At 42.1% G+C, this 250,699-nt stretch overlaps 5 protein-coding genes across 5 annotated transcripts; 3 read left to right on the forward strand and 2 right to left on the reverse strand.

Annotated features, from left to right (window-relative positions):
• Positions 1 to 3,950: 3,950 nt before the first annotated feature.
• Positions 3,951 to 10,195, forward strand: TMEM252 (transmembrane protein 252). The gene is made up of 2 exons (XM_041743580.1): positions 3,951 to 4,294; positions 7,690 to 10,195. Exons 1-2 carry the CDS (start codon positions 3,957 to 3,959, stop codon positions 7,925 to 7,927), a joined length of 576 nt encoding a protein of 191 aa, XP_041599514.1. The 5' UTR covers positions 3,951 to 3,956; the 3' UTR covers positions 7,928 to 10,195.
• A 3,326-nt stretch (positions 10,196 to 13,521) lies between these two features.
• On the reverse strand, positions 13,522 to 204,335 carry PGM5 (phosphoglucomutase 5). The gene is made up of 11 exons (XM_041743579.1): positions 203,949 to 204,335; positions 185,389 to 185,551; positions 179,210 to 179,356; positions 176,156 to 176,281; positions 171,087 to 171,277; positions 170,094 to 170,248; positions 89,435 to 89,550; positions 68,296 to 68,431; positions 64,556 to 64,739; positions 50,374 to 50,508; positions 13,522 to 15,040 (listed from the first exon to the last, which is right to left on the reverse strand). Exons 1-11 carry the CDS (start codon positions 204,207 to 204,209, stop codon positions 14,951 to 14,953), a joined length of 1,704 nt encoding a protein of 567 aa, XP_041599513.1. The 5' UTR covers positions 204,210 to 204,335; the 3' UTR covers positions 13,522 to 14,950.
• Positions 204,336 to 205,973: 1,638 nt separating this feature from the next.
• On the forward strand, positions 205,974 to 206,372 carry LOC121485312 (60S ribosomal protein L31-like). The gene has a single exon (XM_041745499.1). The coding sequence runs from the start codon at positions 205,995 to 205,997 to the stop codon at positions 206,370 to 206,372; it is 378 nt and encodes a 125-aa protein (XP_041601433.1). The 5' UTR covers positions 205,974 to 205,994.
• A 34,157-nt stretch (positions 206,373 to 240,529) lies between these two features.
• LOC121478403 (vegetative cell wall protein gp1-like) lies at positions 240,530 to 242,069 on the forward strand. Its single transcript, XM_041733465.1, has 3 exons — positions 240,530 to 240,555; positions 240,648 to 241,175; positions 241,631 to 242,069. Exons 1-3 carry the CDS (start codon positions 240,530 to 240,532, stop codon positions 242,067 to 242,069), a joined length of 993 nt encoding a protein of 330 aa, XP_041589399.1.
• Positions 242,070 to 245,406: 3,337 nt separating this feature from the next.
• LOC121478406 (forkhead box protein D4-like 1) lies at positions 245,407 to 246,492 on the reverse strand. Its single transcript, XM_041733479.1, has 2 exons — positions 245,670 to 246,492; positions 245,407 to 245,582 (listed from the first exon to the last, which is right to left on the reverse strand). The coding sequence occupies exons 1-2, from the start codon at positions 246,490 to 246,492 to the stop codon at positions 245,407 to 245,409; spliced, it is 999 nt and encodes a 332-aa protein (XP_041589413.1).
• Positions 246,493 to 250,699: the final 4,207 nt, after the last annotated feature.

The following is a 250,699-nucleotide window of genomic DNA, read 5'->3' on the forward strand; positions in this document are numbered from 1 at the left end:
TCTGTCCATACTCCTCCAGGACATTCTCTTTCCCATCAGTCCCAAGATGTCTGTATGAACTTAGGTGACTCAGAAATCCCTCTCGCAGTTACTCCACCTTTAAATGAAGTCAATATAATTGGCCCCCTCATTCTCACACTCAGTGCTGGAGTGGCAAGGTGGACAGGAATAGGAACATTGGCCTGGGGGTCAAGGCAAATCTAGAAGGCAGGGCAGAGCTTAAGGAAGCCCAGCCAAAGGCTCAAAGCTCACCTGAAACTAACTCTTTAAGGTGAGGTTTTGGTGTGGGACTGGCTTTTTATTGGATTCTTTTCATTTTTCCCCAACCCTGAGGAGTTGGCCTGCTTTTCTCTTCTGTTGTTACAACTGCCCTCTGCTTGGGGTTCTGTTCCTTCCAGACTGATGAAGTCCAGGGTACTTTCTCTCCATGTTTGTTCTATGTCACTATCACCATTTTTGAGGCATCAAAGGGGAATAATGTTCAGGGAGGCATAATGCATGTGCTTCAGGACTGAAGCAGAGTCACAGTAAAACATACGTAATTATTTAGTAATTAAAATATTTCATAATAATAAACACAAACAGGCAAAAAATAACTTCGACATTAATTTTTCATTAGGATGTCTCAACCATCATGAAGAAGACATGTGATTCCAAGCAATATTTCATATTTCCATACTGATTCTTTTCCTTTCTCATCCACTTTCTTCATAAACTACAGATCCTCCTGTATTTTCTCCCCAATGCCACACCCCACCCCATATAAACATCTCCACTGTTCTGAGCCCAGGATCTTGCTCTTTATTTTATATAAAGTACTGAAATCCTTCTATCTTCCTGTTATCTCCTGGATCTTGCTCTTTCCTACCCAATGTCTCACCAAAACAAACAAAAACCCACCGCCAATAACAAATACACTGCTCTGAAACAACAGGGGACACCATAAAAGGTACTGGAGGGGGAGAACCTACCTAAAAAACTGTATGGCACTAGTTACCCTTCACTGGAATCGGAGGAGGGAAAGAACAGGGATACTTACTTCCTCAAACACTTGTGTGATCACAGGAAGTAGACCTGACGTGGCATAATGCCCAGTCTAGTTCATCTTTCAGTTTTGGTTTAAAACAAAGAAGCCCAACCCTATGGGTGGGCAGTCCTCCTCAAGAGTGCTAACTTCCTTACTCTACTATGTAGGGGTCGCTCTGGGCCTCCACCACTTACCTGCTCTTGGGACTCAACTCCCAAGAGTTTCCGACCTTTCAGTTGGAAATGCTGGTCTTTCTCAGCTCTTTGGAACTACAGCATTAATGACAATAACAATAATGGTGGGTATGACTATAGCTAACCTTCATAGGGCGAGTTCTATGGGCTAGATACTAGGCAAACACCTAATCTTGATTGTCCCCTTTGGGTTCCAAGTCCCAAGGAGCTGTTTTAGTTATCTCTCACTACCTAAAAATTGCCACAAAACATAGCAACTTAGAACAACACACACCCGCCGTCTCAAAGTTTTTGTGGGGCAGGAATCTGGGTATGATATAGCTAGGTCCTTGACTTTGAGGTCTCTCAAGCAAGGTGTTGCTTAGGGTATAGTCATCTCAAGGCTCAACTGAGCGAGCATTTGATTTCAGGTTCCCATGATCATTGGCAGGATGTAGTTTCTCACTGGCTGATGGACTAAGGCCCTCAGTTCTTCACGGACTGTTGGGCACAAGCCACACTCAGTTCCTTGTCATATGGGCCTCTCCAAAGTGGCAGCTTCCTTCTTCAAAGGGTATAAGCCATCAATAGAAAGGACAATAGAAAGAGTGCTAGCAAGACAAAGTTACAATCTTTTGCAACCTAATCACAGAAGTGACATCCCACAATATTCTATTGGTTCGAATCAAGTCACTGTGTCCAGCCTACACTATGTCCAGCTCACATTCTGGGGGATACAGATACCAGAAGGCAAAAATCATCAGGGGCATCTTAGAAATCTGAAAACCTTACGACCAGTTGGAAAAGAAGGGAGAAAAGGTTGTTTTCAGATTGTAGGGATAATATCAAGAGGAGAAGATGAAAGTAGATCAGAGAAGTATTGAAGCTAATAAAGGTAGAGGTTAGGAGGTGAAATAGGGAAGTACCTTATATTATTTTTGATCCAGTGTCTTTGTCTCACTCCGACCCCATAACATGAGTTGGTTGGGATAAGGCTAAAGGGTGTACATAGCACCACTGGGGCACTACACAAAGAATTCCTTTTCCCATCGGGAAAGTAAATGAAATAAAAGTAATGGAGTAGTGGGGTGGAGGAGTGGCAAGGGACTGAAGATAATCTCTCTGCACAAAAGTGACCCAGAATCCCTGTGGGCAGGAGAATTTTGGCAGGGACATGCCCAAAGATCACATTAAAAAGGAAGGAATCAGGGCATGAATCAGATCTAGAATAGGGTGTCTATAACCAAAGACAGTCAAGATGGAGGAAACAAATTCCAGACAGGAAACAGAAGGCTGGTTCTGTAAAGATTTTTTGAGGCAATGCTACAGGGAAGCAGATGGTGCAGGGGAGAGGACAGGGAACATTTTTTTTAGCAGCATCTACCAAAACAAATTTTACTTCATATGTGTTTTATGAGGGGAAAAAGACTGTAGGACTTTTCAGAGTTTTTAATATACTAGTGTGCCTTGTGAAACTCTAAGCTGTGTGTATTAGGGAGGGTGGGGATTGAAGAGGCAGCACTTTGCACATGTGTTTATTTTGCTTGGAGGTGGAAACATGCTACACATTTTAGGGAACGCTCTTTTATTAAATACCTGTGGCTTTTCTTGAGAGTAGGAAAGGTAAGCCAAGAATGCTTGCCAGCAGTTGAGTAACAAGCAAAAATTTTTATCAAACACCTATGTGTTAGCCAGAAATGACCCCAGGACCCCAACATTTGGGCCCAACAATGGGAAAGATATAAAACCAGTATCAGGGACACCTGGGTGGCTCAGTGGTTGAGCGTCTGCCTTTGGCTCAGGGTGTGATCCCGGGGTCCTGGGATGGAGGCCCACATTGGGCTCCCCACAGCCTGCTTCTCCCTCTGCCTGTGTCTCTGCCTCTCTCTGTGTCTCTCATGAATACATAAATAAAATCTTAAAAAAAAAAAAAGGATAGAGAAGTCATCAGATCATCACCTCTTCTTTTTTAAAGAAGATTTTTACCTATTTATTTGAGGTAGAGAGAGCATAGGCTGGAAGGAGGGGAAGGGAGAGAAACAGACTCCCCGGTGAGCAGGGAGCCCAATGTGGGACTCATTCCCAGCATCCCGAGATCATGACCTGAGCCGAAGGCAGATGCGTAACTGACTGAGGCATCCAGGTACCCCCAGATCATCGCCTTTTACAACCATCCCCAGAAACTTTCCCCCCAAATTCCCAAAGTGCTATTACAACCCTTCTCTCCAGAATTCTCTTTCCTTCTCCTGTGGATGCTCATTTTCTTAACAGAGAAGGGAGTTCACACCATGGGCATTTCTCTTGGGATTTTTCCAGTAGCATAGGGTAAAGGCCATAAAAGAAGTTTCATTGAGAAAGGAAAGATGAACTTAAGAGTTTAAAAATGTCTTCTTAGTACAGAGAAAGAAGAAATCAAGCAAGGATCCCCTGCCAAAGCACAAAGAAGATAGTTCATCAAAAAACAAACGTTAATTTCTCTAGCATTAGCAGGAAATTACCCACCATGGGGATTAATCATAAGATGAGAGACTTCCCCTCAAATACCTGAGATTGGCTAAGGGTCCTACCCAGCTCAGAAGAGCAAGCCAGCAATGAGAAGCCACTCCTCCCTGCCTTACACAATGCTGTTTTTAGGTTAATCCTCCAAGGATATTACGGTAACTTTCAGTGGTTAATGAATAGCTTCTAAGTGCCTGCTTCACTTAATTGTCCAAAGGCCAGTTGGTCCCAGAGCATATAAAGCTCCAAGCTGGCTAATGAGAGCATTGTCTCTGAGCAAGGAAGCAGGGGAGTGGAAGCGTTCCAAAGGAGCTGGGATGCAAAACAGAATGGGTCTAGTTTTCTGTGCCTTTGCCCTCTTGATGGGCTTCCTGATGATCTGCCTGGGGGCCTTCTTCATTTCCTCAGGATCAATATTCAACTGTCGAGGGAAACTGATCCTGGCCTATATGCTTCTGCCACTGGGGTTTGTGATCCTCCTGAGTGGAATTTTCTGGAGCACCTACCGCCAGGCAAGTAAAAGCAAAGGAGTGTTCACCCATGTGCTCAGAAGACATCTTTCTCATGGGGCACTGCCACTGGCCACTGTCGACAGGTATGTGCTGAGAGGCCAGAGGATGGAGGAGGGTTGCAATGGGACTGAATTCTGGAAAAGCAGAATGAACCTAACCCCATTGTGGAGCAAGATGTGGAGCAATATGTGGAGCACGTCCTGCAGGGGGCTGTAGGTCTAGAACTGAAGCTTTCCTGTCGGGAAATTACTCTGGAGTTAGTCCTTAGGAAGAATGGTGCTGGGGAAAACCATGAACTGAGAGGGGATTTCTACCTGAAAAACAACATCTCCCTCCACTGAAAACCTACCTAAGCCAATAGAAGAGGCCCAACTCAGGTTCTCTTGTTGTATGGTGGAAGCTGTCTTTAGAAGCAGGTGGTGGCGAGTTATTCCCCATAACCTGGCTACCAGGTTATATGGAAAGCAAGTTCCAGACCAGGTTCTGGCCCACAACAAATGAACAAGCAGGTATTGCATTAGTCCTGCAATCTCTCCATGAACTCAGTGAGGTCCCAGCTTACCACCTTTCTAGGTGTTCTCATCACACCTTGCCTGAGAGATTTATTTAACGCAAGACAAGTCATATTCCAGAGGTAATTCAGTTAACCTGACCACCTCATACCCATTATGATGGCTCTTACTTAAAAACAACAACAACAAAAAAAAACAACCCCACAGAAACAGCAAGTGTTAGCAAGAATACACAAAATCCAAAACCTTGTGCGCTGCTGGTGAGAATGGAAAATAGTGCAATCATTTTATGGAAAATGGTATGGAGGTTAAATATAGAATTGCCATTTGATCCAGCAATTCTACTCCTGGGTAAGTGGACAAAAGAATTAAAAGTAGGAACTTATACAGATCTTTGTACACCAGTGTTCATAGCAGTATTCTTCATGATAGCCAAAAGGTGTAAACAACCCATGGGTCGTCCAGTGGATGAATGGATAAACAAAGTGTGGTCTACCCATATGATGAAATATTATTTGGCCATGAGAAGGAAGGGCATTCTGACACATGCTACAGCATGGGTGACCCCTGAAAACATTATACTGAGCAAAAGAAGCCAGACACAAAAAGACAAATACTGCATGATTCCACTTATATGAGATAGCTAGAGTAGTGAAATTCAGAGCCAGAAAGCAAACCAGTTATTGGGGGCAGTGGGGAGGAGAGAATGGGAACTTAGTGTTTACTGAGTAGAGAGTTTCAATTTGGGGTAGTGGAAAAGTTTTGGAGAGGGAGAATGGTGAAGGTTGCTTATCAGTGTGGATGTACTGAATGCTACTGATCTGTACCTTTAAAATGGCTACAGCAGGGATCCCTGGGTGGCGCAGCAGTTTGGCGCCTGCCTTTGGCCCAGGGCGCGATCCTGGAGACCCGGGATCGAATCCCACTTCGGGCTCCCGGTGCATGGAGCCTGCTTCTCCCTCTGCCTATGTCTCTGCCTATCTCTCTCTCTCTCTCTGTGTGACTATCATAAATAAATAAAAAATTAAAAAAAAAATAAAATGGCTACAGCAGTAAACCTAATGTCACATATATTTCATTACAATAAATCAAAATTCAGTTCACCTTATGGTCAGTATCAGACAACTTAAACCCTCCTAATTCTTGGCTGACCCAAGACCATTTAGGGATAAAACTTCAGGCATCATCTTCCAGGTACAGGCTGCAGGACTCCTAAATTCTTTTGCCCTCTTCATCTAAAATATCTTAGCTACTCCATGTATCTTGAATGTAAATAATTTTACCCATGACAGTTGATTTTTGACATTATTATGCTCATTAATAAGATACTAATTACAATAACTAAACCCCATTTCCAATACTTACTATACTAACTAGCAAGATCTTTGGGTTTGATAAAAGATTAAGATGACTAAGGTGATTATGGATGATGCTTCTTGAGTGATTTTTTTTTCTTAAATGTTAGATGATTGCCTTTAGAATGTGAATCCCTGCTAAGAGTAGCTGATTGCCTCCTATAGGAGGAAGTTATTAAATTTACTAACACATGCATAGCCTCACACTGTGCTGAATTATTTCAAAGGGATCTGTGATATGGACATCTTCCTGCTGCATCTAGTAGATGCCTGGCCTACACAGAATGACCAGGAAGTCAGTTAGGGAAGAGTTGCATTTCTCAGAAGCATTTGCATTCAAGATGGGAACCCACATTGAGGTATCAGAGCCAGTGAGTCTGCAATGGTGGAACTCGGGCACTGAGAATATGAACTGGCATGTGCCAATGGGACTGGGAGAGCTGGATGGGATTTAGGGGCAGGTGGCAGTCACCCTGGAGCCTCTCAAGTCGCTCCAGGGAACAGCTCACCTTTCTGTCTTTAATGTCTTTATATGTGTGTCCCATGACACTGCCTTAGCTATTTTGAGGGAAGGCTGAGATTTATGCCGTACAGTAGACCGTTCCTTCAGCTATCTGGCTTTGCGCCTGGTAATATTTGGAATGGAGCTGTGGCTACAAGTGGCAGGCTCTGTTCTGTTGTGGTTACACACCACAAACACTCCCTGCGGGCACTAAGGAATTCGCTCTATAAATACACAACTCCATCAAGCTCACCCTCTTTCTTCCTCATCTCACACCACCCCTGTCCCATTCATGATGGAGAGGCCAGAAGGATTTAGCAATTAGCAACATGGGGCAAGATGACCAGTGAATACATCACCTTTGGCGTGAATGGCTCCTTTCGTCATTGGCCTATTGGCCTGCAAAGAGCTGCAAGTGAAATCTATGTGAAGTTGTTGGTAGAAATGGTTTGAGAAATGAGTATGTTTTTTTGGAAACCAGTTGCTGAGACTTGAAAGAGTGAGAAGAAAGAGAGAAGCAGCTGATACATTTGAGGAGACAGCCCAGAGCTAGATTTTTGAGTAAATGTTTTATCGGTGTAGCTGACGCACAACATACATTAGGCTCAGGTGTATACAGTGATTTTGACAAGCTTATACATTGGTTTTCATTCATTATTTTATTGGCTAGGAGGATATGAGACAGCACAACTGAGTCGAAAATGAGGTGCGTGTGAATGGGGTCACGGATGCAAATGGACTAACTGGGTGGAAGGAGGTTGCACAGCCTAGGCGCCCCCTGTGTCTCTCTCCCTGATAACGATCTCAGGCTGAAAGTCCCTGGTTCCCATGAGGGAGAGAGAGGCAAGAGCTTGGAATAACCCACTGGGAAAAATAGGACGAGAGAGGCACATATCCAATGGCTGATAAGGAAGGTTTTGCTGGAAGAGCAGCACATTTAAAAAAAAAAAAAAAACTGGTGATGCCAGGGAAGAAGTACATCTGTTTCAAAATCAATGTTTCTTAACAGTTTCACTTCACACAATGTGATTTGAGAGAGGCAGGCATATGCCTCTTTGGCATTAACCACTTAAATAACACATGTATGTTTGTGGCATTTTGATCTCCAGGCCAGATTTCTACCCTCCTGCATATGAAGAGAGTCTTGATGCTGAGAAACAACCCTGTCCTACAGAGGGAGAAGTCTCAGATATTCCTCCACCACTGTACACAGAGCTGGGCCTGGAATTTGAGGATGCAGCTGATGCCCACCCAGAGGCTCCCCCTTCCTACGAGGAGTCTGTAGCAGGTGGGGTGCCGGCAGCCACACCATTACAGGATGCTGAGAGGCAAAGCCGAGGATGCTGAAGCAGGGGACACTTCCTTGCGCTCGTGATGCACCCTCATGGGTTAGGCTTGATAATAATAAATGCAGGCACCAGACTATGGGAGGGAAAGTGTCTTCCATGACCCCCAGGAGCACTTGCCGAGGAGATGCTGTGGATGTCATGCAGTTCCACAGATGTGCTAGGCCCATGGGGACCCCAGAAGGAGCCGGCAGCAGCCAACAACATTTCAACGGATTTGCGCTAATCCCAGCCCAGGTGGGCTTCGGGGACCAATTTTGTAGCTCTGCTCCAAGAGGCCTTTGACTCTCAACCCCCTCCCATCACCTCAGCCCCCAGTGGGGAGGAAGAGGTGCTGCTCTTGGGGCAGCCAGCCATGTGCCTTCAGGTACCACATCACCCAACAATCACAAATGGAGAGTGTGCTGGAAACGAAGGATCAGTGTGGTTTAATTTGCAGCTTTTGTTGGCTGGTTTCATAGTTCTCTCCATATTTACCAGAGTGACACTGTAGTTCACGTTGTGGGAGATGTGCTCTTGGAAGCCGTGAATATTACTTGTATTACTTTTTAAGTTATGTGTATTTTATTTTTATGTGGAAAACAACTGTAATATTTCCTTTCAAAATGGCTCGAACACAAAGTTTTCAATGAATATCTTAAAAACGGGATGGTTTTACAAGCAGAGATGATGAGATTTCTTAGAGACTCAAGTTGAACAGATAGAATACTTAAAAATTCATAAAAACACAGAATTTAGGGAGGGAAACTATACTAGCCATAGGTGGCATTAATATAGATTTTGACATAAATCTTGAAAGACATTAAAATATATATGAAATGTATATTTCAACAAATCCCCCACTGCAGATCTTTAGAAAGGAGACTGTATTGTAGTACTTTGATCCTTAACAGAAAATTCTTTGTGTCTCAAGATTCAGACCCACACATTTGTAGACTTGGGACATTTATCTTAAGACCCACTGGCTCCTCTTCAGCTTTGTTGTACTTTATTACATGTTTTAACACGAGAGGACATGTCAGGTGGAAAGGTGGTGGGAAGAGATGCATTAGAGCTTGGACAAAAATCTTCATCTCTCTGAGCCTCAGTTTCTTCCTCAATCAAGTGAGGAATTTGTGCTGGGATTATTATTTAATAGCTATGGAATGTCTCTTATATGATGGGCTCTGTGCCATGAACCTTTTATGCTTTTTATTTAGCCCTCATCATACCCTTCAGAAATAAGTGCAATGGTTATTCCCCTTTTACAGACGTATAAACTGAGACTTTGAGGTGTTAAGAAGAAACTTTGCCCATAGCATACGGTTGTTGCCAGTAGGGTGAAGCAGCGTCCACAGAAGGGCATGAGAGGATGTATTTACTTCAAACATTTGTGCTAGATTAACCCTGTCTTCCCTCCCTTCTCCCACGGAGCTGTTTAGTCTTCTCTCCAGCTTCAGAAAGTGGACCCTAACAGGAAGAGGAGCCCCAGCACTGTGCAATACCTTACAGCCCTTGGGGAAGCCAGAGATCTTCCTTTAGGATTCTCTTTTTATTTTTTCTTAATATAAACAAGGTTTTAAACTTTTTCATTAAGGTATAGTTGACATAGAATAGGGTTCTCTTTTAAAATGTAAATACTCCCTCCATGTTTTCTGCCTAGGAGCTTGGCCCTCACCTCTCTGTGGTTTCATTCTCTCTGATCATTCTAAGATGAAAGGAAGCTCCTATTGGTAACAGGCAGCCCTCAGGGAAGGGGCAGAGGGAGGTTTGGACAGTGATGGCAAGGATGAAGAGCTTTCAGGGAGGAAGAAGGTTGTCGAGATGGAATGAGACCTCCATGGCCTCCTCTTCCCATTTTTGCTGAGCACACAGATTACTCATATCCTGGCAAATACACAGGAAGCCACACAAAAGGAAGTCCTGGTCCCTTTATATGAAACATACATTTGGGCACCCATGATTTGAATCCTTGACATCAAAGGTATAATTGGATATGAAGGTCACTCATGGTTGTCCAATGGGAAGGTGATCATTTATTAGCAGTGCAATGTATTATTTCTCTCTTGAACTCTCTTTCCAGCCCTCTACTAAGACTGTTATCCTGAGATCTCTGGGGTCTCAGCACATCCACGGGCCAGAACAAATTCTGTCATTGGGCTTTCATCCAGAGTTTGCATTTGTAATAGGTGGTTTTTCCAACTTCTGGTAGTCATATAAGACATGTTAATTTTGGTTTACATACGAAAATTGTTTTGATCTTTTTACTGCAATAAATTTTGTACATAAACTTTCTTCTCTTTCATCTCTGTTTTGTATCAGAAAAAAAATCAATAGGGGAACATAAGTCAAGGTTTGATTCTCCATGTGGAACTAACACAGCATCCAGATGAGTTAATCTTTTTGAAAACCCAAACATTACTGAGCATCAACTATTGATTCAGAAGATAAGCCAGGTGCTTTTTGAAAAGAAGTACTGCTCCCAGACAGCTATTGCTTTTTAAAAAAAACAGATGTACCCTGAAGCAAGCATCAAGGACGGGAGTGTCAACTCCAAACAAATTCTACTTTTGAGAGGCCTAGCAATTAAAACCCACTGGGCAAGTCAGAACAAAAGCATTCTGCTGTGCTTAATTCATTGTCCAGCCCTAGGGGACTTACTCAAGGAGGTAGACCTTGTATCCCATCTTCCTCCTTAAATTTATGGTAAAATTAGGGGTGAGGGACAGAGAACCATGATTCCCTGAATGGCAAGGAGAACACAAAAATTACAAGTGAGTGGAGAAGAGGCAAACATTCACTACAGTCCTTGCTCATTCCCTTTTCTGAAATGGGATTGGTAGGCTCACCTGTCAATGATGAAGGGAAATTCTCAGAGATGACGGCACTCCAGGATTTTAATCTTATAAGGTCTCTCTGACAGGCAGCTTTAAGTACTCCTTCCAACCCCCAGAAGGTGAGCAGGACAAGGTTAGTTATAGAATACATAATGCTGCATCCTTTGCATATCCAAGATGTAGCATGTGTATTTTTTACCTCTCTGCTCTGAAACTCACAAGTACTTTTTCTGGCAACTCTACCCATCCCTCAAGATCCTATTTAAACACACAGTCTTTGATGAGGAATCTCCCCAGCTCACCTATATTGCAGGTCACGTACTAGGTGCTAAAAGACATGAAAAAATGATAAAGACTTGAGTTTATAATGCATATCTTCACCAGGTTCTATAATTTTCCATGACAGGTCAGACTGATTCACATACCAAATGGGCTGTCAACTGCATGAGCCATTTCCACCGATAAGGACTCCAGCTGGTTGGAGTGGAACAGGCATCTGCTAAGCTCTGCTGCCTCTGATAATCTCTTGCTGTTTGTAACCGTTGAAAGGCCAAACACTGATTTACTGGCAGTTACATCATTTCAAAAGGTACACGATTTCTCAGGCCCTTCTGCACTCAAGAAAGGACATTCCTCAAGGCAGGTGTCTGGGATGTCAGTGTGCACATGTTTCAAGAGTACCCAGTGCGTGATCAAGCAATAAAATGGAGTCACCTGTTATGTCACTATCAGTTCCCGTAGGTGCTTTACAAATTCCCTCACACCTGCCATGGCCAGTGGATACTACTGCCGAAGTAAATCCCATGCCTTATAATGACCCACAGCTGACCAATCAGAAGTCACCACACCACTATCCCTATCATTGACTGTATGATCTGCAGAGAACACAGGCTCAGCACAGCCAACTGTCAGCCCAATGTGCCGCCGTGGGGCTGGTCATCAATCTGAGGCTTCCTGTGTGGAAAGCCTTCGGGTCATGTCCAAGCCCTTCAGTCTGAGATGCCACACAAAAACTATTTGTTCTGTAAATACTGCGGATATAGGCTGTACCTTGGATCAGTAAGACCTGATAAATGATCTCATTTTAATAATGGCTGCCTGCCATTTTCAAGTCAGTTAATAAACCTAAGAATCATGAATGAGCAAAACAATTTTTCATTCTAAGGGACTGGCTACACCTGGTAGGATATTTAGAATCTGTGGTCCCCTCCCTTAAATGCCTCTCTGGCATGTATACACACATATTTCTGAACACCCCTTGGGTGGGTAGAGGTGCTGCGCTGGTTAGAACCACTGGCCTATACATACTGTTGCTTGTCACCATCCTGGGGGCACATGGTATAGTGAATGAACCCTTCAATATTAGTCGATCACAAAAGTGGCTCTGACAATTGCCACATTCCATCCACGGTCTCCTCTATGATTGTCTCCTGTGGTCCCCACAAAATTCTCAGATCGTTCCAGTCATTTACTCTTAAGAAACTCTGGTGGCTGGAGCTTCATCTTTAAGACATAAAGACCATTACGTGCAGAAGAGTGACTTCCTGTCTTTCAACTCTCTTGAGAAGGCCAGAGGACATGCATGTATAGCTCAGCAAGAGAAGCTTGGATTTTACGTAAAGCAGAAATAATACCTTGGCAATGTGCATTTGAGCAGGTTCCAGAGAGAAAGGCTGGATTCTAGAGCCACAACAGGACCTTCCCCTTGGCAACCTCGCTGAGGAAAAGCTCTGTAAAAATAGGTGGCCGTGCAGCTGCTTCTTTCCATAGCTGGACCCAAACATGTGCTCTGCTTGATATTTATAACACTGGCTCCTCCAACCTCTCATCCATGCCACCCTCTCACTAGACCCAATGCAAGCCTCCTCTCCAGCCATCCTACCTCTCAATTCCTAGTCTTTGGTCTGGCTACATTGACCCCTGGTAAAATAATGTAAATGATTACAAGTCCCAGGAAATTCCACTTGTTGGGAAACCCATCAAGTGCCTAGTGTCCTGCCATCTCAGAGTCAATACCTCTGTGTGTTCCCATAACATGTTGTTCATGCCTCTACGGTAACATTCATGTCCTCCTGCTTCTTTGAGTATGTTATAGCCTCCTGTTCCCAAATTAAAAACTCCTAGGAGCAGGAATAGTGTTTTATACATCTCCTCGCTACACCAAAAACAGGACTCTGCATAGAGTAGTTGTTAAATCAGTGTTTGTTAAATGCATGCATGCATGCATGCATGAATGAATGAAGGTATACTCAGGCTGCTGGATGCACTTGCTGGTAATAAAAACAGAGTTTTTAAATGAGGATTACCTTATATTTGACCTTTGAAGTTAGAGGTGATTAAAAGTTCAGCAATTTAAGAAAAAAATACATATTTTCTGACTGAGAGCTAAGCCTGATAATGCATCCGGCTGTGTGGACCCACACAGAACCGAGTAGTGAAGGGATGGCTGTCACAGACCACCACTTAAAGCTGTTGAGAACCAAAGCTTTAAGGAAAATTACATTCGTTGCTGATAAATTCCACTTTAGAATCTCTGCTCCAAGCCACCCTCTATGATTAGGAAACAAAGATACTTACGATCAAAGACCAGCTGCCAATTTAGTTTCTGCTGACTCCCAAAGGCAGTTGTGAGTAATCTGCCTTTTCTGGTTCCATTTATATAATAAATTCCCAGGTCCTAACAACGAAAGCCAGCCCTTGCAAGTGTTCTGAAAGACAGACTTATCAAAATGTGACCACTAATGGCAAAACAATCAAACAAAAATCCACAGTCCATGCGTAGGGTTGAAATCAGGAATTTCTTTTTTATTGGCTACTACATATCCTAGTAAGTTTCTGACAGAAGCAGAGATAGAGAGTGGACACAGATTCCTTCCTGGGAACGTCTCCCTGCTTGCGCTCATCCTGACTACAGCAATACCACCTTGCTTCACAAAGAGCACCACGTCATCTGTGCTAACAACAGGGTAAGTGAGAGTGTTGTTCCCAAGGAAGCAAAACATACACAAACAGGTCCCACACCGAGTGTCCCGGCTGAGTGCAGATAAAGGCTGCTAGAGCTGCAGTATCCTTCTCCTGGGCAAAGAAAGCCAGTTGTGACCTTCTAGTTTCTCACAGGGGTCCCACCCTCCCTTCCCTCTTATCAAGCCCTTAACTACCACCAATAAGGTCTTCTTCCAACAAGTACTCTATTTTTCCAGCATTTCATCATCTCCTTCTACAGCCACTGCTATTAAGATCCTGAACTGTGTCCAAATGATTACTTTAAACTTGGCCCTTACTGGGAGATAAGAGAGTGGAGAGAAAGTCAGAGAGACAGCAGATATGGTGGTATTTTGTCTTCGAGGGAGGAATTAATATAAACCCCTGTATCACCCTCCATGATGTCGTCAAGGGAGGGCTGCTGAAATGGGAGGCATTCATCTGCTGAGTCCTGCCAAGAAACTGCTTCCCACCTGTGCCCTGAATGGCTGAATCTGAAGGAATGCAGCCAGCTTAAGAGCTAAAATAATATTTACAAAATAAGAGAGGAAAACACCCTTTGATATGTTTCATTGAAAGTGTGCCATGGTGATCTGCAGAATGCTTCCAAAGATGTGAGGGAAGGTGGCACGGGGACTCCCAAGAGGTCAGAAGGTGGGGGAGTGGGCCCTCCGGTGGCTAGCAGCCATGAGGTGCGCCCTTAGGAGTTGCACAGCCTTCCCCCCTGGGACACCTGACCCAGGATGAAAAGCTAGGTCCTCCACCACGCCGAGGAGGACAGTCTTCCTTGGTCTGCCCAGCAGCACTCGTGGCTTGGGGTAAGCTTAATTCCGGTGCTGCGCTCTGTGCATGAGTTCAGAACCTTTCTCACCTAATGCCAGCGATGTGCAGACGCCGTGATGGACATGTTCCCGGCCTACTTACTCTTTCTCAAAAGGTGAGGTTCCTTTGTGTGATAGAATATAGATACCAAATGATAGTGCAGCTTTAACAGGCAATTGAACACCCTGTTGCATTTGGAGGAATTGACCCAAACCTAAGAAAACAGATTTTTTTGTTCTCTTCCCTCCCCCCACCCACCACCAGCAAATTATCGTGTGTGTGTGTGTGTGTGTGTGTGTGTGTTTCAAAGTCATAAAAGGCACAAAAAGGTAGCAAGAAGGCATGGGTGAAGTGTCTCCCGCCAAGCGCTCTCTTTTGGCCCTGGTGACTGATCTTTCCTCCATTCAAGTGATGACGGTGGGGCCCCTCCGGCCAGTTCTCTCATGAATCTGGGATATTTTCAGCGCGATGGCAATAAGAGGACTCAGCACAGCCTGGAAAAGGAAGGGAAAAGTCTGTGAACAACTCACATCAGTCACAGGAGGGCCACTGGGATTGGTTTCTGTTGCAGGCATCTGGATTCAACTCCAATTTGCAGCTGAAAGGCAGAGTTACTGCTGGTGGGACACCTGTTCCCTAGACCCTGGTTCCTCATCCATAAAAGGAGAGAGAAATGGGTAGGGTGGGGTGGGGGGTGGTTAGGGGAGGAGATGGTCTCCGGAGGTTGTCCAGCTCCCCCAAAACACTGATCTCAGATAGGAATCTAGCAGCCCGGCTGCCAGAGCATCGGGGCATTTCATGAACAGAGCTTTATGAACTAAGGAAGTCCAGAGAACCCCACAGGCTTCCTCTGCTACTCTACCCCCACAGCATGTACACCCCACCCACACATGTATGTGCACAAGAACTTAAGGAAACACACTCATTCTCCAGCCTAGGACCAGAGGCCTGCAGAACTTACTATCTTGACTTTCAGAGAAAACAGACCAACCCATTGGCTAATGCTCAGAAATATCTACTCATTTCTTCCCATCAAATAACATGGTGACTCATGAGACACATTAGTGTCCTCCAGAAGGAGGGCAGTTTAGAGGCCTAAGGAGTAGATTCTCAAAAAGGCAAAGGACATGGAAAGAATAATTTCTTGCCCTCCAGTTGCTTCTCATTTCATGAGAGTAAATCATTGTTTTCCAAAGTGTGGAACACATACACATATAAATTAATGATACAGGAGATTATTTTAGATGGTTCATGGACCTGGCATTACCTACAAAAGAATGAGAAAGTCACCCCATTTTCCATTCTTCTTCCACCCTCCTAATTTCATCAAGGAGAAACTCTGTTGGTGGCCAATCTTTAACACATGAACCAACACAGAGCATGCCACAGGCAAGCATCACCTAGCTAGAAGGTAATATCATTGTATATCTTATTGAATTCATTTTTGTCGTGAGCTTTTATTTATCAAGGGATATCAGGGTTTTTTTTTTCATGTACGTGCACACTTTCTATAATAAATAAATAGATTTAAGTGAAAACAATGGAAGTCCATTTAAAGACAAGGATACTGATGGAAGAGAAGTTTGGGAAATATAGCATAAGGGAAGAAACAAAGATATCATGTTGAGGAAAAGAAAGCCTGTTATTTTTGGAAGGGAGGGCAGGAGTGGAGTGTAGATACACGGCAGTCCTGAGTAATAATAAGTGAGCAAGCCTTGTTTGGAGAGATAGAAACGCCAGTGCAAAGTGTACGGATTTAACTCATTAGGCAAGGAGAGATGCTGGGGTTTTCAGAGTTAAAAGGTGACACTGTGAGACTTGTGCTTTGGATAGATTGTTCTAGAGGCAAGCCCAGTAGTTTCACACATTAATGGCTAAATGTATGAAATCATCTTACTCTATGAAGATGACTAGATGGAGGAACTTGAATATAATCTTGGAAGCTAGAAGGGAGATAAGAATCTTGAGCCATTTCATTACAAGTGCACAAGCAAACTGTATTTCCCTCTGGTTCTGCATCCATGAACAGTATATACAGAAACAGAAAGTTTTATTTTCTTTTAATAACCCTCCTGATGCCCAGAAAAATTTCCTATACACATTTTGCAAGGCCATATTCCATGTGATGCCTACATAGGGGCATCTGGATTCTTTAGGAGCCAAGCACCCATTGGGTGTGGAAATCAGATTATTGGCTTTCGTTCCCCATCCTCTCTTCTCTTCACCGCCCCTGCCCCAGCTTTTGGGGGAGCTATATAACTCTTCATTAACATCTATAAAAGAGGTTAAATGAGGATGGAGAATGAGAATGAAGTTAAAAACCAATCACTTTAACTGAAGTTCTGGAGGGCAAATAAAAAGATGAACTTTATCCCATCTATTTAAGAAAATGCAATGAAATTGAATTTGAAACTTCAAGAACTGAAAATTAAGACACAATTTGTTTCACATCATTGTGTGTTTCAAGATCAAAGACTTTAAGTGGCGGTATCCATTGGCAAGAGGGTAAGGAAGCACAGTTTTATTTTTTTATTTTTTTTATTTAAAAAAATTTTTTTTAAATTTTTATTTATTTATGATAGTCAAAGAGAGAGAGAGAGAGAGAGAGAGAGAGAGAGAGAGAGAGGCAGAGACACAGGCAGAGGGAGAAGCAGGCTCCATGCACCGGGAGCCCGATGTGGGATTTGATCCCGGGTCTCCAGGATCGCGCCCTGGGCCAAAGGCAGGCGCCAAACCACTGCGCCACCCAGGGATCCCAGCACAGTTTTATTTTTTTAAAAGATTTTATTTATTTATTTATGAGAGAGAGAGAGAGAGAGAGAGAGAGAGAGGCAGAGACACAGGCAGAGGGAGAAGCAGGCTCCATGCCAGGAGCTTAATGCGGGACTGGATCCCAGGACTTCAGAATCATGCCCTGGGCCAAAGGTAGGTGCTAAACCGCTGAGCCACCCAGGGATCCCCCTGGAAGCAGCATTTATTTATTTATTTATTTATTTATTTATTTATTTATGTATGTATGTATGTATGTATGTATGTATTTATTTATTTATTTATTTTTATTTATTTATTTTTTGGAAGCACAGTTTTAAACAATGTTGTAAACCCTGCAGAAGTTCTCTTAAAGGATTTCCACTGAACTTGGTAGATAAACCTCTGCTTTTCATTTCTTCTGTAAAACATCCTGATTGATGTCCACAGCACAGGAGCTGTCTGTGAACCAGTACATCACTTTCTAATACACTCACCTACTTTTGCCTCCAGCAGTTATGTGATTTCCAGGAGTCAGTTAAGTTTGTGCCTAAATGTTAACACCTGTTACACTAGTTATTCAGAATATGTAATTAAATGATACGTAAACCAATGAGATGTGAGTATACATAGGAAGAGTTCTTTCTATGGAAATTAAGTCGAATGTTCTGAAAATAATCTAGATAATGGCAATTAGCTAATCCTGGGAAATTAATGTGAGTGAGATACAGTGAAATATTGAGGAGGAATAAAAAAAATGTCTAGAAAATTCTTTCTTCAGATGACTTCCCAAATGTCTTTAAATTCCCACTCACTATAAAGACATTAAAGGTGAACATGACTGATGAAATATGAGTAGGAATCTATTCAAGAAAGACAATCACAGTACCAAATAGTGTGCTCATATTCAAAAAAGGTCTTGGGTCAATATTAAAAGACTGACAAATAAATATACATTTATATATGTTTTGTGCTGAAAATACAATGGTCAAAATAGGCACTTAGTTACCTCTTTTAACTCTTTCTGGATTCATGAATCAAGCACTTGTCCCTTGCCCTGATTATGTCAGAGAAAAAGGTTTGGGTGGGACTTACATCCATATGAGAAAGACTGAACATGGAACTTCTACTCTGAGCACAGAGCTCCAGGCCAACACAGCACAGAAGCTGTGGTGCCATCTGCCCTCCAGGGACCATGAGGGATTGAGAAGAAGGACATCATTGATGATCACCATGGAATGAACACTAGTGAGGTCTTTTCACCATTATCCAGCAACCCAGAAAGTCTTCAGATATTTGTTTGATCCTAAGGAGTTCTGGGACAGGTCCCTAAAAATGCCCAAGATTAAAATTTTCATCAGCCTTGTGGAATGGAAACTTCGAGTTAGAATTAAGTTAAGGATCATTAATCAATGTCTTTTTTTTTCTTGCCTGAGTATATAAAGTAAATACTAGAATATTTGCAAATGTATATAAACGCTAGAATAAGTGGTCATGCCACCAAGGGCAGGAATTTTGTTTAATTCAGGCCTTAGAAAGGTGCCTGCTACTTAGGAGGTATTCAATGGATATTGGTTGAATAAATGAATGCTATTTCAGCTTGGTAAAAAGAAGCTGAGGAGGCAGACAGAGACTTCTGTGACCAAGCATGCAGGGTGTGCTGGGCAAGTGGAAGGGTCACTGGATTTTTGCTGTCCTGTTTTTCTTTATAAATCACAGCTTTGGGGGCACCTGGGTGGTTCAGTGGTTGAGTGTCTGCCTTTGGCTCAGGTCATGATCCCAGGGTCCTGGGACTGAGTCCCACATTGGGCTCCCAACAGGGAGCCTGCTTCTCCCTCTGCCTATGTCTCTACCTCTCTCTCTGTGTGTCTCTCATGAATAAATAAATAAAATCTTAAAAAAAGAAATCATAGCTTTGAGTACACGTGAATCCCAGATGCTCCTTTCCTATCATTCACTATGCACCATGGAAAAAAGTGAGAGGAGATTAATTTCCCTGAAACAACTGGAAAGGCCCTCAGAATCCGGAGTGAGATGAGGAGCTAAAAATTAGAAACCCGTGGAGGTGAGCTTTCTGAGGTGGAACCGGAAGCACAGAGCTTGAGAAGCAGAGAGGAGCATGGGATGATCTAGTTTTGAGTTCTTCTTGTCACAGATGAGGAAACCGAAGCACCGAGAGTCATGATGAGCCCAGGACCACACGTATGCTTGGCAGCTGCGCTAAGAACACACTATCACCTCCTCTACTGCTCTTTCCATCCCACAATCCTGAACTCGAGGAATGCCAGGACAAACAGAGTGGATAAAAGGAGCCAAGGAGGAGAAATGACAGAACAGTGGGATTGTCACCGGGGGCACCAGGCAGGTCCCACCTCAGACAAGGGGTCAGACAGGACTGATTGGTCTGTACTGATCAAAAACAGAAGGACGGGAGGAAGGAGTGCATTCCTGGTTATGTGAATGTATTAGAAGTCCCAAGATGACTCTTCACGAATTAGGAGAATACACTAATAGAGACTTTAATCAATTAGGAATATAGCATCTTTTTTTCTAGGAAGTACTTGACCTAGTTTTTCTACACTCAAGAGTAGGAAACAGTGAGCACCCCTCTTGGGGAAAACTGAGTTGGCAACGTATCCATCTGGCACTGTGCCTCTGATGTCCTTCCTCTGTCTTGGAGAGTCGGGTGGATATTTGTTTTCATTTCAACTTAACAAGCCTAGCAGTCTGAATGAAGAGTGAATTGGAGCCTGCCTCTGTTTAAAATTTGGATACTTTGTTTATCATAGCTTTTAATTGTATGGATTTTGATTTTGATTTTATTATTTTTTTTAAAGATTCTATTCATGAGAGAGAGAGAGAGAGAGAGAGAGAGAGGGAGGCAGAGACACAGGCAGAGGGAGAAGCAGGCTCCATGCAGGGAGCCTGATGTGGGACTCGATCCCGGGACTCCAGGATCACGCCCTGGGCCGAAGGCGACACTAAACCGCTGCGCCACCCAGGCATCCCTGGATTTTGATTTTTTTAATGGCAATATTTGTTTTGATTGCTGAGGTTTTTTTTTGGTGCCTCATTAAATTTTGTACCTAGCTGACCTCACCCTAAGCCCTGTCCTGTATTAGGTTTTAACCTGTTCCTGCTCCCTGGAAGGACAGAAAGAGTTCTTCCTTTCACTTTTCCTCCCATCTCCTCATACTTTATGTTGCTGTGGTGGTGGTTTTGATGCATGTGCATGTAAATTAGGGCCATAAAAACAAACTCCTAACCAACTGAACTTCTTCCCCTAATGGGCAATAGACAAGAGAGGTGTAAATGATCTGAATGTCACAAGACTCAAAGTCAATAGTTAACTGATTTTTCTTTTTTTTTGAGAAAAACAAAACCCTAACTGGAAACACAAAACATAATCACTTATTAAGCCAGATTTGTCAGAATTCGTGGAGGGAGCCCAGGGCTGGGCTGGTCTTGAGGAAGGATGACCATTCGGACAATCAAGGAAGTAAGGGTGTGGGGAGGCGGGCATGGGGATAACAGCACTTATCCCAGTTCCTTGTTTGGGGCAGGTAATACAAGCCAAGAGAATGCAGATCATTCACCAATGGAAGACATGAATCTCCTAGTATCAATAAAATAGGAATTTATAACAAATGCCACTTTCTTTAGACTCTTAGGGGCAGCTGGCATCAACACCCTCACAGAATGGGCTGACCTCCTCTAATGATTTCACTCCAACATTTGGTTTTAGTCCCTGTGCTATTTGCTTAGTTTAAGGCAATGGTTCTTGAACTTGAGTGTGCATCAGAATCACTTGGAGGGTCTGTGAAAACCCAGACTGCTGGTCCCCTCCTCAAGTTCCTGATCCAAGAGGTCTGAGGTCGGGGCCCCAAAATGTGCATTTCTAACAAGTTGCAGGTGATGCTGTGTTGGGGGTATTGGGAACACACTTCGCAAACCCTGCTCTAAGGTGTGCTGATTCTTGTACCTGTCAAGCCCTTTGCTCCAGCTCAAGGCTTGGCTTTCTTGCTTGCATCACACACCCCCTTGCCCCTGCTGACTGGACCAGAAGTGGGTTCCTGACCTTCAGGCAGCCATCAAAGTCTGGCCAGCAACCTGCCAGACAGCCTGGGACAAAACCTGAACCAGCTGATCAGATTCTTTCCCTCAGGGATTAAACTGATAGGTAATGAAAGAACGAGCCAGTTAGCAGTGGGAAATTAACCACAAGGTTATAATTAATTAACCATGAGGGTATAAGGGGCCATGGTAATCCAGGGGTTGTAAAAAAGATCACAAAAAGTTACAAGAAACTATGAAAAATAAAAAATAAAGAGACCAGAGGGAAATAATAAAGAGTTGGTAGAGAGAAAAGAATGATGTGAATCCCAATAATCTCTCAAGTAACTATTCACTTACTCCTGCCAGGGGGCCTGACTCTATAACTCTATAACTCTGCTCAAGGTCTGGTCTCTAGGACCTGGCCCTAAGATAGGACCCTCCCTTGGATTTCTTGAGCTAACCCCAGTCTCTTTGTGCTCTAAAATAAATCAAAATTTTAAAACAAATCAACACAAAATTACGTTAATCCAATAAACTTCCCCCAAATGATGTTTTTCTTGGACCATTTTGAGGGACTATGGCTCAGCTTTTACCATCAGTGAGAAAAAGCTTCTTTCCTTATGAAACAAAACTTCTTGTGAACTAAAATTAATTTCCTCACCAACTCAGCTCACAGCTGCACCAGCACATCCCACTAATCTCTCCAATGGCTGGGCCAGAAGTGCTCTTTGGTGAGTCTTTCTGTCTCTCCCCCACATTCAAGCAGTGGCCAAACCCATCGGTCATATTTCCACAGTGGCTCCCCATCCATTCACTGCTCCTCTTCTCGTTGCTCCCTCCTTAACACAGTCACCTGCCATCTCTGACTAGCAGGAGACTCCTACCTGTTCCCAGTCTCACCACACTAAGCTTTTCAGACCAGACTCATTCATCTGGTGCCCTGATGTAAAAGTCTCAGAATTGGGATGCCTGGGTGGCTTGGTGGTTGAGTGTCTGCCTTTGGCTCAGCACATAATCCTGGGGTCCCGATATTGAGTCCCACATCAGGCTCCCTGCATGGAGCCTGCTTCTCCCTCTGCCTGTGTCTCTGCCTCTCTCTGTGTGTCTCTCATGAATAAATAAAATCTTAAAAAAAAAAGTCTCAGAAGATCCCTCCAAGGCTATTCTCAGGCCCTCTTGGCATGGCTGTCAGACTCTTGATGGCTGGGTCTCACTCTCTGTGGTGGGCAAAATAACAGCCCCCCAAGATGTCAGGCCTTAGTTCCTGGAGTCTATAAATGTGACCTTTGAGGGAAAAGAAAAGGTTCTTCGCAGATGTGATTAAGTTAAAGATTTTTTTTTTTTAATTTATGATAGTCAGAGAGAGAGAGAGAGAGGCAGAGACATAGGCAGAGGGAGAAGCAGGCTCCATGAACCGGGAGCCCGACGTGGGATTCGATCCCGGGTCTCCAGGATCGCGCCCTGGGCCAAAGGCAGGCACCAAACCGCTGCGCCACCCAGGGATCCCCAAGTTAAAGATCTTGAGATGAGATTTTCCTGGATTCTCCAGCTGGACCCTAAGTGCAATCACAGCTGTCCTCTTAAGAGAGTGCAAAATCACATACCCACACACAGAGGATCAGAGAGAAGAGGAGCCAGAGGTGGGAGTAATGCAACCACAAACCAGACAGTGTCAGCAGCTGCCAGAAGATGGAAGAGGCAAGAAGGTGTTCTCTCCTAGGGCCTTCAGAGGGAGTGTGGCTTGCCAGCACCGGGATTTCAGAACGCTAGCCCCCCAAACCAAGAGAGAGCCATTGCTACTATTGGAAGCCACCTGGTCTGTGGGACTGTTAGAGAAGCCACAGGAAATGATGACGCCCTTCCCTCCCTCCTGAATCTGCTCTCTGCTCCTGTCTCACACTGTTGCTGCACCCCTGAAACTGCGACCCCTTGGCCTGAGGCAGCCCACCTACCTCTCTTCTCCACTTGCACATGTGTTGTTCTATCAGTTTAGAACCATGTTGCAATCTCACCCATCTCTCGAGGCTTCCTTCCTGAGATCTTCTGACCATCTCACCTGCCCAGGTAGGCTCTTTCCAGTCTCCAGACACTCACTTGCTTCTTTGATGATTCCTTTTATCTTGATTTATAGGAATTTGTAGAGTTGTGTTTTCCCCTCTCTCTTCCTCTCCACACTTCCACTAAACTCTAAGCTACAAGAAGGCAAAGCTTTTCTTACATATGTCTGTTTCCTCCACAATATGTATTTTGCTCATAAGAGTTGCTGAAGAGGGATCCCTGGGTGGCGCAGCGGTTTGGCGCCTGCCTTTGGCCCAGGGCGCGATCCTGGAGACCAGGGATCGAATCCCACGTCGGGCTCCCGGTGCATGGAGCCTGCTTCTCCCTCTGCCTGTGTCTCTGCCTCTCTCTCTCTCTCTCTGTGTGTGTGACTATCATAAATAAATAAAAAATTTAAAAAAAAAAGAAATAAAAAAAAAAGAGTTGCTGAAGAAAATAGCGGGTTTGGGAAATTAGATAGTCAGGTGAGTTGTCCAGTGTTTAATGCAGTGAGTGATTACTGAGAAACCACCTCATGCTTTGTATCCCCTTCATTAGGAAGATTCACCAGGAAGAAATGAGACTGTCCATCTATCCCCCCACCTGCCTCCTCCTCAACCCAAAGATGAGCCCAGGCTTCATGTTTCTTAGGCTGGGAACCTATTTGGGAAGGGTTACTAGGTTCTTGGGGGATTCTAATTAGCACTAAGTACTAATGTAGAGCAAGGGCTGGGGTGAAGGCATCATCATCCAGAGTTGAAAGGAAAGGAAAGCTGTCCAATCCAGGGAACGGCCTCTGTATTCTGAAAATGGTGGGAACCTAAGTCTTGGATGCGGCAATGCTGAGGAGGGAGGGAGGCCTGTGGGCAGTGGCAAGGACCATCAAGGAAAAGAACCTGTGGCCCTGACCAGAGCAGTGCCCCATATAGATGGCAGGGACAACACATAGACGTGTTGCACAGAGCAGCAGAGGTATGGCCAACCACACAAATCTGCATTCCCCCCAGGATAGCATGCACCTCTCCATGCCTCTGTCCCTCCTGTGTGGTCTTTGATGCTCAAGAAAGGGTAGGGAGCTCCAAATAGGCACTATGGAGCTTTCTGCCAACTCAGGCTGAGATGACCAACTTAAAGATAGCCTGATCCATGCAATACAGAAATGCAACATTTCTTATGCATCCCAGGAGTTATAGAGCAACCCATACCTGTCAGGATTATAAACTCGGAGTCATCCTCTGACTTTGTTTCCAATATGTCTGGGCATTGGAGACAGTATCTGATTACAGTGTCCTTCAAATCCTGAACATGCACACAACGAACAGAGAGAGTCAAGTCAAGGATCAGGACCTGTCTCCCTCAAGCCCACTTTATAAGGGCTCCTGCCCAAAGCAGTAAGGGGAGTGGAAACCCATCCTAAGCTCATCTCAGAAGATGGCAAGGGGTGGCATCTTCCTAGAATAAGGGGTGCCTGGTCTTCCCACAAAGATGCTGTCCACCAGCTTCATCATCCTGCCCATTCCCCGGACACTTTTTCCAGTTCTCACAAGGGTGCCCTATAGACTAGATGCCACCCAGGTTACCATAAACCAGATTTTAGGTAAGAAGGATGACTGACTATTTTAAACGCATTTGGGAAGCATCTAGAATAGGAATTATTACTGAAAACAAAGTCAAATACTTTTTTGCTAATAAAAATTAAGTGAAAATGCTAAACGCTGCAGGATTCTGCTCTTTATTATAATCCATACAACCACAGCCTTGACTTTTAAGTCCCTTTTCATGTGACACATATACCTGTCTTGACCTACAATATAACTAAAATTAGACAAAATGGAGACTATGAAAAATGACCACATAAATCTGAATTTTGAGCCTGCACTGAGGGAGCCATCCATCTTGTCACTATCAGAAGCCCGGCCTCCAGAAAAGCTCTCTTCTGAGGGGTGGAGAGCCATCCCAAGATATAAGCTGATGAAACGCTTCCAAAGAAGTTCAATCAAAACAAAAACTACACCCAAAAACTTTGGGATGTCAGTGACAAGCCTATTAAAAACCACACTGACCAGACAGGCCAGGCCCAGTTCTCCACCACCCTCCCCACTCCTGCCATTGACCAGGGACTTTAGGAGGTGAAAGGCAGCCCCTAGATTGCAAATGCAAGATAGAACAGAAGTGTCATGAAGCCAATTTTCCTATTTGTTCAAATGTGAGCTCCTTTTGGGTCCACACTCAAAAATATCCTGGAGAGATGGGGAAGGGGACAGAGCAACTCCACTGGCCAGCACCTGCGGGCACCACTGATGGGCACTGGGCAGAGTCCCAGTGCCCTGTCATTGTCCTGTGGTGCAAACACAGACCAACCTGCAAGATGCGACAGCTTACTTTCATAGAACTGCCCCCTGGTCACTCTTTCCCTCCTCCTCTTCCCTCTCCTGTCCCTTTCTGGCCTTCCTTTTGTTGACAAAAACATTGTAACAGGATGGGCAATGACTAGCTGGTTCAGATCACCATAATTTCCGCTCACCCTCCTCAAATGTCCCTACTGTGTCTTCCACATTTCTCTTCATGGGTAGATTCACAGCAAACTTCAGAGGTTTCCTTGATGTGGAACACATCTGCCAATTCAGAGGGAAAGTATGGTCACCCACCCCGCTACCACCACTCACAGAATTGTTAGCAGAAATACAACTGCACAATTGAAAGCAGAGGCTACAAAAAAGGACCACTGTCCAGGTGGTGTAGCTCAAAGGACTCTCCTTGAAAACATTGACCTCCTCTCTTTTTCCCTCTGTTCCAACCACTTCTAAAAGCCATGGTCTAGGGAATCAGTTACTTTTTAAAAACATGTTTCCTAGAGTTGGAAAAATAATGATATGCAGCTTGGCTTTCTGCATGTGGATCCCAGGAAACCTTGCTTCTTAGAAACAGGTTAAAGGGATCCCTGGGTGGCGCAGCGGTTTGGCGCCTGCCTTTGGCCTGGGGCGCGATCCTGGAGACCCGGGATCGAGTCCCACGTCGGGCTCCCGGTGCATGGAGCCTGCTTCTCCCTCTGCCTGTGTCTCTGCCTCTCTCTCTCTCTCTCTCTCACTGTGTGCCTATCATAAATAAATAAAAAAAATAAATTATTAAAAAAAAAAAAAAGAAACAGGTTAAAAACTTCAAAAGAACAATAGCCAAAACTGTGGAAGGAGCCTCGGTGTCCATCGAAAGATGAATGGATAAAGGAGATGTGGTTTATGTATACAATGGAATATTACTCAGCAATTAGAAATGACAAATACCCACCATTTGCTTTGACGAGGATGGAACTGGAGGGTATTATGCTGAGTGAAGTAAGTCAATCGGAGAAGGACAAACATTATATGGTCTCATTCATTTGGGGAATATAAATAATAGTGAAAGGGAATAGAAGGGAAGGGAGAAGAAATGTGTGGGAAATATCAGAAAGGGAGACAGAACATAAAGACTCCTAACTCTGGGAAACGAACTAGGGGTGGTGGAAGGGGAGGAGGGCGGGGGGTGGGGGTGAATGGGTGACGGGCACTGAGGGGGGCACTTGACGGGATGAGCACTGGGTGTTATTCTGTATGTTGGCAAATTGAACACCAATAAAAAATAAATTTATTATTAAAAAAATAATAAGATTTGAAAAAAAAAAAGCTCCAAAAGAAATTTCCGAAAGAGTGGTCAGAAGATTGCTACCCTAAGGTTGAGGGAAGAATCAGAAGGATGTGACTGCAAGCTCCTGTCATGGTGATGCCATTTCGGTGAATCTGGGGGAGCAGTCAGGGAGGGGATAGTCCTGACAAGCTCCCAGAGTGATTCTGATGCAGTTCAGGTCTGAGAATCACACTTGCAAAGTACCATGCTACTTATTCTAGAAGCAGTGGTTCTAGAAGAGTAGTTACAAGCTTGGACTCTGAAGCTAAACTGCCAGGCCCTGTCCCTTGTGAGTTGTGTGAGCTTGGGTAAGCCACCTACCCTCCATGAGCCTTAATGCTCCCTACACAAAACAGGGGGACCTGACCTCATAGAACCCCTGCGAGGATGAAATGAGCTAACGAACAGGAAACATTCACAACATGCATGGCACACAGTGGGGGTGGGGGTGTGCAAGCACAGCTGTTATCCTACAAACCAGGAACTTAATGGAATTAACACTGAAGCACCTTCAATGCCTCTCACAAGGCTATATTGGGGTATGCAAAGTGGAGATCCACGGCTACCCAATCTACTCTGTCATAGCCTATTTTTGCTGGCACAGAATTTATTTATGTATTTTAAGGATTTTATGTATTTATTCATGAGAGACACAGAGAGAGAGAGGCCAGACACAGGTAGAGGGAGAAGCAGGCTCCATGCAGGGAGCCCGACATGGGACTTGATCCCGTGTCTCTAGGATCACACCCCGGGCTGAAGGTGGAGCTAAACCACTGAGCCACTGGGGTCAGCAGTGGCACAGAATTTATATATATATATATATATATATATATATATATAGATAGATAGATAGATAGATAGATAGATAGGATAGATAATTTTATTAAAAAATATGAATTGAATGCCTTTAGATGGCACGTCAGTTCTAATCAACAACTTCTGTTTTTGTTTTTATTTTTTAAGATTTTATTTATTTGAGAGAGAGACAGAGACAGAGAAAGCACAAGCAGGGGGAGGGACAGAGGGAGATAGAGAAGGAGACTTCCTGCTGAGCAGGGAGTCTGATGTGGGGTTCAATCCCAGGACCCTGAGATCATGACCTGAACTGAAGGCAGACACTTTGAGCTATCCAGGTACCCCAACTTCCCTCTGTTTTATGACTGGCTGTCCATTCACCTTGGTGAATGATTTGCCTGTCATTTGAATTTCTGACTCTAGGGTTCTTCTTTGCCATGGGGTGCATGCTCTGCAGTCATCTATGTTTTGTCACAGGAAGCTGGCTGCTATAAGTGATGTGGTGGGTGGTTGGTAGGTGTGTAGGTGTGAGGGGGAGGCACACCCACAAGGCTGCTTCTGAGCCTGGCTTTTGTTCCGGAGTGTGTCTTTACATGGAGAAGAGACCTATGGGTGTATTACCTATGGGTGCAAAAAAAATTACTTTTTCTGCAGAAAGCTTCCAACTGTGCTTCAAGGTACACTCCACCCAGATCTTACACCCTCTCCACCCTGCGTTTTATGGCTATACAACCTAGGGCCCAATATGGAACCTCTACCAGGACTATGAGAGTCTCCCTGAAAACCAGTGATTCCTAGGGAAAGGCAGTCATGGGTTTTTCCTCAAGGTGCACTTTAGGATCATAAAACCCCAGCCAGCTGGGAACCCCCCCTGGCCTCCCCACATCTCTTCAAATGTGTGGTGTTTGGTGGACTTTCAAATTTGGTTTATATAATAGAATCTGAACACATTCACCTACTGGTTCATATTCATCCAAACTAGCTCACATTTATATGCTTCAAAAAGCTTAGTTAACAAATATTTGGTTTCAAAGTCTTCACAGGTCTAGGCTCAGAAAAATTATTCAAAATAACAAATGTAAGTTCTCTTTCTTTCATGGCATTAATCAGACTTTGGTAGCCATTAATGGCACAAACTAGTTCCTAGCATTCTTCTCCTCCCTGACCAGAAGGCTGAGCTTCCAGGTCCTTCTATGGCCAGGTGGGGCCTTTTGACAATTTCCAGCTATTGGGTTAAAAGTAGAGAAGATGTGGTCACTTTCAGCCAAAGCTCTTCTGATTGGAGTAACCAGCAATGTTCCAGATGCCTGGACACTAGAGGACAAGCAACATGGAGGAGAGCATCCAACCAAGGTGTGGCGCATATATAATGTGAATAAGAAATGAACCTTAGGGTTTTAAGACACTGAGATTTTCAAGTTACTGGTTATCATGACATTATCTAGCCCATTCTGACTGATAAAAACACTAGTCACTAATACAAAGTGGGGAACACATTTCAAAAACAATTTCCAAATCAGAAGGTAGGAAGAAAAATAATATGCCTTGGAAACTCTATGCTGCTGAACCATCTTTAGCTTTTAGGTGTGAGGCCATCTTCATTATATCTGATATTCTGAAGCCAATTAGGATAAGAATGAGGTAGTGGTTTTAAACTATGACTGCAAATCCTTTGAAATTCTCTCCATTAATAGGTGGCAGGGTGGGGGGCAGGGGGCCTAGTCCCTCTTCCCTTGAAACTTTGGCAGCCTTGTTCAGCCAATAGAGTTTGCAGAAGGGCTAGTATGTGACTTCTGTGTGTGGGTCACAGAAGGCCCTGCAGCTTTCCCGTACTGCCAGGAGTAACCCTATGTACAAGAAGTCTGACTCTTGTGGCCAAAAGGTGAAGAAGCCTCTAAAAGATTCCAGATCCCAGATATCTGTGTCCCTCTCAATCCTTCTAACCTTCCCACGGAAGACCCCAGACATCACGGAGCAGGGGTAAGCATTCCACTGCCATGTCCAAATTCCTGACCTATAGGGACTGTGAATGGGCTGAAATCAGTGTTGTAGGGTGCTGCTAAGTTTGGAGGTCACTTGTTAAGCAATAATAGGTGACCAGAGCAAAAAGGGAACAGCCTAAACAGTGCTTCAGGCTGATTCGTTGCTTGACTATTCATTAAGTGGGGAAAGAAGCTCAGGTGTAAGTGAAAGGAGGCCCCACACAGCATGCGGGTTGGATGCATGAATATCAGGCTTGGGTTTAGTCCATCTCTGGCACTTACTAGACAAGGTTCTTTGTCTCTCTGTGCCTCCTTTTGGACATTGAGATGCTAATACCAATTCCTGATCCACAGGGTTGTTGTAAGTAACCATGGAAGAGGATACCACATGGCCCTCGGCAGCATCCTCAGCCCTGCCTTCACAGCTCTGTGAAGGGTGAGCCGTGAGACCTCGCCTGCAAAGTACGCAGCTTGTACATGGGAACATCAAATCCATGCCTGCTCTTGCTTCAGCAGTCTTGGAAGCCAGAAAATCTTATGTTTCCCGGCTGGGTTTAGGTCACAGGCAATAGAATTGGCTGGAGAGCCAGATGGAGAATTGAGTCAGTGGCTTTGCCTAAATCTTGGGAAGAGGATATGTCTCCTTTTGCCTGCATCTATATACAGTTTGTGTCTTGGGTTCTAAAGTTTTTATTCTTCTTCAGCAGTTTTTTTTTTTTTTTTGTAAGTAGGCTTCATGCCCAGCCTGGAGCCCCACACGGGGCTGAGGACCCTGAGATCATGACCTGAACTGAGATCAAGAGTTGGACATTTAGCCAACTGAGCCACCAAGGCACCCCTAAGAGATTTTTCATAGCTGGCACTGAGTACCCACTACGTGCCAACCACGACTCCAATTCAAGTTTTGAGTTAATTTTCTTTAAAGTCTATGAGGTAGGTGGTATGATCCCCATTTTACAGATGAGGAAACAGAGGCTCAGAGGCATTACATAACGTGCTCGAAGTCACAGAGCAGACAAGGGGCAGAGCTGAGATCTGAACCAAGTCAGTGCCTTGATTTTAACTGCATAGGTGTGCTGTATCTCACTACCCTAGACTGAGCTTCTCATTTTCAAAACAATTTGTCTTTATGCCTTTAAAGTTTTCTCTGTTACAGGTACACTATCTGAAAACTGCCTTTCTAAATCTTTTTTTTTAAGATTTTATTTATTTATTCATGAGAGACATACACAGAGAGAGGCAGAGACACAGGCAGAGGGAGAAGCAGGCTCCATGCAGGGAGCCTGATGAAGGATTCGATCCTGATCCCGACCTAAGCCAAAGGCAGACGCTCAACCACTGAGCCACCTTGGTGTCCCTGGAAACGGCCTTTTTAAAGAACAATGAAATATAACAGTCACAGGGAAGCACACACACAAATTATATGTAAAGCTAATGCTTGTATTTCTGGTGCCACAGCCTCTCTGAGCTCTAAGTGAATTCATCAAATTCACCATGCTTAGCGCACCTCCAAGATTTTTCTTTAGTTAAAGGACTCTCTCTGGATTCCTCTCTGCAAAATTTTTATCATGAATAGATGATTTAAAAGTGCATACTACAAATGCCTTCTGCTATTTTAATTTTTTCCTGCTTTCTCATTTTAATTGCCCTTGTGATAGCACTCTGTATTATTTCATTCCTTGGCATATAGCTAATTTTTAGATGTGTCCTGTGGCATGCATAAAATGTATGTGGTGATGCTGTTTGGTGTAGTATCTACATATGCCCATTAAGTCAAGTATGTAAACTATGCTGTCCAAATATTCTATAGTTTTACCAATTTTTTTAACCTGCTTGTTCAGTAATGGCTAAGAGGAGTGTTAAAAATATTCCAGAGTGATTGTAGATTTCTCTATTTCTTCTTATGGTTTTGTTAATTTTTTGCTTTGGATTTTAATATTGTAAGGTCTAACTGGGAGAATTAAATCTGGGTCATTATAACGAGTCCTTCTTTATCTTTATTTATTTATTTTTTTACGTTCTTTATCTTTAGCAATACTTTTGACCTTTATCGGGAACAAACAAAGCTAAGTTCTTGGTTATCATGCGTATATGCCTTATATTAAAGCACGGGGACAGGACCCATGGGCAGAAAGAGCTGCCCATTTGTATGTATCTTTTAACATATTTTTGAACTTTCAAATTTTCTATTTTTTTAAGATGCATCTCTTATAATGAGCTTTTAGTTGTCTTTTTAAAAAATCCACACCCCATTTTTTTCCCTTGGGCATTTATTTCCTCTACATTTAAAGAAATAATTAATATAAAATCGTTTAAATCTACCATCTTACATGCCTTTTGGGCCACCTGGTTTTCTTTCTTCTCTTGGACTGATTTTATTTTTTTATTTTTTATTTTTTTTGTGATTTCCTCTCTTAGGTTGGAAGTTAAGCCCTTCTCTTTTTATATTTTATGTGATGGTTACCTAGAAATTGCAGGATGAATCCTTGACTTATCAAAGTCTAATGATCATCTGTGCCTTCATTTCCTCCCAGATAAGCAAATCCTCAACCAGGATTACTTCCATGATGCTTATAGCTATTCTGGTTCTATATTTTACTTCTCTATAATAGAACATGATAAATATTTTCAGCACAAAAAAAAATATTTTCAGCACCAGAAGGCATTATTATTAATGTTTTCTACAGCCAATGTTTATACAAATCAACCCATCTATACAAATCAATTTAATCTTTTAAGATTGAATATTTGGACAACCCTATATGAACCCTTCTTTTGTATAAACCCTGTTTATACAATCAGCCTCTCTTTGCTTTTCACTCTTCCAACTGAAGGGTGTCCTTGAGAACTTGCTTTTGTGTGGGTCCGCTGGCAGTCCATTTTCTCAATTTTTGTTTGTCTAAGTGTCTTTATTTTGCTCTCATGTTAGAAAGACCATTTCTAATTGTCAGCTCTTTCTATCTTCTGATTTTCAGTGTTTGCTGTTGAAAAATTAGTTGTCATACAACTGTGTCTTTGATTTTTCTACAGTTTTAGTCTGATATGTCTAGATGTGAATTGACATCTATTCATCCAGCTTGGGCTTCTAGAACCAGTGGGTTGATTTCTTTAACTGGTTCTGGAAATCTTTAGCCATGATCTTTTCCAGTTTTACCAACATCCCAGTCTCTCCTCTCCTTTTGAGATTCCTTACCACATCCTTCAGGTGGCTTACCCTCTCTTCTGAATTTTCTATTGATTCTAGCACACATCACTTTGTCTCTTCAAGTGCCTAGTTGTCTGGCCATTTTGTTCAAAAAATTACTTCTAGAAATAACGTGAGACTTAGAATAGCTTCCTTCATCTTCTGAGGGAGGTAGTAGTTCAGAGTTGTGGATTTATAACCCTCTGGACTGTGGTCTGTACACTACATACAGTTTTGGAATGATTCCTTTTGAGTTTGCAATGTAAAACAGGGCTTGGTGTGCCGGGATCTCTGCCGTTGGTGAGTTTTTAACATTAACCATTTTTCCTTTAGTCACATGAATCTGCCACACGGGTGTGCCTCTTAGCTGGTTAAGTCCTTTGTGCAGAAGAGGCAGGTGGCAATATACCAGGTTTTCCACCTGAACCTGAGGCCTGTCACCCACACCTTATCTAATTTGCCAAAAGCAGCTGTTCTTAGCACTTCTCCTAGATAGACAAATACCTTAGCATAGAAAGTGCTCTGGCTCATTTCCCAGAGCTCCAACCTCTTCTCTATTCGTCTTACTAATTTATTAGGTCATTGGTCACTGATGCTTTTCACAAAAATGCTTTTATCTATTTCTTTCAGCATCTTTTTTTTCCACCCCAGAGGGAGGGTAAGATTGAATCACCTAGGTCACAAGTACTAGGAGCCCTTCACACAGGATTTTTTGTTTTGTAATCATTTTCCTGCCAGTACTTAAAAGTCAAATTTCATCTGAAAACCCAGACTTCTAAAAATCCAGAAAATCTGGCCACCCCAGACTTATATATTAATAAAGCAATACCCAGAGAGAGCAGAGCATCATCAAAGTTCCTACTGTGCTCTGAGGTCTTAAACTAGCCCTAAACTAAGATTTGCTGCCTATTCTGTTAGCATCTGAATTTGCTACCCCTGAACAAGCAATAATGGAGCATAAGCAGTGAAACTATTTTGATATTCATGAGTATACATTTTACCCAGATAGTTACATATCCAGGAATCTAGAAAATTCTAATTTAAATTTTCTCTTTTTCTGAAATAGAGATTCTCATGGTGAGGAGCTTGAAGATGGTGAGGGAAGGCTGGCAGATGTGCATGAGAAGCCCAGGAAACTTATGGGGAGTGAAGGGGCTGAGGTCCCCTCACCACCACTCCTCCCTACTCCCTGAGACTAGGTTATTCAAATTCTCAGCATGGACTGTACTGATCAGGGCTAAGATGAAGGAACTGTCTATAATCCAGGAACTGTCTCCTCTCAAGCCAGTCCTCACAGGCTACCCCAGGGCCTGGCAAAGCAGCCGTGTGAAGGAAGCTACAGAGCAGAGCCGCTGAGACGCCAGGCCCATTTGGGCAGGGAGAACTCCCAGATGAGGGAGCCTGGAGAGGATGAGTTCTTGTCCTCTCCCTGCTGGGGAGCCGCCAAGGCCTAGGAAGCTAGATGGTGGAGCCCAGCGCCACCACAACTTCCAGGCCCACCCATGCCCATGGTGAGGCCCACCCTGAGGTGATGATACTGCTTCTCCTGGGAAAAGTGAAAGTCTCTCTGCACTTTCCATAGCTGCCACTGCACACTCCACTGGATGAAACTGGTTCCAGGTATTCCTTAGCTTCTAGAAGGTAAGTCTTCTAAGAAGAGGACTAATCCCCTGGAAAGGATTTGAGGACATTATACGGGATAGGAAGTTGGAAAGAGAGACCAGACTTCCCACTACTCTGGAGCTGTGAGACTCAAGGATTGCATTTGAGAACTCTCAGAGGACACGCTGCGCCGGGGGGTGGGGTGGGGTGGACAGGGACATTGAGGGTATGCCAGACCAAGGATGGGTGCCCTGGTTACTCTATTTTTTATAGATGGGTGTGCATCCCCAAAGTTTTGGACAGCACATAGTATAGCACCCCAGTGTCCCTCGGGGGACAGAGTCTAGGTTCCAATACCAGCCATACTCCTTAGAAATAGTAGGTTATTCAAATTCTCGGGGCTAAAGTCTTCTCATTTGTAAGACATGGATGAATGAGTACCCATCACATTGGATTATGGTGAGAATAAGACATCAGATACACCAAACACATACCTTTCTACCTTTCTACCTAACCTTTGTATGTGATACACGGGATACATATAATGAGTGCTATTATTATTATTATTATTATTATTTCTGAAGCAGGAAACCTGGCTTGTTAGAACAAGGTGGAAGTGAGTGAGTGGACCAGCATCTAGCCCCAACAGGTTGACCTTTGGTAGGAAGACAATCATCTCTCTGACTTCTGCTTCCTTGCCCATAAAATGAAATTCATATTATCTTTCCTGATGGAAGATCAGATTAAAAACAAAGGATTAAGAATATCAGAAGTGTCCTCAGCTCTTTGAAAGAAAGGCACCCAAAGTCACTCCAGTCAGAAGTAATATTTCTCTGCCTTAGGGAGCAAGCCTAGCCCCAGGAAAGCTTGCCTTGCCTGTGTTTGTGTCCTCCGTGGCCCCATCTATGCAGCCAGGGGGAAGGCAATCAGCCTGCAGTTGGACAAGATGATGCTGAAAGCAGAAGGAACAGATGTCACTGTGCTTGGAACACATTCCTCAAGGGTGTATTGGTTTCCAAAGCAGCTAGTTTGCAAGGACTGCCACACTGAGCGTGAACAGCAGAAGTAAAGTGGAAAGAAAATTTCTATGAGGCTGCCTGAGTCATATAGTAGAGGCAGTATAGAAGAAAAACCAATAGCAGGCACTAAAAAAATAGGAATGACCCTCTAGAGACACCTGGGTGGCTCAGTGGGTTAAGCGTCTGTCTTTAGCTCAGGTCATGATCACAAGGTCCTGGTATCGAGCCCCACATCGGGCTCCCTGCTCAGCAGGGAACCTACTTCTCTCTCTGCCCCTCCCCCTGTTCATGCTCTCTCTCTTGCTCTCAAATAACTAAATAAAATCATTAAAAAAAAAAAACGACCCACTAACTTAAGATTCTTCTTCCTGTTATAAAGACTTCTCAGTGGAATTTATGGACAGCTAATATACATTTTATGAGCTCAGTGACTGAACATTTCTTCTACTTTTGACAAAAGAACATGTTCTTTTGGACTTTGCCTGCAAGACATAGCTGCCATATAACCCTCAAGTATTTTAAGTACATTATTGACCTTTACCTAGTAATTGAAATGGTGCTAGACTGTCTACCCACACTTTTAGCAAGTCTCCCTATCTTGGTAAAATCAAATTAGAACTTTCTTTAGTTCAGCCCTGGGTTATTTTGAATCGTTCAGTTCCACTGGTATAACTGTGTGAAGAAAACATAGTCTAACACTGTGGAGTTGATACTGAGGCAGTGTTTCTATGGAGATGCAAAGCGAAACTGATTTTCTTAGTTCTCTTTTTTGTTAATTATCTGAGGAGTAGAAACAGGTCTTCAAAGGTCTTGGGATATTTATCTGAGTTCTATTCTGTAGTTTTTGTAACTTTCTAGAAGGAGGAGAGAAAAGCGGAGGTGAGTCACCCTGCTTCCTAGTAGTTCGGCATGAGGGATCTTTCTGCTCTAGCAGAGGTGGAAATAAGCATCATGAAGGTCTTCCTAGCAGGACTTCTAAAACTTGACCGTGCACACGGATTACCTGGGAAGCTTGTTAAAATGCAGAACCAGATTCAGCAGGTGTGGTGGAGGGTAGTGGGTGGGCAGTGAGTCTGCATTTTAAGAAGCAAGCAGATGATACTGATGCGGCTGGTCCTTTGGGTAGCAAGAGTTTGAAATGCTGATAGAAACAGTCTACATTATAGCTGCTTTTAAGCTTTTTATCAAATCTTGTCCATTAAAAGGATGATGACTGCAAATTCTGAGCAATATCGGAATGAAACATACCATGTGACTGTAAGTCGAAATTGGGGGTTTGGATTCACCAATATCAAAATGCCCACATGGCTACACATAGTATAAAATATACAGTTGGAAAATCGTAGTAAATCATCCAAGCATCTTAAGTTTTGTTGAACACCCATACCTGCCATCCTAAATGTAATTTCTAGAGATGTAACTAACAGCAAACAAAGAATAAAAAGTAACAATAGACTGGTTGCTTCCTATGGGATGTGGGACTTCTTTGGAGAGTGGATTGGAGGATCACTGATAAAGCACCTCAAGTGCAAGAGCACCTCTGACCAACTCCTGGAAGCCTGTTCAGCCCCAGGATACAAAGTCCAAGCTCTCCTGGCTTTGTGCACCTGTGGAAATGCTTCTCGTATGTTTCAGCTATTCACCAGGGCTCTCTCTTGTGCTTTTCTTTTTTATCCCATTTCTCCACAAGTTCTTCCTTTATATTTTTCCTTTTTCTTCCAAAATATAATGCTGCTCACCTGAAAATCATTTGTAAGCAACTGCTTTTAATAGGAAAAAGAAACTTCCTTCAAAAAATCAAAATTCTAAAAAAAAGGAATTTAATTTCATGAACACAAACACGTTCTAAGTAAGACATTTTCCTCTCATGTTTCACTGCAACCAAAAGCCAGGGAGTTCAATCTCAGGACGTCAAATTGGGGGATTTCCAGAGATACTTGATACTTTTTCTGAAAACTTGAAAATTCATCTCCACATATAAGCAAACACACACAGGAATATAAATGTAACTTTACCTTTTACAACATGTATTGTTTAGCCAAACTCATTTAGATGTATGCTTCACTGAATGTAATCAGAAATCATGCGTAATGTTTTAAAACCTCTAAGGCAAGGGTCAGCAAACTATCGTCCTTGTCTGGCCCATGACCTGTTTTTTTCAGCCTGTGAACATGAATGGTTTTCGTGTTTTTAAACAGTTGGAAAATATCAGAATATTTTGTGACATGTGAAAGTTACATGAAATTCAAATTTCATTTATAAATAAATTTACTAAATGATTTATACATTGTCTAGGATGCTTTTGTGCTACAAAGGCAGTTGAGAAGTTGCAACACTGACTAATATAATATGACTAATGTTATGAGTTTAATTGTGACCCCCTCTCAAAATTCATATGTTGGAGTCCTGAATCCCCCAGTCCCTCAGTAAGTGATCTTCTTTGGAGATAGGGTCTTTACAAAGGCAATTAGGTTAAAATAAGGTCATCGGTGTGCACCCTAATCCAATATGACTGGTGTCCTTCTAAGAAGGAATAGTTCGGACACAGACATGTATGGAGGGAAGATGATGTGAAGAGATAGAGTAGATGGCCATCCACAAACCAAGAAGCAAAGTCACAGATCTTTCTCTCTCAGCTCGCAGAAAGAATCAACTCTGCTCACACCTTGTTCTTGGACTTCTAGCCTCCAGAACTGGAAGAGAGTCACTTTCTATTGATTAAGCCACCCAGTCTTTGATACTTTGTAATGTCAGCCCTAGCAAACACATAAAACCGGCAAAACTTAAAAGTACTTACTACCTAGCCTCTGATAGAAAAAAGCTTGTTAACACCTCTTCCATAGGACTAATGTTTCTCATTTAATACTTTGAAGCCAATAAGCACCTCATAACCAGCAACAGAGATTCCAGAATCTTCTCTCCAATAAGCCTACACTTTGTCTCACACTTGCTCTTGTCTTTAAATCATTTCTCTCTGGAAAATGAGCTGGGAACAGCCAGCCAGTTGTATACCATCTTGGATAAAATAGGATTAATAAATAACTCCAACTCAGTATCTTGTTTCAAACCAGGAGGACAGCAAATTTTTTCCATGAGCCCCATCAGGGTAGGGATTCTAAAGAATGGGAGGAGTAAGAGGAGGGAATAGAAAGACAGGTAGAGAATCTCAACTTCATTTTTTAACCTTTCTAGAAAGTATGGCATATCTAAAATACCACGTCACAAGGGCCTGGGAATCCTCTTATAAGACCAAGTCTTTAGAAGCTGACATTTCTCTTAAGACATCATCTCCCAGCAATACAGGTGGCCTTCAGAGAATTTAATGGGAAAAGATAGGACAAGACAGGTTAATGCCATTATAAAACAAGTTACTAATTAGTCTGAGACTTTTTGATCCTCAGGTGATTAGAAAATTGGTCTACACTGCTAGTAATAAAAATAATGACAAGAACAATGGTATTAATAACTAACATTGAGCACTTTGTGCCAGGCGTTGTCCAAAACACTTTGTATGAATGATCTCATTTAATCATCACGATTCTATGAAATAAAAAGTATTTTGATCTCCATATAATTGGAGAGTAACTGAAACTTACAGAAGTTAAGTTGCCCAAGATCACAGAATACCTAGGGCCCAAGACCAAGGATGTATGATACCAAAGCCTAACCTTTGAACAATTGGACATTGTGCCAAAATCTTGGAGCAATTTTATCCACCTGAGAAAGTGACTACAGTTTTCTTTTTTCCTCTCCATATTATGCACGTCTTTTATTGTGATGCTTTGACATCTTAGGGCCTTGCTGATACTGCAAGGAACTGCCCTGTCCAGAGTTAGCTAATTGCTAAAGATAGCAAATAAGTACCCTAGGAACATGCCTTTCATGTGCAGACCAACCAATCCAAAGTCCAATCTCCAACCATCTCCCCATGGGGCCCTCACATTCTAGGCCACTCTCCACCATCCCTAATCACTCATGGGCCAGGTATCAGATAACCAGGGACAGCTTCTCTGCCCCAGAGCCTGCCGAAATTATTCAAACTAATTAATCCTAAACCTACTTACACTGTCTCATGTGTTCCTCTCTATATAAACTACAATAAAATCTCTTGCCCACATTTCCCCCCACTCTTCCGGCCTCAAAACTAATCACAGTGTTTCCCATGTGGCCCTGCATAGAGTGGCATGCCTCTCCTCTTGGGAACAGTGACTAACAAGCTATCCTTTCAAGCCCAATCGTCTCCTGTTCTGTTGGCCTCACCATACCTGAATAATAACAAAACCTACGTATTAAAATACTCCCATGGCCTCATTACGTCCCATACCGCTATGATTAAGTCTAGAAACACAGGCCCCAACCAACAAATATCTCACATGATGATTTCTTTCTTTTTTCATTTTAAGATTTTATTTAATTGAGACAGAGAGAAAGAGAGACAAAACAGGAGAAGAGAGAACACAGAGGGAGAGGCAAACTCCCTGCTGAGCTGGGAGTCAGACATGTGGCTCAATCCCAGGACCCTGGGATCATGACCTGAGCCAAAGGCAGACAGACACCTAATAAACTTAGCCACCCAGGTGCCCCTCAATATGATGATTTATATGAACCAAATGTCTGGAAATAAAACCCAAGGCAAAAACAAACAAACAAAAACCCATAAGGCAATTTCATAAAACCTTTCACTATTTTTTCTCCTGCCTAAGATCTAAGCATTCTGTACTGAAATGCTGCCCTTCTGGAGGTTGCCATACCTCCTAGCTTTCCTGGAAGGCAAAAAACAAAGGAAGGGGGAACTCCCTCACCTGCATCTGAAACAGGGTTTCTCTTCCTGGGATCAGGAAGTCAAACTTAGGGACACCTGGGTGGCTCAGCAGTCCAGTGTCTGTCTTTAGCTCAGGGCATGGTCTAAGAGTCCTGGGATCGAGTCCCACATGGGACTCCCCTTGAGGAGCCTGCTTCTCCCTCTGCCTGTGTCTCTGCCTCTCTCTCCATGTCTCTCAAGAATAAATAAAATCTTTTTTTTAAAAAAAGGGATGTCAAAATTATCCAAGAACAGACAGGAAAGCTAAAACAGCCACATTCCTTCCCTCAACCACCCAGATCGTATGTCCCCCAGGAAAAATGCATGAACCATGGTGGCCAGCCTAGGCAGTGTCTCCTCCTAATGCTGCTTGAGTGCATGGTCTAGTCTAGAGCCTTCTCCTGAAGGTCACAGCCAGTCTCCATCTTCACCATCAGTATTCATTTACCAAGATACACTCTTATTTATGAGCAAAGGAAATGATTTACTCTCCACCAGAGAAGGGCACTGCTTCAAAGGAAGCCTGAATCACCGCCAGCTGATGAGCTTTGAGGAGCTTTCTGCTGAAGGGCATGGAAATGTGGTTGGGCTGTGTTTCTGGGGTGGAACAAAGAGGATGCTGGGAAAGCCAGACTGTGCTTGCCACAGTTGTCAAACCCATTCATCTGGTGAGAGGAGTTATGGCCAGTGACCCTCTGTACTTGTGTGACCAAGGCAAATTCATTCATGCTCCCTTTTCAGGCTGAGTAAACAAGATCCAGCAAGACTCTGTGATTTGTGGACATAAACAGTGCCAGGTTAACCAGTAGCTGGTTAGGCATGTGCTTTGGGCACAGCAAAGCAGAGACACCAAAATAAACAGCATCATAAGGAAAAAACCAATAATTATGTTGGATTTCTTTACCTTTATTAACAAAGTTAATTTTGTTTTTTGGGGGGACACCTGGGTGGCTCAGTCGGTTGAGCTGTCTGCCTTCAGCTGGGGTCATGATCCCTGGTCCTGGGATTGAGTCCCATGGGGCTCCCTGCTCAGTGGGGAGCCTGCTTCTCTGTCTCCCTCTGTTGTTCCCCAGCTTGTGTTCTCTGTGTGTGTTGTGTGTGTGAAATAAATAAATAAAATCTTTTTTAAGTTTTTGTTTATATTTTAAATTATGTATAGGGAAGTAGGGAGGGGAAATATACATTTTTTCAGAGTTTGGGGTCTCTAAACCTTAATTTAAAATTCACTCAAAGCCAGGATCAAGGCACAACTTTTAGTTCTTCTGCTTCTTAGGGCCACCAGGTTCTTGGGATAAATTGGTAATGTCAGATAGCCTTAAAATATTTGGAGTAAGGGTCTCTTTTGTGCTTACTGCCAAAAAGAGGGATTTGAGCTAAACTCTATGGGTTCAACATGAGTGGTTTATAGCAGCAGTCAGATCTCATCAGGCACACACTTTCCCACAAATGCTAGAATACCCACTCAGGACCGTGAAGGGAGTTCTGATCCCAGCAGAGGCAGGGAAAGGTCCATTGTCATCAAAACCCTAATCATCCCTGTACCGTGACAGACTCTAGCCCCTGCAAAACACCTGCCAAACTTCCAGTCCAAGGGAGTTTTTTCACACACCAACAGATGATCATCCCCAGTTCTCAGTTCCAAGGAAAACAATCCATAATAATAGACTGTGAGTCCAGATTGCAATAGCTAAGGGAGAAAAAGAAGAACTGTTCTGCTCACCCTTTTTAGGAGGCTAGTCACCTAGGTGAGCAGAAATAAAGAAAATCCCTACATCTTTGCTTCTTTCTCAAGTTTCATCCCGCTCCAAGTGACACTAATTTGTGAACACACAGCTGTACTAAATTCCTTTCTACGCCACTAGAGGGAAATCTAACCCACCTGACCAGACCTGTTTTTTTTTTTTTTAATAATAGCACAGAGCCCAATTTTAAGGTTCTAGAAAATGTTGAGACATTACCTTGTTCCATTCTTTCCATGCCTGCCTATATTTAAAAATTATTTGAATCTATGTGATCATAGAGACTTGTAGAAAAGCACAGACCAGCCATCTTAACTGGGCAGGCGCCCTCACAGTTGAGAAATTGTCCTAACAGTCAATCTGAATCCCTTCCAGTTCAGCTTGAGTTTATTTCATCAAATTACATATTCATTAGTTATGGAGAACAGCTGGTCATCTTTCTCAGCATCATATTATTCTTTAAATTCCTCAAGACCTCCAGGTCATGCCTCTCTTACAAGCAAAATGAGCCAGCTCTTTAACTTGGCCAGAGAGTGTACATCCCAACCTTTTAACCACGTGTTTCTTTTCTAAATTCTCTCTACATCACTCCACCCTCCACCATGTTTTAAAATTACAGCAAATACAGACTAAACTCTGAGGCGAAAAAAAATGAACTATTTCCTCATCTTTTTCTTTGTGTATGGCTATTAATAAAATCTCTGTGCAGATTTTCTTTTTAAATAACAGCATAATGTTTTATATATATATTTAGTATGAATCCAAAATCATGTGTGTGTATATATATGTATATACATATGTGTGTATATATGTATAGACATTTACAAACATAGACACATGTACATATGTAAGTATATACATATATACATTTTCATCTGGTCATGAAAATTGAATACCTGAGTATCCAGTTATGTGTCATTTTTGAATTCCATTATTTCTAGCTCTTCTCCATTACATATATGATTTCAATTTCTAATTTTATTCTCCTAGTTCTTAACTACTAACTTTAGAACCCCTGTTGAGTATAAATCCTAATAAGTATGTATTTAGAACATTGTTTTTAAAATAACTTTTAAAACCCATTCACTGTTAAGGGAGAGAGAAATAGTTATTTTCAAAGCACTCACATGTATCTACATCCTTAAGTGTGCTCTAAAAAAACCTATATATTTTTGGTCTTTCTGTCTGGTTCCAGGCACAGAGCTCCCCAAATCCTTTGAACTTCCTAAGTGATAGGAGTGGATTCATTCATCATAAGTCCCTTTCAACCACACCTGATTTTATGCTGATGAGGTGACTCTTGTGAACCTCTAGTGGCTTCAAAATGAGGGCTGTAGTCTGAGGAACCAATCAGGGGATTGGAGGGCTGGAAATCCCCACTTCCCAGGAAGGGAGAAGGTCTGGAGGTTGGGTTCAATCACCAATGCCCAGTGATTGAATCAATCATAGCTATGCACTGAAACCTCAAAAGAAAACTCCTAAATGGGGTTCAGAGAGCTTCTGAGTTGGTGAAGACTTTAACATGCTGGAAGGGTGGCTGGCATGCCAGGAGAAGCCATGGGAGCCCTGAGCTCTCTTCCCTCTATACTTTGTGCTATGAATCTCTTCCATTTGGCCATTCTTGAATAGTATCTTTTATAATAAACCACCAATAATAAGGAAAGTACTTTCCTGGGTTCTTTAAGTCTTTCCAGCTAATTACCAAACCTGAGGAGGAGATCATGGGAACCCCTAAATTTGTATTCTAATGGGTGGAAATGTGGGGAGCCTGGGCGCTCCATCTTCCACTGGTATCTTAGGTGGGAGTAGTCTTGTGGGACTGATCCCTTCATCTGTGGGGACTGTGCTAACTCCAGGTAGTTAGTGTCAGAACCGAATTTAACTTTGTTATCCAGTGGTATATAGAATGAAGGAGTTGTTTGGTGTGAGAAAATATAAATCTCAATAAGTAAACACTGAACTAAGGCTCCAGGTACAGCCTTGGGTTCAAGCACAGATAAGAGGAAATCCTCTCTCCTTGGACCTCAAGGATTAGCAGGTTTTATTAAGACCTAATTTGACTCTCCAATCTAGAAATTACCTGCTCTCTGAGTATTAATGGCTCCCCAAATCAGTTTACTCACCTGCCAAAGCAGGATGATAAACCTACTGGGTGGGGGGTGGTATTAGAATGATAAGCACAATAATGATGCATCAAAAAGAATCTAGAATGGTGCCTGGCACAGAACCTTACAAATGACAACTGATTTTATTCAAACTCTCAAGCATAGGAGAAAACCCAATAGTAACCGAGGTTCATACTGAGTACAGAATATTTCAGTCTCCCATGTGATATAATCAGTCTGAGATATTCCAAAGTAATTAACACTGAATATTTTACTCATTTGGCAAAATTATATTGGGCATTTACCATCTGCCAGGTAGTACTGTATGTACTAGGGATACAGTGAAAAATACTAAGAAAGTCCTAGCCTCCTGGTGTTTACATTCTACTGGGAGAGACACAATAAAACAAGTAAATATATGTGTGAGGCAGGGCTAAGCACTATGGGGAAAGTAAACCTGGGTGAGAAAGATAAGTGCTACTTGAGAGTCAGGGTTATTTTATGCAGGGTGAACAGGGGAGTCCTCATTGAGAAGTGGGAGGGCAAGCCATGCAGATATTGCAGGGAAAGGCATTCCCGGCAGGGGAAATAGACATTGTAAGTGTCCTGAGGCAGAGTGTTCTTGGCACATGCACAGAACAATGGTTGAAGCACAGAAATACGACAAGAGGTAGGAGATGTGGTCAGCGAGAGAAGGGGACCATTTCCAGTTGGGGGCCTGATACCACGGTAAGAGTTCTGGCTCTTCTCTGAGTGAGATGGGGAGCCACTAAAGGATTTTAGCAGAGCAATGAAGGGAATCTATCTTTTTTTAAAAAAAGGATCATTCTGGTTGCTGTGCTAAGACTAGGGTATGGGCAGGGAGTGGGCAAGGGTGGAAGGAGAGAAACCAGGTAGGACACCAAGGCAATAATCTGGAGGCCAGAACACTAGCTTGGCCCTGGATAAAAACAGTAGGGGTGGCAAGGTGGGGCCAGGCTCTGGTCGTGCTTTGAAGGTCATGTTGGTAGGGTTTGCAGTTGGGGGTGGGATGTGAGATAAGGAAAAAAAAAAGAATAATGATGATTCTTAGGTTTTCAGCCACTTACTGAGTTGAAGATGCTGAAAGAGGCAGGGGGTCTTCTGGAGGGAGTAGGAACAGGGGGAGGCTGACAGGAGATCACTTTTACACAAGTCAAGTTGGGTGAGCTACCAGAGAGAGATCCAGAGGATAGAGGCCCATGTACGCAAGGGCTCTAAATACACGTGTTGCTTTTACAATTTTAGATTAATTCAATGACGTGTCATTAGGGGTTAGCAATTCATCTAACTCTTTGCTATTCCAAGTATGGCTCCAAGGAGTCTATTAGAAATGCAGACTCCTCTGGCCTTCCCCAGTCAGAATCTGCATTTTTTAGCAAGATCCCCAGGCAAAGTAAATAAACACTAAAGTTTATGAGCACTCACCTAATTAGAATCATCTGGGAAGCTGTTCAAAAATGCAGTCCCTACCCCAAAATAATCAAGGTAGACTCTGGGAGTGAGGCCCAAGCCCAGATATCTTTACCAAAGCCCCCAAGTGGTCCTGGTATGTAGCCTGGGTTAGAACCACAGATCCAACTCTTCATTCCTGGCATTCCCTCTGTACTACTAGACTTATACTACTAGTGCTCTCAGAAGCCCATCTCTAAAGAAATGGGAAGATCTAGCATAGCATGAAGGTATGTAAGTAGAATAACCCAATGTTCTGGTTTACTGGGGACAGTCTCAACATAATTATTATTGGTGCACCCCTTTCACTCTCAGATGTATCCTGGTTTAGATGATAAATTATGTTCTCCCAGCGTAACACAAAATGGCTCTGTACTTAACATTTCTGGATTATAAAGTCATAATAAGAACAAGTAGAGCAAGATGGCCACCAGCCCTTGGTTGGATAGATGAATTCCATATATGATTCTTGGTGCTGAGATATTGGTCCTTAAAGTATTCTATATACAGCTTATCAGAAATACATAAATTCCCTCAACTGTAAGGAGGGTTGGGGAAAACTGGTCTCCTTCCAAAGCTTGGGGTGAGATAGGGTGTGGCTTTATTCTGCAATTAAAGTACCAAAGCCAATTGTTGATTAGCCATGAGCTGATTATCAGGCTGTGATTATCCAGCCCTTAACAAAACTTCTCCTTCCTTTTCCTTTTGGATCTTTTATTGTTCATTAGCTACTCCACCCTCAGGTTCAAAAGGAAAAGGAGACAAGGTAAATAAAAAGTTAATTGAGCAGTCCTGCTAATAAGCTTGGTGGGAAAGAAAGTTGAAAACAAATAGACTATTTCTGGTCACCGGTGAACTTAAATCCTTTGGCTCATCCCTTTTTCCAAATTATTACCAGCTGGTTTGAGGGCTGTTGAAGGAAGGCCTACTGATTGCCAGTAAAATTAAAGTAATCTTGTATTTTCAAAACTATGTGATCCTCCTGAAACAGGCCTTGAAGGCTTTCCTTCCTGATTAACCAAGGACCAGAGCAAGGGCAAGGCAAGTACCTTCTCCCCTGTCTAGGGCCCCCATCTTCCTCCCCTCACCACCCAGTCCTAGGTCTAGATGGATAGGATTCTTAAAAAACATTTTTGATGTAATTAAGAAATTATTTTACATCATTTAAAACAAATAGCATAGTAAATATTGTAAAAATGGACTCAAATAAACAAATCCACAGGCAGGATCAGGGATTTTTATGGATATGGATTATACTACAGGTTTTCCTAGGTACATCCCTAGGATGGTTACAAATGCTTTTACAAAGCTACCACAGTATTAATGCTTAAAATATGTTCACATGTCTTTAAAATGTCTGGACAAGGGATGCCTGGGTAGCTCAGCGGTTGAGCAACTGCCTTTGGCTCAGGTTGTGATCCCAAGTCTGGGGATCAAGTCCCACATTGGGCTTCCTGCATGGAGCCTGCTTCTCCCTCTGCCTACGTCTCTGCCTCTCTCTCCCTGTGTATCTCATGAATAAATAAATAAAATATTTTTAAAATGTCAGGACAAAAGTGTCCATCAATTGATGAATGGATAAAGAAGACGTGGTGTATATATAGACACACCGAACACTACTCAGCCATCAAAAATAATGAAATCTTGCCATTTGCAATGACTGGATGGAGCTAGTGAGTATCATGCTAAGTGAAATAAGTCAGTCAGGGAAAGACAATTACCATATGATTTAAGAAAGAAAGAATATGAAGAATTTAAGAAATAAATATGAAGAATTTAAGAAATAAAGCAGCAAAGAAGAAATAAAGCAGCAAAGGGATAAAAGAAAGAGAGAGAGAGAGGCGAACCAAGAAACAGGCTCTTAACTATAAATAACAAATTGATGATCACCAGAAGAGAGGGAGGAGTGGGGGATGGGGGAATAGGTGATGGGGATTAAGGGGAGCACTTGGATGAACCCCAGGTGATGTATGGATTTGTTGAATCACACTATATTGCTTAATCACTATATATTTGTTGAATCACTAATATAACACTCCATGTTAACTAACTAGAACTTAAATAAAAACTTTTAAAAAGATATATAGACAAGGAACTACCCATCCAAAGTAAAATAGCCAGATGCTGAGAAGCCAGTTGAAGAGAACTCTCTACTCCTCTTGCTATTAACCAGAATGCAGTGGGTCTCAAGCTAAGGCAAGTAAAACATTAATACCTGTTGAATTGGATAGATTTATCAATGTAATCTCTAGACATTCGAGAAGTACTTGACTGCGTGTCTGAGTGTGTGGGGTCGAGGGAGATGGGTATTTGTTCTGCTTCTGGGTTGCAAATCGGAACAAGCTAGAATGGAGGAAGAGGTCTCTGCAGCTGAGGAAGCAACATAGCTGGTCTTTTGCCATCAGGCCCCAGATTATTAATACCCTGAGGAGCAAGCATGCCTTATCTTTGATCTCTGTTAACAGTTGGCCAAAGGCTTTTTCTTCCAGAGCTTTTCAAAGGCAGAAGCTGGGGTCCTGGGAAGCAAGGTATTAAGGAGGCCTCAACAGTCAAACTTAAGTTCCTAGGGATGATTCAGCAGTATTGAGACAGGTGAGCCTGCTGAGCATCTTCTTCTTCTTCCTTAGGGGTATAGATGTCTTTTAAAACCTCATTCTAAATGATACCTCGACTTAAATGTATTATGCAATAGGCTGTCAGTTGGTGAGTCAATGATACAAGCTATTTCAATGAAGAGTTCTATTTTAATGTAACATTATGAGCTGGATCATGAGCTAAATATGGCAAGGCCCACCCAGCCAGGTTTGGAAAGACCCTCGCTCATGATTAAAAAGGGAGGGCCAATTACTGATCAAAAGAACAAGATCAATGAAAGGATTCCCCAACCATTCAAAATGGCAAATTCTTTAAGCCAACAGGATGGAAAATACCCAGTATGGGCCGCTGAAACAAGCATTACTTATGTTTTCTTCACCCACAGATTGAAGTATATACTTAACACACAATCCTCTAGCAGGAGGCCTGTGGAGGTTTTCAGCTTCAAAGGAAGCTTTGGGGGAAAAAAAGTGGCACCACTGGCTTTTGTGGAACATAGATCGTTTTCATACGTGTCTAAAGGCCTGGACATCATATGCCTGCAGTCAGTGTGGAAGGTAAATAAAAATAAGCAAATAATCATAACCACTTACCCTGTGCAAATAGGGAAAAGAATGTTGAGAAAAAATAGCCTCAAGTCAGAGTGAGTCAGAGTTGGTGAGGCCAGGAATATCATTCCTCTCCCTGTATGTAGCTCTGGACTTTTAGGCTCTTGCTTCAATCTGGTTTCCCAACATGAGAAGTAGAAGGGTTTTATATGGAAAGAGAGGGTAAGCCTCCAATTCTTACATGATTTGGTACTATCTTGGGTGAAATGTACTCACTGACAAATTATGTTGGCAGAGCATGGCCCGTCCTTGCATGGAAAGCCTGTGATTCTGATGGGGAAGGGCTGAGGACTTTATACTAGCCTCATGCTCTGCTGCTTCATGCTCTTGGTGACCCTGACAATAGCTCTCAGCCTCCCAGGCCTCTCCTTCTGCATCTGAGATGATGTGACTTCAAATGGATCTTCTGGTTACAGCATCAGCTGTAAGGATCAATGGCACCCTATCTGTCAAGTTCTTTGCGATGCTCCCAGGAAACATACCATTTTAAGAAAAACACACTAAACCACTGACAAAGAAAGAAAACACTTACTTATATCATTCTAGGGCACAAGGATGGCAGATTATTATTGGAACTCTAAAATGAGCAGCAGCGAGTTTTTCTTTGCTTCTCTACTTCTCCACAAAAGAAGCATTGCATATAGAACTACTGGTTTCACCTCAAGAAATCCTCATCAAGGACTGTGCTTCAAACCCCAGGGTGAAGTAGAGACCAGGGGGCCAGGGTCAGCCAGCAGTGTAGCTTGGTGAGTCCTTTCTGCTATTAATTAACGTTGCCTGCAGCTTTAATGAATGTGAGAGTGGGGATGCTTACGGTTGAGCTATTTATAATTTTTTTCTGAGTTCTTAATTAGCTCTATTGTTGACAACATAAGGGGTTTTGCCAAACACAAGGCAGCCCGGCCTTGGCTGGTCTACCTCAGCCTCCCTTAAATTTAAATACAGACCAGCCGTCGCCCCTCAAGAGAAACTGGGCTCTGCAGAGATCTCAGACAGGAGGCCCATCCACATTCACACCTCAAGGTCATGATCCAACTCAGAGTCTGCCAAACACCTGGAGATTCATTATCTACAAGCGCAGAGTCAAGGCTCTGAGGAATTGGACCAGCTTGGCTCTCACCAGAAATTTCTTTATCTGTACAAGGTGCTTTTTCTTGATGTCACCCCGATTAACAAACTGCAAAACCATCAAGAAGGGAAAGTCATTTGGGAAACACTGGTCTACACTCATCATAGAATCCAGAGCCGAACTTTTCTGTTCCAACCACTGTAATGAATGAATGAATACAATCTGCCTGGAGTTACGGCAAGCTTGTCCTTCAGCTGGATCTATCAGTACAGAACTTACTTTCCAGAACTTAACTACAAGCTCACAAGAGCTCTCTAAATTTTCCAGAAGTGATGGGACACACAGGGTTGAAGATACCTGGGGCTCCTGGTCATGACCGCTGGGGTCCCTCTCATAGCTCTCCGCGTACAGTCTGATGGTGGCCCGCATGCCGCTGGAGGAGCTGAGCCGGAAGATGAGCCGTGAAGCATCCGAGAAAATGATCCTCAGGCCCTGGAACACCCAGAATGGATCATGAGCCAATGAACACATAGGGAGTCACAATGAATACCTACTTGTGGTTAATGCTGGGGGAGACCTAGGGGCCAAACTATGAGCAGGTGCTCAAGTTTCTTTGGTCTGGAGATGTGGGAGCCAGAAAGAGGTGGAGGGACAAGGAGGAGATGATATTTAATAAATGTCCCTTAGAAGCCTACTGGATGCAATGGGAGTAGGCAATTTCTCTATTACAGTAAAGCAAATTGCCTGTGATAAGCTTACCCCCATGTGACTTTAGGCTTAGCGAAGTTAAGTTCATCTGTTCTGATTCACCTGACGCCCACATTCAACTGAAGCCTACAATGAAAGGCTCAGGTCTGGAGCCTCAGCTGGGTTCTGAGGTTCCTGGGTACAACCTCATCCCCTTGGCTCTGTCCTTCCTTCTTGCTCTACGACCTGGCCACCAGGGTGGCATGGGGGCAGAGCTGTAGCAGCATTAATTTGCTTTTGGCTCACAGTATCTCCATTCTCTACGGATCTGTTTTCATCAGTGGTGGGGATATTTGAAAAATAAAACGACCATAAGATCATATTGTAACATTTGTTGAAGGAAATGTGTTTTCTTAAGTCAACTGATAAAGCCCTTGTTATAAATAAGCATACTGGCAGGGGCCAGAGGAAAGAAGAGGAGGAAACAAAATAATTAAGCCTGGTCACTTATTTCTGAAAAAGGAGAAGTCTCGGGCAGCTCTGACATCAGACATTTTCCCTAAGAAATTTGCCCTTGAAACTTGTCTGGCCTTAAATCTTGGTTGTTAAGAATAAGCCATGATTAAAAATATACCTGCCATATAAATCTGACTGCCAGTCCCTTACCCTATCCCCATATCTGCTGGGGTGGGGTGGGGGCCACTGTGATTCTATCTGAATGGTTTTCTGCTTTTTACATCTTGTAGACATATTTTGTTCCAATCCCAAAACAATAGCCTTAAGTCTCTTTTGGAGTGATTCAATGTCTGCCACGATTTGTGTAACAAAAAAAGGAGCCAGCTCCCTTCCTGGCAGCTCCTCTCTCTAGGATACTAGCTTTGCAAACAGGATGATACTGACCAGGATTTATTCACTGGGCAAACATTTTAGAGCAGCCCCTGGGGATTGGGTCCTGGGTTAAGCCCTGGGGATAGGAAGATAAAGACACAGTCCTTGCTCTCCGTAAGCCTGGACTAGTCATTGCAACATATTACAAGCAGCAACCATTTTCCTAACCACTTCCTGCTGCTGGAGGAGTGAACAGTTAGGACATTCCAAATGGAGTAAATGCCCCAATTCCCTACTACTCAGGAAGGGTTCTAGACCAAATTATGTTCAGACTACGAGGTCCCAAAGGTTCCACAACTATACCCACAGTCATGTTTTTACAAACTATTTCGAAGCTGTGTGTTCTTAATAAGCTTGCACTCACCTTGTCACCATATATGGGACACATGAGTAGGTAATTGGTCGCTCAGGACTATGGTTTATGCATAAGTTGGTTAAAGCAATATTGAAGGCTAAAGTCCTGAGCCACCTGGTCTTGTAGATTCCAAACCACTTGAGGCCCCCTTTTTCTGATGACCTCTCAAACTCAACCCTTTCCTGTAGCTCCTATGACACCATTAATGTAATTAACCAAGAATTAATTAATAATCCCAGATTTGTATACACCCAGTGGGAGGTATTCCAGAATTCAGGCCATAACAAACTGTCAACATGTATTATTAGGGACGCCTGGGTAGCTCAGTCATTAAAGGGTCTGCCTTTGGCTCAGGTCATGATCCCAGGGTCCTGGGATTGAGCCCCACATTGGGCTCCCTGTTCTACTTTTCCCTCTGCTTGTGCTCTCCCTCTGGCGTGCACTCTCTCTCTCAAATAAATAAACAGTATGTATTATCAGCTCACAACTAAGCAAAATTTTTTATACAGCAAAATCATGTTATTTTTTTTCCTTGTGGGTCACCATATCTTTGGCTGTACTTCTAGAAGACTAGTTGGAATCTACATGTAGTAGCCTGGGACAGATTTTGCACTTGAACAGCCGATAAAGGCACACACGAGGTGCTGCTGATAATTCCGTCTCTCCCCTTCTTAAGAAACCACCCACAAGATCTTACCAGAGAAATCCTGTTGCTTTGTGAGACCTCCACGTGAGAACCACCCCATGTCTCCTCCACATGAGAGGACAAAAGTTCTAGACTCAGTTCTGTGCTGCAGAACTGTGCCCCAGATCCATGCCTGTTGAGTGCCACTCTGATGTATGAAGTTGTATTGGATTGCTTTGGCATCTGCATGTTCCTTCAATGAATTTAATGAACTTCAATGAACTACAATTAATGTGTACCCTGAAAGTGAGCCATATTCTTGCCAGCGTGCATAATCACCTATTTTCAATTAAATTATGAGGCCAGAGTCACCACTGGCCAAGACCTGCCAAGTTTCTCAATATTCTGTGATTCCAACAAAAGCATCCCAAGAATCCATTTTGCTTTTTTTTAGTTTTCAGGTTAAACCAGGGGTTGGCAATATAGTTTATCAGCCAAATTTGACCTGCCACCTATTTTTATAAATCAGGTGTTACCAGAACCCAGCCATCCCTGTTCACTTATGTTTTCTCCAGGTCTGCTTTTGTGTTATAACTGAAGAGCTAGGGATCCCTGGGTGGCACAGCAGTTTGGTGCCTGCCTTTGGCCCAGGGCGCGATCCTGGAGACCCTGGATTGAATCCCACATCGGGCTTCCGGTGCATGGAGCCTGCTTCTCCCTCTGCCTATGTCTCTGCCTCTCTCTCTCTCTCTCTCTCTCTCTCTCTCTCTCTCTGTGACTATCATAAGTAAATAAAAAAATTTAAAAAAAAATTAAAAAAAATAATAACTGAAGAGCTGAATCATTAGGACAAAGACAGTCTGGCTCATAGGGGCTAAAATATTTACTATTTATTATCTTTTATGGGAAATGTTAGCTAACCCCTGTAATAAACCATTACATTATCCACAACACAAAATACTTACCCTTCAACTCTACCCCAGAAAAATGTTTTATCTATGTGACTTACCAAAATCCCAATTAGAGAAAAATAATGAAGAGTATCCAATCCATGCACTTCTCTGGGTATTTTAGCCATAGATTCATCTGGACCTATATGTGACCTGATTCAACTTACTTCTGACCAACCACTCATGACTAAAAATAGATTTATCAAATTGCATTTTCATTTCACATCCTCCCTTTCCTGGTAGGGCCTACAAGGTACTGCCTTATAAAACCTGTTTTTGCAGTCACTGTAGGAATATTATTGGAGATTGTATAAAATTCCACATGAGACATTTCCTTAAGAGCCAAGTGTTAGGAAAGCCTTTCCTTCCCTGAGGAGCTGGCATTTTTTGTCTTTCTGACAATAATAATTAACCATAGTTCCCTTTCCAATATGGCTGCCAGAACACTTAATGCCAAATTTGAGGTTCAGCCCAAGCGGATCCTTATGATTTGCATAACTATGAATTTTTCTTCTGTTCTTGACTCTCTACTCTTATTTATATTTTCTCTAGTCTTGATTTCTGTTTCTTATTTACATCCTAACAACTTCATTATGTGTGTTTTTGCTGCCACAAATCCTCCTCAAGAAACAAGGCCCAGTTAAAAATGAATAAAATAAGTTCCCATCTCAGCCTTAACCCTAAAGTGTTGGAATTGCTGAAATATGTCTTTGGGTCCTTCATTAGCTGATAAGCTCTGGTAGGGCAAAGCCTTCTGTTCCTTGTTCACCATTTATCCCCACAGCCCAGGAAAATGCCTGGCACACAATAGGCCCCCTGCAAACACTTGAGTGAATGTCACTGTGTGTTTACAACTGGAGTGAGCATCACTGGAATGAATGCCTCCTTCCACATTTAAGGAGGGCCCACAGGCCAAATGAAAACATACTTATGTTCTCTGTCCGTGAACTGGGGTAAACATATTACCCTGAAGTGTAGTCATGAATGATGCTGTATCTACTCATCCTTCATTTTTAAGGCAAGGGTTAGTTTTGGCTAAAAACAATGGAGTTTAACCTTTGTAGGTTCCTGTCCCCACTTGTGTGATGTTAGACAAATCATAAGCCCATTAGTTGCAAAAGGTGCAATGCACTGGAATCAGCTGGGGTTTTTAAAAAATATTGCTATCTGACTCTTAACCCCAACACTATAATTTAATTTGAATAGGTTATGACTTGGGCACTGGGATCGTAGAAGCTCTCCAGGTGATTCTACTGTGTAGCCATATGTGGACACCCTAGTAGTAGCCACTTTTGTCTGGGTCATCTGCCTCATGTATCAAGTGACTGACTACAGTACATGTCAGTCTTAAGGAAGATCCCTTTGAGATTTAAGGTTTCACCCATATACTTCCATTGGACTGGAACCTCAGGAGAGCCATAACACAGTGAGGGGTTGCCAATAAAACATCTTGCTGCTGTGTCCTGATAGCCTCCTCCTACCACCTTGCCAATAGCAGAACTATTACAAGAATCTCCTCTTGAACCATCTGACACTAAGAACCTTTAGCACAGTCTCCTAGGGAATTCCTAAAGCAACTGTAAAGGAATCCATGGCACCTCTGTAGTCACTGCAGCAACAGTGGCCTGAATGTCCAGGATGACACAACAGCCACATACCCAAAGAAGGGCTTCGAAGAGATGCCCTCTTCTGTGCTAAGATAATGTTAATCACAGAGCAGGGTATCAAAGGGGCACTTTCAGTTCCAGCCTAGCATTTTCTTCCCATTAGGTGCCTGTTGTTGTATGCCTCAAAGATAAGAGCTCGGTTTTGCTCACCCTAGCCTTGTCCCAGGGCTGTTAAAAGGCCACATTTTTTTGCAGGTATCTCCACCCCAAAATCCACCAATGTGCTTCCATTTATCACTAGATCTTTTCTTTTTATCCCCACATTTGCCCCTCTTTGCTTTGGACATGATAAAAGGATAACAACTGGAGAACCCCGGGCTGGCGTTCTGGTTCAACTAATCAGGAGGGGTCTTGAGCAAGTCACTTTGAGCGCTATAAGTCTTAGTTTCCTAAAAAGGGATGAAAAACAATGCAGCCTGGCTTACTGGGTTGTTGTGAGCATCAGATCAGAGAATATATGTGAAAAGTGCTTTGAAAATCATAAATCAGGGCAGCCCCCGTGGCGCAGCGGTTTAGCACCACCTGCAGCCCAGGGCGTGATCCTGGAGACCCTGGATTGAGTCCCACATCAGGCTCTCTGTATGATGCCTGCTTCTCCCTCTGCCTGTGTCTCTGCCTCTCTCTCTCTCTGTCTCTATGAATAAATAAATAAAATCTTTTAAAAAAAAAGAAAATCATAAATCAGTCTATAAATACTATTCGTATGTTAAGCTTTTAATGAAAATGGTACTATGCTCTAAGGCATCCAGCTTTCCAGATTTTTCAGAAGACTGCCAAAGAAAGCCTAAATGGTGATGGTTTATGGCATATTTATTTTTAAATTAGGCGGAATTAAGATTAACTTTATTTTAAGGACTATGCTACGCTCTCTGAAATCACTACTAAACTCACAGATCTGTTACCATTTATCTTCTCCACAACTCCCACTGAACTGGCTTCTTTGACCATGAAATGTCCCTTCTAATTTGGTCTATTTAGACCATTAGGTCCTGAATGAAGGACCTCAGAGTCATCCTGGCCACTTTCTCCCTTTGCTGGAAAGAAAGGGAAGAGTTAAAAACCACTTAAGGTAACAGCTGGTCACAAGAGGAGCCAGAACTTTAGGTCTTCTGACCCCAGGTTTATAATTTTAGGTTCAACCATATGAGACTGCTGATTGTCACACATTGCTTCTCATGAACTCTTTAAAGAATATCTCATATGTCTTGTATGGTCCCCCAAATGGGTACAGGGCCTTTTGTACAGCAGGTATTTGATAAATGTTGGATAAATACATGTTGGGTTATTTTTTTAAGCCCTTGTGTAAATCGATGCAGGGAAATCTGCAAGTTGCTAAATACACACAGAGCTGCCAGATGTTCATTTGGAGACTATAGGACATGTTGCAGCCAGGCGGGGAAGGAGGAACTGTACATTACCAACAGTTATTTGGCAGCACCCAATCCAGTCAAATAAGAATTTAGGATGAATTCCAGGGGGAAAACGGCATGTGGCCCCAAAATCTAGTACAATGTCACATATACAGTCAGTTGGCCACACCAGGTATGTGAACCTAGAGACAAGATAAGCAAGGAAGAGAGAGACTCGAAGCCTAACTCACAACTTATCTCCCATAGGAGATCCCAATGATTTATGGAAAGCTTCAAGGTGAAAATACTGCTATGTAACATCTGAACCATATTTTGTGGAAGAAAGCATGCAGCTTATAAAGCAGAGGATTTGGATTGGACAGATATCTCTCTCCATAAAAAAAAATTTAACTAGAATTACCCATTTTTCTTTGTTTAAGTCATAGAGTTAGCTGCAAGCATGAGTTCAAAAGAGGTTGAGCAGGGCAGCAGCTAACTAGTCCATACTGTGCCCTTACAGAGATTACGAGCAGGAAGACAAATTAGAGAAAAGTATCTTTTCTCTTGGCTAACCTGGACTTGAGTTTCTCCTCCCCCATTAGGCCGGGTGCCTTTGTGCAGTGCACTGACTGCACAGCCATGACTGCCGTACTTTGGGGAGCAAATTATCGTCTAGTCTTTTTCACAACCAACCCAGCTCGCTTGGAGACCAATAATTGCAAATAATTATTTGGGGGGAATCAAGATCCAATGGCTTCCTAAGTGCTCTTTTAAAAACACATATCCAGCAAAAGCCACATTAGGTGATGAGAGCGCTGCTTAGAGAGTGAAGGCTTAAAAATTATCCGGATTCCAACTATCAAATTTGGAACAATGGAACTAGGTCACACATGTTCCATTTTTCCTCATCTTTGGCCAAAATGGCTGTTGATCCCCATTCACTCAACACCAGCCCCAGTTCTGGGATATTTTGGAATCAGACACATTTTACCCAGACAACAGGGGTGGCTTCCTCCCTCAGTTCCTGTGATAGTCCACAGTTTTTTCCTTTAATATTTATTTTTCCTGGTGACGGTCACCCTCCTGACTACACACAGACATTAGTAGTTCAGTAGGAAGTAACTGTGATGTCATTCATTCCAGAATGCTTAGATTCTTATCACACATCTTAGCAGGATTCAACTACCAGCATTTTAGAAAATAGTCCCAAAGCCTTCATATGATGCCTCCAGAAACAAGGGCTAAGGATACTTCTATCTGTTGACCAGGAGTTAGTAGCACTGCAGTATATATTAAAGCATTAATTTCAAGATTGCCAATTTACTTGCTTCATTATTTCTGAATACTGAAATTAAAAAGGTCAGACACCTTCCTATAAAAACAACAACTCCAAAAGCCAATTGACTTTGCAATCAGTCTTCAAAGTGTGCTTTTTCTCTGAACTAATTTCAAATGGTTCTTTTTTCCAGGTTGAGGACAACATCAAAATGTTTCCACACAGCCTGCATAACTTGAAGAGGTATTAAAATAAGCTCAGAGTTAGCCTGACATAATCAAATTGGATTTGGTTTTCCACATCAGCTAACTGGTATGCTTTTATTTACATCAGGTTTTTTAATATCAGCTGAACTGTTACTGGCAAATGACTTCAGCACTGGTGGAATTTCATGATTTTTGATCTTGTTAAATAGAAATACAGGCATGGTACCAATCATGAGGAGAGACTCAGTTCCTTAAATTTTGCTCCTGGTGTCAAGATTTCATTCATTTGAGAAATATAAAAAATAGTGAAAGGGAATAAAGGGGAAAGGAGAAAAAATGAGTGGGAAATATCAGAAAGGGAGACAGAACGTGAGAGACTCCTAACTCTGGGAAACGAACAAGTGGTGGTAGAAAGGGAGGTGGGTGGGGCGTGGGGGTGACTGGGCGATGGGCACTGAGGGGGGCACTTGGTGGGATGAGCACTGGGTGTTATTCTATATGTTGGCAAATTGAACACCAATAAAAAATAAATTAAAAAAAAAAGATTTCTCTCTTCAAAGCTAATTTCAAAATACAAGTCATGGTTCTGGATCGATGCCCATCCTAGTGGCAATACGCCATCACTTGATGCTGGTACCGTCTGTCATATCATCCTTCTTTCACACCACCAGGATTGGAGTATTCCTTCTATCAGAGCTGGAAGAGTCTCATAATCAAGGTGTACTGACTCCAGGAGACTTGGGCTACAAGGAGATGGGGACCATAATGCTAAGGGGTAATCTGGTGCTGATGATGTTCCTTGGGATGCTAATGGTTAAGGAAGAGACAGAGCACCTAGCACCATGGAAAATCTTCATGTTTGTACAAGGAACTCATCCTTGAGAAAGAGTAGTCCACCAAGTGAAGCCTTAAGGAACTGCCTACCTTTCCCTCATCTTTCCCATATCTTTCCCATATCCTTGCAAGGCATAAAGTGAGAACATCTTAAATCAGCAACTGGATCAAACTGCTTCCTACTCTCAGAGGAGCTACTGGCTTATTTTTCCCACTCATATTTGAAGAAGCCATCATCATTCATTCATGTGACTAGATTTTTACCTGAAAATAACAGTGACATACCCTCATGGGACAAGGATGAGAGGATGAACTGCAATTGTTGAACTGTGCCTCACTAAATTGGTATTTCTAAATCAGAGTTTCTCTTAGGTCCTGTTTAATAGAAGACACACATCAACTTTACTCTTTGTACCTGACACCACAAAAGTATCAGCCACTTGGAGGCAGCCACAGTAAATTCCATGAGACCTGGACAGGCATGGGAAGGCCAGTGAGGTCCTTGGGAATTCACGTCAGGGACTGAATACTTCAGGGTCCTTAAATGACCTCCACAGGGTCTCACAAGCTGGACTGACTTTGCTGAACACTTCCACAGCCGTGAAGGGGATGGGGGTGGGGTTTATCACCAGAATAGGATTTTAATTTCATTTTGGATGGAGGAGCATTTCTTCTTTATCTCTAGAGATATATGTGCAACTGCTTTTTTTTTTCCAGTCTGTTTCCTGACTCTGACCCCAAATCAAGGACAAAAAAGGAGATGGAGTTGCCTTAAAAAACCTTTTCCTTTCTGAAGCAAAGTGGGATGGAAGAGATGGGGGAGGAGGAGACTTAGGGAAGGAAGAGAAATGTGACTTTGAATCAACTCAGGAACTGAAGAGGCCTTCCTGTGTCTCCACATGACACCCTGCAAAGTTGTATGCCATTCAGCATTGTGTTCCTTGCTTTTCTCATCATATAGAGTTCGTTAAATGTCAAAATCCTTCTTTCCAAAAGATGCTCTTTTAACATAACTTCTTTTAGCTAACCATCTATTAGTGGTTATTACATGTCAGGATTTTATGTGTATCATTGAATTCTCCCAATAGCTGTATGAAGTTGCCACAATGATTACTCCTATTTTCACAGATAAGGAAAGCCACAGGGAAGTTGAGTAACTTCCTAAGATCACCCATCAATGAGAGAGTAATGCTGATTCAAACCCAAGACTTTCTGGTCTAAGCCTGTACACTTGAACACCACTCACACCATTTCCTCCAACTGATATGCAGTCAGGTTGAGGATTCTGGTAAGGGAGAAACAACCGATATTTCTTGAATATCAGATGGATACCAGCCACCGTGCCTGGCACTTTATAGGACTTTCTCCTCAAACCTCTGTAACCCTACATGATGATTATTACCAACATGCCACCTGCCTGACCCAACAAGTTGAGAAAAGAGGAGTTAAGTAATATGCCCAAAGTCACAAATCTAGGCAGTGACAAAGCCAGCTTTCAAATCTATGTCTGCTTAACTCCAACATAACACAACACTCAAGAGGCCTTAGCAATCTGCTTCCCACAGCAAACAGAGACGTTGCCTTGTTATGTTTCCTTTGGGTTTTGCTAGGCAAGGCATACTTTGTCCTTACAGATCAAAGCTCTTCCATCTTAATTTTAAAATGACACATAATTTAGTAGATTATTTTTAAATTACAGTGTTCTCTAACCAAAAAGACAGATAATAACAAAGGTTGGCAAAAGTGTGCAGAAATTGGAACCCTCCTACATTGCCGGTGGGAATGCAAAACAGTGCAATTGTTTTTGAAGACCATGTGGCCATTTCTTTAAAGATTAAACCTAGAGTTACCATTTGACCTAGCAACCCCACGCCTAGCTACACACCCAAGATAAATGGAAATCTGTGTCTGTAAAAAAACTTTATGTGAATATGCACAGCAGCGCTGTTCATAATAATCAAAGACTGGAAACAGTATGGGGCTCCTGGATGGCTCAGTTGGTTAATTGGCCAACTCTTGATTTCTGCTCAGGTCATGATCTCAAGGTCCTGGGATGGAGCCCTGCATCAGGCTCCCTGCTCAGTGGAGAGTCTACTTTAGGATTCTCTCTCTCCCTTTCCCTCTGCCCTTCCCCCTACTCATGCACACTCTCTTTCTCTAAAGATATATATATATATATATATATATATATATATATATATTTTTTTTTTTTTTTTAAGTAGAAACAGCTCAAATGTCCACCAACTGAAGAATGGATAAACAAAATGTGGTCTAGCCACTGATGGGATATTATTCATCAGTAAGAAAGAAAGAAATATCGTATGTGGTATCACATGGATGAACCCTAAAGACACTCTGCTTAGTGAAAGAAGCCAGTAACAAAAGACAACACAGTGTATGGTTCCATTTATGTGAAATACCCAGAATAGGCAAATCCAGAGAAACAAAAAGTAGGTCAGGGATTGCTGGGAAATGGAGATTATAGCTAACAAGTACAAGTTGCTTTTGGGGGTGACAAAAATGTTTTGCAATTGATTGTGGTAATGATGGCACAACTTTATAAATATACTATGAACCATTGAATTGTACACTTGACATGGTGAATTATATGGTGTGTGAATGATATCTTGGTAAAGCTGTTATATATTTATATTTGAAAACTGTTCCAGGGCACCTGGGTGGCTCAATCAGTTAAGTATCCAACTCTTAATTTCAGCTCAGGTTGTGATCTCAGGGTCATGAGATCGAGCCCCATGTCGGGCCCATGCTGGGCATGGAGACTGCTTAAGATTCTCTCCCTCAGCCCCTAACCCCCCTTCTCCCTCTCAAAAAGCAAAAAAACAAACAAAACTCCATGACAAAAACCAATTACACATTTGGCATGCTCTTCAGAAATATCTGTTGAGGGACACCTGGGTGGCTCAGTGGTTGAGCTTCTGCCTTTGGCTCAGGTTGTGATCCCGGGATCCTGGGATTGAGTACTGCATCAGGCTCCTCACAGGGAGCCCACTTCTTCTTCTGCCTATGTCTCTGCCTCTCTCTATGTCTTTCATGAATAAATAAATAAAAATCTTTAAAAAAGAAATATCTATTGAATGAAGTGCCAAAGTGCTTTATGGCTATTTAAAAATAATACATGTTCATTTAAATTCAAATATATCTTTCAGGAGTAGATGGTGCTTACTTTGCAACAGTATCACATGAAATGTGCCCAGACTCAACCATCCCTGGAACAGAATGCTGATGACTACTGACTTCACAGGAGTGCTGAGATGTGGGCCTCGGTGGTGGAAGTTTACCAGCAGCCCCACTATGCAGGAACTCCCTACTCTGCACTGACAGGGCCAATGGTGGTACAAAAACCATCCATGACTCGTTGACAATGTGGATCCCACTGAATGTCAACTGTCTCCCCAAACCCTCAGTGAGCCAAACTGAGTGTATGGAAAAGTTCTGGGGTGACTCAGGACCACCAGCTAATAAACTGTCACTTGGGTCCTGGAATCTGGGAAGATGAATGACAACCTTCCTTTCTTTCTAGAGAAGCTCCCCAGAACAGCTTCTGGCAGCATTTACTATTTATGGCCACATTGGAGCTAATATGAAAGAATATGGAAAGAAAAAAATAATAATAAGTTCCAGAGTAAAAATGGAAACCAATATTCAGGGTTGCAGGGGAGTGGACATGGAATAAATAGATGTCTGAACTTGAGATCTAGCTGAGGAATTAGCCTGATGTGAACTGTTAAAAGAGCCAAGAAAAAGGGATACAAATGGTGAATGCTTTGGGGAAGAAACAAGGTGAGGTATCAGTGGATTTAACACAAAACAAATTAGCTCAACAGACAAGCTTCTTTTGAGCAAATAAAGTCCAGAACCTAGCATCGACTAGATAATCTTTTCAGGGAATGGTTTTCAAGCCTTCCCCACCAGGGAACAAAAACCTCCCAAGAATAATTTAGAAAGCACATATTTTATGAGCCTTGGATTTGCAAAATGTTTGTTCTGCGGTTCCTTTGCAAAATGGAAGTAGGAATATGGGACACAATTGGAAAAGATTCATCTAAGGCCCTGAGGCTCTAAGATGCCATGTGCTGAGCTCCCGACTTCATATCTCCAGAGATTCACTAGTGTAATTTTGGAAAGGATTCAATCTCATCTACAAAAAAAAAAAAAAAAAAAATCCTCATGTGAAACAAAACACAACTACCAAAAACGTAGTGTATACTCTGTGTGTAAAGGATAGCTGGGCTTTTGTGTCTTTTATTTCATTGCCTTTCTAAAACAGTTCTGTGAAAAAAATAAAAAATAAAAATAAATAAAACAGTTCTGTGAGATTTTTACAAACAAGGAAGAAATCAAGCAACTTTCCTGAAGTCATATAACTGGCAAGTGGGACAGGGAGAGGATTTGATTCTGGGTCTTCAAAAATTTTTTTAACTTTGAAAAAAATTATTTGAGAGAGAGAAAGCATGAGCAGGGGGAGGGGGAGAGGCAGAGGCAGAGGGAGAAGCAGACTCTCTGCTGAGCAGGGAGCCCAATATGGGCCTCGATCCCAGGACCCCAAGATCATGACCTGAGCCGAAGGCAGACCCTTCACTGACTGAGCTACCCAGACACCCTTGCATCTTTAAATTTCTTAACCACTCTTATCTCCAGTACCCCACATCTTCCCAAAGTAAAACAGTAATCAATTTGTCCAGCCATAGAAGGCCTTCTAGAATGAAAGAGTAATGACATTTTGACAGAGATTCCAGATCACCATGAAACTCAACAGACGAGGAGAGTACTAAGAAAATAATAGGGCTTCAGGCTTTGGAACATCTGCAAGTCAGGGACCCTAGAATAAGGACAGTGTGTGAAATATTAGTCAAAATAAAAATATCAGTAACTTCCACTATATCTAGTCTACCAAACCCTATAGCTTATGATTTATTTTGTTGTCTGTTCTTGGTGAAGAATGTGTATGAAGATAATAATTTGGTTATTTTAGAATGGAACTTTTCTTAATATTACTCAGTGTCTTATTTGAACTATAAATGTTGAATTGTGCTCCTAGAGTGGTCAATTTTTGCCATAGTCAATAAATATACAAAATCAAAAAGATAAATGAATGTAATAGGTTCCAACCTCTCTTGCACAATTCACAAAGATGAGACTGTGATAGAAGTTGTTAAATTTGTCACTTACCTTTTGTAATAATTCTCAACCATAAATCTTCCTTTTGGGTTTTGTGGAACAAATTTTCTGTTTTTTCCCCCATAACCCATCTGGTTAAGCTCCTATCATTCTCAATGACATAAGATAAGGAAAGGTGAAACATGCCTGCACCTGAGGGGGTTGCCAAGGAAAAGGGATATTTTGCCCTTGGAACCTTTTCTGAATCTGTAATGACCACCATGCAGAGGGCCTGCAGGTTGCAAACATTTCAGAAGGAAATACTGGTTTATATGTAGTATTGGCCTGTCAGTTACAAGTATAAAGAATGCTGGACAGACAGTCAGGGCCCTGTGTTCAAATGCATCCTCTACCATTAGTTAACTAGGTAGGCAACCTTCACCAAGGGCTTTCTTCTCTCCTGGCTGCAGGGCTCTCATCTGTATGATGAAGCCCTCAGAGTAGATCATCCCTAAAGACCTCTCCAACTGCTGGATACTTCAGCCCCTGGCTTTGCCTGTTCTGGTGATTTCCTAGCCAAGTACCTGTTTCTTGGTCACTGTGCCATCCACAGGGTCCACATACTCAAAGCAGTCTGTCTTTGCCACACTGTAGACATGGTTTCCCACGGCGAACTGCTGGCCGATGAAGGACTTGTCTGTAACCAGGGCCTCCAGGTCCCTCATGATGTAATATGTTGTCTTGGGCTCTAGTCCTTCGTAGTCAAACCTGGGGAGGGAAGGCAGGACACAGGGTGAAGACAAACCTAATCAGAGAGCCAGTAACTGGGTGGCCCCCTCAAGATCATCGAATCATCAGTTTGGTTTTCATGGAAGAACTGCACAGAAAAGCACTGGTCCCTACTCTCTCCTACCTGGCCCATATAAGCCAGGTCCTGCACAGGAGCCAGAGAGAACTTGTAAAAATCATATCAAATCATATACTTTCTTTTAAATCCCTCCCCAAGGGCCCATCACATTGAGAACAAGACTCTAGACCCAGGCCATAAGGCACCATGGGATCCGGCCCCACCCACCCCCTCAACTTTGTCCCACTCTCACCCTTATTCTCTATGCTCCAGCCACATGGGCCTCCTGTCCAGTCCTCAAAGACATTTTGCCCTGTCCTGCCTTTGAGACTTTGCCATTGCTGTCTCTACCCTCAACATGGGATACTCTTCCCTCTGACTATTTAAATACCTGGCACAGTCTCTTCCATCACCTTTCAAACTTAGTGTCACCTCCAGAAAGAGCTCTTCTCTGACCATCCATTCAAGATACTTCCCTCTGTCTGCCCCTCTCTCACACCACTCTTAATATTTTGTTTGTGTATTTGTTTACTTATTTCTTATCTGCCTTTGTCCACAAGAACCATGAGCTCCAGGAGGGCAGAGACCTTATCTGTTTTGTTCTCTGCTGCTTCTAGTAAGTGATTTCTAAGCAGAGGGATGAAAGATGGGAGGAAGGAAGGAGAGAGAGGAATCAAGGGAGGTGAAGAGAGAAGGAGGAAGGGAACTCAATGTATCATAAATCTCTCTTGGAAACTTGGAAGAAATACCACAATTGTTCCATTTTAAAAAGGTCCTTCCAGCCAAAATCATCAAATGTAACAATGGGGCTGGGAGGTGATTAGAAAAAAAAGACTAAAAATAACACCTATCTCATTTGTTGTTGTAGGGTTAAAATACCATAATGCATATCAAGTAGTCAGTCCAGTTCCAGACACCATTGCTTAAACCTATTAATTGATTTTATTCTTAGTCACAACCACAAAGAAATTGTAGAGTATTTCCCAATGTCAGAGAGTCTTGACCAAGACCTAATAGCACACTTGGGCAGGGTGGGGTGCTCCTCGAGAAGGAAGTCCTCAAGGGGTATCTGTGCCCAAATGGCTACAGTGGGATCTCACACAGGGCTCCATGTAACCCAAGGACAGGATGTGAGTTCCCAGAAAACTGGAAGAAGGAAGACTTGCATCATTGTTACTACTTTCTCTTCACCCAAGATCTCTTAAGACTTTTAGTAAACATCAGGGTGTTAGCCAAAATGGGAAACATGGAATGATGCCATTTCTAGCAGTGGGTCCCCTGTCTCTGTATCTCTGTATCTTTAAACCTCTCCCTCCTATCCAGATGTGCCCTTTTCAGCCTCAGGAACAAAATAACCAAGAATTCTCTCAGAACATTCTCCGCAGTGGATGTGTTCTGAGCCTAAATTCTCTTTAACACTAGTCTTTTGGGGGAAGATAAAGACCCAACCAAGCCAAGAGGGGCAGGAGGCTAGGATAAGAGGATTTATTAGGATACAGAGAGGCCCTGAAAGAGAATCAGAAGTTGAGGAAATCCACTAACATGACAGATCACATTTGGTCTCTGGCTGATGGTCATCAGACCAGCCTGCCCAAATGCTCATCTTCATATACAAGCAGACTTGGGCATTTCTACCCCTTTCCTACCACGAACCATATCCCCTGACCCACCACCACAATACACTTTCAAGAAATCTTTCAATGGAGAGTTCCTTCTGGGGTCCACTCATACAAGGAAAATCATCTGGGTTCCCAGCTATGACTTTAGGCTCAGAAATAGTTAAACTAAAACTGTTTTATTATCTCTTCCTCCCCACCCCCCAAAAAACTGGATAGGAGGCATTTTATTTCACAAGGATCTCTCCACTTGTATCTGCTGGAGACTGAAAAAAGTATTTACCTTTCATTCTACCTATTGCCTCCTCCCTTTTTATCTCTGTGATCTTTTTGGACAGAAATCTGAAACATTAGTCAATGTTCTACAAGAATTTAAATCTCCATTGCATTATATTCTCTAATATGGTATTTGTTATGAACAAAGTAATTATCATGTAAGCTCTTGGCCACAAAAAAATGAACTATATTATAAATACACTTATCATAACACCATGTCTTCAAAACACTGGCAGAAAGCTAGATATTCATTGCACACATTATGAGGAACACATCCCTAACTCAAAGTGATCTCACTAAGCCAGAGATTGGCAATCATAACATATTTTATCAGGTTGGACTTTTTTGGAACTGCTTTGTGCAATAGAAAGGTTTGTTGTGCCAATTAGTTCCCTGGTATGCCAAAAAGGCCCACAAGAATCAGGATTTTTTTGGCACTTGTTAGAAATACTAGTACGTAAAACAAATTCCCACCTGCCTTGAGAGTATTTTATGATACAAGGAATAAGTTGAGGTGGTTTTCAGGCTATTACAACCTTTGTCTTCTTGACAAATGAGGAACAAAGAACATGATGGCACTGTCAGCATTTCCTAAAGTACTGCAAACTGTTTTGAGCCCTATCACAGGCTTTCTTATTCTCTGATATTTATCTAAGTAAATGAGTTTTTTAAAGAGAAGAAACAATCACCTTATAAGGGAAGTCTAAAAGATTCTTTCTGTGTCTTAAGCTCTTGAAATATAACCAAACATCCAAAGTAGTTAGCTGTTCATAAACAAAAGGAGGCACAATTTCTGTTTTCAATATGTAGAGAGACTCTGAGAATACTCAAGAATTCCTTTGTCCCATAGCTATTTTCTCTACAGTTGACATCCTTTCCTACTATTGCTTCCCTCACAATTGTGGCTTGGTACTAGGAACACAAACCTAGCATATCTAGGTATATGTTTCTAGCAGGCAACCATGCCCCCCTCCCTTACTTCAAAAACAGGAAAGTGATATAGACCCCCAATGTTGAGCTCTTAGCCAATAAGCTTTTCCCTTCCTCCCTCCCAGGATAACAATTTCTTATTCTAGTCTCCTTTCACAGGGACAAATCTTTAGCAAAATCTGGGGCTCCTGAACCATGTGGCTCCTTCAGAGGGCACCTTAGACATTGCTGGGCCATTAGTGGGAAAGTAAGACAGAGGTAAGGAGAGGATGACAAAAGCAGACCGACCTGTCACAGCTTTGTCTCTGCCTCCCTTCCTTGATAATTATGGGTGCAGAACTAATAAGCAAAGCCTCTGGTTGGACTATACAACTCTCAGGGGCACCAAAGGGCTTTTAAGGTTCTTCAGTTCAGATTCCCTCTTGGAATGGCTGCCCACCTTACAGTCACTGATGAAAATATTACAGAGGAATGTCACTAGGGGAGGGGAAATTGATGCCTTCTGGTTTGGACGTCCTTCACAGGACCCCCAACCACATCTCAGGGGCTCCAGCCTCTCTGTTCCTCAGGTCGTTCTGAATGATGCCTCCTTCTGAAGGTTCTAGTCTGCCAGTTTTCTCTAAGAGCAGTTCCCCAGGGTCCTCACCCTTCTCACCTGCAATAATAGTGGCGGCCAAATTTGGCCCAGTGATCTCGGACGATTTCCTCCACACTCTGCTTCCGGGCAGCCAGAATGGAAAGCCAGACCAAGACAGCCCAGAGGCCATCTTTTTCCCGAAGGTGATCAGAGCCTAAGAAAGAAAAAAAGTATTCTTGTATTCTTCTGAGGATCTGTTTTCTGGGTGAAAAGTAAAAGCTAAATGAACTATGAAGACCAGTTAGCAATTGAATGTTGAAATGGTTGGATATATTTATCCGTTGTGATAAATATATGTCCCATAATATGCTTGCATTTCTAAAAATTTCCAACTAAAATTCAAATTACATAAAATTACATCAAAAAATAAAATCCTGGAGGTTGTTGAAAGTATCAAAGAGCCAAGCTGACATCACATTTGCCCAGTGGTATCATTCATTCAGTCAGTATTTGGGGATCCTTAAAATATTCCAAGTGTTGGTCTAGGTGCTAGGAATACAGCAGTGAACAAGATAGCTCTTTATTTGTAAAGCTTGAATGCAAGTAGGTAGGGATAGGCAACAGAAAAGTACACAAGAGGAAAAGATGCATTAAATAATAACAAAGGCTGTGAAAAAAATAATAAACTAGGTGATAGTGTCACAGCATATGACAGCAGCAAAAACTATTACCTAGAGTAGTGTAGTTTATCTACAGCAGGGCTGGTGGTGGCTTTCCCAAAAGACATGTTCACCCACAACCTGTGAATGTGACCTTTTTTGGAGAAACAGTCTTGTAGATATAATTAAGGATCTTGAGATGAGATCATCCTGGATTATCAAGGTGGACCTTAAATCCAATGACAAGTGTTCCCCAAAGGATAAGAGAAGACACAGAGAAGAGAAATACAAAGGATTGGCTTATGTAAAGACAGAGATGAAGATTGGAATTATGCTGCCACTAGCCAGGGAACGTATGCAGCCACCAGAAGTTGAAAGAGGCAAGTAGGTCTTCTCCCCTAGAGTTTTTAGAGGAAGAATGACCACACCAACACCTTAATTTTGGATTTCTAGCCTCTAAAACTATGGGAGAATAAATTTCTGTTGTTTTAAGCCACCCAGTTTATGGTAATTTGCTATGGTAGCCTTAGGAAATGAATACAGGTAGTCGTGGTCAGCTCCACTGTGATGATGCCACTGAGCTGACAAGTGAGAGTCAGCCATGCTGAGGTGTGGGGACAAAGTATTCCAAGCCAAGGAACAGCAACTGCAAAGTCCCTAATGCAGGTAAAATTGGGAAACTTAATCCTACAGCTACTCTATAGAAAGAGAGGCAGTTCATATTGTGACATTCAAATGAATGATGAGTGCCAGCTGGACAGGTAGGCTTCTGTGCAAAAAGAACCAGAAGAAAGTATGAGAGGCCCACTTAAGCACCTGTCTGTTGGCCAACTCTAAGCTCTCTTAGAAGTGAAGGAGGCCCTGAATACAAGGCACTTGCAGCAGTGTGGGGAATATGGTGCAATGGGAAAGCATGGGAAGGCTTTGGAATGAGGGTTTGAAACCAAGCTCTGCTACTTCCCACCTGTGTGAGAAGTTGTTGCAAAGTTATTGACCTTTCTGAGCCTCGACTTCTCATCTGTAAAATGAGGATATGATCAACAATCTTGTGGAGTTGTCCTACCAATTTAACCCATTTCAGAGGGCAGGCTCGTGAGTCAGTTTGCTTATGTTCAAGTTCTAGCTCAACTACTTCCCTTTGTGTGACTTTTGCCATTCTCATCAGCAACACAGAGACGATGATGGCTCCTACCCCACAGAGTTACTGTCTGGATGAAGAGATAAAACATGATTATGTATTTAGAACACTGACTGGGTTGTCACAAGTGGTGGTTGTTGCTGTTAATCTTATCTTTGGTAATTCGCACAATAGGCCAACATGGTGCTGATTCCTTAATGCACACTGTAAAGCAGATTATTCTCGGTTATTCATATAATTTTATCCTGTGACACTAGCAATAACCATTAACATGAGAAAGGGGACTGGGACCAGGGGTGGACCATCTCTTCTTGCAATAGAGCAATGAGAATGGACAAGAGCACTCTTCAGCTTCAGGGCTATGAAACACATATAGAAAATCAAAACGGGAGATGTGATGTCGCAAAGCTGTTTAAACCTTGGAAATGGGATGAAATAATACATTCGTTAAGTTAAACATTTTTGACAACCACTCAGTGAAGCTATGAACCACTTACTCCTCTTGTAACATTGACAGTATTAAATGTTAAATGCTTTTCCTTGAAAACGAAAACACATACAACCTTGACAGGGCAGTGAAGATATTTAAAAGGAAAAATGATCAGTTTTTGGTTCTTCCTATATGCTGATCAGTGATCTGCTGATGACACTTTTAGATGTCTGGTTGCAGCTGCCTCTAGGTTGAGAGGACCCTAGGCATTAATCATCACACCATGGGGTGACTCTCATCTTATCCAGCGAACTTTTCACACTGCTACAAAAATGGAAGAAGTTTGGAAGATGCTAGGTTGGCTCCATGGCTAAGTGCCAAAAAAACAAGTCTAGGAAACCCTGCCCAGTGGGATAATTTCAAAACCTTTTGTCCTTTTATAGCTAAAAAATCACTTTTATTTATTGGCTAGAGAAAAATACTCTTTTGTTTCAAAACATGGGCTTCACATACCTTGCATTTCCAGCTGGATTACATTACCTGGAGATAGAACCATTAGGTGCTATTAACTCTGTGAGATAAGATGTCATAATTCAGTGGTAGAAGAGACATAAAGTTCTTTTAGCAGGATTTTAAAAAATCTCAACCATTTGTAGCCAACTTCATAGTAGATTTGTGAGTTCGCTTGGATATACTTGCCTACAAGTTAAACATTTGCCAAAATTCATAAGGACCAATGGTCTAATAAAATGAATTGTGAAAAAGAAAAAGAAAAAAAATAAAATGGATTGTGCTCTTCACAGCTCTTGGAGGTAGGGATAGAGACACTGAGGATATAGCATTTAGATACATTTCCATCAGATGCTCATAGTATGTTGTAGAGAGAGTTTGGAGGATACAACCTTCCTTTCAATAATTCTTTAAAGCAAATGAACTATAATGCTATATCAGTGACAGGTAAATTAAATAAGAAATGCAGAAAACACAAAGGTATCAAATGAATAAACCTCACCATAAACAGAGTAAAAACAGAGGGGAGAGATGTTTACATTATATATTACAGGCTAATATATTTCATATTTACAAATATTTTATGAGCCAAGAAAGAAAAGAAAAAGAGACACCCCCATAGAAAATCGCAGAAGGGCACAAATGGATAATTTTCAAGAGAATAATATTAATATTTAAAAACATGAACAAATCTTCAGTCTCACTGTGGTCAAAATTCATAAAATGGGGTAATATTTGGAGACTGCCAAATTAGCAAAGATCAGTTAGGAGAAGGGGAATACCTAGTACCAGTAAAGTATTAGTATAATTGTGTAGAATTTGATAACATAATTTGGCAGTAATAATCAATAGTATTTAAAATGCCACTCAGCTTTGGACCGAGCTCTTCTATTTTTTTAACCTTTTAGCCATAAAGACTGAAGTAGCTAAGGGAAGAGAGGAAAATTGGAAAAATAAAGGCTCATCGTTAAACATCAGGATAATTGTGGAAAATCCATCCAAAATCTTGTTTAGATGCTCATCCAATTTTCACAAATGGAATAAATCAGTTTTCCAAGGAGGAATTTTCAGTATGTTTTTGTAGCAAAATATATGTAGGTATGTCTATCTGTATGTGCACAGGTAAAGAAGAGGAGGACCACCTACCCACTACCAATAGTTATCTCTGAAATGATAGAATCACAGGAGTTTTCTTCTTCTTCTGATCTATTTCCAGAAGACACATGTATTTTTTCATTATAAGACAAAAAGTTGGAGATCCTTGGGTGGCTCAGCGGTTTAGTACCTGCCTTCAGCCCAGAGCATGATCCTGGAGACCTGGGATCGAGTCCTGTGTCGGGCTCCCTGCATGGAGCCTGCTTCTCCCTCTGCCTGTGTCTCTGCCTCTCTCTCTCTCTCTCTCTCTCTCTCTCCTTCTCTCTCTCTCTCTGTCTCTCATAAATAAATAAATAAAATCTTTTAAAAAAGACAAAAAGTTTTCAGTGGTGGGTAGAAGTTCCCATTTGAGGCCATTCAATTCCATTTATCAAAGAGCTAGTTGGGATATTAAAGGGATCGCTACCACTTATGAACAGGTGATGAACTTTGAACTATCAATCATCCCATTTCTTCCACTGAGTAATAGCTTTTTAGAGCATAGAGACTGAATATGACCCCCGTCCTTGTGGGTCTCACAGGACTTGCGATTAGGATTCAGGGATGTCCTGTAAGGTTTTAGTAACTAACAAAAGGTGAGAAAAGGAAGAAGATGTGCAGCTGAACTGTCAACTTTGGCCTTGGGGGAAGCTTATTTTGTAGCCTACCTTTAGCTTCACAGCAAAATGGAATGAAAAGTATGGGGAGTCCCTGATACTCCATGTCGTCACACAAATACAACTTCCCCCACCATCAACATTCCCCACTGGAGTGGGACATTTGTTATAACTGCTGAACCTACACTGACGCATGATTAATTCCTGAAGTCCATAGTTTATGCTAGGGTTCGCTCTTGGTGTACATGCAATGATTTTGACAAACATGACAAACTACTCTACTTTTTGCCATCTTCATAGTTATGCCTTTTCCAGATTATTATATAGTTGGACTCACACAGTATGGAGCCTTTGCTGTCTGGCATCTTTCACTTAGTAATACGCATTCGAGTTTCTTCCATGAATTTTCATGGCTTGATAGCTTATTTATTTTTAGCACTGAGTAATACCAGTACAATTTTTGAAGCTTGTTCCTCTGGAAACCTGGCCACCTTGTTGAGGACCTTGCCAGGAGCTTTTAGCCATATTCCCAAAGCCCAGAAGTACCACTCTCCTTGCCTTCCTCCATCCAGGCCAGCCCAGCCCAAAGATCGGAGAATCTGCCATCCCCACCCAGATACTAGAAAGAGGGCACTCAGGTCTATTTTTTTCTCATCAGAAATATCCCTATCCTCTCCTCCACTCCACTCAAATTCAACTTTGAATTTTCTCATTTTAAAACCATACTACTACTTTCAGCTAGGCAGACACCAGTAAGACTAGTGGCCTCATGAAAGATAAGGAGGAAATAAAGAGCATACTCAGTCTTAAAGGGATTGTCTTTCAATGGAAATCCCAGCATAGGCAAATCAACTCAATAAAACATCACACAAGTTCCTAACAGATTAAGTCATCTCAGCTGAGACTCAGATCAGGAAAGTCCGAACTTGTCAATTAGGAAAATAGATATCACTTGCAATTTGCTGCAGGCCCCAAGCTAAAACGGCTGTTATGATTCTTAATCCAGGCTGCAAATTAGAATCACCTAACGAACTTAAAAAAAAAAAAAAAACCAAGTACCAATGCACAGGCGTCGTTCCTGACCACTAAAATGAGAATTTTTGGCAATGGGACCCAGGCATCAGTATTTTCTTAAAGTTCCTCAAGTGATTCTCATGGGTGGCTGGGATTGAGAGCCACTATTTTAGGAGAAGAATAGTCAAAATAGGACCATGTTAGGGGCAGATTGCTTAGGGGTAGTGGATTAGGCCTCTTCCTCTATTTGTTCAAATTTGGTCCTAAATGAAAGTGACCACTGGTCTGTAGTTTGGCGGGTACCACAAGCCTTGCTCGGGTGGGTGGCTCTTGCTGAAGCATGTCAGGGATTTTCGTTTCTCCCTGCCCTTTTTGTCTGGAAAACATGTGAGGGTTTTACCAATTTTGGGGTAACCAACTCGTCCCAGTTTGCCCAAGATCTTCTATAGCAGTAAATGTCCCACTCCCCAGAAAACCTCTCAGTCCCAGGCACGCCAGGATGGGTGGTCATCTCCTAAGAAGGGCCACTCACTTAAATAGGTCCCTGATGGTTTTTAGGATTTGTGCAGGTTCAGTACATGTGGTAGCACACACCATTCCCGGAATCATAAATGACAGGAGGTATATGCCCTTGTTCTTGAAGGAGGATTACGAAGCACGATAAATTCCAAAATGGAATAGCAGCAAGGCACCAGACACTAGCTAAGTATCTCACACATCTATCATCCAATTTTCGCAACTGCATAGCTCCTTTTTTACAAATAAGAGACGGTAGTTAGACCATTTGTATGAGGTCACACAGCAACTAGTGGCCAACCCTGTGCAGTTTGACTCTGACACTGATGGACTTCGCTACAATCAGCAAGCCCAGGTACGATGGTGGTTCTCAGGGCTGCAGTACGCCAGAGAAAACACCCCATGTGGCCAAACTCAGGCAACCATCCTGAGGATGTGGGTCATGAATGTGCACTTCCTCCTTCTCATACAGTCAGGAAAAGTTGCCAATTTCCCTTTGCTTCTTTTCTCAGATCAATTCATCCTTCCTATTTACAAACAAAGTTTCCACTAGTTTGCCATGAAATTCTTCCCATCCTCTTTTCAGCCACTCAAGACAAGGATTTGTCTTTTTTTTTTTTTAAATAGTGGAGTTATAAGGGAAAATTGGGAGACACTGACTAAAGGTGAATCTGAGATTTGAAAATATGCTGTTGAATTGTGATGGATTGATTTTGGGGCTTTGCTTTTTTTCTTTTTTTTCTTTTCTTTTTTTTTTTTGATAGTCACAGAGAGAGAGAGAGAGAGGCAGAGACATAGGCAGAGGGAGAAGCAGGCTCCATGCACCGGGAGCCTGATGTGGGATTCGATCCCGGGTCTCCAGGATCGCGCCCTGGGCCAAAGGCAAGCGCCAAACCACTGCACCACCCAGGGATCCCCTTTGCTTTTTTTCATGTCTCAAATCGCTTACTTTCAGTTTTTTAAATCTTGCCCAAAAGCAAGTCTCATGGAAAAAAATCACTTTCCAATGCTTAAAAAATAAATGCTTTTAAAAAACAAATGCTCTAAAATTTTCACCAGGTGGAGAACAAAATAATTCTGTATATAAGCAGGCCAGGATATGTATATCCTGTAACAGGCCAGCTGTCTGCTCAAAAATATAGGATGGCAGTAACTGACCAGTATAGCTCATCTTGTGCTGTGGCCAACATAGATCCCAATGACTAATACTATGTGGCAATAAATTGGATGATGATGATGATGGTGGTGGTGGTGGTGATAACAACAATGACAGTCTTTAACACAAATATACTGCAGGGCATTTGACTAATACCCTAACCATGGCAATACTCAATAAGCTCCATGAGGGAAAAGTGTCTGAAATTATTCATCATTCTCTCCTTGCCCTGGCTCATAGAAGGCATCCGATAAATATCCGCTGAATGAACAAATCAATGACTGAGTGAAACTCTAGTATGTAGCTTGATCTAATTCATCAGATTCACTTCTCACTAAAAGTAGCTAGCTAACTAGAAGCAACCTGGAAGGTTATATTGGGAAAAAAAAGTGACAGATCATCCGACTGAACACTCATGTTATAAATGAGGAAACTGAGGCCCAGAAAAGTTAAGCAATCTAAGGTGGCTCAACCACATATAGAGGGGGTCAAGGTTGGAGCTAGTTTTGTCAAGTCCTAGGGTTGTGCTGTTCACATGACACCATTCTCCCAAGTTCCTCGGTATTCATCCCATTCCCATCTAAAAGAATAACCTCAGGGGAGTAAATGATCCCTCTGCCTGTCTTCAAACAGGGGTACCAGGGTCTGTGGAACCAGTGAGATTGGGCTTGAATCCTGAGTTTGTTACCTTGACCATTGGCTTGATCTTCTTCCCTAAGCCTCAGTAAGCTTTTCTGGAAAATGAAAGACCATTATGGTCCTTACTTCACTGTTGAGAAGTCTCCATGGAATAATATATAGGAGGCCCTAAGCACAGTATCTATCACTTAGGAGGTGCTCAATAAATCATACATACCAAATATCAGCAATATTTCATTAACATGTGCCCCCAGGGCAATCAAGCCATTCATCCGGACAAGGTGAAAATGTAAACAATATGGTGGCCAGCCAGCTGACACAACTCCCTCACATGAGCACACCAGCACTGGAAGGTAAGGGACAATGGGACCTCCTAACTCATACATCCCACCTGTTTTTTTGTCACGGGCGCTGATGAAAACAACATGACTCCCTGAGAACTGCTCCTTGACAGGTCATAAGTTGAACCAGAAATCTCTCCAGTGGATTTAAGGTTGGCACCACATGGCTGAGGACCTGTCACTCCAGAGTCATTACACTTTGTTTCCGTGGGGTTACCTAGTAACTAGGAGATAGCAGTTGGGGAAGCCTCCAAACACAAGTCTAAGAATTGCATCTTACATGCCAATGGATGGGCCCCCTTGTAAGAAGTCCTTTGTAGACCTTGTGGACAAAGAAACTTGGAGTCTGTCTGTGATCCTTCATCTGTGGCTAAGTACCAGGATTTCCTAGGATTCTTGGTCTCAAAGTGCCCTCGTTTAAGCATGGACACAGCCTCCGAGGCCCACTCTGCACACTCAGGTATCACACGCACCCTCTCTCACCACTTTTCAACAGCTTGGAGGATGAATTGAAGGGCCAGTGCAACTAAAACTGAGGAGGCCCCAAGAAAAGGATTTTATGTGCTGGAGACATTCTTCCCACTCCAGGTGGAGCTCTGTTTTTCCAGCACAGGGGTAAGATAGTTTGTGGAGAGCCCAGAAGGGAGTCTCAGTTTTCAGACTTTATGAGGAGGCTCTTGGGGATGCCAATCATGGCACCTCTGCACTCTGGCCTAGCCTAGATTGAATTGCACATGTGCACATAGCCTGTCTCAACTAGCTGGGCAGAGAAACTGCTCTCCCAGCACTGATAATGCTGTCACCACAGCCTTCTCACATCACATCTGCTACCCAGACAAATTTACACAAATTGGCCATGAATAGGAGAAAGAAATGTGATAGAACCTCAATAATCTGCAATTCACGTGTCCATAGGCCTCTTTCTCTGCCCTAGAGAACAGTCAAATGTAGAGTTAGTGATCATCTAGATAGGGAATTGGCTAAAGTTTTCCTTTATTTCATCTTTTTAAAAATATACAATATTTAGTGAAATCATTATATAAAAAAGGGACAGTTAAATCTATTCAATATTTGTTCAACAGCAGTCCTGTGAACCCAGTCTTGAGTTAGGAGGTACGTAGGTCACGTGTAAAATATAAACAAAGGAAAAAGCATGGTTGTGAAAAATGTTATAAATTATATAACTAGTAGGGGAAATAAAATGTCCTTTCATAAAGCAACTGGAGAATAAGTCAATAATATAAAACATAAGACTATACAGCAGAGAATGCCTATGTTGAAGGCTGTACGAATTCAGTACACACAAAAGATCCCTAAAGCTAGAACCTGGCCCACTATTGAACATGTGGCTCTTTACAGGTAATTGTCAGAAACCACACACACAGGAAATGAACAGGTAAATAAAACAAATTACAAATCCTTAACAGTACTTCAAATTTAAAATCTCATTAACACAGACTTTGGGAAGGAATCTTCCTAGAAGCACTTTGTTAGCTATTTTTAAAAGATTTTATCTATTTATTCATGAGAGATACACAGAGAGAGAGAGGCAGAGACATAGGCAGAGGGAGAAGCAGGCCTCCTGTGGGGTGCCTGATGCGGGACTGGATCCCAGGACCCCAGGATTGTGACCTGAGCCAAAGTCAGATGCTCAACCACTGAGCCACCCAGGCGCCCCAACTTTGTTAGCTATTAATTTGAGCTAATAACTGCATGATGACTGAAAATATTAAAACTTTAGTTTAAATTTTATGTAACTCTGATTTTACTATAATTCATAACATCCCTCCTCACTCCCTTCCAATTGGTCTATATTTGTGTGGGTGGGTTTGTCTTTATAAATCCTCCCAAATCCTGGGATAGAAATGTCCAGATCTCCATAAATATATCGACTCAAAAATGCCAAAAATATAACTACTGATAATGCAAAAATAGCAAAATGGAAATTCTTTGTTTCTTCCTTATTACTTTTCTTCTATCCATCCACTTTCCATCCATCTTTCCAGCCTTCCTTCATTTCCTCTTCTACCTTAACTTACCCCCATTCTATCATCCCTCCCTCTATCCTTCCATCTATCCAGCAAATAGTTACTCAAGACCTGCCATATATCAAATAAATAGAGCTGAACAAAATAGTCATGGCCCTTGTCCTCAGGGCATTGATGATTTCTGCACAGCAAGCAGAAGGATCTAACCAATCTCAAAAATTTGAAATTTCTTGTGACATGGAATGCATGCATACACTTGGTCTCTCCCTTTTGTACTAGAGACTGGGCAGATGTAAAAATAGCCAGCTTCAAGAGTACCAGGCTGTGCTCCAAAATCGACAGTGGAAAAAGTTGGTGTGACAATGATGGACAAGTCATGTTGGTGCCAGGAGACCTGGATTCAATTCCAAATCTTCAGAGAGAGATGGACATATACAGAAGGTTTAGCAATGCCCTGACACATACTAAGTGCTCATTCAAAGAGATTATTATTGTGAAAAACTCAGCAGAGAGTACTTTCTTGTCATGTTGCTTGATTTTATTCAACACATTTGTATGGCTATTAACATGAGCTTTTTAAGAATACGTGATAAAAGTAATAGTAATACTCAAGGTGCTGGTTAAGCTTAGAGTTCATCCAGGCTTTCACAAACCCACCAATTCTTCAGTGTTGCCTGTAAAGGAAGACTCTTTGGGCTGTGACAATTCATACAGTCCCAAAATGGTATGACTTAGAAAACTGATGTCAATGATGGAAACCAGAAGAGCGTCATCCACCAATGTCAAACTGCCTCCCCCCACCCCAAAAAAAGGAACTTCAACATTTTTGGTTTATAGATCTAAGGTTTAGCTGTTTCATATATCCTCTTTTGTGTATGGGAACAAGTCCAGATCCCTTCAAATTTGGAACCTTAGAAAAGTAGCCAGAATGCCATTTAGATGACCAGTTTTCTTCTTTTTAGATCTGAGAATTTATAAAACCTTCTTTCTCTCTGTAAGGTAGTTTTCCAAGGCTCTTCCCAGGAAGTAGGTGAATACCTGGTCCTAGCACAAAAGATGATCTGGCTTCTTAAGTGATTTTGGTTCTTTGACAGAACCATAAATACAGGTTTCCTATTGTTCAGGACCTGAACCTTTCCTAGGAGAGAAGTCTGAACTCTGATCCTATAATTGGCTTATTACCTTGGAAAGTTCTAGGAGCTCAAGAAGCTGGCAAGGGAAACTTCCACTCAGGATATATCTTGCCTGTCTTGGAAAAAAAGCTTGACATTTTTAAGCCCGAGTCAGATCCATATTTTCAAGCTTTCTTGGCACTCAACAATGCATTCCTAGTTGGTACACAGCTTCATGCCCCAGGGACGCGGGAAAAGGCCTCCACTCAAGAAAGCTTGGGTACATTTTAGGAGCACTTCCCCAGTTTCAGATCTAAAACCTTTCCATCTGTCCTTTCCACTTTCTCTTCCCTTAGTGAGCTCACCTGCCAATGAAAATCATATTTCAAGGTAGATAGGGAGCTCCTATAATCAGCTGACTTTTACAGATTAGAACTGGGGGTCACAGAGGTCATGAGGCTTGACCTTGAAGCTGGCAGTTAAGAATTTTGAACGTACTCATCAGCCTCATGTTTCTGGGCCTCTGGACTTCCCATACCATATGCCATGGCACCTCAAGGATACTCTCTTTACCACTTTCTTTTTTTTTTTTATTTCTTAAAGATTTTATCTATTTATTCATGAGAGACACACAGAGAGAGGCAGAGACACAGGCAGATGGAGAAGAAGGCTCCCTGCAGGGAGCCCAATGTGGGACTTGATCCCAGGACCCCAGGATCACACCCTGAGCCAAAGGCAGACACTCAACCACTGAGCCACCCAGGTGCCCCTCTCTACCACTCTCAATGAAAAAAAAAAAAAAACACAAAAACCTGGTTTTCACCAGAGCAATATTTCCTACTTCTGAATGCACATCAAAATCATACAGGGGGACCCTGGGTAGCACAGTTGGTTGAGTGTCTGAATCTTGGTTTTGGCTTGGGTTGTGATCTGAGTCATGAGATCAAGCCCTGCATGGGGCTCCAAGCTCAGTGAGGAGTCTGCTAAAATTTCTCTCTCCCTCTCCCTCTGTCCCTTTTTGTGCTTGCTCACACTTTCTCTCTCAAATAAATAAATAAATAAATAAATAAATAAATCTTTTTTTAAAAAAAATCACACAATACTTATATAAAATGCAGATTTTTCAGGCTGGGCCCTTCCAGAGATTCCAAGTAAGGATAGGATAGAAAACATGTATATTTTTAGCAAGTTTCCCAGGCAATTCTGACACACCAGCTCAGCGCTACTCAGGAACTGGCACTAAAGCCCAGAATAAGAGCAGAATGAAGCTATTTTTCTCCTTGCAAGACTCAGTGGTCCAGCTTTGCTTGCCTTCTAATAGTCCTTTACTATTGAGTGTCTGAAAGATGGAGTTAATCACTTCTTTCATCGGAAAAGACTGATGATCAGCACACAGTGTAAGGCAGGAGACCAGTCTTTAAGTTCAATGGTAAGGTAATTCAAGTGGGGACCTTTGCTAAGCCCTGAGGCCCTGCGTGAGTCACTCAACTACTTCTTGGGCTCAGGAGCTTCATCTGTCAAATCAGGCTAATAAAGCAAATGTTACCTGAACCTGAAGAACAGTGAAAGACATTACCTGGTACTCCTTTAAAGGAAAATGATAAACAAGTAAAAATGGTGAGACTTTTAAAATTCCCTCCTAGGCCAACCTACAAGTTGCCATTAGCATCACTGTCTGAGAGCAAAGTTTGCTGAAAGGTATCTGCAAGCAGATCTCCCTCCAATGCAGACCATGGTCCCCTAGGTCCCCGTGAATCATGTACCCATGTCAAAGCTAGACAGGTGAAGGGCTTCACAAACTGTCCCCTGCTCACTTATATCTCTGGCACTTCTTCTTGATAATCCCTCCTCTAACCTACCCTATATGTTAGTAAACTTTGGCCCATGGACCAAATTTGGACTTAGGTTTATTTTTGTAAATAAATTTTTATTGAGGGTCTCCTGGGTGGCTCCGTGGTTAAGCATCTGCCTTTGGCTCAGATCATAATCCCAGGGTTCTGGGACTGAGTACCGCATCAGGCTCCCAGATGGGAGCCTGCTCCTCCCTATGCCCATGTCTCTGCCTCTCTCTGTGTGTCTCTCTCATATATCAATCAATCAATCAATCAATATTTTTAAAAATAAAAATAAATTTTTATTCAAACACTGCCATTCTCATTCAGACATATTATCTATGGCTGCATTTGTGCTACAATGGCAGAGCTGAGTCTGAAAGAGACAGTACGTATTCTCTTGGTCTGCAAAACCCAAAGTATTTATTATCCAACCCTTTACAGAAAAAGTTTGCTCACCTCTGTCTGCTTTTTCAGACATTTTTGGCCATCACCCACAATAAACACACTTGACAATGAGACCTAGTACACACATAGATACTTGTGTGTGCATTTATATATACATATTTCTCAGAATAACATTACCTTTACTAAACACAATACATTCTAAGAGGTTTCTGGTCTAATCAATTTGTTTTTCAAAAGTTGCTCATGACATTTAATTAATCTCATGACCCCAGAGGAGTCTTGATTTAGAAAATACTGCTTTAGACAAACTGAACAACTGGCTACTTGCAACACATGTCCCCTGCTCTCCAACCTCTATTTCTTTCTTGGCATTGTTCCCTCCATCTGGCATGGTCCAGTCCTTTCATCTCTAAGTATACAAATCCTTCCCATTCTCTAAGAACCAGCCCACTTTCCATCCCTTTCCTGAAATCTGCTTTGAACCGCCAGTCCCAAAGCATTTTTCTCATCTCTCACAGCATTTTTTCTATTCCTCTACTATAGAAACTTAAGGTTTCTGTGTCATAAAACAGTCATCTATGCATCTTTCTAATGATGTATCCAAAGATCTTGAGTTCCTTAAGAGTACATCATAGCATTTTGTATTCTAAGTATCATGCAGTATAATATCCTGTACTCTGTAAATACTGAATAAGTGTTTATTAAATTGAAGTAAGCAAATATTTGTTACTAATGGTATAATATGGTTTATGCATGTAATATTTTATCCTGCAATGTTAAAGCCTATAAATATATGATATATTGTAATGCTCAATAAATGCTTCTAAAGACAAAGAGAGAGGGAGGGATAACCTGAGCTTACCACTTTCCATTCCACTGCTAGATCTGTGTTATTTTAATAACCAGAAGAAGAATTAGTATAAATAAATATAATCCATGATTTTTTGAGTCACAGTCACTGGTTTAGACATGTAGAATACCAAAAAGGCAGGAGCCTGTTGTATGTGTTAGGGCCTCAACAGGAAGAAGGTATCACACTGGACTGACTCTGGACTAACCTTAGCACAACTACCAGCCATACATTCTGAATCTAAACAGTAGCACTTGAGAGAGCTTGATATGGTCACTCCTTTCCCAAGGAAACAAAAATACACAACACCTACCCACTAGAGTGGGTAAGGAAGAAAATTCTCCAGAACAAAATTTCTTTAGGAATCCTGAAATATCTCAAAATGCTATCTTATAACCAGTTAAAGTGGTTTTACTATATTCTGTTTAAGCATAGCCAAACAGGACTTATTTTCAGGAATTCAAGGATGGTTTGATATCAGCAAATCAATCATATTTCATTACATTCATAATAAAAGAGAAAGAAAGACTACCATATCACTAGATTCTGAAAGGACACCTGAAAAATCCAGCAACTGTTTCTAACAAGGTTCCGAGTAAAATGAAAATAGGAAAAAAATACATAGACCTGATAAAGATTTCACCAACATTAAAAAGCAATCACCAGGGCACCTGGTTAGCTCAGTCGGTTGAGTGTCTGACTCTTTCTCAATTTCTCTCAAGTCATGATCGCAGTGTCATGAGATCAAGCCCAGGATAGGGCTCCTCATTCAGCATGGAATCTGCTTGAGATTCCCTCTCCTTTTACCCCTCTCCCTCCCAAATGAATAAAATATTTTTAAAATTTTTTGAAAATCAATCACCAAAACAGACAGTAAAATATTAAGTCCATTTCCATTAAAATCATGAATTATCACAATTAGTGTTATACCTAATGCAATAAGAATATGAAATAAAGGGTGTAAATATTAGAAAAGGAAACATAAAAAATCTTTTAGTCACAAATTATATGACCATTTACCTTTTAAAAATCACAAGAGATTATAATTTTTAGAAAAGAAAATGCTGTAATTAATACTAGAATGTGCTAAGGTGGTTGCAAAGAAGAGAAAAGGCATATTAATCAATAGCTTCTCCTTATGTAAGCACCAAAGATTTTAGAAAGAAAAATGGGAATATCAACATTAAAATCAAAGCTTTATAGGACATATGACACAATTTCCTTAGTTAATAAATTAGACAAAGAACATGTGAAAGGGAGATTTGCAGGTAAAAAGATACTTAGGAGACATCAACCAGTTATAGAGTAAAATCTTTTGGATCCCAAATGGAGAAAAACTATCAAGGAAGGAGTGAGAATAGGAGAAATTATTTAAAAATTACTCTTGGAATTCTACTTCTGCATTTCTCTTTGGGGTATGGAAATCTATAAGAGAATACCATTCCTTTCCCAGTAATAAGCAAAGGCCAGGAAACTTACAAAATCATAGCTTTTCTTGAACTCATTAGAAATATGAAGTCATAAGGCAATAAAGTAAGTATATTCCAAAAAGTGACAGGCCCCTTCAAGGAGAAACAGGACACAAAACCATCTCCCCTTCGGTAGATCAGAGAAAAAGAGGATGCTTCCATACAAGTAAAAAATAAGTTGCTTAAAAGTTTCAAAAATTGTTAAAGGCCAAGTATAGATTATCATATTAGTCTAAAATTGCTTGGAGTCCTGAATATAAGGAACACATTTCAAGTTATTTCCCACAAACCTTCACTGGGTGCTTATAGAAAAGATTGGAAACAGAGAAGGAGACTTTCTGGTGCTGGCATGCAGGCAATGATCAGTTGCTGAAAGACAAGCATGAAGCCCTTCCAGCTCCCCAAATCCTTCTTTGATAGAAAACAAAAGGCTTAAAGTTTTGGATGTATGACTTGCAAACTTTCTCATCCTAAGAGTCCATGCAAAAATCCATTGCTAATGAAATAGGGATTGAAGTAAAAACCCTCTGCCCTTGGAAATAGCATAGGTAGCAAACACCAATACTAAGCAGATGTCTGCTGCCACTGGAGAAGGGTCAAGCACCTGACCATTGAGGTCTATCTTGTATCACAGACATGCAGTAACTTTGAAAGCTGCAGATGAAATAGACACACTGAAAAATCTCTTCTAGCACCCTTTGCTTTTGGCACACAGTAAAAATATACCACTTCTGGAAGAATTTGAACCCTATGCAACACTAAAAATTATAATAAAAACAATAAAATCCAAGCCCGGTTCAACCCCTGACTACATTAATTTAACCTTGCACAGTAGTGGCCTGATAAAAGAGGTGTGCCCATTTCTGTGTATAAATACTGCTTACCCGAGTCTCTACTATTCTTATATACATACTGTTCAGCATTCAATGAAAAATCGTGAGATGCATAAAAAGCAAGAAAGAGTAAGCCACTGCTTTATCAAGAAATAAAACAATCAAGAGAACCAGAATCAGAGATAAACCAGATTTTAGAAATAACAGGGAGGGAGTTTGGAATAACTATGTTTGAATGTTAAAATGATCCAATGGAAAAGATAAGCAACATATATAAACATATGGAGAGTTCTTTCACCGAGATAAAAACTATAGGAAGAGTTAAAGAGAAATGCTAGACATAAAAAAGAATATCAGAGATGAAGAATTCCTTCATTAGGCTCACCAGAAGATTGAACACAGCTAAGGAAAGAATGATTTAAAGACAATGACAATAGACACTATCTAAACTGAAACACAAAAGAAAAAGGAAAACCAAACAAACAGAACGTGTAAAGAGCTCTGAGACAGCATATGGTCACAAATCAACTAACGTGTATAATCAAAACCCCAGAAGAAGAGAGAGACAATGGGGAAGGAGAAATATTTAAAAAGGCAATGGTTGAGAATTTTCTAAAATTAATGAAAGACAATAAGCAATATATCCAAGAATCCCTAAAACCCCAAGCAAGGTTAAAAAAAAAAAACTAGATATATTATCATTAAACTGTTGAAAACAAAACATAAAAAGAAAATATTGAAGGCAGCCGGAGGTAGAGGTTGGGAAGAGTTTAAACATAGAGGAACAAGGACATGAACTGAAGCATCCTTCTTGGAAAATATGCAAGCCAGAAGACAATGAAATAACATCTTTAAAATACTGAAAAAAGAATAATTCTTAATATGTTAGGTGTGACAATGGTAATGTGGTATTATATATTTTTTTCTCAATAGCTCTTAATGATTCACACTAGGGCTTGTTTCACACACTAGGGAGGGACACTCACCTTGCAGATGAAGGTAAAGATAAAGTAAGACTGATCATGAGTTGATGAAGATTGAAACTAGGTGATAGGCCCATGGAAATTCAATATGATATAGTCTCTACTATCATAACATTTTTTTAAGGGGCACCTGTGTGGTTCAGTGGTTGAGCGTCTGTCTTCAACTCAGGGCATTATCCTGGGGTCCTGGGATCGAGTCCTGCATTGGGCTCCCTGCACAGAGCCTTCTTCTCCCTCTGCCTATGCCTCTGCCTCTCTCGTTGTATCTCTCATAAATAAATAAATAAAATTTTAGAAGAAAAAAATTTTTAATTGCCATAATAGATAATTTTGTAAAGAAATGGAAACTTTAAAATATTTTTTATTTGAGTACAGTTGACACACAATGTTACATTAGTTGCAGGTATACAACATAGTGATTCAACTTCTCTATACATAATGTAATGCTCACCACAAGTGTAGCTACTATCTGTCACCATATAACACTAGCAATACCATTGACTATATTCCCTGTGCTGTGCCTTTCATTCCCATGACTTATTCATTCCATAACTAGAAACCTGGATCTCCTACTCCTCTTCACTTATTTTGCCTATCTCTCCCCCCACCCCCATTGGCAACCGTCAGTTTTTTTCTTTGTATTTAAGAGCCGATTTTTGTTTGTCTCTTTTTTCTTTGTTCATTTTTTTGTTGTTGTTCCTTAAATTCCACATATGAGTGAAATCATACATTACTTGTTCTTCTCTACTGATCTATTTGACTTAGTGCTCTACCCTCTGGGTCCATCCATATTGCTGCAAATGGCGAGATCTCATTCTTATTGTGGCTGAGTAATATTCCACTGTGTATATATACCACATTTTCTTCTTTTTAATTTAAAAAAATTTTTTTATTGGAGTTCAATTTGCCAACATATAGGATAGCACCCAGTGCTCATCCCGCCAAGTGCTCCCCTCAGTGCCCATCACCCAGTCACCCCCACCCCCCACCCACCTCCCTTTCCACTACCCCTTCTTTGTTTCCCAGAGTTAGGTGTCTCTCGTGTTTTGTCACCCTCACTGACATTTTCACGCATTTTCTCTCATTTCCCCTTTATTCCCTTTCACTAATTCTTATATTCCCCAAATGAATGAGATCATATAATGTTTGTCCTTCTCCGATTGACTTATTTCACTCAGCATAATACCCTCCAGTTCCATCCACGTCGAAGCAAATGGTGGGTATTTGTCGTTTCTAATGGCTGAGTAATATTCCATTGTATACATAGACCACATCTTCTTTATCCATTCATCTTTCGATGGACACCGAGGCTCCTTCCACAGTTTGGCTATTGTGGACATTGCTGCTAGAAACATCGGGGTGCAGGTGTCCCAGTGTTTCACTGCATCTGTATCTTTGGGGTAAATCCCCAGCAGTACAATTGCTGGGTCATAGGGAAGTTCTATTTTTAACTCTTTGAGGAACCTCCACACCATTTTCCAGAGTGGCTGCACCAGTTCACATCCCACCAACAGTGAAAGAGGGTTCCCCTTTCTCCACACCCTCCACACCTTTATTGAAGAGACTGTCCTTTGTCCAGTGGATAGTCTTTCCTGCTTTGTCGAATATTAGTTGACCATAAAGTTGAGGGTCCACTTCTGGATTCTCTATTCTGTTCCATTGATCTATGTGTCTGTTTTTGTGCCAGTACCACACTGTCTTGATGGCCACAACTTTGTAGTACAACCTGAAATCTGGCATTGTGATGTCCCTGGCTCTGGTTTTCTTTTTTAATATTCCCTTGGCTATTCAGGGTCTTTTCTGATTCCACACAAATCTTAAGATGATTTGTTCCAACTCTCTGAAGAAAATCCATGGTATTTTGATAGGGATTGCATTAAATGTGTAAATTTCCCTGGGTAGCATTGACATTTTCACAATATTAATTCTTACAGTCCATAAGCATGGAGTATTTTTCCATCTCTTTGTGTCTTCCTCTATTTCTTTCAGAAGTGTTCTGTAGTTTTTAGAGTATAGGTCCTTTACCCCTTTGGTTAGGTTTATTCCTAGGTATCTTATGCTTTTGGGTGTAATTGTAAATGGGATTGACTCCTTAATTTCTCTTTCTTCAGTCTCATTGTTAGTGTATAGAAATGCCACTGATTTCTGGGCATTGATTTTGTATCCTGCCACACTGCCGAATTGTTGTGTGAGTTCTAGCAATCTTGGGGTGGAGTCTTTTGGGTTTTCTATGTACAGTATCATGTCATCTGGGAAGAGGGAGAGTTTGACTTCTTCTTCGCCAGTTTGAATGCCTTTTATTTCTTTTTGCTGCCTGATTGCTAAGGCTAGGACTCTAAGGACCTCTAGTACTATGTTGAATAGCAGTGTATACCATATTTTCTTTATCCATTCATCTATGGGTAGATGTTTGGGTGATTTTGCTTTTTGTCTATTCATTTGTTTTTTAGATTCTACATATGAATGAAATCATATTTATTTATGTTTCTCAGTCTGACATTTCACTTGGCATAATGCTCTTTAATTCTGTCCATGTTGTTTCACATAGAATAATTTCATCCTTTTTATGGCTGTGTAATATTCCAACACACACACACACACACACACACACACACACACACCTGACATCTTCCTTATCCATTCATCTGTCAATGGTCACTTAGTTGCTTCCATATCTTAGCTATTGTAAATAATGCTGCAATGAACATAGAGGTGCATATATCTTTTCAAATTAGCATTTTCATCTTCTTTGGGTAAATACCCACCATGGACAAAAAAAACACTTCAAATGGATTAAAGAACTGAAACCATAAAAATGCGACATTGGCTACAGCAACATTTTTCTAGATATGTCTCCTAATGCAAGGGAAACAAACACAAAAATAAGCTATTGAGGCTACAGAAAAATAAAAAGTGTTTGCACAGGAAAGGAAACCATGAACAAAATGAAAAAGGCAACCTACTGAATGGGAGAAGATATTTGCAATAATATGTCTAATAAGGGGTTAATATCCAAAATATATAAAGAACTTACGCAACTCAACACCAAAAAACCCCCAAACAATCTGATTTTAAAATGGGCAGAGGACCTAAATAGACATTTTCCAAAGAAGTACAGATGGCCAACAGACACATGAAAGAATACTCAACATCACCAATCATCAGGGAAATGCAAATCAAAACCACAATGAGATACCACCTCACACCAGTCAGAATGACTAAAATCAACAACATTCAAAAAAACAGGTGTTGGTGAAGATGTGGAGAAAGGGGAACCCTTGTGCAATGTTGGTGGAAATGTAAACTGGTAGAGTCATTGTGGAAAATAGTGTAGAGGTTCAACAAAAAATTCAAAATAGAATTACCATATTATCCAAAACTGGAGTTTTTTTTAAAAAAAAGAAAAAAATGGACATAAGAGATGAATGTATGATAGCACATATCCCACCAGGTTTCTCTGATTTTTTCTCTAATTATCTCTTCCTGTAGCCTTTGATTCACAGTGGGGTCATAGGCCTCCAAACTGGGGTCACTCAGTGCTGCAGCCACAGCCACCCTCTCCAGTGACATCACCCCAGCAAAACCTACCAGTGCCAAAACTCTCTTCTCCACACAGAGAGCATCGTCCCGAGTCCATCAGATTTGAGAAAAATCTCCATCCTGCTGGGGTCTCATATACAGGGACCTTCATTGATTTGGCCACTCTGAAAAATTAAATTCAAAGCAACAGTCAACTCATGTATCTCTTTTCCTTTCTTTTATCAGCACAGAAGGAAATCTTTAGAACTTAATAACTCCATAACTAGATTTCAGAACATTCTGGACAGTGTTGACATTTTTCAGGATGTTAAGCCATAGGCAGAAAATGGTATATAGTCTATTCCAGTGGTTCTTAGTTTTGCTCTTCCCATAATATAGAAAATATTAAGTTAATGTATAGGATATTCTCAGATATCTGTTTCCTTTCTATTAATGTTCCTTTATCTTCAGGGTAAGATCCTACTTTGGGATCTCAGAATCTTTTTTTAAAAGATTTTATTTATTTATTCATGAGAGACACACAGAGAGAGAGAGAGAGAGAGAGAAAGAGAGAGAAAGAGAGAGAGAGGCAGAGACACAGGCAGAGGGAGAAGCAGGCCCCATGCAGGGAGCCTGATGCAGGACTTGATCCCGGGACTCCAGGATCACTCCCTGGGGCGAGGGCAGGTGCTAAACCACTGAGACACCCAGAGATCCCCTCTCAGAATCTAAATTAAGAGGGAGTTTGGGTACAAACACTTTGGAATATTGTTTGACAATATCTATTAAAGATGAATATGCACATATCTCATGAATCAGCAATTCACCTCCTAGAAATTACTATTAACATGTAGTAGACACTGTGGTGTACATCTCTGCTTCACTGTCCACACACACACACACACACACACACACACACACAGTAGGACTTTTAGGATTGGAATACTCATTCTACCAGTTCCTAGAAATGTTGATGGCTAACAGTTCACAGATGTGGCCTGCACTCTCTGCCAAAGAGAGATGTCACACTCAAAATCATGCTTTCTTTCCTGGGTCAATCCACATCCAATGACTGGTAAATGAAGGATGTATAAAGGTCTAGCTTCCTTGCCCCTATTTGGCACAACTCTGTGGGACCATTTCAGCTCTAGAGCTCCCTACAGGTTGGCTGAGTCCTTTGCTGTGACTATACTGCAGTTCAATTTCTCTCTCTGTGTCCAATTCCTCCTTTGCTTCCATACAGGTGCTGATCTTGAGGACAACTTTGGCCTTGATGGCAAGGAAGGAACAAATTTCTTGCAAACAAAATCTCTCTGGGGGCTGATACCTGGGAACCCAGTGTGTGACATTACTCAAAAGAGAATGTACACAAGATTTTACAAAAATGATCATAGCATCACAATTCATAAGAACTGAACAAACCAAACATCCACTGAGTAGATAGGACAGATGATTTGTGATATACAATGCACTCTCATAAATTTCATTGAACAAACTATTGCTACATGCAACAACTTGGATGAATCTCACAAACATTATAGCAAGTAAAAGAAAGTGGGAACAAGAAAATATACACTGTAGGGGCACCTGGATGGTTCAGCTGGTTAAACATCTGCCTTTGGCTCAGGTCATGATCCCAGAGTCCTGGGACAGAGCCCCACATCGGGCTCCCTGCTCAGTGGGGAGTCTGCTTCTCCCTCTCCATCTGCCTCTTCCCCACTCATGCTTTCTCTTTCTCTCTCTCTGTCTCTCTCAAATAAATAAATAAAATCTTAAAGAAAATAAATACTGCATTGTGCCACTGAGATAAACTTCAGGAACAGCTAAAACTAATCAGTGCTGTCTCCTTTCAGGCTCAGAGGATCAGAGAGGTCAAGTGTTCTGTTTACGGTTTCACAGAGGTAAGAGGCAAAGCTAGAATTTGGATACAAATCTGCTTAATTGCTGCTCATGTTCCACTCCACTATACCATGTTGTCTCCCCAAACGTTGTAAGAGGTATGTAGATCTCAGGGAGTATGTTGGGGAACAATCTAGTATTGTACCATTGACCTAAAGAGCTTCTTCTTCTCTACATGCAAGCAGCCAAAACGCAAAACACCAAATGCCTGCCACCAGCAAAATTTAGTTTTTCCAAGGCTGTAAGTGCAGATGATGGCCAGGGAGAGGAACCAATGAGGGTATCTTGGTGAAGAAGAGGAAAAAAGGTATACAGAGGACAAAGGACACAATGAAATAATGATTTCTTTAGGTTTGCTTTGTGGCCAGCTAGAGAAAAAAAAAATACCAAGAAACTCTTGCCACAGGAAAGTGAACACCTTCCTTTCCATAATATCCAAATATAGCCAATGTGTTCAGGACTTTGAAAAATTATATACTAAATCTCTTTCAAGTTTGATTTGAAAAGAAGCACTTTTTAGATATTCGGATATTATATCAAAGGCTTTGTTGTTGTTGTTGTTTAATGGTCTAAGAAATATATGCAATCATACTTATATCCTGGTAGGAACAATGAAAGAAATCCTTCCCAAATTTTAGATCAAAGGTACATTTTCATAGCCATCAATTTCATAGTCAGAAGCTGAGGGAAAGAGGATTAATTCACAGAGAAACTTCCAGAGTCAGCAGATAGTGAAGCCTAGGTCAAAACTAATTTAGCAAATATGAATGCATATTATTAGAATGTGCAACATGGAGCAGATGTAAGGGTAAGAAAAAGGGTAGAGAGTATGGGGACACATATTTTCTGGCTAAAACATTCTTGTAGGTTCAAAGCCAAGTTGGCAGATCTGAAGGGAGGGGAAAGGATTTCCCTTGCTCCCACCCTTCTCCATTAATCACTGTCAGGAGGTCACTGGGCTGAGGGTTGAGGCTGGATTTTAAAGGACCGGATACTTCTATAACTATAAGCCACAGTTGCAGCTATGCAAGCTAAGAAAACAATGTGGGTAATTAAGTTCCGGGATCCTGAGCACGAGTCCATTGTGCCCTAGAGTCAGAAAGGAATTCCCCTCCCTCCTCCCTCTACTGAACTTGGGATCCATCCCAAACACAGCACTCAGCAGATACCATGCTTTAGACTGGTTTTTGGCAGGAGATCCCCTGGAGAGTTTCTGAAAGCTTAAAATGAAGCTGCTCATGCTGAGGGTCTTCACCTCTCTTAACCACTGCCACCATATGCTGGAGACAAATAAGAACTCACTTTCTAGGGAAGACTAGAGTATAAAGAAAAAGAAAGAAAACAAGTCTCAACAACCATTTTCCAGCAAGTGGGGGGTTGAGATCTGGAGTTAAAAAAAAAAAAAAAAGAACAGGGATGCCTGGATAGTAACCTCATTAAGTCTCCAAATTTTGGTTTCAGCTTAGGTGTCAGGGTCTGCATACAGCATGGAGTCTGCTTAAGACTCTCCCTTGGCCCCTCTCCTTATGTGCACATGCACATGCACACTCTCTCACACACATAAACAAATCTTTAAAAAAGAAACAAAAAAAACCCCATGGTGGATGTAAGCTTCTCAGTTTGATTTTTAAAACCTCTAAAAATGTGCTTCAGGTTGGAAACAGCCTCAACCTATCTTTCCAACAATTTCTCTCATGAAAGTCACTATAGTTCCTAATAACTGGACCATTTCTTATTTTCCAAATTTGCTCTTTCATTTTTGCTGTTGTTGACTGCTCCTGAGTCCTTCTTCATGCTTTTCATTTTACCTGGATTAATCCTTTCCAATCTCTGTCAAAATACTTCATGTTGTTTCAAGACCTTTCTTTCTTTCTTTCTTTCTTTCTTTCTTTCTTTCTTTCTTTCCCTCTTTCTTTCTTTCTTTCTTTCTTTCTTTCTTTCTTTCTTTCTCTTTCTCTCTCTCTCTCTCTTTCTTTCTTTCTTTCTCTTAGATTTTATTTATTTATTTGAGAGAGAGAGAGACTGTGTGTGTGTGTGTGTGTGTGTGGGTATGAGAGAGAGAGAGAGAAAGAGCGCACAAGCACGGGGAGGGGCAGAGGAAGAGGGAGAAGCAGGCTCCCTGGGGAGCATGGAGCCTGACATGGGGCTCAATCCCAGGACCCTGGGATCATGACCTGAGCCAAAGACAGATGCTTAACCGACTGAGCCACCCAGGAGCCCTGTTTAGACCTATATCTCAAATGCCCTGCCACCATGAAGCCTGTGGCAAAGGCTTGCTAGGTGACCAACAAATCCATCTCTTCTCCTGGACACATGGTGGACTACACTTCCCACCCTCCCTCCCAGTCAGCTATGGCCACATGGTGGAGTTCCAGCCAGTGGAACTTGAGTGGAAATGACATATACCCTTTTTAGATCTGGCTAGGAAAACTTCCCATCCCCCATGTTCTTTCTTCTTCTGCCAGCTTCAAGTGGACAAGCCCAGCAAACCTGGAAGCTATACGCTGAAGACAGCAGACTCACAATGTGGAAGAATCTAGGTCTCTAAATTGCCAGTTGGAGCAGAATCAACCATCAATCAGGAACACCTATTTTTAACTTTTGATGACTGAGAATATTGTATTGTAGTAGCAGCTCTATTTTCTTAATCAATATGACCCTTCCTCATTATTACAATCAAACCAAAGTAACCCTTCCTGCTATTATGTTTCCTTTCACTTAGCATAGGTCTTTATGTTCATGTTGTCATTGATGTTGTCACATCCTTAACACTTTTCTTCTACACACAGATGCACACTACCATCACTACCAATGTATTAGACGTTCTTTGATGCAGAAATTAAATCTTATATACTTTTATAGCTCTTCAGTGTTTAAAATAATATAACAGCTTATCAGATCTGCCCTTAATAAATTCTGTATGATTTAGGTTAACTAATACCTATTATTTAATGGCTGTTATTGGATAGCAGGGAGTAAAGTATCTCTATTTTATGGTCTTTTTATCTTGTAGTTTCCTAAAAATAAAAATATAAGAAATGTCATTTCTGCATGTTTTATTTATTTTAAGAGATTATTTATTTATTTATTTATTTATTTATTTATTTATTTATTTATTTATTTATTTCAGAGAGAGAGAGTGTGAGAAGGGGAAGGGGCAGAGAGAGAGGGAGAGAGAATTCCAAGCAGACTCTGTGCTGAGTGCAGAGCCCCACGTGAGGCTCAATCTCATAACCCTGAGATCATGACCTAAACCAAAATCAAGAGTCAGAGGCTCACCAACTGAGCCACTCTAGGTGCCCCACTGCATGTTTTATTTAAATTAATCATTTTAAAAAAGAGAATTTCACAAGATATTAATTAGTAGGGTTATCAAGATGAGACAAAGGCATTTCTTAGAAATAAAGATCTCATATAATTAAGGCAATGACTGACTGAAAACCAGGATCAGGAGAATATCTTTTTCTATTTCATCTGGTCATCACCCTACCCACATATGATCAAACAAGATAACAGATACAAAAGCATCCTAACAGGGCCCTACAAGCTCACCAAATTAAGTGGTGCTGACATATCCATCTTTGTGTCTCCAGCACAGTGCATGGCCAGAGTAGTTATTCAAATATCTATTAACTCAATTATACAGTATTACATCATTATGTGTGATATACTCTACTGGAATATGAATGATTAATGACTCCCTTTTAGCACGTGAGAGAACAGCCAAATAAACAATGATTGATTATATCAAGCATATGAAGCATATTCAGCTGCTCTTAGAATTCTACTTCAAGAAAGCTACAGTAGACTTAAAGAGAACAAGATCCAGATTCCTCTTCCTTCGATTTCCCTTCAAATGTTCACTTTCTTGAGAGCCTAGTAGGGCTCATGATCCTATTTTCTACACTCTGAATTCTCAGCTCCCTTTTTAAAAGCCCCCAACAGCATGGAGTAGAAGATATTTGCCTTCCATATATCCAACAAAAGGCTTATATGCAATTTACATTTTATTTTATTTTATTATTTTTATTTTTTAAAGATTTTATTTATTTATTCACAAGAGACACAGAAAGAGGCAGAGACATAGACAGAGGGAAGAGAAGCAGGCTTCATGCAGGGAGCCCGATGTGGGACTTGATCCCTTGACTCCAGGATCAGGCCCTGAGCCAAAGGCAGATGTTCAGTCACTCTGCCACCTAGGCGTCCCTGCAGTTTACATTTTAAAACTCTAAACCACAATGAGATACCACCTCACACCAGTGAGAATGGGGAAAATTAACAAGGCAGGAAACCACAATTGTTGGAGAGGATGTGGAGAAAGGGGAACCCTCTTACACTGTTGGTGGGAATGTGAACTGGTGCAGCCACTCTGGAAAACTGTGTGGAGGTTCCTCAAAGAGTTAAAAATAGATCTGCCCTACGACCCAGCAATTGCACTTCTGGGGATTTACCCCAAAGATACAGATGCAATGAAACGCCGGGACACCTGCACCCCGATGTTTCTAGCAGCAATGTCCACAATAGCCACACTGTGGAAGGAGCCTCGGTGTCCATCGAAAGATGAATGGATAAAGAAGATGTGGTCTATGTATACAATGGAATATTACTCAGCCATTAGAAACGACAAATACCCACCATTTGCTTCGACGTGGATGGAACTGGAGGGTATTATGCTGAGTGAAATAAGTCAATCGGAGAAGGACAAACATTATATGGTCTCATTCATTTAGGGAATATAAAAATTAGTGAAAGGGAATAAAGGGGAGAGGAGAAAAAAATAAGTGGGAAATATCAGAAGGGGAGACAGAACATGAAAGACTCCTAACTCTGGGAAACGAACTAGGGGTGGTGGAAGGGGAGGTGGGCGGAGGGTGGGGGTGACTGGGTGATGGGCACTGAGGTGGGCACTTGATGGGATGAGCACTGGGTGTTATTCTACATGTTGACAAATTGAACACCAATAAAAAATAAATTTATTTAAAAAAAAACTCTTATACATCAGTTATTAATAGCACAGCACTCCTTTATCAATGCTTGTATTTGACCCAATAGAAATTACTTTTGTGTTAATGGTAAAACATAAATAAATGGATAAATTTAGTTTCCGGAATGCCTGGGTGGCTCAGCAGTTGAGCATCATTGCCTGTCAATGGATAAATGGATAAAGAAGATGCAGTATATATGAATATGTATATATACAATGAATATTATTCGGCCATAAATAAAAGGAAATCCTGCCATTTGTGACAATATACATGAACCTAGAGGGCTCTTTTTAAAAGTCTTGAGCAAAAATTTTGAACAAGCACTTTATAAAAAAGGATATCCAACTGACCAATTAGCATATGAAAGGATGTTCAGGATCAGTAGAGATGTTTAACTGCAAATTAAAACCACAATGAGATAATACTACACACCCATAAGATTAGCTGAAAAGAGTGGTATTGCCAAGTGCTGGTGAAGATAGGGAATTCATGTATTGCTAAAGGAATGCAAATCAGTACTGACAATGGTATATTTATGTGACATATTTCCACAAAACAGAAGCATAGAAAAGAGAAAATGAACAAACTACCGCTACACAGAAAAATATGAATGCATCACATAAATATAACATTGAGTTTAAAAAGTCTGCATAGATGAATATATACTGTATGATTCAATTTTACATGTAGTTCAAAATAGACACAACTAACCATTGACATTGGTCTAGGCAATTATTTTTTTAATATAACACTAAAAGTACAGGCAACAAAACCCAAAATAAACAAGTGGGACTACATAAACCAAAGAGTTACTCCACAGCAAAGGAAACTACCAACAAAATGAAAAGACAACCTCAGAACAGGAGAAAATATTCACACACCCTATATCCAATGAAGGGTTAATATTCAAAATACATAAGGAACTCTTACAACTCAACAACCAGAAAACAAACAATCCAGTAAAAAAAAAAAAATATGTGAAGGATCTAGACATTTTTCTGAAGAACACATACAAATAGCCAACAGATATACTGAAAGATACTCAATATTACTAATTATCTGGGAAATGCGAATGAAAACCACTATGAGATATCACCTCACATCTGTTAGAATGGCTATTATTAAAAAGACAATAGATAAGAGCTGGCAAGGAGGTAGAGAGAAGGGAATCCTTGTGCACTGTTGATGGGAATGTATTTTGGTACAACCCCCATGGAAAATAGTATGAAAGTTCCTCAAAAAATTAAAAAATAGTTAACTACCATATGATCTATCAATCTGACTTCTGGGTATATACCCAAAGGCAATGAAAATAGGATCTCAAAAAGATATCTGCACGTCCATGTTCATTACACGATTGTTTACAACAGTCAAAATATGGAAACAACCTACATGCCTGTCAATGGATAAATGGATAAAGAAGATGCAGTATATATGAATATGTATATATACAATGAATATTATTCGGCCATAAATAAAAGGAAATCCTGCCATTTGTGACAATATACATGAACCTAGAGGGCATTCTGCTAAGTGAAATAAGCCAGGCAGAAAACAAAAACTCCCTTATACATGGAGTCTAAAAAAAAAAAAAGGCAGACTGATAGAGAATAGATTAGTGGTTGCCAGGGCCTAGGGGATGGGGATAATGGGAAGACATTGGCCAAAGGGCACAAATTTTCAGTCAAGATGAGTAAGTTCTGAGGATCTAAGGTACAGCACGGTGATTATAGTTAGGAATACATATGGTATACTGTAAATCTGCGGACAGCATTCTCATAAAAAAAAAAAGCAATTATATGCTGTGGTGAATGAGTTAATTAACTATGGTAATGTTTATGATCATCATTGGTGACAGAAGTCAGGATAGCAGTTGTCTCTGGGGAGGGAGGGAGGGAGGGAGGGAGGGAGGAAGTAGTAATTGACACAGAAAACAGGCTTCAGGAGGGCTGCTAAGCTACTTGATCTAGATATGAGTTACGTGGGAATGTTCCCTTTGTGAAAAGTCCTTGGGTGACTTAAAAGCTGTCCTTTTCTTTATATACATTTATACTTCAACAAACATTTATTTAAAAGAAAAAGCCCACTGTAGTAGTTATGACTAAATACATGTTTGAGTCAGCCATGTTTACACAATCCCAAGAAATAAACTACTGAAGATGGAGTTTAATAGCATTCTGGATACCTTGGGTAACGTCTAGCAGACATTTAACAAAACTGCCCTAGAATTAGCCCTTTAGTATTTTCACATCGATGAGTTCACTCCCAGATCCCTTCTTTGATGTCTGGCACTGCTGGCTGGAGCTGCTCTGAGGTAAAAAGCTTATGTGAGTTTGCATTTTAAAAGCATTTCTATTTCATGATTGGACAAACAATCTAATCATGAAATGGGCAAAAGACATGAAGAGAAATCTCACAGAGGAAGACATGGACATGGCCAACATGCACATGAGAAAATGCTCTGCATCACTTGCCATCAGGGAAATACACATCAAAACCACAATGAGATCCCACCTCACACCAGTGAGAATGGGGAGAAATTAACAAGGCAGGAAACAACAAATGTTGGAGAGGATGTGGAGAAAGGGGAACCCTCTTGCACTGTTGGTGGGAATGTGAACTGGTGCAGCCACTCTGGAAAACGGTGTGGAGGTTCCTCAAAGAGTTAAAAATAGACCTGCCCTACGACCCAGCAATTGCACTTCTGGGGATTTACCCCAAAGATACAGATGCAGTGAAACGCCGGGACACCTGCACCCCGATGTTTCTAGCAGCAATGTCCACAATAGCCACACTGTGGAAGGAGCCTCGGTGTCCATCGAAAGATGAATGGATAAAGAAGATGTGGCCTATGTATACAATGGAATATTACTCAGCCATTAGAAACGACAAATACCCACCATTTGCTTCGACGTGGATGGAACTGGAGGGTATTATGCTGAGTGAAATAAGTCAATCGGAGAAGGACAAACATTATATGGTCTCATTCATTTAGGGAATATAAAAATTAGTGAAAGGGAATAAAGGGGAGAGGAGAAAAAAATGAGTGGGAAATATCAGAAAGGGAGACAGATGAACATGAGAGACTCCTAAAATGAGAGACTCCTAACTCTGGGAAACGAACAAGAGGTGGTGGAAAGGGAGGTGGGCGGGGGGTGGGGGTGACTGGGTGATGGGCACTGAGGGGGGCACTTGATGGGATGAGCAATGGGTGTTATGCTATATATTGGCAAATTGAACTCCAATTAAAAAAATATGTTTAAAAAAAGGCATTTCTAAGGCAGTCTACTCAACTCACAAATACGAATTAGTCAGAATTCAGCTAGGCCTGGTTTTCTAATAACCATCTTAAAGTCTACACTTTTTTTGTTGTCTGTTTAGTATATCTTGATTGTTCTTAAGCTACTATGCCAAGCCCTAGGGACAGAGTGATAAGTCAAACACACGCGGCCCCTGCCTTATGTGGCTTATGGTCAAAGACTAACCAATGCATATAAAGTTGTTATTGGAATGTTCTATGAAGGAAAGGCTCTCACCAGGTGAAGTGGAAGGAGAACTTTCCATAGTTAGGAATTCCTAAGACGTGACATTTGACCTGAGATCTAGAGAATGAGGACTAGCAGTCTAGGTGTCTTAGATGGGAATTCCTTAGAGGCAGGCTCTGAGACACAGATTCCTCTACTAGAGATTTAACAAGGAGAGATGGGTAAGGGCTAGGAGGGTAGCATGGAGAAGGGGAGGAAGCCAAGCCATGGTGTGATCTCAGGCTCCACTGTGCAGACAGTAGTTGCAGCCAGACCCTTCCCCGGGACTTTGGATTATAATCCTTGCCTCAGAGTTGTCCTGATCTATGACAAGTTTGCTGGTCTTTCAAATTCTCACTTAGAGCTATTGGTTAAAAGCCCCTGTGGGAGAAGAGCTGAAACTCATGGGCATTAAAGTCTACTCTTAAACTCATCTTTTGGATGGAGCAATTCACACTTTCAGGTAAAATAAATATTAAATGGGAGGCTTTCATAGTAAGAGGACCATAAAAGGGTTTCCGACTATATATAAACTTGAGCAAAATGCTGCTTGTCCCTGAGCCCTGCAATTTCTCGCCTGGTCTAAACCCCAAAACTCACTTATTAAATAACACCTTTCTTGCTTATCCTGTGAGGGAGGTTGTAAAGATCAAATAAGATGGTCAATAATGAAAAGAAAGGGCTCTAACAACCAAAAGATGCCCTACAGAGCTACCACATGATCGCTGTTCTTCATATGGGATCTTTCATTTAATTCAAAGGGAAATGGACGTTTCATTTAAAGAATATTTATAGGGGAAAAAACCCAAAAGATATCTACATGTCTCATGCTCCCTTTAAACTTCTAGATTTTGGCCAACTATAAAACAAACAAAGGCGGAACCCAAACCCAAGGGCCTTTGCTGCTTTATCTAGAAGCTTCTGCACTTTGATTTTAGGTTAAATGTTACAGCGGAAGAATAGACTCTTAATTAGATTTTAAATTTTGTTAAGAAACATAAGGCAGGCATATTTCTGAGGATCTTGACATCGTTTAAAAGAAAAAATTTTGGCTTTGAGAAATTGACCAAAGATCCAAGAGAAAAATATGTAAAACTGAAACAATCACAGGTTCACTCTCCTAAGCTAGGAAATTATCTGGAACCCTATGTCTGGGAATTAACAAGTGTCTGTTTACAATCTTGATGCTTGAGCACTTTGATGTAAACTGCTTCTGGTTCTAATTATTTTCAAAGAAGAAAAATTGTTGAAAGGCGAGGGCTGGTGAATTTTAAGCCCCAAGAGTTCCAGCTAAGCTGAGGGATAAAGAGACAATTGTCAGCAGTCCTTCAGATTCCCATGAGATTGTTCCCCGAACACCAAAAAGTGAATTATCTCGTCTTTTTGTTTTGCTTTGAATTTTTGGTTATGTAGACACCTTCCTGAAGCTTTTTAAAATGTCTATATAATACACTTGGAAGATTTAGAATCAATCCACTCACTCCTATAGATAAACAGTAATAAGAAATGATGTGACAGCTCAAACGCAGGAGATAACATATCTCAGTAAACAAAACTTGTTCTCTTTCTCAAAGCCTTTTCTTTCTTTTCTCTTCTGGATTCAACTAGTATCTTTTCCTGGAGGATATTATACAAATCTTATTGATCCTATGTCATAAAACAGAAGAGAAGAGATATCTGGATTTTGGACATTAAATAAATACACAGTGACTGTAAATGGATAGTCATTCCAAAGGGAGACCAAAGCCTAGAGTAAACTAGTATTTGTACAATGCTGCATCACCATTCTGTGGATAATGCCATGAGCACAGGTAAACACTGAAATAGGAAGGCATTATCAGTTTTCTCAAAGCAAACAAGCTGTTCCTTGCTCTGGTATTTCATGCTGGATTCACTTTCAGCAATGCCACTGGGACCTCAGTGCTTGTCCCCAGTGTCCTATGAGCCTATTTTGACCCTAAGATGGCTAATTTAAACCTTTTCAATCTAACTTTGACAGAAGAGTTTTGGCAATCTATCCCCATAGGTAATATCCCCATTCTTCATAAGAATGAGCAGAATATTCCATGTGTTGGGGCTAAATACAAGGAAAAGATTAATAAACTTAATTGCATTAAAATCCATAAAAATTTCTCTTAGTCAAGGACACCAAAAAAAGGAAGCAAGCCTTAGACTGAGATAAGATATTCGCAATACATAACACTGAAAGATCAGTAGCCAACCGAAATAAAGAAGCCGTGTAAACCAATATGAAAAACTCAACTGACCTAAGCCATTCACAGAAAAGGAAGATTAATTGGCCAATATGAAAATATACAGTAGGGACGCCTGGGTGGCTCCACGGTTGAGCATCTGCCTTTGGCTTAGGGTGTGATCCCGGGGTCCTAAGATCGAGTCTCGCATCAGGTTCCCTGCAGGGGATCCTGCTTCTCCCTCTGCCTATGTCTCTGCCTCTCTCTTTCTGTGTTTCTAATGAGTGAATAAATAAAACCTTTTAAAAGAAAGAAAATATACAGCAGGGAAATGAAAATTTTAAAACAGCCAGACATAAAGTCATGCTCATTGTGTAAAAAAAGAAAAAGATCTTATAATACCAAGTGTTGGTGGGAATGTTACAGGAAAATGGAAACTCAAACATTGATGGCAGAATTATAAATTAGTACACTCACTTTATAGGGGAATTGAGATATCCTAGTGGGAGTTAATCATACTCCAAACCCAGCAAGCCCATCTCTTGGTATCTATTTTAGAGAAATAGTTGTGGTTGTGGTATAAGTACGCACAAGGAGACATGGTTCAAGGATGTCTATCACAGCACTGTTGGTGAGAGAGAAAAAGAGCAAAACCGGAAGCTACTCAGTGGTCCATCAGTAGGGGACTTGACAAGCTGTGGCTTGTTTATACAGCAGCAAATAAACAGCTGTGATTCAAGGGTCCCAATGCATAGGTTGCAAAAACATCACAAAGTAGGAATTAAATGTGTATTTCTGCCTTGCAATATTATCTTGGATCCCTAGTATTCCAATTACTATTTCTCCCTCACTAGTTCTAATTGAAAACCAAATGGGATAGCATTCCTACTTCTAATAATAGGTTTCAGATATTTGTAACCCTGAAGAATGAATGGAACTGAATTACTAAATGAAGAGCCCCTATATCATCAGGTTCAGAGAATCATCCAGAACCTGCCAATGCTACCAGAGCACAGCATAACTAGGAAGATCTTCCTTGTCCCATAACTATGCCTCTGAAGGCAGAGAGCAAGTCCACATACACCAGCAGCAGCCTGCCATAATTAGTTGGATTGCACATTTCCCAAGATTCTTATTCAGAGCTTTCCACTTGCGTGGATAGAACACAGAACCAAGCCAACTTCCTTTCTCACTCCTTTTTTTTCTTCCTTTTTAATTAAGAGATGGGGCTTATATTCTGTGTAGTATAAGCATTTCCGCCTCCCTTTTCCCTTGCTAAACCCATCCATCAACATCACAGAGAAGATTCCACTGGTTCTGCATGTGTTTCTTAATAGAGATTGCCATTTTCAGCTCCCTGTAGGGACTTAGTTCTTGGTTCTTTGACAGAAGGAAGACAAAGAACCTTCTGGACCACAGCACTCAAAATTCCAAGAGGCAATGCCTGCTCTGAAACACAAAGACCTTTAGATTTGGTGGGTTTCCCTTTAGGAATGTGAGCTGCAGCTGCCCATGCTGGTTTTAGAATATAATAGACCACACAAGACATTCCTCTGGTGTGTTAGCCCATGGGGAACTCTGACCTGTGGATAATGGATGACCCAGGTTGAAGTTTCCTGGGAAGCCAGAACAAGTCATGGGACAGCCCTCTCTAAATGGGCTCTGAGAAAATAAGCACTCATCAAAGGACACATAGGCAGCCACCCACCTAACGAGTACCCCGTATTGGAGACTATGCTTATCCTTCCAGCATTTCCACCCTTTCCTCAGGACTGAGTTTAATTTTGCCAATAAGTATAAGGCAAGTCCATGCCATGTTCATTCTGCTCTAACACTAATTTGTCCTTAAAAATGTTTTTGGCTTAATGAGAAATGGTCATGAGGAAAGAAATGACTGAAAAAGTTCCTTTTGTGGGAAATAAGTTTCATGGCATGGGGTAAAACTGAGTAGACATGAAAGGTAGGCAAACACGTGCTGCCTATGTGATCAAGTCCAAACACTTTCCCAGGGATGAGAGGTGGGCTCTGAGTTGTGACTGCCTGGATCCCCACCCAGCTCCATCCTTATTGGCCCTGTGACCATGGCCAACTTACCATAATTCCACAAGCCCAGCTCTTTCACCTGTGAAATGGAGTAACAGTGAAACTCCTTACTTAGAGAGGCCTGAATGGGGTGATGTTTGGGAAGCCCCACACATCCAAAGGAGTGCATGGACATCAGCAACAGCTTCTAGCCTTATAAGCTCTACAGCTGCTGCTTCTCCCTCCCCCCTCATCCTCCTGCCATACCAAACTAGTATTCTGCTAGTGCCTCCCAAAAATACCTTGCAGCTTTGGATCCTTGCATACATCTCTCACTTGGGTGCAGATACTCTTTGTATCAGTCAGAGTCCCAACAGGAACAGATGACCCACTCACATGGCATACAGGAATTATTTACACAGGTGTGGGAAGTGGAGAGGGGGAACATAATGAACAGTACAGCACCCCCAGGGCAAGTAACACAGCATTGCCCCACCCTCAGATCCATTCCTGGAATCCAGACCCAGAGACAGAGCTGGGTGGACAGAACTGCTTGACAGGAGGCATGACCTTCAGAAGGGGCACATTGCCAGCACACAGACTCCTTGTGCACTCTCTTACTCTCTCTCTCTCTCTCTCTCTCTCTCTGTCAAATAAATAATAAATTTTTAAGAAGGTTCGGGATAAGATTAAGTCATAGTGGATGAATTTCCAAAGGGAATTGCATATGGAGGGTTAGCTGAAAGACTGATTATCTTACTTCTAATCAAGTGTCTGTTAGTTTAGCAAGTCCAAAGCTCTAAGTGTACTGTGAACAGGTAGGAGATTATAGTAAAAGTGGCCAGTCTTTCCTTTTGTGGGATTTCTCAGAACTAAAGGCTTATTTGACTGTGACACTTCAAAGAGGGAGTAGGATACACATTTCTCATGTTTACAAGGAGCACCTCATGGGGCTGATGTCTCATTTAGCATCTGTTGGAAAACACTAGTTGAGATGAACCAAGAAATATATTCCTTACTTGACGGTCACAGGGCTGTCCTTCAAAAGCATATACTCCCACTGAACACTTTTGAAGAGCAAAGGAGAAGGAACATGTCAAATGGCCTTGAGTCATATCAAGGATCCGCAGCAAGATGCCTTTCCCAAAGAGGCCTGAGAGATGAGAAGTTGGAGAGGCATCTATGGAAGCAGAGACACTGGTTCTCTAGCTCTTGGATTACAAAAAGCTTGGAGCTGGGCAGAGAGAGGTAGCCCAGGGGCATGGCTAGTGCGTGTGGTTGACAGCAGGGATCATGGGGATCTCAGGGAGTCCTGGGCTCATCCCCTGAGCAGTCAGTCCCAGGGAGCCAGTGGGGGAAGAGGAAGGAGGAAGGAAAAGCAGCTGTTAGCATTCAGGGTGTCCCATGCAGTGCCGGCTGCAGCTGAGATGAACTCTCCCCTCAGAGAGTTGTCTCTAGGGGGCAGAGACCAAAATAGGTTGGCGAGAACACACAGTTCCTGAAATTAATTGGAAAAGCAGAGACTACCCCAGGGAAACAAGGAGGCCACTCAACTTGTCCCGAAGGGGGGCCTTGTCCCCGCCCCTTCTCTGAGTTCAAGTCACGGGCATATTTACTGTTTATGTGTGTGGATCCATTCTGTATGAAGGCCCCTGCTGGGCCTACCTGGGGGCTTCAAAACTTCATCACAGAGGAAGGGCAGGGTCAAGAGAAGACAGGATGGCTTCTGGGCACTGAAACCACTGCAGGGGCAAAATCTTGTGTGAGAGGAACAGTTCTCTTCGGGTCAAGATCCCACAACCTACGGCAAAGGGATGACAAAGATGAATGGAGCAGTAGGAGCACCACTCTCTGTGTCAGCCCAGAGCCATAGCCCAAGAAGTGCCCTTGTGCCCCCTTTAAAATCCAATCATTTCCAGCTGTCAAAAGTGTTGTAGTACACTGCTTTTCTTAGAAAAGAGCACTTTAATGCCATCTGCTGAAACACTGTCATAACATATATTCAAAAGGAGGTATCCTCAATACGAACACTGCTGCCTCGGACTGTGGAGTCCTTACACAGTGCACATCTTGTGCAACTGTATGCAGCAGCTGTCCATCAACCTCACCTGAATTTAGGCACAGTAGAAGCAACTGTTATTAAGTCCCTTAAACCACGTTCCTGGTGTAGCAGGAGGGCGAGGAGTACATCATACCCTCCTCAATGGTCATATGACTGGGAGTAGACCTAAAAGCCTTTCACAGTCTTGGCAAAGTTGAAGACACAGCTTTGAATGGCACATTTTATTTGTCTCCAACCATATGGCCTGCCCAATAGCATTTGATGTGAGGAACTCTGGGAATGTATATGTGTGTATGAGGCCTCACTCCATATAATACCAAACATATTAACATACACCCACATCTCATATAAAAATCTGCTTTTTGCTCCAAAAGAATCTTGAAAGGATTTTTCTAATTCTGTTTTTGAAATGATGAGGCAACAAGTCACTCATTTAATTAGCTATTGACAATCCTTTCTCATTGATCATGCACATTCAGGAATCCTTTCAAAAGGAAAAGATACACTCTACAAGTGATTCTTCAAGCATTAGGATGATTTCTTGGATACTGAGTCTGATGACAAAGTGACAATATGTCGCATTTTCTACATGTTACACTAGGCAGTTAATCATGTTGATGCAGCAGTTTTCTTGATTTTGGAGCTAATAATTGCTTTCAGGTCTGTAACTTTAGGCTCACAAAGGCTGAAAGCCTGAGGCCTGGGACTGAGAATGCTGAAGAGGGATGACATGACCCTGGGGTACATGGGCATGTGTGTGTATGTGAGCATGTATAGGTTGCCATGTGTGTGTATGTAGGTGTGTGTAGGCATGTATACGGTGTGTATGTGTGCAAGTGTGTATGAGTGTGTGTATGCATACATGTGCGTATGTGTGTATGCATGTGTGTGTGTGTGTATGTGTGTGTGTTAGGAGTAAGGGATCTGGAAAACTGTGTGGAGGTTCCTTAAAGAGTTAAAAATAGATCTGCCCTATGACCCAGCAATTGCACTGCTGGGGATTTACCCCAAAGATACAGATGCAGTGAAACGCTGGGACACCTGCACCCTGATGTTTATAGCAGCAATGTCCACAATAGCCAAACTGTGGAAGGAGCCTCAGTGTCCACCGAAAGATGAATGGATAAAGAAGTTGTGGTCTATGTATACAATCGAATATTACTCAGCCATTAGAAACGACAAATACTCACAATTTGCTTCGACGTGGATGGAAATAGAGGGTATTATGCTGAGTAAAATAAGTCAATCGGACTTATTACAATTATATGGTCTCATTCATTTGGGGAATATAAAAATTAGTGAAAGGGAATAAAGGGGAAAGGAGAAAAAAATGAGTGGGAAATATCAGAGAGGGAGACAGAACATGAGAGACTCCGAACTCTGGGAAATGAACTAGGGGTGGTGGAAGGGGAGGTGGGCGGGGGGTTGGGTGACTGGGTGATGGGCACTGAGGGGGGCACTTGATGAGATGAGCACTGGGTGTTATTCTATATGTTGGCAAATTGAACACCAATAAAAAATAAATGTATAAAAGAAAGAATAAAAAAATAGGAGTAAGGGAGGGCACTGTATCTCATCAGAACCATAGGTAGTTTCCTGTATAATAAGGTTTCAAGAACAATCCTTCAATCTTGTCTTCCACTCAACCCCTACAACAGTCTGTAACCCCAAGGATCCCAGCCAGTTGCCTCCTAATTGTCCTTCAAGTCTCAGCTCCTGGGAAACACCTGCATGGCCCCTGGAGGAGGAAAGTCCCCTCCTGAGGCTCCTTAAGGGCAGCATGAGCACCCACCATGGAAGTCCTCTTGTGCTCTCCCATCCTGCCAGGTAACCCCTCCCTCACAGCTCTCTCCACAAAGTGGTCTGTGTCTGTCTCCTCCATGGACAAGGGCTGTGTCCTTCTCTGAATTTCGACTCCTAGCATAGGACCACATATGATTATCAGAAACTCAGGGGAACCTGGGTGGCTCAGTGGTTGAGTGTCTGCCTTTGCCTCAGGTCGTGATCCTGGGGTCCTGGGATGGAGTTCCACATCAGACTCCCCACAGGAAACCTGCTTCTCCCTCTGCCTATGACTCTGCCTCTCTCTCTGTGTGTCTCTCATGAATAAATAAATAAAATCTTTTTTTTAAAAAAGGAAACTCCAAAGTGGGGAGATTCTAATATGCAGACCCCCACCTGCTTTGAGAATCCCTGCAGGTAGCAGCAGATGTTCCTCATGGAGAGGGCTATGCCTATGAACAGGAAAACAGTTTGAGAACCCATGACCTTACCAAGACAAAGAGAGAAGTTCCAACCGACACAGGTGTCTTAATGAAATCACTGTGAGGCTCCTAGGTGCCAGGTGGAAACCGTGAGTGAGACCAGGGCTCTACCTGAAGGTGTGGGGACCTGGAGGAAGATCACATACAAACTTCCCTAAGGGTCTCCCCCAAGTCTTCTTGGCCTAGATGATTCAGCAGCATGGCTGCTGCTGGACCTGCCAGAACAGAAGGACAGGACTCATTCTGACCTGTCGTGCAGGACTTTTGTCTTGTTCACTGGGGAATAAAGCTCAAGAGGGTGGAATTCAAAGAAGGGAGTGAGTGTAGGATAAGAAGTCACCAGAGGAGACAACCTCTGTACCTATAGGGAGAAGCCCCTTCACCCTTCGAAGCCTTTCCTTTTCCCTCTTCCCCAGCTCAGCTGTCCCTCTCCCTTTGGATTTTAACCCAGAATTGACAACAATGCTCTCTTTCTGCTCCCCCTTTCTGGTACTATAGCTCTAGGAGGGGATATTCACTCTCAAGGAAGGGAGAAGAGAAGGAACATGACTCAGGTTTGGTGAGCATCTACCTGGTGCCAGGCACGGGCTGGGTGCGTTCCCACATTGATGCATGCATGGACACGTCCCGGCCAGGCCCCCAGGTCAGCTTTACTATAATCCTCCTGGGGCTCTATTCCTGTTGCCCAGCCCAGGGAAGTACCCCTGCCCAGAGGCCCCATGACAGGGAAGGATCTGAAGGCTAGATGGGGGTGTCCTCCAGGGAAACTGAGCCATACCAGACCTGAGAGAGCACGAGGGCTGCTATGTCACTCATGGATGGCACTGAGCAGCCTTAGAACCACAGGTCATGTCCATGGACTCTCTACAGGTTTGCAATGAACCCTTTGTTTGCCTTTGCTCTAACGTGATTCATTTCCACCCCTGGCAACCAAAATGCCTGGTTTTACTTTATTTTGTTAATATTTAATTTATTTGAGAGAGAGAGCGCACAAGTACGCAGAATGGCAGACAGAGGGAGAGGGAGAAGCAGACTCCCCACTGAGCAGGGAGCCTGACATGGGACTCGATCCCAGGATCCTGAGATCATGACCTGAGCCGAAGGCAGACGCTGAACCAACTGAGTCACCCAAAATGCCTGGTTTTAAACAGCCATTATCACCAGACTACAGACTACAAAACTGAGGTACCAATAGATTAAGCAGTTCATCCAAAATGCCGTAAACTGATAAGTGGCCAGGCAGGGATTCAGGCCCCGACTTGCCTGATTCCAGAACCCATTCTCTATACAATGAATTGTGCCAAGACATTCTTCGGGGCCTTCTGGATGTGTTTTGCCTATTGAAGAAAATCTGTTCATAAAGCCTACTGGATTCAGAGCAGCAGGAATCATTGAAATACTTGCTGCAAAGAGCAAAAGTATAGTGCTCTTCTGAGGGTAACAGTAATGATCGCAACAGCTAACATTTAGTAAGTGTTTACTATGTGCCAAGTACTGTGCTAAACACTTTAAGGTGGATTTGATCCCACTGATGTTGCCTGTTTTTGGATTAAGACATTGGGGCTCTGAGAGGCTATGTCACTTGTCCAAGATCTCAAAGCTAGGAAGAGAAAGCCCTGTGGTTCCAAGCCAGCTCTCTCCAGACTCGAGACCTCCCACAGTACCAAGCCAAATGCTACAGCCAGACAAGACTCATCTGAAAACTTCAGGAGGCCATGGTCACCTCGCTGCAGCCATCATAAGTATTTATAACCAGGAGGGGGGCTAGGCAGGTGAACGCCAAGGTGCTTTAGTGGTGAAGTTCTCATTATAAGTCTGCAGGCCAAGCTGTGAGATGGGCTTTTAGGTGCTTTAGTGGTGAAGTTCTCATTATAAGTCTGCAGGCCAAGCTGTGAGATGGGCTTTTAGGGAAAACAAAGATGCCAACAGCTCTAGGCAGCAAGCGTGGTCGTCTGAGGCTTCCTCCCTCAAGCTCAGTGCCAGCAACCCCCTGTGATTTATGCTTCCCAGTGACACGCAGCTTGCAGGCACCGAGTCTGCAGTAGCAGAGAAAATGGATGGGCTGCCTGGGGATGTTTTCACTGCACGCACCATGTTCCCTTAAAAGGCCTGGAGTGTATATACAGTTCTGATATGCAGGCAAAACCACATAACGGCGGGGCCTCTCTTCCCCTTATATGGTCAAGTATTACAATGGCACCCTCCCTGCTAATTTATGAAGCACAAGAGTGGAGGAATGTCGATCAGGAGATGTGGGGATGTTTCAGCAGGGAGTAAAATCTAAAGCTCATCTCACTGGCAAAAGACTTACAAGAGCAAGTGGAATAGAATGCATACTTGCTGAGGGTTTTTTGTTTTTTGTTTTTTAACTCTGAAGAATAAACATTTTTGTTCCTCTCTCAAATATCAACACGTTTTGAAGCCAAGAGTATGCAGATCCCTACCGCCCCCCCTCCAAGTATTGGAGAAAGAGAAAAAGAAAGCAAGAATAAAAACATGTAGAATTTATCCTTCATACATTTGCCCTCTCTCCTGGCCTAGGCTTTTTTTCCCCAGTACACACACACACACACACACACACACATACACACATACTGCATATACACAACCAGTTGAGCATCTGAGAAGAAAGGACAATTTCGTTTGAAATATAATGTAGAAATAGGACAGAGGACCAGTCAGCTATGATGAGTTCCTATCTCCTATCTATAAAAGGCCTTAGCCATGTTGTTAGAAGCCACAGATCAAGTTTTCCCATCAGGCCTCTGTCCTGAGCCTGGAACCAGCAAGGACAAGAGTGTATCAGATTAGATTGTACAGGAAAATGCTTTGTACGTTATAAATCATATGTTTACAGTTAAACACTATGGTAATGTCCTCTTAGACTGGTTGTTTTTAAGTTACTTTTTTTTTATTTATTTATTACACAGGTAGGTTTCTTGGATATATCCAAGTATAAGTTATATCACTACTTAAACTATGTTCACCCTTGCTATAATTCACTTCATCGGGTCAGGACTGTGAATTTATCCAAAGTGCATGCTGGTCCAAATGACCGAATTCCTCTATCCAGCCTCAGAATGCCAAGGAATGCTTGAGTGGCCACTATGGTTTTTATTTTTTTTTTATTTTTTAAAGATTTATTTATTTATGATAGATAGAGAGAGAGAGAGAGAGAGAGAGAAGCAGAGACACAGGCAGAGGGAGAAGCAGGCTCCATGCACCAGGAGTCCGACGTGGGATTCGATCCCGGGTCTCCAGGATCGTGCCCTGGGCCAAAGGCAGGCGCCAAACCGCTGCACCACCCAGGGATCCCTTCCACTATGGTTTTTAATGGCACATTATACAAGCTAGTAGAGAAAGATTCAGGCTCATCATGCAAGCACGTAGACCTTCACGATTTACAAAATGCACACGTGCATGGAGATCCCTGAGTGAAACCAAATACTTTAAAAAAGCAGTAAGATGAATCAGGAAGGGAAACCATAGGAGACTCTTAACTCCAGAAAACACTGAGGGTTGCTAGAGGGGCCAGGGGTGGGGAAATGGGGTAACTGAGTGATGGGCATTAAGGAGGGACATGATGTGCTGAGCACTGGGTGTTGTATGCAACTGATGAATCACTGAACTCTACTTCTGAAACTAATAATACACTGTATGTTAATAAATTGAATTTAAATTAAAAAAGAAAAACACTTGGAGATCCCAGACAGAAAGTGCAGTACAAATAACACTCCAGAAAACAGTGGACCACACTTCCTTCAACGTAACTCCCCAGATGAGATGTATTTAATGTGAAAGTGTAGCCCAGAGGTTCAACTTCTTGAAACCAGAAATTTAGAAACCACACCCTACTGATACCAAGTATGTGTACTCAACTGAAAAGGTTCTATTTAAGATCCTCATGTAGCTCACATAATAAAGGAAAGCTGTCAAGGTACACATGGCAGTCTCTCTACCCCACAGCTTTGTCACATGGCCACATTTGAGGCAGAAAGAGTAAACAGAGATGAGGAGAAAATGCAAGAGTCCTGGGGTGTTGTTGTGTCTTAATACATGGGCAAACAAGCACCTGGCTACCATAGCGTCCAGTGTCTCCCTAGCATCTCCACATTGCCTACGGGGCTGAAGGGGGAGCTTTTAGAAGCATGCGGATTACCCAACTTTACACATTTCTAAGTACCTGCGGCTTCCACTGAAGAAGTTCCCTGCAGCAGAATTACCTGGCCATTTTGTTTGAAATGCAGATTCTTGGGCTCCCTTTAGCCTAACTAAATCCAAATCTGGGGATGATGCCATGGAATCTGCATTTTAACAAGGACCTCTCCACCCACCCAACCCCCATAAGATTCCTATGCACATTTGAGAACCACTGCTGTAAACACTCAAAAAAAAAAAAAAATCCTGATGTCCTGAACACTACCTTATACCCAAGTAGAAAATATAATCCCAAAGTATACTTCTCCTAACGTTTGTAGCAAAAGGGGATCTTAGGCAACAGTTAGTACAACTTCATTCTTTAAAAAAAGCAAGCAGAGCTCCTGGAAGAGTAACTGACTTGCCCTGGGGTCTCAATACCAGCTGATGGCAGGGCCCTCGGGGACCTCCTGTCCAGGCTCTGACGTCACACCCAACATCTTTCTCCACCTCTCCCTGCATCACACCCATACCCACCCACACATTCTCCAGGGGTGATCTGGAAACTGCTGTTTCTACCCGTCCAATATCCAGCCTCTTTTCAAGGAAACAGAACTTTGCTTTTGCAGAACCGCCCCCTTCTCCACTGCATGGTCACTCAAGGCGATCGATCCCCACTTCCCTGGCCAAAGAGCAAGCACGTGACTGAACAAAGAATGAGCACAGGCTGAATCTTACTAATGTGAAAATGGGGACAATGGATTGAGTTTCTTCCTTAATCCAGAGAGAAATTCTCTGAAAGAGATTGCCCATACATAATTCCCACCACCCAGGTTCCTATTATTTTTAAGACTAGTTCTTCCTTGGATTCTGATAATTACCCCTTATCCTTCCAGGGCATTCTTTTTCAGTAACCTAAAATTGGTTTTTTTACTTATATGCCAAGAACCCTTCTTGACCTCTGCTTCCTTAACCCCAAACCTTGCATGTGTAAGCATTTGATTCAATTTGATAGAAAGGGAAGCTGGGGTTAAGTATCTCCTTTTCAGGAGCAGAGAATTTGTTTGACTTTGCAGTTGGATGCGTGGGGGTACGTTTCCAAAAACCCAGTCTCCATCAATACCCACCACTCTACTCGTTCCAAAAAGCCAAGTATTTTGCTTTTGATCCCCAAACACCTCATCCCCAAACTAAAAGGCTTAAGATACTATCTATGCAGCTGAAAACAGAAATAGTCATGAACCCACGACAGCAAAGTAATCCAAACGACGCTTCTAAGTAGTGCACGCAATCTCAAGATCCAGTGCCAAGAAGTTATTGGGCTCACCCCCTCTGCACAAGTAGACAGATTCGCCTTCTTGTCAGTCTGGGTTTTATCTTTAATGTCCTCTCCCCTAGGCAGCACTGTGGTCCCTGACATGCAGTACATCTGTGTGCAATTTCCACATAATAGAAGCAAGGCTCAGTTATTTTAAAGCCATAAGTGCCATTAAGAGGTCTTTCTGCCAAAACACATATGGCTCTTTTGTTACAAAGCTATACAAATATTTGTGTTTTCTGTTTGACTTGGCAGCCATGCAACATTTAAGACCCTTTACTTCTCTTGCTTTGAAACCATTGCCTATCTCCTGCTGCAAGTTATTTACTCCTTATTGTGATTCTTCAAAATAAGTTCTTTTTGGAGGGGTGTTCCAGAACTCTGTTCCTTAAGAGGCCTACCATTGGGTAGTTGCTGCAGAGACGTGATATGCAGCCCAGACAGCACCTTAATGGTAAGGGTGAAATTTTAAAATGTGTTTTAATGTTTTAAAAACCTACAGTAAAATGGGACTTTTTTGGTGTGTTCTGTTCTATGAATTTTAATTTATGTATAAATTCATGTAAACTAGCTTCACAATCAGGAGACAAACATTTCCATCACTCTCAAGAAACTCATACAGACACACTTAATACACGGGCAAATCAGCCCCTGGCCACCAAGGCATCCACATAGTCCCTCAATCCCAGCCCTGAGTAGCCACTGCTCTGGATTCATCTCTAGACTTTTGTCTTTTTGAGTACCGTATAAATGGAGTCACACAGTTATATGACATTTTGAGGCAGGCACCTTTCACTCAGAATAATCCCTTGAGATTCATGCAAGTTGTATATAGCAGGGGTTCCATTTTATTGTCAAGTAGTATTTCATTGTAGAGGTATATCACACTTTGTTTATCCATTCACCTGTTGAAGGACTTTTGGGTGTTTCCTGTTTGGTCAGTATTATGAATAGAGCTGCTATAAATATCTGTGTCCAGGTTTTTGTGTGAACCTAAGGTTTCATTCTCTAGGGTAAATACATAGCAGGGGATTATAGAATCATATGATAATAATCTCTTTAGTAAGCAACTTACAAACTTTTCCAGAGTGGCAGTACGTCCCATTTTGCATTCTCACCAGCAGTATATGAGATGCTGCTCCAAATGATGTACATCTTCATCAGCACTTGGTATTTGCAGTATGTTTTATTTTAGCCATTCATTCAAATTATTATGTAGTCATAGCTCATTCTGGTTTCAGTTGGCAGCTCCGAAAAGCTAATGATGTTGAATATCATTTCATGTCCTTATCTGACATCCATATATCCTCTTTGGATCCAATTTTTAATTGTATTCACAGTTCCGACTCTTCTAATACATTGAAAATATTATTGTTTCTCCTAGGAGTTACTCAGCACTTTGGTCAAAAATCAACTGGTCATACTTATTCAGTTCTATTTCTGGACTCTCTATTCTGTTTCATTCATCTATATGTCTATCCCTTTGCCAATGCCTACTGCTTTCTGCTAATCAAAAAATGTGACTCCTCCAGCTTTATCTTCTTCTTCAAAATTGTTTTACTTGCTCTAGTTCCTTTGCCTTTCCATATAAATTCTAGAGTTCATCTGTCTACATCTACCAAAATCTTATGGGAATGTTTATTGGAATTGCATTACATCTGTGGATCAACCATAATCAGAAGATGACACTTTTGCTACATTGAGTCTTCCAAACCATGGACATGGTATATCCCTTCATTTTGGTGTTTTGTTTTGTTTTGTTTTAACAATGTTTAGTAGTTTTCAGAATATAGATCCTATGTTTAGTTAGGTTTATAGCCAAGCTTTTCACTTTCTTTGAGCAATTGTAAATAGTATTGCTTTTTCTCATTTCAGTTCTCATTTCAACTAAATATTGATGGCATATAGAAATACAATTGGTGGGGTGCCTAGGTAGCTCAGTTAGTTATATGTCTGCCTTCAGCTCAGGACATGATCTGAGTCCTGGGATCGAGCCCTGCATAAGGCTCCCTGCTTAGCGGGGTGTCATCTTCACTCCTCAACCCCTATCCCCATTTGTGTTCTCTCTCTCAAATAACAAAAAAATCCTTATCCTTAAAAAAATAAAAAAAGAAGTATAATTGGCTTTTGAGTGTTCACTTTGTATCTTCTGATTTTCCTTTACTAGTTTTAGGACTTTTGGGGGGATTCCTCAGGATTTTCTATGTAGACAATCATACCAACTGTGAATAAAAATTGCCTTATTTCTTCCTTTCCACTCTGTATATGCCTTTTAACTCCTTTTCATGTCTTGTCATATTGGCTGTTACTTCCAGTATAATGTTAGATAGTAGTGATGAGAGTGGACAACCTTCTTTTGTTCCTGATCATAAGGGGGAAGCATTGAGTGTTTCACCATGGAAAATAATTTTAGCTGTATGGTTTTTTTTGTAAATGCCCTTTAGTAGATTGAAGAACTAGTTTAAATAGATGTTGACTTCTGTCAAATGATTTTGTCTCAATTCATATATGAGTGTGTGGTTTTTCTTCTTTAAATTGCTAAGATAGTGGATTGCCTTGGTTGATTTGTGAATATTAAACCAGTCTCATATTCTTAGGATAAACCCCAGATTTTTTATTTTATATATTGCTGGATTTGTTAATATTTTGTTAAGGATTTTGTAAATGTTTGTAAAGGATATTGATCTATATATTTCTCTTCTTATACCATATTTGTCTGCTTTTAGTGCCAGAATAATGCTGGCTTCATGAAAGAAGTTTGGAGTATTTCACCCTTTTCTGTTTTCTGGAAGAGACTGTGTAGAATTTATTTTAATATTTGGAAAATTCACCAGTGTATCTATCTGCACTTACAAGTTTATTTTGGGGGAGGTTTTAAATTATAGATTCAATTTCTTTAGTGGCCATAAAAATGTCCAAATTATCTACTTCATTTTGGATATTGACAATGTGTATTTTTTGAGGAATCGGTCATTTCATCTAAGTTGTTGAGTTTATTTACGAAGAGTAATTTGTAGCACTTCCTTATCATCCTTTAATGTCTAAAATCTCTGTAGTGATTTTTCTTCCTGATACTCATAATTTGTATATTCTCTTTTTCTCTTTGTCAATCTTGCTGTATTATCAATTTTATTCATCTTTTCATATAACTAACTTTGGGGTTATTTAATTTTTCTTATTGTTTTACTGTTTTCAATATCATTGATTTCTGCTGTGATCTTTTTTCCCCTTACCTTTGTATTTATTTTGCTGTCTTTTTTCTAGTGGAAAAATGTGGAAGTATATATTACCGATTTAAAAATTGTCTTCTTGAAATGGGTAGGAAATATCAGAAAGGGAGACAGAACATGAAGACTCCTAACTCTGGGAAACAAACTAGGGGTGGTGGAAGGGGAGGAGGGCGGGGGGTGGGGGTGAATGGGTGACGGGCACTGAGGGGGCACTTGACGGGATGAGCACTGCGTGTTATTCTGTATGTTGGCAAATTGAACACCAATAAAAAATAAATTTATTATTAAAAAATAATAATAAAAAATAAATAAATGCAAATAAAATAAAATAAAATAAAAATTTTCTTCTTTTTCAATGTAAACATTTGTTGCTATAATTCCCCCCCAGTACTGCTATATCTGCATCCCACAAATTTTTATGAGTTGTATTTTCACTCTCATGTAGTCCAAAATATTTTCTAATTTTCCTTGAAAGTTTCTTTTTGACTCACAGATTGCTGAGAAGCATGTTGTTTAATTTCCACATGTTTAGAGATTTTTATTTTTCTCATCAATATTTAGTCTAATTCCTTTACAGAATGGGAACATATTTTGCATGACTTCAGTTCTTTTACATTTTGTTATTTTTGTTTGTTTTAATGACCAACTCGGGATATGATTTACCTTGGTAAATGTTCCATGCACTTGAAAAGAATACATATTCTGCTGATGATTAGAGTGTTCTATAAATGTCGATTAGATCCAGTTGATAGATAATGCTGTTCAGTATTTCCATACCCTTGCTGATTTTCTATCTAACATATCTCTTTGTCTGTTTTATAAGTTTCTGAGAGATCACTAATGTCTCCAACTATAATTCTAGATTCTCTATTTCTCCCTCCTGTTCTATCCATTGTTGCTTCATGTACTTTGAAGTTCTGTTATTAGGAGCATATACATTTAGGAATGTTGTATCTTCTTAGTAAATTAACCCAATATAATTTTGGTTTTCAAAGACTTTACAGTAGAGTTCTCAAAGTCTATATATACAATTTAGGGTCAGATCCATGCATGCTCAGCTAAGGAATGAGCCCAGTAGTTCATAAATAACTTTCATAATTTCCCCTGATTCCACCCTCTCTTTTGATACTTTCCAGCTTCCCTGGGGTTCTTTTTGGTTCTCTGACATGAAAGTTGGGGCTTTTTTTGCTCTATTCTGTCATACACTTCCCATACCTGCCCCTTTCTGTGAGGATGGAGAGTCAAATAGTGGGAAGACAGGGGAGGGTGGGGGGAAGCAATGATGTTTTTCCCGACTGTCTCAGAGCCACTTCAAGTTTGGGGTTCCTGCCAGCCATCTTACCCCAACTTACCCCAGGACTGCTTGAGATCTATGGCACAACAGATGGAAAAAATAAAGGGGAAAAAATGGGAAATTTCCTGACATATTCTCTCTAGGAACTACAGAACTTCTCCTGGAGTTCTATCCATGCTGGTGTTGACTTTTAGGTTTCAGATCACACTGAGGTCAAGCTGGAAGATGGCAGACACACATATAAGGTGAACTCACCACTAGTTTGATGGTACTTTAAGTCCTGGTCTTCTTCCCCTATCTGCTACTATTTGTTCTTCAAAATCCCAAAATCCTCAAACAGTTACTCCATGTGTCCTAGCCAGATTTTATAGCTGCATTCAGCAGAAAGCAGAGGGGATGAGGTGGGCTTATTCCATCTTACTCAAAACCAAGGGGAACCAACAGGGTTGTTTTTTTAAACATTCAGATTCCCTGGCTCCACACCAGACCTACTGGATCTACCCCCAGTTGGGGAGCTGGGAAGTAGGAGACAAAATGTAGATTTGGGGGAAGCACCCCAGGAGATATTAGATGCACATCTGCAGTTGGAGAAATTTCTCAGAATAAAATCAAGCAGCTGAAGATTACCCGCAGCTGCTCAGATTCTATCCTAGATCACTCTGATAATGGCCAACACTGAAAAACTCTGGGTTCTTATAAATCAAAACCACAATGAGATAACACCTCATCCCAGTGAGAATGGTGAAAATTAACAAGACAGGAAACAACAAATGTTGCAGAGGATGTGGAGAAAGAGGAGCCCTCTTGCACTGTTGGTGGGAATGCAAACTGGTGCAGCCACTCTGGAAAACTGTGTGGAGGTTCCTCAGGAAGTTAAAAATAGACCTACTCTACATCCCAGCAATTGCACTACTGGGTATTTTACCCCAAAGATACTGATGTAGTGAAACACCACGATACCTGCACCCCAATGTTCGTAGCAGCAATGTCCACAATAGCTAAACTGTGAAAGGAGCCACGATGTCCTTTGATAGATTAATGGATAAGGAAGATGGGGTATGTAGATACTATGGAATATTATTCGACCATCACAAGAGATGAATACCCACCATTTGCTTCAACGTGGATAGAACTGGAGGGTATTATGCTGAGTGAAATAAGTCAATCGAAGGACAATCATCATATAGTTTCACTCATACATGGAATATAAGAAATAGTGAAAGGGGTTATAAGGGAAAGGAGGGGAATTGACTAGGAAATATTAGAAAGGAAGACAAACCATGAGAGACTCTTAACTCTGGGAAACAAACTGAGGGTTGATGAAGGGGAGGGAGGGGATGAGCAACTGGGAGTGTTACACTATATGATGGCAAATTGAATTTAAATTTTAAAAATGTAAAAAAGAAAAAAAAGAAGTCTGGGTTCTTAATCAGAGATTACAAACTCAAATGCCTCCACTGGCCACATATGTAATGTATATGTTAAGCATCAGTTGGACCTATGACACCAGGGAATGATGGGGACAGTTGTGAGCTAGAGAGTCTATGTTTGTTGGAGGCAGCCTCCACTATGCTCCAAACAACTATTCCTGTAGGAGAATACAAGCCCAGTAGCACCAGATGGCAATTTTTCAATAAAACATTAACAATATCTTTTTTAATATTAAGTCTCTAAATTTCTAAATGTCAGAAAAATAATTCAAAAATAAAACTGCAGGGCACCATTTTGCTATTTTTGGTCTGGAGAAAAACTGGTAGCCCTTCTATAATTTGGTTGTGCACATATAGTATACACATTCATGTGTAGAAAAACCTCTTCTTTCAACAAGAACCAGAGTAAATGAAACAAGAGAAGGAAATTAGTAAAAGAGAGATAAATCTCAAAATTTATGATTAATTTCTGTTGCCAAGAATTTTTAACTTGCAAGTTACTGAAGAGTATGTGACATGTCTCATTTGATTTTAATTTCAAAGTGATCTGACCTCATGGGGATAATGAAGTGAAATGAATGCTGTAAACATTTCATATACAAACCAGTTCTTAATTATTATCAATAATAGGAAATCAGAAGTTAGATATGCATATATACAACACCATATTTTAATTTTAGTGAAGAAATTCATTAATACAGATGGAATATCATTTAATTTACACTTAGTTAGTTCCAAAGTAGTTCACTTAACTGGTGAGAGCGTATTGCTGTCAAAGTTAAACACCTGAATGTGTCTGAAAATATATCATGTATGCCACAGAGTTAAAAAGTTTGGGCCTTTGAGTCATATAAACACAGACTTGAATTCCAGCCCCTTAAGTAACTAGAATATGACCTTAAGCCTTGGTTTCTTCACAGTTAATAATGTAAGTATTTAACTTAGCTTTTCCAGTTGCAAGGCACAAAGTCTTGACTCAAGTTATCTCAAATAATAAGGTAGGATTTTGCAGGATGAAGTAGCTTGTAAGAATACACTTGAGAATGAGAACACAGAAATTTCAACCATGAGGCCAAGGCCTAACAGAAATCTAGGGAAATACTGACCACCCAGACTTCAGGAACTTGTGTTGTTCAGAATCCAAGGAGGGTATACGGCTAGTCATGACTCGTCACCACCCTAACCCAGCCTCTCCTCACTGACTTCCTCATCTTCTATTCTATATGCATATTTAAACCTTACCTTTGTAGGTTCTGTTTTCTCATTATTCTGGCTTACTTGCAACTTCCACTCACTCATGACCATCATTACTCCACTAGATTCCTTCTACCTCAGAACCTACAAACTGCTCCTGCTCAAGGAAGATTCTTATCTGGTTCTCACATATTGAAATGACGAAACTCAAGATCATTAAAAAAAAATCTGATAGTGTTGGTAATTCCCTGCTTGCGAAGAGCTTTTTGCTCTATTTCAAAGGATAATGACTAGTCTGTGAATAGGCCACATTGAACTTGTTGTCCATCCTTTAGCTAATCTATTAGGCCTCAAGTTCATTTATAAAAATCAAATTACTACCACTCTTTGGCACATAAGTAGTAATAACTAATTTGTGATGCGTATTCACCCTGATTAGGATGCGATATCACAGAGGGATCAAAATCTAACACCAGGTTTTGTACCTTGGCTAATAGCACAAATTATTTATAAAATATTTTGTATAGTTGACCTAAAAGTAATCTACCAATGCATATTCTAAACCATTCCTGTATTGGTTTGAATAGATTTCAGATTTGCACTTTGATATCTACTGTACTGAATCAGGATTGTTTTCTTAAGAGACTCTTAAGAGCTGGTAAATACTATATTTTACAGAGAATGGTTCCAGACATCTACAGACCTGTTCAGCTACGCAAGTAAATAGTAAAATCCCTATTGCTCTATGTTTCTCCTTTTGGCTCTGAGCCTTCAGTAAGCAGAGGTTGAAAGAAACCAAAACAAGTTCTTTCCCAATCTCTTCATTTTATTTATGTATTTGATTTTCCCAAGGTTTAGTAAGGAAAACGTAGACTTTAAATAAAAGAGCACTATCACATGAATGCTATATCTTACTTGGAACCCGATTAAACCAAATCTGTTAATTGGCCAACAGGTCAAATGTATCCTATCAAATACTGGGGAATTTTTAAGGGCACACGTAAACATGCAGCCATCAAATTGATGTGAACTGGACACATAAACAAAATCTGGTCAAATTGAAGTTTGTTCAGTAGTGTCTTTCAGCTTTCAAAAAATCCTACAAGAAAATTTTATAGGGGGTGTCTAGGTGGCCCCATTGGTTAAGTGGCTACCTTTGGCTCAGGTCATGATCTTGGGGTCTTGAGATTGAGCCCCATCTCTGGCTCTCTGCTCCATGGGGAGTCTGCTTCTGCCTCCCTCTCTGTCTCCCCCCACCCCTCCCCCTGCTCAAATGTGCATGTGCTCTCTCCCTCTCTCTCAAATAAATAAATACAATCGTTAAAAAAAGGAAAAAAAAGAAAAGAAATTACAGCTTAAATGTCTCAAAAGAATCTTCCATGGGTCAATGGATTCATCCATTAATCAAAATCAGGACAACTTAAATTAGTTTGTTGCTAGTAATCTTTTGAAGAGCAGATTTTTATATTGGTTTGGAACAGCCCTAAATCTCTGAAACTGGGCAACATCAATTTGTCAATGTAAGATTCATGGTCCATTGGAACTCAGAAATCATCATCTGTTCCACTTTCCTCACTTCACAGGGTATTCACTGCACCATTATTTGTAAAATGAAAAGTTGGAAGTAACCTACATATCCAACAATAGGGGAATTATTGAGTACAAGATTCTACAATCATGCAATGAAATAAACAGTTGTTAAAAGGAATTCAGTATACTTAAATATTCTGACATGGATATTCACGACAACTATAAAATGAAAGCAAAGAAATTTTCAAGTCTAAGAGTGGGTATGATCTCATTTTTTGTTTGTTTAAAACACAAATTAAACCTCTGTGTATGTAATGTTTGAAAGGCCACAGACCACTCTTAATAGTGCTTATATAGAGAGAAAGGGATTTTTAAAAACAAAAGCATCACAACAAAAAGACTCCCTCAAGGATAATAAAATAACCCATGCAGTATGCCAATAACCTGAGGCACAATGCATGCAAGAAAGGTTCTTGGGCTGCAAACAGCTCATACATGAGCAATGGGAGTTCCCAGGGGTGCACTAGATGGGGAGGCTCTGGCGTTCTGTGGACCTCCAGCAGCCACCACCACCCCTCTACTCTTTGATGTGGAAAATGATTTTCTCTCCATCTTCCATAAAGTGCTGTTCAAACCCAATTTTCATTCTCCCTAGCACTTCCTTTCCAACCAGCTGCCTCTTTTAGCTATTCCTAGAGGGAAATTCTGGAAAATCACAGCACATCCTGGAAAATCCACTCTCCTCATGAAGTAGAATAGACTCAGACTCTTCATTGTGCATTTTGTCCCTATATCTGTTATAATTGTAGAAGAATATTCTAAGTGTATTATCTGAGGTTTCTCCAAGCTCACATTCCAATGCCATGGGCTTGAGAACTATGGACAGGTTGCCTCCTTTGAAAAGCTTACACTAAGTTAAATAAAGCAAAAAAGAACTTTAACAACTGCATTAAACTGTTATGTTCTTTTTAAAAATGCTTTTGAGATACATACAAAATTTATTATTATTTGAGTATTTTTAGTCTCACTTGAACACTTGAGGTCTCTGCTCCCCAATAAAAATAATATTGGCCCTGCCTTCTTGGTGTCTCCTCTTTGCCCCCCCTCCAAGGGATCTTTTTTCTCTTGCCAAATTAATTGCTGGGTTCCTATGATGCAGAATCAAGACTAGAAGGGCTGAACACAACAGGTGAAAAAGGAATGGAGAACAGTGGGAAGTAGTGGAAGAGAGAAAGTGGAGAAAAAAAGCTCCAGGTGGGCCGCAGCAATAAGGAAGTAGTAGGGCAATAAGAATCTTATGCAAGATGGCTACGATCTGTTTACTGATCCCTTTTAATGTGTTCTGAGAACTGCAAGCAAAATTTAGAACCCCCACTTTTCATTTGCTTTTTGTTATTTCTTTGAATGTCACACTGCCCTAACACTTGGTCATATAAGGACAAAATTTATTCAGGCTCGAATACATTCTAGGAGAATAGGCAGGTATGATACTCATAAAACTGTCTTTAAAAGAGCCAAGGTAAGGATCAGTATGAAAACAGCACATTTGAACACAACTGTAGACCAAATGGACCTCACAGATATATATATAGAACATCTGATCTAACAGCAGTAGAATACATAGTCTTTTAAAGCACACACAGAAGACTTTCTAGGACAGATCGTGTTAGGCCACAAAATAAGTCACAATAAATTTAAGAAGATAGAAATCATATCAAGTATATTTTCCACAGTCACATGGAATTATAATGAATAAAATAAGAAAAGCTGGAAAATCCATAAATACAAGGAAATTAAACAACATACTGTTGAACAACCACTAGATCAAAGAATAAATCAAAAGAAAATTTAAAAATGTCTTGAGACAAACAAAAATAGAAACAACACATAACAAAATTTATGGGAAGCAAAAAGAGCATTTCTAAGAGGTAAGTTTATAGTTATAAATGTACACAACTAAGGAAGAAGAAAGCTCTCAAATAAAAAACTTAACATTATGCCTCAAGTAACTAGAAAAAGAAGAGCAAATGAAGCCCAAAGTTAGCAGAAGGAAGGAAATAATAAAAATTAAAGCAGAAATACCTGAAATAGAGAATAGGAAAACAATGGAGAAGATGAACAAAACTAAGAGGTGCTTCTTTGAAAAGATAAACAAAATTGACAAACCTTTAGCTAGACTCACTAAGAAAACAAGAAAGAGGACTCAAAGTCCGAAATGAAAGAAGCGTGGGAAATTGAGTGGGAAATATCAGAGAGGGTGAAAGAACACGAGAGACTCCTAACTCTGGGAAATGAACAAGGGGTAGTGGAAAGGGAGGTAGGTGGGGGGACTCGGTAACTGGGTGACGGGCACTGAGGGGGGCGCTTGATGGGATGAGCACTGGGTGTTATACTATATGTTGGCATATCAAACTCCAATAAAAAATTTTTTTAATACCAAAAAAATGAAATGAAAAGAGAGACATAACACCTGATACCATAGAAATACAAAGGATCCTAAGAGACTACTGTGAATAATTTTTTTTAAGATTTTGTTTATTCATTAGAGGCACACACACAGAGAGAGGCAGAGACACAGGCAGAGACACAGGCAGAGAGAGAAGCAGGCCCCATGCAGGGAGCCTGATGTGGGACTCTATCCTGGGTCTCCAGGGTCAGGCCCTGGGCAGAAGGCAGGTGTTTAACCGCTGAGCCACTCAGGCTGCTCTACTGTGAATAATTTTATGCCAGCAAATTGGACCACTTAGAAGAAACTCCTAGAAACATACAACCTACTGAGACTGATCCATGAAGTCATAAAAAAAATGTGAACAGACCAACAAGTAAGGAGATTGACTCAGTAATCAAAAGCCTTCCAACAAAGAAAGCCTAGGATCAGATGATTTCACTGGTGAATTCCATCAAACATTTAAAGAAGAATTAATACTAATCCTTCTTAAAGTCTTCCAAAAAACTAAAGAAATGGGAATACTTCCAAATTCATTTTATGACGCAAGCAGTGCCCTGATGCCAAAGATGGGTAAGGACACTACGAGAAATAAAACCTCAGGCCAATAGCCCCAATTAAAACAGATATAAAAATCTTCAACAAAATGTTAGCAACCCAAAATCAACAGCACACTGAAAGGATCTACACCTTGATCAACTGGGATTCATACCCGGGATGCAAATGCAAATCAATCAATAGGATACATCACAATTAAATAATGAAAGATAAAAAATAATGTGAACATCTCAATAGATACAGAAAAAGCATTTGGCAAAATTCAACATCCTTTCATGATAAAAAACTATTAACAAGTTGAGCATAGAAATATAGTTCAACATAATACAACATAATACAAATAAAAAAGGAAGAAATAACATTGTCTCTACAAATAACATGATCTTATATATCTAGGAAACTCTGAAGAGTCAAAAAACTATTAATCAAAAAAACTACTAGAACTAATCAATGAGTTCCATAAAACTGCAAGATACAAGATTAACATGCAAAACTCAGTTGTGTTTCTACATATTAACAACAAATTATCTGAAAAATAAAGAGAACAATTTTGTTTATAATAGCATCAAAAGGAATAAAATTCTTAGAAACAAAATTTTAACCCGGCAAGTAAAAACTATAAACGAGTACACTGAAAACTATTAAACAATGATGAAAAAATTGAAGAAGATACAAACAGAAAGATATTCCATGATCATAGATCTGGAGAATTAATATTGTTAAAATATCCATACAACCCAAAGCCATCTGTCGACTCAGTGAAATCCCTGTCAAAATTCCAATAGAATTTTTCAAAGGAATAGAAAAAACAATCATAAAATTCTTTAAAAAAAAAACAACAACAACAAAAAAACAAGGGATCCCTGGGTGGCGCAGCGGTTTGGCGCCTGCCTTTGGCCCAGGGCGCGATCCTGGAGACCCGGGATCGAATCCCACGTCGGGCTCCCGGTGCATGGAGCCTGCTTCTCCCTCTGCCTGTGTCTCTGCCTCTCTCTCTATCTCTCTGGGACTATCATAAATAAATAAAAATTAAAAAAAAACAAAAACAAAAACACAAAATACCCTGAGGAGCCAAATAATCTTGAGGGGGGAAAAAATCCACAAAGATGGATAAAGCACACTTCTTGATTTCAAACTATATTACAAAGCTATAGTAATCAAAACAGTATGGTCCTGGCATAAAAACAGACACATTAGATCAAAGGAACAGAAGCAAGAGCCTAGAAGCCCAGAAATAAACCCATGCATATATGGCCAACTAATATTGGACAAGAGAGCCAAAAATACTCAATGTGAGAAAGACAATCCCTTCAATAAAAGTACTGGAAAAATTAGAAATTTACATGCAAAAGAATGAAACTGGACACCTATTGTAAAACACTCACAAAAATACACTTGAAATAGAAGACATGAAACCAAAAGGGAGACAGAACATGGAAGACTCCTAACTCTGGGAATGAACTAGGGGTGGTGGAAGGGGAGGAGGGCGGAGGGTGGGGGTGACTGGGTGGCGGGCACTGAGGTGGGCACTTGACGGGATGAGCACTGGGTGTTATTCTGTATGTTGGCAAATTGAACACCAATAAAAAATAAATTTATTTAAAAAAAAGAATAAAAAAGAAGACATGAAACCATAAAATTCCTAGAATAAAACACAAGGAAAATGTTCCTTTACATTGGTCTTGGCAATGATTTTTTTTTTTAACTATGACACCAAGAGCATAAACAACACAAGCAAAAATAAACAAATGAGAATACAGCAAATTAAACCATTTCTGCACAGCAAAAAACAAACAAAAAACCCATGAACAAACTGGAAAGGGAACCTATGGAATAAAAGAAAATGCTTGCAAACTATGTATCTGATACTGTGTTAATATACAAAATATGTAAGGCTCTCATAAACTTTGATAGCAAGAGAGCAAATAGCCCCATTAAAAACTGGGTAGAGGTGCTAAATAGACATTTTTCCCAAGAAGATATACAAAAGCCAACAGGTACATGAAAAGTTGCTTGACAGATACCACTAATCATCAAGAAAATGCAAATCAAAACTACAGTGAGATATTATCTCATACTTGGTAGAACTGCTGATATCAAAAAGACCAGAGATAACAGTGCTGGGAAGAATGTGGAGAAAAGGGAACCCCTGTACTCTAATGGTGGGAAGGTTAACTGGTATGTCTACTATGGAAAACAATGGAGTTTCCTCAAAAAAATAAAAATAGAAATACCATCTGATCTAGCAATTCCACTTCTGGGTATTAATTGGAAGGAAATGGAATCACTATCTTGAAGAGATATCTGCACTCCTATGTTCATGGCAGCACAATTTACGGTAGCCAACACATGGGAACAATCTAAGGGTCTAATGACAGATACATGGATCGAGAAAATACACACACATGCAATGGAATATTACTCAATCATAAAAAAGTAGGAAACCCTGCCAGTTGCAGTAAGATGTATAAAACTTGAGGATGTTATGCTGAGTGAAGTAAGTCAGAGAAAGATAAATATTGTATGATCTGACTTATACATGGAATCTAAAAAAACTGATCTCATAGAAACAGAGATAGATTGGTAATTGCCAGGGGTGGGAGGGGTGAGGAGGTGGGATGGGTGAAGGTGGTCAAAGGGTACAAACATTCCAGTTATAAGATGCATAAGATCTGAGGATATAATGTACAGCATGGTGACAATGGTTACCAATACTATGTTGTATATTTGAAAGTTGCTAAGTGAACAGATCTTAAAAGTTCTCACCACACACACAAAAAGTGGAAAGTATGTGAGGTCATAGATGTGTTAACTTTATTGTGGTCATCATTTCTCTATATATATGGATATCAAATCATCACACTGTATACCTTAAGCTTACACAATATTACATGTCAATTATATCCCTATAAAACTGGAGGAAAAAAAAGAGCCACTGTATAAAATTTATTGCAAAAAAACAATATAATGAGCAGGTTTAAATTTTTGATGCATACATGCAAATTAAATTTTTGATGCATACATGAAATTAAACTCTAATTTCAATTAGCAATAATCATGCCTCAAATAAACCTCACTGGGGCAGCCCAGGTGGCTCAGCGGTTTAGCGCTGCCTTCAGCCCAGGGCCTAATCCTGGAGACCCGGGATCAAGTCCCACATCAGGCTTCCTGCATGGAGCCTGCTTCTCCCTCTGCCTGTGTCTCTGTCTCTCTTTCTCTCTCTGTGTCTCTCATGAATAAATAAATAAAAATATTCTTTAAAAAATAAAAATAAACCTCATTGGTTATGATGCTACCTCTGTGCCAAGCTGAATACTCTTAAGTTCAAAAGACAAATTCAAAGAAAAAATTAAGTGAGAAAGTAATCTTCTGATTAGAAATTGCCTAAAAGTTTTCAAACTTTCTGGCAGTCTTTGCTTCTGATCATAAAGAAGAACCCAAGGACATAAACTTCTAGGTATGGAAAAGGAAATCTCAGATTTAAAAGATTTTTCTTTTATAAAAAGAAAATTGGGGCACCAAACTGGGTGGCTCAGTTGGTTAAGCATCTGACTCTTGATTTTGGCTCAGGTCATGATCTCAGGATAATGAGATGGAACCATATCAGGCTCTGCGCTGGGCATGAAGCCTGTTTAAGATTCTCTCTCTCTCCCTCTCCCTCTGCTTCTCCTCCCTTTCTCTCTCTTTCTCTCTCCCTCTCTCCCTAATTAAAAAAAAAGAGAGAGAGAGATAATAACAGAAGTTTTTCAGTTGGGTTTTGTCTTTCAAGTAAAGCCCAAAGGTATTAGGAGAATAAAACCAACAATAACCAACCCAGATACTGTTCATCCTCCCAGCAACACAAATACTGAGTGGCAGTCTAGATCACTGGCATTCTTTGTGTGACAGGATTATGAGGTTCACGTCCATACTGGGCTCTTATCCATAGGATGAGTGGAAAATAGGATAAAAGGAAACTGTCTTAAATTGCAACAACACAGATTATCTGTAAGAAAGATTTTAAGCAGGGACAGCTATTAAACTCTGGGAGAAAAAAAATAAAAAAATAAACTCTGGGAGAGAGGCCTGAAAAAAACTGTGGCCTGTTCTTCTCCAGATGTAGGGACAACCAGAATGAGTGCTCTTTAATATAAGACAGTGTAACTCATAGGAACCAATGAAAATTATAGGTGGAGGCCATTTTTCACCACACTGTATATTATTCATTCCAAGATACACTTGTTTCTTTAAACTTTTAAAAATACTATCAAAAACCATTGTCAGGCACTGAGTTTTGTCTTTCGTGGGATATAAGAGCAACAGATACTTCTTCAAGAGAGAATATTAACTGGAAGTTTGGATCAACTCCCTGAAATAAGGATTTTATGTGTGTTTTTTATGAATTTTGTGTTTGCTTTAGAACCTGAATTGATATTTTGGTTGGTTGATTGGTTATTTGATTGGTTGGCTGTTTTTGACATGCGATTTTATTTACTGCTCTAGAAATGAAAACAAAACTTCACACAGTGGGCATGCATTTAGCTTAATTAGAGCTCGGTCTCCTATCAGAGGCAGAGAATTAATATTTTCTTGAGATCCTTAAGGTAATAATGGTAAATAATGCACATTAGAAGCTTGCTATGTGCAAGGAACTGTTCAAAAAGCTTTAGAGTATTAACTTCACAAAAGACTTATAACAAGGCTGGTATAATCCTTATAATAGTACAATTACTGGAGCAGACACTGAAATATTGCATCCATATGCCCTTGGATCACTGGAAGAACTGAAACCAAGACAATTTTCATCCTCATTTTACATATGAGGAAAGCAAAAGACAGGTTAGATTTGCCCAAGATCACCCAACCAGTATTTAACAGAGTTGGCATTTGAACCCAGCCCTGTACCATGGACGCCACCTTCCCAGTAATGCACAATGATTTTATGGGGAGCACTCCCCAAAACACGAAGACTCATAGAAATTCCATAAGTTTCAATGGATGCATGTGCATATGAGATTGTAGAAGGTGAAAAGATAGAGATAGCAACTTCCAGAGGAAACTGGGTCTCTTGCAGTTGATTTGAATGAACATAAGAGCCAACATTTAAACATGAGAAACATGGAGCAGAGTTTCCTCTCTCAGGCGCTCTTAGAAATCCTGATTCTGTGCAGAATCACAAACTCCAGATATATATTTCCATACTCCTGACAGGTTATTAGCTTGCAGCTGAAACAGAAGACATGATCTTGGCTCGGGGGAAATGGGAATTAGCGTGCCTGTCTAAAAGCCAGTCAACAGAGGCAAAGTAAAAATTACACCCAGGCACTTTTTAAATAGGAGCTGAAATGGAAAAATTTGAAAGAATTTGGTCTTCAATATAAATTTGGGATAATGAAACCAGCTATGGGTGGCCAAAAATAAATCAAACACTTACCAAAACTCTAACTATATGTGTGCATGTGGAATTATGACCAATAACCCATGCAACACAACTGTGCTAGATCCATCTCCTGGTTGACATTTAAAACTTGTGGATCATTGACACTGTGTCTGAAATAGAAAAATTCCTTAGTCCCCGAGATGATTCACTGGTCAAGTGGCCGTGGTGGGCAGATAATATTTTTATGTTCAAATAAGAACAATTAGGGCAGCCCGGGTGGCTCAGCGGCTTAGCACCACCTTCAGCCCGGAGTGGGGGTGGGGGTTGTGATCCTGGAGACCTGGGATCGAGTCCCACATCGGGCTCCCTGCATGGAGCCTGCTTCTCCCTCTGCCTGTGTCTGTACCTCTCTCTGTGTCTCTCATGAATACATAAATAAAATCTTAAAAAAAATAAGAACAATTAATAAATGCTAACAAATTGAGTTTCATCTCTTGGTAGGTTCAAGTGCATTTATTTTTACTAAACTATGCAGATAGGTTCAAGTCCATTTATTTTTACTGCAATGCACACCAAAAAGTGTGTAGATTTTTAGCCAAATGTGGGGAACTCTTTAACAAACCTCTGTAAAAGGAAAGCCACAGCGTTCTAACTCATAGAGCAAACGCCAAGTCATTGCTCAATAGCGCAATGGCCAATATAAAACAATCTGGGATCAGAAAAACTTGTCAGGGTTCTCTGAGAGTTTCTACAGAAAACAACGGTAATTAGAATTTTGGATCAGAACTGCCCTATTTGACAATCTCTTCTCTCAGACTTCAAGCTTAGCCAACACTACAAGAGGCTTCATAGTAGACCCAAGATTGGCTTCCAGTCAACCTTCAATAAATTACATAGACTCCCAAGGAATCAGTTGCAAAACAACCCAGAGTTTGAGGCCAAGGAAAACTATTCAGAACTATTTGCTCAGTTTCTCTTCCCCTTATCAAAGTTGTGCAGCAAGAGGCAAGGAGGATACATAGAGTGTTTAGACATGGATTCATTCATATGCAAGTCAAAACCTCAGAACTCAGATCTTTCCTGAATTGGCCAGTGGCCCCTAGCATCCATGACCACAGCAGGTGGCCTCATGATGCTCAATAGGATCAAACAGGGATTTTCTGCTCCAGAGGGGATTTGGAACCCTCCCTACCCCTGTTGTGTCAAGGAACTCTGTTTTCACATCCTGGCTCTTATGACACAGTCTGGAGTTTTTTGACATGGGATATAGTTATCCAACAACATAGCAGAGACCCCTTCTGTCATCCCAGCTTCTGTTACATGATCTTGGTTACAGAATGACAGATATTCCAGGGTAGATGATAAAAATATTTGACCAAAGGGAGAGCCTTCCCTGAAATCACATTACATGAGTCAAGCCAGCTCCACCCTTTAACTCCAGATTGAAGACCAAATTGAAGAGCAAAGTCTTGTACTCCCACTGGGGACTCAGCTCTTAGGGCAATGAGACCACCTATGCTCCATCTGCCTCTTTGTCTCCAGTTTCTAAGACCAGGGCCTAGCATGTTTAATAACTCTTTGATGAATGAGTCAGGTGACTCTAAGGAGACTATCCTGTACTAGCCATCTGTTCAGTTTGTCTGCACTGAACAACCACTCATTGAGATCTTATGACAGGCCAGACCACAGGAAGATGCAAAGGTGACTGGTACAGTCTTGCCCCAGAGGACCATGCAGTCTAAGGGGAGGCCTCGTAGTTTGTTAGAGCTTGAAGATGGAAATATGGCCACCAAATGCAGATGCTGAATCTTGCTGGATGCCTTCAAGAAGGCATTTAAGCATTCTGTGACATTCTAGGAAAGTTACCAAAGGGAAGGGTTTTTGGATGAGGGGGAAAGCTCAAAAAACAGGATAGATAAAAAATGTTCATTCACTTTGACTGCATAATCTCTCCTCTGGAACTCGTCCCAGAGAAATTGGTCCAAAAAAAAAAAAAAAGGCCTAAATGTACAAAGACATTTTTCAATGTATTATTATAATAGGGAACAACTGTAAACCATTTAAATGTCCATCAACAGGGGGAAGGCTGGTAAATTATAGCATAGCCATAATGTCAGATGGAAAAAGTAGAACACAAATTTGAATGAGGTACTGTGATTGGAACCATATATATGTGAACAAAGATCAGAAAGGAGCTAAAAATAATTGTATGTATGTGTAAGGAATCTGAAGGTTATGAGTTTCTTTCACATATTTTCTTACTGGATACTTATAACCACCCTGGGAAATAAGTATGATAGTATGACAGTGAAGGCACATTTTGTTTTTATACATGAGGAATGGAGATTCAGGAGAATAAGTGACTTATTCAAGGTCAGAGTAGAAAATGTAAACCCAAGAAAGACATTTTTTTTTATTTTTATTTTTATTTTTTTTTTCAAGAAAGACATTTGATCTCAAATTCTTTCTTTCCATCATACTATTCTGCTTCTGGAGAATGAAAATAGTTTTGGGCTAGTGCAGATGAAACTTTTCCTGTTTTTTGAGTTTTTTAAAAATATTTTATGTATTTATTTGACAGAGAGAAAGAGCACAAGCAAGGGCAACAGAAAGCAGAGGGAGAGGAAGAAGCAGGCTCCCCACCAACCAAGGAGACTGATTTGGGGCTCAATTCCAGAACCCTGGGATTATGACCTTAGCCAAAGGTAAACACTTAATCGACTGAGCCACCCAGGTGCCCCACTTTTCCTAGCTTTTAAACATCAATATACTTCTTTAAATATTTTTAAATGCTTTCACCAATTTTTTAAAATATAGCTTGAGTAGGACAGAGGGGTTTACACAGCAAACATAAAAATAACCTTTGCTGCGAACTGAGTGTTATTTTGTTTTGTTTGTGTGTATGTTTATCTAAAACAGAAAATCAAGAAAATGTGAATCTTAGTCTGTTTGCAATGCAAATTCATTTTGATCTCAACTATAGAAAGCCTATTAGACATCCCTTGTCACTTTTTGTGAACTAATTTTACTCACAGAAGTCAAAACTTTTAGTTTATTAATCAAAAAGGTGTTATCATACTGCTTGACCTTTGAACACAATTGCTTCAAGATGGTTTGCCTCGTACATGCTAAGCAAACAAGCATTTAATCAGAATGTCCAGCACTGAGCTATTCCAGATTAAAGATACTGCTAAAATTTAGGTATCATAACTCCAAAATAGGACCATGCTTAGGACAGTATTTGATCCAACATTCTCTGAGTGTTCTCTCTTGATTTTCTTTCTCTCCATGATGCATATTACAGAATACAATAGCAAACGTATATTTGCAAAATGCCAAGGTTACTTCCTCCAAGATAGCTAAACAACAGAAAGCCCCCACAACTCTCCATTTAGCAGTAATAAAACCCTGAAATCTCCATTACTCTAAAATGTACCCCTCTATCCCCTTTTCATAGTGGATTGGACTGTTACATTCTCACCAACCGGATGGGAGACTTTGGCCATGAGCCTTGCTGGCCATTATTTGAAAACAATTCTGTACTTGGGTGTCAGCAGGCAGAGGTGGAGGGGGCGGTGCCTCCTTTGCCTTCTTCTTGTTCTTTTTATTCCCCACTACTATGGAAGTTTTGATAATTCCTGCTTGTTACTAAACCTGTCGTTTTGCCTGCCAAAGGACAGAAAACAAGGCTGAGGTTACTTACACTAGAAGGCGCATAAAGAAAAATTCTCAGGAAAGATCCATTATAATTCTTAAATTATTTCTTTTGAATAAGAAACTTCACTTTTTTAATGAACAGCAAATGAATAGCTAGAGACTTATATAAAATTGGCCTTGCTAGAAATGTATTTAATCACGTAATTATATTAATTTCAGATAAGAGGGAAGAAAGTCAATTTTGAACATCAGAAGACAGGTCTGAGCAGGGATTGTAACTCGAAATAGTATCAGATTTGGAAGGGATCTTTAAAATCAAATAACTTCAACCTCCTTCCTAATATAAAATCCCTTCTGTAAAATCTATAACAATGGAGCTGACTGGCTTCTCTGGGCTTCTGAGCTTCCTTTTCAAGGATGCCCATTTAATCCCTTTGCAGAGCAGCATTAATAAAGTTTCTCTTATATTGAATCAAATTTTCTCTCTCTGTCTCTCTCTGTCTCTCTCTCTCTCTCAAACTTCTACCAGCATGCACCCTCTAATTAAATACAGAATAAACCCATTGTTTTTCTGTTTGATGGCTTAGGTTAAGATTTGGTTCCCAAGGAACCCTAGTACTCTAGGAGATGTTAGGAGGTGCACCTGGGTTGGGGTTCTTTGTTCATGCAAGTATGAGAAAGACTTCATTCAATAGCCCTCAACTGGAATCACAGCTCAAGATTGTGAAAAGTTTTAAAGGAAAACGATCTTTATTTCATCCCTCTTCAAATGTATTTTGTCTATGGGACCCCTGTGCCTTGTTTTAGAACATCATTAACATTTCTTTTTTAAAAGATTTTATTTATTCATTCATTCATTCATTCATTCATTCATTCATTCATTCATGAGAGACACAGAGAGAGAGGCAGAGACACAGGCAGAGGGAGAAGCAGGCTTCCAATAGGGAGGACTTGATCCCAGGACCCCAGGATCATGCTCTGAGTCCAAGGTAGATGCTCAACCACTAAGCCACCCAGGTGTCCCATCCATTAACAGTTCTCAGCAACGGCATTCTGAGAAACACTTTGTGGGAAATGCAACACTGAATTTTTTTCTAGCCTCAAACTCTCAGGTATTGTCAACAGCTCTGCACAGGAAAAATTTCCAGGCACTTCCCCATCGCTGTTCATCATGAGGTCAGGAGTGGCTGAAGGGTGAGCCTGGGAGAGCAGACATGAGAAGAAGAGCTCTGAAATGAAGTGAGAAGAAAATGGCCACAGATTGTGTCTGCTTCTTATTTTGTCAAGGGACATGACATCTGCATGGGTTCGAAAGGAAAGCTCAGCTCCTGAAATTCAGCCAAGGCTTCTCCTTCGAGGCTAATTCTGGGTCCCTAAGGCTATCCTGTTTCCCTATTGGGTCCCTGTTCCTCCCATGCCCGGGGAGAAGAAGGAGAAAAAGGAATGATGTATATGCACCTGCACTCCTCCCACTCAGACTGCGAGGTGGTATTGCAGGCTGTCTCTTCGTTTTCATGGAATGCTCAGGAGTCTTTAAGGACCTCAGCCTCCAAAGAGCAGAGAGAGAGAAGTGGCCCGCCTGAAACTGCTGTCATTTCCCTGACTGTCCCCCCTACAAACAGAGACTGTGCAGAGCTCCTGGATCCTGTGCCTTCCAGCTGTCTCCCTTCACGGCGGCTCCTCCAGCCTAGGACGTTTACTCTTTTAAATTCAGATTACTGTGTGCTCTTCTATATTTTTGCCTTTGCAGAATGCTTTTATCCTGCTATTTATTTTCCTGTGAGTGTGCCAATTTATTTTATTTCCCTTCATTATCTCATCTACATGTTTGCCTTTCTCTTCTTTTCTAAATGGGACAGAGGGAGCATGGGAGAACCTTGAGGATCAGTGGTGTAACCAAGAGGAAGGAGGTGGAGGCCCGTAGCCCCACTCATCACCGGCTTCAATCTCTCCCCACAAACTGAACCAAACATAGAAACTGAGTCCCTGCTACACAAACACGGTTTCAAGACAATTCCTCTAGACCACCTCCAAAAAGATTATGATGCCTAAAACCCCCCTAACAAAAACACTTTGGAACCAATTAATGTTATTAAATATCTCATCAAATCCTCAAATCATTATTTTATTGTTGTTGGGGATTTTTCCTCTTACTTGCTCTGTCAAAAGTTAGGAGAATTGCAGTAAGTTCTTTCACTACTATAGAGTTTCTTTTAAAAAAATGAATTATTTCTTTATATATTTTGATGCTGTTATTTGATACAGAAATATCCATGAGTTATAAGAATTAATTAAGATTATCTTCGTGGATTTATCTGACATTTTCTCACCTTGATTTTGCTTTTTTATTTTTGCTCGTAAGTTTTCTGTATCCTTGCCTGATTTTTTTTTATATTTATTTATTTATGATAGACATAGAGAGAGAGAGAGGCAGAGACACAGGAGGAGGAAGAAGCAGGCTCCATGCCAGGAGCCCGACGTGGGACTCGTTCCCGGGACTCCAGGATCGTGCCCTGGGCCAAAGGCAGACGCTAAACCGCTGAGCCACCCAGGGATCCCCCCCATTTTTTTTTTTTTACTTTTAACCATTTAAACTCCATTCTGAGAGCCTTTGCTTTTACTGAAATATTTTAATTCATTTATGTTTTTAATATATGAACATAAATCAGGGACTTTTTTCTGTCATTTTACTCTGTACTTCCTGTACTTTATACTTCCTTGCTAATTCTGCCTCTTGCTATAGTGTCTTAGTTTTATTGCTTTTATTTTCTTCGGTGACTTAGAACAAATGCATACAATTCTTATTCTACTTATGGTTCATTCAGTCAGTACATATTTGTTTACTGCTTAGCAAATGCAGGTATTGGACAACTCACTTTGAACTCCAAACAAATTATCAGAGTGTGATGTTTTATATACCACTAAGAATAATTTTGCTTACACACTAATATTTTAAAAGGTTGGTGTTTTGCTCACTTAATCAACGGCCTTTTATTGTTTGTTTCCATCCTTAATATAGATAGTGCAAACTAAGTTAAAGCTCATCACTTGACTCTCAAACTCATTCTGAACCTCAATACAGATGTTTTTAAGTCTTTCCACAGACATAACGGAAATGTTAAGATCTGATGGACAAATAGGCAAATGGAACTTTGACATCTCCAATCCTTTGACTAACTTCCTAAGATCCAAAGAATTCTTAACATGAAATTACAACTGCCTTTTGGAACTGGAAAGCCCTTTGTTTACCTAATACAATGCAGTCATTTAAAATCACCCCTGACCTTCCATGATTGAGAATTTAGGAAATTATATCCTACCCTTAATTTTATCAAGACAAACAATGACTCAAATAAGATAACACACATAGGAGAACTCAGAATTAATCACATGGAAATGTAACAGCAATGAACCCAGATTTATATTCCAGCCTCTCTCCATATGCTTTCTGTAAAAGCAAGCTTGCGTTTCTTTCATTCATGTTTATTGCATGATGATAATGATCTTATCCCATTTTATATGCCAGGACCTGGCAAACTCAGACACTATAAAACATCTGGTTGGTTACTCTAAGATTTAAAAAAGGATTTTAGGAAGAAAAAGCTTTTGTTAAACTTTTTAAAAAATTTCCTTCAGAATATTAGATCTCAAACTTTACTGAACTGCTTATTTTTTTTAATATTTATTTATTTAAAAAAAGATTTATTTATTTATCCGAGAGAGAGAGAGAGAGAGAGAGAGACCAAGCATATGTGAACAGGGTGAGGGGGTAGGGGCGAGGGGAAGGGCAGAGAGAGAGGAAGAGAAGCAGACTCCCTACTGAGACCAGAACCTCACATGGGACTCAATCTCATGAATCTTAGATCATGCCCTGAGCCGAAATTAAGAGTCAAATGCTTAAATGTCTGAGCCAGCCTTGAACTGCTCATTTTAAGTGCTCAAGTAGATTCAGTGTACACTCAAAATGTATCTACTCTGTTTTAAAATAAAGTAACCAAATTTACAGACCTTTAAGTTTGCTCAACATTTGTTTTTTTTTTTTAATTTTTATTGGTGTTCATTTACCAACATACAGAAAAACACCCAGTGCTCATCCCGTCAAGTGTCCACCTCAGTGCCCATCACCCATTCCCCTCCAACACCCGCCCTCCTCCCCTTCCACCACCCCTAGTTCGTTTCCCCGAGTTAGGAGTCTTTATGTTCTGTCTCCCTTCCTGATATTTCCCAACATTTCTTTTCCCTTCCTTTATATTCCCTTTCACTATTATTCATATTCCCCAAATGAATGAGAACATATAATGTTTGTCCTTCTCCGATTGACTTATTTCACTCAGCATAATACCCTCCAGTTCCATCCACGTTGAAGCAAATGGTGGGTATTTGTCGTTTCTAATTGCTGAGTAATATTCCATTGTATACATAAACCACATCTTCTTTATCCATTCATCTTTCGATGGACACCGAGGCTCCTTCCACAGGTTGGCTATTGTGGCCATTGCTGATAGAAACATCGGGGTGCAGGTGTCCCGACGTTTCATTGCATTTGAATCTTTGGGGTAAATCCCCAACAGTGTGGCAGGATACAAAATCAATGCCCAGAAATCAATGGCATTTCTATACACTAACAATGAGACTGAAGAAAGAGAAATTAAGGAGTCAATCCCATTTACAATTGCACCCAAAAGCATAAGATACCTAGGAATAAACCTAACCAAAGAGGTAAAAGATCTATATCCTAAAAACTATAGAACACTTCTGAAAGAAATTGAGGAAGACACAAAGAGATGGAAAAATATTCCATGCTCATGGATTGGCAGGATTAATATTGTAAAAATGTCAATGTTACCCAGGGCAATTTATACGTTTAATGCAATCCCTATCAAAATACCATGGACTTTCTTCAGAGAGTTAGAACAAATTATTTTAAGATTTGTGTGGAATCAGAAAAGACCCCGAATAGCCAGGGGAATTTTAAAGAAGAAAACCATAGCTGGGGGCATCACAATGCCAGATTTCAGGTTGTACTACAAAGCTGTGGTCATCAAGACAGTGTGGTACTGGCACAAAAACAGACACATAGATCAATGGAACAGAATAGAGAACCCAGAAGTGGACCCTGAAATGTATGGTCATCTAATATTCGATAAAGGAGGAAAGACTATCCATTGGAAGAAAGACAGTCTCTTCAATAAATGGTGCTGGGAAAATTGGACATCCACATGCAGAAGAATGAAACTGGACCACTCTCTTTCACCATACACAAAGATAAACTCGAAATGGCTGAGAGATCTAAATGTGAGACAAGATTCCATCAAAATCATAGAAGAGAACACAGGCAACACCCTCTTTGAACTCGGCCACAGTAACTTCTTGCAAGATACATCCACGAAGGCAAAAGAAACAAAAGCAAAAATGAACTATTGGGACTTCATCAAGATAAGAAGCTTTTCACAGCAAAGGATACAGTCAACAAAACTAAAAGACAACCTACAGAATGGGAGAAGATATTTGCAAACGACATATCAGATAAAGGGCTAGTTTCCAAAATCTATAAAGAACTTATTAACCTCAACACCAAAGAAACAAACAATCCAATCATGAAATGGGCAAAAGACATGAAGAGAAATCTCACAGAGGAAGACATGGACATGGCCAACATGCACATGAGAAAATGCTCTGCATCACTTGCCATCAGGGAAATACAAATCAAAACCACAATGAGATACCACCTCACACCAGTGAGAATGGGGAAAATTAACAAGGCAGGAAACAACAAATGTTGGAGAGGATGCGGAGAAAAGGGAACCCTCTTACACTGTTGGTGGGAATGTGAACTGGTGCAGCCACTCTGGAAAACTGTGTGGAGGTTCCTCAAAGAGTCAACATTTGTTTAAAATTCTCTATCATCTGGCAGCCCAGGTGGCTCAGCAGTTTAGCGCCACCTTCAGCTCAGGGCCTGATCCTGGAGACCGGGGATCAAGTCCCACGTCAGGCTCCCTGAATAGAGCCTGCTTCTCTGCCTATGTCTCTGCCACCCCCCCCCCCCCCATGAATAAATAAAAATCTTTAAAAAAAAATTCTTTATCAAAAAAAAAAATTCTCTCTTTTATCTCTACAAATTGCTGGTAGCCATGTCTCCATCTAATACCTACCTATGAAGTAAACATCTTGTATCAGCCCGGGTACAGTGAAGAAAGCAGGATCAATTCTAGGTATTTCAAACAGAAGGAATTTAATGTAGAGAATCAGTTCTCCAGGAGACAGAAGAGTAAGCAGCCAAACAGAAGAGGTGAGACCACACAGAGATTTGCAACGTCAGGAAATGGTCAGAACCTCCAGAGCTGCAGGAACAAGAGAAGCCCAGATGCCTGTACCATCTGATGGGAAGTAGTTCCACATCTCTGGGGTAAGTGACAAAGCTGGCAGGAGACAGGGACGCGGGGTGGGGGGGTGATGCTCTCTGAGACAAAGGGCAGGGAAAAAGTAAGGCAGAGACGATCTAAATGCAAAAGAAAATGACCATAACACATCTAACATCACACATGTCACACTATGCACCCCAACGTGGGCACTGGTGCTCCCACCTGAGCACATTGTTCATTCAGCTACCTTTCCTTACCCTCGCCTTCCAGAGAAGAAGCTACCTGTGACCAAAGCAGGGATCCCAAGTTCATATTACTTCTTTCAGAATGTTTATGTCATCATCATACCTTACGCTTTTATAACAGTGTACTGTTTCACAGCACATTCAAAACCATTCATGCATTTATGTTAGTGTCACAACCACCACACAGAGGGAATCCATGTATGAGTGTCCTTGTTTTACAAATAAGGACATTCAGAGAGATTGAGGCACCCAATGCATGCATCACAGAGTCAGGTCCAAAGTTTCAAAGACTCTTCAGGCACCAAGACCAGACCCGTTCTGTCCTGCCTACTGGCAAATGAATGCCTGAAGGTCACGGGTGTGCAGACTAATCCCTCGAGGCTTTAAGTCGCCACATCTGGCCATAGACTAATAAACGAGGCAACACTAAATTAATCACGGGCAATAGTCTCTCAATCAGCTTTGTGACTTCAAGTTACCCACTTAAAAAACAATTCATCACAGCAATAATGTGTATAGTGCATGATGGCTTACAAAGTGCCTCCCTTCTCCCCATTTGATCTAATTATATTCCTGAAATACATCATAAATAACAACCAGGTATCCAACTTAACCGCACTGTGAGTGACTAAACTCAAGGTCAGTGGGGTCCCTTTTTCATTCCTCATCGATAATATGAAACTGGAGGCCCGTGGCATGAGTTCAAAGGAGTCTGTTACCCTCATTTGCGTTCAGGATCACAACTGGAGGACTCTTCTCCAGATGTGACCTATTTCTCTTTACCCAACCACAAAATCACAGACAGCAAAGTAGCTCTGACTCTGCATTTGGAGCATGGCACACTTCAGAGGTTTGCTGCTGAGAATCACACAGTTCCAGGGCTCCTAGAGTTCTGAGCTATGCCTGCCCCCAGTACAGAGGGAACAGCCAATTCCTATTAAATAGCTGGGATTCCTCTAGGGATACTTTTGCATAAAGAGCTTGATGGTCACTTGATTTGGCCTGCAAGTAGTGACAGCTCCAAACGCTGGGGTCAAGGCACTTTCCCCACATTTGGCAACTGTCTTTAACTGGGACTACAGATCAAAGGCAGCCAGGCCCTTCAGGATGGAGCATCACGGCCTAACTGGAATTTGACTGCGACCATCATCCAGCAGAGATGGTGCTCAGAAGAATGAATAGGATTTCTCAACAATGACAGGCGTTCACAGAATTCTCACGAGGGGGAAAGGCATCTCCAAAGAGACATAAAGCCTGCCCTAGGAGTGACACTAAAAATGCTCTCCTTTCTACCACGAGAATGTTTCTGTTTTGGCTCAGACAGTATGCATATGGGTGATGACCTCTCTAGACTGGGAACATTTAAATGGGAATTTCGAAAACCAATAGAGACTAGTTCCCATGAAATGCTTCTAAGGAAATCTAAGTGTGCAGGAGAAGGATGTGCAGAAGAGCTTAGGGACATTGTCTCTGGTCCCACCCTCACCCCCTCACATACAGCTTTTCTTCCACCACAGCTTCAAAATGCCCAGCTGCATCCGAAGCAACAGCCCCCTCTGGCCACGGCCAGGTCTCCCCAGGAGCATCTGTGCCTACCACCTGCTCTTCCCAAACAGGATCCCCTTCTCTTTCTAGACATCTGGCTGGTGGTGGAAAGGGAGAAAAAGGAGCAAACAGGTCTTGGAGCTAATCATTAAGCCTATTTGTATTTGTTGTTTTGTCTATAAAATGTCCAGTAATGGGCACTCTATGTATTTACTGAAAATTACCAGCAACCACATAAATTTAAAACTTAAAAAAAAAAAAAAAAAAAAAACCTCACAGGGTCACCTGGGTGGCTCAGTGGTTGAGAGTCTGCCTTCAACTCAGGGTATGATCCCAGAGTCCTGGGATGGAGTCCTGCATCATGCTCCCCGCAGGGAGCCTGCTTCTCCTTCTGCCTATGTCTCTGCCTCTCTCTGTGTGTCTCTCAGGAATAAATAAAAATAAAATCTTAAAAAAAAAACTTAAGAAAACACAAAACTCAAAACATATTACCTTCTTTTACCTTCTCCCTCAAACAACTGAATGTTCATGCCCCAGCATCTGTATCTCCCACTTAATGCAATAATAATAATAATAATAATAATAATAATAAGCTATGGGATTGAGATCCATGGTGTTTTATTAAATCAAATTGATTTCATAAGACTTCTTTAATCTGACTTTTCCATCAAAATTCCAAAGTGCAAGGTCATTCCTACACATACATAGGGGTGGAGGAGGAACTTGGAAAAGTATTAAAAGCAGAAGTTACAACCATATAAAAGAGGCCACCTGTTCCTTACCATGTTCTCTTTTTTTCGATTGACCCTAAAGCTCCCATAAGCCTGGTTCCCCACACAGTATTGATTTCCCCCCTGAACTTTATCCCAACACCTCCTTCCTCCGTTCTATGCTGACACCCAAGCACAGATGCTCTGAGGCCGTAGGAGGAGTTCAGATGGGTGCCAGCAGGAGGGTGCTGGGGGAGCAGCAGGGGACCTGCCAGGGTGCGGGGCCTGCCTCCTTCCACCACAGCCCCAGGCTCATATCAACTCCCAGGGCTCAGCAGGGGTTAGTGAGGTGCCAGCAAAGGCGCAGGCCCTCACGGGCTAGGTGAGGCATCAGGACAGAGTGGAGGCAAGGCGAGAACACAGAAGCCCGCCACAAGAACCCAGGGACTGAGTTTTCTTCTTTCCTGGATACAAAGCATCCTTTCTCCTCTTGTCCTTTTGGTCTAGGATGAGCTATCAGTGACGGGGTCTGATTTCCAAAGAGCTTCTCTCTCACACCCTCAATGCGGCAGGATGTGAGCGGAAAGGTCTGCAAGCTAAAAATAACAGCGCTTGTGTGTACTGAGGCAGAGTCAGGTGCAGAGTGCAGGATGCCTCTGCGTGAGCCCCAGCACAGAGGGAGGCGACAGAGAGCCCCCCCGCTGACCTCGGGCAAATTCTCAGGGGACTCCTTCCTGCCAGTTCACAGAGGTAAATACAAAAGCATTCCAATTCTTTGGCCCAGGGAAATGGGGGCACTTGGACTGAGCAGACGCCTTTGGTCAAACCCAATAAACGAAATACAGGATCCTACAAGCAGGAGAGGGTGAGAAAACTGTAACATGGGGATATGAGGGGAAAAGGACAACGTGGACAGAAAGGCCCTCGGTGACCCCCTAGAAGAGCTCTGGCTCTTGTCAGGATACAAACAGCAAAAAGGAGAGACTGAAAGCAGGAAAATGAAGTTGCCTGCTCTCTGGTGGTACCAGACGGGGCTGTGGCAACCATGTGTCCCAAGTGACGTGTGAGCCAGGCAGGGACAGCTACTGCCAGAGGCTTCCAAAACACAAACGTGAAACTGAAGTATCCCAAGAGGCCAGCAACAGGGAAGAGACCTGGTCCAACTGAGGCAGAGCTAAGAGGCTTTTCTTGGCTTCCTCCCAGGTCTGGATCGGGCCACTGAGCCAGGGAAGATGTGGGCGGCCACACAGTAGAAAAGTCTTTCCTGACAGCCAGGAAAGGTAAAGAGGCTGAGGTGAATAGGTTTTGAAGACAGGTGTTGGCCCAAAATCTGGCAGCCTTTACATGCTGTCTGGCCTCTTCCTGCTTGACCAGGTGTAAAATGTTCTTCTTTCCAGCATTAATTTCTCTTCCTCATACAATTGTGTGCTCAAAGAGGTCTATCGTACAGTTTGGATATTGTCATGAATGATGGAACTGAGAGGACGTGTCTCTCAGTGTCCCATGAAATGGATGACCCAGGGCACGTGAGCCAACGTTTTCACAAGTGGAGACAGCACAAGCATTTCACTCTATCCTCAAGGCTCCCTGTTCTCTGACTCTCAATAGTGCTCTCTGAAGGTCCCTTGGGTTTGGCAAGGGTCTAGGGGAGAGAGGAGTTTCATGGGGCCTTACCACTTGTGCTTCTCAGCATGATTCATCTAAAAGCTGAAAGCACAAACCACTTTCAATCAAGGAACCACCAAATAGAATCCTGTCACTATCTCTCACTTTTTATTTTGGCCAAGAAAACTGTATTGCATGGGACCTTCTGCTAGCCCTAATTTAATGAAGCTGAACCTCCATCATCCAGCTTTGCTGCAGACAGTCTGAAGATACCCAGCAGACCCGTATCCATCAAGAGGGTGGCTGCCTTATCAGGCTGAAGAACTTAGCAAAGGAATGGTGTCCTCATTGGATCTGAGCTTGCCTGGTCTTCACACTTCCTGCTGGTATTTGCTCTTGGCTTTCCAGCAAATCTGCTAAACCCCACGAGGACAGAAAGAATCTGTCAACATTCAGAGCTGAGGAGGAAACAGCATTTTTGAGATAAAATTCCCTTTGTGGCAGATGTTTACTTAGCCTTATCAAGTGTCTTGCCCCAACAGGGTTGCACTGCAGATTTCATAAAATAACAAAATCACACATAATCGTGAAAGCTAGAAACACCTCCTTTCAGATTTCCTGCTTAGAGGGGCCCAAGATAATGCCGTAAAGCTGGACACATTTTTGGACACGCATGTAAAGTTTCTCTGCATGCCTTAATTTTCTTATTACCTACTTTTCATAAGCCAGGCACAAATAATTGGTTCTGCATGTTACGGGGAAATTGTTGGGGCCTTAAAATATATCCACACCAAATGAGAAGAAAGAGAATAAATGTACTGGATGGCTTAGTTTGGTTTCCCTAAAAACAGACAGAATCTGCTTGACAAGGAGTCAGGTGCACACGGTTGGGTCTGTGGGGAAAAGAAGGAAGAGGAAGGAGCCTAAGTAGGGGAGAAAGAAAGGAAGACAACGTAGGGGAGAAAGCTAATAAAGGCCAAGCTCTCAAGTCAGTTACCACTGTAGGTGACTGAAACTTAATCCTGCACAGATACTGGGAGACTGTGAAAACACGTGCCCTCAGGATCCTACAGAGATGCAAGGGAGCTGGGGTATTTATGCAACACTTCTCCTCAGGCACTCACGTAGGAATCCCAATAGAGTTATCCATAACTCCTTGGGACTCAAAGCATTTCACCTAATATTTAATTTTCTTTTATTATTTCAGGGTTTTTTTGCATGTGTGATAGCAGGGCATCACTGGCTAGCCAGTAATCAGATAGGCAGAGCATTTGTGAAAGGAATTCTCCAGATCCTGCATCTCCCCATAAGCATGGACAATTTACTTCTGCTCTGATAGCAGTTCCACTCACTTTGGGTGTGAACACCATTCAATGCACACCAGCCCACATCTGCATCGGCCAATGCTATGACCCGAATGTTTGTGTCTACTCCAAACTTAAATACTGAAATCTCAATGCCCAAAGTGATGGTATTAGAAATTGGGGCCTTTGAGAGGTGCATCAGTCATGAGGGTGGAATCTTCATGAATGGGATTATTGCTCTTATAAGAGACCCCAGTGAGCTCCTTAGCCCCTTTCCCCAGGCGAGGACACAGTGAGAAGTCCACACTCTGGAAGGGGGACTCACCTGACCATGCTGACACCCTGCTCTCAGACTTCCAGCCTCCAGAACTGTGAGAAATAAATTTCTGTTGCTCAGTGTGCCTGGGTGGCTCAGTTGGTTAATTGTTCGCCTTCAGCTCAGGTCATGATCCTGGGGTCCAGGGATCGAGTCCCGCATCATTGGGCTCCCTGCTCAGCGAGGAGTCTGCTTCTCCCTATCCCTCTGCCTGCAGCTCCCCCTGCTTGTGCTCTCTCTGTGTCAAATAAATAAATAAATAAAATCTTTAAAAAAAATTCTGTTGTTCATAAGCCACCCAGTGTGTATATTTTGTTATAGCAGACTGAATGGAATAAGGCAATCAGTCATTTTAAGATCTTAGCAACAATACTGACTTCTTCTGTAATCATTTCTAGGTCCCAGAAAACACAATTTCTATTCAGAAAGATGATGGGGCAACAAAAGTGTATCTATGTATTTATGTATTCTCTGTCCAAAATACTATTTAAAGCATAATAGAAAGTTGAAAAAAACATATTCCCTGCCTTAACAAATTTATAATCAAGAGTTGACTCAGAAATGTACAGAAATACTGTGAAACAAGGCATGACAAAATTACTTCAAAGCAGAAATAGAGGGGCACCTGGGTGGATCAGTTAAGTATCTGCCTTCAGCTTAGGTCATGATCTCAGGGTTCTCGGACTGAGCCCCATATTGGGCTTCCTGCTCAGTGGGAAGCCTGTTTCTCTCTCTTTCCCTCTGCCCCTCCTCCCCGCTTCTGCACTCTCTCTCTCTCTCTCTCAAATAAATAAATAATGTCTTTTAAAAAAAAAGCATAAATAGAATGTTCTATACCACCAAGAAGGAAGCAATAAATTCCAACTGTGTGGAAATGAAGGAAATGTTCTGGAAAAATTAATATGAATCATGTGTAAGCCAAGTTGTTTCCTGCATCTAACAACGACCTCTCTGCCTGTGGTCTAGGGCATGGCCTCAGAGGCCCACATTCATGTGGCTCAGAGGATTCCTCCAGGTTCTAGACTGTGCTCTGAATGCCCCCAACTCTGGCCAAGTGAGTCTAGTTCCAATCCTAAAGCTCTTACCTGAATTCCCTTGAAGGACTTTACCCAGTTGGATACCTACCTGCTAGTCTTTGGGTTCAGTGTCTCGCTTATCACTACCTCTTGGAACAAGCACCTCAGTTGCTCTCCCTGAGGGCTGTCACACATCCCACACTTCCCAGAGGTCAGCCTGGGTCCCTAGGTCTTCCATTTGATTTGGCCCATGGTTTTCCATTCAGGCCCCAGGTTTTGCATGTGAGGAGTAACTGGATACTAGACAGTGGTAGGTCTTGAATAACCAGCAAATAAGTGGACAAGAAGCCAGACAGACTTCATAAGGAACATAAGAAGGTCCAGAGAACTGTTTCTCCACTACAGAATGAGGCCCCAGCACACAAGATAGTGGCCTTTCCTTATCCAAACCTTTGGCTACATTTCCAGCATCATTCTTTACCATTGGTTTATTTCTGCATACCTCCCTGAGTCCCGCAACAAATGCTCCAGAAACATCATGCTTATCAGTCTCCTCATGTGTCTTGATTATTTATGCCTCACACCCTTTTACTGATTGCTGTCCACTGTCTGGAATGTCCTTCCAATTCTCCTTCCTTCCTGTCCACCAGACAAACTCCTGTTCTCCAAACCTTCTATTCAACCTTTAAAACACTCTCCAAGCACCTCTGCCTCTCTGAAGACCTCTTCCCAGCATCCTCCAGTCTCAAGCAAAGTTGATTCATCACTTCTTTGTGTCATCAATGTGCCTTGTACTGCTCATTTCCATGATTATTAGTTTAGTCATCTGTATCTCCTCTCAGGCTTTGCGATTCTTTAAGGCAGAGAATGTGTCTTATCATTTCCTTGGGGACTTCCCCTCCATGCTAAACACAGTACCTGACACAGAGCAGTGCAGACACCGGCCTGGCCAGGGAATAAGATGCTGGAAAGAGAAAGGAAGTGAATCTGTCCACATGGGATGGGACCAACATCTGGAATACATATACCGTCAGATCGTCAGGTAGAAAATAGGAGAGAGATAGAAGAGAAAGTAACCAACCACAGATCTTTTCATTGACCTTCATTTGGGCCCACTGCCAGAGTCAACAAAAAAGAACTTGGAAGCTTCTGGATTTATTACAACTGGTGGTGTGAGTGGGCTCTAGCAATATCTTTTGATTGATCAACACCAGAATGGGTATAAAAGGACCTTGATTATATCTGAATGTAACTGAGGCTTTGTTGTTATTGTTGTTGTCTTTGTTGTTGTTATAAAGATTATCAACACTAATGTTCCTTTATTAGTTGTTCACAATGCCTAGGACTTTATGGCAGTAGAATTTAAAAAATAATCATGGAGAAAATGTGGGCTCAGTTCTATGAATCCACACTTCACATTTTATCACCAGTGCAATAATTTTTTGAGTATTAGTATTACAGCTGCACTGATACAAGAAGTGTACTTTGAATTCCCTGAATTCTCCAGAGGCAAATTTTAGGTGTCAGGTACCACCTTTACTCTTTCAAAAAATGAAAAATGAGGGGCACCTAGGCGGCCCACTCAGTTAAGCATCTGACTCTTGATTTCAGCTCAGGTAATGATCTTGGGGTCGTGGGATTGAGCCCCGAGCTCTGGAGTCAGAGTCAGGCTCCATGCTCAGCAGGGAGTCTGCTAGAGATTCTCTCTCCCTCTGCCCCTCCCCACACTTGCATGCACTCTCTCAAATAAGTAAAATAAATCTAAAAAAAGAAAGAAGAAAGAAAGAAAGAAAGAAAGAAAGAAAGAAAGAAAGAAAGAAAGAAAGAAAGAAAGAAAGAAAGAAGAAAGAAAGAAAGAAAGAAAGAAAGAAAGAAAGAAAGAAAGAAAGGAAGAAAGAAAAAGTGAGGCAGATTTCTCTACAAACCAATTCTATAATGCTAATGTAACAGAATCTTTAATTAATTCTAGGTAGTGACTCTAAAGGTAGGGAGAGGAGGAAGATAGACCTTCAGGATCAGATGACAATCTCTAAGGTTTTGTGAGTATGAGTGTGTGAGAATCTGCATGTTTGCACACTTGTTTCCCAGATATTCTGATACCCGTGGGGAGAGAATCATCCTCCACAGGAAGCTATTCTCACTCATGGGAGAGGATGCAGTGATAGAGTTAAGGTTGAGAAGTGTTCACTCATAATTGAAATCCAGAATGGAAATGTGCCAAGAGAGAGAAAACATAAAGGAAAAGAGATAGAGAGAAATGAAGAGAGAGACAGGTTTGGAAGGAAAATAATTCCCTCTATATAGAGAAATAGCCCCAGGATACTCTCAAATAATGCTGCCTGTTATGTCCATATTTTGACAAATGGGACCATATTGTGTTGCCTGTCCAAATAGCCCTGATCTCCAGGCACAGCTCTGGCTGGAGAAATGGAACCCACACAGTAACAACAGGCTTCCTACCACATCGATTGTGTTGATGTTGGAGCAAATTAAAGCAGATGTTTCCTGTCAAACTGTGAATCTCTCCCCAAAGAACACATCAGCATCCTCAATCTCTTCAAGCCACACATAAGACCAGGGGCCTCCATGAGACTGGATTTCTCCCTCACCTCACAGTTCCATTTGTTAGGTCAGTTATCCCGAAATAACTTCACGTGCTCTGGAATATTGTGTTCTTCTCATAAATGGAACATGGCATATAGTTTTATAAAAGGAAGAAAATATTAAGAAAATGGTCCCTGAAGCCAATTAGAGGAAATATCACCTCTGACATGCGGCTGCCATGACTGTCAGGATACCTCACATCACTTGTTGAAGGGAGACTCCAGAATGCGAGCCCTGAGAAGACCTAGAAGTTCCCATGGATGTGGGTCCCATCAACACAGGGTGACTCATCAATTAAGGAAAACCCAGCCAGCCACTTGTAAAGAAAATTTGGCAATGCTTCAACAGTGCACCCTTTCCTATTTTAGGAAGTAGAGAACACGGAGTAAACGGAATGTAGGAAATACTAGCATGTGAGATTCGTCAGAATCAGACTATAAATGTCTGTTAACTCTAAGATTCTCAACCAAGACAGCATGAAGTATCATCTGTGTGAGGTTCACTTTGAGTTGCCAGAGACTCTGTGACTTAGAGAAAGCACTTTCTTCAACAAACAACTTCATAAAATTGAAGTTTAGGGGCGCCTGGGTGGCTCAGTCTGTTAAGTGTCCAACTCTTAGTTTTGGCTTAGGTCACCCTCTCAGGGTCCTGGGATCAAACCCTGCACTGGGCTCCATACTCAGTGGGAAGCCTGCTTGTGCCTCTCCCTCTGCTCCACACCCCCCCCCACCACCCCACCCAGCTCTCTCTCTCTCTCTCAAATAAAATATTTTTTAAAATTTGAAGATTGAGAAACGGGAGGGGAAAATTAGGTAGACTATAAAATAGCTAATATCCATTGAATGCTTATTCTGTGCGGATCACTTGACCAGTTGCATGACAACCTGATGGGGTTAAGAACTCTAATTTTCATTTAACAGATGAGAAAACAGACACAGAGAGGTTAGATAACTTCCCTACATTTCCACAGCTACATAACAGCAGATTTCACACTTGAACTCAGGTCTTTGTGAATCCAAAACTCATGGTCTTTTCCACCACACTGGAGCACTTTCTTGCACACAATGGGTAGTTTGTTCCAGAATGTTTTCTCTTTTCCTGACCTGACTCATCCTCCTTACCACACTGAACCACTGTGATTAAGCATTATATTCAGTTTAAAACAACAGAGGTATGGGCAGCCTGGGTGGCTCAGTGGTTTAGCACCGCCTTTGGCCCAGGGCCTGATCCTGGAGACCTGGGATAGAGTCCCACGTTGGGCTCCCTGCATGGGGCCTGCTTCTCCCTCTTCCTGTGTCTCTGCCTCTCTCTCTCTGTGTCTCTCATGAATAAATAAATAAAATCTTTTTTTAAAAAATAACAACAACAGGGGATCCCTGGGTGGCGCAGCGGTTTGGTGCCTGCCTTTGGCCCAGGGCGCGATCCTGGAGACCCGGGATCGAATCCCATGTCGGGCTCCCGGTGCATGGAGCCTGCTTCTCCCTCTGCCTATGTCTCTGCTTCTCTCTCTCTCTGTGTGACTATCATAAATAAATAAAAATTAAAAAAAAAAAAACAACAACAGAGGTAAAGAATAAAAGGTGCCCCTGTTCTCAAGGAGCTCATTCAAAGGCTTCCCATGAGCAACACTTATAACCCAAAAGAATAAAAATTCTATTAAAGCCACAAGTCCTGATCCCAATCCAGATCAATGTAAATGCTTCCCTCTCAGAACCTTCATGGCCCCTATTACTGCATTCCTCACACTGTATCATAAGTGTAGCTCAGGATATTGGTCTTTCTCACTAAACCATAACATTTTGAGGATAAGCATGAACTGTATTCCATAAATGTTTGTTGATGAGTAAGAGAAAAAACTCACTGACGTCAAAGACAATGGCATCTTCAGGGAAACATCCATAATTCTAGAATGTTCTTTAATGGTGGGCAATAATTTAAATGAATTAGCAGGTACTGACAGTTGCCCACTCGAAGTCATTCACACTGATTTCCTCATTAACAGAACCATGACTTCATTACTCATCATCAGTGAAGGTGAACTTGAGTATTGTACTGGACAGCTTCACAGAAAAGATTTTTTTTACCTCAAAAAGGCACATAAATAAAAGACTCCCTTTTTTGCAGTTTTGTCTTGCAGTTAGGCATATAATTTAAGTTCCGGCCAGTAGGATATAAGCAAAAGTATCAACTGTCTGCTTCATGAACCTCTTTCAAAGATAGAGGGTATATCTATCTTTGCTCTTCTATATCCTTTGCTCCAGTAGCTGCCTAACATGTAAACACGGTGGCTGGAGCTCTTACTATTCTAAAACATGAAGGCAAGGGCTATCCCCAAAGGAGGCACAACAATGACCTAGGAGGAATGTGGGCCCCTGAAAGCTCTGTGGGGATGAGCCACTATCCCAGCCCTGACCATTTCCTTTCTAGATGGGGCAAGCCAGGTTTTGAAAAGTAACAAGACTCATGGGTAAAGTCAGATGTACCAGACCCTCAGACATTTACATTTCCTTTTTTGTTCTTTTTCTACTGCACTTCCATGAGCTATCTCTCTCTAGTCAGCCGCACCCTGGCTCAATGTCAAGCTGACCCAGAGCCACAACCCAGTCTGCCTCTGAAAGTGGTCCTCAGATGGAAGTTTCCTCTACAAATCCAATGACCTTGTCCAAATCAGCTCTCATTCTAAAATTTCTCCTGGCAGCTATCGGCTTTGGTAAAATTCATGTAAACAAACCTCATTTGGGGAAGAATATCTGCCCTTCCTCCTCCTAAGTCTCTCCCAGGATACCAGAGAAATTAGTGGCTTTGCAGATAAAGGGACTACAGAGGAGTTTATGATTTTTTAAAAACGATTTTATCTATTTATTTGCAAGAGAAAGAGTGAAACCATGCATTGGAGAGAGAGCATGAGCCAGAGAGAGGAGAGGGCAGAGAGAGAGAGGGAGAAGCAGCCTCCCCACTGAGCAGGCAGCCCAACTTGGGGCTCAGGACTTGACCCCAAACCCTGGGATCATTACCTGAGCTGAAGTCAGATGCTTAACCAACTGAGTCACCCAGAAGTCCTAGAGCTTATGACTTTTTAAAAAGTCACTATAAAAGCTTGAAAAGACCATGACAACAGTAAATCAGGATTGAATACTATTTAAAAAGGAAATGGCTGATGTTACATTAATTTTAAAAAAGCCATTTTTTGTGAATCTCTCTTCTGTCCTCTCATCCCCATGCATGGGTATATCACAGGACAATTCATCTGGTAATGGTGGTTTTTTTTATTTTACCTTTTTAGCTTTTGGCTGAACTATTGAATAGATTATGGAATGGACAAGCACTTACAATATGCACAGATATCACATTATATGCTTTAATGGGATGTGTATACAATGCAAAGTCAAAATCCTATCATCAGAATTAGTGGCAGAGAAAAAAACTTGAGCTGTGTATGGGGATTTAATGGTTTGGGCCAGGATACAGAGAGCCACAGGTGTGTTTTCAAAGAAGAAAAAGAAACTCTATGTTTTCCCAGAAGGACAATTTTTCTAAAGAAATAAGGCTTCTGGAGATCCCGGGGTGGCTTAGCGGTTTAGCACCTGCCTTCAGCCCAAGGCATGATCCTGGAGTCCCAGGATCGAGTCCCACATCGGGCTCCCTGCATGGAGCCTGCTTCTCCCTGCCTGTGTCTCTGCCTCTCTCTCTCTCTCTCTCTCTCTCTCTCTCTCTGTCTCTCATGAATAAATAAATAAAATCTTAAAAAAAGAAAAAGAAAGAAGGCTTCTAGGGTCCAATATGTATTCTAGAGAAGCACTTGATAGAGTGAACAAAGATCTTCCAATTTGTAACAGCTTTAAAGGATCTTAATAAGCTGCCTATAAGACTCACTTTAGACCTGAAAACACAAACTAAAAGTGAAAGGATGGAAAAAGGATATTCCATGCCAAAAGAAGTGGACAAAGGCCACAGCTGCAATATTTACATCAGACAATATTGACTTTAAAATAAAGACTGGGGGGCAGCCCCAGTGGCGCAGCGGTTTGGCGCCGCCTGCAGCCTGGGGTGTGAACCTGGAGACCTGGGATCGAGTCCCACATCAGGCTCCCTGTGTGGAGCCTGCTTCTCCCTCTGCCTGTGTCTCTGCCTCTCTCTCTCTGTGTCTATGAATAAATAAATAAAATATTTAAAAAATAAAAATAAAAAAATAAAATAAAATAAAGACTAGGGCAGCCCGGGTGGCTCAGCAGTTTAACGCCGCCTTCAGCCCAGGGCATGATCCTGGAGACCTGGGATCGAGTCCCAAGTCAGGCTCCCTGCATGGAGCCCACTTCCCTCTGCCTGTGTCTCTGTCTCTCTTTCTTTCTGTGTCTCTCATTAATAAATAAATAAAATATTTAAAAAATAAAATAAAGACTGTCAGAAGAGACATAGAAGGGCACTGCATTATGATAAAAGAGTCGATCCAACAAGAGTATATAACAATTGTAAATACCTATGCACTCAACATTAGGCCACCTAAATAAATACATAAAGCAAATATCAACAGACACAGAGGGAGAAATTGAGAGTAAGAAAATAATATTAGGAGACCTTAACACCTTATTTACAACAATAGATAGATCTATGCAGAAAATCAATAACAAAACCATATCTTTGAATAACCCATTAGACCAGATGGACTTAACATATATATATATATATATATATATATGCAGAATATTCCATCCAAAAACAACAGAACACACACATTTTTTTCAAGTGCACATGGAAAATTCTCCAGGATAGATCACATAAGCCACAAAACAAATTTCAATAAGTTTAAGAAAACTGAAATCATAATGGTATTTCATCTTTTAAGACCACAATGATGGGCAGCCCCGGTGGCTCAGCAGTTTAGCGCCTCCTTCGGCCCAGGGCCTGATCCTGGAGACCCAGGATCGAGTCCTGCATCGGGCTCCCTGCATGGAGCCTGCTTCTCTCTCTGCCTGTGTCTCTGCCTCTCTCTCTCTCTCTCTCTCTCTCTCTCTCTCTCTGTCTCTCATGAATAAATAAATAAATAAATCTTAAAAAAAAATAAGACCACAATGATATGAAACTAGAAATCAATCATAAGAAAAAACTGGAAAAAATACAAACAAATGGAGGCTAAACAACATGCTACTAAACAGCCAGTGGGTCAGTGAAGAAATCAAAGAGGAAATAAAGGATGCTAATACAAAGGCAAAAAATCAAAAGCAATGGGTCTAATCCTGGATACCTACTTAAAAGTTTCCATATACACATAAGAAAGACCTAAAGAAAGTTAACAATCATTAGGGGCACCTGCTGGCTCAGTTGGTGGAGCATGAGACTGCTGATTTCAGGATTATAAATTCAAGCCCCATGTTGGGTGCAGAGATTATTTAAAATCTTTTTTAGAAAAAGAAAATTAACAACCATTACTTAGAAAATATTCTGAAAAACACCAAATACACATACTTGAAGTTCATAGAGCAGTCTTCTAAAAGCTTTGTTGTACTGGGAAATGTGAGGTACCCACAGCAAGGAGCACCACCGAATCACTGTTACTTGATGAGTCAGATAGGATCTAAGTGTAGCCACTGATTAAGTCCTACCTTCTTAGTAGAAGAACTGGAGACTGATCATTAGAATCCACTGTTCATTCTTGAGTTTGTTATCTATAAAACTTCACCATTATGTTAATAATAGCTAACATTCACTGAGCTCCTACTGTAGACTGGCACTGCTCTAAGCACTACCCATATATTATCTCATTTAATCCTTAATAAGAGAGATGTTCTTATATTCTCATTTAGTGATGAGACCCTGATCAGGGAACCAGCCCAAGGTCACAGCCAGAGTAAAGGAGTCAGAATTCAAACTTAGATAAGTCTGAACATAGAGGCCAATGAAAGTCAGAAAGTACCATGTTCCATTTTGTGCATGAGCTCATTTAAGTATGCTGGCAGGCATACATGTTTGTACTCCTTAACTTATGTTCTCTCTCTCCTTCCTACTCCAAAATATAGGTAGTAAAATCTATGTAAGGCAATCTGTAGGATATGTCATCATCAATTATTTAAAGACTCTCCAAATCTACCATTAACATCAGATTAAAGTCATGAATTTCTCTAAATCCAGCAGAATACTTTATATGGAGAATTTTTATAAATTTTGTTGTCAGTGAAGTTTGACAGAAAAAGAATGGAGGCAGAAGAGAAGGTGAACTCCATTAGTTATATCCAGAACCCAGCAGTGTGCCTGGCATACAACCGGTACTAAAAAAAATGTGGTTTGAAAAATGGCAAAATAGAAGGCAGGTGAAGAGAAAGGGAGGGGCTGGAGGAAGAAAAGATAAGGAAGAAGAGAGGAAGTCAGAAAGAAAGAGGGAGAGGTCAAAAGAAATGGAGAAAAGAAGGGAGGAAGAGGGAGAGAAGAAGAGGAGAAAGAAGGAAGAAGGAAGGAAGGAAACAAGGAAGGAAGGAAGGAGGGGGGGAGGATGGATGGGAGAGAAGGGCAGATGAATCTATGAGTATATTATACAAGGATCATAGGCAAGCACTGCCGTTCTAATTCCAATACTATTGTCAGTTACTGGCAGGGGATTGGCAGGGGCATGAGGGATAACAAGAAGGGCACCTTGAGTTCTTAGCTGGGTCCTGAGTTCTCCCTCCAGAACTGTACCCGAATGCCCTCACCTAGCTTCCATCATTCTGTATCCAAAGGGTCCCTAATGGCTGCAGTTACTACCCCCTTTTGGAAGGAGAAAAGAAACATTCTGCTTTTGAGAACAACTACATCCATTCTTGGTCATTTGGTTTGGGAAAGAATGACGGTCCTCCCAGCTCCACCTGATAAGGAGGAAGGGGCTTAAGACCGTCAGCCTATCCTACCAGTCATGGGCTGGTGAGTCAATGGGTCAGAGGTAGTACAAATCCCAAAGTCAAGACTCCAGGAGATGTTTTTGGTTGTTTCTTTCTCAAAAAGCTTTGTCTCCTGGACAGGAAAGAAAAGAAACAAAGAAAGAAAAAGAAATAGAGAGAGAGAGAGTGGGAGAGAGAAGAGGGGAGAGGAAAGAAGGAAATCCTTCTCCTCATGGACAAGATTTTATAAGAGTGAGAAGTCTAGAATCCTGCAGGTATTTGCTCCCCAATAGGGAAAGCCTGGAGAGCCAGAGGCAGGGAGCCTGAGGATGAGAGTGATACCTTCTCTCTCTGACAGTTAATAGTGATATCCAGGTCAAGTGGAGGTATCATTTGAGCTGCTGGAGCGAGGTTCACCTGTGGCCACCTCTACTTATGTGGGCCAACACATTCCCTTTATTATTTAGGCCCTACTTCAGCTAGTTTTCTCTCATTTGCAGCACAAAGATCCTGACTGACAGAATCTCTCTGTGAGTCCTGGATAGAGATCTTGCATTCTTAAACACAAGCAACAGCTCATCAAAGAGTTTTCCTGCATGCTAGAATATAAAACCACTGATGCAACTGAGAACTCTAAGAGAATTTAGAATTCCAAATGACAACTTTAAACCTCATGCAGAAACCTGATCAGAGGCAAGATGAACGGATACTCAGATCTAGATTCCACCCTCACCTGTATAGGGCAGACAGGGGCTGACAAGATTTCTTGTCTTGTTTTTTCTTCTAAGCACTGACATCATACACACATTATTTACTAAAAGAACGCATTTTACCTAGTTGGTATATTTTATCTCTCTGGTCATTGGTGTTTTCTGTCTGAGATTAAAAACTCTTAGAGAATTGTATCTGCTTAACCCACTTTATCGAGAATGTGATAGAGGAAAGCTGTTGAAACCTGATAAATGTTTTTTCATGTAGCCACTGCTGATCTTACTACTTCAAGCAGATCCTGAGGCTATAAAATTCAAACCTTACTTTGAATGCCAGTCAACATTTTCCTGGAAGTCTTAAGTTAAAGCCAGGGACTGCTTCTTCCAGAGCTTTCCTAAACAGTAGTGATGTTCAAGGTTGAAATTACGAGACAACTTGGGGTTGACATTAATTATGCTTATCTGATGTCATCTACCACTTTTTGAGCAACAAAGATTCTCTCACACACACCCCAACCTGCACAAATGATTTTCACTCAAGATACAATCAGAATGGGGCACCTGGGTGACTCAGCAGTTGAGCATCTGCCTTCAGCTCAGGTTGTAATCCTGGGGTCCTGGGATCGAGTCCCGCATTGGGCTCCCAGCAGGGAGCCTGCTTCTCCCTCTGCTATGTCTCTGCCTCTCTCTGTGGGTCTCTCATGAATAAATAAATAAAATCTTTTTTTTAAAAAAAAAGATACAATCAGAACACCTTCTTGTTCTCAACAATTAGGATTAGTAAAAAAAAAAAAAAATGATTAGATTTAGAATTAGACAATCTGGTACCAGTATTCACTGCTTCTTTCTTGATGGGTGACCTTGGGCAAATTGCTTAACCTTTCAATGTGATACCTCCCTCAAAAATAAAATGTCAATAATAGCACCTGACAAATACTTCTGAGGATTTGGCAAAAATTGGAACAAGATATTTTAGTAAATTACATTGTAAATAAAAATGCATTTGTCCTCTTACTCAATGCTGAGCTGGCAAAACTTTTGAGTAGCTTCTTGATTCACCCTGTGCATCTTTCTTAGATACTATTGTTCCTTTAGCTCAATGGGTAAAGTATAATTGGTGATATTTAACAATCCATGTAAGCAGTATTCCAACAGGGCCAGCTTAACACTGCCCTATGAGGTTGGGGTTTAAAATCCATTTTAAAACTTTTTGGCTTTTTTGGTTAGAGCTCAAAATCTATTTCAAAATATAAAACACATAAAAAAGTACACAGCTTTTTCCTTCAAAAGAATCTTCAGGTCTAGGACAATTGATCATTATGCCCCTTCATTTAAAATCATTGTTAAGTGCCAAACCTCTCTGACAGCTTGGCAAAGCATATGGCTCAGAATTATGGTGGGCTATCCTATCTTTCTTATATCGTTTATGTCAATAAATTTGACCAATGACCTTGAAATCTAAGAACCTCCAACTCCAAATGTAAGTTGAGTCTTTTCCAAAGCAGACAACAATTGCGGGTAGTATATTGACATTCTGGCTTGCCAGAGAAAAGAGCAATGGGCAGAGATTCCAAAGGCCACTCGAGTCACCTGAACCTGGCCAATCTATCAAATGCCAGCCTCAATGCTGAGAACAAGAGTTGATTTATGACCCCCATGGTAAGTAAAGACCCAAGAGAGGTGCTTTGTTTTGTTTTTTTAAATAAATAGGGTTTGATTATTTTATCAATTTTATCAGGTATAATTTACATAAAATAAAATTTATCAATTGTACAGATCCAAGAGTCTCGACATATACATAATGTTTAATGATGTATGTATAACTACCACCATAATTAAGATATAGAGTTACCTCATGCCTCTCTGTAGAAATGAATGGGACAAGGGGCACTTGGGTGGCTCAGTCGGTTAAGCATCTGACTCCTGATTTCGGCTCAGGTCATGATCTCAGGATTCTGGGACTGAGCTCTGTGTTAGACTCCACACTCAGCAGGGAGTCTGCTTGAGCCTTCTCTCTCCTTCTTCCTTTGCCCCTCCCCTGGCTCATGCTCTATTTCAAAATAAATAAATAAATATTTTTTTAAAAAAGAAATGAATGGTACTGATTTTAAAATCATAGTAATATTTTAAGTCACAAAGGAGAAAAATGGAAGGAGGTTATTTAACCACATAAGCCCTCCAAAACCAAAACTGAGATTATAAATAAAGGCAGGCCATGAAGTCAATGTTCCCATTGCAAAGCAGCTGCATGCCACTTAGTTACATGCTCCAGACCAGATGGAATTGAAATCCCTGCTTAAAATGGTCTTTAATCCCCAAATACCCAGGGTGGTGTTAAGGGGCTTCTTTCAGTACTGGATGGGTCCACCAGTGGTCAAAGTGACTAGCCAAAGGCCAAAGAGGGCCAAGAAGTGGAAGGGCTGAGGATAAGATGCTGGACACCTTGGCAATGACCATGCCTTTCTAGAGATGACGCCAAAGAATGGCAAAGAGTCCTTGCAAATGTAGCAGGCAAGAGAGAGCCGACTTCTAAATATGGCTTGTCTTCCAGTTCACAAGGGAGGGTAATGATGACTATATATTTTGGAACTCAGGTCACTTAATGCTTATCCAAAATTGTTTTTCTGACCAACTCTAACAGCAAAAACTAAAGATGGCTCTGAACAACTGAACAAAAGATAGTTTATCCAACATCTCCAAAGCTCTTGCAGCTTCTAGTCTTAAAATGTTAACAATTTATTCCTTTCTCCTTAGCCAATTAATTCATAAATGCCCTTTACTAAATGTACATGTTATTGTGTGTTTATCAGGCATCAATACTTAGAAACACAAAAATGGGCTTGAATCATTGTCTGCCTCCTTTCCAGTAAGTGAACACAAAAACCATACAGGGGGTTAATACTAGGCATCTTCTAAATTCCTAGGGGAAAAAAATCCATTCCTCATCCTACTCACTAGGGCAAGAAATAAATAATAAATAAATAATACTGAGCTTTTGTTCAGGCTGTAGTGAGTTTTTAATCATTGAATAGGAAATAACTACTACGTGATTGCTTCCTTTTATCTCACCTTGATGAAGTTGTAATCAATACCCCTGTATCATTATTAAAAATCTGACTCACTACAAATTTACCTAGATGCAAATGAAAACCATAAATCAGGCACAGTTTTATTATACTCAAAGACCACTGTGTAATTATACATCATTTATTTGTTCCTTATCATTCAAATATACTTCCTCATGCCACCAGGTGATAGCATTAACAAGCTTACATTGTACAAAAGTCAAAAGAAATGTGTTGGTAGTTCACAGTCCTTAACTTTGAGAACTCTGTGATTAGATCCGTGGAGTTCTAGTTATTTTTTTTTTCTTTCAAACAAAAGGTATCAAAAAGGGAAAAAAATCCCATTCATTTAAGAAGTGTTTATTAAGAACTATTCTGTGCCAGGCACTGGATAAAAACGTTGCCCCCCAGGGGACTCATTGGACATTAGGAAACAGACAAGTATATGTTTTCAATGCCTGTGACAGTTGTGATAAAGCGATCCATGAAGAACAAGTTCCATACGCTGCTTCGGGGTGGCAAGAACACAACACCAAAGGAGGACTTATCAAGGAGGTGATACTTGACTTAAGCCTTAAAAAATAAGGAAGGATGGGGTAGAACAAAGGGAACATGTAAAAAAAACCATGGATTCAAGGAAAGCCAGTAGCATGTGCAAAGATCCAGCAGTGTAAGAGGCCACTGAATTTGGGGGATTGTAAGCAACAGGACATACCTAGGAGGCAGGGTAAAAAATGGAGGCAGGAGCAAAATATTCATAATCAGGAAATTATGCACACTTTAGAATCCAGAAATGAGATATCATTGGGCAGGCATTTGATGCTAACAACAGATTTTAAGCAAGGCAGGGAGAAGCATGGCTTTCTTCATGGGGTGGTCCAGAATATGAATGTAGAAGAAGAGGTCTGGAGGCAGGGAGACCAGTTCATCTACTGAACTATTGCAATAGTTCAAGCAAAAGATTATGGGAACCTGAACTAGGAAAGTAAAAGCAGGTATGGAGAAGAAAGAATAGTTCAGGAGACATTTAAGTACCTTTTCTGACAGAACTCAGTTCTGACAGAACTCAGTGACTAATGGTACCTTGGGAATAAGGAGGAAGTAGAAGTCTAGGATTATTCCAAGGTGTATAATTTGTGATAGATGATTCACACAGATAGTATCCATAAAAAAAAAACAAGAGCAATTTTCAGGGAAAATCAGAAAAGTTGCTATTGATACATATGAGATTTGAGTTGTCCACATAGAGCTGTTTATTAACAGCAAATCTGGGTATAGAGCTCAGTAGTATAATTTTCTGTGAAGGAAAAAAAAGTGAAAATTAGAAGTGCTTAATGTTGACAAGGGTCTAATATCTCAATATGTAATGATCTCCTATAAATCCATAAAAAAGAGGAACCCAAAATATAAAGATGAGCAAAGGACAGGAATGGGCAATTAATAAAAATACCCCCTAAATCTCTTAAGCAAACGAAGAAATGCTCAAATTCATTGCTAATATGAGATATGAAAAATTAAAACACCAGTAGGATATTTGACTATACAGTGGAAAGGGCAAACCAACAATAACCAGCATAACCAGTACACTGGCCAATCATTTTAGTAATCTCTACTTGCTTAAATACTGGTCTCATCCTCTCTCCTCTTTTTATGCCTCAACTGAGGCATAGAGTTGAATTAATCATATTCACCCTCGAGAAAAATCTTTTAAAAATTTGTCCACTGGAAGACCCATTTCATTTCCATGGCAATCTTTGCCCTACTCTCTTCCTTTGGAGGCTAAACATCACAAGATTTGCACTCCTGCTTCCAGTTGGGTTTCATCAAGAGGAATCATCAGCAGGAGATAGGAGGGAGAAAAAAGAGAGAAGTTGGGGTATTTATACCTACCTGACAGGTTCAGTTCCTGTCCAACAGCCCACCTTCCACACTCCAGACCTCATAAGAGGCTTATGGTTACTTAATCCCTCCTCCTTTGACACTTCAGTCCTGGAGGAACTAACAACTTTCTATTATTCTGAGTCATGGGTACTTCTCCATCTCTTCTTCATTGTGTTGCTTTCCTTAACTTTGTCCATAATTTTGTATTAAGTTATTAAGTTACTATTATTAAGTTCTCTTTAGTAAATCTCTTTTGAGGGTGCCATCCCTTTTCTGCCTTAACTCTAAATCAGCTATGGAGAGTTTCAGGGAATAACTCCTATGATAAAGAGCTTGCCCCCTCTCCCCATTTTTTCCTTTAATTTTAATACAGGATGCACTTGAATGTATTTATCTGCTGAAGCAAAATAATTCCCATTATTCTGTAGCAGAAACAATGTATGGGAGACTGAGTAATTAGACACTAGCTCAGATCACTATCTCTCCCACTGCTCTGATCCATCATGACTGATCTTAGAGATAAAAGAGCACAGATCCAAAGGATGCAGTAAAAACCAATGTCATTGTAGATCAGTAGATACTTGCATTCTTATAGGATTAACACTGTCTGGATTCCAACAACCAGCTGAATATGTTCAAGATAAAGCTACAGTCCTATTTCAGATTGGGGATTGGCAACAAATAACTATGGACTACATTCTGAAAAATAAGCATTTTCACATGTATCATGGGTCATTTCTAATCCTAGCATCATAGCCAGGTCCAGCTGAATGTTTCTGATCTTTGGTCCTACCCATAACCTCCTCGGGGAGTCCTTGCCTGGCTATCCCATCTAAGCAGCATGCTCCATACCCACCAATTATTACTGAGCCAAGTTCATCTCCCATGAGCATGTGCTACAATTTGTATTTATATTTTTCCCTTTACTTCCTGTTGTTTGTCTTCTCCATGAGATTGTAAGTTCCCTCAGGGCAAGGGACCCTGTCTAGGACACAAAAGGCCCTTAATAAATATTCTTGAGTGAGTAAATAGTGAACAACAGGGGTGGCACAAATAGCCCATAGAAGGTAGAAAAAGATTGATTCCCTTCCCTACCACATTTATGGGTGGTGCGCCTCACATGGCCTCCCTTGTAGTCAAAACATACTTTTCAGATCTGGATCCCTTGCAGTGCATTCAAGGATGCTGCTAGCATTGTGTGAGGCTGTAAATATCTCTAACGAGAAGGGCTCAAGTCTGCATGTGTTTGCCTTCTTTTGCACAGCACTCGGCACACTCCCAAGTGCAGATGGGCTCTTCATAAATATTATTGAAGGATGGTGACACAGAGGATTATTTAATACTTCTGCATGGGGTGGAGACGACCTCGGGCCACAAATATACTTTGAATGTGCTTTATTTCTCAAATCATTTGAACTAAAATGATTTCAGCAACACCAACTTCTCTGCAACTACAAATCAGGCACATTCAGAGTGACAAAGCTTAAAAAGAATGCCATTTTCAAGGCTGAAACTGTATTATTCTGAAGTAAATGGAATCCTTGTTTCAGTGACACTGTAAGAGTAGAAATTAAAGAAACTGAAAGTCTTCCCTCAGGGAGCAATGATTATCTGCAAACAATGAAATTTTGCCTGAATAATTCATCAGTTTCAAGGGTGCAGGCACCTCACACCCACCTCTGATTCGGAATCCCAAGAGTTTAGGCAAGCGCACCATTTAATGCGTCTCAACTACTCAGTTGTCATTCTTCTGGGTCCTGGCACTAAAGGGCACATTCCAATGATTTTTTTCATAAAAAAAATAAAACTTATATGGCAAACCATGGTTAAGATAAAGGTTTGAAGCTGTATTTATTTTACCAAAGAAAAAAGAAGCTCATAAAGTGTCCATCATGAGAATCCACCTGGGAACTACACAACAGATCAAATACCCAAAACAAATCACCACGTCAGAGCCCCACAGGATTCTGGATCCCAACCAGCAAGCATGAATAATCCTTTTAAATGGTCACTTACATATCAGAACAAGCTCTTTGTGAAATTTCTAAGCAAGGACTCTGGTTTCCGACTGAAACAGAGTTTTATTGGGAGGGAGGGGACAAAGTGAAATCAAGAACCACCAGGAAATGTCCGGGAGAAAAGAGGACAAATGGTTTTTGTTGTCAGAATGAAACCTGCCTCTCCTGGCCAGGGTTTGGAAAGTTGCTGGCTATCCCCCAGGAGAGTTGGGCAATATTCTCCACTAGTTTCTCAGGGATCATCTTGATCTAGTGGTAGTTACGGGACAGATGCAATTGTAAATTAGAAGACCTAGTTTCAAATCCTGGGTCACTTTCTGATTAGCTGTATAACTTTGTACAAGTCACTTAGCCTCTCTGATACTTGGTTCAACATCTTTAAGATGGTGAGAATAAAAAATTAAAAAAAAAAAGATGATGAGAATAATGCCTCCCCAATTACCCACTAAATTCGTGCAAAGATCAAGTGAAATCAGATGTACCCAACTTCTTTCTACATTTTAATATCCTGTGTAAGTAAGGGAAAAGTATTATTAAATACATTCCCATAATATTAAGTAACCTACATAGTAATCAGGTTTCTGTATGACCCTGAGTCCTCAATGTCTAAAGATGGCTCAATTTTTGCACTGTTCACAGTTTTACTGAATCCTTTCTTTTTTTCTTTTTTTTTAAGGAAGGTTATGAGCAAAGGCAAATGGAAAAAAATTTCATTTTTTCAATGTGGGATTGAGTCCCATGTTGGGCTCCCTGCATGGAGCCTGTTTCTGCCTCTGCCTGTGTCTCTGCCTCTCTCTCTGTGTGTGACTATCATAAATAAATAAAAAAAATATTTTAAAAAAATGCAATTCTTCCCAAATTATTCTATAATTCTACCCAACTCCAATCAAAACTTAACAACTGGTAGATATTGACAAGCTGATTTGAAATGTGTATAGAAATGCAAAAGACCAAGGATGTATCATCTTTTTAAATTTGGCCAAGAAGAAAAAAACACTTGGGGGATCTGATTTCAGTACGACTTTAAAAGTTTAATAATCAATTCAGTGTAATATTGGCATAAGGATAGGAAAAAAGATCAATGAAAGAAAATAGAGAATCCTGAAATAGACCCAAACACATATGGTCAACTTATTTTTAACAAAGGTACCAGGGGAAAGAAAAGTCTTCTCATGGGCAGCCCGGGTGGCTCAGCAGTTTAGCACCACCTTCAGCCCGGGGTGTGATCCTGGGGACCCAGGATCGAGTCCCACATCAGGCTCCCTGCATGGAGCCTGCTTCTCCCTCTGCCTGTGTCTCTGCCTCTCTCTCTCTCTCTCTCTCTCTCTCTCTCTCTGTATGTGTGTGTGTGTGTGTGTGTGTGTGTGTCTCATGAATAAATAAATAAAATCTTAAAAAAAAAAAAGAAAAGAAAATTCTTTTCAATGAACAAGGTTGGAACAATTGGATTTAGGAAGAAGTAAACCTTTCTCCCTGCCTTTCACCACACACAAAAATTAATTCAAAATCATCATAGACTGAAATGTGAAAAATAAAATTATAACAATTCTAGGGAAAACATGTTTCTGACTTTTGGGTAAGCAGAGACTTCTTGCAGAGAACAAAAAGTACACACTAACTATACAAGAAAATATTAATAAGCTAAACTTCATCAAAATGTAAAACATCTGGTCATCAAAAGGCACCACTAACAATATGAAAAGGCAAGCAAGAAGCCAGGAGAAAATACTTGCAATACATATATCAGACAAAAGACATTATCCAGAATATATAAAGAACTTCTATAAGTCAATAACAAAAGACAACCTAATTTTTTAATTGAGCAAATGCATTATGAATAGCTATATAACAAAAAAGTTACACAAATGGAGAATAAGCATATGAAAATGAGTTCAATATCACTAGCTATTACAATGATGCAAATCTCAGCCAAAAGAAAAGAGAAAATTTCAACACAAGTTTCGCTTGGCAGGAGCCTCCCAAGATATGTGTGCATTTGGGGCATTTGTTTTAAGGACTACAGTATCTTTTTTACTTTTGAGGCCTGTGCAAAACGCTTTTCCCCTTACCTTCATCAAAATGGAACCACAAACAGCCAGCCACTGCTTAGAGTAGATATCAAAGACTCATGGAATCTCAGAGTGAGGTTCAAGAGATGCCTCTCCAGCCCACCCCATCAGATTTTGCATTATTTCCCCCTTCCAAAAGGTCTCCTTCTCAACAAGCTGCTGACACCCAGGGTCTTAATACACTGGCTGCATTCAGAGTCAAAGTGTACAAAGATTGCCAGGATATAAGCAATACGGGACTGGTTTCTCTAGATGATCCTGAACCACAGAGTGATTAGACCGTGTCCACAATGCCCCTTCAACTCAGCTAGTGTCAACACCCAAATGCCACTTGCATTATAGAGAGAGTCAGGCCAGCAAAAGCGTGTAAATGTCAAATTGATACCAAGGGAATTTGAGTGTAAGCATGCCAAAGGATGGGCTCTACTTGTTAAAAATGGGTAAGAAGCTTGAAGTGGAGCTCCAGTTTCAGCCTTAATCCCTGAGAATCTTTAGGAGAAAGATGAAGTTCCACTAAAAAAAAAAAAAAAAAAAAATCAAGATCGATTAAATCTATATGAGGTGGCAAGAGAAACCTATATATCACAACACCTCCTAGGGGGAGCAACACCCCTAGTCACAGAAGCCAAAGGTTGAGGAGCAGGCCTGGGAATCCCTGGGAGCTCATGAGGACTCCTGAGGTGCTGGCTGGGAGCAGAGGTTCTCAGAGGGCAACAGACAAGCTCACACCCTTTATTCAACTGCCTGAAGTATCTGCCCCAACTTCTCTGGCTCCTCCTGCCTGGACAAGCTCATGCTCCTCTTTTGTCTTCTCTCCTGAGGCCTGGAGCAGAATGGCCTAGAGCCCATGCCCTGCTCCACTGCCTGAGGAGCTTCATTTGCACTCCACCCCCAGGGGAAGGCTTGGCCAGTGGTCAGCCCGCTAGCCCACAGGCAGGCAAAAAGAGGAATGGATCCCTTGTCCTGCCTTCTCATTCTTCCCATGGAGGCTCCACTTCCTGGTGTGGAGACTGCACTGTGGGCCCCTCTACTCATCCTTGTCCAGGCTCATCTCCTCGCTCCTGAAGATGGGAACAAGGACAACATGAAGCAAGAGGGAGGACTTGAGGTTTGAGGGCATGGCCAGCATAGGCTCCCCCAGGGAGCTGTCACCTGGAGACCTGGGCATCTGGGGTGCCACAGTTGAGAGAAAAAGGAACCCTCACACACTGTTGATAGGAATGGAGATCGATGCAGCCACTGTGGAAAACAGTATGGAGGTTCCTCAAAAAAATTGAAAATGCAATTGCCATATGATCCAGTAATTCCACTATTGTGTATTTACTCCAAGAAAATGAAAACACTAATTTGAAAAGATACATGCACCTCTTTATTTATTTATTTATTTATTTATTTATTTATTTAGAAGATTTTATTTATTTATTCATGAGAGACGCACACAGAGAGAGAGGCAGAGACACAGGCAGAGAGAGAAGCAGGCTCCATGCAGGGAGCCCGACATGGGACTTGATCCTGGGTCCCCAGGATCATGCCCTAGGCTGAAGGTAGCACCAAACTGCTGAACCACCAGGGCTGCCCAACACCTCTATATTTATTGTAGCATTATTTATAATAGCCAAGATATGGAAGCAACCCAAGTGTCCATCCACAGATGAATGGATAAAGAAGAAGTGGTATACATATAAATGGAGTGTTACTCAGCTATTAAATATAATACGATATAATGCCAAGTGAAGTAAGTCGATCAAAGAAAATCAAGTGCCATATGATTTCACTCATATGTGGAATTTAAGAAATAAAACAAGATAATCCTCACTTTTGCCCTTACTTATATTACTATAATAAATTATACTAATGGGTTTCTTAATATTGAATTATTTTTGTATTTCTAGAGTAAATCTCATTTGAGCACATGTTTTGGATTCTGTTTGTTTTTATTAAGGATTTTTGCATTAAAATTCCATGGATCCCTGGGTGGCGCAGCGGTTTGGCGCCTGCCTTTGGCCCAGGGCGCGATCCTGGAGACCCGGGATCGAATCCCACATCAGGCTCCCGGTGCATGGAGCCTGCTTCTCCCTCCGCCTGTGTCTCTGCCTCTCTCTCTCTCTCTGTGACTATCATAAATAAATAAAAAATTTAAAAAAAAAAAAAAATTCCTAAGTAAGAAAAAAAAGAAATATTGGAAATATATATAGCAAAATTGATTACCACTGCATGTTATAACTTGTTTTCTACTTTTTGTTTATCTGTGATTTCTAATTTTAATAATGCATATATATTTTTACCATTTAATGAAAAATGTTAAGAAACTACTGATATGCTTCGATTGAATTAAATAATCATTTTAGATTGTTTTTAACAAAAGAAAGAAAGAAAGAAAGAAAGAAAGAAAGAAAGAAAGAAAGAAAGAAAAGAAAAGAAAGAAAAGAAAAGAAAAGAAAAGAAAAGAAAAGAAAAGAAAAGAAAAGAAAAGAAAAGAAAAGAAAAGAAAAGAAAAGAAAGAAAACAAGAGACAAACCGAAAGCCAACTCTTAAAAGCAGAGAACAAAGTGATGGTTACCAGAGGGAAGGTGAGTGGGGTGATGGGTGAAAAAGGTGAAGGGGGCAGCCCAGGTGGCTCAGTGGTTTAGCACCACCTTCACCCCAGGGTGTGACCCTGAAGACCCAGGATTGAGTCCCACGTCAGGCTCCCTGCATGGAGCCTGCTTCTCCCTCTGCCTGTGTCTCTGCTTCTCTCTGTCTCTGCGTAGCTTGTGACATAAAATCTTAGAAAGAAAGAAAGAAAGAAAGAAAGAAAGAAAGAAAGAAAGAAAGAAAGAAAGAAAGAAAGAAAGAAAGAAAGAAAGAAAGAAAGAAAGAAAGAAAGAAAGAAAGAAAGAAAGAAAGAAAGAAAGAAAGAAAGAAAGAAAGAAATCAAAAAGCATACTCATCATGATGAGCACTGAGTAATGTACAGATGTTGAAACCACATTGTACACCTGACACTAACATAATACTATATGTTAATGACACTTCCATTTTTTAAAAAGGAAATAATATTTTGCACACACTAAGCATTACTAAAATTAAAAAGACTGGGAAAAAAAGAATGAGGCTCAGAGATCAAATAAGTCTCTCGAGTTCCCACAGCTAAGAGGCAGAACCAAGAATGGAGTTCAGGCCGCCAGATTCTCCATGCTCCATACCAAGTGCACTATACATGCCTCTAAGTTCTCATACTTCCAACCATTCCCACCGGAGGAGGGGAGAATGAGCTACAGCTAATGACAAAGGAGACACTGATGTCAGAAACCTACCACACAGTTTTTCACGGTGATATCATTGCTTACCTGTCCAGGGCCATGCTGGTGGGCATACTCCTCCCAAACCCTCGGACCCCCATCTGACGGAAATATGGAATGCAAGGGAGGTTGGCAGCAATGATGGCCAGGGAGTCGGAAGGGCTCACAAAGAAGCCATTTCGGCCTAGGATCATATAACGGTCCTGTCAGAAGGAAAGCGTGAAAATGATCGGACAGAGGCATGTGCTGCTGGCAATGCCATTCCCATAATCATCACAAGCTACTTTACTGCCATTCTGTATTTCAACAATCTAAAACAACTTGAATGAAGCCAAAGAGGACATGGGAAGCCTTATTTTAAATTCCTGAGTATAGTGGTGCTCAGCAGTTGTTGGCTCAGTTGGTTAAGCGTCTGCTTTCGGCTCACGTCATGATCCCAGTCCTAGGATCGAGTCCTACATCGGGCTCTCTGCTCAGTAGGGAGCCTGCTTCTCCCTCTCCCTCAGCCTGCCACTCCACCTACTTGTATTTGCTCTCTCTTTCTCTCAATCAAGTAAACAAAATCTTTTTTGTAACTAACTAAATAAATAAGTTCATTCCTGAGTACTGTAGGGCCCAGGACCTTGACACTGTTAAGAATGGTATCCCACCTGTTGAAAGGTGGATGACTACCTCAGGCTTCAGCAGTCTCCATATACTTATCTCATACTTTCCCCAAAATATAATAGAGAACAAGAATTATTGTTGAACTACCTACCTAGCTCCTTAATGCAGTTTTAACAAAACCAACTATAAAGATTTATTACATGAATATTTTTTAAAAGAAATAACCTTTTAATAACATAATGCACTCTGGAACTAAGAAACATAAAGGCTGTTTAATTGCAGTACAAGAGAGCCAGTAAAAAGAAGAGCAGATGCGGAGCCAATTAGGGTTCAAATGCTGCATACATGTCAGCCAGCCCCATGAATTCTCTGGCTTCCAATGCTTGGCTTATGATATGGTAAAAGGGTTAGAAGGCAGGAAACATTCCTACTTACCCCATCAGCATCAAATGCAGCTCCAAATCCATATTCTCCTCCTTTCATTGCTTCCAGAAGGGTTGTTGCATATGTCAGGTTTGGGTCAGGATGCTGCCCTCCAAAATCTTCCAGGGGGACACAGTTTATTGCAGAATTGGCTGGAGCTCCCAGCTCATCACACAAGACTTTTCTCACGTAGGGTCCCATAACTGAAAAGAAATATGCAGCAATATGAAATCTTTGCAGAAACCCACAAGTGTGTTCTGTTCTGGTTAGAACAAGAAAGGCCATTTAATAGCAGAGAGAAAAAAAATTCTACAAGCCCTTTCAAGACACAACACAGAGTAACACTTACTTCAACTACTATCCATTGAGTATCTAGCATGCCTGACAGGCAAAATCAAAAGATGTTCACTGTTTGAGGGTTATGTTGTATCAGTGAAAATTAAATGGAAAACAATGCTTTACATATATTTCAGCCAACAGGATTACATAGTGGTCCCTAAATGTGCTGTAAGTTCTACCTCAGGCTCCATTCCCTTGTTTATAATGTCCTTTCCATTTGGGTGGCATCCCTACTCCCCATCTCTATCTAATTTATATTCTTTCTAAGAAATGCAGATCCTCCAGAAATGCTACCTCCTTCTTGAAACTTTACCTGTGGTGGTTTCTTCTTGTAAGCCATTGGACCTAATTATTTCATAAATATACATTACATAGCACCAGTCTTACCATCACTCACTCACTCACTCACCTGTAGATTTGACTCATGCTGCTATTGTATTAAGAGCCCAATAATGCAGAAACTATGTGCTTTGCATCCCTTGATTATGATGTTTCTGTTCCTAACATATGATGTTTCTGTTCTTAACACAGGAATTTATTTAGGCGCTCCATAAATGTGTGTTGAATCGGAAAATACCACTCCTTAGCACTTATTTTGTAAAACATGCTTAGTTTTATATGCTTCAGTGGTTTACAGCATCTAATTATATAGTTGGTAGAGTTAAAATGATTGCAGACACAAAGAACATTGCTGTCCGGCACTTATTTCCCCTTCCTCTAGTAGCAATACTTTGGGTTTCCTCTGGAGAATAAATTCCTTCCCCATCTTAGTTCTTATCAGGTGGATATGGCTAAATCCCACTTGCCCCAAGGCTGAGAAGGTGACCTAAGTCTGCCCAATCAACATCTTCCATCCCTCGGCCAGAGTGATTGATTGGAGGATGGATATACAGTACAAACAAGGCAGTGAGGCTCAAAACCAGATATATTGCTCAAACTGTTAAAAAAGAGAAGCTGTCTTCCCTCTAGGCCAGATAATGCTAGGGCAAGAACCTGAAAGATCCTTTTCTGGGGAATATGATTGGGGCAATAAGAAAGAACAAAACAGCCCAACCAGAAGACCTTACAGTAAAGCCATGGAGGATTAGTGCTACACATGGGCTCAGACCTCCTAACAAAATTTTCAGTGCCCCATTCTCAAACATGCCAGACAGCCAAGGATTGCCAAACTTTTGAAAAATGCAGTCAATGTGAGACCAAAACAAAAAGAATAAAGAGCAACCTGGAAGAAACAGAAACTATACAGGGAGGGGACCTGGGTGGCTCAGCAGTTGAGCATCTGCCTTTGGCTCAGGGCATGATTCCAGGATCTGGGATCGAGTCCCACATCAGGGTCCCCATACGGAGCCCGCTTTTCCCTCTGCCTGTGTCTCTGCCTCTCTCTGTGTGTCTCTTATGAATAAATACATAAATCTTTAAAAAAAAAAAAGAAGAAACCATATAGGGTGAAGAAAACTTTTAAAATATACATTAATAGGGGCACCTCGGTGGCTCAGTCAGTTAAGCATCTCCTTCAGCTCAGGTCAGGATCCCAGGGTCCCCGGATCGAGTCCCTCATTGAGCTCCCTGCTCAGTGGAGAGCCTGCTTCTCCCTTTCTCTCTGCCCCTTCCCCAACTTGTGCATGCTCTCTCTCTCAAATAAATAAAATCTTTAAAAAAATAAAATATATATTGGTAATATTTTAATAGAAATCAACAAGATACGGTAGAATGGCTAAAATTGAAAAGACTGACAATGCCAAGTGTTGATGAGGACACGGAAAAACTGAAGCCCTCGTACACTATTAGCAGTGCAAATGGTACAGCCAATTTGGACAAGAGCTTGGCAGATTCTTTTAAAGTGAAATGTGGACTTGACCTATGGTTCAGCAATCCCAGTCCTAGGTATTTATCTAAGACAAACAAAATCATGTAACCTATAAAGACTTATTCACTAATGTTTATGACAACTCTGTTTGTAGTAGCCAAACCCTAGAAATAACCATAATTATTTCAACTGATGAATAGATAAACAAACTGTAGTACATCCATTCCATGAAATACTCAGTGGTAACAAGAAATCACTATTGATATGGTCAACACCATGAACCCATCTCTAAAACTTTATGTGAGTGAAAGTAGCCTGAAGAAGAGGGCTACATATTTATGCTTTGATTTAGGTAGTTTTACAGAAAATGGCAAAATTATGCAGGCAAAAGCAGATGAGTGATTGCCAGGAGCTAGGAGTTAAGATGAGGGGTATGATTACAAAGGGCCACAGGAACTTGAAATGAGGGCAATATTCTATATCTACATTGTCAATAGTCATTACATGTATATATGCGCTTATAAAACCTCATCAAACTGTATGCATGCCTAAAAGATGTCAGTTTTACTGCATATAAATTATATCTCAGTAAACATGACTTATTTTTTAAAATATGGCATTCATGAAACATGAATATTTTAAAAAGTGATTATTTGGGGGTGCCTAGGAAGTTCAATCAGTTAAACGTCCAACTTTTTATTTCAGCTCAGGTTATGATCTCAGGATCCTGTGATCGATTTCCATGTCAGGCTCCAGCTGGCCATGGAGCCTGCTTAAGATTCTCTCTCTTCCTCTCCCACCACCCCTCTCCCCAATTCCCATGCATGCTTGTATAACCTCTAAAAAAAAGAGAGAGATTATTTGGAAAAGAAAAAAGTTTTAGGAAATTAGAAATATGATATGGAACCGAAAAACATAATGGAAGGACCTGGAGATAAAGTTGAGGAAATCTCAGAACACAGCACAAAACAAAGAAAAAGAAAATGGGTGGTGAGGGCAGAGGAGAGAATAGGGATAACTAAGGAATTAATCCAGTAGGTTCAATACTTAAGCAATAACCATTCTGGAAAGAAAAAGAGACAGTAATAGAGGAAATAACTCAAGAAGTAATACAAGAAAATTTCCCAGGATTTAAGGATGCAAGTTTCCAGATTAAGAGGATCCCCCAAGTTCCCAGCATAATAGAGGAAAATAGCCCCACAGTAAGACTCATCTTTGCAAAAGGAAGAAAAACACTGATAATAAGCCAAAGGCCCTTAAAGTCTCCCGAGAAGAAAAAAGAAAGATTTCATACCATAGACTAAGAATCAGAATAGCATCAGACTTCTCAAGTTCAATATGATGGCTATAAGGCAATGTGGCAAAGCCCTCAAACTTCTAAAGAAAAATGATATTCATCTTAGATTTCTGTATCCAGATAAATATCAGTTAAGAGTAAGGAGAAAAAAAAGGCATTTTCAGATATGCAATAACTAAACACATTTACTTCCCATCAATTTTCTCTCAGAGCTCCTGGAGAATGGGTTCCTCCAAAACACAGGAGTAAATCATAAAAATGGAAGACAAAGGATCCAGAAATAAGGATATCCAACACCAGAAATTGTACAGAGAATATCTAGAATGATGATAAGAGCAACTCAGAGAACAACCAGTGCAGAGCAGAACAGAGCAGATCAGAGATTTCCAGGAACACAAGGCAGGAGGACTTAGACCCCTAGAGAATATGGGGGCTAATACTGGTAAATCCATCTAATGAAAACTAAGCAATGAGAAAACAAGATGAAGAAAATTAAAATTTTCTGTGAGAAAATATAACTATAGTATTTTGCATGGCTTAGCAGGGATCTGATAATATAGACACTGCATACTGATCTCACCAAAATGAGAATATAATTAGTTGAGAGAAGTGTGCTTGGATTTAGTGAATGGAGAGGGTGAAAAAAAGCTATGACCTCATCTTCCATTGTCAAGTCAGTAAGGCCCAAACTGAAACTCAGTATATTCATAGTATTTAGTAATAGGGAGATAAATACTTCCCCCAAAAAAGTTAAAACTGTTATTTAAAAAAAGTTCCCTTTGTAGAAAATTGGGGGGAACAGAGGGGTAGACTTTTTTATAATGAACTTTTAACTACTTGACTGTTTATATGCATGTACATTGATCAAAATATACTTTTTTATCAAAATAGATTTTTTTAAATGATTACAGTTAACTATCCTTCCCAAATAGGCTCCAACTCATTTGTTCACCACTATTTTCATTTGCATCAAGAGAGAAAGTGCCAGAGGGAGAGGGATCAAGGGGATGGGCAAAATGGAGGAAGGAGAGTGGGAGATCCAGGATTCCAGTTACAGAATGAACAAGTAATGGGGACGAAAGATACAGGATAGGAAATAGAGTCAATAGTATTATAATAGCATTGTATGGTGACAGATGGTAGCTACTAGACTCATGGTGCGCAGAGCATAACATGTAGAGCTGTCAAATCACTATGTTGCACACCTTAAACTATTATTGCATGTCAACTACACTTCAATTAAAAAATGATATAATTTTTTTAAAAAAACTAAGTAAGAAAAAAAGAGAGAAGAACTCCGAAATTTTCCAGAACATTCCAAATATCTGAATATCCACACATTGTGTGAATATCTATGAATCCAATCTTCCTCATAATCCAGAAACCCACCATGGGTAGAGCTCTCCTTAACATTTTTTTTAAGATTTTATTTATTTATTCATGAGAGACCAGAGAAAGAGAGAGGCAGAAACACAGGCAGAGGGAGAAGCAGGCTCTATGCAGAGAGTCTGACATGGGACTTGATCCCAGATCTCCAGGATCATGCCCTAGGCTGAAGGCAGTGCTAAATCGCTGAGCCACCCGGGCTGCCCTCCTTAACATTTCCTGTCACCAACTGGGAGAAGACCACAAACTTACCTCCGTGCATCGCGTCAACCCGGATCTTCAGTTGGCCAGGCCCTGTCAGCAAACTCTTGATGGCATTAAAGTCAAAGATGGTCCGAAGAAGGTTGAGATAGATATCTACTGGGTCCACTATCTCCACTAAGGATATGAAAGGAAAAGGAAACATCACTGACCATATCCATGAAGTCTACCTGGAAGTATAAAATGAATCACCACCCTCATAGGGTGACGTTCTGTTCACAATCCCATCATAACCCTACACATCATGCAGGAAGCCAAGTATCCATTTGTAGGCTAAGTCACAAATTAAGGCACAATCAAGATTCCCGCAGACTTTTCCAGTCATCGATAGGTGTACTTAATACAAGTTATACATTCCTCTTAGCAAATGAAGAATCAACCACAGAATAAAGGTGTTAAAACTGTACCCTTTTATCCCACCTTTCTTCCACCACCTCTCTCCCAAAAAATGTACACACCTCAATGTCAAGAGGCATCTTGACATGCTCATTCACTGTGGGGGTTAGCCAAAGAACCACTCAGTGGGTTTGAAACAAATCAAGGAGTGACCTCAGTAGTGACCCTTATTTTCTAAACACCATTGGGGTCCACCAAATCTAGGGTTAGAATTGGTGATGAAGAATATAATCCTTAGTTTGTATGAAGTCTCTGGTGTGCCCAATCTCAAGTACAGATTTCAGGGTGAGTGCCAGATATTTAGAAATCTTCATTAAACACAAATGTTCTTCAGTGTCTGGCACCACCCAGTGACCAGGAATCCAAAACTAGTCTTTTCCAGTTATCTGACATACACAAAACCCAAAAGACATTACATTTTTTAAACTTCACCATCAGCATATAATACTAAGAAAGTATTTTCCTAGAATAGTAAATATTTGACTCTTTAGACACTAAAATTTGTTCATAAGCCCTCCTTTTAAATTCATAGTTAAGTTTTGAAGCATATGTATGTTGTTTTTCAAATTTTTCAAATACCTACTACTTGGGAATTCTGAAATACTTAAATCTGCACTAAAGATATTACCAATCCACCTTTAATAATTTTCAGTAAATCCAGGTATAAGTGTTAACAGACGGAATTTTAATATGTTATATGAAACTATCCCTTTGTCTGGTCAAATACACATCTAAAAATATTCTTCTTTACACCTAAATCAGTGTAGTATGTGTACTCATGCAAATATAATGTAACTATTTTTTGATGAACACAAATCATTTTTAATCCTTTGGCCTGAGGGAGATATTGATTTATACAATAAATTAGGAATTAATCTACATGAAATGTATACCTAAAAATGGTTAAAATGTTCAATTTTATGTTATATATATTATACCACAGTAAAAAATAACCTATAAAATAAAAGATTATATCCTGAATATGTTAGAAGACTTACTCACTCTACAATATAGGATAATTTTGGCAATTTCATTCTGGTTCTTTAGCCCTTGAACCATTTGCCTAAATGTCCTTAGTATTCATAGAAGATAATGCATAGTAAACAGAAATGTAAAAAACAAGGAAGCAAGTAGAATTCAGTGAAAATTGAAAGTTCACATCAAATAGTTCATGTTCTTGACCCCGTAAAGTGAAATGCCAAGGAATGATGTGTGTCCAATTAACTCAAACCTTGCTCAACATTTAAAACATCAAGAACATAGAACATAAACTATCCCCAGCGATTATTTCCAAATTCTTCTTAGGAACCAGGGAATTCTTCTAGCCGCTTCCTGGTATCCATAACATTTTAGAAAACTCATCAAACTAGCAATGTGCCTGCAGAAAGAGCCCGAATCTGAACTCACCAAAGATGTGGGTCTCTTAGATAAGTATAAAAATTGTGAAAATGACCAAAAGTAAATAAGGCACTCATAACTTCTTCCTCATAGTAATGCCTAATTTTTCCCAGTCATCTTATTGTCCAATTTTTCCAAAATATGTAAATAAGCATATTTAAATACATTTGTTTCATATAATATATCCCTTGTTTATAGTTGTCAAACCACTGTGTGTACATGTGTGCGCATGCTTGCAACTAGATTAATAAAAGGAGGCACCATCATCTCCAGTATCATATGGCTTTCAATTAGTTTCTGCTGATTAGTTAAACAAGCAATTGACTCAAAATTCTTCAAGAAAATGGTAGTAGTGTTGGCTTCATAGTGTGACCCCTCAACAATCCATTTCAGGCTCTTCCCTGTCCCTCAAATAGCATGTGGCTGTGAGCCTGGTACTTAATCTTTCTAGCTAAATTCATTGTCAAATAAGGATAACATCTTAACACCGATTGTATTTAAGCTAATAGGAAACTAACAGAGTAAAAAGTTGGTTTATGGCTAAATTGTATACATTCTACGAAAAAGTAATAAGACAAAAGAGAGGGGGAAATAACATGCATGATATTAATGTTGTTATATGGTTCAATATTAATCTGTAAAGTTAAAGGTTATAATCTGAGTACTTTAAAGTTTCAGTCACTCTATAGTAAAGGCTACTTGGGGGCAATTTCATTCTGTTCTTTGCCTAAATCCATTTGGTATGTACTGGGATCCTAGGAAAATCTCCTAACATAGTGCTTGGTATAGAAGAGGTGATCACTGGCACACTGAATCAAGTTGAACAGCGCTTTAGTGGCTTGGAAAAAAAAATGCCTACATTCCATGGGAAATTTTAATGATTCCATTATCTTGTTGGTTCTCTTCTTAATTGTATAAGATATTCCAGCTTTTTCACCTTAGTTGATTAAAAAAGTGAAGACATATCCTGGCGATTCACAATCTATTCTTGGAATGCCAGAAGGGAGTCAGCTATGACATTTTTCCTATGTTGAAAATGATCCTGGGCTTGGGAAGTCATTTTTGAAAGTTGCCAGTTCTGAGTTTCTTGGCTTCTCTCACCTTCCTTTGCGCTACAGTCATACTACATCTGTTTATGAAGTCACTCCCAAAATAGATAATCCAATCACTTTAATGTGCGCTCTCCCCTGCAGAAAGCAGTCGCCCCCACCCACGGAGTTATTCCAACTTCTTCAAAATATAATCTATTACCTCTAAATGGTTTGAATTTGTTCTCCAGGTCAAATTCTTGTCTTCCAAGCCGAGATAGGTCGATTCGAAGATCAGGGCATATGGCGTATTCCTCGATTGTTTTGCTGATCTGATAGATTTTGTCTGAGACCACATCTGGTGCAGGACCTGCATTTGAAAATAGCATACCACCAAAAATAAGTTTTTTAAAAAGTGCCTGCAACTTCAATCAAGGGAATGTTACCTCCTTCACCACCAAGCAAAAGAATGATTCATTCGTTCTCCAAACAATGGACAACAGTTGACAGTCCAATTAGCTTCCATTTTCCTTGTGCTATATTCATCCAGTATGGAAGAAATTTGGTCAGCCTCACCTGTTTTATGTAGGCTAATAACCCACATGTTTGTTTGTCTGAATCCACTTCTGAGCAATGATACATCTTCCCTAAAAATAGTTTCACACCTGCCGGGGAGACCCGATTATGTAATCAGCTTTATTCAGGATATGAGACACCAACAGGATATGCACTTGACAGAAGTAAGGGATTCCAGATTTAAACTGCAGCCTCCCAAGTGCACCTAGAGAAAGAAAATACAACTTCTACTCCCTGATCGGCTGCCTTGTGGAGGCAGGAGCTTACCAGGGTCAACTATTTTCCCCAACTCACTCTCTTGAGTGACTTCCAAGGTTTTAAAATGAGGTTTAGCCAAAAATATTTGATGTGTTCCCTCACAAGGTCAAGAGGATAATTGTGCTGAGAGAGACTTTAAATGAACATAAAATCAACAGTTGTCCTCCTTTCACTTTCTTTTTAATTTTTATATCTTACTGCAAGTCACTTTTGATTTTTTGCAACAAGTTTGGGAATCAAATGAATACATTGAAAGATCTGAAATATAAATGTTAGCCAATAGGTGGGTTTTGTATCAATTATACTCACCAACTCTATTGTAACTTTCAACTAAAAAGAAATCAAGAAATAATTTCTTTTCTATCCCAATCCTTCAAGTTCCCTATAGTCAGTACAGTAGTCATTGGCTATATGCAGCTATAGAGCACTTGAAATTGGCTAGTGAAATTGATAAGTATTGTAATTGCAAAATATACATCAAATTTTGAACAGTTCCTAGAAAAAAAACATAATAGATTGTATTTAATTTTTACAGTAACATGCTGAAATGATAGTATTTTCAGTATACTAGGTTCAAAATGGCATCGTTCATTTCATCTTTTTTTTTTTTTACTTTTTCTTGTAGCTACTAGAAAGTTGAAAATCATCTCCAACTCACAATATATTTCTATTAGACCTGTGCCTTGAAGCACAGCATGGTTTTTGTATCCCAATAAATGCTCATGGAATGTATAAAAAAAGGAACAGCACCTAAACACATTAAACTGCACATATTAAATATGTGCAGATCTTTTGTATATAAATTAAACCTCAAGAAAGCTATTTTAAAAATAAAGGAATAGCAATAGCCCCACTCTAGTGCATAAGAAAGAAGCCTAGTAGATTTTACCCACATTTCCTTGTCCTATAGGAAAACCAAAGACCGAAAAAAAAAATGACCCTCTTCCTCCACTCCTTAACATTTTTTAACCTTTTGCAAAACTTAAAGCAGTAAGTAGTCTTGTTCATGTCCGATTAGAGAATGCATGACTATCTCCCTGCTCCCTTGGGGGCCACCCTACGTTCTTTGGCTGTGTCCCTCACTTTTAAAAAGTCTGATTTCATGACCACACACACTGGTTTCTAAACGTTAAACAACTTTAGCATGGTAGTTTTCTAGGATGCCACTCAACCACACATGTTGTTAACCTCACAGTTCATCAACAGCCTCTGCATCCATTGACAACTTCCAAGTTCCTTGACATCTTCCACTCCCATGACTTTCCTCTCCATTTTAGTCAGGGGCTGGTAGAGTCATATCTTAAGTATTACTGTCTCTTGCAATCCTTTCAAAAATGTCAAATTTGAGTGCCCTCAACCCACAAATTCCTTACCTGCCAGCTACCCTCCTTCATATCGCTGCTGAACCTGCTCATTCCTAGACTGATGCTCATCATCACTTGATTAATCCCAGGCTATCAGCCCATTCTAGTTTCACTGGTCTCCTATCCCAGGCAGGACACTATGGTCCACCATTTGAGCCATTCCCTTGTTAGCATCATCACAGGAGCCTATAATTATTGAAATTTACATATACCACATTTCACACTTTACTTGGTATTCCACACTCACAAAAAGCAGATGAAGTAGAAATTAATATTATCCTCATTTTCCAAATGGGGAAACTGAAATTTGAAGAGGTGGAGATCCTTAACCAAAGTCCCCTCACTGGTGACAGACAGAGGCTGGATTCTGAATCCTAACTGTCTGAAGTCAGTCCAGACACCCAAAAAAAGCACAAGCCTCCTTGAGGCTGTGCCATGCCCACCCTGGGACATTGCCATCATCAGCCCCCATTGCTGCCATTTCTAGACTCCGTCATATTGCTGGAGATAGTCACAAAATTACACCCATTGGCTCCCCCTAAGAATGAAGCTGCTTATTAGCTTTACAATGTGTTAGGCATGAATCCTCAACAAATTTCCCAGTGTACCTCTTACAAAACATGTTCCAAGTCCCTCCTCTATGCTTGTCAAATTATCTCAGCAGGCAACCTATCTTCTTACTTTCTTTTTGAACAGACACAGCAACTATTTCCCCAAACTTCCAATCCGCACCCCTTAGAGTTTTTTCTTTCCCCATCTTCGCCTTCTTATTCAGAAGTTCTGCCCTCTTGCCAGAATCTGGGCTCTAATTGAGCTCCACAGCTTACTCATTCTGCAACACTGGTCAAATTTTCTAAACCATTTTATTCCTCAGTGACTTCATCAGATTGGGATAAGGATTAAATGAGATAATACATGTAAAGTTCTGAGTATAGTGCAAGCACATTGTAAGATTCTGGAAAATCCAGTATTTTTATTATGAATTCCATGTCCCCTCTAGCATCTTCCCCTCTACTTAAAAAAACATGCTCAGAATGGTCCTGTCCTCTAAATCCCTTTTAAAAACAACATAGTTCCAGATATGTTCCATATCCCTGAATGTGCCTACTAATTCTGTAGACACTTAGCCTTTTGCTTTTTTTAAAAGATTTATTTATTTATTTGAGAGAGAAAGCATGAGTGGGGTGACGGGTAGAGGAAGAGAGAGAGAGAGAGAAAGAGGTAAAACCCTCTGCTGAGTGCAGAGCCTGATGTGGGGTTGACATGGGGCTCAATCCCATGACCCCAAGATCACAAGCTGAGCCAAAATCAAGAGTTGGATGCCCAACCGACTGAGTCACCCAGGCACCCCAAGATACTTAGCCTTTTAATTCATTACATAAAATGTATCTATATGACACACAATGAAAAGAGAGGAATACCTCTTCAGGAAAAGAAATTATGATAAAGATTTATTCTACTTTGAGTAGGAAGAAACCAACTGAATCTTTCTATGCTATTAAGAATGTTAGCTTCATTAAGAATGCTGAGACATGCAAATATGAAGAATTAAGCATAAGAAAGGTACTTTCAAAACAGTTAAAGGCCAAATGATAAATTCAATGCCCCACTCTATGGCTGAATAGGTCTCATTTCCTCCTGTAATTTGGTCTACAAAATGGGTATTTAAATAATATCTTCTCTCCTTATGCTTCACAGGATATCATAGAGATGATTGAGATGTTCTCATAAGATATGAAATCAAATATAAATTCCAAATGCTTGCTTGAAATCCATTGTTTAACTTGGCAACTTTTATATCACATTTCTCTACAAATTCCCATTTTCTGAGCCCATTCGGTTTCCTGTGTTAACAGCATATAGAATACCTGAATATTGCCAATTTTTTCCTAAAATCCTCAGTAGCAAGACTAGACATGAGTCCTAAGTGTGCTTTTTAATGAAGCAGAACATCTCTAAGTATGGGACACTTCATAAGGTGTTTTTCTTTTTTAAACAGTTGACATGAGTGAAGTTCATTTGTTTGGATAGTGTCCAAAATGGCTACAAGGAGAGGGAAATAATGAATATTCTGGCCCAGGCCAGAAATAATTCATAAAGGCAACTGTTAATGGTTAAAATTTGCTCCTACCCACATATAAATGCAGACTCAGTGTTCTAGATTAAGAGAATTAACAACCAAATGTAATGCATAGTTCTGGGATGAATCCTGGTTTAAATAAAACATTTATAAATAACATGTTGGAGGCAACTGGAAAAATCTGAGTGGATTAGGTTTTAGATGATATTAGAGAATTAGTCAGGTGTGATAATGTACTTATGTTGGAATATGTCTTCCTTTTTAAGAGATGTATTCAGAAAGATTTGTGTAAAATGTCTTCATGCTGTAATTTATCTTAAAATCCTTTAGGAAAATAAAGTGCAAAATGGAAAACCAAGATGATGGACACAGGCTACCCACTTATTTTCCCCCTTAACTTTATGTACGTTTAAAAATTTGTTCATTTCACCCCACATACACATCTCCCACCCCACAAAGACCTCCAAACTATACATTTCTGTAACTGTAAGGAAAAGTGAAATAATTCTAAGCATGTCAGTGAGAGAAAGTCAACACTATAGGAAAGAGGGATGTCTACAAGTTATGCTAAAAAATCATTTGTCTGGCCTTGGGCAGCCATGTGAACTTGAGCAAATAACAGCCTCTTGGGGATTTGATTTCTTCATCTATACAATGACAGGAAGGGTCCCGATTTAGGGGGTATGTTCCAACTTTAAAATCCAAAGTCCTTCCAGGTCAGAGAAGCATCAATTATTCAACTATTTCACTGTGCTAAGGAGGGAAGAGGACCAAGAGACCAAATGGTTTCAAGATCCCATTAGGCCACTCCTTTGTCATGTCACCTCAAGGGTTGTTGTGATGGTTAATTTTATATGTCAACCTGACCAGGCCACGGGGTGCCCAGACATTTGGTGAAACCTTATTCCCATGTGTCTGTAGGGCTGTTTCTGGATAAGATTAGCATTTGAATCAGTAGACTGAGTGAAGGAGAGTGTCCTCTCCAGTATGATAGCCTCATCCAACCCACTGAAAACCTGGACAGAATAAGGGGCTGAATAAAGGAGAATTCACACTCTCTGCATGGCTTCAAACTAAGACACTGGTCCTCTCCTGCCTTCAAAGCTGGACTCACAGTGGAACTTACACCACCAGCTCTGCTGTTTCTCAGGCCTTGGGACTCAGAACAGAACTCTGCCATCAACTTTCCTGGGTCTATAGGTCTCAGGACTTTTCAGCCTCCATCATCACCCAAGCCAACTCCCTCTCTAGGCCCCAGTGCAGACAAGGAGGCTGTGTGTGGGCCCTTTAAAAGCCATCCCTCAGTTCACCACAGCCCTGTGGGTCAAGGGTATGAACCAGTTGGTCTTCAAAGCAGATATTTTGGGGGCTCACATCTCAGATGCCAGTCTTAAAAGCTGGAGTACCCAATGTAGAAGACGAACCCTCTCTTCCTCGGAGAGTAGCTCAGGGTTTTTGCATTCTCTCCAAATAGTGAATTATTTCACCAGCAGTGAGGTTTATGGTAAGGTTGTATCCCAGCCTCTCCTACCCACTTGGACATTTTCCTCTCATGTGCCCTTTCTCTGTGTAAAGGGGCTGCTCTGCTAGTTTTTAGAGTTTTTTTTTTCAGAGGAAATTAATCCATATATCTGTAGATTCGGTGTGCCCATGAGGAGGTGAGTTCTGATATTCCTACATCACCATCTGGAACCAGAACCCAGCCAATTCCTTATTTAAAAAATCTCAGAGCCTGCTGGCTCTGTTCCTCTGAAGAAACCTGTCTAATACAGCACCTCACTGGAACTTTCTGAGCCATTTCCCCTCCACTTTGCTTGTCTATATATCAGAGGATCATTGTAAGACTATAATAATAGGGCCACATGGGTGGCACAGTCAGTTAAGTGTCAGACTCTTGGTTTCAGCTCAGATCGTGATCTCAGGGTCATGAGATGGAGCCCCGCATCAGGCTCCATGCTCAACCCAAGTCTGTTCAAGATTCTCCCTCTCCTCCCTCTGCCCCTTCTCTTGCTCTTGTGTTCTTGCTTCTCTCTCTCTCTCTCTCAAATATTTTTTTAAAAAAAGACTATGATAACATAAGAGAACAGAAATTATGATGATTAAGGTATATTCTAAGCTACATACCTCCATTGGCAACATTGAACTTGACTCCAAACTCTCCCCCTGGTCCTCCAGGGCAATGGCTGGCTGTTAGGATGATCCCACCAGCTGCCTTGATCTTCCTGATAATGCAGGAAACAGCAGGTGTTGACAAGATGCCATTCTGTCCAATTATCAGGCGTCCAATCTAGATTGGCCAAGGAAAAAAAAATCAATCCAGTTACATGGGATCGAAGCCTCTGTTAATACACAGTAAATCACTTGGCAAAAGGAACTGAGTGGGTTTTGGCTTAGGGGGTAAAGGAGAGCTCTAGCATTGTCTCTCCTGTCCAGTACCTCCAACACCATTGGGGCACCCACATCTAGCAGTCAATTATCAAGTTGTAAATTGGATCTGCTTCACTGATTTTTAGTCATTTGAAACATCCATGTTTGATGACCAAAGGGGTAGCTTGAACTACACAAGAAGTTCTTAATTTGTTACTGGCTTAGAAACTCTACACGCGAACATGCTAGAAATTATAAGAAAAAAGAAATGGAGGCTTCTTTGTTTCACCCACTTCTTCTCTCTTCCTCAGCACAAGCTCATACAGGAGGGACATGGCTTACTGAGCCTCATCAGCAGCAGGTACATTTAACCACACTCGGAATGACCACTCTTAAAAGGCAAGAATTTTATTTCTGCCACTGGTAACATGTGTTGGGGATACAGGAAAAACCATCCAGCCATGGTAAGCAGAGACCTGGAAGTCATCCACGGGTGTGGCCAGAGTCTTTCTATAGCTACAAAACTGACTTTTAAAAAAGAAAGCCACATAGCCCTGCAGAGTATTACCTAGGATGCTTTATCTTAAAATAGAGACCAATGTCATCCAGTCCAGTGGTTCTCGAATGTTACTACAATTCAGAATCCTAATGAAGCCTTAAAATTACCAATATTCAGACTAATTATACTGGAATATCTCGGGGTAGAATCAAGGCTTTGTAGTCTTTAAAGCCCTGTGGGTGATTTCAAATTTGGTGATCAAATCTCCTTGTTTCACAAAGAATTGCAGCAGCATGGGCATCACTAAAGAGCATGGCAGAAATGCAGAACCTCAAGGTCCACTCAGGACCCACTGAGGAAGAATCAGTAAGTACCTTAACAAGACTCCCTCCCCACCTTCCAGCTAATTCATTTATCCATTAAAATTTGAGAAGTACTGCTGTAGCCCATAAGCCAAGGCGAGCTCTAGCATCCAGCCCAAACCAAAATTACCCTGGCCCCAACTAGAGCATTGCTAGAAGTAGGTAACTGACCAAACATGACAATGAGGGAACATACAGGAAAAAATGTACAAAAAGCAAACACAAGAGCTCCAAGAATAAAGCAATCCTGCGATGATTTAGTATGGAAAGACCCAGAACATCTCCAGAGTATACATTTTCAAGTGAAAGAGGCAGACTATAAACAAATAAGCCTAATAATAATATTTACTAGTTAGATACATATTAGGAAGGAGATGAGCAGGGTTCTGTGAAATAGAATAATGAGGTGTCAATTTTAATAATAAAACAAACAATAATAATAATAACAAAGCGAGCTTGGATTTTATCCTAAACACAATGGGAATTCATGGAAGAGCTTGAAGTAGTGGAAATGACCGGAGAGCATTTACATTCTAAAAGATCACAGAATGAGCAGTCCAAATGATCTGTTCAGAAAGCAAGCCATATCACATCAGCAAAGCATATGTCAACAACAAAGCCAAAGTAAAGCCAAAGTCATCATTGTCCTAATCTACAAGGCCCCAACATGACCTAACCCCATTACCTGACATCTTCCACATCCCTCCCTCCTCTGCTCCAGCTGCACTAGTTGGTTTACTGTTCCTCAAACCTGTCAAGCATGATGAGGGACCTTTGCATTTTCTCTTTCCTCTGCTTCAGATACTTTTACCCAGATATTTATATGCCTGCCTCCTCTTATCCTTTGGGTTTCTGTCCCAAAGTCAACTAATCAGAGAGCACCACTGACTGACCTGTATAACACAACACCCACACATCCCTAGGAATAGGAAGTTTCCTATTTCCTGTTTTAATCATCCCTACTATACATATTACCATCTAACATTTTCCATATTTGTTTATTTCCCAACTATACAGAAGCTCTAACGGCTTTGTTTTATCAACCACTATATTTCAAGAACCTAGAACAAACCTGGTACATAGTAAGACCACAGTAAGTACATTGAACTGATTCATTGAGAAAAATGAATCAATGGTTAGTTTGTGAGAAATGTGTTAGAGAGACAAGAGCCAAAAGAGGAAGATCAGATGGAAGGCTATCACAGCAGAGCTGAGTGTGGACGGTGCCTTGGACAAGGCTAGAGACAAGAGAAATGAAGAGAAGGGATTCTATTTGAGGTTTTTGTTTTTGTTTTTGTTTTGTTTTTTGTTTTTGTTTTTGTTTTTGTTTTTGTTTTTTTGGAAGGAGAATGAAAAGAATACGTAGTTAGAATGAAATGTGGAAGAAAGAAACTCTGGTAGCCTGCCTTCAAGATGGCCCCCGATGATCCTTGCCTTCTGGCATTTGTGCATTCCCGCCATTCCCACCCACACTGAACAAGGCAGGACCAGGTGATTAGTAGAACACCGTACAACACAGAGTGTGTCACTTCCAAGTGAAGCCATAAATGACACTGTTGCTTCTGCCTTGCTGTCCTGGATGGTTGACTCTGAAGGAGACCAAGCCACTCTGTCAGGAAAACACACAAGGAGCCCTACGTAGGTACCCAAAGGGAGAGGAACTGAGGCCTCCCACAGCCCGCAGCAACTTTTTAGCTGTGTGAGTGGGCCATCTCCTGATGGATCCTCCAGCCCCCACCAAACCTTCATATGACAAAGCCCCCACCAACACACGACTATGACCTCATAAGAGTCTCCAGGTCAGAACAACCTATCCCCTTGAGTAAAACAAATTTTTGTTGTCATGTTTGGCCATAAGTTTTGTCTTAATTTCCTGCACAGTAATGAACAACTAATACAAGGGCAGCGAGGAAAAGAATCTACTCCCAGATTTCCACCTTTAATATCTTAATGCATGATGGTGTCATTTATCAAGATGGGAAAGGCATAGGACAATAATTATACTCATATTGTTTTCCATAGCCATAATAAATTATGTTTCACATGCTCTTGTTAAAATTTATTTACTCATTCAACTCATTTTATTGAGTATTACCATGAAACAGGTATGTCAAAGACCCTGCAGATATAGTAATGAAGATGGTTTAGTCACTGCCCTCAGAGAATAGGTTTGTAGGTTCATGAATCTGAAAAAAATATTTGTAACTTTCAGTCATATTTTTCTATATTTCCCATTTTTTAGAATTGCTTGTAGAGAAACAGGCACCTACGTGGCTCATCCACCTAGGCATCCAGCTCTTGGTTTTGGCTCAGGTCATGATGCCAGTGTCCTGGGATCAAACCTCACATCGGGCTTGTCCCTTTCCCTCTGCTCCTTCCCTTTCTCTCTCCCTGGAATAAAAAAATAAAACCTTTAAAAAAAATAAAGGGGGGGATCCCTGGGTGGCACAGCGTTTTGGCGACTGCCTTTGGCCCAGGGCGCGATCCTGGAGACCTGGGATCGAATCCCACATCGGGCTCCCGGTGCATGGAGACTGCTTCTCCCTCTGCCTGTGTCTCTGCCTCTCTCTCTCTCTGTGTGACTATCATAAATAAAAAAATAAAATAAAATAAAATAAAATGAAATGAAATAAAATAAAATAAATAAAATAAAATAAAATAAAATAAAATAAAATAAAATAAAATAAAATAAAATAAAATAAAATAATAAAGGGGGAAGAGATATGTGTGTGTAGATAATTCCTACAGCAGTATTCATTAAAAGTGAAAAATCAAAAGCAATATTTATAAATAAGGAACAATAATAGAAAGACCTGTTACATGGAGTGTGATGTACCAACTTATAGAATACTCCTCAGCCATTTTATTTTTTAAAAAATGTTATTTATTTATTCATGATAGAGAGAGAGAGAGAGGCAGAGACACAGGCAGAGGGAGAAACAGGCTCCATGCTGGGAGCCTGACATGGGACTCGATCCCGGGACTCCAGGATCATGCCCTGGGCCAAAGGCAGGCACTGAGCCGCTGAGCCACCCAGGGATCCCTCCTCAGTCATTTAAAAGGATACTTAAGAAAATGATTTGGGGACCTGGATCCAGTCCCACATCGGGCTCCCTGCATGGAGCCTGCTTCTCCCTCTGCCTGTGTCTCTGCCTCTCTCTGTGTCTCTCATGAATAAATAAATAAATAAAATCTCTAAAAAAAAAAAAAAAAAAAGAAAGAAAATAATGCACCTGTGGCACACTTGGTTCGTAGTCCACAAACAGCACTGATCCCCGACCCCCCCTTCCAAGTGCAGACTTCTCATTGAGGAGCAACCTCTAGCCCCCAACCAGAGGCCACATTTCCCAGCCCACCCTTGCATCTAGTGGGGCCGCATGACTAATTTCACAACAGATGATGAACGTGAGAATGCGGACAGAAATACTGCATGTAAGAAGCAGATGTGCCTCCTCTACACTGTGTATTTCCTCTTCCACAAACTCAGTACAGGGCAAATCACTTCACTTTTCTGAGACTTTGTGTCTTCATTGGCAAAGCCAAGAATCTTAAGACAAGATCCCATAAATAAAAACCCTTTGTTAAATTAAGCATGATATAAGTTATGTTACTGCTCCCCGAATTCCATCACTCTCCTCAAACATTTGAAATTCATTTTTTAAAAAAGATTTCTCTATTTTGAGAAAGATAGAGCACGCATCTGGGGGTGAGCAGGAGGAGGGATGGGGGAGAGGGAGAGAGAATCTCAAGCAGACTCCCCACTAAATGCAGATCCTGGGGTGGCACTCCATCTGATGACCCTGAGATCACAACCTGAGCCAAAATCAAGAGTCAAACGCTTAACTGCATCACCCAGGTGCCCCTAAATTCCCTTTTTAGACAATAGTTTATCCCTTAAACTACCATTTCACTCTCTGAAAAAGTCTCAGAAGTACTACCCCTTGCCTATGTAGCAGGCTGCTACCTTGCAAGGAGAAGATGGTCTACTTGCACAATCAGTGTGGGTCTTGGTTAGGGCATTGCAGCAGGCAGCCTCTGCCTTTCATTCCTGAGTGAACCCCAGGCTGAGACCCAGGGGGGCCCAGGGCAAGGCACCCTGTGGCCCCCTCCCTGACCCTCCCACGGGGCCACCAGAGGAATTGCCGTTCCTTTCCCATTCAGTCCGGCTTTGGCTGTTGGAAGGGGAAACAGGATGGCCTTCACCACCACTGAGGAACATTGTCATTCTGTTCCCACTCGTGGAGGGGGGTTAGGTGGTCCCTAGTGCCCTGTTACTACACACACAGTAGGTGGTACACAAGTACGGATCCACAGGTAGCCACATAAACACTATCACACAGGCACCTGCAGACACCTGCAACGCCGACGCTTTCCCAGACCCACAGACATACCGACAGACCCAGCTTGAGCTTGTTCCTCCCTGGTCAGCACTTGTACACACTTGGGAAAGAGTGGACATAGCAGGGGCCAGTGTGCAATTAGGCACATTTTGCAGGGTGCCATCACTTAATCGATCCTCTGTGTCTGGTCTAATTTGATGTTGGTACCTCCCATCGACTCTTAAACCTCACCTGGATTGCATTATTACTGCTTGACCCCTAAATGGGCATAGCAGGTGCGAGGGAATCAGTGTGCCCCTCCACATGCCACACACCAGTGTCCTGAGAAGAGAACATTTTATCTCATAAAGCTTTCTCCCAGCCCTGCCATTTCTTTACATTGGGTGCCGATAAAGTTAATTTTTAAAATGATTTTCTTTCTCAGGACACCCGGGGTGGCTCAGTCAGTTAAGCATCTGACTTGATTTTGGCTCAGGTCATGATCTCAGGATCTTGAGATTGAGCCCCACACTGGGCTTTGTGTTCAGTGGAGAATCTTCTTGAGATTCTCTCTCTCTTTCTCCCTCTGCTCCCCCCTCAAAATAAATAAATCAATTTTTAAAAAAGTAATAATTTGGGCAGCTCGGGTGGCTCAGTGGTTTGGTGGCTCAGTGGTTTAGTGCCACCTTCAGCCCAGGGCCTGGTCCTGGAGTTCCGGGATCAAGTCCCACATCGGGCTCCATGCATGGGGCCTGCTTCTCCCTCTGCCTGTATCTCTGCCTCTCTCTCTCTCTGTGTCTCTCATGAATAAATAAAATCTTTTTTTTTTAAATAATAATTTTCTTTTTCATGGCTCCCTCTCTTCAGAACACTAACAACTATTCTTCTAAATTAGATTTAGCAGCGAGTTCGGTTTCTAACTAGCTCAAAGCCCTACAGAGCAGTGACGTGCAGTTTAAACCCGCAGGCTAGGGTCTCAGAGGAAAGGCAGATATTTTACTCCAACTGAGTTCTTCCCAGTAACATAACACTAATGAACCAGGATTGTTTTCATGTGTGAACTCCCTTAAATATGACTCCCCCTCCCCCACCCCCGATGATTTCCTTTTGGCTTTAAATAAGTCTTTTTTTTTTTTTTTAAGAGTCCCAAAGAGCTAGAAAAAGTAAGCCTGGCATTCCCCAATATCCTCCACTCACTGTGTCCTATCCCTGTAATTCCCAAAGTGGATCAGAAAGAAAAGAGAGCAATAAACAGAAGCTTCCTTGATCGTTCCCAGAAAGAAGTGTTCTGCAGGACCACACAGCCACCACCATGGCCATCTCCAAAGTGCACAGAAAGCCATATACACAAAGATGCCTGTTTCCTGTCTTCTCAATTAAACAAAAACCCAAACCCACAAGGAAATCCCAAAGTTAAGCTGCCATGATGGGAGGGCCTCAATCTCTCAGCCCCCGCTGTCAGGGAGACATGCCAGGCTTTGCACAGTGCGGCACATGAGTAAGCAGGAGATGGCTAAGTGGAATTTTGAGAAATCACAAACTCAAGTCATGGATGTGGTTATCCAAACATCAAGGGACTTCTCCATTTGCACATAGATAATGATGAGATTGGTTATATGCTTTGTTATGTGGAGACCAGATGGGAGCAAGTGAGCCCATCCTCAGCTTTATGTCCCCCTGGAAGTCTCTGTGCACACATTTCGGGGCTGGAAGGAGAGATGGGAGTGCACTAGAATCCAACCAGGATGGATTTCACATTCAGTCCCTGATGTCTGAGCAGGTGCAGAAACGTCACAGGCATGCAGAAGTTTGGCCTGTTCTATTCCTCAACCAGCTCACCAATTCTCAAGATCTCATTGAGAATCAGGCAGTCTAGCTCTCCTCGAGTGCAAAATGGGGGTGGTGATATTAGAACTGTGTCCCTCCTGGTAATTAGGTAATTCAGCACTTGGAAAATCCTGAAATCTTTGAGGTTCAGAACTTGGCACACTGAAACAAGAAAGGGCCTGTCTGCTGCTATTTTATGAGGTGCTCAACCCAACTGAAGACGCTAATAGGAAACATTGGATCTACCTGGGTCAAGAAAGCAGAGTTGAGTGCCCTGAGATAAAAGCTGAAATTCCAGGGATGCCTGGGTGGCTCAGTGGTTGAGTGTTTGCCCTTGGCTCAGGTCAAGATCTTGGGGTCCTGAGATTGAGTCCCGCATCAGTCTCCCCACAGGGAGCCTGCTTCTCCCTCTGCCTATGTCTCTGCCTCTTTCTCTGTGTCTCTCAGGAGTAAATAAATAAAATCTTAATTAAAAAAAAAAAAGCTGAGATTCTGGTATCTAATGGGCAAGGATATAGAAACTGACTTTGCCACCTACTGGCTATGTGACTTCGGGCAAGATCCCTCTGTGTCTCAGTTTTGTTATCTAAAAGATGGAAGGTAAGAGGAGGTAATGTAAGCAAGCTGTAGTTCAGTGTCTGGCACCAAATAAATACTCAAGGAGCTTCCTTTGCCTTTCTTCCTCTTCCCCCAGGCCATTTCTTAATTCTTAAATATGAGTTCCATAATTCATAGTAATTGAATGAATCTTTTGTTGTTTGCTAACCTACAGTGGTTTTTCTATCTACAAATATATATATGTGTGTGTGTTCCTCTTTTGAATATTTAGGGAGTACACATAAACAAGAAGAAAATAAGAGTCATCTCTAAAGCTGAAAATGAGCACTGTTCACATTACTGTGTGTAAACTTTGTGTCTTCGTATCTCTGTTTCTCTGTCTCTGTCACTCATTTACGTACTTCCATATTTTTACAAAAGGGATTGTTGTGTCACCTATGTCTTTCACTTAATATATCCAGGCCTTCCCTGGTGTATACATTTCTAGGTCACTGAATATCCTTCCACAACATGATTCTAGTATGTGTATAGTCTTCCCTTATTTAAATGTACCATCATTTACTGATCAATATAAAAGAGTTCTTTTGGGGAACTTGGGTGGTACAGTCAATTGAGTGTCAGACTCTTAATTTTGGCTCAGGTCATGATCTCAGGGCCATGAGATTGAGCCTGCATCTGGCTCTGTGCTTACCACAGAGTCTGCTTGCGAGTCTCTCTCTCTCTCTCCTCCCTGCCCCCATTTGCATACATACATTCATGCTCTCTTTCTCTCACTCTCTTTAAAATAAATTTTTTTAAGTGTCCTTTTACTCAAAGTTTTTCTATGTGAAACTAAAAACTGAGGACTAAACACAAGCTATCAAATAAATTAAACTGAATATAGCTTGGCAGCAATGAAATAGCAAATTAGTTTTAACATGCCTACATAAAAACAATGTCTTCTTCCTTCTTTAACCACCAAGCCTGCTCACTGAGAACCGCTGAAGTCCATGGTAAGGAGTGACAGGATCACATCTGTACCCTCATCTTGACCTGGATCATTTCATTTTCATATCCGTGCCTCCGATCTGTACTATCTGTTGGTATGTGCTATGCCGACCTGCTAACTTACCCATGTTGTTGAGCTCACCGCAGAGAGCTGTCCTTGCAAGACAGACTCCTGCCTAGAACAATATGATTTCTTCTACTTATATTTCTTAATATCAGCCCATCCAACTCGAACACAATTCTATTTATTACCATAGAAACATAGGTCACTGGGGAACATTTAGCCACCTCCTTTGGTTCTACGTAGCCTTCAAACATTTCTGACATCTGGTCTACTCTTCTTTTGAATATGTCCAGGAAGAAGATATATATTTGGGGGAGGGAGTATCCTGTGCATATGTGTGCATAAATATGTTACTTGATAAACTCTCTAAATGCTTAAAAACACTTTCCATCTGGCGCCTTTATAGGTAGACAGAAAAAAAGTTATATATAAATATATATACACACACACATAAACAAAGCTATATATATATATAAACTCAGTATCTTTGGAATCTTTATAGATAGAATATATATATATATATATATAGCAGCCGGGTGGCTCAGCGGTTTAGTGCCACCTTTGGCCCAGGGCCTGATTCTGGAGATCTGGGATCGAGTCCTGCGTCAGGCTCCCTGCATGGAGCCTGCTTCTCCCTCTGCCTGTGTCTCTGCCTCTCTCTCTCTCTCTGTGTCTCTCATGAGTCAATAAATAAAATCTTAAAAAAACAAAAACAGGGCAGGCCCAGTGGCTCAGCAGTTTAGCACTGCCTTCAGTCCAGGGCATGATCCTAGAGATCTGGGATCGAGTCCCACATCAGGCTCCCTGCATGGAGCCTGCTTCTCCCTCTGCCTGCCTGTCTCTCTCTCTCTCTAATAAATAAATAAAATCTTTAAAAAATATATATATATACTTATACACACGTATTTATGTGTATGCCTATATATTCCCCCCCCCCAAAAAAACTCAGTCTCTACAGCCATGTGTTTTTTCTTGAGTAGTTGTCGCAATCAATTAAAATGCATTTATGTGGCTTTTTAAATAAATTCCATTAGGCCCATTCCTGTCTGGTGGGGAAATAATCACTGCCCATTTGCTAAGTGCCCCCACTCCTTAGACTGTGTTCCAGTGAACTAAAGACCTCTGGCAATAATAGATTTACAACTCAGCAAGATTAAACAATTTACCATTATTTATGACAGTAAGGCTGGGTCTTCTGTATTATATTCCACATTAGCATCTGTCACTTTACATTTGGGAGATCCTGTCCAAAAAAAGATTATGCCTCCGAACCAAACATTCAGCAAGGCTGCAGGAACAGGCACCCTGACAAACATCCTGACAAAATACTTTAATGCATTTCCAGTGCTTGCAGCTGTGCATTTTCAGACGACTCAGCAGATTAGTGTGGAGTCTCTTAGCCTCTGCTGGTCTGTTCCTCCCAGTAATCTCTCACATGGCCCAGTCCATTAGGCTTGAAAATCCTCGTGAAATGAGCAGATTAAGATCTGGCTTGGGGGGTGGGGGGAGCTGCTCAGACAGCCGGAGCTGCAGAAAGGTTTAAGGTGGAAAAGCATGGCATTGACTCAGCTCATTCGTACCAGGGAATAATGCATAGACCGTGCAGAAAAGTCCTTGGAGTTAAAGTCTATGCCAGAACAGCTGTTGCCACCTCAAGTACCATGGCAGGGTGTGTGCGCATGAGTGAGAGTGTGTGTGCATGTGTGTGTGCCTGTGGAAATGACAAGACAAACCTCAGAAAGCCAGGTGACGACTCCATGCTCACACATGTTGCAAATGGTAGAATCATGATTCACATCCAGAGCTTGGATCCTGGTGTGCTTAATCATCAAAACAATGTGTATGTGTGTATGAATATTTAATAAAGAGAAGTATATGAAGTAGAAAGGGAAAGGATTCTCCTTCCCCACCATACACACCACATACCCCAGACGTATTCACTGTTGACTAGAGTATGTTCTTCCAACACTATCTACATTATAGATTTAATGTGTCCAGAGGCCCAGAGGACATTTTTAACTAAGCTGCTTTATTAAATCTTGTGATACAGCACAACAATGTTTACAGAAAAGACAGACACACATCAGCAACATTATGTGTGAAACTTGCCCTAAGAATTTTCTATAAAACATCTGTTCCCTTTGAGCCCTTCATGAACTCTGGAAGTTTGATCGTTTCTCTTCAGACTTGAGGGATAGAAATTGGAACCATATTCTTCTTATTCTATTAATTGCTTTGTTTCACTGAACAAACTATCATTCACATCTTTTTCATGTACCATATAGATCCACCTCCTCTGTTTATGGGTTTTGATGCATCGGCAGTATGGTTGTGTCATAAATTAGGTACCCGTTCACCACTGAACATATACACTATTTCCACATTTTTCTTTTGCAAATGCTGTGGCAAGTATTCTTGTACACAGACATTTCCACATTTGTCTTAGGAAATTTACAAGACAGATTCTTGGATTAAGGGATTCCTGGATTATTGGACAGGTACTTCATTAACTTCAATACACACTGCCGAACTGCCTGGACAAACGGTTATATCAATTTAACTTCCAATAACATGACAATTTTCAAACATTCACACCAACTCTGAGTACTTTAGAGTTTTTTCAAACTGATGGATTTTGTTTATATTTCTTCAGTTATTACTGAGGATGATCTCCAGTTCATGTGTTTGTTATTGTAATTGACAATATTTCTTTTGAATTTTTTACTAATTTGGAAAAGGTTTTCATATATTGCAGATATTAACTATTCGTTATAAAACTCTTCCCTGTATTCCATGGCATCTTTTGTCAAATAGAATAAACTCTGGTCTTCTGGTTTCAACTTCTTTTCTCTTTCTGTTAGAAAGCCCTGAATACAAAACTAGATACCCCTAGCTACAAAAGAGGACTCTTATCAGAGGAAAACAAAACAAAACAAAAAGGCAATAGTTAAATGTAACATTAAAAACACCTAGAAGTAGCAACTTGGAAAGGGAAAGAAAAATTTCTGTGACTTGGAATTTCTTTGAATTTCCTGAACATTTTCTCTTCATACAAATACAATGCAACCCTCCAAAATATGACGTCACTAAAAATATAGGAGATGAAAGATAAAGATTCAGAAAATGTGGATTTTAACAAGTCTTGTGTATATGCTAGATATCCTCTTATTCATAACTAATGAGAGTCAAGTCAGATGAAAGGACCTAAAATTTCTCTTTTGGCTCCCCCAGTATAAACATTAAGGGCATATTGGCCAAATCTCAAGTGTTTGCAAGTAACTGTCAAAGCTGTAGGCTAACAAGAGACATTGAGTTTTCTACCTTCAATTTAAAAATCGTGGGAAATTCAGACCTTCCTCTCTACCCCACCTATTATTTTTAAATAATCCCATCCAAAATCCTATCACAGTATTTGTTTACATTACTCTTGTCTAACATAAGAGTGGTTAGAGCCCAAAACATGAAGGTTAAGGTCAGCAAAGCCATTACCTATGCTTAGATTCCTCAAAAATAGGTTCCAACTTCTACCCCTCAAGTCTGTACAGAAACGATCAAACTTCCAGAGTTCACAAAGGACTCAAAGGGAACAGATGTTTTATAGAAAATTCGTAGGGCAAGTTTCACATATAACGTTGCTGATGTGTGTCTGTCTTTTCCATAAACATCGTTATGCTTTATCACAAGATTTAATAAAGCAGCTTAGTTAAAAATGTCATCTGGGTCTCTGGACACATTAAACAAAGCTTAAAATAACCCACCCCAGCAACTGGGAGGGCCCAGCTGTTCCTAAAACCTCTCCCATTCCTTTTCCTTCCCCATAAAAACAGTGAATGACAATGTGAGGCTAAAAGTTTCAAGAATGAACTGACCGGACAGAGAGACAGAACCACGGGGAACCTAAACTTTGCTGTTGCTTATATAATGGATTTCCCATTTCCACAGTTCAGGGATGGGGATTTGTGAAGGGAAGCAAGACAAAGTTATGGCAGGCTCTCTAGGGCTTTTTTGTGTATTACAAACCTGCCCTTCCTAATGTCTGGGCCATAGAACTCATTCCATTCACCTATTCTGTAGTGAACACCAGTAGAAAATACAGAACAATCACCACCCAGTTCTTTTTCTCTTTTAGAGATGAGACCTGAAGTCAGCCAATCCCAGACTTCCAGATCCATCCCAGAAAAGAAGCCTTATGTGTTCAAACACAGGCTTGCCTCCTTCTTCTTCCCTATGTTCCACACCCCACCATATCCCACTCTGCCTCCCTTCCAAACTTGTTCCTTTTCTTTGGGATCACATCAAAATTTGATCCCCAGATAGCTCTAGTAAATGTCAAGCCAAGTGCACTCCCATTCTTTGGAACAACCACCTCTGCATGGCCCATTGGAATCAGACAAAACTGGTACAAGCATCCGTCTGGAAGGCGCACCCAAGTCCCTTGCTGACTCAGCCTTCTTCATACCATTGCACTTTGACCTCTATCTCCAGAAGATTTCATAAGGCATTGAGGAGTTCTTGTAAGCTGAACTGATTCTGTAAGCTGAACTGTATGTTAATAATATTATTACCACTGCTGATCATCATATGGCCAGTAGAGTGTGTGGCTAATCAGCAAATGAATTTTCTCTTGGCTAAAACTTGCCACAGAGTTATAAGTTGTTTTATTCAATACATGCAGCCAAATAATTATTTTATGATATATAATCAGTTGACCATAATAATACTCCTTTACATTTCTTAATGGTATGGATGTTGCATAATGCTTTCATTTGATTGCCAGGATAATTCAGCCATGCTGCCATACCCAATTTATAGGTGAGGAAACAAGTGGTTTTTAGGTATTTCAAGAGGCGAAGCATTTGCTCTGTGGCTTGTACGGCAGAGCTAGGAAAAGAAAGCAAGCCTTCCAGCTGCTGAGAGATGCAGTGCTTTTTCTACCATACCTCACTGTCTCTTGGGCTGAAGTCAAAAGAGAGTGTGGTTATCACATGAAGAAATCTGGTTTGCCTTTGCCAAATATGCATTTGTAGTGTTTGGTGATTTACTTTTATCTAACTTATAATTGCTTTTGGTTGAACAGTCTGGCCCCATAAAAAAAAAATTCCACTTTTTAAATGCTAAATTATAGAGCTGTGTTATCCAGTATGGTAGCTATTAATCACTTGTAACTATTTAAACGTAAATTTTAATTAATTAAAATTAAATAAAATATAGGATTCAGTTCTTCAGTCACATTTCGTACATTTCAAGTACGTTTCATGAGTTTGATAATCACATGTGGCTAGTGGCTAGGGTAGATTACAGAACCTTTCCATCATCTCAAAAAGTTCTATTGGACACTGATAGTATATAGTGTCATCTCCAGAGATAAAAGACTTTGGAAAAAGTCAACATCTTCAGGCAGACACAGTGCTGCCATCTGTCCAATATTAAAGGTATTTTAGGAAAAAATAAAAATAAAAAAGACTAGAACAAAGAGGAGTAAGAGAGAGATACCCTTAGTCACAGATAGATCCACCCAGAAGAAAGCAAAGGCATTTATTCATAATGTAGCCATTATTTGCATTGAGACCTTGAAATCTTTAAGAGATTAAAATAAATGGATACCTAGAGAATCTAAACCTCTGGAAAGGATCTGAAGCAGATGTGGAAAAAAAGAGAATAAAAAATCACTTAGTTACAAACTAAGTTTAAATTAGTAACAAATCAAGTTTCACAATTCATTTAAACCATGCTATTTACTCTCCTACTTAGTAGTTATTTTTCTTTTGCTCTATATGGTATGATACAGTTTGTATCTTTAAAGAAGCATTAAAATACTTCTGGGGACTTTTTAGAGAAGCTCACACAGCTATATAAACATCACAAAAACAGGTAAAAATATCTTCTCATTTATTTATGAATCCATTCAAACTTATTATATAAAAATTCAAGAGTCCACAGTGATACACAGAAGAGCATAAGCAAAGCAAAACAAAACTCATGTGTCAACGGTGGACGTGGCTATTTCACCAAATCCTTACTTTGAAAATTGATAATTTAAAAAGAGAGAAATAAACATATTTTCTTCTATATTCTGCTAATATAGAAGGAACTATACTCCAAGATAGCCCAATAGTGAGGGAAATGCCCAGTCTTTAGAAAAATGCTAGCTGAAGCATATAGATGGAACTAAAGAATCCAAAAATCATTTGAAACCCCTAACGAAATAATCCATTCAAGCCAGGATCACTAATGGATGCTAAAACAACTGAAGAAAGGTTGACAGGAACTGAATATTCACATGGTACAAAGCTCACCCCACAGGCTACTGACCAGTTCCAAGGGAGAAAAATACTGGAAGACAGAGGCAATCACCACAACAGCCCTATAATCCTCTCAGCATCACGAACAATGGGTCACCCAGAGATTGTTCTCTAACATGATACAACATGAATATACACCATCGCCTGTGAAATAGTCTTGCAAAAATAAAAAATAAATAAATAAGTTGAGCCTGAATCTGATTAAGCCTCTAGAACTAATTCCTAGTACATACATATATACACAGCAAATTTAGCGAAAAGTTAAATGACACCATAAAAAGAAAATCAGAAAATTTCAGAAAGGCAAGTAGAGGGGGAGCATTCATTCTATAGGACAGCCAATCAACCTAGTCTCTTCAACAAGTCGATTTCATTAACAAAAAATAAAAATAAAAAGGAAGAGATTTTCTAGGTTAAAGGAGACATAAGACAACCAAATCCAATGTGTGTTCCTTGATCAGAAGAAACTGGTTTGAAAAAACAGCTATAAAAGACATTTCAGAATAACTGAGGAAATCTGAATGTGGACTGGGTAATAGATGGTATGAAGAAATCCTTTTTTATTTTGTTTGGGATGATAATGATAAAACTATCAAGAAAGTTGTTCTTAGTTTTTAGAAATCCATACTGAATTTAGGGATAAAATGTCACTTTTAATATACTTCAAAATACTTTAGCACTCAAAGAGGAAACAAATACAGAAAAAAAGTTAAGTCTAGAGTACGGGCACATGGATGCCATTTATCTATTCTCTCCACTTTTTTTGGAAGTTTGAAATTTTCATAATTTTACAATAAAAAATTTTTTTTGCCCAAATTGTACAGGTATATATCTGAGAATCTATTTCAAACTCTATGACATATTAGAACATAAGTAGTGCAGTTCATCATTTTGGAAATTCCAAACTTCTGTTCTCCTCCAGCAATTATATAATCAAAGAGCAGCTATAGTTTTCTTATATTAAACTGCTTAGTAAAATCAACTTTTTCTATCACAACACAACCAAGATTTTTCAGATATAGAGATGCAGCCCACCCAGATTCAAGTCAGTTTGAAGAGAATAATTCTATTTTTCTTCCATTTTTCTAGCCTGTTTATGAATATCCAATGGGAAGTCAAGAGAGGCAAAGTTTTTGGAATAAGGCAGTTTCTCACTCCTGAGTATAACTCCACAGGTTAAGTGAGAAGAAAAGTGCATTCCTATCAATTTACCATCATTCAAGACCAATTTTGCTCATGGTAAACCACCTCTCTCCTGAAGCCAGCCTTCTGATTATCCACGTGCTTTAGCAAAAGCCCTCAAGAAGGCAAATAAAATGAGGAAAAGATTGGTTAAAATTGGCTGCCTGAAACTTTGGTAGATGTTGACCATTCCCTTCACCCATACCCACCCATTTTAGAAATAATACTTTCAGATTATTTAAGAGATGGTGCCTCCCTGTGGATTGTAACTTGTCATTCTGTCTCTTGCAACAACTGTGAGGTTAAGCGTGATTCTACTTTAACCATTTGTTAACATATGCTATTTCCCAAAATAAAGTCCACCCTTAAAGTTAATAAAATGTGTTTATCTAAGAAGATCCACTGAAGAAGTTGATGGTAACGGGTGCCAAGAAATAAGAAAACATAATAATACCTTGACCATGCAAATCGACAACTGGAGCTTCAAAAATATCCTCACCCACAAAAAAAATAAGTGGATGTTTCTCTCACTCCCTAGAAAAACTGGCCCAGAAAGGAGTACGAGAGCTGCCATAGCCTCCCAAAGCCCATTATTCTCCATCAGTCCATGGGAACAGCTTTGTCAGACAAGAGTAAAAGACCATTTGTCAACCTCTCTCCAACTCCCCAATTCAAGCCAGTTTTTATCAATCTCAAATAAGGAGCCAGAGAGAAACACAAGTCTTGTATCTCCAGCAGCATTGTCTGCAGGGGTTAGAAATCACAGCTCCACGACCACCAAAGTCAGCCCTCGGCTCTTTTTTCCCAATTGCTTTTGGGTTATTTTATTTGGGGGGCGGGGACATCCACTTTCCCCATCCCTAAAACACTGAGAGAGGGGAATCAGAATACACAATCATAGAGCATGGACAACCCTAAAGATTAAAAAAAAAAAAAAAGGTAGGAAGGGAGAAAATTAAAAGGAGGGGATTGGGAAGGAGAAAGGGAATCCGTATACCAGACAGTTGTTCAGTTTCACTTTTTTTAAATGTTCACACTCATTTACACATATGCAGAGATTTTGCTTAAATGTGCTATGTGTGTGGATCTGACTGTCTGCACAAGGCTGAAATGACTCTTTTAGACGCTTCCCACCAAGACCACTGAGGTGAGGTGTCCTGCTTGCAGAAGTCCTTGAGAGGCTGGGGGATTTGGGAAGGAGGGCCCTGGGGTACAGGGTGATGCCAGAAGGGGTTTCTAGTTGTAGGACAGAAAGAAAAGAGGTAGAAAGAGGAAAAACCCAAAGTCTGCCGAGGTCATGGGAGAAGAGAGAGGAAATGAGGATGAAAAGTGAAAGGGAGAAGAGGCATGAAATGCTGTCAACCAGCAGCCTCCTGCAGAGAAGTTAGGAATTGCTTTAAGAAAGGCATGGCAAGGAGGATCCCTGGGTGGCTCAGCGGTTTAGCACCTGCCTTTGGCCCAGGGCGCCATCCTGGGGTCCTGGTATCCTGGGATCGAGTCCCACATCAGGCTGGAGCCTGCTTCTCCCTCTGCCTGTGTCTCTGCACCCCCCCCCATGTCTATCATGAATAAATAAAATCTTAAGAAAAAAAAAAGAAAGAGGAAAGGCATGGCAAGTCTCATTCCAGATCATGGAGGGATAACCCCTCCAGGGCCCCCCACAAGGAGACCCCAGGCTGTGTGGCATCAGATTGATCTCCACCCCACCCCTACCTGAATCAAATTAATAGTAAAGTAATTCCACTGGGTTAGGGAATCACCTTGTATTAAAAATCTTTAGGGGCCACTTTGCCAAACGTGCCAAGGATCAACACGGGAGACTCGTGTGTGTGTGTGTGTGTGTGTGTGTGTGTGTGTGTGTGTGTGTGTGTACAGGGTGGGATGCAGGATGCACGCCCGTGCTGGAGACACCAAGAAGAGGAGTACAAGTAGGACACGGGGGAAAGAAGGAAGGGGGGACCCACGATGTTGGTAGCCTAGGAAAGAAGGGGGGGCAGTGAAGGGGTCCGAACAGATGGTTCCGAGGGAGGGCTGGGGAGGAGAAGGCCCGGAAGGAAGGCGGGCAGGTGCGGCCGCGGCGCTGGGGAGGGCTCCCTGGAGGGGGCGGCCCGGGGCGGGGGCGGGGGCGGGGGTGGGGGCGGCAGGCCCGAGGCGCCCGGGCGGGGCAGGGCGGCGGGGGCGGGGGGGCGGCGGGGCGGCGGGGCGGCGGGCACTCACCCCGTTGGCCGCGGCCATCTGCACCACGATCTCCGTGGCCGTCCTGCTGAAGTACCTGCCGTCGCTGCCCACCACCATGGTGCAGCCCTGGCGGTCGCGCAGGTCGATGGACGACAGCACGCTCTGGATGAAGTTGGGCAGGTAGTTGCGCTGGCCCTCGAAGAGCCCGGTGGGCCGCCGCAGCCCCCCGCCGCCGGCCGGCCGCTGGTCCTCGTAGGGCACCGTGGGCACCGTCAGCACCGGGATGGGGCTCCCCTCCATGGCGCCTGCTGCCGGTCCTGCGCGCCTCCCGCGAGCCCGAGCCCGAGGGGATCCGCAGCCCGCGGGGCCCCTCCCCGCCCCCCGGCCGGCCCCGCCCCGCCCCGCGCCCCGCCCCCTCCGCCCCGCGCCCTGCGCCCTCCCCGCCCCGCGCCCCCGCCGCCCCCCGGAGTCCCGCCTCTACCTTCCCAGAAACTTAGCTCCGCCCGCCCCCCTCCGCCGGCAGTCCCTGGGCTGCCCCGCTGGGCTCCCTCTCGGGGTGTGCCCGGACCCTGCTCCCGCGGCCGGAGCCCGCCCCCGGCGACCCCGGCGACCCCGGCCCGCGAGCCCGCCCGAGCCTCCCCGCGCCCGCCGCGCCCCGGAGCGCACCCGCGGCTCCGACTAGACCCCCCAAGTCCCCGCTCCCCGCTCCCCGCTCCCCGCCAGTGAGCGCTTCACCAGCCCAAGTTTCTCTTTTGGAGGAGGAGGAGGAGGGAGGGAGGGAGGTGGGACGGGGCTGAGCCCTCTGCCACCACCGAGCAGCCCCGGCCAAAAATAACCCCGGAGGGCGAGCTGCGAGCCGCACCCCCCCGTCCCCCCCCGTCCCCCCCCCCGCGCGAGCCGCCCCCCCGCGGGCGCTGAAACCCGAGGCCGGCTCCGGCTCCGCCACCACTTGCCGCCGGGAATCAGGCGCTGTCAGGCCCGCCCGGCCCCTGCCCCTGCCCCTGCCCGGCGCGGAACGGTCCTTTCCCCTGGTGGTGCGACAGCAGCGACGCGGACGACCGTGTTTCTCTACCCTTCTTCCTCCTCTCAGCCCCCCTAGCCCAGTTCGTGCTTCAAACGGGCTGGTCCCACACGGTGTTTGTCCACACTGCTGAGCTCCTACTCGGGTTAATCATTCAGAGGGGAAGGGTCGAGCCCTTTCCAGTATCCCACCAGGAATGAATGAATAAACCCAAACAAGAACAGGGTACCAGGACCCGTTCTGGGTCCTTTCCCTGCATCTTCTCGTTCTGCCCTGTGTCTCGGTAAAAGCCCATCTAAAATCCCAAACCAAGAAATCCACACACCCCCACCCCATAGAAAACAGAACTGAAGAGACAATGGACCAAAAGGATAAAACCCAAAGAGAGAAGGGACAATTTTTTTTATTTTTTTCATCCATCACCTTTCACCTTCCAAGCATTTTTTAACACCCTCTAAGGCTCCTGGCCTGAAATCTCCTCCTGCGCCTTCTCCTCCCCCAAATACTGTCCGCTTGCTGGGACTGAGTTTGACCTCCTGCGGGGTTATAAAGTGTTTGATCCCAGTAAGAGGACTGTGAAACGGACCCACCACTTACATGCTGTTCTGCAGTTGACAAAAGGCTTCGCATCTGTTTTCTCTGTGGAGGCTCAAAACGAAAGAAGGAGGAACGACTTTCATATCATTCTGATTTTACAGATGAGGAAAGGGAAGCTTTCTGTGAGATTCAAGAATGGCTAAGGTGGCATTTGCAGTAGGTCTGAATTCTTGTATGGCCCCTCCTGTTTTTATTAATCTCACTGAAGTGTGATGGGGAAACCACTGAAGCCATCAACTGAACCCTGTTGGGACATTTTAGTTATTCTCTTAAACACCAAAGTTAGGTTATTGTTGTATCTTTTTAAAAATATTTGTCTTTGTTTCTCCTTGGGCCCCCAAGAGCCCATTCCCCTGTAGTACCCAATAGACAGAACCTCGACACATCTAAGGATCCGTGTATATCCCTATAGTGTAGGTTTTTTAAATCACTGTCTTAGGCTTCCTTTCCAACTAGGGCCCAGCAGAATGGCTCCCGCAAAGAAGGGTGGTGACAAGAAGAAGGGCCGTTCTGCCATCAATGAGGTAGTGACCAGAGAATACACCATCAACATTCACAAATGTATCCATGGAGTGGGCTTCAAGAAGCGTGGCCCTCGGGCACTCAAAGAGATCCGGAAATTTGCCATGAAGGAGATGGGAGCTCCAGATGTGCGCATTGACACCAGGCTCAACAAAGCTGTCTGGGCCAAAGGAATAAGGAATGTTCCATACCGTATCCATGTGCGGTTGTCCAGAAAACATAACGAGGATGAAGATTCACCAAACAAGCTCTACATGCTGGTTACCTATGTACCTGTCACCACTTTCAAAAATCTACAGACTGTTAATGTGGATGAGAACTAATCACTGATTGTCAAATAAGATATAAAACTGAAAAAAAAATCACTGTCTAGTAACTTTTCTTATTTTTTTTTTTTGCAAGGAAGAACAGTGTCATTCCCAGAAGAAGAGAGGGTAGTAAATTCTCTGCCCCAAGAAAGAGGAGGACTCAGCCTCCAAGCCTCAGAGTTGACCAGAAGATCTACTACTCCATCTCTCCACTTCCAACACCGATTCTCCTACCAAAGCCTAGCTCCTTCCGCAGGGCTGGGGAAAAGGCATGAACATCTCAGAAAAGCTTCTACAGTTTTACCAGCCAAGGGGAAAAACCTCTTCCCTTGCTTCTTTTTTTTTTTTTTTTTTTTTAAGATTTTATCTATTTATTCATGAGAGACAGAGAGAGACAGACAGACAGAGACAGGGGCAGAGGGAGAAGCAGGCTCCATGCAGGGAGCCCAACGTGGGACCCATCCTGGGTCTCCAGGATCAGGCCCTGGGCCGAAGGCAGGCGCTAAACCGCTGAGCCACCCGGGGGCCCTCTTCCCTTGCTTCTAATCGCCAAATTCCCAAAGACTCCAACTGGTCCAGCTTAACACAATGTGCCCACCCACGGAGCCAGACCCCACAGTGAAACGCAAAAGAGTTCCTCCAAAGGAAGGGGGTGTTGTTCCCCAGAGGGAAGAGAGATGGGTTGACCAACCATAATTGTCCACCACATAATTGATCAAGTCTTTCAAAACTTATTTTTCTTTTTACTAAATTCATACAGCACTTTGCATCACTCATAAGGAATGCTTCATGTGCTGCTACAACTTTCTATGTACATCTTCTCTCCTCCAGCTGTGTATGACCTTGGAATAATTCCTTAACCTCTCCTCACCTGGTTATCCTCACCGCAAAATAAGAATTATTATAATCCTCACCTCATCAATTGTTGGGAGGATTAAAATACCTGGTATAGTGCCTGACAAACAGAAAGGCCTTCGATAAATGTTAGATGTTCATGGTATCACCATCAATATCGTATTTATCATGATTATTGATGTCCTCTTTGGCAAGAACTATTTTATATCTTTGTAGACCACCACTCTGCATAAAGGGTCTTTGGGCATAGGTGATATTCCATACACGTTGTTGGTTGAATTCATCTGTGTTTTTTGACAATGGAAATTCAAGATATATATAGAGTGATTTCCCCTTGAACAAAAAAAAACAAAAAACAAAAAACAAAAAAAGTTTATGAACTAAAGAAATCTCTTCAAAGCTGCCCTCAAAGTTGGTCAAGTTAGTTCCAATAAATGTGTTACAGTGATGGAGAAAGAAACCCGAGAGGGCCCCACAGAAGAAATGCCTTGTCCTTAGCTGCTCACTGGTAAAATGAGAAGGTTGGATTAGATCAGTGTTTCCCAAAGGGCTTTCCTCAGAACATGAGTGCCTCCCACATGCCACACAAAGCAAGAGCTGCATGGTCAAGCAACTTTAAAAATCCTGCACACACTACCTCATTCTTGGAGCTTTATGATGCACATTTTTCGTATGAAAAGCTCTGAGAGCTTTCACACTGGTGCTTCTCAACCTAAACTCAGGTGCCCAGTTTGTCTAGGGAAAGACTCAGATCAGCTTTGTGACTGTAGCCTGGAGACAGCCCCCTTCCACCTTTATATGTCCCCCGTGGGCTGGGTCAGAGATAAAGACGCTCTCCTGATTTTAAGAGGCTGGTCCACCCCTTTGTGCTGTGTTCACACTTCTCTGCCGTGTGGCTCACAGTGAAGGGGAGGAGCCCCATTTGCCGGGGGTGTCTTTCAGGTTTCACTGAGAATTCCTGCCCTGTAACAGGAGCACCCCATCTATCCTTCCTTTCTCTTGGGACTTCCTTGCCCTCAAAAAGGTGTCCACTACCATCTTCATAGATTGCAAGAGCTGCCTCAGCTAGACCTGCATTTCCCACAAAAGGAATTTGGGGTGGGGTGGGGGGTCAAATGAGTGTTGAAACACTTTACACTCTATCTTGTAGATTCACAAAGCACGTTACCATATTAAAGACCATAGAGTTCCACAGGAAAGAAACCTATTTAACTTTAAATTTCCAAATTTTGCCTGACCTCGGTAAAGTAAGGTCTTTTGCAAGGACATGAAGAGCCCATGAAGCACTTTAGATCTCTGAGGTCCCTTCCAGCTACATCTTTCTATAATTTGCATTCTTGCTTGTGAGGCATTAAAAGATTAATTTCTATCAGGCTTCTATGTATGGACTTATCAGAATATGCAAAGGGGAACAGGTAAAATTGCCCAATTAAAAAAACATACCCTTGAGTGATTTTGAGACTTAAAATGAATTAAATATACTCATAGATAATTTTATTTTATATGTCCTATTCCTCTATATGCCCACACACACACACATCCACATACCACCACCCCTGCCCCTGACCCCTGCTGGCAGGAAAAACTGGCACACATCTTTGACCCCTGGTAATTACACACTCCTGTTCAGTCAGAGTACTTCTGGCACATAGGGAGTGCTAAAAACATGCCGTTGGCTCACTAACGCTAAGAGTAGAAGAAATACCAAAAGTACAAGACAAGAGGCAGAAAAGCAGGTGGAAAATCTCATGAGTGGACATCTCAGAAGCACGAATACTCTTTTTCATCTGCCCAAAAAGCTTCTGGTCATGGGGAAGTCAATTATATATTTCTCCTAAAACACACCACCTTCCACTGAGCCTTCTGTCCCCCAGCAAATGAAATCACACAGAATAATTCCAACAGAACTTAATGCTTCTCCACATCCTTCACTAGAAGGCCACTAAGTGAGTGTTCAAGTGACGGAAATGTGAAAGGTACTTGTAGCACGTGTGTCTTGCAAATGTTTGTGCGCAGCAGATCTCTATGTACTTGTATCTCAGGCTTCAAAACTGTTTCCTACCTTCATGGATGACTGCCTGTGTGGCCTTGGACAAGCTTTAAAGAGAAAGCTCAGTTTCTTCATCTATAAAATGGGCATAATGCTACCACCTACCTCCCAGGGTTGACGATCATATTCAGAGAGCAAATATGTACAAATTGCTTAGCACGGCAATTTTTTCGTATTATGTAATTATTATTAAATTATTTTGTTATTATTATTAAATGTTACTAATTATTAAAATGGTATTAACATAATTCCTATTACTATAATAATGATTCTGAATCTTCACATCAGCCAGTATTATCCTTGATGGCAGCAATTATGTCTAATTAACCTTTTCAGCACAATATCCAGCATGACATCACTTGCAAATTAGTGAACTCGTATTAAGGGTGAAAAAAAATTAATTTTTTGTCCTAAATCTTTATCTTAAGTTCAATTAATTCACATATAGTGTATCATTAGTTTCCAATGAAGAGTTCAGTTATTATTCATCAATTGCATATAACGCCTAGTGCTCATAATATCAAGTGCCCTCCTTATTGTCCATCACAATCTACCCCATAGGCTACCTACCTGCCCTCCAGCAACCCTCCATTTCCTAGAGTTAAGAGTCTCTTATCCTTTGCCTCCCTCTCTGATTATGTCTTATTGTAACCCTTAAATGCTTTGTAAACAATTGTGCAAAAAGAGCCATCAGCCTAATACATGAAAGCTCCAGTTCCACTGGAGTTTGTTTGTTATTTTGGTTTTTTTTTTCAAAGACTTTATTTATTTATTCATGAGAAACACAGAGAGAGGCAGAGACATAGGCAGAGGGAAAAGCAGACTCCCTGATATGGGACTTGATCCCAGGACCCCGGATCATGACCTCAGCCAAAGGCAGGCCTTCAACCACTGAGCCACTCAGGTGCCCCTGGAGTCTGCTTTTGGTGTAGACTCGGAATACTGAAGTGCTATTAGGAATCCCCTGAGGCCAGCAGGAGAAGTTGATGGAAAACTCTTGCAGTGTGGTTTCCTGACTACAGCAGTGCTCTGGCCCCAACTCTGAGAAGTATTTAATGTTAATTGACTAACTTGTAAAAATTGTGGTTTTGGGAAAGCAAAAGGTTTCATCTTAATGCAGTTTTATGTAAAAATAATAGGCCACTGATCTGCCAAAAATGAATATTCCATTTCCAGGAGTCCCCCACAGCATCTAGAAGCATCAATGATACACCAATAACAGAAAATTGACAGGCTTATAAGCAATCTATAAAAGTCCTTTATTTCATAAAATGCAAAAGGTTGTAAAGCTATCTCTACACTTTTTTTAATAGTTGAAATTTGTTTTTAAGGCTTCAAAAAGAAACACAATCTAAGTCTTTATTATAAAGGAAATGTATTTTCCATATTTCATTAAACTTACATTTGCAATCATAGCCTACATGGAATTTTTCTTGGGTGGTTTTTATGTCTTGGGTTTTAGGATCCCCTTCCCCCAATATATGGCCAATCACTGAATAAATATTTAACATTTCTATGTAATGTCATTTTTTAAAGCTATTTATATCCATCTACATCATGGAGCTAAATACCAAGTATGTCATACTAGCAAGTATTCCTGCCTTATGGGTGGATTTTTTTAGACATGAAGGCTGGGTCAATTTGCATGACTCATAGTGAAATACTGTCTTACAATAGCCAAGATATGGAAACAATGAAATGTCCATCACTGGATGAATGGACAAAGAAGATGTGATATATATGGATATATCCATATATATATATGTATATATATATCACCTATATATTGCAATACACACACACACACACACACACACACACACACACTAGAATATTATTCAGCCAATAAAAATGACATCTCACCATTTGTGACAACATGGATCATCTAAACAGTATAATGCTAAGTGAAATAAGTCAGCCAGAGAAAGACAAATATATATGATTTCAACCATATGTGGAAGAAATAAAACAAAGAAAAAAAGAGACAAACAAACAAAAAACAGACTCTTAAAAAGAGAGAACAAACCAGTGGTTACTAGAAGGGGGATGGTTGAGATAAAGAGGATTAAAAGTACACTGAGCAATGAACAGAATTGTTGAAACATTAGATCCTACACCTGAAACTAATATAACACTCTATGTTAATTATACTTAAATTTAAAAAAATGCTAAGGCCCCAGGGTGTCTCAGTCAGTTGAGGGGCCAACTCTTGATTTCAGCTCAGATCTTAGGATCCTGGGATCAAGCCTGAATCCAGCTCCACACTCAGCAGGGAGTCTGCTTGCAGATTCTCCCTCTCCCTCTGTCCCTTCCCCTGCTCGTTCTCTCTCTCTCTCTCTCTCTCAAAATAAATGAGTAAACCTTTTAAATTAAAAAAAAAAAAGAAAAAGGAAGAATAAATACTATGTCATCAGGACCAGTCCCTTCTAGGTCTGGAAGCCGATGACATTGTCAGCCCCTCTAGGCCAGCCCAGGCCCAGCTCAGCTCTTACTTGTACATGTGTCAGGAACCACTGTCCCCAAAAATTCTACATGCCCTGCCCATGCAGATGAGTTTCTCCCCAAGATTCCCTCTTGATTATTCCCTGGGAGCACGCCTACGGAGGGCGCACTGATTTGAAAATTAACTCAAGCAAATAGAGAAACAATACACACAACTGCCTTCTAACCTGGGGTTTTCTGAACACAATGTTTTAACCCCAAAGTGATGCTGATGATCAGGGTTTCTCGGTTAATTAAAATATAGCCATCAACTTCAACAGGAAGCCTATGGGCACCTTCATTGGTCAGCGTTTTTCTCCTTGTTTCTAATGTTTCCTTGGAAGCCAGAAAAAGGTCATCTCATTTCTCATGGAATTGATTTTTTCCAAGTTTCAGCAGGAGCTGAAATCAACCAGGTTTTTACCCAGTAGCAGTTGTCTCCATGTATCTTAGTGCCCCAAGGAGTGGGGACATCATTAGTGAGAGCAGCTCAGAGATAAATAACCTGCCACCATTAACCCTGCCAGGTATCCAATATAGGATGCTACTCCCTTACACTGCATCCAAACTTTTGATGGATATTAATAATAGTACTCGAGAGTGAGGAAATGGAATTTCTGAGAATTCTCAGGGATTCCAGAATTCATGTTATTCCACAGGTTTCATAACACTTTATTTAGATGCTTTTGAAAAATAAGTAGTCACAGAGCACCTGAGTGGCTCGGTCAGTTAAGGAGCTGACTCTTGATTTTGGCTCAGATCATGATCTCAGGGTCATGAGATCAAGCCCTGCATCTGGCTCCATGCTCAGCCAGGAGTCTGCTTGGGATTCTCTTTCTCTCCCTCTGCCCCTGCCCCCACTTGTATGTATGCAGTCTCTCTCAAATAAATAAATCTTAAAAAGAAAAATAATAATAATAAGCAGAGAACCATTTTTTCTATAGTAGGATTATATGAAAAGTTTTTGTGGTCCTCTTTTTAAAAAAAGATATAATAGCAAATGCATGGCTTATTATTATGAACCCATATGTTATGACAAGATTATAAAACCCAGTAATATAAAAATGGTCTCTACCTAATACAGGTGCAGGATAATAGAAAACATTCAAAAGAAATGAACATTCACACAAAATAAATGTTAAATAAAAACTGTTTAAAAATTGGAAAGTAGGGATACCTGGGTGGCTCAGTGGTTGAGCATCTGCCTTCGGCTCAGGGTGTGATCCCAGGGTCCTGGGATCGAGTCCCACATTGGGCTCCCTGCACGGAGCCTGCTTCTCCCTCTGCCTATGTCTCTGCCTCTCTCTGTCTCTCATGAATAAATAAATAACCCTCCCTGGGCCAACCCCCTATATTTGGTCAGGAATGCAGGATTATGTTTTTTAAAAATTGGAAAAGTGATACCAAAATAGTTCAATGTTATCCTTTTCTTTAAATGAAATTTTTAGCACCACAAAGCATCAACTGTTCTCTCCAGTAAAATTCAAATAATTTAATATTCTGGATCTTCTGGTAAGGTTCAGAGCACTTCAGAGAGGCAAATGTCAGAATAGTTGACTTAAGGACATATTCTGCTTCCAAAAGCTGGTGTTTCTTAGCACACCATGCATGTAAAAAGTACTAGCCCATGAACTTATTAATGTTTATCTCGAAGACTGACTCACTATCAGCAAAGCCCTGAACGTCCACTTAGAGCAACAGATACAAGAAAGTCCCACTGATGCTTCTCTTCTACGGCTCCTGCCCTCAGCCCCAGAAATGTCAACCTTGACCTTTGATTCCATGCATCAATGTTTTCTGCTTTTGCTTTCAACTTGAAGTCAGTGGATTTCTTCAAACCAGTAAGGTCTCTATATGGACTATTAAGCTTTCATTCTCCCTGGAGAATTATAACACTTCTTCCAATTTTCCTGACTTCTCAATTGACTTTTCTCAGAATCCAGAATTCGAGAGTCCATGTAAATTTCCCAAGGAGTTCCAGGAAGGAATTCCCAAATGGAAACCCTTTCTTTGTTCTTTTTCAGAAGAAATCATCAACACAGAGCTTTCCTTCTCATCTCCATATTTCCTCTGCTCACTTATGATTATCACCTCTCTAGGTGCCCAGCTCACAATTTCCCCTCTGCAGGGAATAGCCCCAGCACTGTGGGATGGGTTCTCTGTGGTTATGGACTTACTACATAATCCTGCATTCCTGACCAAATATAGGGGGTTGGCCCAGGGAGGGTTATCTAGCCAGCCCAACTGGATTCTCTCACTGTCTCTGGAATTTGACTCCTAGAATCCAGACAGAGAGAGATTGGGGGTCACTGTGACTTGGCCATGTTGATAATGTGTGAGGGAAGGATTGAACCCATGGCTAACTGGTGCTCATGTCCCAAGGAGCTGCCCTGAACCTCCTGTTTTCCAGTCATGGATAGATACTTAAGATGCCTCAATATTCATCATTAAATCCTCCTCTGGTTTAAGCCAGCTAGAAGTAGTTTCTGTTGCTTTCCATCAAAAGAACCCTAGCTAATACATCATCATTCCCTGGTCGAGTTCCTTCAATTTTCCAGGAACAAGAGGGGGAAAAAATGCCTTACTGATTTAGGGATTTCATTTATGTAACATTTAGAAACACATAAAGGAATACTCTGTAGTTTAGAGTTTATGACATACACCCATGGAGTCCACGCACAGATCATGAACAGGTGCACATTTACGTCAAGATGGTGGCTCCCTTGAGGGGCACGGGTAACATGGACCAGGAAGAAAGGCCCAAGTGGGGACTTCAACAGTCATGGTAACACTTAATTTCCAACTGACCCTCCAACCTAGTTTACCTGGGGCTGTTGAGTTTACATTTGCTACTCCAGCATGATCCTCACCAGTAACTCAGTTTGGATAATAAATTCTATAGCCACCCCTAAGAGCATTTTAAATAATTATAAACAAAGACTTTTATTTTCCCATATGCTTGAAATGCTGTGTAACAAAAACGCTTTTTAAAGTTATTAATAGGAAAAAAATAAAAAATAAAGTTATTACATAGGGATGCCTGGGTGGCTCAGTGGTTGAATGTCTGCCTTTGGCTCAGGGTGTGATTCTGGAGTCCCGGGATCAAGTCCCCCAATGGACTCCCCGCAGGGAGCCTGCTTCTCTCTCTGCCTATATCTCTGCCTCTCTCTGTGTGTCTCTTATGAATAAATAAGATCTTAAAAAATAATAAAAACAAAGTTATTACATATATATAAGATAGCTGCCAAACCATCACAGTCTGATATCCCAACTATGAATCCTTCCAGAGCATCTTCTTCACATTAATACTCATCAGGATCAAGTGAAGTAAGTTCTAAAAAGCACTCATCAGTGGCCTGCACTGAGTACAAGAGAGCCGCTAGCAAAGTGACAAGTCTTTATGTGAACCAAATTCCTAGTAAGTTATTTAGGAATGTTTTAATTTTAATATTTTATGTGCCTTACACATTCGTGTGGTCCAAAATTCCAAAAATAGGGAAGAGAATAACAATGAAAAGTTTTCCATCCCTATGCCTGCTTAGCTCCCTGGAGGCAATCAAATGTTTCCAGATTTTTTTATTATCTTTAAAGAATATCTTATGTACATAAGAACAAGGGGATTGTGTGTGTGTGTTACCCATTTGTAGCTCACAAAAACTCAAAAGACTCTGAAAAGGGGCACCTGGGTGATTCAGTCAGCTAGGAGCAAGCTCTGATTTTGGCTCAGGTCATGATCTCAGGGTCCTGGGATGGAGTCCCCCATTGGCTCCAAGCTCAGCAGGGAGTCTGTTAGAGGATTCTCTCTCTCTCCTTCTGCCCCACTCCTTCCACTCGCACACATGTGTATGCTCTCTCTCTAAAAAAATAAATCTTAAAAAAAGAGACTCTTTGGGATCCCTGGGTGGCGCAGTGGTTTGGAGCCTGCCTTTGGCCCAGGGCGCGATCCTCGAGACCCGGGATCAAATTCCACATCGGGCTCCTGGTGCATGGAGCCTGCTTCTCCCTCTGCCTATGTCTCTGCCTCTCTCTCTCTCTGTATGACTATCATAAGTAAATAAAATTTAAAAAAAAAAGAGAAAATTTTAAACGAAAAAAAAAAGACTCTTTGAAAAGATATCATTATTACTTCTATTTTACAGAATGAAATTGAGGTTTGGAGAGATTAAATGACTTGCCCAAGTTCACACAGCTAGTAAACAGCAAAACTCTGATTCCATTCTAACCACTACATATCTTGTTCCAGATACTGGAGAAAGTGGGAGAAGAATTAATCCAGTAAACTGAAAGCATATTTGAAGCACTGAAGAAGTGGTCATTCACATGTCAGGCTCACTTGGAAAGCTAAGTTGCCCAAAACTATCTCTCCCTGTCATATGAAATTCCACCGTTTCAAATTTTTGACTTAGGATCTTAGAATGGTCTGCTCTTACTGAAGAACTCCCTAATTAAAATAAAAACAGAACTCTCGGAAGGTTAAGCATATGCCAACAACCAAGAAATTTGCCAGCCACCCCTCTTCCTAAAGGCAAGGCACTGAAATAGAGGGTCAGAGTGAGCAGGGCCACCCTTGAACCATGGGGACAAGAAACCGAAAGGCCAGACAGGATGTGACAAAGAAAACCTACCTGGTGCCTTTCCCTTGAACCTCCCTAACCCCTAACTTTGTTCCACTAGGTTCAGCCACTGATTGGCCATCAGAAGACCAGTCCATTGAACTTCAATTTAAAAATAAATAAATAAATAAATAAATAAATAAATAAATAAATAAATAAATAAAAATAAAAAAGAAGATCAGCCCATCTGTTTTTAATATGATGATGACTATTGATTTGGTTTCTTCATCCAACATGCGTCTAGCCCTTCTTTGGACACACATTGCCAGTCAGATGGTGGGTGGTTTTTTTCTCCAACGTGGGAACCTGAAAGTTCTGAGTTTCCCAGGATCAACCCACATTAACACCTGCCAGCTTGTATCCCAAGTCCTGGGCAGTCCTGCCCTGCCCCCCATGCCTCCAGCTCTTGGTATAACCCAGCCCTTAATACAACATCCAAGAAAGTCCCCAGTATCAGTATCCACAGGCAAGAAAACCCATGTGTGAACCCAGAAACAATGAGCCAAACTGTGTTTTCTGTCTAAAAAGGGTGTGAAGAACCTTGTTCAGGTTATATCAGAGCCAATCCACAGAACCAACAGGAAGTGGATTCCAACAAACAGAAATCACAAATGAATGGAGGGAAAAGAAAGGTCAGGCCTTACTTTGGAAAGGGCTGGTGATTGGCTCAATATGGTATAAAATATTTGTTTCAGAGACAAATATTTGCCTGATAATTTGGATATTGCCTGGACAACCAGAAAAATCAGTTATCAGTCGGGGGGAAGAAATGCATTACTGTGTGAGACTCAGCACGAAGCTATCTATAATTGCAAGGGAAGGCAACATTTTCATCCAGAGCGAGTGCCTTTGTCCTGGCTGGTTATAATAAAACAAACAGCTTTTAATAAAGTGGTGAGGTCCATAACCACCTCTTTCTGCATCTTTCCCATCCTCCCATAGGGTTTCCACTGCACAAAATCCACCATTAACAACCTTTTCTGCTAAAACCTGCCTCCCTGATGGAGAATATCCAGAAAGAGAAGACCCAGCTCAGGGAGGCTTTTCCTACTAAAAGTGCTTTAACTTGAAAAAGCTCACAACCAGCTCCTAATGAAAAACATCTGAACCCCCAGGTCTTCCCACAAGCAAGACAATGCTTACGCTCCCTGCTCGCTCCATTCTGCATGCAACCCACAGCTCGCTTGCAAGAAACAGGAGAGCAACATTCCACCAGACCCCCGATTTAGCAAGACATTTCCATATCATACCCCCAGCCAGCTGGAAATCCTCCACTGCTTTTGTGCAAAGATCTAACTCATCTCGCTCAAGTTCCTGATTTAAAAGTCTAATTCATTTCACCAAAAGTGCGACAGAAGGAAACCAAGTGTACCAGCCCTCTCCTGCCAGACTGCCCCAGATCAAAACTCCCGCATTTTCATTCCGTTAAAAAAAAAAAAAGGTACCGATGATACATTACGCAGGAGGTGCCAGTCCAGTGGTCACCCCCTTCCTAGGCCCACAGAACCTCGACTGATGGCACAAAGGAAAAACAACCTTATCAGTTACATCCACCACTGAGCTCCCTCCTCTTTGGAAAAAATAAAATAACAAGTCTAACGTCTCATGGTCTCATGAAATAAGCGCCACAGAATACTAAGTTTAAAAACGTGACACACACACACAAAAAAATAAAAAAATAAAAACCGTGACACACTTTCTCTAAGAGGCGAGCTACTTAGAGATCCAATGTTTACATGGCATAACCCTCCCCGAGCCAGGGTCATGAAGCTCAGCTGTCCTACGGCATTCTGGAAAGAGGGAGAAGGTAACTAGGGCTGCCAGGGGTCAGTGACTTGGGAAAGGAGGCCCTGAGAGAGAAGGAAGTAAATCCATTTGCTGATTATAAAAGTAATACACACATACCTGCAGCTATTCTAAAATACGTGCATACCTACAAATGTTTTTTAAGTAAAAAAGCTTTAAAAATGAGACACATGGACTCAGCCCATAATGGCCTCTCTGGCTCATCATCAAAGCAAATCTTCTTTTTTCCTTTTCGTGCACTTTTCTGGGCTCCATCCCTTTATCCCCTCTCTTTTTCTTACTTCTTTTGTTTTTTTAACATTTTTTTAATTCAAATTCAATTTGCCAACATATAACATCCAGGGCTCATCCCATCAAGTGCCCTCCTCATTGCCTGTCACCCTCTTACTTCTTTTATATAAAAATGATCATTCACTTTTTGCCATGTGTGGTCCCCTCCCACACTTCTACACTGTCTGGTTACATCACCGGCTGCCGCTGCTGCCGGGGAAGCCTCAAAACCTTCCACTACCCTCTCAGTTTCCACTAGACAGGCATGTCCAGAAGGCACCACTACATCACCCATCCTGCTTTATTTAATTTTTTTAATCACAACAGGGTTGCAAGCTAAGAGGAGTCAGAGCTGCCTCCACGTAGGCTCAGAGTATCATAGGAAGAAACTTCCTTTTAGTCATGAAGACTAGGCCTTTTGATAGCAAATCAGCCTCTGAAGGCGGTGAGGGTACCGATGGCAAGTGCACACGAGGAAGATGGTCCAACAGCTCCACTTACAGTGGAGAGATGTTAAGTGCAACGGAGCCCGTCTGTGTTAGCAGAGAAATGCAAGCTGGGACCCAGCTCATTGGAAAGACTGACTCCTCCCTTCCCCCTGTCACCCTCCACCCCATCTCTGCAGGAAGACTGTGCTGGTGACAGGAAGCCAGTGCAATTAGTTTGTCATCACTTGAAGGGAACGCACGGATGCCAGCAAATCCTGGGGAGGAAATGGTAATATCAGGTTCTTCCCAACACGGAAAGACTCCTAATTGAGACGACTGATTCTCATCAAGAGGTTCCTGGTGCCTGGAAAGACGGAGCAGGGACCCCTGCATTCCATCTGGCATATATAAATAAAGCATTTCTTCTTTTCTAATCAAGGCCCTCCCCAAAACGCAAACAAATCCAGACCTGAGGAACTGCCTCTTCCAGCTTGTGACTGAACTGCTTTCAGGGTTTCCAGGTCAGAAAGAAATATAGCACAAAGACACTTTCTCCTTCGGGATCAGACACAAATTCACCCCGTCTGTTTCTTCTCCACACGGAGCAACAGAGCCAGCAGACTTCCAGCCTCCCTTTGGCTCCCCCTTGGTTCAAGTGAGATAAATCTCAGACCCCTGTCTCCAGATGGCAGGTTAGAGACGCGGGAGGCTTGGCAAGGGAGGCTGGCCTGACAGGGTCGTCTCCCTGCCTCTGGATCTGAGCAAGCCACGATCGAGAGGCGCAAGCAAGGATGGCTGCATTTCAGTTCCCCAATCCCTACAATTAAAAATGGAGGATTTTTCTCTGTCCCTTTCTACACATATGTTGGTGAAAGGGAGGGCGCTTATGTCACTCTTTTTATTGGCTACGTTATTTAAACTCATCAGGTGGGGATCCCTGGGTGGCTGAGTGGTTTAGCGCCTGCCTTCCACCCAGGGTGTGATCCTGGAAACCCGGGATCAAGGCCCACCTCGGGCTCCCTGCATGGAGCCTGCCCCTCCCTCTGCCTGTGTCTCTGCCTCTCTCTCTCTCATAAATAAATAAAATCTTAAAAAAAAAAAAAAAAAACCAACTAATCAGGCATTGACTCCACCTTCACCTTCCCTAGATAGACCCAATTCAGGGCATGTTTTCAAAGCTTTCACACCCTCAGATTAAAGAGAAAAATCAGCATTATGAAGAAGTTCAAATAAAGTTGAGTTTTACCTCATTTTTATTTATTTTTTTAATCAATGGTTTTAGGAGATTAGCTTTAAAAAATGTTATTTATTTATTCATGAGAGACACACAGAGAGAGGCAGAGACACAGGCAGAGGGAGAAGCAGGCTCCCTGCAGGGAGGGAGGGAGCCTGATCAGGGAGCCTGATGTGGGGCTCTATCCCAGGGCCCTGGAATCACAACCTGGGCCAAAGGAAGACACTCAACCCCTGAGTCACCCAGGTGCCCCCTCATTTTTATTTTTAACACACTCATTCCTCCAGGCACTATAATCAGGTAGGATCAGAAACCAGGGATCCCTGGGTGGCTCAGCGGTTTGGTGCCTGCCTTTGGCCCAGGTGCAATCCTGGAGTCTCAGGATCAAGTCCCGCATCGGGCTTCCTGCATGGGGCCTGCTTCTCCCTCTGCCTGTGTCTCTGCCTCTGTCTCTCTCTATGTCTATCATGAATAAATAAATAAATAAACCTTTTAAAAAAATAAACCTCAATTGGACAAAGACATTATTAAAAAATGCTATTCTCACAATTCATCGTCTAACTAAACCTTTCATAAGCCCTTGACTCCTCCCCTGTGTATTCTCCATTAGATATCCCTCCTCAGATTTAAAATCATAGATACCAAAATGTTATGTCTAAAGAGAACCTGGTGACTGTCCAATCCTGTCATTTCATGGGTGAGGACATTGAAACCCAGAGGAGGTTAAGTCATTTGTTCCCAAAGTGTTAAACAAATAAAACAGGAAATGACCTGTGGAAAATCCCCACACATGCTCAGGGGCAGAGGCCGAGGACCACAGGTATGGGTCAAATCATACTAGATTCCTTCCTGCCTCCTTATTTAGGAATCTTAGAAATTCTTATTTTGAGTCAGAGCCAGTGACTAGATTCATGGAGCTCTGTCCTCATGGGCTGTCACAAGGCATCCTTATAACATGACTACACAAAGACCATTGAGTTAGTTCAAGAAATCAGCCTGGCTCCTTTCCCTACATCTGGTAAATATGGCCAATCCATTAGAATTTGTCAGAATTTAAAAAAAAAAAAGAATTTGTCAGAATTGAGACTTTTGACTTTTCCTGATTTTGATTTGTACATGAATGAATTATTATGTTAGGGCAACTTTCCTAGCTGTTAGTGAGCAAGACTTTTTTTTTTCATATGAAATATTAAATTAAAAAGAACATTTTGGTTTATTTCATGACCTCTTATCCTCCTATAATTTCCTTGTAGACAGAGATGATTTGTTGTCTCTCTCCCCAGTGACCAAAAGAGTATCCAGTGCAAAGCAAGCACTCAATAAATATTTTTTGAATAATGAGTCCATCACCCCTGAGTGCAACATGAGTGTTGCAGAATGCCTATTCCATAAATGATCTAACATATAATCAAAATCAAGAGTTTTTTTTGTTTTTTAGCTTTCATAGTTCTTTCTATATCTGCTTTCTCAGCATTTCCCAAACTTGACTCATTCCCATCCTGTCTTTATTTTGCTCTGTCAATGACCTCTACTATTATTTATTTAAATGGCCACACTTTCTAAGGGCAGATACATGTCTTTTAAAAGGTAGTTTTAGGGCCACTATATACTGAAGGCCATTATCACTTGTAAAGTGATAAGTAAAGTACTCTAAGTACTAATACTTTAGTACTCTAAGTACTCATAACAATAAACTCACAACTATTAAGAATATTAAATGTTTCTCCACACACTCTCTAAATTCATGGGGTACGTGCACACACTTGGGAAACAATTCTGTTAGTCATTCAGTGTTCTCAACATCCCTATGAGATAGATAAGGAAGACAAACGTTGGCCCAGAGAACTGAAGTGGCAGTCCAAGCTGGATGACAGCCAGATAAAAGTAAACATGACCAGGAAGCCAGGTATAGGAGTGTTGACAGTATCAACCCCATCTTTGGCCTGCCATCTTGGTTATGTGCTCTCTCGGAGCTACTCGTTCTGGGCCCCTTAGAGATAAATATATGTATCTTAGAAATGCCCACCAAGGGCAGCTCGGTGGCTCAGCAGTTTAGCGCCACCTTCAGCCCAGGGCCTGATCCTGGAGACCTGGGATCGAGTCCCACATCAGGCTCCCTGTATGGAGCCTGCCTCTCTCTCTGCCTATGTTTCTGCCTCTCTCTCTCTCTTTCTCTCTCTCTCTCTGTCTCTCATGAATAAATAAACAAAACCTTTAAAAAAAAAAAAAAAGAAAGAAAGAAAGAAATGCCCACCAAGGCTGGGATGGGGGGAGTCTCGCTTTGGCCTGCTATAAATTTGTTTAAAATGACATGGTGTGCCTTCTTCTTGACACAGAGACTGTGCCACAAGATCTAATGAAAGATTAACTGTCAATTAGGTGCACGTGAACCCTTTGATCTCACTACAACACCCTTCTGCATGTCCCATTGCTCTATAACATCTGTGGACTAAGGTTCAGACTTTTTGAGAATAGCTGCATAGCTCTGGGTTGTCGCCCACATGATTCCCTCATCAGTAAGTTATCCTGAATAAAACTACTCTACATATCCTGTAGGGAGTCGTTAGCTTTGTTTTCTGGTCTCAAAGTGCCTTCTCATTGAGAAGACTATCCCTCCTCTCCCACCTCCTAACACCAGATCTACTAACCCCCAGTTAATGCTCTTTCCTCTGCACACCAGATCCTTGTTTCTCCAAATGTGGTTGGCAATCCAGAAGTGGTGGTGTGCCCTGGAGACTTGTAAAAAATGCAGTAGCTCAGAACCCATCCCAGGCCTACCCAGTCACAACTTGTAACATGACCTCCGTTGATTCAAATGGACAGTAAGGTTTGAGAAGGCCTGGTCCAGATCATTGGTTCTCTAACTTGGCAGCACATTAGAACCATCTGGAGAAATAAAAAATACTGATGTCTGGGCCCTACCTCCTAGATTCCAATGTAGTCTAATGCAGGACTTGATCCCAGGACCCTGGGATCACACCCTGAACCACTGAAAAGGCAGATGCTCAACTGCTGAGCCACCCAGGCATCCTGGCCTGGGAGTTTTTAAAAACCCCTCAAGCTTATAAAAAGCTGGCAGGTTACTATGAGGAAAGTCTATACAGCCAAGTTTAAGACTCAGGGATCTAGATCAATGGTTCTAATGCTTTAACTGCCTCAGAACCACCTGGAGGGCTAGTGAAACCACAGGTGGTCTGGCCCCATCCCCAGAGTTTGTGGTTCAAGACATCCCCAAGGGGCCTTGGAATTTGCATTTCTAACAAGTTCCATGCTGGTGCTGCGAGGTCCAGGGACTGCATATTGAGAATCCCTGCTAGCAAGATGGACCATACAAGATCAAAGCTCAAACTCATTCCAACAACTCTTCTAGGCCAATATACATGCTGAAACTGAAGCAGGCAGACCAAGAGTGGGGGGAAAAAGTCATAAAATATTTAAGGTATTCCATCTGTGCTCTCCTATATTCCTATTTCTCTCAATGTAAAAATGCCATGACGTAGTTCCCAGCTTTCTTGTTTTCATCCTTATAATATAACTCTTCCACCAGAGCAGGGTCTAAGCGAAAGTTGTAAAGATATCCTGGGAGACAGCCCCCCAAAAAGCAGTAGGACCCAGGATTGCAGCCCAGGTGGGCAGGGGCAGCCGTGTCCGCCTGTGTGAGGAGCGCCCCCTGGAGGCCAGACGCAGGTGGTGCCCTGCTTCTGACACTTGGCTGAAACCGAAGTTCTTTGGTTTTACCCTCTGGAAGCCAACCCAACAGGCTCTCAGGAATCCCTTGAACCCCGTCACCCTTAGGATAGCATGTTTGCTTGAAATTTCTTTGCCTTTGCATCAGACTGACTATACAGCCAGAAGGAGAAGACCAATGGCTACAAGATTTCCCTTTTTTTTTTTTTTTTAATCACAGTTAAGGGGCACCTGGGGATTCAGTTGGTTAAGCATCTGCCTTTCGGCTCAGGTGATGATCCCAGCGTCCTGGCATCAAGCCCCAGGTCAGGCTCTCTGCTCAGTGGGGGGTCTGCTTCTCCTTCTCCCCCTGCTTGTGCTCTCTGTCAAATAAAATCTTCAAAAAACTAAAATCATATTTAGTTCATGGCTCTTTATGATTATCAATCTGTGCAAAGCCCTTCTCTTATTTTTTTCTTCCCCTCTTAACTCTGATCCTCACATACCTCTCCCCTACCTCTTAGGCAACCTCTCCAATATGTCAGATACATGTCCTTAAATGCATGCATCTCTGTAGAAGTTGGTAGGGCTATTGTCTATGCACATGTGGCTTTAAATTACATAATAGCATTAAAGCAAGTCTTTTTAAAAATACCATTGCACTCACCATCATGTTTTTAAGACCTACTGATGTTGCTTTATGTCCACCTAAGATGCACCCACCACACTTTGCTTATTGAGAAGTCATCTTCACACATCCGTTTCTAACGCTGAAATCAGCGTGCTTTTGAGTTGGAGCATTTGGGACGAAGCAAGTCTGTTTGCTAGAGTTAATCTGACACCAGATGCATTTATCCCTCTTTTAGGGCTGTAACTAATCCCTTTCCGCCCCATGTGGCCCTGCTCTCTAGCTGGCGTCACAGGTGTCTTCTTTAAAAAGAAAAAGATTTTGTCCCTTGGTTTCCTGACCATACCCCCACCCCCACCTCCATTTTTTAGCTCTTTTTTTTTTTTTAATGAAGTTTGCTCAAAAAAGCATAGCAATGGAGTACTTCAAGAGAAAAGTCTATCATCTGTGATTTACCCTTGCTTAAACATCATTCCAGGGATCCCTGGGTGGCGCAGCGGTTTGGCGCCTGCCTTTGGCCCAGGGCGCGATCCTGGAGACCCGGGATCGAATCCCACATCAGGCTCCCGGTGCATGGAGCCTGCTTCTCCCTCTGCCTGTGTCTCTGCCTCTCTCTCTCTCTCTCTGTATGACTATCATAAGTAAATAAAAAAAAAATAAATAAATAAACATCATTCCAGCCTACCAAAAGAGTTTTCTTTTAATAAATAAAAATAGTTACCCCAATCTTGAATTACAGATCAAAATGAAAAAAAAAAAAAAAAACCCACCAAGCAGGGAATCCCTGGGTGACTCAGCAGTTTAGCACCTGCCTTTGGCCCAGGGTGTGATCCTGGAGACCCGGAATCGAGTCCCACATTGGGCTCCCTGCATGGATCCTGCTTCTCCCTCTGCCTGTGTCTCTGCCTCTCTCTCTCTGTCTCTGTCTCTTGTGAATAAATAAATAAAATATTAAAAAAAAAACCACCAAGCAGCCAAATTGCTTATCAGAGTGTCCTGTTCTTGCTCTTCCTTACTCCTTTTGCAGATGTAAGTAATAAGTCCAAAACCAAATTCTCCCTCCTGAAAGGGAAACTCCCACCAACACCCATGAGGATGGAATTTGGCTTATATAATAGCACTTAATTAAAATGTATAATTTCCACATGTACATGACAGATTAAAAAAAATAATGTTTCTCTGGGCCTGTTTCCAGACCAATCTTTCAAAATATGTGAAATCTTATTTATTTATTTATCAACTTTACCCCCATAAAGTAATAACTATAAGATACCAAGATTTAAAATGTAAGCAATATTTTCCTCAAAATTCTGGAATGAGTCCTTCACAAATCTGTAGCGATAAAATATTTAAAATAACTACCACGTGTTATGTGTTTATAATGTTCCAGGAATCATACTAAGCATTATTTGTGCATTATACCCATTTAATCCTCATAAACCTATGACAAATTCTTTCTAATCCCTGCTTTAAAGATGATAAGAAGGAATCCTCAGAGATGAAAGCAAAAGAAAACTTTAATCCCATTATGCAAGATTAGCTCATTCCCCCAAACCAAACAAGACTCCCTCCTAAAGACAAACTCTTTGACTTGTCTCCCCTTCCAGGGTCCAGCCTCCCTCTCCTCACAGACTCCGACTCTGGCCAACATCTGGAATTCTCCTCTGTGCCCACCGGCTCCACGTTGTCTCCTCCCCTCCTTGTCCCTGCTCTGCAGCCGTGACCATCACCAACTCAAACTCTGAAATTCTGGGGGGATCCCTGGGTGGCTCAGCAGTTAAGTGCCTGCCTTTGGCCCATGGCATAGTTCTGGAGTCCCAGGATCAAGTCCCACATTGGGCTCCCTGCATGGAGCCTGCTTCTCTCTCTGCCTGTGTCTCTGCCTCTCTCTCTTTCTCTGTGTCTCTCATGAATAAATACATAAAATAAAATCTTAAAAAAAAAACTCTGAAACTCCTTGAGCCCCCCTTTAAATCCTCTCCTGCCTTGGCTTCTCTGGCACCAGATGCTCTCACCCTCTACTGTCTCTTTTCTCACCTTCCTGGCTGCTCTGCTAATTCCTCTTCCTTTGTCACCTTCACACATCCAGGCAGAGCACAGCTCCTGCCTCAGTTTCTTTCCTTCATTCCAGTGGGTATCCCATGAGCTCCCTGGCCCCCAGACTGGAGCCTGTGTCCGGGGTAGTTCCCTTCCCCATCCGTAGATCCCTAGCTCCTACCACCAGTGGTTATCACAGGTGCCTGCCTGGTCCTCAGATCTGTCTCTCACATGATTTCCCAACATTGGCCATTTGTTACCTGTGTGAACCTGAGCTTCAGTTTCCTCCTGTATAAAGCCAGGAGCATGAACCAGATTTCTCTCTAGGGTCCCCTCCAGGTGTGCCATGCTTGTGCTTAGAAACCTTTCCCCTCCCATTGCACGTGAGTGCTCTATCACAGCACTTGTGATGGTCTTTGGAGTGGCAGGGCCTGGTGGGTGTGTGTGTGCCCAGGCCACTTACCTGGGACACACTGAAGGCACTCACCTTTCAGAACATGTCATCTTTCAGCCACTGTAGCCTGGTCCAGATGTTCCTGAAGTCAAGAACACAATCCCATGCAAGCCTGTGACACTGGCATATCTGCTGAGAGAGAAACACACAAATAATTAGAGTCAGAGCAGGACCAGGAGAGACTCCTAAGGCCTATGGAAAACTGTAGAAGATTGAACACAGCTCTTTGTGTCAACTTTGTTCCAAAACCATGAAGGGGAGATTTGATTTGATTTTTGTATTGTTTTATTTTATTTTAAGATTTTATTTGGGCAGCTCAGGTGGCTCAGCGGTTTAGCACCGCCTTCAGCCCAGGTCCTGATCCTGGAGACCCCGGATCGAGTCCCAGGTTGGGCTCCCTGCATGGAGCCTGCTTCTCCCTCTGCCTCTCTCTCTCTCTCTCTCTCTCTCTCTCTGTGTGTGTGTGTGTGTGTGTTCTACCGAATGTCTTGAGGTCATCAAGACATCTGACTGTCATCTTCTGATTCCGTATCTCACAGTAGTGGTATTCCAGGATGTCTGAGGTACTCTAGACCCTCATAACCTCCAGGGACCTGCTCCCAAAGTCACCCCAAATAAATACATGATGGGGGTGAAAATGGTGCACCTGCTACACAGACACAGCTCTGAGACTACTCCCCAATCCTCCAGCCCTCCACACGAAATCACAGCTATAAGCCCCTCTCCCTCCTGCATAAAGTCTGAAGTGATCACTGGGGTCACAGCTACTGATTCTTACTCCTTATTATTCTGCCTCAAGTTAGAATGAGAGCATCCTTCCCTTCTTTGAAAATCATTCTCATGCCCACTCTGAGGAATCATGCCCCTCGACGTTGTTAAAAGCTATCCCTCAGGCCCCCTGTCTCAGCCCTTCGTGGTGCTTGCCATGGGAAGAGTACCTGGTGATGCCATTTAAGGCCTCCTCTCGATTCAAGTGGAGGGCATCATTGTTAACATTTATTCTTGGGAAGGCTTTTCTAGAGTTGTATCTGACGTAACTTCATCAGAGATATGCCTTCTGAGGCTGTTGCAGCCTAGTCGGGGCTTAGGGAAACTGGAAGCCTAGAAGGTTAATACATCTATCAGACTGTCTCTCTCAGAAGCAGGATGGCTGAGGGCTTGATTGCCCTCAGAGGGCCCCAAATGCTCCCGGAAGTGCTGCTGAGTAAACAGGAAGCCATGAACATTGTGCTCGGAAATGCAAACCTCAGAACTTAGATTTTGGTGGGAAGGTTTTGACTCCAAATTGTGCTAAGTTGCAGTGAGCTTATGCTGCATGATATGATAAAAAGAGCAAGAATTTTTTTGAATTTCTGGATAGGTCTTTGAAGCCCAAGTCTGCAAATTACAACCTGTGTGATTTGCTTAGCCTTCCTGGATTATAGTTTCCTTGGCTGCAAAGCCACAGGCAATAAAAGTACCAGCCTTGCAAGCTTGTGCCAAGAGTCAAGAGTTAAGGGGCGCCTGGGTGGCCCAGTCAATTGGGGGGCCAACACTTGGTTTCCGCTCAGGTCATGATCTCAGGGTCATTAGATCAAGCCCCACATTGGGCTCCATGCTTAGCAGGGAGGCTGTTTGAGATTCTCACTCCTTCTCCTTCTGCCCCTCCCACTATTAGTGCACACACACTCATGCTCTCTTTCTCTCTAAATAAGTTTTTTTAAAAAAGAATCAATGGGGTGCCTGGGTGGCTCAGTTGGTTAGGTGTCTGCCTTCAGCTCAGGTCATGATCCCAGAGTCCTGGGATTGGGCCCCATGTTGGCCTCTTTGCTCAGCAGAGAGTCTGCTTCTTCCTCTCCCTCTGCTGTTCCCCCTCCTTGTGCTCTCTCTCACTCTCTCTCTGTGTCAAATAAATACATAAAATCTTTTTAAAAAAGAATCAAAAGTTATCATCATAAGAAAAAAATGCTAACTATGTATGGTGGTGGATGTTAACAGGACATATTGTGGTGATCATCTCACAGTATACACAAATTGAATCATTACACTGTATACCTGAAACTAATGCAATGCTATACTGCTGTATGCTATAATAATGCTATAATTATTATAATGCTATAATGCTGTATTACCTTGACATGAAATTTTTAATAAGTTAAAAATAGAAAATATATATGGGTCTTAGGAAAATAAATTTCCAGATTTAATAGCAAGGTAAAAACAAAACAAAACAAAACAAATCAAAAACAAAAAACAAAAAAAAGCCCCTTTCTCCTACTTTATATAAACTTCCAAATGAATTATCACACTGATAATGGATGAAGACTGGATTGAAAAAAAAAAAAAAAAAGAATGTTAGGTACGCCTAGGTGGCTCAGTGGTTTAACACCTGCTTTCAGCCCAGGGCGTGATCCTAGGGTCCTGGGATTGAGACCCATACCAGGCTCCCTGCATGGAGCCTGCTTCTCCCTCTGCTTGTGTCTCTGCCTCTCTCTGTGTGTGTCTCTCATGAAAAAAATAAATAAATAAAATCTTAAAAAAATAAATAAAATTTTAAAAAAGAATGTTAAATATTATATGCAAAAGTGTTCAGTCCAATGTGCATTGCACAGTAACTGCTCAGTGATGGTGTTTGTTTGTTTGTTTGTTTGTTTGTTTGTTTAGGGAACACGGAGAGAGAATCTCAATCAGGCTCCACACCCAGCCCAGAGCCTAATGGGGGGCTCCATCTCACTACCCTGAGATCATGACCTGAGCCAAAAATCAAGAGTCAGATGCTTAATCAACTGAGCCATCCAGGTGCCCCACTACTGTTTTTATGCTCCCTTGGCAAGTAAGCTTCAAGAGCACTTCCAGCAAGGTCAAGATTTTCACCAAAAAAATAGCTTAAAATCTTCTCATGCACATGAATGAATTTTGGTTCTACTGAGGTCCCTATAGTTCTAGTTCGTAGCACAGAGAAAGGCAAAAAGTTAAAGGATCAGGAGTAGTCATCACTTGCCTTATCAAAACAGAGTCTCTGATTTCTTTCTTTTTTTTTTTTAAGATTTTATTTATTCATGAGAGACAGAGAGGGAGAAGCAGGCTCCCTTCAGGGAGCCTGATGTGGGACTCAATCTCAGGACTCCAGGATCACGCCCTAGGTCGAAGGCAGGTGCTGAACCACTGAGCCACCCAGGGATCTCCGAATCTCCAATTTCTAAGGAGATTGATACCAACCAGGATGAGTTCTGTGCAAATGACTTTCAATCTTGGCTGCACCTAGAAAATCCAAACAATTAATTTAGTATCGCTTGAAATGGAACCCAGCATCAGAGTACTTTTAAGAGCTCTTCTGTGACTCTAGTGCAGCCAGGATAGAATCCCACCAATCTTTTATTTTTTTTTAAAGATTTTGTTTATTTATTCATATGAGAGAGAGAGAGAGAGAGAGAGGCAGAGAAGCAGGCTTCATGCCAGGAGCCTGATGCGGGACTTGATCCTGGGACTCCAGGATCATGCCCTGGGCCAAAGGCAGGCGCTGAACCACTGAGCCACCCAGGGATCCCCCCCACCAATATTTAAAAAAAAAAAAAAAGACCTACGATGAAAACTAAGAATTTACTCCTCTAGGGGCACCTGGATGGCTCAGCTGGTTAAGTGTCTGCCTTTGGCTCAGGTCATGGTCCCAGGGTCCTGGGATGGAGTTCCACATCAGACTCCCTGCAGAGTCTGCTTCTATGTCTCCTTCTGCCCCTCCCTCCTGCTCATGCTCTCTCTCTCTCTCTCCAATAAATAAATAAAATCTTTAAAAAAAAGAATTTACTCCTTTAAATATTTGAAATTTCCTCCAAATCACCCAAGTCTCAGAGTATTTGCCGTTAAATCACTTTCTGAAAAGTGGCCAACAACCTGGAACCAACAAATTCGTCCTTCAGTTGGGTGAGTGGATAAACTTCAGTCCATCCAGGCAATGGAATATGATTCCGCGCTATAAAGAAACAAGCTGCCAAGCCATGAAAAGACAAGGAAGCATTCTAGATGCATATTACTGTGCTCACTTTGGCCCCACATATTCTAGATGCATATTACTAAGTGGAAGAAGCCCACATGAAGAGGCTGTATACTGTATGATTCCAATGTTCCAATGTCATACCGTATGACATTCTTAAAAAAGGCAAAACTATGGAAGCAATACAAAGACGCCAGGGTCGCCAGGGGCTGGGGCAGGGAGAGGTAAATAGAGCACAGAGGGTTTTCAGGGCAGTGAAACTATTCTCTGTGATACTATAAAGGTGGATACATATCCTTACATATTTGCCAAAACAGTCTATAACACCAAGAGTGGACCCTCCTGTAATCTATGAGCTTTGGGTGATGATGATGTGTCAGGGGAGGTTCACTGGAACAGAGGTCGACAGAAAAATCTGGAAGTAGAGCAGAGGCCAGTCTGACAGCAAGGCCTGAAGAGGGGGAGTAAGGAGGCCCAGCTGATGCCCCCGCTGCTCAGCCTCAGCGGTGCGAGCACTGCGGCCCGAGCACTGCCGCGGAGCAGACGACACCATGAACTTTAGTTTTAACTGCTACGTGCGGTGGTTGTCTCTCTCCCAGGCACACCACAAACATGCACTTCCTTGCTTCCTCTGAAATGAGGCATGGGCGTGTGATTTGATTGGGCCGATAAACCATGGATGAGAGTGATGTGGCCACTTCCAACAGAAGCTTTCAAAGCCATCACATGCTTCACCACCCTGGGCCACCAATGATGCCCCATGGTGAGAGCAAAAACTAAACTTGTTGTGACATCACAGGTCTCCAGATGCTTTATTACTGTGGTACAACTGGTATCTGCTGACTAATATGCTACAGCTTGAGACTAGACCTCTTTGGTTTCAGGGTTTCCCAAGCTCAGGATGAGTGACACCTGGGGCTGGGTGACACTGTGTGGTGGGAGTTGTTCTGTGCGTTGTAGGAGGCTGAGGGGCACCCTTGGCCCGCACGCCCTGGGGGCCCGCAGCACCCCCTCCCCAGCTGTGACTGTCATCACACAGTGTGTTCACTTGTGTGAGGGGCCTAGAGAAGTCCAATTCACAGAGGCACAGAAAGAAGAATGCGGGTTCCCAGAGGCTGGAGGGAGGAAAGAATGGAGAGTTACCTCTGATCATGTAGAGTTTCAGTTTTATGAAGATGAAAAGGGGTCTGGAGATGGACAGTGGTGATGGATGCACCACAGTGTGAATGCTCTTAGGCCACAGAGCCAACCACCAAAATGCGGTCAGAACGCTAAATTTTATATTATCTGTCGTCTGCCACGATTTTCAAAAATAGAAGGGGTGAAATATTCTCCGGACATTGCCAAATGTCCCTTGGGGGCACAGCATTTGCCCCTGATTGGGAATCATGGTTCTAGCTGTAGAGGCAGCTTGTTGAAATCCATGTGTGAAAACACAGGGCCAGGGCTCAGCTGCTTTACACCACCAAGGATTAGGACTTCAACTCCCCTAAAATGGTTTTCATCTGCTCAGATTTAAGGCCAGAGTTTCCACAACAATTAAAGAGCATGATCCAGAAAAGGCTCCTTCCTATGGACCCAAAACTTGATGCAGTGGGAATAAGCTCTGTGAAAACCCTTACCCTGTTTCCAATTTTTCCCTGCACTTGATAAACACAACACATTTGGGATTTCCTTCGGAATAATTATTCCCCAAGCCTCCTGGCTCCTCTCACAGACTCTGAGATGAAGGAGCCAAGGGGGGGGGGGGTGGGGATTGAAGCAAAAGAGAGATTGCAGGGCTCCCAGGTGTGGGATGCTGGCCTGTGACAGGTGTTCGTGAATTTCACGTCCGGAGCTGGTCCTGGGGACTGTCCCCCAAGGCTGCTGGTGGCTCTGCTCTCCGGGAACTGAAGGCCAGGCTGTCCTGGGGGCCGCCTGTCCCACCGCCGCCAGCCCCTCCAGACCTGAGCTGTCTCGCATCCCAGCCCTGGGGCTCCCGCCCCCTCCCCCATTCTTTGCCATAAGGACACCTCCAGATCGCCATACCTGGGACCTTTAGGACGAGGAAGGCAAGAGCAGGGGGCGGAGACTTGTCTCGGAGCCAGGGGCTGGCACCTCGATGGCAGGGCCTCTCCCCTCCCGCGTCCACGCACATTTTCCCAGTTGACGCCGAAGCTGTTCCCCTAAACCTGTGTAATAGGCACGAACAGACTCCCCTCCTCTTCTGGGTTCCCATGGCCAGAATCCTTAACTAATCCTCTCCCCACAGAGTAGGCCCAGTTTCTCAAGCTGTTGTTTCAGCTGCTCGCTTCAACATCTGCTCTTGATTTGCTGAACGAAGCCACCCCAACAGGCCGCGTGGTCACGCTGCACCCGCCCTGCAGGATCCTCCCGGCCCCAAACGTGTCCCCATCTGGCTGCGGCACCTCGCCCCCCTCCTGCCCCTGCCTGCCCACCCTGGACTTACCTCCTGGGCTCCAGCCCCAGCCCCAGGGCCTTGCACCACCCATGACTTGCTCTCAGCTGCGAATCCTTGACCTCCCATCCCCAGGCTCCTTCGGTTACTCAACACAGCAGCATGTTGATGACTCTCCTGTTTGGGGAAAGAAAAGAATAATCTTCCCTTTATTCCTGTCTTTCTCCAACTTTTTTTTTTAAAGATTTTATTTATATATTAATGAGAGACATGCAGAGAGAGGGGCAGAGACACAGGCAGAGGGAGAAGCAGGCTCCATGCAGGGAGCCTGACGCGGGACTGGATTCTGGGTCTCCAGGATCAGGCCCTGGGCTGAAGGTGGCGCTAAACCGCTGAGCCACCCGGGCTGCCCTCTCTCCAACTTCTTGAAGAGAAGAAGTCCCCCCCGCATGGGGACTCCGGTGTCTTTTTTTTTTAAGATTTGATTTATTTATTCATGAGAGACACAGAGAGAGAGGCAGAGACATAGGCAGAGAAGCAGGCTCCCTGTGGGGAGCCCGGTGCGGGACTCCATCCCACGACCCCTGGGATCATGCTCTGAGGTGAAGGCAGACGCTCCACCACTGAGCCACCCAGGCATCCCAGACCAGTGTCTGTCTTTCTTTCTTTCTTTCTTTTTCTTTCTTCTTTTTCTCTTTCTTTCTTTCTTTCTTTTTTACATTTTTTAAAATTTAAATTCAATTTGCCAACATATAGTATAACACCCAGGGCTCATCCTGTCAAGTGCCCTCCTCAGTGCCTGTCACCCAGTCACCCTATCCCCCCACCCCCCCTCCCCTTCCACAACCCTTTGTTTCCCAGAGTTAGGGGTCTCTCCTGGTTTGTCTCCCTCTCTAATTGTTCCCCACTCAGACCAGTGTCTTTCTAAGAAGAGGCCAGGAGTCGCACACAGCACTCAGGGAATGTCTCATGACGATGAAGGCATAGATTGGGGCATGGTGTCCACAAGCCAAGGAACCCCAAGGATTGCTGACAGCACCAGAAACTAAAACAAAGGCATGGAATAGACCTTTCTTAGAGCATTAAGAGGCCCTTTGGGCACCTTGACTTCAGACTTCTAGCCTCCAGGACTCAGAGAGAGGAAATGGCTTTGGTTTTACGCCACCTGGCTTGAGGTGCTTTGTGGTGGCAGCCCCAGGAAACTGAGACACCCTATAGGTCACCCTTATCTTCCTCTGGCTCCCAGAGTCTTCTGCATGTGACCTGCTAGTGCCAAATCCAGTGAACAGACTTCAAGACTTGGCTCCTAGGGATGCCTGGGTGGCTCCATGGTTGGGCATCTGCCTTTGGCTCAGGTTGTGATCCCAGGGTCCTGGGATCCAGTCCCGTATCGGGCTCCCCACAGGTAGCCTGCTTCTCCCTCTGCCTGTGTCTCTGCCTCTGTGTGCCTCTCATGAATAAATAAATAAAATCTTAAAAAAATATAAAAATAATAAATCTGTAAACCACCATGGAAGTGACAGCCACAGATGCAGACCATGGCAGGAGGTGTTACACCATGAATTTTGATTCAAATACCATATGTGGTTTTTTTCTGGGGTGGGACTGTCTGGTATATTTCGGGATGTTCACCCAGGGGCACCTGGGTGGATCAGTCATTTAAGCGTCTGACTCCTGATTTTGGCTCAGGTGAGGATCTCAGTGTTGTGAGATGGAGCCCTGCATTAGGCTTGGTGCTGGATGTGAAGCCTGCTTGAGATTCTCTCTCTCCCTCCCTCTCTGCCCCTCCCCACTCATGCTCTCTCTCTCTCTCAAAAAAAAAAAAAGTGGGGGGATCCCTGGGTGGCTCAGCAGTTTAGCGCCTGCCTTTGGCCCAGGGCGCGATCCTGGAGACCCCGTATCGAATCCCACGTTGGGCTCCCGGTGCATGGAGCCTGCTTCTCCCTCTGCCTGTGTCTCTGCCTCTCTCTCTCTCTCTCTCTCTCTCTCTCTCTGTGTGTGACTATCATAAATTAAAAAATTAAAAAATTAAAAAAAAGAAGACCTAAATATCACCTCCCAAAATTTTAGTAATGCCTCCCAATCACTGTGCCCAAAAAACAAAAATCACTCCATGAGTGAGGTTCCACTTCTTTGATAACCATTGGTCTAGAAAAGACCAGGGGCAGCAAACTCTATGGTCTACCGTGGGTTGCCTTGGTATGGCCTATGAGCCAAGAATGGCTTCCCCTTTTAAAAGGGTTGTGAAGAGGTGGAGAAGAAAGAGGAGGGAGAGGTAGAGGAGAGGAGGAGAGGAGAGGAAGAGAAGAGAAGAGAAGAGAAGAGAAGAGAAGAGAAGAGAAGAGAAGAGAAGAGAAAGAGAAGAGAAAGAAGAGAAGAGAAGAGAAGAGAAGAGAAGAGAAGAGAAGAGAAGAGAAGAGAAGAGAAGGAAAAGTGGCAGATTACACATGGCCCATGATGCTGCAGACAGGATTTTGCTGACCCCTGGTCTAGGCTCCAGAGGAGAAATGATGCCATATGGTCCATTTCCACCAGCAGTTTATAACCTAATGGGGAGTGCATTGCCTGGATTCAGAGAAGCAGAACCCCTATAAGGGATATGGTAGGGGTCAGGCCTTATACAATTATGAGAGCTGGTGACGACGTCCACAGTAGGCAGATGCCTTAGCGTCTGGTGGTGGCTGGAAGTTCCTGCAGGGTGATGGAGCCATCAGTCAGGGAGCAAAGCTGCACCTGAAGCGTGGGGTGGGGGGCTGCAGAATGGAACCCACCAGAACCAACTGGACCTGATGAAGATAAACCAGAACCCATGTCTCTCACCACCTCCAATCTCAGCAGGGAGAGTGACCTGCGCCCTCTGCCACAGGGCTGCACACATGCCCTCAACCCGTCTCCGTGTTCTCACAATACCCAGCATAGCATGGTCACCTGTGTCCTGGTCTGTGACCTCGGCCGGACACAGAGGCCGGAGGCTTCATCTGTCTTGCTCATCCCTGCATCCCGTGCTCCAAGCAAAACACTTCACACAGTCACTGCTCAATCAATATTTGAGGAATTATTGGGAAAAAAATCCAGGAAAATATTGGGAAAAAAAATCTTCCTATGCAGTGCTGGGAAGAATGAGGCTGGGCAGAAATGAGGCAGATGATTCACTCAAGAGAAGGATGCCTCTGTCACTTCACGTGTGCTAATTCTAATTCTAGAGGTTGTGTACTTCACATGACCATGCCAGGCTTGAGTGGTAGACAGGAGCAACTCCCTAGGCCAACAGGGAGAGCCCGCCCAAGGGGTGTTCTGGACTCTGCTCTCCTCGGGAAGTGGTGGCACACATGCTAGCTCCTCACACAGGAAGGCTGACCTCACCTGGCAGGAGCCCTGCGCTGGGCACCTTCTGGCAGGGAAGTAACAGGTGCACCACCCCTGACGGCTGCAAATAAAGGATGCCCGCCGTGTGAAGAGTGACCGGCACATAAAGAAAACGTCAGCCAAAATTCCACCAGGACTTTGGGACACATCATAGTTATTATCATCACTAAAGAACAGCTGACTTTTCTAGAGCATTTTGTGCACCAGACACTCTGCTAAGTGCTCCAGGTGCATTATTTCAGGTAAACCTCGCAATGAAATCTACAATTATCACCACTCTACAGATGGGGACATTGAGGCTTTGAGAGGTTAGGTTGTTTGCCCAAGATCATAGAGCTAGAAGGAGGTAGAGCTGGAATGCAAACCAACATATGCTTTGTCCAGAGACTGCAGACCTGGCTGCCACCTAGCCTCAGTCACTGAGAAAACAGGAGCCTGGTGTTTTGAAGGTTTTTGTTTTTAAGAAATAAAAACTGCTTTCTTGCAGTGGGTATGTAAACAGTTTTAGTAAACATTGGAAATCTATTCCAGGATTAAAGTTCCAAAGCTACTAAATATATGCATCTAATATACACAAATATACACATCTAATAAACACATACGTGTATATAATATACATATATTATATCATATCATATTAAGTGACAAATGCAGTGAATCAGGAAATTCAAGCAAACAAAAAATACCCAACAGCATCATATAGAGCATCAACTGCTTACCAAACAGATATTGAATGGTCTGGAAATGTGACTTATTAATTAAGGTCTTATACAGATCCAGCCTTATCTAAAATCCCTATCTGTTCTGGATGAATAATAATTTTCAAACAATATTGGTAATTTGAATATTTAGATCCACCTAAGCTCAAATCAGAGCCCAATACTTCTGAACACTTATCAATATTATAGATACAACTGATTTAGATTAATTTAACATGTATTTTTGACAATGTGCTGGGAATCGTTTGAAATATAAAGATCAATAAGACTCATAGGGATTTCGGAGAATGTATAACATAGAAACATTTGCAAAGAACTGCAGAATGAGACAAATGGGTAATAGAAGTCCAATACCCAATATCTTCTTCTTTTCCAGAAGAATGGAAATGGAAATTTTATTTAGTGTGTATACCTGTGAAAGTAAAAGAAACTCCCAAGAAGTTGGTTAGTTTCCTTTTTTTAGGGATTTATTTACTTATTTGTAATAGAGAGTGGGGGGAGGGGCAGAGGGAGAGAGAGAGAATCTCAAGCAGACTCCCCACTGAGTGCAGGGGTGGGGGTTCGAACCAAGGACCCTGAGATCATGACCTGAGCCCAAACCAAGAGTCAGAAATTCAACCGACTATGCCTTTCAGGCGCCCAGTTATTTTCCATTTTTATTAAACTTTTTATTCATTTTTTCCTGTCCAATCTAATTTCTTTCACACCCTGAGGCCCTTCAATTTAGAATTATCCTAAAATGAATTTTCTTCTCATGAGCACAAAATTTATGTTCCATAGTATCCTACCTGGGGCCTCATTGATTGTTACTACTTCTCATTCTAAAATACAAAACAATATAAAACAAAGTTTTGACACAAAGTGTCTTGAGGACTTGAAGGCATAAGGAGATTCATTCATGCCAGAAGAAGACCTGATTCTAATTTATTAGGTTAAAATTTTAGATTTAGAAATATTCGATTGGTAATTTTATATTTCTGTAAGTACATGGGAAATAATCTCTCTTACTTAACATTTTTTAAAGATTTTATTTATGAAAGAGACAGACAGCACACACACGCATGTGTATGTGTGCACACGTGCACAGGTGAGTGGGGGCAGAAGGAGAGGAAGGACAAGTAGATCCCCACTGAGCCATTGAGCTTGGAACCCAACCCACGCTGGATCCCAGAACACTTAGATCATGACCTGAGCCACCCAGGTGCCCCTGGGTTTTACTTATTTTTTATTTTTAAATTTTTATTTATTTTTATTGTTTAGTGATCTCCAAGACTTTATTTTTATTTATTTTTAAGTAATCTCTAAGATTTTATTTTTTAAGTAATCTCTATATCCAATGTGGGATTTGAACTCACAGCCCCAAGATCAAGAATCCTATGATCTATCGACCCAGCTAGCTAGACATCCTGGAATATAATCTCTTTTTTAAAATTATACATTTGGGAAAATTTAATATAAGCCGACCCAGACCCATGCTTCCCCTAACAAAATTTATTCTCTCAACAGCTGACTCTTCGAGGTATCTTGAAAACTCCCTGCCCCTCTACAAACAGTACTATTATCAGCAAATATTCAAAAGTCTAAATAAATAACCTTGTACTTGAGAATATCTTACCAGAAACACGTTGCCTGTAACCACAAGATCCAGAATGTCGAATTCTTTAGGAGAAACAGTCCGGTTTCTGCAACAATAAAAATGCAGCACAATACAGGGGATGGAAGCCTCCTCACCGACACAGAAGAGATGGTATCAACCATGCATATGCAGCCCTTGTGTGTGTCCTAATGCAAACCAACCAACTATACAAAAAGTTTTGAGATGATTCAGAATATGTAAATACTGCCTGGAGAAGTTGACATAGTGAGTTGAATAGTGAGTTACTCAGGTGTGCTAATGGTATCCTGGTTACATGCCACCATATGGAATTCTTATCTTTTTGAGAAATGTTCAAAAATACTTATGGGTGAAATGACAGGATATCCAGGATTTGATTTAAAATAATCCAGTGGGGCAGAGAACTGTCAGAGGGTAAAGATGAAACCTGGTTGGCCTTGGGGAGGGGCGCGTGCAGGTTAATTATACTAATCTCCCTAATGTTGTGGATGTTTGAAAGTTTCCATTATATATATTTCAAAAAGACTTGAAATTTAAGGGAAAACTAGTCAGTGCTTGAAATACGGCACAATATCTTATAAAAGATGTTTCAGATCACACAGTACTAGTCATGTTAATTTTAAAACCTGTTGGTCAGGGGCAGCCCGGGTGGCTCAGCGGTTTAGCGCCGCTTTCAGCCCAGTCGTGATCCTGGAGACTGGGATTGAGTCCCACGTCGGGCTCCCTGCATGGAGCCTGCTTCTCCCTCTGCTGCCTGGGTCTCTGCCTCTCTCTTCCTCTCTCTGTCTCTCATGAGTAAATAAATAAAATTTAAAAAATAAATAAAAACTGTTGGTCATAAATTCGACTTTAAATATAGACATAGCTATTCATTGCAAAATTATCTGGAAAAAAAGGATATGCTTTTTAAATCTTATTTAATCTTATGCTTAATTTAATCTCATTCTCTTTGCTGGTATTTTGGGAATAGAAACGGCTTCACTGGCTGAATAAGTTATAACTATCCCAAAATGTTCTTGACTACTGGTTTCAATAAACATACTCCTGCATCCCAAGAACAGATAATAAAATGAGGTCTATCCCCAGATACTTCTTTTATAAGCACCCCCACTTTGACATATAAACCTTGATTATGTTAAAGTAGTTGAGCAACAGGGAACTGATGTTGAACCGAATTTCAGGCAGGATTCTCAAACCCTTTTGCTTCTCCTACACCTATTTCTCCGTGGTGGTTTTTTTTGGGGGGTGGGGTGGGGTGGTGGTGGTGGCGGCAGATTTGGACATTACTAGCTATCATCTATTGAAGTTCTTCGAATGGTGCATATGGAATCAATGGATCCATGAAACACACTTAAATAATTTCAGTGCTGATAATCAGGACAAAACAGCCATCAAGCCTAACCCTTTTTTGTAGGAATTACAGGTAGTCTGGGTAAGATTACATACAGTTCGGGCTCGAGTCAGAGGTTCCTGGGGAAGACGTTCTGCTTTCTTCCTAAACGCTGGGGGGAAGGAGAGCCGAGTCCCCCCCCCCCCCCAGGCTTTCAGTGAAATGTGGAGGATCGGGGCAAAATCTCAAAGGATGAAATTCGCGTCGTCTCGCTCACAGTCGTGTTAGTTCTTTTTTTTTTCGTGTTAGTTCTTATTCCCGTTTTGCCCATATTCGCTTTCTCTCTTATTTGTTTCTGCTGTTTCTCTAGATTTTCTGTCCTCGTGGCTTCTACGGTCCCAGGGACGGAGCAGGGGCGTCTGGTTCAGGCGACTGGAGACGAAGACGAAAGGCTCCTGACTCGCCAGCTCCGTTCCCCCCGACGTTTCTGCGACCTTGGGCGCCCCAAGCATGCGGGAGCAGGACGCGGGCACAGGCACCCCCCCAGCACCTGCCCGGGGTCCCCCGACACCCCGCTCCGGGGCCCGCGCCTTCCGACCGCAGGGCGGATTGAGCGCCCGCAGTCCCAGCGCGGCCTCGCAGCCCTCCCGGCTCCCCCCCGCGGGCGCGCCCCGCTCCCCCGACCCGCCGCGAACCCAGAGCCCCGCGCGGGTCCAGATTCCCAGGGCTGCGGCCCAGGGCGCTGCAGGCACCGGGCGGCGCGCGCAGGTGCACCGGGCTGCCTGGGTGCTCGGGGCTCACCCGAGAGAGAGGACGGGGACCCCAGTGCCGAGCGGAACGCACTCTCCCACTGCTCTGCGTCCCCGCTGCCCCAGGACGGACCCTCGGGCGTAGCCGGGTGAGGCCCCAGCACACACGCGGGGGGAGCACGGCCCGGCACACGCGGGGGGCGCACGGCCCGGCACACACGCGGGGGGCGCACGGCCCGGCACACGCGGGGGGCGCACGGCCCGGCACACACGCGGGGGGCGCACGGCCCGGCACACGCGGGGGGCGCACGGCCCGGCACACACGCGGGGGGAGCACGGCCCGGCACACTCGCGGGGGGAGCCCGGCGCGGGGACAGATGGGCTTCCCCGCACGCCCGGCCTGGGGCAGGGGGCAGGGGGCAGGGGGCCGGGGCCGGGGCTTGGGGGACCTGCTCGGTCTCCGCCCCCCGCCCCGGGCCCAGGCAGGAGAAGGTCGCGGGCCTCCTTAGGGTTAGTGGAAACCAAATGGGGCCCCGAGGCCACAGCCTAAGAGTCTCGCTTTCTCTAAGTCGCAAACTCCTAATCTGTGTGACGGGGATTCCAGGGTGTCTTCCCCCTGGGTGCTGGAGGGTGCTAAACCTGGCACACAGCGGGCAGAGGAGGACGGGGAGCCACTGTGGTTACTGTCACGAGGTATTAGTGCTATTATCACCGTGGGACCCGACGGGGAGTCGCTTTCCCGGCTTCCGTCGCCCCAGCCGCCCTGCAAGCGTCCAGGGAGCCCGGCCTCAGAGGACGAGCGGGAGGTCGAGGCGACCCCGTCTCTCCGTGGCTCTGCCCACCTGGCAAGCGCTGTGCCCTGCGCGCCGGTGTGGCCCTGTCGGCAGCGGGGACCCGGGGGGGGGGGGCGCAGGACCCCCGACCCCCTGACGCCCCCGTCACCACCACCGCCCACCCCTACCCCGCGCGCCCCACCGCGGGCTGGGAGGGCCTGGCTAGGGCCAGTCCTCGGCCGGGAGGGGCACCCCGCGAGCCCCATGTGAGGCCAGACCTGTCCCGCTGCGGCCAAGTTCGCCTGGAGCCCAAGGTTTAATGTACTCTTCCACCCAATGGAGGCCTTTCTTGAAAATTCACGTTCTATGGTTTCACTCATACGTGAAATATAAGAAACAGTGAAAGGGACTATAAGGGAAAGGAGGGGAACTGAGCGGGAACAATTAGGGAGACAAACCATGAGAGACCCTAACTCTGGGAAACAAACCAAGGGTTGTGGAAGGGGAGGTGGGGGGGTTGGGGTAACTGGGTGATGGGCACTGAGGAGGGCACTTGATGGGATGAGCACTGGAGGTTATAGGATATGTTGGCAGGCGGGTGGCTTGGACCAGTTTCTGCCCCTCAGACACCCGAGTTGGTGACACTGCTGGTCTGGCGCCCCCTCCCCGCAAGGGGAAGGAACCGGGTCAGGCACCCGGGGTCTGCCCTGGGCTCCCGGGCAGCTCTACCTGCTGGTCCCACGAAGTTTGTTGGTGGAATAAATAAACTCATGAAGGCCTGGAGACTGTTTTGCACAAAGAGGGGGAGAGCTGGGGGTTCTGGACCCTAAAAGGGATTGTACTTGGCAGGAAACAAGCTCTCTTTATTAAGGCTTGTTGCCAAACACAGGTAGCCCCAGATCTGCAGAACATGCTACATGGATCTGGATCTTAAAGCTGGGTGTGGAGGGTCTGGCAAGGTGAGAAGGGAAGGTGGCTGGGTGGGGGGGGGGGAGGTAGAGGGGCTTTTGGGTCTCCCACAGCCAGAGCACAGGGGCCCTTGCAGGAAACTGGAGGAGGGAGAATGTAAGTTCAGTCTAGGTGGCCGTCGAGGGTTGGGCTTGAAAAATTTCCAGAAGGTCCTCAGAACTGCACTACTGCAAGCCTGGAGAAGGTGAGGATTGCAGCCAGGACTTGGGAAGAAGTTGCTTTTTTTTTTCTTTTAAGATTTTATTTTATTTACTTATGAGACACACACAGAGAGGCAGAGACACAGGCAGAGGGAGAGGCAGGCTCCCTGCGGTGAGCCCAATGCGGAACTGGATCCCAGGACCTACAGTGGGATGATGCCCTGAGCCAAAGGCAGACGCTCAACCGCTGAGCCACCCAAGTGCCCTTGGGAAGCTCTAAGTGATGGGGAGGAGGGGAGACACCGGGGTAAAAGTGGACCAAGTAAACGGCTGTAAAAATGTGTTTGTCTTCTGTCCTGCCTGTAAGTAGAAATGCACAGCTGGAACAGCTGTGGATGAAGGGGAAGGACCTTCTCACACTTACCAAGTGACTTTTCCTAAAGTGGCAAGGATGCAATTCTTTTGAAACACAACCCAGAGTTGTGGCAGAGTCTCTAGAAACTTGCTTTCTCTGGGGAGTATTTCCTGTTGGGCATCTTCCTCTGGTTTCCTTCCCATCTGGTCACCTGAAGCCCAATGACGGTGAAACTTTTCTGATTGCAAAGTTCTTTCAGAAATTCTTTTTGAAATAACAACAGCAAAGTTCTTTCTGTTCTAAACAAAGGGACAATAAGCCCTTAGATGGCATCTATCTGGGGATAAAACTGATTTAATTGTAAATGTCCAGAACACAAATGCTTCATTTGCTGCTTCCTTTTTAACCTGGCTTTTAAAATTCTAATGCTTTTAAAAAATTACCTTTTATTTTCTCCTAGTAAATGTTGCCCACTACATTCTAAATTGATCTCAAATGATGCTCCACTTTATTCATATGAAAAACCAACGTATTTAGAAAAATGAAGAACAGGGGATCCCCGGGTGGCTCAGCTGTTTAGCGCCTGCCTCTGGCCCAGGGCACGATCCTGGAGTCCCGGGATGGAGTCCTGCAGAGGGCTCCCTGCAGGGCGCCTGCTTCTCCTGCCTGTGTCTCTGACTCTCTCTCTCAGTCTCTGTCTATCATGAATAAATAAATAAAAGCTTTTTAAAAAATGAAGAACAAATGGAGAATATATTTACGTTTTCCGCCAATTCTTTTTCTTCTGTAGGTTTCATTAAATACTGAATCTCATGTTTTAAAACCCAGGACTTTTTCAACTTCAACTATTTGGAAGGGTTTTTTTTTCCCCCCTCCCAACTATCTGGAAGTTTTGAAAGCCATTTTGAACACTGTTTCTGATACCTTTAAAGAACATGAATTGTAAAACTACATTATTTAACTGGGAGGAAAGAACTATGTTTTAAAACAAGTTCCATTTTGACACCTGGGTGGCTCAGTGGTTGAGCGTCTGCCTTCAGCTCAAGGGTGTGATCTGGGTCCGAGTATTGAGTCCCATATCGGGCTCCCTGGAGGAGCCTGCTTCTCCCTCTGCCTAGGTCTCTGCCTCTCTCTCTCTCTTTTTTTTACATTTGTATGCAGACTTTATTAGAGATCTAATGCATCACTGAGGCATTGCCGATTCATATTAAGCCGGATATAGAAAATAAGGTAATGCCAGATTAAGACCACCTAGCAGGGCAACTTGCAATTGGCATAAATGTTACAGCAAGTTCATAGCACTCTAGTCAATTAGTATTTAGTCCAAAATACAGGCTTTGCTTTCTGTTTGCAAAGCCAGGTTATATTCACTAATAAATAAGCTTTCTTATAACTCTAGAAATTGAACAAGTTACAAAAGAATGTCCTCATGATGTTGTAGTTCATAGATCTGGGGGAACCAGAAGGGAGAGGGTGGGGTGTGGGGAGGGGAGCGGCAAGGAGGAGAAGGAATAAATAAATAAGTCTTTAAAAATAAATAAAAGAAGTTCTATTTAGAGAGAAACCCAGAAGTGATATGAAACAATGTTACCGTAGTGATCTAGCATTTTATTTCGTCTATTTCGTCTATATAGCTAGCTTTAGTTTTAACATCTTTCCACGGAAGATGGCACATCAAACACACAGATCGGAAACAAGTGTCTTGATATTAAAGTTCTATATTACACATCGGTTTCAGGAAAACATAAAGAGCATGAGTATCTTGCACTTGGCTTGGGACCAGTATTTAGGACTGCTAGGGAGCCAACGAGGGGAAACAAGTCGCGCAGCATCGGACACTGTCTACGTATTTTTGGCCAGCACGAGATGCCCCACTCACGTTCCTCAGCCTCCGCACACGGGTCCCGGGAAAGGCGCTGGAAGCCACACCCGGAGGCTGGCAGAGACAGGGCGAGAGTTGGCGCGATCCGGGGTCCGGGGTCCGGTGGCCCGAGCCCTCTCCAGCTGCAGCCGTGTAGATGTTTCGCAGCGACCCAAACGGCGGCCGGGTTAGCGGCGGTTCCGAGGGCGCGGGGCTCAGCCCGCAGGTGTGCCCTGTGCCCCGCGGAGTGGGCGCGGGTCACGCCAGGCGCAGGTGCGCTCCTCAGAACGAGGCGGGCAGGGCGCGGTCCCTGCCGGCAAGGCTGGCGGCGGCGGGGGCCCCGGGCTGGCACCGGGGCTGTTGGCCCAGCACAGCGCGGTCGCGGGGAGCGCAGCCGCCGGGGCCGTCCCGCGGCGGCGGGGGCGGCGGGGGCGGCGGGGGCGGCGGGGGCTGCTGCTCTAACAGCGTCCGGGCGGCGGCGGCGGCGGACACCTGCAGCAGGTGGCAGCAGCCCCACGGGGGCGGGGGCGGGGGCGGGGGCGGGCTCTGCGCGGCCCCGGTGGCCCCTCCGCGGACGCCGCGCATGATGCTGTCGATGCTGAAGGGGCTGCGTCCGGCTCCCGGCCCCCGGCCCTCCTGGCGAGGCCGCGCGCGCAGAGGGGGCTGCAGCGCGGCGGGGGCGCGGGCGGGGGCGCGGGCGGGGGCGCGGGCGGGGGCCAGCTCGACGGCCGGCGCTTTCCGGGGCGCCTGGGCGGAGGCGGGGGCCGGGGCCGACAGCAGCAGGTAGCGCAGCGGGAGCGGGTGCAGCAGCGCCCCCGGGGCGGGCTGCGGCGGGGCGGGGGCCGGGGGCCCGAGCAGCAGGCCGGGGAGGGCGCCGTGCGGGGCGGCGGGCGCGGCGGGCGGCGGGCGCGGGGCGTGCAGGGGCGCCCCCGGGGGCGGCGGGGGGCGCTTGAAGCGCTTCCTGCGCCGGAGGAAGCTGCCGTTGTCGAACATGTCCTGGGAGGCGGGGTCCAGGCTCCAGTAGTTGCCCTTGCCCGGGTGGCCCGGCTCGCGGGGGATCTTGACGAAGCAGTCGTTGAGCGACAGGTTGTGGCGGATGCTGTTCTGCCAGGCGGGGAACTTGCGGCGGTAGTAGGGGAAGCGGCCGCGGATGAAGGCGCAGATGCCGCTGAGCGTGAGGCGCTTGTGCGGGCTCTGCAGGATGGCCATGGTGATGAGCGCGATGTACGAGTAGGGCGGCTTGGCGGGCGGCGGGGCGCCGAGCCGGGGGAGCCGCGGGCCCCCGCCCCCGCCCCCCTCCCCGCCCCCCTCCCCGCCCGGGGCGTCGGCCTGGCCGGCTCCCGGGTCCTCGGGGTGGGGCGAGTTCATGGGCGCGGGCCGGCGGGCGCGGGAGGCGGGGCCCGGCCGCGGGCTGGGGCGGAGGCTGCGGGGCGAGCGCACGCCCGGCGCGGTGGCCCGGCTGCTGCGCTCTGCCGGCGTCTCCGTCTCCAACAGCCAGCGAAGATGCGCCTCGCCCGTTACGGCGGCTGCCTCGCGCCCTCCTCCCCTTTATACCCCTTCCTCCCCGGCCTGCAGACTCCCACTTCCTCCCGACGCAGTCCAATGGTGAGGGTCCTCGGCGTTCCCGACAGGGCCAGAACCTTCAGCCGCCGCCGCCTCCTCCTCCTCCTCCTCCTCCTCCTCCTCCTCCTCACGCCCACCCGCCCCCGGGGAAGATGCGCCCGCAAAGCGCTCGAGATGGTGCGAACGAAGAAGAGGTGGGAAGACGCGGGACCCGACCGTCGGTGGCCGCCTTCACACCCAGGCCTCTCCCCTGGAGGCTAGAAATGGGGGAGGGGGGTCCTATAATCTACGGTGTTTGACTCTGAAAGAATGTTTAAATGCTTTAGTGTGTCACAGCTGGTGATTCACTCATTTTCACTGGTGGATTCCATCCTCATCCGGAATGAATGAAATATTCTTAATGTTCTTGGGGGTGGGGGGTGGGAGCGAGGCTGGCAGGGTCCCATCTACTCCCCACCTTGGCTCCCCCAAATGTTCTCCTGCTCAGCTTTTCAGAAAAGGACGAAATGTCCTTGGTGTGACGTTATGGAAGTTCGGGGTGAAAGGAACGCAGGAGAGCTAGGGAGAAGTCCCCTTGTATCACTGATTCTCCAACTTCTTTGAACATTTGACATTAAATGTAGGAAGTATATTTTACATCACTATTTTAGATAAACTTTGGTAACTAAAATAGATTTCATAAAACAAGTGACCACTGTTTTGCTTTTTTTTTTTTTAAATATCCACAACCAACTACACTGATTTTGCCACATCCTAACCAGTACAGAGCCAGTGTGAAAAATCCTGTTTTCAGAAAAATAGCCTCACAACAAACACCAAGGGATGCACCAGTCTGAGGGTCAATCTCTCACACATGTTTTCTCTCCCTCCTCCTCCTTCCCTTTTCAAAATCCAACATTAAGCACTTTTACTATAATAATAAATACTAAAGTTGAAACCTTAAATAAGGCAAAGGGGAGGTGCGGTTCTGGAGGAGTGACAGGGCAGACAAAGCTGTTTGACTCATCTGACGTCCTTGAAAGTCAAGGATTTTTAAATTGGGTTTATTTAAATCTGCTCAGAAACTAGAGTGGTGGGATATAATATGTGTTATCTAAGGGGATCTTATGGTGAAATGCTGAGCAACAGCGCATATTCATAATTTAATATCCACCCACTAGTGAAAAGAATTTGAGAAGGCATCTAATAAAAACACAGCGTGAAAATATTGTATCATGCCACTGATTGTCACTGAATGAATCTTTCATTTGTGCTTGTAAATGATAATGAATTTTCAGCAAGAAATCAGAGGTCAGCTAAAAGGGCAAAATATGACAAAAAAAAAAAAAAGTAGCTCAAAGTAGCTAGTCCTTTCAGGATAAAATTTTGAAAACCGCTTCCTCTCGTGTCTTTTAAAAGCTTATCCAGTACTCCTGAGGTTCTCATCCTCAGGCTTCTCAGTCAAATGTAGCCTAACCTGGGACAAATGACCCAAGCTTCTGAGCCTAACAGATTTGTGTTTGAATCCCAGATTCACCAATTACTACTTGTGTGATCTACTAAACTAAGCTCCAGGAGGGCTGACAGGTGTTGCATTCAAATTCAGACTCCCAGCTGCCTCCCGGTCAGCCCCCTGCAGGTAAGGCACAGTTTGGCAAGCAGCAGAGGAATCTGAAGACCTGGAAAGGGAGTATTGTTAGTTTTCCTAGAGTCAACTTCTGTGGGGATTTGCGTTATTTAAAAATGAAAGGAGGAAAGGAAAGACAGGCAAAAACAAAACAACTGAAACCACCCCCATTGGTGGAGGTGTGTCAAAGGGGGCACAGGAGACAAAGAGCCCGTCCCCCCCCCCACCTACGTGGCCCCCAGCTTGGACAATTTGAGGAAGGAGTATTAGATTATAACTCAAAGTATAAGGTAAATATTCATGTGTCCATACTGATAAAAATGAAATGATCAAGTAAATTAATAAATGGGGGAAAGAGGGATACCTACCTGGGTGGCTCAGCCAGTAGAGCATGTGACTCTTGATCTCAGGGTCCTGAGTTCAAGACCCACATGGGCACTGGGCATAGAGCTCATTTAAACAAAACAACCCCCCCGCCCAAAAAAAATAAATAAAACAAAACCCAAAAAAATAAGCAGAGGAAAAGAAGCAAATTGCCCATGAAGAAGAATTCCAAATAATGTAGATACTCCTCAGGGAGGAAGAGCATATTTCCTTACTCCTTTACTGTGGTGGGCAGTGCTGAGTGGCTTCCTTCCAAAGAGTACAGTCTGGGGCAGGGGAGGGAAGGGGAATAATCTTACAAGTGGAGAAACTGGACAAACACTTCAGCCAGGTCATCAGGTGACCACTGTTAACATTAATAGTCATAAACCATGTTAATAGCATCTTGAGATGTGATAAAAATAGCACCCTGTGATCTCACTCCCCAAAACCCATCTAAATCAGGAGAAAAACAGACAAATTCCAATAGAGGAGCATCTTATGTACCTAAGCAAAACCATTCTCAAACTATCAAGGTAACCAAAACAAGGGAAGTCTAAGAAACTGTCATAGCCAAGAAGAGTCTACAAAGATATGACAACTAACTTGTCTATCCAACTATCTTGGATGGCATTCTGGAAAAGATAAAGGAAACTATGTAAAAATTAAGGATATTTGAATAAACTATGGACTTTGGTTAATAATGTATCAATATTGGTTCACTAATTTTAACAAATGTGCTATACTATTTAACACCTTAAGTGTGTGTGTGTTGCGGGGTGGGGGGGGTAGGTGATATGGGAACTTGTACCATCCGTACTTGTATCTTGTACGATCTGCTCAATTTTCCTGTAAATCTAAAACTGTTCTGAAAATTACATTCTATTAGTTTAAAAAATTAAACATGGGAAAAAAGGCCTGATAGCCAAAAAGTAGAAACTCAAAATGGGGCAGCCCCAGTGGCACAGCAGTTTAGCGCCGCCTGCAGCCCAGGGCGTGATCCTGGAGACCCTGGATCGAGTCCCACATCAGGCTCTCTGTATGATGCCTGCTTCTCCCTCTGCCTGTGTCTCTGCCTCTCTCTCTGTCTCTATGAATAAATAAATAAAATCTTTAAAAAAAAAGAAACTCAAAATGTCCATCGGCTGATGAATGAACAAAATGTGGTATATAGATTTTTGTTCAGGAACAAAAAGATACGAAGGGTTGATACATACATACTACACCACAAGGATGAATCTTGAAAACATTATGGTGGTGAAAGAGTCTGAGTAGACCAGTTATAGAAACAGAAAGTAGATCAGCAGTTGCTGGGGGCTAGGAGCAGGGACTAACTGCTGATCTGATGGACGGATAGTTTCTTTGCGGAGTGAGGAAAATGTTCTGGAATGAGATAGTGGTGCTAGTACTTGCTGCTACCTGTGGATATACTAAAGCCATGAATTGTACACTTTAAGAAGGTTAAGTTTAGGGATGCTTGGGTGTCTGCCTTTGGCTCAGGTCCTGATCCCAGGGTCCCAAGGATAGAGCCCCGCATTGGGCTCCCTGCTCACGGGGAGGGGGGGTCAGCTTCTCCCTCTCCCTCTGCCATTCCCACCCTTCACTTGTGCTGTCTTTCTCAAATAATTAAAATCTAAAAAAATAAAAATAAAAATAACATAAAATATAGTACAAAATATAAATTAAAACAGTGAGATGCCATTCTACCCAGACCGGCAAAGATGAAGTGTGTTAACTAGGTTTGGAAAAATGGGTACTTTCATACCCTGCTGTATAAACGCAAAAAGTTACAGCCATTTGGAAGAGCAGTTTATCAGTTCTATTAAGCATTTCACATGTGCACATGCCGGAAGCTAGTGATTCCGCCCGAACCTATTCTTTTTTTTTTTTTTTTTAAGATTTTTATTTATTTATTCATGAGAGTCACACACAGAGAGAGGCAGAGACATAGGCAGAGGGAGAAGCAGGTTCCATGCAGGGAGCCTGATGAGGGACTCGATCCCCAGACTCCAGGATCACGGCCTGGGCCAAAGGCAGGCGCTA

This window comes from Vulpes lagopus, chromosome 2 (genome assembly GCF_018345385.1).
Source record: "Vulpes lagopus strain Blue_001 chromosome 2, ASM1834538v1, whole genome shotgun sequence".
NCBI classification, from domain to species: domain Eukaryota; kingdom Metazoa; phylum Chordata; class Mammalia; order Carnivora; family Canidae; genus Vulpes; species Vulpes lagopus.

Bases quoted from the DNA above. Each gene is read 5' to 3' on its own strand.
- PGM5 (XM_041743579.1), bottom strand. From the start codon at position 204,209: ATGGAGGGGAGCCCCATCCCGGTGCTGACGGTGCCCACGGTGCCCTAC. The intron at 185,552-203,948 runs GTGAGTGCCCGC...TGGCCAATCTAG, and splicing joins AGATGGCCGCGGCCAACGGG to ATTGGACGCCTGATAATTGG. The intron at 176,282-179,209 runs GTAATAGATTAT...TCATATCCTTAG, and splicing joins CAAATTCAAACCATTTAGAG to TGGAGATAGTGGACCCAGTA.
- TMEM252 (XM_041743580.1), top strand. From the start codon at position 3,957: ATGAGAGCATTGTCTCTGAGCAAGGAAGCAGGGGAGTGGAAGCGTTCC. The intron at 4,295-7,689 runs GTATGTGCTGAG...TTTGATCTCCAG, and splicing joins CCACTGGCCACTGTCGACAG to GCCAGATTTCTACCCTCCTG.
- LOC121478406 (XM_041733479.1), bottom strand. From the start codon at position 246,492: ATGAACTCGCCCCACCCCGAGGACCCGGGAGCCGGCCAGGCCGACGCC. The intron at 245,583-245,669 runs GCCCGCCCCCGC...GGACGCTGTTAG, and splicing joins GGCCACCGGGGCCGCGCAGA to AGCAGCAGCCCCCGCCGCCC.
- LOC121485312 (XM_041745499.1), top strand. From the start codon at position 205,995: ATGGCTCCCGCAAAGAAGGGTGGTGACAAGAAGAAGGGCCGTTCTGCC.
- LOC121478403 (XM_041733465.1), top strand. From the start codon at position 240,530: ATGAAATTCGCGTCGTCTCGCTCACA. The intron at 240,556-240,647 runs GTCGTGTTAGTT...CTGTTTCTCTAG, and splicing joins TTCGCGTCGTCTCGCTCACA to ATTTTCTGTCCTCGTGGCTT. The intron at 241,176-241,630 runs GTGAGGCCCCAG...CGGGGATTCCAG, and splicing joins GGACCCTCGGGCGTAGCCGG to GGTGTCTTCCCCCTGGGTGC.